The following is a 288,358-nucleotide window of genomic DNA, read 5'->3' as shown; positions in this document are numbered from 1 at the left end:
ACTTTAGACGTGCTAAGTAGGTTAGCACCTCTTAGTAAATCAAGCCCCTGGTAGCATTCTATTATATGGGGGCCACTGCAATGGCACCTGAGAGCATTCTGTTGGCTAAGGGGACTCTGTAATGCAACTTGGGACCAGGAAGTGTAAGGTAATTAGGTCGGCACGTTTTACTGGCAGAATACCATATTAGAGGATTTTTAAAAGGGTTTTCTACATAAATGCTGCTGAGAGGTATATGGAACTGTTCAGTCACATGCTTGTCCTTTTATTAATCTATAGGTGATGGTCGGAAATGCTGAGTTTCGATTCCGCAAAAATTCTGTATTCCACCAATGCCTATTACCGATTGCAAAGATTCCTGTTTTCCAATTGCAATTTCTGAGCAGTATTTTTTGGGGTCTTTTTTGCATTTTCTGATTGGCCAAATACTTCCAAGATGACTCTTTATATTTTAATTGGTCCAATGCTTCCGCGTTCTGTGATTGGACTTCAAGTAGTAACACGGTATTTCTGCAGAAATCAGATTTCTGAGTTCCACGAAATCCGAATGAGCTTCCCTAAAACAAACTGATTCTGTCTTTTCAAGAACAATTTCTGTATAATACGTTACTAACCTCCTTAGTAGTAATGCTGATTTAGGCTCGGGCTGATAGTCCGCAGCTCAGAGCAGTACCTCGAGCTGGGTCCATGGAAGGTGTGTAATGTAAAGGGCTGTTGCAGATCTATCTAGCAATATGATTTTTAGGGTCTACAAGCTTGTGAAAAAATTGCACTGCTTTAAGACAATAAAATCTACAAGTAATCATACCACCAGGAAGGCTAATCTCTATTTAGAACTTGGGTCTTCAATAGCTATTTTCTTATGTAATTACTTGCCTACTGCAGTTAGGAGTGCAGCGACCCCCTGATCTTTTTAGCCAGTCAAGTGAGTTTATTTATGGGAAAAAGTTTAATGAGAGGATAAGATAGCTTTGGAGGAGTCAGTAGCCATGTGAACTTAAGTGCTTTTGTACAGTTACAGAAAACCATGTTCTTATTGTCCAGTCAGAAATTTTGTTTGCATAATAACTGAGAAATTAGAAGCTATCTTAGTGTTATGTAGTAGGTATGTCTTGTTGATGTTCCCACTGAGGGGGGGGCTTTCCAGAGTGCAGAGTCTAAGTGACCTCGGGTTTTCACCAGAGCACCCCGCAAGGGACAATGGACTTTGCTGCCTAGTGCCCACCAGAATGCACTCCACTTGAACACTAAAGGCCCATACACACGGGGCACAACTGTCGCCACAAAAACGTGGCACGCGCATGTCTGAGCGACAGTTGCCCTGTGTGTATGACGCGCGCGCCACGAACTGTCGCCGGATAGTGAAGTTGCTGTGCAATTGAAAAGTTCAATCGCCAGCAACTTCTGTCTCAACAACTGTCTCTAGTCCACCACGCGTACTGCATGTGTATGCGGACTAGCAACAGGAGACAAATGCAAGTGAATGGAGCATCCGGCCGGGGGATGCTCCCTTCACAGACAGCTTCCGCCACATCTCTGCCTTTCTGGCGAGACGTGTGGATGGCTGTCGCCGCCAGTGAGCTGTCGCTCCCTGGTCTCTTGGCTGCATGCAACAGTGGACAGTTGTGCCCCGTGTGTATGTAGAGTGGTTGGGAGAACAAGCAATACTGCAATGGGGAGCTTCTCCAAGTAATCAAACAGAGGTCAAGGGCAGGTGGCAATAAATTGGAGTTGGGGATCAGGTCAGAGATCAAGACAGGCAGATATCAATCGTATGCAGATAAACAAGCAAGGGTCAGTGCCAACAGAGATCAGACAAAGCCATAACAAGCTAAAGGTCAGGATAATAGAGGTCAATCGAGGTTAGTTAACAAGCCAGGAGTCAGAACACAGGAATGAAATGAGAGTTGGCAGCGATGGACAGAACTGTTCGCCGGGGTTCCCATCGATCATCAGCCAATCGCAGAGAACCCGGACTGTTGGAGAGGTGTTCTGCCACTAGCAGTTCACCAACTAGAGGACCCCATAGTCCTTTTTAGGACTGATCCTAATTTGTTTGTGCCTTTGTGCTGTGTGCTCTTGCTGACTGAGGTGTTCTACTTGAATTCATCAGCACAGTGCAGCACAGCAACTATATATTGTGATTTGTGGTCTTTGGAAAACATAATTTTCACCTGATTTCAGTGACATTCAGTTCACCAAAGCACCTGAATGTCCACTAGTGTTACCTTTGCAGTATTTTCCCATATAAAGACCTCACTAGCACTGCAGTTCACTGGCAGGGCCTTTTTTGGTTATTGTTGCACATTTCATGCTAATGCTCCCTATACCCTATTGTAACTCTCTTTCAACTGGCAGAGTTCCAATAGATTGGCGTACAGCCCACATTTTCACATTATTTAAGAAGGGAAGAAAATCAGATCCAGGAAATTATAGAACTGTAAGCTTAATGTCACTTGTGAGCAAACTATTTGAGGGGTTACTAAGAGATACTTTACAAGACCTCATAGCAGAGAATAATCTTATTTATAAGCATCAGCATGGGTTTACTAAGGACAAGTTCTGTTTGACTAACATGATCAGGTGTTATGAGGTGGTGAACACTAGTGTGGATATTGGGAAAGCTGTAGATGTGATATACTTGGACTTTGCAGTCTTCAATACTGTTCCCGAATCCCCACAATAATCTGTTGCAAACGTTTAGGATGCAAGGACTGGGGAAGAGTCTGTGCGCATGGATAGGGCACTGGCTAATGGACAGAAAAAAAAAAAGAGTTGTGGTCAGGCATCAGGTGGACCCTTGATCCAACGGTGTTTGCAAGAGATGACACCACTTGCCTCTCCACTTTACGGTACAGTTTGGGTATCGCCTTTTTAGAGAAATAATTGCGGACTGGCATCTTCCACTGCGGTGTCCCAATGGCCACACATTTACGGAAGGCCTCAGAGTCCACCAGCTGGTATGGTAACAGCTGGCGAGCTAACAGTTCCGCCACGCCAGCTGTCAGACCCCGGGCAAGGGAGTGACTGGCAGAAAGTGGCTTCTTCTGCTCAAAGATTTCCTTCACGGACACCTCGCTGCTGTGGGCAGAGGAGCAGGAACTGCTCAAGGGCAGAGGCGGAGTGGAGGAATGTGGCTGTGAAGGTGCAAGGGATAAAATGGCTGAAGATGCTGCACCTGAAGGAGGAAGAGGAGAAGGAGGGTGGCATTTCTTTTGTGTGCTGCTTTTGCTCAGGTGCTCTTCCCATTGCAGTTTGTGCCTTTTCTCCATGTGCCTTCATAAGACATTTGTCTCTACGTGAGTGTTGGCCTTTCAACGGCTCAATTTTTGGAGGCAGAGACAACAGATGGCATTGCTCCAATCTGAGGCAGGCTGTAACGATTGGTGTCAACACGCAGAGAGAATCTGATTATTGGTGATCTGCAGTATCACCGATAATCAGATATATTGCTAACCTCTGGACACCTATGGATAAGTGAGTGTTTGGTGTAACAGTAATACTTTGAGTAATATACTTGCTGAGCAGGTGGTATACAATATAGAGACACAGCTCTGGGAGAACAGGAACCTTCCAGCAGCCTGAGGCTCTCCGGGGGGAAGAGTCAGGCTGGAGACAGGAAGGACCTAGGAGTGAGTGACACCTAAGAAGGATGTCACTATCTGATTTGGAGACTATCTCTTTTAAGGGGAGAGATAGCGCTCGAGGTTGGGCAGGCCGGGTCGGCAACACACTGACAGATAAAGTACAAAGACAGAAGGCTGATTCAGTATCCAAGTCAAGCAGGGTCTGGCAACGGAACATCAGATATACGAGGTACCAAATCAGAAGACAGAGGAGTAGTCAGAAAAACTATAAGTCATAACATATATCAAACAATGCCTATTCTGGGTGCAAGGTCCTTGGTCTCAGCACCCCGGAACTAGTCTGAAGAACACACAGATGATAATACAGTACTTCCTAGACTGGGTGCTAAGTCCGTAGTCTCAGCACCCTGGAACTAGTCTGAAGTATAACACAGATGATAACACAGTTCCCTAAGCTGGTTGTGAGGTCCTTGGTCTCTACACCCTGGAACTAGCTTAAGCATAAACAGAATACAATTCAAATAATCTGGCTAAGTGTGTATTCCCAGGTCCACTTGGTTCAAACACACTGAGGATCTGACTAGGTCTGAGTGCTTCCACGTAGTGATCGCAACAACTTGCAAGTGACCAGCAGGAACTATATATGGAGTAGTGCTCTCCAGCACCACCTCGATTGCTCAACCAATAGTATCCTGCTCTGGAGTCAGCTGATCGGCGTGGTCAGCTTAGTATAAGGTCTTCCTGCTTAGTATAAGAATTCTGCCTCTCAGCGCACGCGCGTGTACTCCTAAGCCTATGTGCACTAACAGACTCAGCCACACCAGCAGGGTTGCCAACCCAATTTCTTATTTTTGCTGGACAAATTGGTCAAAAAATCTGGACACCCCAAGTTTTGGACGGACAGGGGCGGAGTCAGGGGGCGGAGTGAGTAGCAGGCTTTTTAGGGGACTTCTTGTTATTTCGGGGGGGGGGGGGGGGAGAGAAATATAGCTGAAGCAGGTGATTACTGCATAAGGCTCATGTGAAACAGCATTCCTGAACTGAGAAGACTTTATCACCCAAAGTAAGATTGCATATATAGATATAATCTTTCAAATGTCTTTTTGGCATTATCAAAGTTAAACCGAAAACTGAATAGAGAAACAAAAAACTGTTGTGAACAGATTTTATTCTTGTTAACAGCATTAACCACAGGCATTATTCCAAAAAACATTGTTCAATAAGAACAAAACCAAAACTGCACTGAAATGTTAACAGAATGCCAAAAAGTTTTTTTAAACAGCAATGATCTCATGCATCATTGCAGAAACCAGTGTACGAGCAACATTGTTCAATAAAAACAAAATTGCACTGAATTCCTAATGGACCAGTACAGCAAAACAAGCAAGCAGTTAAATATCTGACAGGTTTTGGACTAGTCCATCTAATGGCAGATTCCCAGGCTTTTCTTTGTTTCCAAAAGCATTCCCTAACTGTCACAATAGTAAGATACCAGTCACTAGCCAGACTCCATACTTGCTAACACACCATTTTAAGCATTTGGTTTGAGCAAATGCATTTTTGAAAGTGCTTTTAAAAAACAAACAAAACCATATGAATCCCCCAGGAGGAGATGTGCTAGTCCAAAATCCTGTCAGATTGTAACTGCTTACATGTTTCAAACTGTAATGAGGGATATGGAGGCTGCCATATTTCCTTTTAGTTGCCTGGCTGTCTTGCTGATCCTCTGCCTCATGCTTTTAGCTATAGACCAGACCCCAAACAAGTATGCAGCAGATCAGGTGTTTGACATTGTCAGATCTGACAAGATTAGCTGCATGCTTGTTTCTGGTGTGTGATTCAGACACTACTGCAGCAAGGAGATCAGCAGGACTGCCAGGCAACTGGTATTTAAAGGAAATATGGCAGCCTCCATTTTCTTCTCATTTTAGTTGTCCTTTAACAGAATGGCAAAATGTACAGTTTAGCAGCATTAACTTCAGGCATTGTTGCATTGTTCCATAATCTAGTTTAGCAACATTGTTCGGTAACAGAAACTAAAGTGCATTGAACTGTCTAACAGCATTCAAAAGGTATTTAATACCATTATTTCCTTTATATAAAAAGGCATTATATACAGGGTGGTCAAGGAGATGCCAGGAATTCCAAGATGATGCCAACTGTATAGAACACTATGTACACTGTACACTAACCAATCAAGCAAGCAGCATTTGCACAATCTTCATAAAAAAGTAGCATCAGATCAGCATTAGCATTCCATTGACCATTTCCTAGCATAACCGAAACGTTCAAAGAGAACAATATTTCCCATTGACAATGATCAAAATAAACTCAACCAAAAACAGTCAATTTTCAACAGCAAAATAACAGTTTTTCCCTTAGCCACCACCTGTTTAATCAGTGTGCAACAAATATGGAGAAACCAAAAATGTCACTGAAACTGAGGGCCTGTTTCCACTACACGCAAATCGGATGCAGAAAAACTGACTAGGATGAATGCCTATGGGCCTGTTTCCACTAAACGCAATTTTCTGATGAAGATTTTCCCATAGGCATTAATTGTCAGTTTTTCTGCATCCAATCTGTGTGTAGTGGAAACAGGCCCTAACCAAGAATTGACCTTCATTCCAATCGGTAGCTGATATGATATACCCTCTTTCCCATGAGAAATGTTTTCCCAAACGGATTATCAGGGGACACTGTATGGCTGATATTGTATTGCATCTCCTTCCACTGCACTAACATCACCTGCCATCATGTAAAAATGTCACCATGTGATAAATGTCAGAATGTAATTCAGGGAGAGGAAAGATTTTACAATGAGCCAACACTGACTAAATCATTTACACACAATTGTAAACTTGAAGCACTTTGTCATTAAGTTCCTCTTTAAGTGTAAACCATTGCTAAATAAACACATTTCCATGTCCTCCAAGAGGTTCTGCAGCGGTTATACAAGTATGCATGCGCACATGTAAAAAGAAATTAGACAAGACATACTTACCTTTTATACATACCTGGGGATTGCTCCAGCCCCATGGACACAGATCGCTCGCTCCCACTACCAGTACTGACTCCTGTAACTTCCTCCTGTCACGGCCAGTCTGCACAAGAGAAGTGCACCCTCTACATATCTCTCCAGCGGGAGCTGGAGAAATACGTAAATAGCCTCAGACTGGCCGCAACTGGAGGAAGTTATGGGACCCAGTATCAGTACTGCTGCGGGCAGTGGAGGACGGCGGCGTGGGAGCGATCCGTGCGCATGGGGCTGGAGCAAGCCCCAGGAGGTATGTATAAAGTAAGTATGTCTCAACTCTGGTACACTAAGTATGGTACCATTGGCAGCCTTTGAGACTCCTTGTGGCAGTGGGCCTGGCTGGCAGGCAGCGGCACTAGTAACACTCAGGGTACTAGGGAGGGGGGACCCAGCATCACCACCAGTGAAGTGACCAAACTGACTGACTCTCAGACTCACCGACACCCACTCGCTTGGTCATAGAATGCTGCTGTGTGGCCTCTCTCTCTCTGGCTGGCGGCAGGTGAAAGCAGAACGCTCTTGCTCTGACTGTCACTAGAAGATGATGTGAGGGTACAACAAGTCCCAGCATGCTTTGTCAGTAGCAGATGACAGGGGGGCACTGCAGTGCAGGTTCAGTACCCTCCTCTGTCTGAGGAGCACTAAAAGTCCCAGGCCAGCATGCATTGCAATCATGTCAGTAAAAGAAGAGGGGGCAGTGCACTACAAGTCCCAGGCAGCATGCTGTCAGATGATAGCTGTGCAGGACTACAATTGGCATGCCATGATGATGCTCACAGAACAACAAGTCCCCAACTACCATTCCTAACAGCCATAACTCACATAACCCATCCATACAGTCAGCATTATCTACTTACACTATCATTCCCTAACAGCCATAACCCCCTTACCATACAGTCAACATTGCCTACCTGTCCTGCACTATCATTCCTGACAACCATAACTCACATTACTTTACCCACCACCTATCATACACTCCCCACCACTCCAGGCCCAGTCCCCCTCCAGTGACAGGCAGCCAGCACAGCACCTCTCCTCCAACTAAGTCTCCCCCTGCCTGTCCCCCACTGACTGGACCCCCAGACCAGTCCCACAGACACCCAGCCCCCACTGCCTCTCTCACACACAGATACAGACTCACAGTGAGTGTGCTTGGGTGGCTGTTTGTCTCCCTCCCTGGCTCCAAGCCTCCAACTAAGTCTCCCCCTGTCCCCCAACCAGTCCCACAGACTCCCAGACCCCAGGGGTGCCCCTCTCTCCCTCACAGACTCACAGTTAGTGTGCTGGGTCGACTCGGCTGCTGGCTGGGCTGTGGCTGGCTCCAATCAGTCTGCTGTAGACTGCTTGTGCTTGGTCAGCTGTTTGTCTCCCTCCAAGTCCCTGCCCTGGCTCCAACTAAGTCACTCTCACTGTCCCCGCCCCAACCAGTCCCATAGACTCAAAGGCTCCCACTCCCAGGCCAGCCCCAGGGGTGCCTCTCTCCCTCACAGACACAGAGACTCACAGTTAGCCTGGGTCGACTCGGCTGTTAGTGTTTTTCTCCTTCCTTGGCCTGGTCTGGTCGCTCCTGAGTCCCTGGCTGGACTGGACCTGGCAGATGGCGGCTGCTGGGCTGTGGGGGTGGGGCGGGCTGGGCTCCAATCAGTCTGCTCTGCTCTCTGCTGTACTAGGAGACTCACTCTGCCAAGGCTCGCCTCTCAGACTCAAGTCAGGCTGCTGAGCTGATCTGCTTATCTGTGCTCGCACTGCTCGGTCGGTCCTGCTGCTGCTGATCTGCTCCTCCTGAGTCCTGCCCTGCTGCGTGGTGGCTCGGCGGCTGTGCTGTGTGTGTGCCCCTGAGTGAGTGCTGTGCTGTCTGTGGCTGTGCTGCGACCTCATCCGACCTGGCTGGCTGCCGCCCGTGTGACGCACTCCTCTCTTCTCCTCGTGACACTCGACTCTCGCTGCTGTGGGCTGGGCCGGCTCCCTCCCGGCTGCATCTCTTATTGGGCAGCGAGTGGCGCCGGCACCAAAAAGAGGTGAGCTGATTGGAGGGGACACCCGGGGAGGAGAGGGCGGCTGAGAGGAGACTGAGGGAGGGGGGGAAAAAGAGCGCGCGCATGCGCAGAACAGATTGGAGTAATTGATGCGGTTTTAGACGGACGACTGCCCAGGAAATACGGGCAGTACGGACAGCTCTATTTTGAGAGCTTTTGTACGGACAGTCCGTCTTTTGACGGACGCTTGGCAACCCTGCACACCAGAATTATGTAGAATCATCACCTCTCAGGAAGATATTGAAATATTGCAAAAGGATCTGATTAGAATGGCTATATGGACACATAAATGGCAGATGAAATCCAATGTTGACAAATGTAAAGTCATGCATTTTGGTTCCCCCGTTTAACTCTTTAGAGTTCTAATCTAGGCACCGCATAACAGGAAAGATATTGCAGTTTTAGAGAAAGTGCAGAGATGAGCAACAAAATGGATTAGAGGGGTGGAAGGTCTAATTTACAAAGAAAGGTTAGATTAACTGGGTTTATTTAGTCTAGAGAAAAGATGCCTCAAAGGAGATCTAATTATCATGTATAAATACATCAAAGGGCAATATAAAAGCTTGGTGGATTAGCTCTTTGTCCCAAGGCTTTTGCAAAGGACTAGGGGACATGACCAGCGCATGGAGGAAAAAAATGTAAGCCATTTTTTTAGAAAAGGGTTCTTTACAGTAAGAGTGATTAAAATGTGGAATGCATTGTTGCAGAAAGTAGTTATGGCATATTCTATATCTGTGTTTAAAAGGGGGCTTAGATGCTTTCCTTGAGTTGAAAGAAATACATGGCTATAATTACTGGGTAATTCCCTGTTGTATTGATCCAGGGATTTATCTGATTGCCATCTAGAGTCGGGAAGGATTTTTTATCCCTTTTGGGGCTAATTGGACCATGCCTTGTAAGGTTTTTTCGCCTTCCTCTCTGGGACATAGCTAGAATTCACGGGCCCCATAGCAACATTTTTATTGCCCCCCCTACTTATGTGTGATGTGAGCTCTCTCTTCTAACAGCAGATCAGTGTTGTCAACCTAATTTTAAATTTTTGATGGTCAAAAGACCCAACAAGTCTGAACACCCAAAACTTTGGAACGGACTGGGGGCGGATTCGTAAGCACACTTTTATGGGTATTGTGGGTGGAGTTAAATAGTGGGTGTGGTTTCACATTTTTAGTTTTTTTTAAAGTCACTTTAATGGCTGGAACAGGCTCCACACCCCTCTATTAGCAGGCACCTCAGAAGCCCTAATAGACAAATGCATGCCACCATGAGCCACCAATTAACAAATGCATGCCACTGTTAGCCTCAAATAGACAAAAACATACTACTGTTAGCCTCAAATAGACAAATGCAGCCACCGTGAGCCTCCAACCAACAAATGCAGCCACCGTGAGCCTCCAACCAACAAATGCAGCCACCGTGAGCCTCCAACCAACAAATGCAGCTACCGTGAGCCCCAATAAACAAATGCATGCAACTGTGAACCCCCAAATACACAAAAGCATGCCACAGTGAGCCCCCCAGCAGACACATGGAGCCACTGTGAGTCACCAATAGACAAATGCAGCCACCGTGTGCCCCCACACGGTAACACCACACTCAATCACCCGCATACCATTTCAACTTATAGGGATAAGCCTATGCCAATTGAATTGGTCCACCAATCGCAACCTGACATTAAAAAGCGGCGCCCGTGGAATACACTGGACAGGCATAGAGGCAGCCACAGTACGAGGTGACGCACAGGCGTCGGGCAAGGATGGAGATGTCATTCCCTGAGCGAAGCTCCCTCGGGAAATACGTACAAGAACCTGAGCACTGCCGGTGAGGGGAGGACATTCCTAACACACGGAGATTTGGTGAAGTATATCATAAAACCTGTGATGTAAGGAAGATATATCCTATGCGGTTATATTACATATTTCTGAAGCACATGCTGATAAGTAGTCTGATCAAACTGGACTTCCCTGATACAGCACTGGTACATCTTAGAGGAAAAGGACAGTTGTTGACACACACACTTAATTGTGCTACGGGAATTGTGCTGCAATTGCATGAAGTGATTGATGGGTACACCGATTCCTTATTATACATCCCAGGACACCATCATTAACATCATGATTTAGGATGGCCATAGATACTACTGTGTCAGAGTGGAGGCCTCGTGGTGTGTACCGGTGGTGGGCCCACTTTAATGTCATGTTGCGATTGGTGGACCAATTAGATTGGCATAGGCTTTGGCTGGATATCTGAGTGTGGTCATGACCATCGCAGTGACAGTGGGGTTAATATAAATGCGCTCTGTGTTTGTGATCAGTGTGTTTTTAAAGGTTTTAGAAGGGAGGGTTTTGTATTGCATTTGCTGTGAGAATTTTTGTATGCCATGAATAAAGTACAATTTTGAGAAGCACAAGTAGAGACAGAGGTTTTGTATTGGTTGCATAGTTGTCTAGAGTACCAAAGTCTCTCCTCTAATTGAGTGGTGCTTGAAATTACATGTTGTCCACCCGATATATTTAGAATAGTTTTATAGGGAGATTACCTGGTAAATTCATATAAACAAAGTATACAGGAAGTAAGAAGCCGGCACCATCTATTTCTTCTGCTCTTTTATTGCATTAAAGAATGAACATGTTCCAGCAAAAAATAGTGCAAGCTTAGCTGGGAATAACACTTGCATAACAAACATACCATGTATTTATACTGGTCATGGATGGCAGCAGCCAATAAGATTCAAATATACTCACACCAATCATGATAGTCCTAAAATCGCGGACCTGTTGGGGAACTTTAATGCTGCTAACCTGATAGGACGCAGAGTCCAGGAACCTCCCATCTAGTGTGCCCCTCCTGGCCACCGGCTCGAAACCTCCTTTGTCCGCCTCCCAATGCAAGAGCGCCACCTCCTCCGCATATAGCGGACCTGATGGAAGCCCTGCATGTCGTCACGCCATGGGCGTGTAGAGGCGGAAACAATGGGGACGCCATCAGCATAACGCCGCCTGACGTCACCTGATGGAAACTAGGAGGCCCGGACTGCCGACCAATCAGGGCACACCCCTACGTATGCGGCCTCAAAGTCGCATAAAATGTACGTGATTGCACTGTCTATCCAAACCATAGGAAGACGCATGGCTAATCTTCATATATAAACATTAGTGCTGCATTCCATTATAGCAATACGGCCATCTCAGTATCTGCAGAGGACACCAAATAAGGCAGGGGCAGAGAACAGAACAAGGAAAAAGTGGAAAAACAGAAACTAAAAACAAACAATAAACTAAAAATTGAAATTTTTTTTTTTAAAGAATAACACAAAAATGGAATAAAAACAAAAAAAACAAAAAAATAAAAATAGAATAAAAAATGAAAAATAAAAAGATACTGACAGGATATATAGACAAATGTTAGACACCCAGATGTCACAGTAGACACAATGATATGGATGTCATGCACCGTCCACATATTAAAGGTACTGACCCAAATGTGCATCTACATGTATTAATACATCAATGCACTATCGGAGCCGGTTAAAATACTAATATTGGACAGGCTGGGCACAATGGAGCAAACTATAAGAAGGGCAACAGATCAAGTTCTCTGTTGAGTCCCCTCGGCTTCATTGTATCCAGCCTTTTAATCCAATAGGCCTCCCTCCAGAGCAATTTTTTTAGACTGTCTCCACCTCTCCTCAATGGGGTCACATGCTCCAAAACCATAAATCTCAATTGGCTAACATGATGTCCTGTGTGTACAAAGTGATATGCCACTGCCTGATCTACTAATCGTTCTCTAATGGCATGCTTATGGGACAACAGTCACTTCTTTAGTTTCTGGGTGGTCTGTCCAATGTATAATAAGCCACAGGGGCATTTCAAAGCATAGACCACGTAATCTGAGTCACATGTGTGCCACCCCTTAATAGCGATTTTTGTACCCTAATGGGGATGTTATAAGAAGGGGCCCTTAATAACAGAACTACAGTGGACACAATTTAGGCAGGAAAATGTCCCCTTTTTATTGGTGCGCGCTGGTCCAACCTCCATATTGAGGTCAGCGTGCACCAAGCGATCTCTAAGAGTAGGTGGTCTTTTATATGATATAAGTGGGGGGTTCCTAAAATGCTCAATATCAGGGAAGCTATCCGTCAATAAATGCCAGTGTCGTTTTATAATCTTAGATATACCCTGACTATGTGTATTGTATTTAGTAACAAAGGGAATGCGGTTATGTGTCTGGTGTCTACTTCTCTGTCCCTCACGCAATCCTAAAGCTCTAGTACGTGCTTTACAAAGAACATCCGTCGGATATCCACGATTCTCAAATTTCTGTTGCATCTCGTCAAGTCTCCTCCCCCGCACTTCCTCATCCTCAACAATATGCTGTATCCTTTGAAATTGGCTGATCGGAACTGCACCCCTAGTAGCCCTCGGATAGAAACTCCCGTAATGGAGAAGGGAGTTGACATCCGTGGGCTTGACATAGAGGTCAGTGCATAGTCTATCTTTACATCGGAAAACCAATGTATCTAGAAAACTCACTTCCTTCTCAGAAGAATGAATAGTAAGTCGAATATGTGGGCACCTGCCCATCAACTCATCAATAAATTCCACAAGGGTCAAATGTGGCCCCGCCCACACGCAGAAAACATCATCTATATATCTATGCCATTGTTTGGCGTATTTCTTAAATAGTTCACTGGGGTACATGAACATTTCCTCGTACACCCACATGAAGATGTTTGCGTAGGACGGGGCCACATTCGACCCCATGGCTGTGCCCCTGACCTGTAAATAGAAAGTCTCATCAAAACGAAAATAATTGAACTTCAGAACGATTCTCAACAAATCACAAATAAACTTGATCTGTGGACCCGTGAAATCTGATGCTGTTTCAAGTATATAGTGTACAGCCTCCACACCCCCATCATGTGGGATGGAGGTGTAGAGGCTCTCCACATCCAGAGTGACCAAAAGACAGGCTCCCTGCAGGGGTTTCATATTACGAACAATATTTAGAAACATTTGGGTATCACGTAAATAGGACTTAAGTCCTGCCACATAAGGTCTCAAGACTTGATCCAAGTATTTTGCCACAGGAGAAAACACTGACTCTACCCCTGCCACTATTGGGCGCCCAGGGGGATTGTCCAGTCGTTTGTGAATTTTAGGGCAGACATATAATACTGGAGTAATGGGATGTCCCTAAATAAGGAAATTGGCCAGTTTTTCATCGATAACTTTAGTCTCCACTGCTCTAGAAATAATCTCAGCTATGTCTCTGGATCTCATTCAGCGGGTCACGCTCCAGTTTTTGATAGGTGGATGTGTCGGAGAGTTGTCTCATGACCTCCCCCCGATACATGGTGGTGTCCATCACAACCACTGCTCCGCCCTTATCCGCTGGCTTAATTGTGATATTCGGGTTTTGTGTAAGTTCCCTCAGGGCTTGTTGTTGTTCACTCGTGATGTTTTTACGAATGGTGAGGCTCAAAAATCTAGGATTCCTAAGAAGTGGGTCGACTTCATTTTGTACTTTTTTAATGAACAAATCGATTATCTGACATGATGGTGGTTGAAAACGACTCTTAAGTCTAAGATTGGTGTCTTGCAATTGTAGCATCTCAGGGTCCACATCTGCAACAGGAGCTAAATCAAAGGTCCTTGGTATGAAAAAAAAGTATTTCAGCTTCACAGAGCGAAAAAATCTCTGCAGTTGCAGATCTACCTCAAGTGGATCAGGGGTATTGGTTGGAGCAAATGACAAGCCAAGGTTGAGGGCAGAGATCTGTGCAGGAGTTAGAGAACAAGACGAGATATTCACCACTATCATGCCCTCCGATATGGTTGATTGCGTCGTGGTCGCAATCTGCCCCTTATTCCTTCGTCTCTTACATCCACCTCTACATTTCCTCCTTGATTTGAGGTTAAATCCGAGGATGACTCCGGTGACGAACTCGTTATGTTATCAGATGTATCTGGTTGGTTACCAGTTGGACGATCACCTGGTCTCCCCACTTGTCTGGGTCCACGGGGGGGACGTTGTCGTGGTACTGGTCTCTGCCAACATAATTGGTGCCACATTAGATCTAATGTGGCACCAATTATGTTCCCTACAGACAAGGACTTTTGCACCAAGTGGTCTCGTATATGGAACAAAGCCTCATTTGACCTTGAGAAGATCCAGGAGGAACTGCCGAAACTTGACATACAGCGCAGAGAACTTAAATCTAAACTTCGACAGTTGATTCCAGAGGGTGAATTTGAGGCCTTTCTGGTAGAACTAACGGATAGCCTGGAAAGATATAAGAAACAAATACAAATCATCAAACGTGATAAGTTCCAGAGAGATGAACTGGATTACAGTTCTGGCTATATATACAATTGGCAGAGACCAGTACCACGACAACGTCCCCCCCCCCCCCCCCCCCGTAGACCCAGACAAGGGGGGAGACCAGGTGATCGTCCAACTGGTAACCAACCAGATACATCTGATAACATAACGAGTTCGTCACAGGAGTCATCCTCGGATTTAACCTCAAATTAAGGAGGAAACGTAGGGGTGGATGTAGGAGACGAAGGAATAAGGGGCAGATTGCGACCACGACGCAATCAACCATATCGGAGGCTATGATAGTGGTGAATATCTCTTCTTGTTCTCTAACTCCTGCACAGATCTCTTCCCTCAACCTTGGTTTGTCATTTGCTCCAACCAATACCCCTGATCCACTTGAGGTAGATCTGGAACTGCAGAGATTTTTTTGCTCTGTGAAGCTGAAATACTTTTTTTTCCATACCAAGGACCTTTGATTTAGCTCCTGTTACAGATGTGGACCCTGAGATGCTACAATTGCAAGACACCAGTCTTAGACTTAAGAGTCGTTTTCAACCACCATCATGTCAGATAATCGATTTGTTCATTAAAAAAGTACAAAATGAAGTCGACACACTTCTTAGGAATCCTAGATTTTTGGGCCTCACCATTCGTAAAAACATCATGAGTGAACAACAACAAGCCCTGAGGGAACTTACACAAAACCCGCATATCACAATTAAGCCAGCGGATAAGGGCGGAGCAGTGGTGGTGATGGACACCACCATGTATCGGGGGGAGGTCATGAGACAACTCTCCGACACATCCACCTATCAAAAACTGGAGCGTGACCCGCTGAATGAGATCCAGAGACATATAGCTAAGATTATTTCTAGAGCAGTGGAAACTAAAGTTATCGATGAAAAACTGGCCAATTTCCTTATTCAGGGGCATCCCATTACTCCAGTATTATATGTTTGCCCTAAAATTCACAAACGACTGGACAATCCCCCTGGGTGCCCAATAGTGGCAGGGGTAGAATCAGTGTTTTCTCCTGTGGCAAAATACTTGGATCAAGTCTTGAGACCTTATGTGGCAGGACTTAAGTCCTATTTACGTGATACCCAAATGTTTCTAAATATTGTTCGTAATATGAAACCCCTGCAGGGAGCCTGTCTTTTGGTCACTCTGGATGTGGAGAGCCTCTACACCTCCATCCCACATGATGGGGGTGTGGAGGCTGTACACTATATACTTGAAACAGCATCAGATTTCACGGGTCCACAGATCAAGTTTATTTGTGATTTGTTGAGAATCGTTCTGAAGTTCAATTATTTTCGTTTTGATGAGACTTTCTATTTACAGGTCAGGGGCACAGCCATGGGGTCGAATGTGGCCCCGTCCTACGCAAACATCTTCATGGGGGTGTACGAGGAAATGTTCGTGTACCCCAGTGAACTATTTAAGAAATACGCCAAACAATGGCATAGATATATAGATGATGTTTTCTGCATGTGGGCGGGGCCACATTCGACCCTTGTGGAATTTATTGATGAGTTGATGGGCAGGTGCCCACATATTCGACTTACTATTCATTCTTCTGAGAAGGAAGTGAGTTTTCTAGATACATTGGTTTTCCGATGTGAAGATAGACTATGCACTGACCTCTATGTCAAGCCCACGGATGTCAACTCCCTTCTCCATTACAGGAGTTTCCATCCGAGGGCTACTAGGGGTGCAGTTCCGATCAGCCAATTTCAAAGGATACAGCATATTGTTGAGGATGAGGAAGTGCGGGGGAGGAGACTTGACGAGATGCAACAGAAATTTGAGAATCATGGATATCCGACGGATGTTCTTTGTAAAGCACGTACTAGAGCTTTAGGATTACGTGAGGGACAGAGAAGTAGACACCAGACACATAACCGCATTCACTTTGTTACTAAATACAATACACATAGTCAGGGTATATCTAAGATTATAAAACGACACTGGCATTTATTGACGGATAGCTTCCCTGATATTGAGCATTTTAGGAACCCCCCCACTTATATCATATAAAAGACCACCTACTCTTAGAGATCGCTTGGTGCACGCTGACCTCAATATAAAGGTTGGACCAGCGCACACCAATAGAAAGGGGACATTTCCCTGCCTAAATTGTGTCCACTGTAGTTCTGTTATTAAGGGCCCCTTCTTATTACATCCCCATTAGGGTACAAAAATCGCTATTAAGGGGTGGCACACATGTGACTCAGATTACGTGGTCTATGCTTTGAAATGCCCCTGTGCCTTATTATACATTGGACAGACCACCCAGAAACTAAAGAAGCGACTGTCGTCCCATAAGCACGCCATTAGAGAATGATTAGTAGATCAGGCAGTGGCATATCACTTTGTACACACAGGACATCATGTTGGCCAATTGAGATTTATGGTTTTGGAGCAGGTGACCCCATTGAGGAGAGGTGGAGACAGTCTAAAAAAATTGCTCTGAAGGGAGGCCTATTGGATTAAAAGGCTGGATACAATGAAGCCGAGGGGACTCAACAGAGAACTTGATCTGTTGCCCTTCTTATAGTTTGCTCCATTGTGCCCAGCCTGTCCAATATTAGTATTTTAACCGGCTCCGATAGTGCATTGATGTATTAATACATGTAGATGCACATTTGGGTCAGTACCTTTAATATGTGGACGGTGCATGACATCCATATCATTGTGTCTACTGTGACATCTGGGTGTCTACCCTTTGTCTATATATCCTGTCAGTATCTTTTTATTTTTTTTTATTTTTTATTCTATTTTTATTTTTTTGTTTTTTTGTTTTTATTCCATTTTTGTGTTATTCTTTTTAAAAAAATCAATTTTTAGTTTATTGTTTGTTTTTAGTTTCTGTTTTTCCACTTTTTCCTTGTTCTGTTCTCTGCCCCTGCCTTATTTGGTGTTTTCTGCAGATACTGAGATGGCCGTATTGCTATATGGGAATGCAGCACTAATGTTTATATATGAAGATTAGCCATGCGTCTTCCTATGTTTTGGACAGACAGTGCAATCACGTACATTTCATGCGACTTTGAGGTCGCATACGTAGGGGTGTGCCCTGATTGGTCGGCGGTCCGGGCCTCCTAGTTTCCATCAGGTGACGTCAGGCGGCGTTATGCTGATTGATGATTATGAGCTTATCCCCGCCGCGGAGAGCAGCGGTCCAGGAGGAAGCTACCAAGCGAAACAATTGTTGACCGGAGGGTCTCTGTGGGTGGTGACACCAGAGCGGTGATGTATATACGCACAATGTGAATGGAATTGCTGTCAATAATGTCATCTTGCCAAGCTATGCTATTAAACCGGACAGTTTAAACCTGTTGGTGCCCATGTGATATTGTGATATAGTGGTTGGCGTTATGCTGATGGCGTCCCCATTGTTTCCGCCTCTACACGCTGCGGCGGCGCCATACGGCGCCGCCCATGGCGTGAAGACATGCAGGGCTTCCATCAGGTCCGCTATATGCTGAGGAGGTGGCGCCCTTGCATTGGGAGGCGGACAAAGGAGGTTTTGAGCCGGTGGCCAGGAGGGGCACACTAGATGGGAGGTTCCTAGACTCTGCGTCCTAACAGGTTAGCAGCATTAAAGTTCCCCATCAGGTCCGCGATTTTAGGACTTTCATGATTGGTGTGAGTATATTTGAATCTTATTGGCTGCTGCCATCCATGACCAGTATAAATACATAGTATGTTTGTTATGCAAGTGTTATTCCCAGCTAAGCTTGCACTATTTTTTGCTAGAACATGTTCATGCTTTAATGCAATAAAAGAGCAGAAGAAATAGATGGTGCCGGCTTCTTACTTCCTGTGTTGCTGATTGATCCAGAGTGCTGTTGGATCGCTGGCCAGGCACGTCGATTTGAAGCTACTAATAGAGTGTGCAGTCACACAATTACCATATAAACAAAGTATATGCACCAGGTAATCTTTTTTGTAAATATTAATCTTCCTCTGGGGTTGGTACATTTTTTTAAATAATTTGTGATTATTTTACCCAAGAGGCATGTATACAGTCACTGATATAGTGCAGCTCTATCTGTGGATATATAGTCTGAGTTTATTACACTGTAACATCACTGTGCAGGAATTTTGTCCCACTCTTCTTCACAACATAGCTCCTCAGAGGCCAGTGCAATGCTAGTAGATCATTTAGGATTGTGACATGTCTCATACACACGTATGAGGCATGTCACCAGTCGGGGATCGGTACCTGATCAGATGACATGGCTGGGTCAAGGCTAACAGATGTGTTTTTAGCTTGCAGGCCTGCGACATGTTCTGTTCCTACGTGTGTGGGGGGGGGGGGGGGTGAAGTGGTGTGGGAGTGATGTCACACGGTAGTTGGGGTAAGCGGAGAGTAACAATAATCTCGGGCACCAGTTGGCTGAAGCAAGTGATCCATTCGACCCGGATTTTTCCCGTGAATGAGGCAATCATGGAAATTCATGGCCATGATCATTGAAATGATCACGGAAAAGCATTTTATCTTAGGCCCCCATACATGCTACAATCCCCCAAATTGCATGGATTATAAAGGTGATAAGGGGCTACAACTTAAACAAAAAAATCCAAAAAGAACTTTTAGTTAAATGGATTTTAAAGTTAAATCAGCACTTTAAATGTGGCTATTAATTGGTAAGAAGTGGTTATAAACAGGGAAATACACTTTAAGCAATCACAGAGGTGAAGGTGAGTTCCAATGGCACCTGGAGGTGAGGGTACCACTGGAGGAGGATAAATGGCCGATGCCACAAAAACACCCAGAAAGGTTTTTGTAAGTGTTTTTTTTTTCTTTTCCTTGCAGTGATAGCAATGACATGGCAGCAGAGTTGTCCGTGGCCGCTGGTGGCGGGAACACAGACTTTAGTAGTGAAAACGTCAGTGGCAGCAGGATGAGGAATAAAGTGGTCAGTGCGGTAGCACATAACAGCCATGGCACCTTACTGGTGGTACCACAGCATGATAATGCTGCCCAAAAAATTACATGCATCAGTGGCTCCTATCCATGGGTGAATGTCACAGCAAGCGTAAGGCTGCTGCTGCTGGGAGTGCTGCTCACAGCGGAGGTCTGGGATAAAGTAATGATGGGCTGCTCCTCCATCATTATGTCCATCAATGCCTGTGAGTCTATCTCCTGAATGACCACACAGTGACACAAGGTGCTGAAAATGGGCAACACCGGAGTCGTCTGACTCGGCACAGGCTGTGCTGCTGATGGATGCCTCTCTGCTGCACCCCTTACAGCTGAGCACCCTCTCCCTGGCCATGGACCAGTGGCAAAGGCAATGGAACTCCCTCTCCTGCCACACCCACGACTCCTGCCAGACATGTTGTATACTATGCACAAAATTTTGAGGTGGAGAAAGTGTGCTGCTTTTTACAGTCAATACGTGTGTGTGGGCCTGGGGACAGATAGAATATAACAGGGGGCTTTTATTGATTTTTCAGAAAACAAATACTGAATACAGTAAAATAGAACACGAAAATCAGTGGACAGCGCCATGGTCTGCCTGCACTATGCACACAGCAAACTCACACTTGCACAATAGTAGCAAAGTAGAAGGTCACTGACTAAACTTAGTGACTGAACAACTGTGGCAGTGACTGCAACTAACTGAAGTTGATCACTGGCTGGCTGGCTTAGCTAGCAAACAAGTATACAGTAATAGAGCAGTAGAATCAGTGTGAAGTTGAACCTGCCTGTCGGCACTAAGCACAGCAATCAGTACACTCTCTCACTGACAACTACACTGACTACAACTAACTTAAGTAATCACTTACTGGCTAGCTAGCTGAATACAAGTATCAGATACAGTATATGGGCAATGTAAGGACTGAAAATGCTCTTGCTGATGTACCATTTGGCCTGGAGATGATCCTCTCAGTGCCACAGAAACTAGCAAGGACAGAGCTCTGGAAATGGCCCCACTTTATATACAGGAGGGGAGGGCAGAGCCTCCCCTCCTATGATTGGTTGCTAGGGCCTGGCTGGGGGGCTCTGATTGGCCCAGGGACGTCAATTCTGCCCATTTCTGCCCAATCATGACCTAATCACGGATTTCCACTGCAGTAATAGTCATAACCACAGTCTGAATATTTGCAATCACGGAATTTCCGTGGCTAATTTCTGTGATCCAGAACCGATCTCGGATTCGGAAGTCAAATAGTGAAAAATTGCTCTTGAATCACGGCTATTCCGTGGTCACGGAAATTACCCGAGCTCCACTGCCGCCTCATGACAGTCCCCTCCCTGAGCGCCTCCCTCCTTCCCTATGCAGAGTCCTGATGAGAGTGTAAATGAGAGGTTACTCACACGCATTCCACCGATCAGATCTCCCTTCAGTCAGGAGCACCTTTACCGACTTAATACTGAGGTTCCTCTAGCTACCTAATACTTGGGGGAACCTCTACCTACTTAGTAAGGGGCACCTGTAGCTACCTATGATGGGCAGGGGAAGTAAGGGAGTAGTGACCGCTGGGACAGCCAGCACACTTGCGGTGCGGTTCGGCGGGTGTTTGTGGGTTCATAAGCAGCGAAGTCTAAGGTGCCAGGACATCTGTACTTATAGGCTCCTGTGAGGTAAATCATGGCCTGGAAAGAGGTCAGAGGCTGCTGCATCCTGGATTCTTACCCAAGTTTCATCTAGCATGTGTATGGGTCTTTAGTCCATGTTAACTATACAATAACACTGTATAGTACCTCTTGTGTTGTTGTTGTTTATTTGATGATGTATTTACCATATTTTAAGACCTGCTAAGTACCAGATTTTTTTTTACTGTCCCCTGATACACAAGGCTGAAGGATTGAAGGAGGGTGTACTTTATTTTTCTCTTGGCTTTATAGTTTCAGTCTTATGGGTGATAAAACATACACCTATTGATTTAAGGATTCCCATATTGGTTTTCTTTGCCCTACGTATGGTTCTTCTTTATCCCTTATTCTGTATAGCTAGCAAGGTTGGAATATATGTGTAAGAATCCATTATCAGCAACATGCTAATTCCTGAGCCCCGACAAATCTAGGGTATTTCAGGATGTCCCTGCAATCTGCTGTTCCGGCTAATTGTTTGCAGATTTTGTCAGCACATGTAGTTCATGGCAAACGCCGTCAATGTAACTGTACTCATTTGATGAATTACAAATGCATTATGGCCATTTAATGATAAAATCTCATGACAAATATGAATAGATAAAATATCACAACTCTTTGTATGTGAATTGAAAGCACTGCTAGGTATTTTTCTTGGCATTATGCATTTGAAGCACATTCATCTGTGTTTCTGCTTTTTTTTAAATCCCACACTGATTATCTGGCAAAAAATAAAACCCTAATCTCATTACGACAATACCATCAATCATTATGTTCTATGCTACATATTGCAGAAATCCTATAAGCTTTGCTTTGCATGACAGTCATGTGCTACATCTGTCACCGTGTAGTCATGTGCTGCATTGCCAAAAGGATATACATTATTTTTCCCTTACAATCTCAAGAATTAAAGTGATTCTGAGCACAGCAGGCTATGCATAGTAAGTTCCTGAGAACAGACAGCCTTCTGATCTTCCTCTACAAAAGTTGACATCTTTCTCCAGTTTGTTCATTTGAGTAGAGAGACCCCTTTCAATGATTATAGCAGAACTGAAATCAGAACTTCCTCTCTGCTCTAAAAGATACGCAACAGCATAATAACCTTTAAAACAAAACCTTTATTTGTTACAGCTGATACAAATAATACAATAATCCGCCAGTGTTTCTACTGCCTGCTTTCATGAGAGTAGACATAGTGTTAACATCCTTTCAAATGAGTTTATCTGCCATGGCAGTCAGCTGACATTGGGAGAGATAAAATTACAACTTGTGATTAGACACAGATGAGGTGGAATTAGACGGGCTAAACTCTCTAAATACATACAGGGTGTATTTCTTTATGTATTTCTTCTGTTCTGTGAAAGAGTTCAGGTCCACTTTAATATAATGCAATGGTTGTCCTCAGGGATGCACTCCCATTACATAGGGTTGGTCACTCTAAAGCCTTTCCCTATTCATTCCTGTGAGAACAGACACCCTTGTGAGATGTACTGTCTCCTTACTAGAGGCTTTTCGTCCATAGGAACTAACAGAATGAGGCATTCCAAGCGCTATTTGCATTAAATATGCATCCCAGAGACAACAAAAGATGACTGCAGCACTATTATAGCCACTGGAGGAGGTCTCTAAGCTCACATTACCAGACTGCTGAGAGATGTATGTTTTTAGCTTTGGAACATTAGCAGTCTTTCTATATTTGTCACATTTAGCCTGCTGTGTTCTGTATTACTCCTTAACACTAATTAATTGTATTATTGTTATTGTTGTTATTATTATTGTTGCCGTGGTTATTTATTTCAATATTTTTAACACATTAAGGATCTTCTCAGAAACTGTAACACAAAAAAGGCAACCCTTACTTATTATAAATTACATCCTGCATTTTTCATTCTGCTTGGGAAACAGGATCTTTTGTTAGCGAAGGCCATAAATCCACAGTCAATTTGTGCCTCTATCCAAGCAAAGAAAATTTTAGTTATTGCACTCTAGGCAATGATTACATTATGGCAGAAGATAGCATAATATTTTATTGTAGCCTGGGAAACTGAACATTTCTTCTAGATACTGTTTTCTAGCGAGTTCACTCTTTTTAACAAACCTAATGGGAGGAATGTATCAATTCTTCTGCCTGCTTTATGCTGACAGAGATACAGAAGGGGCTGAGGTTTGGTGCACTAGAATAGATAAGTGTTTTTTCTGCAGCTTAGAAATTGGAGAACCAATGTTGTTGGGCTTAAGGTCTCATAACATAATCTTTAACTTTTCAATAAATTAGTAATATGGAAAATTGTTTATTAGAGGTGTACATATTCATATCGTACGTGTAATTGTAAACTTTCAACATCATTCTGTATAAAGTTGGCCACACACTATGCAATCTGACTGCACAATTTTTATACAATCTTACCAACATCCATGTCGTATAACAACATGTATTTTTCAGTTAGCCTCTTATAATACATGAAAGTGGTAAACCTGGTGATTGATTGTACAGTCAGATTGCATGGTGTGTGGACAACAAATGTATGTTTTTATTGGACTAACATTTTTATTATAAATGTAAATATATAAAAGTGAATAATAGCAACCACCTTATTGTTTACCAAACACTCAAACTATTGTTCACTCAAACACCAAGCAACAGGCATAGTGCAAGACTCAGACAGACAGACACAGAAAATGTATATAGCACTTTTCTCCTGGCGGACTCAAAGCACCAGAGCTGCAGCCACTAGAACGCGCTCTATAGGCAGTAGAAGTGTTTAGGGAGACTTGCCCAAGGTCTCCTACTGAATAGGTGCTGGCTTACTGAACAGGCAGAACTGAGCATTGACAAAGCCCAGTGAACTCGGGCAAAACATGTGGTCGGAGACTACCAGCTGCCCATATGGTTTGGAAGAGGTGGAGATTTATGAGCACTCCAATGATCCTCCAAAGGGGGATTCTGTTTCACTAAGATGCCGGGACACCTGCATGTGCTGTGACTTTGTTCTTTGAACTGTTTATATTGGGTACCTGAAGATTACTAAGATGTCTGCAAGCTGATTGGTTGTGAGTGGTTCAAGGAGTGGTGAGAGTCTAAAACACACAATGCCGTTGCTAACATGACTGCTGTAAAATTTCGGCAAGCAAGAGTTGCAGGCAAGAAACTACTCCAACCCCCAAAAAATACTCTCTCTCTCTCTCTCTCTCTCTCTCTCTCTCTCTCTCTCTCTCTCTCTCTCTCTCTCTCTCTCTCTCTCTCTATATATATATATATATATATATATATATATATATATATATAAAACACTTATTAAAGTGAAGCTACACTATTTCTGAGAAAAAAATGGCATTCAGTTTGGTTAAGCTCTATACATGGTGGGGGATAGGTGTAAAAATCCCAATGCAGGCAGAGTTTCCCTTTAATAAAGTTCCATAAATTGCATAGAAGATACTGTACATTATTTATATTACAGCTGAGCTACAAAAACAGTCAGTAAACTGAAGCAATTCAAATAATAACGTATGCCTCTTGCTGGTATATGGCAGAAGCTAAAGGGACAGAGCCCTGTTCTTTGTATTCTGTTAAATGCTATTTATTCTAAATCTGCTAAATTATTCATTCTCCTCAAGCAATCAATATTAATAATCAGATTTGCTCTGTGCCATTTTTAGTCACACTTCTGTTAAGTGACTATAAATAAAGGTCACTGTGTTGCTCCCTGCTGCTGTTCTGAAGGTCCTTGCCTAATTAATTCCTAGCACTTTGCTTCTCAGTGCTTGTGATTAGCAATCGTAATCAAGTTCTGCAATTAACTGTCTGCTTATGCTGTGATTTGCTCAGCCTTAACTCTACAAAGCTGGCAAGATCTTTGTGTAATCCCTTAGCCTCCCTCCCCCTCTTTGTCTCAAGACATTAGGTAAACAGTTTTTGTTTTAATTTACTGTAAAAGACAATATGTATTTTTTTCCCAATCTTGCACCCTATCTAAAGAGACTCAAGCAAAAGATGTTTTTGCTATAAATATTCTTGAGTTTTGGTAACATGCTAAAGATGATGGCTGTGGCCAAAGTGGCTTAATAATAACAACAGATTTTAAATGTCAAATTAATAGTCAGCACAAAGGATTTTTTTTTTACTCTAAAATCCTCTTCACTTTACCATACATATTCACCAGGTGTCTGATGAAACTGTCTTAGCATGGAAAAAACATATGAGTAATGCTGGAAAACCTATATCTAAAGGATGTAAAAAAACTAATTATAACCCTTCAACAACCAGAGACCGCTGGTACCAGAAACCATCACATACAGTACCAACAATTTTCCGCACATACCCACTGCTAGCTCCATCCACACCACACACCCAGAGCCTCAGGCCACCCACTCTGCCGTATCTATGACGGCAAAGCTCTGTGAGCCAGTCAGGAGCAACTTTCATCGGCCCCTGACTCTGTCCATCAATGTAAACCAATGGGAGTTACTTACATTGATGACAGGGTCAGGAGCCAATGAAATCGGCTCCTGACAGGCTCACAGGCCTCTGGCATCATAGAGACGGCAGTGCAAGTGAGCTGCGGCAGGGAGACAGTGACGAGATTGGCAGGAGCAGCAATGAAAGCATCGAGAACGCGTGACAGTGGTGATGTGAAATCTAAACCATGACAGGTATGAGAGCATCAAAACAAGGCATAGATTTCAATCACCATCGTCCGGAAGTGATTAAAATAAATACTATCTCCCCTCCATGTCATAAACCCAATGTTTCTCCCATGCCCCAAAATTAAAGCTATAGCCTCTCTATAAAATAAAGAGAAAATATATCAGCACTAAAAGTATCAGTAAAATGACACAATGTCACAACAAAAGTCCAGTTTTCAACAAACTCTTCACAAATATCTATCCCTAACTTCAGCATAGGCTTAGTGTTCCACCAACACAACACCAAAAGCTATCAAAACGCTTACCAGATGTTGTTAGACCTGAATTACAACAGTTCAATCTCTCTCTGCCAGTCTCCCCTCTATTTCCCAGCAAGCACCTACGCAATGGAATGGTTCCAGACAGCCAGTCCATTGATGTCAAACAAGTGAAAATAAAAAAATTGCCTCTAAGTGTAATTTTTATCAACAATTTATTGATAAAAAAATATAAAATATGCATAAGATCACTTACCTATGGGACATTGTTACAAGGACCCAAAGATGTACATTGCTTTAAAAACAGTGCAGGATGCTGTCCAATCGTATGTCTGCCACACTCAGCCATGCAGATTTTTGTACAGATATTGTGCAGAGCCCCATAAAATCACAAATGTCATTGGTACTATATAAATATACATAAGTTGATCAGATGTGTCTAATAAGATGTCTGTTGCCACAAACATAGGGTTTTTTTTCTCACAGGGGATGCCTAGGGATATTACAAAATTATCTGTTGTATTGTTCCATGAATTTAGCTAATGTCAAGTTGTAGCATACCAGACATGGTCGTCTCACTGTTGCCCAGACAACACACTGACGCGTGTCTGTGTGCGTACTTGTGTGTGTGCGTATTTGTGCGTTTGTCTAGGTGCCACTGACTGTATTTGTACAAATTAATAGCATATTTACACAAAGTACTTTATTTTGCAGGAAGTTTTAAATCAGGATGATACCATTTATTGACTAACTAAAAATGAATAAGAATAAGCAAGCTTTCGGCCTTGCAGCCTTCGCCGGGCTTACATCCTGTTAACAACGCCGAAAGCTTGCTTATTCTAATTCATTTTTAGTTAGCCAATAAATGGTATCATCTTGATTTAAAACGTCTTGCTTTTACTGATGGCTAACACGGTACAATACCCTACTGCTAGTACTTTATTTTAACAGAGATCATTTTGAACAACCTTTCTGCTTGGGATTCACTGGTTCACTATAATAGACTTGCAACTGAAGTACGTTACAAGAAGTCATTAAAAACTAATGTTCCCAAATTCATCAGCACACCATTGCTGTAGCAGCAGTCCTATGCTCCACACGTTTCATAATTTATATTGTCTGAAAGGTTTAACTGCTTTAAATTAACTTAACAAACTGCACTCTAGAGAAGATGAAGGATATGTTTGTACCCAACTGAAAAAAATACAATGATAAATATTGCTAAATAATTCTTATTTTGAAAATCAATATATTATGGTGCAGTACTTGTATGTATTACATAGTTTTGACAGTAAGGTATGGCATGGTTTTCCATTGTATAACTGTGGATTTCAGCTAAAGCATTTGTGCCCCTGAACAAGTAAATCTCTTTCTACTTTCTGCTCTGGCAAGTATGTTCATTTAATCTCATTTGGGATCTGACAGCTTTCTACAGCTTCTGAAGCAATTCTTTTGCACTCATTTCAAAGAGCTGTGAGTATAAGAAAGAATTCTGACTGGTCTTTGCATCCACAAAACCGCTACAGGCAACTTAAGTCCTGAGCAAAGATATTATCGTCTGTAAGTGTCTAGGTTTAGATTTAGAATGGTATTCAGTAGCTTCAAACAGTACTTTGTAGTGATGGCATTTGGTTAAATACAGAACTAACCTGTTTAGTGAAAGAATATATTCCTAAAACCTGTGCTATCCAAAACAAATAAATACCTACAACGTGAGAAATGTATTGTACTAATGCAATAGCTGTGAACATTGCACTCTATACATAGCAAAAGTTTTACAGCATTTACCAAAATCGCAAGATATGAAGTCACACTGATTAAACCAATTTCAAAATATTAATTGAAATATTAGAGGACCATAAGCACTGTAACACATCTCTAATGAATAAGGTCATGCTCAGGGGGGCACTGTTGTAATTAACCACATGTGTCCATGCTACAACAATACATTCATGTCCTCTCTGCCACCAGTTGTAGCAAAAAGATATGAATTAGGATATGATTAGCACATCACTCGTGCTTGTTCACAGCTGCGTGTACCACTACACCACCAGGAAATCCTTATAGAGGAAGAATGGTACCACAAAATTACCAGGGAAAGGGGGAGGATCAGTAGACTACCAGGGAAAGCTATTGGGGTGGAGCGGGACTTCTAGACTATTAGACTACCAGGGAGAACAGTGGTAAGAAGAAGGCCCAAGAAATCCCTTAAAGGGGAAGGGAGACCATCAGACAACCAGGGGCTACCTCAAAGTGGAAGGAAGGACCAGTAGACTACACTGGAATATATGTGAAGGGGAGGGAGATCACTAGTCCTCAGGGTAAGTTCCACTAGAACCCAGGAAAGGATATAATATAAGAGGGGTAATCCCTAGGAGACACTATAACAGAAAGGGGGGTTTTAACATAAAAATACCATTTACCCATATCTTATAGCCCTGATCACTTTTTTTTAAAGCACACCCCTTGCATATAAAGCAACTAATTATGCTATCTATAAACCTTTTATTCCCCCTGTTTTTATTTTTTAGATATTTCAGACATTTTTTTTAAATATTATTGCAGTACTAGGAGAAAAAACAACAAAATGCAGAAAATATACCTCTATTACAAAACTGAGTATCATCAACATACATCTAAGTAGCAACAACATTTAAATTCTAAAATAAATGGGATAAATATCCAGATTTAGTAAGGGTTTATTATCTATAGTAGCATTTTTTCTCTAAAATTAATAATGGGTGAAAACTGAAAAAACTGTGTATGTTTTCATTTGTTTCTTGTTTTCTCTTTAACCCTTAGACTGCCACCATCATCTATAGGTGTTTTTTGTTTTTGCATTCATATGTCATGGACATCTAAAAGCTTTTACATAAAAAACTACTTTCCCTTGCAGCTGGTGTCTATAGGCATTTTGGGCCCAACTGCAAGCAGCATCTTCTTCCACTGGCATCACCTGCCAGCAGCAAAAATGTCACCACGTGATAAATGTCAGAATGTAAATCAGAGAGGGGAAAGATTTTACAATGGGAAAACACTGACTAAATCATTTATACATAATTATTGTAAAAATGAAGCACTTTTTATATTACATTATTTTCACTGGAGTTCCACTTTAAGAACTGCCTCTTTCTCCTGCTAGTTGCAAGAACTTTCTTGCTCCCAGGCCAAAGTATTTTGGACACACCTTTAAACCTGATTCTGATCTTGTACTTGTACCCACTGACTTGTTGCTGAACTTGTTAGCTTGTCATTGATTCTGCTACTGCATACTTTTTTGATGCAGTGTATGTTTGCATGTACTGTGTTTGTATGTTGTATATGTTTGTATGTATTGCCTGTATATTACCATGTAAATAGCTAGTTTAGTCAGGTTATTGGTGCACACTGCTTGTCCCGGTTTATTGGTGATTCTCTGTACAAAGTGTGCTGTGCATATGGTTGCATTTAATTTGCATTTGGTATTTTTTGTATGCACAATCTGGTTTTGCAATAAAACACTATTGCATCATATTCTGGTTTTAGTCTCAGTATTCCAATAATCCAATAATCATAACAGTGTTTAGTACTTTTTTTTACTTTTTACTTTACTTGAAATATGCAAACAATTGTAAGTTGATGCAGAAATATGCAAATGTTACTTAAATCTATGCAGCTTGAATATGGAATTGTGAAATGCTTCTACTGCAAGATTAGTCAATTTTACAATTGATTTTTGTATAATAATTAGCATAATTCTCAATTATCTCAAATGTATTTGCAACTTAATAACAATCCTACTGACTAATTTGGATTTTCGTAGATAAAGATTTTGGCAAGACATTTAATAAACACAATACAAACATAGCTGGCATTGGCGTGTAGCTGTGACGCCGTCGATATGACATATCGAATGCGTCATGGAGTTACCAACGCTAGTTCTGCGCAAACCACCCAAACTGACAGTTTTTTGGGTTTAAATACACTTTTTTTTTCCTTCACCAAAGGGCTGGAGAAATCTTTTCATGGCCAGTTAATTAGCCTGCTGTTGGAAAGATTCTCTGCCAGCACAGGGGACCCCCTGAGGTGTTTATGACCTCATCCATCAGGTGAAGGGTAGATATCAGTTGACAGAAGCTCATAAATGTTAGCTCCTCCAGACTGCTAGGAACCGATCACAGCAGGGGGTTCTCCCAGGATTACCTCAGCTGAAGGATCAAGGAGATTCCATCTCCCAGCTGACCTTTCTGTGATCTCACAAATATGAAATCCATCTTTTGCCATAAAGATGGCTTTCCAAATAGGCAACGGCCTTAAGAACCCGCTTATTCTGAAATTCGGAACCAACCACACGATTGGATGTTTCTGAATTCAAGGTAAGCCCTGCCAAAGCAGAGATATACATTTTGGGGTCACCGTTCACTCTAAACCCCCCAAGTTTGGTATCAACGTTCTTGATAAATTCTGACAAACCTAAAAATGTTATTAGATTTAACACAACTTGTACGGTTTGCAGATGAGCACACTTATCATGATTCAGGTAAAATTTTGTCTCTCTGAGAGGGGCAGAGATCTCCTATTCCAAAGAGGTGTGTGATCCACGCCCCCTAACCCCTCCTTGCTGGAGTGGGGGCTATAACCAGACAGAGCCCAGAAAGCTCTGTGTCCTTTACCTTCAATCTGATGCCTAGTAACATCCTGGCAGCCCGCAAGGACGCGGGCAAACCCTCCCTCTTGGAACTTACTAACAAAGGCCTGTTGGCCGCATGGCAACCGCCATTTTGGGACTTTCGCCAAAGACTTGCGATTGCCGCATGGACTACCAATAACGGTATTTGAACTGTATATAATCAGACATTCTGTTCATTTTCTTCCCTTCTCTCTGTCAATCAATCTATTCTAAAATAAGCTGTGTGTATGTAGTTTAGAAATAAACTAACGATTTTATCGTTCAGTCTTGTGCCTGTTCTGGTCATCTGATTGCTGCTATAACGAATCTGCCCTCTGAAGAGTCAGTCATACTACCGCATTGTTTTATGATTTGCTTATAAATTGTTGATTTGCTAGCTAGGTTGTAAATAACCGTTTCTTCCTTCTAGGATTAGCTAGTACCAGATTTCCTGTGCGAAATCGATAACTTTCGTTTCTCGATTGTCAATACAATTCGAGATTGCATCATATAGGGACCCAGTAACCTTTCTTTAATGTCACATTGCTCACAGTCTTTAAGCCGTCGGAAGTGACTATTCCCCGAACGGTGACTTGAGCGTGTTGAACGTGATTGGGCTGGCTACCGTATTATGATAGCGTTGGGGTCTCTTCGCCCTAGTTGGAGACTGTCTGCTCCATTCATCCAATCAGACAGTGGTGGCAGTTATTACCCGATTTCCAGCGCGAAATCGATATTTTTAGTGTACCGATTGTATATACAATCAAAATTGTACATGTATGGGCACCTCCAACCAATCTTAACCGTTTACTACGCACACAGTGAATTTGCCTCCAGCAGTCTCTAGTGCATGAGACCTGCATGGCAACAGTGGCCTAGTAATACGGGATTGGTGGATGTTTGTCCCATTACATATTGTCGGCAGCTGCGCGACCAATCTTTATTGTCAGTCTGTTCACCGTACTTCCTGCGTATGCTAACAGGAGCAGATTAGACGGGATTGGCACGCTCTGCCGCCCTTTTCTTTCTTCCCTCTGACGATCCAGCAACCGGTCTCGTTGTCCATCTGCGCCCGTACTTCCTGCGTACGCTAACGGGAGCAGATCTCGACGGGATCGCGGGGCTGGATTGTCACATTGGTGGGCAGTGGTGGTGATAGCACACCCCAAAACCAGGCATAGCCAGCTTTTGGGAAATCAGAGCGCAAAGATCTGACAAACTCAGTCTTTGCAACCAGAACAATAAGACAGTGGTCATTAAGTATCCTGTCTTGCAGAACCGAAGTTCTGGGCACAAAACGGTACACATTGATAGCAATAGATTGTTCTACATTTCCTAACTTTTTCTTTGCTATATCCTACTCTTTCTTGTACTCTTCTCTTCTGAATGTCTGATTCAGTTCAGTTTCACCAGAATTGGTCAGTTCCTAGCTTGCATGCCCTTTGCGAATCGCACGGCATTGCTGCTTGCAGCACAAGCAAGGCTGAGCTGGTGGCATAACCCCAGAGATGGAATCCTTGTCGCCACCTTGCTTAATGCCTCTATTCCCTGCAATCCTGATACCCCCGGAGTGGTTGGCAAACCTGACCGGCGAGGATCTGCGCTTGTACCAGGAGTTCCGAGAATGTCAGCGCCAGCATGAGGCAGAGATGCTCCAGCAGGAGGCAGAGGAGCTCCAGCGTGAAGCAGAGCACCAAGAGTGGCTGCGCCAGTTTGAACTCCAGGCCAAGGAGCGATGACTCCAGCGGGAATTGGAGTTGGCAAGCCTGACCGGCGAGGAATTGTGCAGATACCAGGAGCACCGAGAGTGTCTGCGCCAGCGGGATCTCCAGATCGAAGAGCTACGGCTCCAGCGTGAATTGGAGTTGGCCCAGCTAACCCAATCAAATCAGCACTCTTCACTATGTGTTTCGGTGGAGAGATGCGAACCTCTACCCGTGACCCCCACAGCAAAACTTCCTGCCATGGAAGAGGGCACGGAACGAGACTTTCCTGTGCGCACCTCTGAGAGGGCGTACCATCAGGTTCCTGTACCTGACAGCCAGAGAACCCTGGTGCTGGACAGTCACAGAACACTGTCCCAAGACTTGGAAGGAGGTAAGCCTACTGCATTTGCTCCTCCTGGTCCAGTGAGCTTTGTGCCACTGAGACCTGCAGCTGCTGCTATTGCTGCACCCCAGTCTGACACACCTGCCATTCGCATGTGTAATCTTTGTGGCTCGACCGGCCACATAAAGTTCTTCTGTCCCAAGAGGAAGAGAACGACCGTCCCTAGCCCGAAGATGGCTAGCAACCCTGATCCGTCACCTGCATCACCCTCTGCACAGCCTGTCAGCGTGTCAGAGATGCTCTACGGTTCCGGAAATCTTCACAGTGCTCCAGTGGACGACCAGATCATCTTTTGCTCCAGTGCTCCAGTAGCAGATGTTTCCTTGGTCTGTTCCGACCTTGCCACAGAGGAAGATATTCTCCCACAAAAGCGCCTCACCCTGACTGAAGTCAGGCCCAACCACCACAACCCTGTTATCCCAGGTCCCGAGAAGGCCGGATGGGGGGTGGGTTTTCCAGAGCGGGCTGTTGCTGAGTTTCCCTCTCCTCCTGTGCTTGGCACTGATCTAGGCACGCTTGTGTGCCCTTCGGAATTTTCTGCTGATATGCAGGAGTTCCCAACAGGACTCCCTGACCACCAGGTACTGTACAAGCCTATGGGAAAACAGGGAGATGTCAACCCCTTACCTGCTATTGCTACTGTACCTAACGCCACTGGGCGGGAGGTACCCTCAGATTTATATGTACAAGCAACTGACTGTGTTTTATCTCTTTCTGCACCTGTTATTACTAATGAAATTGCATGTGTCAGTGATAATTGTGATAGAAACGCTGTACATTCTTTGGCCATTACATGCTCTATGGCCAGCCACATGAACTCAGAGCTGACAGCAGGGATTCCCTCTGACAATTCTGACTTTCAGGCGGGTGACACTCATGCTAAAAATGACATATCATGTTATGCAAATGCTTTTGATAATGTTGTGCATGTTTGAGAGAGTACGCTGGGTGACGCCTTCAGTGTCACAGGTAGTCCGGACTCAGGACTATCTGGAGGAGTCTTGACTTCCCCTGATATCTCTGACCCCCAGACCAATGTCAATATTGACGTGATTTTGATTTACCCAAAAGGTGATGTTTATTGTGGTATACCTGTGCAGACAGACACACACAGTACTGTTGGTAACCTGAGCTCAGAGCCTGCAGGCATTCCTGTCAGCTCTGACCCCAGAGAGTTTGATTTTCAGCAGATGACCTCAGATCACACTAGGCAGCTGGCTGAGACTTGTAGTCCCACATCCGTGAGGATACTACAGAGCAACTCCAACCTGCGTGCGCTTAGTGGCCAGACCGCTAAGCCGCCAGCAGTGAAAGCTCCACTACAGGTGTACAGGGAGAATGGTAACTACTCCAGTGAACCCATTCCCCATGTAACTGACACCCCAGGTGAAAGCACGGTCCATGTGGATCTGTTAGAAGCCCAGTCAGATAGAACGCAGTTAGTTCTAGGAGAGTACGGCCACTTAGAACAGGAAGACACAGGTCCCCTGTCAGGCTTGATAGCTCCCACACGAGAATTGGCGGATGATGTGAAAGTCACCCCCCACCTCTCGTACTCCAAGAAGGCCTCGCTGAAGCGCACTGCACCCCCACAGCGAAATCTTCGCAAAAACCCTGGGCAGGATACAACAGCTCACAGAAGGGACCCGGGGACTCCCAAGCCCTTACGGCAGATCCCCTTCCGCGCCTCTCCGGAGGTGCAAGCAAAAGTAAAGATGAAGTATGAGGAGATGTTACAGATGGCTGTCCTCCGCAAATCCTCTAGCTCACAGACCACCAGGTTCTGTGAGGCCTATAGGATGCCGGACGACATCCCAATAACCGTTGCGTATCCCATGACTCCCCTCGGTGATCTGTTGGATTGGCTGGCATCCGCCAATTACCTAACGATCATCGATCGGAGCTACGGATACTGGCAGATTCCAACCGTGCCCGAGGCAGGCCTGGAATCCACATTCGCCCTGCCCTTGGACTTAAACGCCTTGATGCGGATGTCTTTTGGTAGGAGGAATGCCCCAGCCACCTTTCAACAGGCCTGGAACGACCTGTTGAAGGGCAAGCCCGGTTTTACAGTCACGTACCCGGGTGACATCCCTGTGTTCCCCCGACTCGGGAGCAACACTGCGATCACTCGTCCCTGGTACTAGGACAGCTTTCAGCTGACAATCTGACCGTTGAACCAGACGCAGATCAGATTGTCATGACAGAGGTACAGACCTCTCTGGGAACAGCGGGATACTACAGGACGTTTGCGAAGCCCTGTAGCCTCCTGGCTAAACCACTGACCAACACAAAAAAAGGGCAACCCCAAGGTCATGTGAAACCCAGGCTGCCCCGCGGTACTGAGCCCAAGTAGCAAGTTGGTATTGCTTCAGTCAAGGTCCTGCTAACCTATCCTTCCCCAATCTTGGAAGGGGAGGAGATGTGACGCCGTCGATATGACATATCGAATGCGTCATGGAGTTACCAACGCTAGTTCTGCGCAAACCACCCAAACTGACAGTTTTTTGGGTTTAAATACACTTTTTTTTTTCCTTCACCAAAGGGCTGGAGAAATCTTTTCATGGCCAGTTAATTAGCCTGCTGTTGGAAAGATTCTCTGCCAGCACAGGGGACCCCCTGAGGTGTTTATGACCTCATCCATCAGGTGAAGGGTAGATATCAGTTGACAGAAGCTCATAAATGTTAGCTCCTCCAGACTGCTAGGAACCGATCACAGCAGGGGGTTCTCCCAGGATTACCTCAGCTGAAGGATCAAGGAGATTCCATCTCCCAGCTGACCTTTCTGTGATCTCACAAATATGAAATCCATCTTTTGCCATAAAGATGGCTTTCCAAATAGGCAACGGCCTTAAGAACCCGCTTATTCTGAAATTCGGAACCAACCACACGATTGGATGTTTCTGAATTCAAGGTAAGCCCTGCCAAAGCAGAGATATACATTTTGGGGTCACCGTTCACTCTAAACCCCCCAAGTTTGGTATCAACGTTCTTGATAAATTCTGACAAACCTAAAAATGTTATTAGATTTAACACAACTTGTACGGTTTGCAGATGAGCACACTTATCATGATTCAGGTAAAATTTTGTCTCTCTGAGAGGGGCAGAGATCTCCTATTCCAAAGAGGTGTGTGATCCACGCCCCCTAACCCCTCCTTGCTGGAGTGGGGGCTATAACCAGACAGAGCCCAGAAAGCTCTGTGTCCTTTACCTTCAATCTGATGCCTAGTAACATCCTGGCAGCCCGCAAGGATGCGGGCAAACCCTCCCTCTTGGAACTTCCTAACAAAGGCCTGTTGGCCGCATGGCAAGCGCCATTTTGGGACTTTCGCCAAAGACTTGCGATTGCCGCATGGACTACCAATAACGGTATTTGAACTGTATATAATCAGACATTCTGTTCATTTTCTTCCCTTCTCTCTGTCAATCAATCTATTCTAAAATAAGCTGTGTGTATGTAGTTTAGAAATAAACTAACGATTTTATCGTTCAGTCTTGTGCCTGTTCTGGTCATCTGATTGCTGCTATAACGAATCTGCCCTCTGAAGAGTCAGTCATACTACCGCATTGTTTTATGATTTGCTTATAAATTGTTGATTTGCTAGCTAGGCTGCTAACGGGAGCAGATTAGACGGGATTGGCATGCTCTGCCGCCCTTTTCTTTCTTCCCTCTGACGATCCAGCAACCGGTCTCGTTGTCCGTCTGCGCCCGTACTTCCTGCGTACGCTAACGGGAGCAGATCTCGACGGGATCGCGGGGCTGGATTGTCACAGTAGCTTTTATACAAAAACAAAAATAGCTGTCAGTCTAAGGGTTAAAATGCATAGGAAATGTGTCATTTACTAAAGGTATTTCTGTTCAAATTTCAACAACATAACTTTTGTATAGGTTATTTTATAATATTTGTTTAAACAAAGAATGTTATTATGTATAAAGTGTATCTCTGTTTTTTTATACATGATACTGTATGTCAATGGCATATTTGTTAAAAATTTGAAATTCCAATAAAAAATATCGAAAACCAAAAAAAAAAATGCATAGGAAATAAAATAATTCCTGAGGAAAAAAGGCACCTACGTAAAGTCTAGTTTCTCCCCCAAAAAACATTTTTTATAGATCATTAAAGTAACTCAGAGATGAAGTAACAGAATAGATTTATACATACCTGGGGCTTCCTCCAGACCCATCCGCATGGATCACTGCCACGCCACTGTCCTCAGCCTTCTCTATTGCCAGTACCGGGTGCCCTTAAAGGGACCCTGAGCATTAACTAAAATCAAAACTTTCACTTACCTGGGGATTCCTCCAGCCCACCGTAGGCTGTGAGGTCCCCCACCATTCTCCTGACTCTTCTGCGGGTCCCACTGGCACGATGCCGGTGACACCCGTACTTTCAGTACTGTCACGCCAACCGCCGTGATGACGCTGAGCGACCGGCGCGATGACGTGAAGTGGCGCAAAGGATTAAAAACTAGGAAGTGCGGCCCGGGTGTCGCCGGCAACGGAGCCACCAGCGGGACCTGCAGAAGAGTCAGGAGGATGGCAGGGGACGTCACAGCCTACGGTGGGCTGGAGAAAGCCCTAGGTAAGTGAAAGTTGATTTTAGTTACTGCTCGGGGTCCTTGTAACTTCGAGCAGTCGCAGCAAGTTTTACGCATGATCAGTGACTCTCTCCGTCCCCCTGGCACCTGGCTTACGCATGCGCCTATGCAGTACGGAGGGAGCGCACTGCGCTTGCGTCGACTGGCCCTGACTGGCCGAAGTTACGGGACCTGGTACCGGCAATAGAGAAGGCTGAGGATGGCAGTGTGGGAGGGATCCATGCGGATGGGACTGGAGGAAGCCCCAAATATGTATAAATCTATTCTGTTACATCATCTCTGGGTCTCTTTAAGGTTTCATAAGTAGTGATAAAGCTACTGCTCTAGTCCATAATGTGCTAAGTGGTAAAAAGAAAGCATGTAAAATAGATCCTTTCACTAATTTTTTTTGTGTGAAAATTATTCATATTTCCCTAAAAAAGTGATCACTGTAGAGTAGTTGTTGTTGCTATCATCATCATCATCATCATCATCATCATCATCATATTGTACTGTACTGTATATTGTAACAATATTTTCCATGATGATGTAAAATACAGTACAAACACATGATACAGGGAAGAACAAAGATAACGTGTATACACAGCTAAAAGCCACTCTTTGTACGAAATTATATAGTTACATATAGTAACATAGTTAGGCTGAAAAGAGACATCCATCCATCAAGTTCAATAAGAAAAAAGAAAAAAGATCACCCACACATATCCCAGGTGATCCAGAGGAAATTGAAAAACCTCTACAAGGCTTAGACCAATTACCTTTAAAGGGGACAATATTCCTTCCAATCTCAATTCCAGGAACCAGTCAGATAAATCCCTAGATCAATGTAATAGAAGTAATTATCTGTGGATGTCCTTCAGTGCAAAGAAAGCACCCAAGCCTCATTAAATGCAGATAAAGTATTTGCCATAACTACTTCCTGTTGTAAAATACTCCAGATTTTAACCACTTTTACAGTAAATAACCCTTTTGTAAATAGATGGCAAAAAGATTTTTTCCTCTATAATTTTACAAGCCTAGTAATGAAAAGTTAATCTGGCAAGTTTTTGTATACGTTGGTCCTACTAATGAATTTTGTTGAGTGAGCAAGCAGACAGTGCAGAGGAAGAGTAGGGAGATGTCAGAGGGGTATAGTGAAATGGGGTAAACATCATGTGGTGCAGTTTGGTGAGCAAATGTGGTGAAGCTGTGATCAAGTGTTTGGAGACACATGGGTTCATGAACCTGCAAATCACGACATGAACTGGGGTTCACAAACAACCATCCCTACTTCTTTGTAAAAACTCTGAACTGAGATTTAAGAGCAGTCAAATAACTGCAAGAAGTGGAAGGAAGGGAAGCTAAATAGATAAACAACAAAGTAAGGAAACATTAAAGAAAACCTGAACTGAAAATTAAAAGTCAAAATAAACCTACACAAGTCATACTTACCTCCCGCATAGTCTAGTCATCAATCGCTTTCTCCTCTCCTGCATCCCATTTATCCACTGTGCTCAATGGAATTCTTCATCCTCCATTTTAAAAGATGGCCACTACCCCATAACAGCTTTCTGGTCAGCACACTGTTAAACTGTAACATCACCCACTTGAGCCATAGGGAAACATGGACATTACTGGCACATCAGTTGTCCTCTCAGCTATAACTGACAGCAACGGATATATAACTGACAGCAACTGATATATTTCAGTTCTGACAAAATGTTGTCATAATTGGAAGGGATTGTTGCCAGAAGAAAATGGTGAGCTTCTGAGAGGAACTAATGGCAAGGTAACTATGTAATGTTCATTTGAAGTTACCTCATGTGTTTATTTTAAATAATTTTAATCAGTACAGGTTCCCTTTAAGGAACATATAATAATGATTTTTCTTTTAGAGTAGTCCAGCTTAGCAAAAAATGTGAAAGGTAGACAATGTAACAACTTATTTTAACAGCCATCCATTCAATCGGTTGTAATAGTTTTGACTAAACATAGCTGGAATAAAAAGAAATATTGGCCAAGAAGCACTAAGTAAGCCTATAGCTACATAAAATGAGAACTCTTAAAAGCAATATTGAAAGACATTTTTAGAGCACAGCTGATCCCACTTAAATATAAATGTGGCAATGTTCTGAAAATATTACTGTGATAGAAAAATGAAATGCTTACACAAGCTTTAATCTAGCTTTGGGCATTTGCCAAAACATACATTCTAAGTAGGATTTAGAAAGAATTGCTTTTTTGGAGCTTTGTGTTATTTTCCGTGATAAAGATAAGGTGGTTATTTTTCCAAGACTGTGACATGATTTTAAAACAATTTATTGCACATGGAAAACTACAAAACATATCAAGTCAAATTTTGAATAAAGATGGCATTTCCTTTTTTTTATCTTATCTCCATGCATTGTGATTATTTTTTCTTTTGCGTATTTCCAGAAGCTAGAATTTAGAGAAAATTCCACTCTATCAAACACCATTCAATGTGCCTAGCTGCTCTTTATTTCAGGCACAATATTGCCTTATTACTGGTGCTGTGTAAACTCTGCAAAGGTGAAAAGGCAATTGTCACACAATATATAGACTTGGTTTCACAATAAAAAGACAAGATGTTCTGCAATTACCTTTGTGTTTAACAAATTAATAAAAACGCCAGAAGATCAGTGTTTAATAACTGCAAATAAATTTCTTTGTACTAAGGTTTTCATAAATTATAAAATCCGGGTATCTATTCAGGAAATTATGAACAATACAAATTGCAAATAGAGATGGACCGAACAGTTCACTGGTGGACAGTTCCCGGCAAACTTGGGCTGTTCGCTGTTTGCATTTAACGCAATAAAAAAAAATGCGTTTGCATTTTACATTAAAGTCAATGGCCACTGACTTTAGCTGCTAATAGCAAAGCCCCCTTACATTCTAGAAACACCAAATTTGCAGGGTATGTTAAGGAAGAGAGTGGAAACAAGAGGAAAACAACATTTTTCAAAAAGTGTATAGTCTTTGAGAAAATTGATTTAAAAGTTTTTGTTCTGAATGCATGAAATGTTTTAACGGTCGTCGAATTCAGGGGCAAAGCCCCTGAATGTGCCAGAGACACCAAATTTGCAGGGTATGTTAAGTAGGACAGTAGGAATAAGAGGAAACATTTTTCAAATAGACCTTATAGTTTTTGTAGTTTTTGAGAAAATCGATGTTAAAGGTCCTCCTGATCCCCATTGTCTTGTAAAGGAACCAATGGGGAGCCCTGGAGGGAAATTTAAAGATGTTTTACTCTCAGCTATACTTATTAGATCAAGGCATTGATGCTATGACTTGAATCCAATTGAGCATATATGGGACATCATGTCTCTCTCCATCCACCAATGCCACATTGCACCACAGACTGTCCAGGAGTTGGTAGATGCTTTAGTACTGGTTTGGAAGGAGATCCGTCAGATGACCACCTCATTAGGAGCATGCCCAGGCATTGTAGGAGGCCATACAGGCACATGGAGGCCAAACATACTACTGAGCCTCATTTTGTCTTGTTTTAAGGACATTATATCAAAGTTGGATCTGCTTGTAGTGTTTTTTTCAGCTTTAATTTTGAGTGTGACTTCAAATTCAGACCTCCATCGGTTGATAAAATTGATCTCCATTGATAATTTTTTTTTTTTGTGATTTTGTTGTCCACACCTTCAACTATGCCAAGAACAACGTATAAGCCTTTCAACCTGAAAGTGAAATCACAGTTACCATATAAAAAAACAGGACATAAACATGCATGCACTTAGCTTCAGGTAATGTGTAAATGAAAGTCCCACCTGAAAATTTTCCACATGAGATGTTTCCATGCCTTATCAATAAAATACCTTTTTAGCACCCAGCAGAAAAAAGATCCTAATGTAAGTTTATCTTAATTAATCAAATTAAGTTTTATATTTCTTAAAGGGAACCCAAGATGAGAGGGATATGGAGGCTGACATGTTCATTTCCTTTTAAATAATTTACATTGCCTGGCTGTTCTGCTGATCCTCTGCCTCTAATACTTTAAGCCATAGACCCTAAACAAGAATGCAGATCAAATATCTATGACAAATCTGAAAAGATTAGCTGTATGCTTGCTTCAGGTGTGTGTTTTAGACCCTACTCACCAGAAAGATCAGCAGGACTGCCAGACAACTGGTACTGGTTAATCACCACATGCCCGCCCGTTTTTTTCAAATGTCAATATAAATTGTACTAGGGACATAATTTAAATGTTGTACTTACTGGGACAAATTGGTAAATAAAATATGTGGGTTTTATTCACAGTAGCATGTTTTATTTCAATAGTATGATGTCCGAAAACTGAGAAATAATAATTTTTTCCATTTTATTTCTTATTATTCCTGTTCAAATGCATTTAGAATAAAATAATTTTTAGTATAATGTACCACCCAGTGAAAGTCTAATTGGTGGTTGAAAAAACAAGATATAGATAATTTCGTTCTGACAAGTAGTGTTAAAGTTATTGGCGAATAAAAGGTAGGAGCACTGACAGGTAAAAAATTGCTCTGGTCCATTAAAACAGTAAAAAACCCTTGGGGGTGAAGTGGTTAAACAGAAATACATATGGCATTTTCCATAGGTATCACATCTCGGTTTCCTTTTAACCCATCTATTTTTTTAGTACTTTTACACTTGTCACTGAAATTTATTTTTTGTAGATAAGATGAAAAAACATCAGCTGGGGGAAAGCTCAAGAGAAAAGTCAATTGAATCAGTGCCTATGTGCATACACCTGAAAATATAAATGTATGAAATGCTAATAGTTGCATAGTTGTTGTTTAAACCAAAAGGGGAACCTATCACTGAAGTGGAGGAAGACAGTACTGGGAAATAGTTAACTCCACCTGCTTTGGCCTTTAACCAAATTAATGCTAATTTTTCTTATTACAAACCTTTTAAGTTGCAACTATAATTATCACAAAAAAGTCTTTAGTATACAAAATAGAATCATAATATAAAGTTCATATCTTGATTATATAGAGAATTTCCCCTGATACACTTATACCAACACAAAAATAAAAACAATTAAACACACAATATTGCACAGCCTTGCCATCTGGTCATGAATGCACATCCAATCAGAATTAACACAATCAATAATACCTATCTCCACTCAGGGTTTTATACAAAGCCCATGCAGTGGAGGAACCCGGGTTCAGTATAAAGTGCAGTGTTAAAAAAAATACATACATAATCACCATAATATATATTACAAATTCAAATAATAAGTCAATAAATAAGTGATCTCATACTGGTAGGAGCAGCCCATAAATAAAGTGCACAGAAAATAGAAGAAAGTGAAAAAGAATACTTAGACCAGGTGGGAATAATCAGGAGCACAGGATGGCAAATGAGCCAGAGATTCCCCTCAAGGAAGGTCCCACTAGTTCCGCGGAACTGAATCTGCTTTCTCAAGGAGAAGAGAGCAGGAGAGGAGAGAGGAGAGAGGAGAGCAGGGCTGCTCCTACCAGTATGAGATCACTTCTTTATTGACTTATTATATGAATTTGTAATATATATTATGGTGATTATGTATGTATTTTTTTAGCACTGCACTTTATACTGAACCCGGGTTCCTCCACTGCATGGGCTTTGTATAAAACCCTGAGTGGAGATAGGTATTATTGATTGTGTTAATTCTGATTGGATGTGCATTCATGACCAGATGGCAAGGCTGTGCAATATTGTGTTTTTAATTGTTTTTATTTTTGTGTTGGTATAAGTGTATATGGGGAAAATCTCTATATAATCAAGACATGAACTTTATATTATGATTCTATTTTGTATTAAAATACTTTTTTGTGATAATTATAGTCGCACCTGATTGGTGCTTTCTTAAAGGGCCTCTTTTTTCTATGTGCAAAATATATCTTTTTTGACCCTAGCACACTCAGCGTTTATATATAGGAGTGCAAATACCCTCTTTTTTTCTATCACAAACCTTTTAAGTGTTATTATAAGCATATAATAAGCCACTAGGGAGCATAGCGAGTAGAAGAGAAGAAGAACTCTTATAGGCAAGGTAATGCTTTCTTTGATACCTAGTCCTTCCCTTTCTGCCAAAGAAAGAAAATACTTTTAGCAAACCACAAGCGTTTGGGCCCACTAAAAGCACTGTTTCAGCAATTGCTGATGCTTGGCAATTGGCAAAGAGCTGCAACAGTGGAGCCCTATGAGGGTGCTTCCATTGCAGTGTTGGAAATGCGGAGTGATTGCAAAAGCACTGCATTCAGAATTTTTGGAGCAATCCTGGAGCAATTGTGCTAAAGGATTAAAGGTTCAAATGGCATTGCTTTGAGATAGCTCTGGGAATCTCACTGAAAAACATAGGTTGTAGACTGTGCTGCAGATGGTCAAAGTCCATCCGTAACCACTTAACGACCGCCCAACGCCGATAGGCGTCGGCAGGTCAAAGTGGTGTTACCATGGAAACGGCCGCTCGTTCGAACGACCGTTCCATGTCAGTTCACGGAGGGTGCCGCAGGATAAATGTAAGCACGCGAGGAAGAAATCCCCAGTCTTTACCTCATACGGCGCTGCTGCGCAGCAGTGCCGTAAAGGAGATCGGCGATCCCCGGCCTCTTATTGGCCAGGGATCACTGGCATCTGATAGGCTGAAGCCTATCAGAGGCGGTGCAGGACGGATCGCCGTCCTGTGCCACCCACAGTGAGGAGGGGAGGGAGGGAGAGGGAGGGCAAATATCGCTGCGGAGGGGTCTTTGAGGAGCCCCCCCGCTAAACACAGATAGCCGGCGGCGATCAAACCTGCAGCAGGACATCCCCCTAGTGGAGAAAAAAGGGGGGAAGTCTGGTCACCCTGGCTGCAAAGTGATCTGTGCTGTGGGCTGAAGAGCCCACACAGCACAGATCACAGAAAAATCCCCTGGTCCTTAATTTACTACTTCCAATAGTAGTGTTCTTAAGGAATGCAGGTGTAGGAACATACTCCAATTATTCAACCAGGGTATAGGCATGCTGTGGACTATACCAGTCATTCCTGATACAAATGACAGGCTTGCCACTATATGGATGTAACTGTCAGACCAAATAAATCATTCACCAAATTATTCTCTTCCAGTTGCAGTAATTCACAATGACAAGCTTGTTCCTAACAGCTTCTGTAGCATCTTTGCTTTTCCTTTGATTGCATACTATAGAGAAGAAAACATCACACGAATGAAAACTATTGTACCTTAAAATGTATTCCAATATTTGAGTTTCCTATACAGATCTGAAACAAGACAGTCACCCTTACATGAAATCACATATCTATAAAAGAAAAGCTCATCTTTTAATATTTATATGCTGTATAGAATTTAATGGATACATTTCATTAAAGGGGCATCATGGCGAAAAATTGTAAAATTTAAAATATGTGCAAACATAGACAAATAAGAAGAACATTTTTTTCCAGAGTAAAATGAGCCATAAATTACTTTTCTCCTGTGTTGCTGTCACTTACAGTAGGTAGTAGAAATCTGACATAAGTTACAGGGTTTGGACTAGTCCATCTCTTCATAGGGGATTCTCAGCAAAAACAATAAAATCAGTACTTGCAGTACTCAAGGAAAATATAAATAACAAACTATAATGAAAAAATGAGGACTGATGTGTCCACAGCACAAGGAACGGGGAGGGAGGAAGTACATATAGGAAAAGAAGGGGGGATATATATAAAGGTGCACAAGATCGCACTAGGGAAGATAACTACCTGAATTAAAGGGGAAGAACACTAAATGGGGTAAAATAACTCCTTCAGCACATAGACACAGCTCAAAGACCAAATACAATGTATGGAAAGCAGATGCATTAAAAAGAAGGGTAAATACTCACAGTATAAAAGGCTGGATGGAGGACATGTTTTTTGGCTGCTACTATATAGCCATTACGCTATACCATGAACTGATTTGATTGTTTTTGTATATATGCACCTTAGCACTATGTTTAGTACTCTCGCACTTAGCACTTTATCCCTTGATAAAGCTTCCCTTATGGAAGTGAAACATGTTGGGTTGTAGGTGAGCGTAGTGTATATGTATGTAATTGTTGCAATGTTAGTGGTGTTAGAGGTCTAATCCTCTTTATTCCTTCTACTTACCAGAGTACCACTTACATTGTCACTTCAGTCCTCGGTTGTCTACACAGCAGCCAATTATTGCTTTTTAATTTTTCGAATAAAAGTTAAATTCTACTCCTTTTTTGTAGTGTTGTTTATATGTAGTGTTGTATATATTTTCAGTGTTGTTTATATTCTGAATCAGGCTCTGTTGATTGTTTAAACACAATGTCTGGTTGATTTGCCAGTATCTTTCTGTCCATCTGGATATGAGTGTTTTCATATATGTATGTATTTATTTTAAACCTCTTTCTAGTTTTTTTTTTTTTTTGCTTTATCAGAAGGAGGTGAAGAGGCACCCAGTGGGTGTATAAAACACTTTAAAAACAATAAAATTTAGAAGGATGCGGTGGCTTACCTCACAGATGCCAAATCACTTTAGATAAAGCAGTTTAATAGTAATAAGCACAGGCAGCGGGTTTCGTGGGATCTAGCCCACTTCCTCAGGCCAAGTAAATTGCAGCTCTATATGCAAAGCCGCGTTTGGGGTGCCTCAGAAGATGGACTTTTTGGGCTTAACTAACAAAGTCCTCGTCCCCTTCAAACATACTTGTAAACTTTTCACCTGCTCTAAACAGGAGAAAAGTCTTATCGCCTATGTCCCATGGGCTGTTTTTGGCATCTAGGAGCCTTCTTTACTAAGGAAACCCCATATGCCCAGGATTTAAATAGGTAAAGGGAGTCCGTTCTGACTCCTTACCTATTTCATAGTAAAAGAAAAAAATACCACCATTGGTTCTCACTGAACATCCCATGCGATTCCTCCTTCTTCTGACGGCTCTCTAACTATAATGTTTAGCGAGCCCCAGCAAAGATGGGTAGCTGGCAGAAGAAAGAGCAGAGGAGTGGTGGGGGACGTTCAGCAAGACGGGACCCTTCAATCAAGATTTAAATGAGAAGAAAGATGGTACAAATGAATCAAAGGGGAAGACGGAAGAAAGAAGAATGAAGTAAATGAAGATGAAAAACTGAGGAATAAAGAATGTTTTTTTTTTCTTTCTAATAAAGCTTTAGTTGTCTTTTTTTTACTTTAATTCATTAACGGTATAGGGACAAGGACTCTGTAGGAGAGGGGAAGGCTTTGCCGCCAGATTCCCCTATATCATGGACCATGTGGGCTGGTATGGTTAGTATGGCGGAGTCCCATGCAGGTTAACTCAGCCATCCTGACCACCATGACACCCAGCTATATTTCTCATTCAAACACATGCTTAGCTAAGCTTCAGGCGGTGATAAGGGGAGCGGGGCAAAATGCATAGACATCACGCTACGCAACCCATGCAATTGTCTATTGTTTGATGCCGCCATGCTGTGTTTCATGGCTTCACCATATGTTGCATACTAGCAGCTAACACCACAACAGATAAAGAGCTGGAGGACTAAACCTTCACAGACTGTTCGGATTCTTAAGGACAGATAAGCAAATCGGTCATAGCAACTGTTATATGTACTGTTGATCAACAATCGTCTACTAGCACTTTAGATTCATAGCGTTGGGACTGTATATGGTTTAGGATATTCGCTGAGATTTTCCTTACTTATTTTGGGCAATAACACGGACTGTATAATCATTGTCTTACACTGCCATGCCTCCTAGCAAGGCAACATTTATACAATACGTTGTGGCAGCGTTATTATCAAGTACCTCTGCCTTATCCTACCACGCCTATACTGTTTACCATAGCAAGGCAATGTGGGGATCCGGATTGTAGTAGTGCGACCCACTGTACAGAGGATAATGCAAATTCACGGTTGATTCTGCCCTATGGATATTGTATCTGTGCACTAAGTACATTAACTTACTATGCTAATGGATACAAATACCAGCAATGTGAAACCACAACTGACTGTATCTAATATGTGGAACTGTATACAGCTTATATCCATATACCACGCTTATTGACCAAACTATTGAGAATCCTGTACTCTGGAGCAACTATATACTATGAGAATCCTTCTAACAAACATGTTTTCTCTGTATAGAACTGTTTACAATACACAGAGTTGTATTTTCTTAGAGATATACACTGAAAAATGTATCTTTTGTTATTGGCATCTATTTAATTGTTTTGCGTCATGGTGCATTCTTAGATGGTGTTTTACTATGTATCATATTGGTCAGTGTCCTGTTTCCCTCTGTGAGTGGTTATAATCTGTATGCCTACCATTATTTAATGTTTACAGATTACCACCCAGGGTGGCTACAGAAGACGCCTATTATATTTACTGGTTGCATTATATTCTATATTGGCATATATTGTCTTTTCTGACCTATTTAATGTATCTATAGATGAGTCTTGAGCTCACTTATGCAGCGATTTAGCAGTTCATTGTGAACTTTTTTGACTAATGTTTTTTACTATTCATAACTAATTAAAACGTTATGGCTTTATGATATTACATGAATACATTTGCAGTTGACCAGCATATATTAGTTATTCCTTGTTCTTTATATTTTTGAGGATAATTGACAATTGTCTTAAACTAAATGCTGACAAAACTGAGGTTCTTTTCATCGGAGGTCAGCGCTTAGCAGTAAAGCAGCTCCAGACACAGTCAATGCCAATAAGGGTAGGACACTCATACCTTACTAGCTACAATATGGGTTTACTGATTGATGGAAAATTACACTTCATGAATCAAATTTCAGCTGTTTTGAAACATTCCTTCTTTCACCTAAGGAATATTGCAAACATTAAGCACTTCATTCCTTCAGAGAATATTCCAATACTAGTTCATGCCTTTATCACATCATATCTGGACTATTGTAATGCCCTTTATGTAGGCCTTCAAAATAAAGACCTACATTGCCTGCAGCTAGTACAGAATGCTACAGCAAGACTATTAACAAACCAACTTGGCCATTGCAACATGACACCAACCCTTTGCTCACTACACTGGCTACCCATAAAATAGAGAGTCCTTTTCAAAATTCAAATCCCTACATAACCTAGTATAACCTGAATACCAGAAGGATTTGTTGCAGCTGCGTCACACCTCCCACAGCCTCAGATCAAAGCGATCCAATAACTTGACCACCTCCAGAGTCCAATTAAAAACCTTTGAAGCCAGAGCTTTGTCATGCTGTCCCTACCCTTTGGAATGTCTTGCCAAACTTAACAGCTCAAACCCTGGACACTTTTAAATCAAAACTGAAAAGCCACCTATTTAGTCTGGCATTATAGGATCACATAACTTTTTCCCCTGTACACATCACTATGTACTGATCTGAGACAAGCTTATGTGCTTTAGGTCATTAGGGAGAAAATGGCTTTACAAATGTTCTGTTGTTGTTGTTTCATTGTTGTTGGAGACCAGTTTATGAAATCCATGTACAAAGGAGCTAGAATAAGGGACGGTCAATGAGATGCTGCACGGTTGTGCAAATGTGCAGCTTGAAAATGCCCACCTCACCTTCATTTAATTGGTCAATGTCCAGTCTGCATAAATTTGCATAAAAATTGCATAATTCTGCATCGGTTCAAAATTGACCATTCCAAGTTAGAATTAGTGTGAGGTCTAGGATTTTTATAAAGATATACTACACTAATCATTCAACACTGTCTCAAAAAGGAAACAAATCCCTTTTCAGTGATATAGGGCAAGGTGTACAGTAGGATAAAACGCCATATTAACTGAAAAAAAATAACAAAAAAAATATTCCAATAAGACATTATTTATTTAGCTTTCCTATCCTGTTGTTTTTTGTGCTGACTGTCAGATTTAGGAGAAATGTAATATGAAAAAAGGACAAGAATATTTCTGCTGATTTCCATCCTTACTGTTTCTCTGTGATACCAAAAGTGACATCCCTTATGCCCTTTCCTTTTTTTTCAACCCAGTTCAGTCTTAATTTCCCCTACCTACTGCCACAGCTTACTGTCCCTCCCACATCAAACATCACTTAGATGACAGACTTATATCACTGTGCAAACTGTTCAAAGCGAGGGTTGTTTCAATTACCTTCTGGCCATAATGTCCTTATTTTATCTAAATCAGGAAGCATTCTGTTATTTGTATGTTGAGATAAGCTTATAACTGAAGCTAAAATATAAAAACTCCCCACAGTCCCGATGGCACTACAAGGTTTCTGCAATTAGGCAAAGGCAACAAAACCAGGTGAAAAGTAAAAAAAATGAGGGAAATGTAGGGATCTATTTTAGAAAAAAAAGTATCGTTATATATTTATAGATTTTTGGGCCATTTTAGTGATGTGCTCTATTGCAAACAGGTATGAGCAAAGGCGGGAAGCTATGAAAATTTAAACAAGGCTTTTGAACACTGTGAAATTTAGTAAACCAAATCTGATGTGTTTCCCACACCAGTCCATACAACATTTAGACTTGACCCATTTCTAGACATCTGTTCATGCATGTTAAAATCAAGTGATTAGTAGTTCTGTGTATTGCAGTTAAATATGGATTTCAATAAAACACATACTGCAGTTAAAATGGCCATCTATATGAAACTTTATATAACTAAGACTTTTTTGGTTTTCATGTGGTTTTGCACTGAGAATACTCCAGCGAGTTACATTTTTCTTGGCACTGAGACTTTGCAGCACATAAAATACTCTAACACCATCAATTATGTATATTGCTTTCTTGGCTTTTTCTTCTCTGTTTCCAAAGCTTTCAGCCAGGGAACACTTATATTTCCATTTTCTGGCTTCAGTAGATCTAATTTCTACTGAGAAAGAGAAACATCCTCATCAAGGTTTGGTTTTGTGTGTAGTCTTAAAACATGAAAGTTTACACTGACTGCACAGCTGTGTTAGCTGCACAGAACTGGGAAAGGGCCAGAATTCTGTTCACAGAGAAATGCCTGGAATGTCAAACAAACAGCTGGCTCGTGTATGGCCACTGACATAATAAATGACAGGGCTTGAACTATATAAATGGCTTGTCTTCACAACATATTAAGCATATTAAGCTAATATTTACTCAGAAAATATTTAGTTCAAAAAGTTGCTTAAGGGAGATGCCTACTGAGAAAATTGGGTTTTCAAATAAAATATTATAATGTAATGAGTTTTCCCAGTGTGGCTTGGTGTGAAAAGAAAAAAAGTTTCACGAGGACATTACTTTTATGGAAAATCCTGACAGTAATATCTAGTCTGTTTGCTTTTAAGGAAGCAGGTCTTGGATTGTCATTATGATAATGTTTTGCCAACCAGGGAGTAACTAGAGGGGAGCTACTGCGACTGCAGGGGGTCCAGCTCTACAAGGAGGACCCAACTACTTCTTCACTCCCTCCAATAATAATAAAATGTTGCTACACTTGTTATGGGCAGTGATGAGCGAAAATGCTGGTATTCTTTTTGCATTAATTTTTGTGAAAATAGTGTTAAATTTGACTTTTGAGCAGGGATGCTCAAATAACGACTTCGGGTGAAATCCGAATAGGTTTTATTTGGATTTCATCCAGTGAATTAAAACACCAGTGCAGGTGGGCGAGGGGGGGGGGTGTTAATCTTACCCATCGGTGTCTTCTTAGATCCGTCTCTCGGTACCTCCCACGATGCTTTCCAAGCGGTGGTCACATGATTACAAACACTTCCTCCTTCCGGGTTGAAGGAGGAAGTGTATAGTCATTTGACAGCCGCTTGGAGTGCATCGTGGGAGGCGCCGAGGGACAGATCTAAGAAAACGCCGATGGGTAAGATTAACCCCCCCTCGCCCACCTGCACAGATGTTTTAATTAACTGGATAAAAAACCTATTCAGATTCCATCCGAAGTCATTATTTGAGCATCCCTACTTTTGAGCGACAATGCCATCAAAAATTATTTTTAAAAGTTTGTGGGTTTTTTTTGCATTTTTCACAAATTTTCACATTAAAAATAAATATTTTTTCACAATTTCATGGTAACATTGATGATTATATGCATTTTTGCAAAAAAAAATGAAGTTTTGGCATTTTTGCAAATTTTTACCGTATTTCAAAAATACTATGTATTTTCTTGAAAATTTTCTCAAAATCGAAAGTAGCATTTGATGAAAATTTATAAGCAACACTGGTTAAGGGTATGAACATTATAGTATGAAGATTATGATGTCCTCACTTGATTTTGAATCTTGGAAGATGAGCCCCCAGGCTGTCAGGGTCACATGGGGTAGGCAAGGGAAAGGGTGTGAACATTATTTTGCTGGGAAGGCTCATGAGTTGTTACATCCCTGTTGCCAACTTAAGCATTCAATGACCTAAAACCAGCATGCATTATCATTATTTTGTATTTATATTGTGATGACATTTGCTGCAGTGCTTTGCTGAGTGCATCAAGCAATTTGTGTAATTTACTGTCCCTCGCAGTTACACAATACACTGTTTAATCTGTACTAAAGTCTAAAGCCATTGTTCTTGCGGGTTAGCCTATCAACTTATCCATATGTTTGGGTTTTTTTATGTTGAAGGAAATGGGAGTGTCTAAAGGAAACCCACACAAGCATGGGGATAATATGTAAACTGCATTCAGATAGTACTCTGGCCAATATGCAGACTCTAACACTGCAAGGCAGAGTGATAACCATTTAGCATCTACTGTTATGCCTTTCTAAGCCAGTGAATTCTGAAAATAATTCAGTCAGTTACTCATTTATAGTGACAGCAGGATACTGGTGAAATTTTGGATAAAGAGGGGACATTTTCCACTGTGGCTTAGTGCAAATAAACATTCCCCTTTTCATCCAATACTTGTAATCCATTGAGGTAAGCCACCTCTTTATTCTCTTTCCACCTTTTTTGATCTTGTCCATTTGATCTCCTCCCTTATACTGACTACCATTGGAGGTTGGCGACCAGCACCCTGCTGGTGATCTTTTTTCTGATCCCAGAGAAAGACCACACCCATAGCTGCACCATGATACCTTAGTGAATACAAGTTTTCTCCACATGACATACTGGTTGTTGCTTGTATAGCAACCCATCTTTGTGAGTACATAGCAAAACAGGAAGTGGTGAAAGACCTACAGTTTCAGCAGTCATGGTCAAAACCGGGCCTGTGCTCTCAAGTAGCCCATGCATGCCCAATACCCTGCAATTACTGTGCATCCTCCCCTTAATGTGTCTTAAATCATTGAAAATGTATGTGAAACAATACTTTGTCTTAGTCTGTACTGTGATTTATGATTTCAGGACTTTGCTTTTCATTATGTTCCTTAGTCTTTAATAAGCATCTAGGTATCACAAAGAATAAGACATTGATTGAATGTATATGTATATATATATATATATATATATATATATATATATATATATATATATATATATATATATATATATATATATATATATAGTTTAATCTCTTATTTTATTTGTTTGAACCATTGTATTTAATTACTACTATATCAGCTTTATGATCCATTACTTATTACAGGTAAAAATGAATACCCTATGATAACCTTGGCACTGGAAAAATTGGAAAATATTTGTTACCCTACCTATTAAAAGCCAAGGATTCTGCATCCATGGACTGTGTCTGTGTCAGGGGCCAAGTGCTCAGGTGCAGCTGTTGCCGGGCAAAAGTGGGCACCCCGCTGTTTGTCAATGTTGTGCCCTTTTTTAAACGGGCCTAATTGACCAGCATATTAATATATTAATAAGTAGTTTAAAGGATTTGGTGTTTCCTTAATAACAAAGTTAAAGAGTCCTTAAATCTATTTTATTACTTAATACAAACCATTAAATCAATATGCATCTATATACAGTGTATATACAATATAAATAAATATATATATATATTATAATGAAATACAAAACCTTCACATAAATCACCAATTACTTTAAACTTTTAGTAGGCAATGCATGAGCTTCTTTTGTTTTTGTATCGAACTGGCAAAAAGAATCCTATTCTAGTTTCTAATTAGTATGGTGATACTAGGAAACTGTCATAATAGTGCATTATCCAGGGTGATGAAGCAGAACATAACACAATAATAATAAATTTACTTTCAGAAATCTTCTGTACAACTGATTTTATCATCCTGTATAAGACAACATCAAACTAGCATTCTAGTCAAATTCCTATCTCTATCTTATATGCTACAAAACACAAGAAAAGTCAGTGATCAGTATAATATAGAGCTCAGTTGTGGATATCCTTGCAAGGCAGGGTCTTCAGATCAAATATGGGCCAGGACATTATCTGCCTGGAGTCGGTATGGTCTCCCTTTCTTTGTGTGGATTTCCTTCAGGCACTCTATATTGCATCCACATCCCAAAAACATAAAGATAAGTTAGTTGGCTTTTCCCCAAAAGTAAAGCAAGATTGTAAGCCTCTAGCAGAGCCCTCCTCCCAAGTGTTTCCAGCTTCATTATGCAATATTAATGTCAGTCACCCCTCTTGTGGACTAGAACAGCCTCTATTTTGACCAAAAACACTGAACTACTGTTATCAAATCATTTGCATGATCTTGTTTTGTTGTGAGCTCCTTGTATGTCCCACCTTGTATGTAAACCTATTTATCTGTTGTGCAGCCCTGTGTAATGTGTAGGCGCTTTTTTTAAATTCAATAAATAATAATAATACCTAAAAAAATTAGATAAACAATTCTATATATCCTCCTTCTCCTTAAACGTGGCCTTTTTAGAATCCCTCAGATTATTTTTTGTTTTAAAGCTAAAAAGGTAGATTTAATGTTTTATTCTCTTAGCTGAATGGCACAGTCTTTTAATATTTGAGAGCTACAATCTATAAACTATTGACCTTTGTATCTATTCCCTGCATTCACAAGCTGTTTTCTGTAAATAATATATGTTATGGCTGTCATTAGTTACATTTATATAGCCTAGTTATACATGGGAATGACAAAACAGAAAAACAGTCTAGTTCTATGGAGGCTTGGATCTGCACTTTTACATGTGTATTTCCTCATGTCCCATGTCACATCAGGTACCTTTTAAAGAATATCACTTTCCTAATTTACTTTTAGTGCTGGGGAAATGGATGGCTATCATATCGCCCTCATTAAAAAAGGATTGTAAGACATTCAATAAATCCCACAATATAAAGCCTATATTCACTAAAAGAAACGTAAGTGGGAAAGATTATTTGTCCCTTGATAATGAGACAAGTGTACTTTGGAGAGAAAGGTTGATGTGGTGTTTCCCCTTTTCAGGAGTGCCTCTAGCAAATTTTGTCACTCCAAGCGAGAAAACCTGCGGCGCCCCCCCCCCCCACCTGTATGGCACCCCCCCCCCCCCCCATACAAATAATCGTAATGCGGCAGCGTTTCACCAGGAAATAACCGTAATGTGGCAATGTTTCACCAGAAAATAATTGTAATGCAACAGCGTTCCACCAGAAATTACACTTATTGCGGCAGCATTTCACCAGAAAATACAAGAAAGAAAATGCATGTAAGGAAGAAGGCACAAAGGGGGACATAGGGAGGCACAGGGGGACAAAAGGAGACACGAGGGTCAGAAGAAGTAACAAAGGTGGACAGAAGGAGGCACAAGGGGATAGAAGGAAGCACACAGGGGGACAGAATGAGGCACAATGGGGGACAAAAGGAGGCACAATGGAGGGCAGAATGAGACACAAAGGGGGACAGAAGGGGGCACAGGAGGACAGAAGGAGGTACACAGAGGGGCAGCGGGAGGTACAGGGGGACAGAACAAGGCACAAAAGAGTACAGAAGGAGGCACAGGGGAACTAAAGGAGGCACTTAGGGGACAGATGGAGGCACAAAGTGGGTCAGGAGGCGGCACAATGGGACAGATTGAGGTACAGGAGTAAAGAAGGAGGCACAGGGGGACTGAAGGAGAAGAGAGAGCTGCTGTGCAGAGACCTATCGGGAAAACTTAGTTAGGCTCTTGTAGGCTTCTTAGCTTGCTCTTTGCTGATTCTTATTGTTAAAAATGCACCCCTCAACAGCTCTTTTGAGAGCTAATCTTGTTCTTGTGATCTTTTTGTGTGTGTGTGTGTGTGTCCCACAGACACTTGTGTTGCATAGAAAGCCTTGGTAATTCCTACTGTGTGTGCCACTGCCAGGCCCAGCACATTCAGTGAATACCTGTGTGTGTGGCAGGTGCCATTGTAATACCCATCACCTCATACACCTACCTGTTGTTCACAGTGCACCCACCTTCCTATGTGAGCGCACGCTGTGTCATTGTGCCTGTCCGGTACCTGTCTGTGTGTGACAGGTGCACATTGTAATACCCATCTGCAATGATCCGCTCAGCTGCCTGCACAGGCAGGCAGCTTTTTGACCGCTGTTCAGGTCTGCATTCTGCAGGTCTCTGGAAGAGAGACCTTTTGTCAGTTTTGCAGCTTGCTGCTGCTGGGGAATTTGCATGCGTTGGGTCAAGGGTCCATCTGACCACGGATGCCTGGTCTGCAAAGCACCCTCAGGCCTGCCCAAAGACTAAGTCAGACCCCACACCCAGCATCTCTGCCTGCACGCCGTGTGACTGCCTGCCCCAAGACTAAGTCGCTCCCACACTGCATCTCTGCCCGCAGGCCGGTTGACTGCCTTCTCCGCCACCACCTACAGGGTCCAGGACTCCAGGTGGATTCCTGCGTACCAGTCCAGCACGACCGTCACAACACAAACAGCTGTTTGCAGTGTGTTACACAGTGAGTTTGGTGTGTCAGTGTGAAGCAGTACTCTAGCAGTAGGGGGCCAAGGAGTACTCTCCTTGGCCCCCTACTGTTCACCCTATACGCATCCTCCATTGGCAAGGTTATCTCCTCCATGGGTTTTAACTATCATCTGTATGCAGATGACACCCAGATCTACCTCCACACCCCTGACATATCCACCACTACCATGGACAAGGTCTCCTCCTGTCTATCAGCCATCTCCTCCTGGATGTCCGCTATGTTCCTGAAACTAAACCTAGACAAAACGGAATTTATGATCTTTCCACCCTGGACATCCATAAACCTCCCAGATGTGCATGTCACTGTTAACCACACTACCATTCACCCTACCTCTCAAGCCCGCTGTCTGGGTGTCACCCTGGACTCCGCACTCTCCTTCACTCCCCACATCCAAAACCTCACAAAGTCCTGCAACTTCCACCTTCGTAACATCTGTAAGATTCGCCCTTTCCTGACCTCTGCCACCACCAAACTCCTCATCCATGCCCTCATAATTTCCCGCCTTGACTACTGCAATGCCCTGCTGTCTGGTCTCCCTATGACCCGAACAGCCCCACTGCAGTCCATCATGAATGTAGCAGCCAGAATTATCCACTGCTCCAATCGCTCCACCATGGCGGATCCCCTCCTTGAATCCCTCCACTGGCTTCCTATCCAGTCCAGAATCAGATTCAAGATACTGTGTCTGACCTACAAATCTGTCCACAAAACCTGTCCAACCTACAATTCTAATCTTACTCATAAGGTACACACCTAGCCGCTCACTCCGCTCTTCCAATGAACTTCGCCTAACCGCCCCCCGCATCACCCAGTCCCATGCACGCCTCCAGGACTTCTCAAGAGCTGCTCCAACACTATGGAACTCCCTACCTCCACCCATTAGGGCAGCCCCCTCCTTCAACATCTTCAAGAAAGCCCTCAAAACTCACCTTTTCACTCTGGCCTACTACCCCTCACAAGTGCTCTAAACCCACAGCTGAACTCTGGTCTCCTACCTCTCGTGTCCCTACCTCCCCCTTTAGATTGTAAGCCTTGGGCAGGGTCCTCCTCCTTTTGTGTCCAACCTGATCATGCACCTCCGTTACTATGAACCCATGTTAGGCCTCTTGAGTGAACCTAACTTGCTTAATCTCCATGCTCCCCTCCACTGACTGACTAAGCATTACCTTGCACTCATACTGTGCTGCATGATCTGATCTTTCTTGTATTCAGGTATTGTCGTTTTGCTGTATGTCACCCCTAAATATTGTATGTATCCCTATTTATTGTCCAGCGCTGCGTAATATGTTGGCGCTTTATAAATACAATAAATAAATAAATAATAAATAAATAATTACACTCCCTGATCGATGTATACACATGCAAGATGTTTTAAAGCACTTTAGGCCTGCAATTTAGCATTCAATGTGATTTCAGCCCTTAAAACGCTGCTTTGCATCAAATCCAGATTTTTCCCCGGGACTTTTGGCATCTATCCCACTTATCCATGCAAAAACTCAGATGTTAGACCCCTTGAAACATCTTTTCCATCACTTTTGTGGCCAGCAACCCAGCATAAGTGTTTCTAGTTTTCAAAGTTCGCCTCCCCATTGAAGTCTATTGCAGTTCGCGAAAGTTCGCACGAACCAAACTTTTGCGGAAGTTCGCGGTACGCGAACCGAAAATCGGAGGTTTGGGCCATCTCTAATTGCAAGCCTAAACCACGGAACATGAAGGATTTATTGAAAAAAGTCCTTAAAGTTCTTTAAAAAAAAATCAACTTTAGACTTTAGAGGGTAAAAACGCATTTTTAAACCAGTGCAGTATAATATAAGTGGATTTGGGCTTGTTGTAAAGCCCCCATACATGCCATTGTTACCAATTGTAGACACTTGTGTGGCTCAGAGAAATGCAGTATAACTGGAAAGTATTTGCAGGAAGTGCATCCCTTTTTCAACATTTTGTTATGTTACAGCCTTATTCCAAAATGAATTTAATTCATTTTTTACTCAAAATTCTACACACAACACTGCATAATGACAACATGAAAAAATATTACTTGATTATAATTATGGTAAATCTGGCCACGATACAACAGGATAGAGATGTCCCTTTACCAACAAAGATCAGAAAAGTAAAAGCAGTGGTCTTCCCAGTAGTAACATATGGCTGTAAAAGAGTAGAAAAATGTATGCTTTTCAATTGTGGGTATGGAGAAAACTACTGAGAGTTCCCTGGACTGTCAGAAGATCTAACCAGTCAATACTTAAAGAAACAAGGCCCGAGTGTTCACTAGAAGCTAGGGGTAGTTAGGGAGGTGGGAGGCGCCCAAGGATAGTAGGGGGTGTGTGGGGTCTGACAGGCATCAGGTGGACATCTGGATTGGAAAGAGGATTGGAAAGAGCTGTAAACAGCAATTTCCCACAATGCAACAAGGTTCACAGACAGAAAACTGCCAGGAGTACCACGATCCTCAGAGTTTCTTGTGGGAGGGGTTTCACCACAATATCAGTCATACAGCGCCCACTGATGGTCTGTTTGTGGTGAAAAGGAATAGATTTCTCATGTAAAAGGTGGTATCAGCTGCTGATTGGGATAAAGTTAAATTCTTGGTCGGAGTTTCTCTTTAACACTACAATGCTTGGCAGAAATTAAAATGCTGGTATTGAAAAAAATACCTGTTTAGTTTAATAATTGTAAAAAATTTACGGACAGCGAGAAACTTTTACATTGAAACATCAGCAGTTTTTTTTATTACAGAAAATAGAATGTGTGTGTGTGTGTGTGTGTGTGTGTGTGTGTGTGTGTGTGTGTGTGTGTGTGTGTGTGTGCCTGCCCATGTGTGTGTGTGTGTGCCTGCCCATGTGTGTGTATGCCCGTGTATGTGTGTGCCCATGTGTGTGTGTGCCCGTGTGTGTGTGTGTGCCCGTGTGTGTTTTTTTTTTTTTACTTTCCACCTTTAAGATGAAGCCTTATAACTGCCATGCTGGGCTGAAATGAAAATGCTGGTATTGAAGAAAATACCTGTTTAGCTGTACTAATTCACAGAATATATTTATTCATTGCATACAGCTGGGATGTGGTAAACACCAGGTCCATGGAGCTTCACAGAAACAGTGGGGCATTAATCGCATAGAGTTACAAATAGGAAATCTGAGCCAGAGTCATTGTTTATTTATTACTTTCAATGCATGAGCAGATGATAACAGTCCAGATCTTCAATGTAAACATTTAATTTTTTTCTTCTGCTTTTGGCTCTACTTCAGTAAATGTAATGCATCAGTTATATTATCTGTAGTATCTCTAATTATAGAGCCCTTTTTAGAGCTTTTTGTGGAAATTGACACCGCAGTGTTTGTAATCATAATTGCATTCAGGGAAAATAAGTAAGGATGAAACATATCATGTCAGGGCGGAAGAATTAAGGATGACAGCCAATATATAATTTAAAAAAAATGTACTATTAGAGCTGGAACATTTCACAGTCAGCTTTCAAATGGAGATGAAGCTTCAAATACAACATCATACGGCTGGAATGTCTGGCTGCTCTTTGTTCAGCTTTGTGTATGCATTGTTAAATTATAGATCATCTTTCACCCTTGCCTCCTTGAACAGGTTGATTATCCTTGCAATTTCTTTCTTTACCTTCACATTGACTCCGGCAATATATAAGGTATGGATTTTTTGCCCTGTTAAATACTTTTCAGAACATGAAAAGGCTATAAAACCTTATAGAATCTTTTTGAATGTGATTTAAAAAGGGAGAAATCTAGTCATTACTGGTCTGAAACAATAAAGTGAAATTCCCACAGAGAGAAGATCTGAGAAATTGAGAGGTTGCTCCTCTTTCATAGCTGCCTGAATAAAGAAAAAAAGGAGAAGCAAAGCCTGAAAACCGCAAAAAAAAAAAAAAAATGGCGACGCAGTCAACATTTTAACTTCAAACAGTCATTTTCAAGGGCAATGGAAACTTTGAAAATGACTTGAAGATTTTTAGATTTTCCCTTCTGTGATATTCAAACTGATCATCATGAAACATTAAAGGTTTTATTTGATAAAAGTGACTGCCATTCACTAACCTTAGTAACCAGTCATAATAAAGACAGCCAGTTGGGTATGAAATGTCAGCTATGTATTGAAGACAGGCTAATTGTTCATGTTTTCTGATTGGCTTGTTTCAGATATTTACCGCATAACCCAGGGTTGTTCCACTCCAGTCCTCGAGGCTTAAAGGGACACTGTAGGGGGTTCGGGGGAAAATGAGTTGAACTTACCCGAGGCTTCTTATGGTCCCCCGCAGACATCCTGTGCCCGCGCAGCCACTCACCGATGCTCCGGCCCCGACGCCAGTTCACTTCTGGAATTTCAGACTTTAAAGTCTGAAAACCACTGCACCTGCATTGCCGTGTCCTCAATCCCACTGATGTCACCAGGAGCATACTGCTCAGGCCCAGTATAGTCTGTGTCTGCACAGTACGCTCCTGGTGACATCAGCGGGATTGAGGACATGGCAACGCAGGTGCAGTGGTTTTCAGACTTTAAAGTCTGAAATTCCAGAAGTGAACTGGAGGCGGGGCCGGAGCATCGGTGAGTGGCTGTGCGGGCACAGGATGTCTGCGGGGGACCGTTAGAAGCCCCGGGTAAGTTCAACTCATTTTCCCCCGACCCCCCTACAGTATCCCTTTAAGGACCTCACACATTTTTGGCACAGCTCAAATTAGTTGATTAGGATGCTCATTCGGATTTGTGGAATTGAAATTTCCGCATTTCAGATAGGGAAATCAGCATTTCTGATTGGAACTTGGAAATCGGATTACCGTGGAAAAAACGCATTACCACGACTCTGTAGTTTTAACCCCATGACAGAACTCGGAAGCATTGGACCAATCAAAGAAAGCAGCGTCAACTCAAAAGTATTTGGCCAATCAAACAAAGCAAAAAAATTACCAAAAATGGACTCCTCGGAAATCGAAACTCAGAAATTGGAAAACAAAAATCGTAAATTGGATTTCTGCAGAAATACGAAATTGGATTTCTGCAGAAATACCGTATTGCCGCTACTTGGTAATTTTAGCCCCATCACAGAACTCTGAAGCATTCGACCAATCTGAGAATGCAAAGTCAAATCAGAGGTATTTGGCCAATCAGAGAATGTGAAAAATGACCCCCCAAAAAAAACTGAAATTGGAAATCTGTGAAAATTGTAATCGGCCTTGGCAGAAATTGGAATTACCACCGTACCGGAAATGGTCATTTCCGACCATCCCTATTAGTTTATGGGACTGAATCAGGAAAAGCATGGTTCTTTGAGTAGAACAAATTGTAAGACACATGTCAACCTTTTTTTTGTATATTAGAAGATTTTTAAAAGCAAAGAGCCAGCAGTACCATCTAGCAAGTACCATTTACTGAGGACATTAGTTACAAAACTCTCCATTCCTCTTGATTATTTTTTAAGATGTATTTTTTTCATGGTAGATTTTAAAAGAAAGGGTGTAAAGTAAACACTGTTAGTATATGGTTGAAGGCAGGGGATATAAGGAAAGAAAAATAGAAATACAAAATTATTGGTCTTAAATAAAATAAAATAAAAATCCCTGTTTAGTAATATGATGATCAGTGCATTGTTTGTTGACAGCAGAACATGAAGAAAAGTGAAACTGACATTGAGTAGCATGTGGGTGTTTTACTGAATTTATTTGGTGATATTTTGAAAGGTCTTACTTCTCAGGATGACTGATGCAACCTTAGCTGGTGACCTAGAGCAGTTAAAGGGCTAGCTCTTAATGTTGCTTTATTAACGTGACAGGTGCAGTTGTAAGTTTGTTGTATGGTATAAGCCCCATGAGGTTTTTGAAGAAACTGGTATGATTTTTCCCTTAATAGACAATAAAGACGGCTGTTTTTAATATACATTGTGTTCTGAAATGTACTTTAAAATGTAACGAGCAATCCAAAACGTACAAATGTCACTTTTTATTTTAGAATTTCAAGTGGTACATTGTATGGTTGGTAGCAGACATTTCCTGTTAAGTAAATAGTTGAAAATAATAATCAAGCTCATCCAATCATGAGGGGGAGGTCTTTCAGAAGGGTAGTGGGGTGGAGGCATGGGGGGGCACAAATGGGTGAGCTGATGAAACACATATTGATTTAAATTCTTTGATCAAATGCAGGGGTGCAGAAGAAAGGAAGGTATGGGGAAAAAAATCACTATTTGGAATTGGTGCTAGATTACTGATCTATAAAAGGCAATACTGTAAATCTCTGCTAAATGCCTTTTACACTGAAAGTAGGTTCTACGGCTAACAGTTAAACTGTGTTTAAGAAGATTAAGCATATAATAGTTATGTTACATTATGTTATGATATGATAGGACTTATATTTTATTTCTTTCAAACTGCTTAAAATTTTTAAAGCCATGTTTAATGATAATGATGGTGGCTACTGCTTCTACATTGATGATGATGATGTTAATAATGATGATGATGAATTATCTTTATTTAACCATGTCAGCCCGCTGGGATTTTTTACCTTATGCATCAGAGCAATTTTCACCTCCCATTCATTCGCTAATAACTTTATCACTACTTATCACAATTTATTGATCTATATCTTGTTTTTTCACCACTAATTAGGCTTTCTTTGGGTGGTACATTTTACTAAGATTTATATTTTTATAAATGCTTTTTAACAGGATTAATAAGAAAAAAATGGAAAAAAATCATTATTTCTCAGTTTTTGGCCATTATAGCTTTAAAATAATCCACGCTACTATAATTAAAACCTATGTATTTTATTTGCCCGTTTGTCTCGGTTATGACACCATTTAAATTTTGTCCCTATCACAATGTATGGCGGCCATATTTTATTTGGAAATAAAGGTGCATTTTTTTCCGTCTTGCATCCATCACTATTTACAAGCTTATAATTTAAAACATGTTTGTAGTATACCCCCTTCAAATGCATATTTAAAAAGTTCAGACCCCTAGGTAACTATTTATGTCTTTTTTTTTTGTAATTTTTTTTTTCATTAAAAATTTAATTTGGGTAATATTTTGGTGTCGGAAAAAACAGTTAATTTTTAATGTTATTATATGTGTAAATTGTAATGTAAAAAATATGTAGATGTAGTTTTAGTATTTGGCCACAAGATGGCCACCTTCAGTTTTTTTTTCTCCTTGTGCTTCTCACTAACCGGAAGCACAAGGATGAAGCGGAAATGTTTACATGCAGAAAGACTGAAGCCTCTTGTAAGAGCCCTTCGGTTTTTCTGCTGGGGACATGGATCGGTAATCAGGAACCATGTTCCCATTCACTGCTCCCAGGGCTACCGGGGGACAGCATGGGGGCGCGAGCGTGAATGCACGCGGAAGCGCGCTGAAGCACGGCACCACAGCAGAGCAGCTGCCCGGACGTGAGCTTCACATCCGGGTGGCAGAAATTGTTAAATAAAGCAAACATGTTATGCAACCTGAACATTATATAAGCAGTTCAGATTGCAAGTCTCAAACAATAAAATAAATTCAATTAAAACAAGGAAAGCTTCTGACTAGTGTTGGTGTTTGAATTCGGGATCACGTGGTTTGGAACCCGAACAGCCGCATTCAGCCCCATTCAGGTCCGGACAGCAGTAATAGGTGCATTCCATTTAGCTGTGATACTTTTTCCTTGCAGCTTGGCACCAAGAAGTATCAGAGCTAAATAAAGTAGACTCCATTCTGCTGTCCGATGCCGAATGCAGATGTTTGGGTTCTGAACTACATGGCCCTGAAATCAAACACCAACACTACTTCTGGCAACAGTGGGGCAAAAAATGGGAGACTGTATATGCAGTAAGGGCCCATTCACACTTGAGCGTTTTGCCAGCGATTTCGGCAAAATGCTCAAACGCTAGCGCTTTTGAAATCGCTAGTGTAATGAAACCCTATGGGCCTGTTCTTACTTGGGCGATTTGCACTAATCGCCGCAAATCGCCCAAAATCGTGAAACGCAAAGTGTAGCCTGCACCATTTTCAGGCGATTACCCGGCGATCGCGTTTAAGTGCTATAGAAGCACAAAACGCGATTGCGGACAAATGGCTGCACTGTCCAGTGATTTTTCCATGTGAAATCATGGAAAAATCATTCTTGCAAAACGGCTGCAAAAATCGCAGGCGTTTTGTGCTTTTAAGTGAATGGGGCCTAATATAATAGAGCAAACATGATTTGCCATTAATTTTGTGACAATATATTTCAAAAAAGTAATTAGAAAAAAAAAGAACAACTTCCAAAATCAATACAGATAAATTCCACTGGATATAGCACAGGAGCATCTGAAGGTCTCTGTGTACTGTAATATAATAGAATAAATGTAATTTGGTTTGAAATTTGTGATTGTACATAAAACACATTTAGAAAAAGAGCAGCTTCTGCAAACAGAGATACCACCTTCTTCCTACCAGAGATACCACCAAATACATGGGAACCTGTATACATATTAATACAGTATAACAGAGGAAAAGTAATTTAATTTTAACTCTTTGGCCATAAATTTCAAATAGTGTGAAAAAACAAGAACAGCTTTTGAAAACAGTGGAGATAAAATGATACAAAATGAGAAAAGGTGCCTGGCTACCATAATCAACCATAAAAACAACAGCATCTGAAAACAGATGAAAACAAATGTAATTTCACTGTAGATACAACACTGATATCTGGGAGTATGTTTTTAGTAACAAGTAACACGCTGTGAAAAAGTGTGTCAAAAATCACAGTGAAAAAAATCACAGTGACGATTATCAGTAATGCTACACAAAGTAATTGCTAGTTAACCAACTCCAGTCTTCTCCAACATTGCTGTTTTCCATGAAAGTGATCTGCTAGGATTGATCACAATTATCATTCCATGCCATGGACTGATGAGGACTATAAAGTATGAAACAGGTGTATGCATGTTGGATTGGTGTATCTCTGTAAAGCTATACGCTCACTATTCACCTACGGTTCTGGATGTGTGCTTGACTTCCAGGGACATAAAAAATGTAAATTTTATTAAAAATATAATCAATAAATTAATAAAAATAACATAAGCCTACAGCAGCGATCAGAGCCCACCAACTGCAGAGCGCTAAATTGTAAAAAAAATAGCCTAGTTACTAGGGGAGTTTAAACCTATGGTCCTGAAGTAGTAAAATCGAAAACTATAAGGTATTTTTGATTTTATTTTCCTTTTGTACCCACCCTTCTTCTTTCCATACCCTGCTATTTTGGTGATTCTAGCTTGTATATGGGCTTTGACTTTAATGTTAAATGTGAATGCAAACTTTTGACAGGAAAGGAAAGGACAGGAAATTTTGCATTAAATGCAAACAGGCAAATGGCAGAAGTTAGCCAGGAACTGTTCTTCCAGCTAACTGTTCTGCCATAACTATTTATATATTACTAACTACAGCATTAACTTCCCCTTTTCGACCCACCTTAACCCTTCTGGCATTTTTAAGTCAATGAGTTTATATTTGTATTACATTCTGCTGCTTGGAGTTCATTTTTAATACAGTATATGATTGTTACATCAGTCTCTTGAATTGGTTTAATTTTGAATTTTAAGAAAATATATTAAAATATGCAGTTTACGTCTAGTATGGCATTTCCTAAGTGCTTCCACAGTAAATCAGTTCATAGGTTTCATAAATATGCCATCAAGCAAATTGGATTGATTAGCTTTTAGTGAATGTTTCTTGAATCCTTATGGCAAAGGAATGTTTAATATAAAATTAGTAAATGTACTAAGTTATATATGGATTCATTTTCTGGTTCCATACATAACTCAAAACTGATACTGCATATTTCAAATATTAAGCTAAAGTGTAATGATTCATAGGCCCATATGCAATTCACTTCACTGCAATTCACTGCAATTCACTTTTTCTCCATAGTTTTCTCCCAGGTGATATTTTTAGACTTGTCAATAAAATGCCTTTTAAGCCACCAGAAAGCAAGAAAAGGCTCAGAATAATTTTGATAGTACTTATTTACCTACTTTTTGGTACTTTCTTTGTTGAAATATGCTGAAAAGTTATTTAAAATTAAAGATTAAAAATTATCTCCTAGGAGAAAACTCAGGTGAAAAAGAGAATTGCATATGGCCCATAATGTCTGTAGTCATGGCCAATAACAGTGAAAAATGCTAGCTAAAAGAAAATGTGCAATTCTTTGCATTTTAATCATGTGGTTAAAATGTATAATTGGGAATGTAGAGGATCTATTTTTATTATTTTCATCAATATAATCTATTATTCCTATCACAATTAGAGCCAGTTTGGAGTGTGAACCATTTAATGTATGTTTGAGTTACAGTTTTTTTGATTTACTGTTAGGAAGATGGTGCCTAAGGGCCTGTTTCCACTACACGCAGATTGGATGCAGAATGGATGCAGAAAAACTGATTCTAATGAATGCCGGCACCATTTTAGAACAAGTAATTTAAATATTAAGTGGGAACATTTAGTCTAATCACTAGGGGTCCCACTACCAGATCTAGTCCAGCCTGGCATTATCCTACGTGGAGCAAAGTGTTGGATAAAGTCTGACTGTTTAATCCCCTGCAGCACCATGTAGCCACATAATTGTGAAATTATGTTGGCACACATGCAAGGAGGGAGGAGCTGCAGCATATGAACTGCAGACAGCCCTTTCCATCCGACCCCCTGCACACTGAAAATCTGATTTGCGATTGCAATTTGCGATTTGTGATTCTGATTTTCCCTGAATGCTATCAAAATAAGAAGAAAAACGCAGAAAAAAAGCAGCATGCAGTACCGATTAAACATTTTGGAAACTGTTTTATCTTAGGTAATAAATTAAATAGCCAATAGACGGTGTTTATGTAATTATATATGCCGATCAATTTTTTTACACATATATTACAGTTTATGTATATGTTTTCTTACTCTAATTAGCCTGATCTCTTTAGGTTGACTAAATTTTCTATATCTATTCCTACAGATTGGCCTTTCAGCGGGCACTTAATTATATATTTCCAGCCTTATGCGCCCTTTTGGTTGCATTAAGGTTTACTTCCGCACCAAAGGGCGCATGGAAGTTAAGGTATGGTATGGATAACGTGCACCAATGGAGCACACGCTGGTTCCGTGCCGGGTGCTTGGCCACACACCATCACATGACCCCGCCGGACCAATCAAAAGCGTTTTCTATCCCCTCATCGCTAGCCTCCTCAGAAGCAGCCAGTCAGCTGCAAGGGCGTTAGGCTGAATCTCCGTCTCCCCCTTCGGTGCTGACCCTCTTCATCCGGTAAGCGGTCTTCCTTCACACTCTATTACACAGCATTTGCACTTTATTAGCTAACGCAACGGGCATTAACACAAAGGTTGTCCAGGTCACAGTTTCTCGATTGGAGTCCATTGTTTACTCATATACAGTGATTGGTTGCATCCAGCACTTTAAAATGTTTGTGTATTGTTTTCAAAATGATATTTTGCACATATTTTTCTCTGCTATTTTTGCACAGTTTGTACTTGTTAGGATTATTGCATTTTCACATATTCTAGTATCACATTGAGCATTTATACCCATCACCACTGTGGGAGCTCTGATTACATCCTGGTCCAGGAGAATGTTTAATTGTTTTAATTGTTTTAATTGCTTGGAGAATGTTTAAATAAAAGTTTACATTATATTTTCCAACCCTATAGTTATTGTGTGCTTACTTTATACCCTTTAAGTCCCTAATTTAGGCAATACTTTCTTCATATGCGTATCACTCAGGATCGTCTCATACTTTTTTGGTTTATTTGTATGCAAGATCAACCAGCACAACTAGTTCATGAGCAACACTGAGTCAATTTAAGTGTATTCACTTATGAGTTCCCTACAGAGGAAGTGGTTTGTAGTATTATGCTTTCTTGTGTTCAACTGTACAATGAAACATCAGTGTGAAAGGTCACTTAACCTCTGTAAAAGATCATGTGTATCATTTTCATTTCTTGGAAAACATAAGGAAGGAAAGGATAAAAGAAATACACAGTCTATCTTTCTATCTATCTACAGATATATGTGCCCCGTTGTTCTGGAAACCAAAGAAAATGTCTTAATTTAGCTCATCTCTGTTAAGTACATGCAGTTTCAGTAGTATGAAACAAGCAGGACTTTGGGCTCCAGTTCCCAACATGTACCCACGCGTAAAACATTAGCATTTGAGTATGAAGTGAAAGACGGATATTTTAATACTGAGATCATTTCCCAGTGACCTTCTGTGGTTAGTTTTTTTATATACAAGCAGCTGCAGCTGTTCCTCATTTTGAAAGACCATGCTAAAAAATCGCATTTTAAGTCTGCATAGAAAAGTTGATTTTATACATATTTTGATACTATGTGGGGAAAAAAATCTGTTCTATAAAGACACACAATTTATTTTCAAAATGTAAATATCATTCAAATGCAAATTGCAACAGTAGAAGCAGCAGCAGCAGTTTTTCAAATCAACAGTATCAGCAGTGGGGATACTGTGTTTCTTAGCAACCACATTTCAATTTCCTTTTGTTTGCTAACAAAGTACATGATATTTTTTTTTAACTAGGGATGAATCATTTAAGATTATAATGCTGCCAAAGCTTTAGCAGCCACTGGTGGTAAATCACACAACATGCAATTAATTTCACTAGTGTTTTGGAGTAATTTACTTTAAACAAGCCATAACTGTGATGTGTTGCTAATTGCATTTTAGAAAGGAACAAGCACAAGTTTATTTGTCTGAATAACGGAACATGTACAGCCATAAAAATAACATCATCAGTGAAATGGCTATGTAGATTTGCCTTGGACCCAAGAGAGCTTTAAGGCTATTGTATAAAATGTTGTAGAAAGATTTTAGACAATAGTCAATGTGTTTATACATATTTTGACTATTACAAGTAGCTAATACTTGTTGGCAGGGACATAACTACAGGGGAGCTGGTCCTGCCACCGCAGATGGGCCCAGAGCTGTGAGGGGGCCTTGACTTCTAACCTCCCCTTCCTCTAATAAAGGGGTCTATCATTTAGATCAGGTGATTTTGTGGCGATTCTTGCTATGGGTGTGAAGATTATGATGGTCACACTTGTTTTATGACTCTTGCAAGATGGGCACCAGGGGTAGGCAAGGGAAGGATGTAAACATTGGGAGCCCCCAACAAAGTTTTGCTGGGAGCCCCATGATTTGTAGTTATGCCCCTGCTTGTTAGTTTGAGAAAATAGGGATTTTAGCAGGCTAGAGTGTGCTATTAGATTTTTAATTTCTTTTTCATCTTAGTGGCTGACGTATAGGAATTGGAACAAGTCCCTTGAAATTGTTTGGTCTGTTTGGAACTCAACTCACCTGTCATAACTTACCCTAATTATAAATAGACTTGAAGTACGCTAGGTGATTTGAAATCAATGTGCACTAAGGAGCACGTTGACCACTTCAGCTGGCTGTTTTCACTTTATGGATGAGAGCGATTTTTCGCATTTCAGCACTTCTCCCTTTAATTCGCCAATAATCTTATCACTTCTTATCACAACTTTATTTTTTCCGCCACCAATTAGGGTTTCTTTGGGTGGCACTTTTTGCTAATATTCATTGTATTCTCAATGCATTCTATTAGGAAAAAGAAAGACAAAATTGAAAAAAATGCATTATTTCCAAATAAAACACTCTACTGTGGCTAAAAGCCACACATTTTATTTGCTCATTTGTCCCAGTTATTGCAATGTATAAACTATATCCCTAGCACAATTTATGGTGACAATATTTTATATGGAAATAAAGGTGTTTTTTTTCAGTTTTACATCTATCACTAATTGTAAGCACATAATTTAACAGTATTATACAATCTTGACATACATGTTAAAAAAAATGAGTCCCTAATGTATGTAGGTGTAATTTTACTATTTGCCCACAAGATGTCCTTGCGCTATAAGTGCGCAAATAGGAAGTAATGCAAGGCTTTGTTACTTTGGAAGTGATGCAGGCATCTCATTGATGCCGACGATTACGGGGACCTAGAGGGGAGATGAATGAATAGGAATGAAGTACCCATTCATTAATCTAACGATCAGCAGCATGAGCGAGCGAGCAGATGGGCGCACCATGGCATGATCACTCCTACATCTGAGAATGATCATTGCTTTTGAACAAAAACAGTGATCATTCTCGCTGCACAAGCACGGATTGGCTTAGGGGACTTTTATCCCCTACCACCAATCCTCCCTGTCTCCGGGACCATCAAACATTTGTGGAAGTTTGCATTTGCTATTCGCAAATCCAAAATTTAAGGTTTGTGACATCTCTATTGGCATCATTCAGTGGCCAAATTAACATGAGGCACTTTTGGAAACTCTTTCAGTTTGTATGGAGAGGGAAAAGACCACAGATCTCACACCAAATTATGACCTTACCTAAATCACAGGGGGTATGGGAATGCCATGCATTCCGACATATTTTTATGCATCCAACCTAGAGTTTGTGAATGCTTAGTGGAACTACACCTCCCGTAAAAAATGGGTGGAACTAGAAAAAAACTCTTCTGAGGTACTCCCTAGAAATCTCCTTCTAGCCCTGTCACTAGTGCTTAAACCCACTGTCTCTCCTTACCCCTTTATATAGTCAACACTGCGATCTTGTAAGTATTTCCTAAACATCCACCTAACTGTGTAGACAAGTTGAAAATAAGAATACCTATAGAAACATTGAACATTGTACTGCCATTGCTAGAGTGTACAACCTTAAAACATATCAATGTTAACTTCCTATAGGAGCTATTAGAGTAAGAGCAATTGCCTTCCTTCCATAACTTACAACATAAACATGATTTACCTGATTCCTTCCTCCTATCATACCTTAGCATCCGCATTTGGTAATATCTAAACGCTTCAGAATCACAGAGGTCCCAACACAGATCCTAACAATGCTAAATAGTAAAATCCCGCTACCTAAGGTGATTTCTACTTTGTATAAAACCCTACTCCCCAATACGATATTAAAAAAAAATGCTCAAAATGATCATTGGAGTTAAACCACTATATTTCCACCCATACAATCACTAAAGTGGTACAATCAGTGACAAAGTTATCTAAATGCAACTCTCATTGGGATCAGCACCAAAAAACATTTCTCCTTACTCTCACAGAGAATCCTCCTCTGCTGATATCTAACCTCAAACCCTCCTGGTGGTGCCTAAACGTAACCCCCAAGGGATACCTAACCTTAATCCCCTGTTGGTGCCAAACCATAACCCTTCCCCCTGGTGGTGCCTAACCTTACCCCCTGGTGGTGCCTAACTGAAGAGTCAAAAATAAATATATATATTTTTAAGTAAGTTTGTTGAAAAACGATAATTTGTAACATAGGTGAGCAACACGGAAGCTGCTTGTTGTGGTACAAAAAGTTTAAATGCAAACAACTTTTTTTCAGAGAAAACACGGAACAGTTTTAGAAACAATTGCACAGTTCTAGAACAGATTATTCGTTAAATTATGATATGGAAATAAAAGTTAAAGATAACAAACAATATAGTTGTTTTATATTTATGCGGATCCCTTTTACAAATTAAGGTGTTTTATATCTATGCTGTACACTCTTTGTTCACTTGGTGCCAATAAGTTTGCATTGATGTGAATGGGGTGCCCTTTATTACATTCTACCATTTATAAGATCTTGTAATATAACATAATTATCTACTGCAAATTTCAAAATTCTCAGTTTACTTATATCAGAATATGAATGTAGAGTGCTAGGATTGTCATACCCATACCATAGAATAATACATTTACTTTTACACTCACTGATTTTGTATGTATTTTTTCCTGTAACCATATTACTATTAACCAGTTGTTTCCATAGTTTTAAACTATTAGGAAGATAAATTTTCCTTTTTGTTACAAACACTTGACAGATAAAGAAAACTTTTTAAGGGATTGACCATTGTTCTTCATCCATAATTTCTAATAAGAATAATTCAGAATTGGGAAACTAAACAGAGTGTGGTGTGCAAAGTTTTAGGGAAAAGGTCAGTGACTCTTGTCCAGAAGTTGGAAGTAATAGGACATCCACATCATGCTTTGGAGATTTGAGCGTGCTTAGGCAATCTTCTTGAGGGCCCTTTTCCACTACACAGCTGAATCGCAAAATCGCAAATAGCTAGTGATTTTTAAATCGCTAGGGTTGTTACTTTATCATAGAAATCATGAGAATTATTTTCCACTATAGTGATTTGATTTTGAAATCGCAAATCGCAATCGCTTTCTGGAGCGATTTTCAGAGGTATAATGCAATGCAAGTGAAAATCGCAAATAGCAATCGCATAACAAAATTAATAAAAAAGCACAATCGCTGGTGTTTGTGATTTGTGATTGTTAGTGGAAAAGGGCCCTTAAGTGCCCTTTCCACTAGCGCGATTGCGTTTGCTGAATCGCAAAAGCGCAAATCACTAGCGATTTTAAAATTGCTAGGGTTTGCTAAATAACATAGGAATCGCGGTACTACCACGATTCGATTTTTACATAAACGTGATCGTGCGGCGGAGTGATTATTGCCACGATTTTGCTATGCCCTGCAGTGCATAGCAAAATTCGCAAACGCTATCGCCGGGAAAAAAAAGGATTTTGCTGAATCGCAATCACTAGCATTTAGCGCTAATGCTAGTGATTGCAAGTGGAAAAGGACCCTAAGAGAAGGAAAGTGATTTTGTCACTTATCTGGAGAGGTACACTGCAGAAACTCTAATAATGACTACTCACTTACATCCACATAAGATGTTTTTTAAAGTACGCATTTCTGAGTCATCAACTCATTCTTTAATATACTTGATATATTTAGGTTGTCCTATGATCCAAGATATCAAAGGAGTAGGTGGAGATTTGTAGCCACTCCTCTAAAGCAGAATGGATCCTATTAATGCAAAGGATGTGTCGTTTGCTTGACCACATAGACTATGGGCAGGAATTCTGCTGGCCATATAAAGCTGACCACTGAGCTGGCTGCTGTGGGATTGGCCATTTGTAATGTCAAATTTGTAATGTCTGCATTCAGGAACATAAACAAAGCATACTGGGCTTTTATAAGTATCCTGAAAAGCAGAATGTACCTGTAGCAAGGCATTTCTTTGAGGCAGGTCATTCTGTTAAGGTTCATGGTTTTGAATTTGAATACTGTCTTTCCTCTGAGACATGGAGTTATAAGGGAAAAGCTATTGCTGCGCAAAGAAGTGCAGTGGATCATAAAATTTGATTGTGTTAGCCCAAGGGGCATGAATGAAAATGTGAGTTATAAATGTTTTCTTTGATCTATTAGAATAACATATGAATCTAGAATACAAAGGTAGGATGACCTTTCCACTGTTTATTGCACGGTAGACTGATTAGTACTTCCCTGTATAGGATTCAAGATTGTGTGTCTATGGACTAATTGAATTAATGGTATTCAAATTGTACATTGGTTGGGACTTCCTATATGGGTAGCCCTATATAAGCGATGGTATCACTGGTGGGTAGTACACCTGAGGAAGGGTCTGTACACCCGTAACATGTAGTGTGTCTGGTTGCTCAATAAAGCATTAATGCAAGTTTAAAACCTGTGGAATGCCTTCTTCTATGCTATAGTGTGGATTATTGTTGGTGCAGGAGTGGTGTACCTGCAGGAGAAGTGCACCAGCCTATTCTACCCATTCCAGGGTTCAGCATTGCTGAGGAGCAAGGCGATTATTGTTGGATTGTTGGAGAAATGCTGATAAGCAGAAGCCTCATTTTTGACAGGGCAAATTCCCACAAACACTCCCCTACATACACACACACACACACACATTCTATACATTTTATTAAAAATACTAAGTGTAACGAGTGCAGCCGCGGCGGACTGCATCGCCACCGCGGCTGCCTCTGGGCCCCTGTTTATCTCTCCAGTATCTAGGACACCGGGGACGGAACTATCTTTGCCCTGCAAGGTCACTGTCTCGAGCGGGCGCGCGCATAGACAGGACCTTTATTCGAGGAGAGGGCTCGTCAGCTGACCTGCTGGTCAGCTGACATCAAAGGAGACTTATGGCGTTCCGGATTGACTGCTGCAGGGGGTGTGCCAGCGAGGTATCCTCTGCTTCTTAAGCCTTCGGGCTTCAGTCTAGCGCTGTCTGCTGTCATGTATACTTGTGTGTCAGCGCTCAGACCTTAGACTAGTTCCGGTGTGTTTTGATCTGGGAGGAAACCAGGGATTTCACACAAGTCTAGGAACTCTGTTTATTGTAGTGAGGTTTCAGTTGATGATAGATGTATATGCAGTGTTTGCAATATACATGTATCTATAGTTAGTTCATCATTTGCATTATTTCTGTATTGATTTCCTGTATATGACTCTGGCTAGACTCTGACTCTGATCTTGTTCTCTGACCCTGTACTTCTGCCTATCTGCCTTACTAGTTGCTGAACCTCTGCCTGATTTCCGATTACTCTCTTGTCTCACGATTCTATACCGTTACTTACCTCTCTGTTGCCGAAACTTGCCTGTCAGACCACTCTACTCACCAATGGGCCCTCGCCACTGGTGAGGTGCTAGCTTCACCAGCGTCTCTGGTGAAGTTATTCTTAGTGCAGCCTTGGTTGTGTTTTCTAGGCTGCAGTGCAGTCTGACTCACCCACTCCTAGGGTGATCACTCGGCTGCAGTACAGTCTGACTCACCTGCCCCTAGGCTGCAGTACAGTCTGACTCACCTGCCCCTAGGCTGCAGTACGATCTGAACCGCCTACTCCTTAGGCGACCATTAGTTACAGTATTGTCTGTGTCTCCTGCTTCAAGGCTGCAGTACAGTCTGACTCACCCACTCCTAGGGTGATCACTCGGCTGCAGTACAGTCTGAATCACCTGCCCCTAGGCTGCAGTACGGTCTGAACCGCCTACTCCTTGGGCGACCATTAGTTACAGTATTGTCTGTGCCTCCTGCTCCTGGGCTGCAGTACAGTCTGAATCACCCGCTCCTCGGGAGATTCTATCTCAGTTTCAGTTTCCCCAGTTTGCTGGGGTTTGTACTTTTTATACGGACGGCCTATGTATTTTTAGTACCTCACCAGCACCTCTGGCGAGGTCTTGCCACACTATACTGTTACCATATCTGTTAGTATGTTCTTGGAGCCTCCCGGAGGTCTGGCCATATTTAGCAGTGCTGTGTAGCTAGTGCCAGCCAGCACCCCTGTAGAGGTCTAGCCTTTATTGGTTTCATCTAGTGCCAGCCTGCATCTCTGTAGGGGCCTAGTCTGTGTGGTTTCTGAAGCTCATCAGCTCCACTGATGAGCACTGGTTATTTATTTATTATCCTCACCTGCTCCACTGGTGAGGTATAAGCTTAGTGATTCATAGTACCTTCTCAGCTCCTCTGGAAGGTTTAGTTAAAAGTTGTCTCAGTCACTTGTGTCATCTTTCCAGCTCCATTGGAAAGGTCTGGGGTAGCTTCTTGCTGCCAGTTAAGCTAGTTCCTTGCCGGCTCCTCTGATAGGACTAGCCGGTCTATTTCTGTAGGCTACCTAGTAGACCTTCCAGGCTATCTGGTAAACGTCATTTTTTATCTGTCTGATTGGTTCTTGTCTCTCGCCGGCACCCCTGGCAGAGACCAGCCAAACTATCTCTGTATTCTCTGTCTGTATCATTCCCAGCCCCACTAGGGAGCCTTTTGTCTAATCTGTCTTGTTTGTGTCCAGATTGTACCTTACCCATTCCTCTGGTAAGGTCTTCTAATACCATTAAAGTTACGGTTGCACCAAACACTACACACTCTACTCTTGGTCTTGCTATACTGGTATGATTGGTGATTCTGCGGATCACACATAATCAGGTATAGCGTCTGCATTATTGGTGATTCCGCAGATTACAAAAATAATCAGACATCTGAGTTGTGGCACAAAACCGTCACACTAAGAAGACAATATAGCAAATATAATAAATTAGAACTTGTATGATTTTATCTGATGAGCACTTACATCTGTAAGTACCATAAAGTGCACAAGTCATTAATGTGGGTCACTATCACTTTAGGGTATGCAGTTATTTTATGGTGGACCACCAGGATTTGGTTTAGTAGGCCAAAAAACACCTAAAACATCTTTACTAGAAGCACTGCAAAGTACAATACTGTATTCTTCAAAATAACTACAGGTCATAACTTCAAGCACAAAAAGCAACCCACAATGTATCTCTTGATGATAGATGCCTAAGCACCCTTTGCTGTATGCAGGAAGCCTTAGCTAGATCATTGTCTCTGTTGCCTTTAACACTTCTGTGTGTTTGTCCTATGACTGGTAGTACGTTTGTGTTTGGCACAAAAGTCAACAATAAAGTGTGATTATTCTCCTTTAAGTAACAATTATGCAAATTGTGTAATGTGAAAGAGAGTCTCAAAGCTGAAAAAAATACAAAGCCAATAAGGATTCACAAGCACAAAATAATTATTTTGAACAGATGGGAAGGAGTAGGATGAAGATTGAAAACAATCTTTTGACATGAGAAATGAATTCTCATTATCATTTCGTTAAAATTAATGACCAATCAACACAAGTTATCTTTGAACACAGCTGATCCATTCCAGGTAAACCAAATCTCTTATATTTACACTATAACACAATATATTCACACAGCCTTAGGCCCTGGCTGCTTTCCCAACCTAGCAGAATGTTGATAAAATTATTAAAATGTATGAGACAATAGCATTCTTTGTCAATTTAATTCAGCTTGGAAGCGTTTCTAAGTTTTCAAAGCACAATGGATTTGATTGAATAGTTCAGTAAACAGTACAGAACTTCTTTCAGCATTCTCTTCAATCACGCTTCATAAAATTCCATGTTTCCCACATCAGAACGGGAACGAAATAATTACATCATATGAATTGCATATCATCATTTTTATTTCTCCAAAATAACTAACAGGAGTAACAAATTGCCACTGTAACCTCGTATAATTATAGTTAAAGAGTTTGATACAATAAAAGATCAAGCTAATCACAGGTGTAATAAGATTATAAATGAAACATTAACCTATTAAGAAGTTACTATAAAGCTGAATATTGTGATTTGTAGAACACAATGGGCATGTGTCAGTCTAGATAACTATGTAACTATATATTGTCGCTTTTGTTATTGCCCTGTATGAAAGAAAGTATCGCACTTCCCCATTATATGACAATCTTTGGAAATGTTCTATTTTCCTTTTAATGTAGAAATGCTTACATACGAAATAAAAGAAGTACAATTTGGTTCTGAATAAAACTAGAATTACATAGTTAATACAATACATCACTATTGTCATTGCATCACACTGGATCTCTGAAAAAACAGCATTATTTTTTACAGTATTACATACTGTACCTCTTAAAGTGAACTTCAGCCCAGCCCCAGTCCATTGATTTTTTAAAAAACTTACGGTGCCCATACAATAATGACAGTTTTTCAACAGATTAGATAACGGTGATCAATGCTGCTCGATCATAATTTAAATGGATTTCTAGCAGAAATCGTGCAAATTATTGATCGGATACAATTTTTTTTTCCTGGTCGATAAGGGGTGAGGAAAAGTGAAGTGTCCTTCTTGCTAATGCTGCTCTTCATGAGGCCCTATGTAGAATATTGGCACAACGAAGCACTCTGACACTCACTTCTCCAGCTGGCGTTTCTCCTCCTCTGGACTGCTGTCATCTCCTGGTGCCCATAGTGAACCGGTGAACTAGCTGTGTACGTGAATACATACATGCTGCCAGGTCATGAGGTTTGGGGCCCCAGGAGATGACGGCAGTAAAGAGGATGGAGTGTGCCAGCAGGAAAGGTGAGTGTCAGAGTGCTTTGCTGTGCTAATGCTCTACACAAGGCCCCAGGGAGAGCAGCATTGTAAGGATGGGGCATTTGGGGAGCAGCAGTAACTGATATGATTTTTTTATAGAGTAAATGCTGAAATCTATTCAAGGTTCATGGGCAGTGTGTGGCAATATTAGGTCCTTCTCTGATCAGTTGTCGATCAGAGAAGGATATTTCTTTTGGGCAGTGGGCACATCAAGAGAAAGTATGATGTTAGTGGTTTTTCCATAATAGTATGGTAAGCCACTCCCCTTTGTATGCTGCAGTATGACTAACTCCCTTTTCTGCTCCCTATGTCCTTAACAGCTGTATTACTGTTGAGCATACAGAGGAGCTTTGGGAGGAGGATGGTTCTGGCATGGGAGTAATGGAGAATTTGGAGGAGTAACCCTCTTTGAGACTGAAGGACCTGGGGACATTCAGAGCTTGGAGGTCTACAAGACCAATACCTGTTACCCCCAGGTCACCTGCAGATTTGGTTCTCCATCAGGTTGCGGCAGAAATAAAGGCAATCCTGTACAAGTCAACACCAGTGGATTTAACTGGTGATGAAATGGCAGCACTTATGTGGTTTAGGAAAAGCGTCAACCTGGTGGTTAAGCAGACAGACAAGGGAGGGGAGGATGAAGTGATCACGTTGAGCGATTATTATGTTGCTGAAGCCCTCAGGCAGTTGAGCAACCCTGATACTTATGATCACCTGGGTTTCAATTCTACTCCCAGGTACCAGTCAACCCTCTGTTCTTTGCTAGGATAGGGGGTTGAGCAGGGGCTCATGCCACACTGGTTGGCCCTTGAGTTGCTACTCATGGCTCCCCGGAACCCATCTTCCTAAGCTGCATAAACCTATGAAAAGCTCTCTGGGAAGGCCCATTGTCTCCGGATGTGGGTCCCTCATGGAGCAGCTGTTACACTTGCCGGTAAACATGTTACTCTCTAAACTTATAGGTTTGCAATCCTATTTGGTAGACACTTTGGACACTCTAAATGTTGAGGATTTTTTTACAGGGTGGGAGCTGAGCAGTGGGAGGCCAAAGCATTCATTACCTACCTAAATTTGTGGATTATGTAATGTTTAGGCAATGTTAGTGAGTTAAACTAAGAGGCCTTTGAGAGAGAGGGTGCAGGAGCACATTAAGTCAATATAGTCTGGGAGGGGGTGCAACCTCCTAAAAAAACATGTCAGAGAGGAGCATGGAGGAAGAGCAGCGTGCTTGCATTTTGCGAGATTTGGTGCATTTTGATGCATGTGTCTCCCAGGACGAGGAGGTAACAGATATATGGAGTTTTTGCAACATGAATCATGATTCTCAGGACAAAAGCAATGGGACCTTTGGATCTCAATGACTATTTTGATTTGCCATGCTTCTTGGAGCCTTAAGTCTGGCATATTTTGGGAGGGGTATACCCCTTACTTTCCTTTCCCCATCCTTTGCTTAGAATAGAGTATTCTGCTGTCTGCCCTTTTCCTTCTCTTCCCTTGTTTCTTCAGTCTTCTGAAGTCCACAGAGTAAAAAAATGTTTTACATTGCCCTAAATTTACTTATGCAAAAGCATAATAACTATTCTATTGCCCGGTTTTGGGGGTTTGCATTTGTCCCCTCTCTCTCTCTCTCCCTCCACCTCTTTCTCTCACCTATTCCTGCCCTTGTGTGCAGGAGATTAGGATCAGCCGGATTGGTTGGGGACATTGGGAAGGGGACGCACCTGCTGATTCCTCTGGTTTGGTCCCTCAGCTATTCCATTCCCAGTGAGAAATATTCCCACCTTATTCAAAATGCAATAAATATCCACCCCAGTGTATAACATCATACAATAATTATATTCCATTTCCAAAATATAAACCATACAAATATAGGGAGATACAAAATGGCCTCAATTCTGGTAGGCTTAGTATCCATTTTACCAAATACACGGTATTTTACTGCATGCAGTAAAAGTAATTTGGTATTCTGGTAGATTTCAGTCATAATTTACCGCATGCAGTATTTTGGGATATTTTACCAAAAATCAGAATTGTTATGAAAAATAGGGGGCATGTTAGCACATAATTTACCAATTGGTTTAAGACCTGTTTGTACCTGGCAGTAAAGTCAATTTGTGTGCATGTTGCAGTTTCTACTAGTGGAGTTCCTATTTTTATTTTAGTGGAGTTTTTATAGGGGATCCCAATAAATATACCTTCCACAGGTTTCTGCATGATCAAATACCCCCCCCCCCCCAAAAAAAAAACATCTTCCAAAGACGTTCCCAACGTATGGAAAACTATTAAAGACAAAAAAATTATCGGCACTTGTTGCTGCACGCTTTACTGCATTTTTGGAAATGCAGAAAAAACTTTTAGAATTACCCAAAAAAAGAAAATACAGATTGCGGTATTTTACTGACAGAAAATAATTACTGCACATAGCTACCAGAATTGAGGCCAATTTGTCTACACCATGCACAAGATCCTTGGACGATATCCTATACTATACTAATCACTCTGTGTTTTTTAACATGCAAAGTATACAATACTACAGGGAGTACAGAATTATTAGGCAAATGAGTATTTTGACCACATCATCCTCATTATGCATGTTGTCTTACTCCAAGCAGTATAGGCTCGAAAGCCTACTACCAGTTAAGCATATTAGGTGATGTGCATCTCTGTAATGAGAAGGGGTGTGGTCTAATGACATCAACACCCTATATCAGGTGTGCATAATTATTAGGCAACTTCCTTTCCTTTGGCAAAATGGGTCAAAAGAAGGACTTGACAGGCTCAGAAAAGTCAAAAATAGTGAGATATCTTGCAGAGGGATGCAGCACTCTTAAATTTGCAAAGCTTCTGAAGCGTGATCATCGAACAATCAAGCGTTTCATTCAAAATAGTCAACAGGGTCGCAAGAAGCGTGTGGAAAAACCAAGGCGCAAAATAACTACCCATGAACTGAGAAAAGTCAAGCGTGCAGCTGCCAAGATGTCACTTGCCACCAGTTTGGCCATATTTCAGAGTTGCAACATTACTGGAGTGCCCAAAAGTACAAGGTGTGCAATACTCAGAGACATGGCCAAGGTTGGAAAGACTGAATGACGACCACCACTGAACAAGACACACAAGCTGAAACGTCAAGACTGGGCCAAGAAATATCTCAAGACTGATTTTTCTAAGGTTTTATGGACTGATGAAATGAGAGTGAGTCTTGATGGGCCAGATGGATGGGCCCGTGGCTGGATTGGTAAAGGGCAGAGAGCTCAAGTCCGACTCAGACACCAGCAAGGTGGAGGTGGAGTACTGGTTTGGGCTAGTATCATCAAAGATGAGGTTGTGGGGCCTTTTCGGGTTGAGGATGGAGTCAAGCTCAACTCCCAGTCCTACTGCCAGTTTCTGGAAGACACCTTCTTCAAGCAGTGATACAGGAAGAAGTCTGCATCCTTCAAGAAAAACATGATTTTCATGCAGGACAATGCTCCATCACACGCGTCCAAGTACTTCACAGCGTGGCTGGCAAGTAAGGGTATAAAAGAAGAAAAACTAATGACATGGCCTCCTTGTTCATCTGATCTCAACCCCATTGAGAACCTGTGGTCCATCATAAAATGTGAGATTTACAAGGAGGGAAAACAGTACACCTCTCTGAACAGTGTCTGGGAGGCTGTGGTTGCTGCTGCACGCAATGTTGATGGTGAACAGATCAAAACACTGACAGAATCCATGGATGGCAGCTTTTTGAGTGTCCTTGCAAAGAAAGGTGGCTATATTGGTCACTGATTTGTTTTTGTTTTGTTTTTGAATGTCAAAAATGTATATTTGTGAATGTTGAGATGTTATATTGGTTTCACTGGTAAAAATAAATAATTGAAATGGGTATATATTTGTTTTTTGTTAAGTTGCCTAATAATTATGCACAGTAATAGTCACCTGCACACACAGATTTCCCCCTAAAATAGCTAAAACTAAAAACAAACTAAAAACTACTTTCAAAAATATTCAGCTTTGATATTAATGAGTTTTTTGGGTTCATTTAGAACATGGTTGTTGTTCAATAATAAAATTATTCCTCAAAAATACAACTTGCCTAATAATTCTGCACTCCCTGTAATTGTCTAAAAACAAATAACTATTTTATATCAATTTTTCATTTCCTCAGTTTTTAAGGCTTTCATATTCTCGATTTTCAGCAAGTCTTCTGTTGTCCCTTGACATAAATGCATTAGGTTAGAGAAAACATTGCAAACTGATAGTACCATGCATTACTATGTTTAAAAATGTTTGGGCCTTGTTTTGATTCAATTTAACTCACTATATTGTTGCATCCTTTGAAAATATGATGACCATGTCTCTTGTGAATTGCTTTTCTATTCAGTTTAATACATCAATAATGGTGTTAGGCTTTTCTGCGTACCTGCCACACATTTTGTTTTTTCACAGTTGTCACATAACTAACCAGACCAATGCTTCTAGTGTTAGCAGACCAAAATGTATTAAATTATTTTGGTCTTTGCAGGACATTCATTACACCTGTAACATTTTCATTTTCATTTGCCCATTTCTCCTGAAGTGCGTATAGGTCAGAAAAAAGGTGTGATGTGTGCAGGAACTCAGTATGAAACATATACAGGATCTTCTCAAAAAATTAGCATATTGTGATAAAGTTCATTATTTTTTGTAATGTACTGATAAACATTAGACTTTCATATATTTTAGATTCAAATACACACAACTGAAGTAGTTCAAGCCATTTATTGTTTTAATATTGATGATTTTGGCATACAGCTCAAGAAAACCCCAAATTCCTATCTCAAAAAATTAGCATATTTCATCCGACCAATAAAAGAAAAGTGTTTTTAAAAGAAAAAAAGTCAACCTTCAAATAATTATGTTCAGTTATGCACTCAATACTTGGTCGGGAATCCTTTTGCAGAAATTACTGCTTCAATGCGGCGTGGCACGGAGGCAATCAGCCTGTGGCCCAGGATGCTTCGATAGCGGCCTTAAGCTCATTCAGAATGTTGGGTCTTGCGTCTCTTAACTTTCTCTTCACAATATCCCACAGATTCTCTATGGGGTTCAGGTCAGGAGAGTTGGCAGGCCAATTGAGCACAGTAATACTTTGGTCAGTAAACCATTTACCAGTGGTTTTGGCACTGTGAGCAGGTGCCAGGTCGTGCTGAAAAATGAAATCTTCATCTCCATAAAGCTTTTCAGCAGATGGAAGCATGAACCCACTTTTGAACCAGAAACAGCGGCAGAAGCGCCTGACCTAGGCTACAGAGAAGCAGCACTGGACTGTTGCTCAGTGGTCCAAAGTACTTTTTTCGGATGAAAGCAACTTTTACATGTCATTCAGAAATCAAGGTGCCAGAATCTGGAGGAAGACTGGGGAGAGGGAAATGCCAAAATGCCTGAAGTCCAGTGTCAAGTACCCACAGTCAGTGATGGTCTGGGGTGCCATGTCAGCTGCTGGTGTTGGTCCACTGTGTTTTAACAAGGGCAGGGTCAATGCAGCTAGCTATCAGATGATTTTGGAGCACTTCATGCTTCCATCTGCTGAAAAGCTTTATGGAGATGAAGATTTCCTTTTTCAGCACGACCTGGCACCTGCTCACAGTGCCAAAACCACTGGTAAATGGTTTACTGACCAAAGTATTACTGTGCTCAATTGGCCTGCCAACTCTCCTGACCTGAACCCCATAGATAATCTGTGGGATATTGTGAAGAGAAAGTTAAGAGACGCAAGACCCAACACTCTGGATGAGCTTAAGGCCGCTATCGAAGCATCCTGGGCCTCCATAACACCTGATCAGTGTCACAGGCTGATTGCCTCCATGCCACGCCGCATTGAAGCAGTCATTTCTGCAAAAGGATTCCCGACCAAGTATTAAGTGCATAACTGAACATAATTATTTGAAGGTTGACTTTTTTTCTTTTAAAAACACTTTTCTTTTATTGGTCGGATGAAATATGCTAATTTTTTGAGATAGGAATTTTGGGTTTTCATGAGCTGTATGCCAAAATCATCAATATTAAAACAATAAAAAGCTTGAACCACTTCAGTTGTGTGTATTTGAATCTAAAATATATGAAAGTCTAATGTTTATCAGTACATTACAAAAAATAATGAACTTTATCACAATATGCTAATTTTTTGAGAAGATCCTGCATATTTCTGATTTTCAATGAAAAGCTTATATTAACCATAGAGAAGCTTAACCACTTGAGGACCGCCCCCAGCCGATGGGCGGCGGCAAAGTCCGGGCCCAAACGACCGCAATACGCCCATCGGCGGGGGCGGCTGCGGGAGTGGCTATGCGGCGATCGCGTCATTCGTGACGCGATCAGCCGCCGGGGACTGGCTCCGCCCACCGCTCGTAGTAACCCGCCGGCCGTTCGGAAGCGCCGGCGGGTTACTAGCACCCGGATCGCCGCTGCACATATGTATAATAGGCTTTGTAATGTATACAAAGCCTATTATACTGGCTGCCTCCTGCCCTGGTGGTCCCAGTGTCCGAGGGACCACCAGGGCAGGCTGCAGCCACCCTAGTCTGCACCCAAGCACACTGATTTCCCCCCCCCTGCCCCCTGATCGCCCACAGCACCCCTCAGACCCCCCCCCTGCCCACCCCCCAGACCACTGTTTGCACCCAGTCACCCCCCTAATCACCCATCAATCACTCCCTGTCACTATCTGTCAATGCTATTTTTTTTTTATCCCCCCCCCTGCCCACTGCCCCCTCCTGATCACCCCCCACCCCTCAGATTCTCCCCAGACCCCCCCCCCCAGACCCCCCCCCCCGTGTACTATATGCATCTATCCCCCCTGATCACCTGTCAATCACCTGTCAATCACCTGTCAATCACCCGTCAATCACCCCCTGTCACTGCCACCCATCAATCAGCCCCTAACCTGCCCCTTGCGGGCAATCTGATCACCCCCCCACACCAATAGATCGCCCGCAGATCCGACATCAGATCACCTCCCAAATCCATTGTTTACATCTATTCTCTCCTCTAAACACCCACTAATTACCCATCAATCACCCATCAATCACCCCCTATCACCACCTGTCACTGTTACCCATCAGATTAGACCCTAATCTACCCCTTGCGGGCACCCAATCACCCGCCCACACGCTCAGATTGCCCTCAGACCCCCCCTTATCAATTCGCCAGTGCAATATTTACATCTGTTATTCCCTGTAATAACCCACTGATCACCTGTCAATCACCTATCAATCACCCCCTGTCACTGCCACCCATCAATCACCCCCTGTCACTGCCACCCATCAATCAGCCCCTAACCTGCCCCTTGCGGGCAATCTGATCACCCACCCACACCAATAGATCGCCCGCAGATCCGACATCAGATCACCTCCCAAGTGCAGTGTTTACCTCTCTTCTCTCCTCTAAACACCCACTAATTACCCATCAATCTCCCCCTATCACCACCTGTCACTGTTACCCATCAGATTAGACCCTAATCTGCCCCTTGCGGGCACCCAATCACCCGCCCACATGCTCAGATTGCCCTCAGACCCCCCCTTATCAATTCGCCAGTGCAATATTTACATCTGTTATTCCCTGTAATAACCCACTGATCACCTGTCAATCACCTATCAATCACCCCCTGTCACTGCCACCCATCAATCACCCCCTGTCACTGCCACCCATCAATCACCCCCTGTCACTGCCACCCATCAATCAGCCCCTAACCTGCCCCTTGCGGGCAATCTGATCACCCACCCACACCAATAGATCGCCCGCAGATCCGACATCAGATCACCTCCCAAGTGCAGTGTTTACATCTCTTCTCTCCTCTAAACACCCACTAATTACCCATCAATCACCCCCTATCACCACCTGTCACGGTTACCCATCAGATTAGACCCTAATCTGCCCCTTGCGGGCACCCAATCACCCGCCCACACCTCAGAACGTCCTCAGACCCCAGCCCTGATCACCTCGCTAGTGCATTGCTTGCATCTATTTCCCCCCTCTAATCACACCTTGAGACACCCATCAATCACCTCCTGTCACCCCCTAGCACACCTACCCATCAGATCAGGCCCTAATTTGCCCTGTGTGGGCTACTGATCACTCGGCCAAACCCTCAGATCCCCCTCAGACCCCCTTCCGATCACCTCCCCAGTGCATTGATTGCATCTATTTTCCCCTCTAACCGCCCCCTGAGACACCCATCAATCACCTCCTGTCACCCCCTAGCACTCCTATCCATCAGATCAGGCCCAAAACATCCTGTCATCTAAGAGGCCACCCTGCTTATGAAAGGTTCCACAAAATTTGCCCCCTCATAGACCACCTGTCATCAAAATTTGCAGATGCTTATACCCCTGAACAGTCATTTTGAGAAATTTGGTTTCCAGACTACTCACAGTTTTGGGCCCGTAAAATGCCAGGGCAGTATAGGAACCCCACAAGTGACCCCATTTTAGAAAGAAGACACCCCAAGGTATTCTGTTAGGTGTATGATGAGTTCATAGAAGATTTTATTTTTTGTCAAAAGTTAGCGGAAATTGGATTTTTATTGTTTTTTTCACAAAGTGTCGTTTTTCACTAACTTGTGACAAAAAATAAAATCTTCTATGAACTCACCATACCCCTAACGGAATACCTTGGGGTGTCTTCTTTCTAAAATGGGGTCACTTGTGGGGTTCCTATACTGCCCTGGCATTTTAGGGGCCCTAAACCGTGAGGAGTAGTCTAGAAAACAAATGCCTCAAAATGACCTGTGAATAGGACGTTGGGCCCCTTAGCGCACCTAGGCTGCAAAAAAGTGTCACACATGTGGTATCGCCATACTCAGGAGAAGTAGTATAATGTGTTTTGTGGTGTATTTTTACACATACCCATGCTGGGTGGGAGAAATCTCTCTGTAAATGGACAATTGTGTGTAAAAAAAAATCAAAAATGTGTCATTTACAGAGATATTTCTCCCACCCAGCATGGTTATATGTAAAAATACACCACAAAACACATTATACTACTTCTTCTGAGTACGGCGATACCACATGTGTGACACTTTTTTGCAGCCTAACTGTGCTAAGGGGCCCAAAGTCCAATGAGTACCTTTAGGATTTCACAGGTCATTTTGAGACATTTGGGTTCAAGACTACTCCTCACGGTTTAGGGCCCCTAAAATGCCAGGGCAGTATAGGAACCCCACAAGTGACCCCATTTTAGAAAGAAGACACCCAAGGTATTCTGTTAGGTGTATGATGAGTTCATAGAAGATTTTATTTTTTGTCACAAGTTAGCGGAAATTGATATGTATTGTTTTTTTTTTCACAAAGTGTCATTTTCCGCTAACTTGTGACAAAAAAAAAATCTTCTATGAACTCACCATACTCCTAACAGAATACCTTGGGGTGTCTTCTTTCTAAAATGGGGTCACTTGTGGGGTTCCTATACTGCCCTGGCATTTTAGGGGCCCTAAACCGTGAGGAGTAGTCTAGAAAACAAATGCCTCAAAATGACCTGTGAATAGGACGTTGGGCCCCTTAGCGCACCTAGGCTGCAAAAAAGTGTCACACATGTGGTATCGCCATACTCAGGAGAAGTAGTATAATGTGTTTTGTGGTGTATTTTTACACATACCCATGCTGGGTGGGAGAAATCTCTCTGTAAATGGACAATTGTGTGTAAAAAAAAATCAAAAATGTGTCATTTACAGAGATATTTCTCCCACCCAGCATGGTTATATGTAAAAATACACCACAAAACACATTATACTACTTCTTCTGAGTACGGCGATACCACATGTGTGACACTTTTTTGCAGCCTAACTGTGCTAAGGGGCCCAAAGTCCAATGAGTACCTTTAGGATTTCACAGGTCATTTTGAGACATTTGGGTTCAAGACTACTCCTCACGGTTTAGGGCCCCTAAAATGCCAGGGCAGTATAGGAACCCCACAAGTGACCCCATTTTAGAAAGAAGACACCCAAGGTATTCTGTTAGGTGTATGATGAGTTCATAGAAGATTTTATTTTTTGTCACAAGTTAGCGGAAATTGATATGTATTGTTTTTTTTTTTCACAAAGTGTCATTTTCCGCTAACTTGTGACAAAAAAAAAATCTTCTATGAACTCACCATACTCCTAACAGAATACCTTGGGGTGTCTTCTTTCTAAAATGGGGTCACTTGTGGGGTTCCTATACTGCCCTGGCATTTTAGGGGCCCTAAACCGTGAGCAGTAGTCTAGAATCCAAATGCCTCAAAATGACCTGTGAATAGGACGTTAGGCCCCTTAGCGCACCTAGGTTGCAAAAAAGTGTCACACATGTGGTATCGCCGTACTCAGAAGAAGTAGTATATTGTGTTTTGGGGTGTATTTTTACACATACCCATGCTGGGTGGGAGAAATCTCTCTGTAAATGGACAATTGTGTGTAAAAAAAATCAAACAATTGTCATTTACAGAGATATTTCTCCCATCCAGCATGGGTATGTGTAAAAATACACCCCAAAACACATTATACTACTTCTCCTGAGTACGGCGGTACCACATGTGTGGCACTTTTTTGCACCCTAAGTGCGCTAAGAGGCCCAAAGTCCAATGAGTACCTTTAGGATTTCACAGGTCATTTTGCGACATTTGGTTTCAAGACTACTCCTCACGGTTTAGGGCCCCTAAAATGCCAGGGCAGTATAGGAACCCCACAAATGACCCCATTTTAGAAAGAAGACACCCCAAGGTATTCCGTTAGGAGTATGGTGAGTTCATAGAAGATTTTATTTTTTGTCACAAGTTAGCGGAAAATGACACTTTGTGAAAAAAAACAATTAAAATCAATTTCCGCTAACTTGTGACAAAAAAAAAAAATCTTCTATGAACTCACCATCCTCCTAACGGAATACCTTGGGGTGTCTTCTTTCTAAAATGGGGTAATTTGTGGGGTTCCTATACTGTCCTGGCATTTTAGGGGCCCTAAACCGTGAGGAGTAGTCTTGAAACGAAATTTCTCAAAATGACCTGTGAAATCCTAAAGGTACTCATTGAACTTTGGGCCCCTTAGCGCAGTTAGGGTGCAAAAAAGTGCCACACATGTGGTATCGCCGTACTCAGGAGAAGTAGTATAATGTGTTTTGGGGTGTATTTTTACACATACCCATGCTGAGTGGGAGAAATATCTCTATAAATAGACAATTGTGTGTAAAAAAAATTAAACAATTGTCATTTACGGAGATATTTCTCCCACCCAGCATGGGTATGTGTAAAAATACACCCCAAAACACATTATACTACTTCTCCTGAGTACGGCAATACCACGTGTGGCACTTTTTTGCAGCCTAACTGCGCTAAGGGGCCAAAAGTCCAATGAGCATCTTTAGGCTTTACAGGGGTGCTTACAATTAGGCACCCCCCAAAATGCCAGGACAGTGAACACACCCCACAAATGACCCCATTTTGGAAAGTAGACACTTCAAGGTATTCAGAGAGGAGCATAGTGAGTCTGTGGCAGATTTTATTTTTTTTTTGTCGCAAGTTAGAAGAAATGGAAACTTTTTTTTCTTCTTTTTTTTGTCAGAAAGTGTCATTTTCCGCTAACTTGTGACAAAAAATAAAATCTTCTATGAACTCACCATGCCTCTCACTGAATACTTTGGGATGTCTTCTTTCCAAAATGGGGTCATTTGGGGGGTATTTGTACTATCCTGGAATTTTAGCCCCTCATGAAACCTGACAGGTGCGCAGAAAAGTCAGAGATGCTTGAAAATGGGAAAATTCACTTTTGGCACCATAGTTTGTAAACGCTATAACTTTTACCCAATCCAATAAATATACACTGAATGGTTTTTTTTTTATCAAAGACATGTAGCAGAATAACTTTCGCGCTCAAATGTATAGGAAATTTTACTTTATTTGGAAAATGTCAGCACAGCAAGTTAAAAAAGTCATTTTTTTGCCAAAATTCATGTCTTTTTTGATGAATATAATAAAAACTAAAACTCGCAGCAGCAATCAAATAGCAGCAAAAGAAAGCTGTATTAGTGACAAGAAAAGGAGGTAAAATTCATTTAGGTGGTAGGTTGTATGACCGAGCAATAAACCGTGAAAGCTGCAGTGGTCTGAATGGAGAAAAAGGCTCTGGTCCTTAAGGGGCGAAAAGACTGTGGTCCTGAAGTGGTTAAAGTGGAAACTGTAACAGTCTGGTGACAATTCTCTTCTTAGATCAAGGGAGGATGTATGTCACTGTTCTGTAGGTTAATTAAATCCTATAATTGTACTTTTGTAGGTGAGAATATCAGGCCCATGATTAGTGTAAATGTATTTTTGTTTTATTCAAATTTATCTTCTAGCACTTTATTCTCACTTGTTTAAGTTGTCAGAACTGCCAATATTTTTTATATCTTAAACCAAATACCGAGTAATAAAAAAATGTTCTCCCCTTTCATCAACATGACTAAGAGTAGGACCAGAAGAACAGGTCCTAATGTTTTACAGGACCTGAACATTTCTGAATGTCATATTTAGACCTTTCCAGTAATGCTGAACTGAAGAAAAGGAGCCACCACATACGTAAAGTCAAATGCCTCTAAAACTGTAAGCTATCACTATAGATCAACTGGGAAATGTTTAAGTGGTGCGGGTCATCAGCTGCGGACCGCGGACCACATTACTTTTTCTTTATTCTCCCTCTCTCCCCCCTCCTTGGCAACAGCAGTGCTACGTGACACACTGTCAAGGACATTGTCCTAACGATGTGCCACATGACACCTCTGTGGCCATGGAGAACTGTATCTGGAAGCGGCAATCAGGTGAATTAACCCTATTGTTATTGCCCGCTTGAAACTTTGCAGGGAGGGAGGGAGGAGAGGAATCCAACCACCCAGCCATGGGACGGATTCACAGCAGGCTGTAGTTTGCCCAGCGCTGCTGTAGGTCATAGTTTTAAAGCAAAGCAGGAAGGCAAAGCAACTAGACTGATCTCAGATCCTAATTTTAATATACCTTATTTTAAGGACAACTATCAATGAAAGCAACTTTTTTAAATTACTGTATATTAGGATACAAATTATTACTTGTACTAGGAGCAATTCCAGACCGAACCATTTCCTTCACAGGGTGTTGCTATCAGCTCTTCTGTGTGTACTGAAATTTCTACAGGTGGTGGGAAGGGGATTATGCTTCTAGCGATATGTTTCTGGCTTCACTTTTTAGACTCTCTCACAAAGGCATCCCACGTCATTAACAAGCACGAAGATATCCTGCGCTCCAAGTTAATGCTGCACACTCAAAGGATGGCTCTCCTTAGCACATTCAGCACTCCGCAGCGCTCCAACAGAGGATGATTGGCAGAAGTACTAAAAGAAGATGAAGCGCGCCATAGTGCATTAAATGTGGAGGAGATTTTATTAACAATTAAAAGTTATACTCACAAACATGAGTGATAAATCGCTTCTCAGCGGACTGCCAGCCGCTTGCCTCTGCAGTGGGGGATGACGCGCTGTGGCCAGCAGCGCGATTTCCGATGGCTTGGAATCCGTCTCACTGGGAGGTAGGCGTCGCTGGAGTGTCAATCGGAGTGTGACGTCATTACGCGTTTCGGCGCACAGCGCCTTCGTCAGATGACGTCTCACGCTTGCGGAGGGCAACATATAGTGTCGCTCCTGAGGTCGCTATGGCGACCAAAATGCTAAAATAAACTTTATTCTCCAGGGAACAACGGGGAAACATAAGGGCACGATAGCGCTGGAGGCTTATAGCAGCGCGTCATCCTCCCCGGTAGTACAAACATCATGTTGAAGGAACATGTGTTGCATTCAGATTGTCTAGTGAACATAATTACAGTTCGATACTTTACATGAAAACATCCGCATTCTACATCAGCATATTTAAGCCAAACCATTAATACAATATTACCAACTGGTACAACAGTACCTAAACATAAGACAATTTAAAGTAAAACGATTAACCCATTCGGAAGCTATAAGGAATAACATATTATAGGATTCCGAATTAGAAAGGGCACAACAATAAAAACTATTTACATGAACCCCAATATAACAGGATCCAGAAACCTTCCCTCTAAAAAACTTTATTTAGTGGACATCTAAAAACAACTTGAAGGAAGGTTCCTTAATGAACTCTTTTTAGGGGGACTTTTATAAGGACAGGGGAAATTCTTTACGTTGTATAACCTATCCCAGCTGGCTTGTGAGGCCAAGAGGATATAGGGGATGGGGGAAGGAAAGCCAATGGAAATTATGGATGGGATAACCCTGGGATGAAAGCAAGGGAAAACTGTCGAATGGGATGACCCTTGGGGGGGGGGGGGAGAGGAGGAATTGGGAGGGAGGGGGTGAGGGGGGGAAAAAAAACAACAACTCACTGAGGTCCTACCACTAGGACCATAGTGGGAGCAGGAAGGGGGGGGGGGACCAGGTCGTGGTAGCTGGTGGAATGGAAAAGTAATTCAAAAATATGAATACGATACAGGGGAGGCAACCTACTATGGACCATGCCTATTATACGGTATACTCACCACCCTCATCTAGTGTAAATTTCTGCTACTATTGGGTGTGCTGGAGGGAGAAAGGGGAGAAGGGAGAAACATTAGTGACCAGCAGTGCTATAGGATGTAAAACACACAGTAAAAAACACACAGTAAAAACACAGTAAAAAACTCAAACACTTTTTCTAGTGGTACATTTTTTAGTACATCACAAATATGTGGATATCTCTAGGCCTTCATTAAGGCCCTTTGGGCTGAGAGCATCCAGTTTAAAGATCCAAAATGTTTCTCGCTCACAGAGCCTCTTGTATCTTTGTCCTTGTAATAACCTTCTCGAAATTGTCTCTAGGCCTACTATCTTAAGAGTATCCACCAAGCTGTTATGGCACTCCTTGAAATGGCGTGGAACACTATGTTTCTCCACCCCATCAAGTATGTTCCTCTTGTGCTCCCCTAATCTTTGTCTGAGGGGTCTGGTGGTTCTGCCCACATAAAACTTGGGGCAACTACAGGTTAAAAGGTACACCACATGATCACTTCCACAGTTTATAAAATCTTTCAGTTTGTGTACATGGTTATTAGTATCTATTACTTCAGTAGCTCTGTGTCTAATAAATGGACAGCACCCACATCTCTTCACGTTACACTTATAAGTGCCTTTCAGAGAAGGAAACATACTGTCTGGTTTCTTAGTTTTCCTTTTGACATTACTTGGAGCTATGGTGTTCTTAATGGACTTCGCTCTTTTGAAAATTACTGCTGGATTTTCTGGAATAAGATCTCTCAGTATGGGGTCTTGTTTCAAAATGGGCCAATTTTGGATTACTATATTCTTAATCGTCCTGGAGGCTTCCGTGTAGGTTGTAATGAATGAAAGGTCAGAATGTGTGCTTGTATGAGTTTTGGCATCCTCTTTAGGTTTAGGTTTGGCTTTATATCCCTCAAACACCTGCTTTATATGCTCTGGCTTATATCCCTTCTCAATAAATTTATTAGAGAGTGTCTCACCTTGTTCTAAATAGTCCTTATCTGAAGTGCAATTGCGTCTAAGCCTACAAAACTGACTTTTAGGGATATTCTGTATCCACTTCGGGTTATGGCAGCTAGACGCATGCAAGTATGAATTGCCCGCCGTGGGCTTAAAGTGTGTTTTGGAACATATCTGGCCCTCATCGTTTGCAAATAACTCCAGGTCCAAAAATACTAAATTACTACTAGAAATAACATGTGTGAAAGTTAAACCAAAGGAATTGTTATTACAATGGGTCAAAAACTCATCAAATATTGTTTCTTCACCTTCCCAAATTAGCAGAATATCATCTATGTACCTGGTGTAAAACACCAGATTTTTGCTGAAAGGGTTGCCGGTCCAGATTTGTTGGCTTTCCCAATAAGCCATATACAAGTTGGCAAAGCTGGGGGCAAAGCCCGCCCCCATCGAAGTTCCGCAGGTCTGTAAATAAAGTTTGTCCATGAAACTAAAATAATTGTGTGAAAGGGCAAATTGAAGTAGATCTAGAATGAATTGGCCTTGTGACATGGGGAGCGTGCAATCTTGAGTGAAAAAGTATTGTATAGCTTCTAAACCCTTTTCGTGGGGAATGCTGGTATAAAGTGATGCCACATCTAGTGAGGCCCAGAGATAGCTTTTTTCCCACTTGTAGTTCTGTAGCATGTCCATCACGTGTAGAGAATCCCGTGTGTATGCTTGGGAATTCAAGACCAGAGGTTGCAGAAAATAGTCTACATAGGACGACACGTTTGACAACAATCCTTCCATCCCAGCTACAATGGGTCTTCCTGGAGGATGGGTCATACTCTTATGAATTTTAGGGATATGATAAAAATATGGAACTGAAGGGTGGGTCGGAACTAGAAACCTTTTTTCGTGTTCATTAACAATGTTATTCAGATGAGCCTTATTAACCAACTGTTGCAATTCGCTTTTGTATATGGTGGTGGGATCTATAGGGAGCTGTTGGTATGTTGATACATCTGTTAATATTCTCAGGCCTTCTCTCAAATAGTCTGCAGAATCTAACACAACAATCCCTCCCCCCTTATCCGCCTGTCTAATGACAATTTCCTCATTATCTGAAAGGTCTTTTAGGGCTTTCCTTTCAGCTCCATTCAGATTGTAATGTTTATTAGAGGGCCCTTTCTTACACACATTCTTAAATTGCTCTAACACTACTTGATAGTAGGTGTTAACGAATTGACCCTTGGAATGGGAGGGGTAGAACACTGATTTGGGCCTGAAATTCGTGTGCTTGGTATTGGTGTCCGGTACATATTGCAACCAGTCATCATCTATCCCATGTAAAGCATCATCATTCATCCTTTGTGTCAGTTGTTCATCATAAGTATCTATAGGTTCCACTATTAGTGTCTCCACTTGGTCGTCGGACAGTGTGGTAGTGGGATGTATTACTTCTTTTCTGGTGGCAAAAAACCTTTTAAGGGTTAGTGACCTGATGAATCTGTGCAAGTCCTTATAGAGTTGAAATTCGTCGGGCTTAGCTGAAGGAGCAAAGTTTAGCCCTTTCCTTAGCAATGTCTCTTCATCAGAAGTCAGGATATGAGACGATAAATTAAATATTTTTATAGTGGACTGTTTATTGTTGGAGATTTGACGTTTCTCCTTTCTTTTCTGGATGGCTCTTCCTCCTCTACTTCCCCTTCTACCTCTTCCAATCCTCTTTTTCTTATACTCCCTTGGGTTAGAGGGGGTCCTGACCCTAAAAAATGGTCCTGGCCTGGATCCCTGACTCCTCCTTCTGGGCTTAGGGCTCTCAAAGGGAGCCCCTTGGTGGTTAAGGACTGATCCCCCGTGTATGGGCTCCAGATACGCCATTTCCCATCGGAACAGTGTTGGTTCCTGATGTTATTGGTGGACCTGAGGTTCCTTTGGGGATAGCACCCTCCCTCTCTCCTCTCATTCTTTCCTTAAACCTCTCCAGATACCCTGATGAGGTGTAATCATTGCTCCCAGGGTACCTGTCTTTCTTGGGAATTTTATGGAGGGTACTCGGTCTGTCGGGGGCTCTCAAGGTTCTGTTTTCAGTTATAGGCTTGTTCAAGGTCCCCCTCTTTGTATGTTGATAACTCCCCCCTCTGCTATCATACTGACACTTTTTCCTGTAGGAGTCTGGGGGGTGGTCATATTTGTATGGTCGTTTCCGTGTTACACTTGGGACATACTGTAACCTCTTAGGTGGAGTGGGTTGGTAGGAAACATTTTTGTGGGGCACTTTTAATATATCCATTGGTGCTCGATTAGGTCTTTTGTCTATAGGTTCCTTATTTGAATTTCTCGAGTGATATTTACCCCTAGGTGATTGATGGGCGGGCATGGGTTGGCGGTTGGGTGGTGTTGGCACCTCAGGTTTTGGTGGTCTCTCACCCACCTGACCCCACTTGAATATATTACCCTTTGCATAGTCAGTTCTATCTCTCTCAAACTTCTTCAGTTTTTTGTTTATAAGTTCAGTTTCTAATGTGGTTGTGGCTATTTCTATTTTAGATTTCCATTCGTGGAATTCATTCATGGTATTATACCTATTGAGATCTACCTCTATATCTGGGATGACTTTACGGACTCTAGCAAGATTCCGTTCGCGTTGGACCACCACTATCTTCATCCATTTTTCGGTACATTCAATGGAAGCCTCTTTCCATATTGAATGCAAATCTGAATCCAAAAAATCACAATCCTTTTTGTTCCTCATTCCCCTGGGAGCAATTTGCTCCGTGATGTACTCTGAGAGAAAAGAGGAATCTATCCATTGTGTGCTCTCATATCTGCGAGCATTTTCTAATTCTCTAAATAATGAGACCATATGTGTTCTATTAGTGTGATAATCAAAGTTCTCTAGTGGAACAGGCATAGTTTTTCCTTTAGGATGTAAATCGGTGGTAATCCTGTTCACTATATGTTTCATATTATCATGTATGTCGGATCTTAGTTTATCCCACTTTGAAGAAGTCATATTACCCAAATGGGCGACATCCATCTTGATAGTAGTGCAACGAATATCCGGTGCTGCAGAATGCTGTTCCCAAGGTCAGCAGAAATGGATTTTCACAAACAAGCACGAAGATATCCTGCGCTCCAAGTTAATGCTGCACACTCAAAGGATGGCTCTCCTTAGCACATTCAGCACCTCAGGAGCGACACTATATGTTGCCCTCCGCAAGCGTGAGACGTCATCTGACGAAGGCGCTGTGCGCCGAAACGCGTAATGACGTCACACGCCGATTGACACTCCAGCGACGCCTACCTCCCAGTGAGACGGATTCCAAGCCATCGGAAATCGCGCTGCTGGCCACAGCGCGTCATCCCCCACTGCAGAGGCAAGCGGCTGGCAGTCCGCTGAGAAGCGATTTATCACTCATGTTTGTGAGTATAACTTTTAATTGTTAATAAAATCTCCTCCACATTTAATGCACTATGGCGCGCTTCATCTTCTTTTAGTACTTATCCCACGTCATTAGTGTGTCTCCCCCTCCACAGCATGGACAGCTCTGAACAGCCAGAGCCTAAAAAAGTTTACAGAAGATGGAGCAAATAGCTTGTGATAGTTCACTGCCTGCCCCCTAACCTGAGAAGAACAGCAGAATATGATACCCTATGGACTGTGTAAACTTTATACTTCCCTCTATACTCACCCAATGCCTATAATATCACAACAACCACCCCCTCCATGTATTCTACTGTTTTGCTTTGCTAAATGTATTTGGCCCCTCTAAATAGTTTTTTTAGTTAAATTAAGAAGGAGAAGTGTTATAATGTAACAAAGCAGCCAGTTAAAGAGACACTGAAGCGAAAAAAAATATGATATAATGAATTGGTTGTGTACTATGAATAATTTCTAGAAGATTAGCAGCAAAGAAAATATTCTCATACTTTTATTTTCAGGTATATAGTGTTTTTTCTAACATTGCATCATTCTATAATATGTGCAGATTACACAACCCTCAGCATTCAGAATGAGTCTTTCAGAGCAGTCTGTGAAGTAATGACCTCTCCTCTAGCAGAGGAAAAGTAAATAGTCCAGGAACAGTTGAGATAATAAAAGTCAGATAACAGCCCTCTCCATGACTAACTTAGTCAGAGAGCTTAGTGGCTTGTTTGCATAGAGATAACAACTGGAGTTTCTCAACTCTTCCTGTACTGGAAACAATTAGACTGATGTATCTGATCTTAATGTTTTATTTCTTAGCTGTACTACACATACAAATCATAATATCATAATTTTTTTTCGCTTCAGTGTCTCTTTAAGAGTGGTGTAAATATATCTCCCTGACACTGCTGAGTATACTTCAGCACATCTGGATACCTTTTACGTCTCCACTAATCTCCACTAATCAGCTTGTCTTCCTCCTCTTTGGACTCACCTGCATGCTTTGAATGGAAAAGATTTGTGAGCTTGTTGGCTAGTAGGAGTCAGGACTATGCATTTACCTTTGCCAAATCTTTATTCCTTTTCAACAACAGTAAAAATGTGTAAAACATTTTGAATAATAGGGCATAAAATGAGTAGCTGAAAGCAACTCTCCCCCCTCTGCAAAAAAAATGCCTTGGTGAGCTGTGTGGGGAGTGAAGGATGATTTTACAACAGAGAGAGTGAGCTGTGTGAATAAATAAGTCCTCCTAACTCGTACTATTGGAAATGGGTGCCGTAATATACAGTATTTAAAAAAAAAATGTTATCGACAGTTGACCTTTTAATTAAAATTTCCTTGGAAACAAATGTTTTTTATTATTATTATTATTATTATAATAATCATTATTATTATTTATTTATTTATATAGTGCCAACATCTTCTGTAGCACTGTACATAGTACAAAACAAATATTGGGGGACATATATACATGAGAAGTTCAAGACACTGTTCAGTCATGAGATCCAGTAATACAAGCAAAAATACAGTACATATATAGTTAATGTGTGGGTTGAGACAATAAAATTGGTACACGTTCATTGGTTAAATTATAGCAAAATAAGAAACAAGAGGAGGAGGTCCCTGTCCCTGCCACTAAAAGCTTGTACACCTCCTAAGATCCACTCCTTCCAAACGTTAACGTGTTTAATAGCATGAATTGTTATGTGTTGTGCAGAGCAGCATGCATCACCGACCAGAAGATAATTTCTGAAAATTTCACCAAAACTGGTACACTCAACACTGATACATATTTGCCTATGTGAACTTAACTTTATCTCCTGAGTTTTCTCCTAGGTGATATTTTCTCAACTTGTTAATACTACTCCCTCCTTTTGTGTCACCCCCCTCCTTCTAGATTGTGAGCTTTTAGCATGGCCCTCTCTCCTTGTGTATCATACTTGATTGTGCACTCTACCCACAGAATAACGTGAACTTGTATTATTGAGGCTAATACTCCAGTGTCTGATCATTGTGTACCTTATTGATTATTACCTGTATTGTGCTGTGGTCACCCCTGTTATTTATTATTTATTTATTTATTTATTTATTTATTGTATTTATAAAGCGCCAACATATTACGCAGCGCTGTTATCATCATCTGTAATCTTATTTATAGTATTTATGGCATTATATAAATCCAAATAATAATAATTAATTAAAATGTCTTTTAAACCACCAACAAGCAAAAAAAAAGAATACTCAAAATAATTTTGCTAGTACTTTTTCATTTACTTTTTGGTACGTTTTGAATTGCAAAATGCTGAAAAGTTATTTTAAAGAAAACAGGAAAAATTATCTCCTATCTTCACCTCAGTAAAAAGTCAATTACATATGGGCCATTTAGAGTTAGGTGGAAACTAAAATGGAAATATTACTTTTAACACCACTACATTAGAAAATGGCCTGAGTAGTAACAATATACATTCTATATTTATATATTTTTTAATTAAAATTGGATATAGCTGCTAGTGCCTGAAATAAATACGAATGGGTAGAATCAAAATTCAGTTTCACCTGAGGCAAATCTGAAACCAGCAGTTGGGATTAAATCACCATGGTAGCCACCTCTGGCACCAGAGCTGCACGTCTCTCTACACCCTCTCTATACTTCCTCTTTCCACTTCCAATACTTCCTCTTTCTGGCTGTAAAAGAGGAAGTGATAAGAGGCTGTAGAGGAGTATGGAGTGCTGGCACTAGAGGCAGTGACCAAGGTTAGTTAACCCTTTCTCTCCTGGCCTGCATCAACTAACACTCAGTTTCGTTTTGGCTTAGGTGAAACAGAATTTTGTTTACGCCGGTTTATCCTTAGCCTAAAATGCTAAAATCAAGCTCAAGCTAACTGCCATAAAATCCCTTCTATTACTATGAAAATTAAGCTTGCTTACTCACATGCTCAAAAATAGCAACATCCATTGAAAAATCACTGATATGTAGCTTGCTGCAGAAGATTAATTAACACATTTTATATAGCTGCATATAATAGTGACATGGTAACCATATAAAATACTGTTAATTTATTTTTTTATAATTGGTAATTTATTTAATTAGTCTTATGTATGTCTGAGGTCACTCTACTTATTAATGAATAGTTAATGAAGCAAGGCATTTGCTTTTGAACTCACATAGGCAAACTTGGGAAGCAAGAAATGTGCAGTTGAACAATACAGTATAGGATTGGACTTATGTTTTTCTATGTTGTGCAAAAACGTAAAAAAAAGGTTTTCACTATCCTCATCTATAAGTATATTTTATATTTTTGTAAATGCATACACAATGACTTCATGAATATTAACCCTTTAACAGCCAATTTATTTAGAGGCTTGCAAGTGCTCTAGGCCAATTTATTTTAGCACATTTTTTATTTCTTATTTGTTACATTTCCTTGCTTCTAATTAATACAGTTGTAATGTGTATTTATGACCAATTGTCACTAGGGGCAGTGTAAGACAATAACACAGGACTTCTGCTTTCAGTTTCTGTATTTTCTGCTAGCAGAGAGACATCAACGCATTCCAAGAATTTACGGCACAACGAGTTCTGCCAGACTGAGGTCAAAAGCAGTGCGCTTATCTCAAACGAGATAACTCTGAGCTCTCATTTACACTACATATTAACACATGAACTTCCTCCTGTTACTTTTATCTCAAAAACATTTCCAGAATTCGTCCCTTCTTTTCACAGGAGGCAACCAAAATGTTTGTACATGCTGTAAACATATCCCGTCTTGACTACTGTAACACTCTACTCTGTGGTTTACCAAAAAGCAGATCGGCACCTCTCCAGTCCCTACTAAACTGCCCTTCTCATTCAACTCTCCTCCCGCTTCTCTGAGGCAGCCCATCTCTGCCAATCTTTCCATTGGTTTCCAATTACAAAAAGGATCCAGTTTAAACTTCTCACACCATCATAAAAAGCTCTAAACAAGCTGTTGCCTCCATACATTTCCTCATTCATTTCCAGATACCTCCCCACCGGGAACCTCCACTCCACACAGAAGACCCTTTAGTGCTCTTGCTATATTCTGGCCAAACAAATTCTTTGTCAGCGTGGAGGTGAGCAATCAGAAACCAGTTTATTGATTGATTGCATAACATTTTGAAATGAAAAGATGCTGCATAAATAATGTAACTTAACTCGAAGGCTTTGGCACAACACATACTTGCAATATATTTTTTATTTTAGTCATTTAGAACTGCTTACTAGTTTATAAGAGCACCACTCTCTCACTCAGTGGTGATTAACCAGCAAGCTCATGGTGAACCAGAACTCATTGGAGTGTGTAAGGGGTTATAATGGTCCTAAAAGCCCCCTTACTAAAATGTTATGGAAAACAAACATTTGCTTTCTTAAAACAGAAAGAATTTGCGATAATGAAGGTTGGAGTGAGCTCCGAGATGTCTCCCAGTGCATCACTGCTGAATGTATGCAAATTAACCATTGTTGCCCTTAGAAGCTAAACACATCTCCAGTTTTTTGAGTGATGATTGAAAACCAATTGAGAGCTCTGTTATTATAAGATGTTAAAGAGCAATGGTAGGATCAAACAAGATTGCCCTATGCCACTTTCCTAGACACAAATAAGGCAAAATCCAGTGAATGAGGAATGTGGAAAAATTGGTTTGAGATTTTGGGATTTACTTGGAGATTACTTAGCTATTCAAATTACTTAGCTATGGAAGCTCTATGCAACTATATTGGAACCAACTATTTTTGAGCCAAAAAGGTGCTCAGTACAAGGCAAGGATGTGGTGATTGAGAAGAGATTATTATTAATATTATTATTATTGATTTATTAAGTGCCAACATATTCCGTGGCACTGTAAAAAATGACAAAAAAAGTAACAAAAAAAGTAACAAATCCAAGACACAAAAGGGTGAGAAAGCCCTGCCCTTGCAAGCTTACAATCTAAAGATCAATCTTGTTAGCTTCATTTCAGCTAAATGCAATTTGAGACATAAGTATGTAATGTAAACTTAGTTTTATAAATCTGATCTGAAAATCCTTTTCTCCTGAATTTTCCATCATCTTACCTACAGAATAGCATTTCAGCATCTACTAAAAGTAGGAAAGAAGAGTAATGTTGAGCTTCATGAAACAATTTATCTTGAGTACCTTTTTGTGCTCAGGGATAAAAATATATTTCAACAATCAATATCACGGGGTCTTTTACAGACCTGCTTTGTTAATGTAAACTCTCATACATGTAAGTAGCAAGAGTGGACAGGATTGTACAGAAAGATTTTATTGGGTATGGCCAATAGTACAGCTCTGCTGATCTGTAATCTGGTAGACATGCATCTTTACTCTGGAGATAAGCAAAGGAACAGAGATTTATGCTTTTACACAACGATGTCATTTGTCAAAAGGACAGGACAAGGCATAGCAAAATGTTTATTTTTCTATGTGAATATTTTGTTTGAAGGTTGTTTTTTTCTTTGCAAAGACCATGCCTGTAGAGAGAATATAGCAGCTTGCTGAGTATATACGTTTCTTAGATACTATAAAAAAATCTGTATTTGAGCATCTCTTGTTTCCCATGATGCATCACTCCTGTATGTGCATATGATCTTTTTCTGCCTCTAAAGGCAAATTATACTCAGCATTGATTTTTTTTTTTGTAGGAGGGCTTTTTGGTCTCTTATTCTTTCCTAGTGGTTTTGGGTCACCCTGAGCTATCTGGGTATTCTGTAAACAAAATGGCCCATATGCAATTACATTTTTAGCCTAGGAGAAGAGCATTCAGCATTTTCCAATTAAAAAGTACCCAAAAGTTGGGGGAAAAGTACTATCAAATTTATTTTGAGTGTTTTCTTACTTGCTGGTGGTTTAAAGAGCATTTTATGGCAAGGTGCAAAAATATAACCTAGGAGAAAACTTAGGTGAAAAAGTTAATTGCATATGGACCAATATCTAAAGTAGAAGTGAATGCACTTTAATCAAGGAATCTTTATCAGAAAAGAAAATATTTTCAGAGTTTATTGAAGATAAAATTGCAGGCTCATATGATTTCATGAAAAATTCAGTAAATTCAATAAAATGCGGTCACTTTCAAAAACATCCGTTCCAATACTAAAATAATTTCACAAATTCTTCTAGCTCATTCGAAGCTATGGAGATTTTTTATTTGAAATTATACACTCCATGGGGTGTTACTTTCCTAGAAAGGAAGTTTTAAACTATTTTAAATCATCACTCAATAAAAATGAATATTAAATTCCTATATGTGCAATGATATACACAGGGGCACAGAATCCCACCCTATAATCCCTGTGTCATCTGACATCCAGTAAAAGTAATAAAAGTGGATACCCGCTGATTCCTGCTCACATATTGTTTGAAGGAAAGAAGCTGGAATGCTGGCTTTCTGTAAATTATGATAATAATAATGACAGTTACAATCACTGTAGTAAACTGGTAAAGAGTCAAACACCTTTTTAATAGCTAACTTTAAAAGGATCAAATTCCAAGCAGATTCATAATTCCTAATAATCTCTCACTGCAAGCCAGCCTGATCCTTGCAGAATCTGTATACACTGATCCTTTTAACACTACGTCAGTTCATATTACACTGACAGTGGATTGTGTTGTTAATTATTATCCAACCATCTTCATTTCTGCTACTACCTAAATGTGGACAAAAGTGAATAAATAAGGTTGAAAAGCAGAAAAACTAAGTCAAGTTAGAAAACTAGCTTCAGATATACTTAATGGAAAACTCCTTATTACCTGAGTTTTAAAGTAAAGAAGAAATGTATACATACCTGGGGCTTCCTCCAGGCCCCTTCACATTGATCAGTTCCTTGCCGTCCTCTTCCATCTCCGGATCCTCTGCTACGGCTCCTGATAATTCGCCAGTCAGCACAAGTGCTTCCGTTGCCAGGAGTGCGACGGGTGAGCACACTCATGGCCGGCCCATGCATGCGCTCTAAGCTCCACTGGCCGGTTTAACAGAAGCTGTAGTGAAGGATCCAGGAGGCGGATGAGGATAGCGAGGAACGGGTTAGCCTGAAGGGGGCTGGGGGAAGTCCCAGGTATGTATACATTTCTTCTATACTTAAATCTCAGGTTTACTTTAAATGTAGATGCTCAAACGTTGTAAATAGACATTCTTATGTTCATGAAACAAGACACATTTTAGCTTCCATAGTCCCTTAAATGATGTATATGCTAATGTGATGTATAGTTTAATCATTCAGCATTTCAAGACTCAGCACAGGCAATGCTTCCAGTCTGTCACTCTTTAATGGTAAGGACAAGATACAATTTAATTTATGTCATCATTTTAATCCAGTAATGTATTTAGCATCTAAAAAGGTGTTAAATTAAGTGCATCCACTGTTTTGCGAGTAAACATATTAGATTCACTGTTATTTTTTAATACAAGTAGGGTATCTTATGCCAAAAAGAATCTCATTCAAATGCGACGGCGTTAGTGGAAAATGGAACCGCAAGCAAATCTGTCTATTTTTTTTTTTTTTTTTTTACAAGAACTGCATCTTCTTTGTTTAATTCCCATTTGCTTCTTTGCAGCTAAACACCTTGAAATTACCATCCAAAGCATGAAAAAATGAGGCTTTCTTCCACTGGCTGTCATAGTGATTAGAATTATAATTAGCAAGCAAATAAATCAGAGAGAAACACAAAGAGGATTCATAAATGCAAAAACTGTGAAAGATTTAGAGCAAGAATAAGCAGCCAAACCCAATTGCAAGAGCATTGATTTTAGGTCAATAACGCGTTTTATAGAACAGTGACATAGAGGCTCTATATCTTTGATCTTTATGAGAGCTGGATGCAATTAGCTGAGAAGGAATAAACAGATTTATTTTCTTACTTACCAAAATGATTTTGTTTCAAAGCAAGTAGAGTAATTAGATGAACTTCAGATAACAATGATACTGTGCCTTTCAGGAAATAATAAAGAAGTAAACATTTGAAGTGTCACCTCTTAGTGGTAGAAGTGTTCACAGGGAGACTAATTGGTCTTTTCATTCTAGTATCACGCTGAGGGCAAAGGCAATTGCACCACATATTACAAACACAGTATGCTAAATATATATTTGTTTTAGCAAACTTACTGTAGAGATGATTAATTGTTGCTAGTAGTTCATCAACAATTCAGTGAACCATTTATGATTTTTATTTTGCTAAAAGAAAATAGCAGCTATGCAGAGGTAAGCACCAATTATAAGTACTAGGCAGAGTAAAATACAAAAGTAGCATGGCCAACTGTTTTGTACAGCTTTCTGTCCCACAGACCATGTTGTGGTCAGGGCAGAGGTACAGTAATTATCAGTGGAAATATCCAATTCGGTTTCACCTGTATTTTTATACAAGCAATAGTTTTAGAAAAAAAAATGGAATATGTTGCAAATCAACAGGGAATGTAAAAATAGAGTGATTTTAGGTGGTTTGTAGAGATCAAAAAGTTAAGCGCACCCAATGGGATATAAAACACGCTTACCTCTAAGACGATACAAGGAAATTGCAAAGGGAATTTTGTTTTATGCACTGGCAATGGGTTGCTCTGAGTTTGGCTAGCTCCAGTATATCGGCACTATGATTTGCCTGAGGAAGTGGGTATAGACCCCCGAAATGCGTTGCTAGTGCAAGGTTCCCTTTGCAATATCCTTGTATTGTCTACAGGTAAGCCACCTCTTTTATCTTCATTTTAATTGCTTTTCACCTAGATTTATATCCTTGTTGACGCTTTGTGCTTTTCACCCTTCCTGTGGAGAGTTGTGGGTCTCATGTGGCTCAGCCACAGTAAGCGTCACATCCTTTTTGGTAGAGAGTGACCATATCCATGATTGGAAACACCCGAATGGAGACAGGTTTGTAAATATCCACCTGTGTTTAATTGCCCCTTCTTGCAGCCTATCCTTATGAATACCTTTTAACTTCTTCATCCACACACACCATAGACATATTGCGCGATTTGAGCTCCTGTTGTCTCTGTGTTTTCTTTTCAAAGTGTTGTGCCCCCATCTCTGTTCTGGTTTGTAGAGATGCATTGGTCTTAATATATCATCAGTTAGAAAAGCTGATTACATTTATAATGGACTGATTCTAAAGCCAAAAAAGAACACCAGCATAAAGCAAGGGGTTTGTGGTGGGGGAAGACCTTATTAACACCATTTAAGCCAACTGCTAGCCCAGACATCAGTGAATGGTGCAAATGTTTTACATTTTAAAACATATGGGCCTTTATTCAATAAATTATTGATTATTATTAATTATTATTATTGATAATTTATTCACTTTTTCTAATCACTAAACTATTTTCCAGACTATTCTCTCAGGAGATTTTTTTTTAAATTTGTCTACAAAATACTTTTTCAGCATCTATCAAGTTAAAAATGCTAAAACTACGTCAGAAGTAATATCAAACCTTAGGTAGCTTCAAACAACTTTTCAAAGTTTACGTTTTGTTAACTGGGGAGTTGGGGGGGGAGGGGTCTCATCAAAGACTATATGGAAGAATCTATTGCACTTTGGAATTTTTTATACAAAAATGTTTTCAGAGTTGTCTGAAGATAATATAGCTGGCACATACGTGTTTTTGTGAAAACAGGCCATGTGGCAAAGTAGTTATGACAGCAGTTTTGATGAGCTGGTCCTTAAAGACTTCTGAAGCCTCCTGCTGTAGCAGAGAGCAGTATTGGACTGGCTACCGGGGATAGCAGCACTGGAACGGTGGGACCATGAGAGTAACGGGAAGGTTATATAGGACCCAGAGCCTTCCCTCTCCTTAGGTAAGTATCTGTTTGTTTGATTGATTGTTTTCACTTCCCATTAGCTTTAAATTTTGCAAAGAAGAATAGATTACTGGCCACTGAAAAGCTGTGCTGCAACATTCTGTAATATAATTAATACATTTTTAGATCCCTTTTGTGCATGCAATATATTACAAGCAAAAACATGCACTTAAAGGAATACTATCGATTAAAACAACTTTTTTTAATACTCTATATTAGGGTACACATTAACACTAGTGCTAGGGGAACTTTATTTGTGCACCCAGTTCTCTCTCCCTCTCTCCCTGCTTAAAAATCCTCCTGCATTCCTCACACAGCTCACAAATATGCTTCACTGTGTCACAGCATGCAGGAGAGTCTGAGGTAGAGGCTGATATGAGGAGGTAACATGTAACGAGATGTGCTGTAATATTGCTGAATGAGGGAGATGTGTTTACACTTCCTGACTGACTGACTGACCAGCTTGTGATGATGATACATTCCAGGCTGCATCTACTTCCTAGGCTGCTGAGAGGGAGAGACACTGATTACAAAGGCATTATCAGGATCTTTATCAGTCAGAGAGAACAGCAAACAAGGAAAACACATTGCTGGAATCTTTAACCCATTGCCACCATTTGAATAAGATTTTTTCAGCAAAGGGATAATTAAACTATACACGGAGGAGTTGATAGCAACCCCCTTTCATTAGTTTCATGAAGGATATGTTTTTGGAATGTGTCCCTCATAAAATAGTAAACAGATTCAACTTTGAAACTTTTTACAAATTGTACAAATTTTACACAATTTGCAAAATATTATTTTACATATTTTACATGATCCGTTAAGAAAATACTGTTCGTTCAGAAAACTTTTTTTTATGTTTCACGTGCGCTAACACAACTATAATCATCTAACTCAGATCGTCAACAGATGTGTCTATTTAATATAGGAACATACCAATATCTGAGAACAATTGGCTGGGTTCACAGTAGTCCGTTGCATAATGTCCATTGCATAATGCATGTGTTATAATGAGTGTGAGCTGTAATCGAGACTGGACAAAGACTTAAATACAAAGCCTGCATGCAGCGAGAAGAATAACATGATCCATTATAATGCAGTACTGTGAACAGGCCCATAGAATTTTATCGGTAGTGAGTTGACATGCAGAATTATTCTGTAACACAACTGAGCACTGTGAACTAGCCCTATGGTGTCAAACACATTAGCCATATTTTCCACCTCTCTTCTAATTTCTGTCACTGTACAGGATGGAGATATGGGCAAGGTGTAGCAGCTATACTTACAGGACCACTATCGGGAAAATCATAAAATTTAAAATGTGTGTTAAAACATACAAATAAGAAGTACATTTCTCCCAGATTAAAATGAGCCATAAATTAATTTTCTCCCATGTTGCTGTCACTTACAGTAGGTAGTAGAAATCTGACAGAACTGACAGAATTTGAACTAGCCCATCTCCTCATGGGGATTCTTATGGTTTTGTTTAGTTTCAAAAGCACTTAGTGAATGGCAGTTGCTCTGTCCAACTGCCAAAATTAGGTGTGCAGCGAGTATGGAGGCTGGGCAGCATAAATGTATAAATCCTTTTCAGGGACTGTCTTTATAAAGAATAAAAGCTTTGCTGAGAATCCTCCATGAAGAGATGGACTAGTTCAAAACCTGTCAGTTCTGTCAGATTTCTACTACCTACTGTAAGTGACAGCAACATAGGAGAAAAGTAATTTATGGCTCATTTTACTCTGGAAGAAATGTACTTCTTACTTGTATATGTTTACATGTATTTTAAATGTAATTAGGTTTTACATTTTAAATTTACTGAAAAGCACATTACTGCCACTATGAAATATTTTGTTTAGAATGAGATCTCTCTCACTGCTTAACATTGTTATAACTAATGAAAGAATTTCATCTAACATATATATATATATATATATATATATAGATAGATAGATAGATAGATAGATAGATATAGATATATAGATATATATTCAGTTATTGATTCATATTTCATTTTTTTCATGCTTAGATCTGTTTTGCTATTATTAAATACTGTCTGTTTATTACGTCATTGAATATGAAAACAAAGTAGTGTTCAGTTAACCTGCACTATTTATCATTTAAAAAAAAATCTCTATACATAAAAAAAACCTAAAATATGCATGACCACATACTGTATAGCCAGTAAAGCACAGTAAGTTCATGAGTGCTTGAGTTAGAGATTAGGTCAAAATTTACCCAAATAAGATTTGGATCTAATTTTGCCAATATTTGGGCTATTGAGTTCTGGAGGCACGTGTACATTCCTTACATTCTATGATAAAGAACTGGATAAGAACCCTTCAAACTGAATGTTTCATGCACAACAAATTATTTTATGCGTCATAAATAAGCATGTACATGTAACATTCAGTTCAGTTGTACATGATATGATTTTATGCGTCCTATAAGGCCCGGTTCATACTGGCAATTAGTGGCAAACGGATTTGTGAAAAACGGATCTGATTACCGGCCGATCGGATCCATTTTTACTCCATTTGCCTTTAGCTGTTTCCATTCCATTTCCCAATATGGGTAATTGTTAAATGTATGCACAGAACATTCAGTTTGCTATAATCCTGATCCAGTATCATGTCTGCAAAGAAACGTAAAGGTATCACCTAAATTATCTTCTGTTGTTTTGACAAATAGCACGTCTTTGGATCTTGACTGTACTGTATTTCTTATTCTTCCTTACTGCCTCTGAAACTAAAAATTAACATTGTTTTTCCTCATAAATGATATATCAGTCATTTTAGGCAAATTGTCTGTACAAATATATATTAATGCATTCTATATATTAATGTGCACAGGGCATGTAAATAACTTGAAAAAAGAACTAAACTGAGAGATAAAATCAGTTGTTGGAAATACTCTATATTCACTGATTAAACTGCAACTTCTCCAATGAGCCATTCCTGATGCAAGAAGCCACATAATAAATTATTCAAGTACTTCTATCTTCTCATGAAATTATTTTCAGTGAGAATGGTTTAAATTATGTTTGTTATACCTGATTTAAAGTATTTTGTATGTGACTCACATTTTTATATTCTTACTGTTCCATATTTATGTTACTGTCTGCCTGAATTATTGCGCTTTTCTACAAGTCATAGTTACAGTGGGGTTGATTTACTTGAACAAATTCGAAGAACTGGAGTGATTCAGCGAAATCTGGACTGGATTTTTAAATAATGTTTGCCATTAGTTGCAAACTGCAAACCTAGCATGGCCCATAGAAAACCATAGTGAGGACTGATAAAAGGTTAACGAATTAAGCCTGAAGTCAGAGGAATATGGAGGCTGGCATATTTATTTTCTGTCAAACAATGCAAACTGCCTTTCAGTCCTGCTCATCATCTCCCTCTAATACGTTTAGCCATGGACCCTGAATAAGCTTGCATAATAGGTGCTCTGACTGAAGTCTGACTAAATTAGCTGCATGCTTGTTTCTGGTGTGTAATGCAGACATGGCTGCAGGCAAACGGATGTGCAGGACAGCAAAGCAACGGATATAGTTTAAAATGAAATAAAATGGCAGCCACCATAAACCTTTAACTTCAGGTTCACTTTAAACTTCATGCTATTTCAATAACATGTACACCTAAACAGAAAGTGCGCCCAGCTCACGGGTGGCATACTAATATGTACGCAGGAGGCACCCCAAAAGTTTCATATAATTAAAAACAATGTAAAATGAACTTACCTCAAGAAGTAAATCACAGTTTGGAGTAAGGAATTAAGGGGTTGATTCACTATAACAAATAGCATGCCTTATCAGAGTTAACGTGCCTTATCAGAGTTAATGTGCCTTATCAGCGTTAATGTGCCTTATCAGAGTTAACGTGCCTTATAGGCTGCCTGTCTCTTGACAGGAAACTTGACATGCAGCCTATTGGGCCAATAAAAGTTCATGGATAATGTCCTTTAAAGTGATTGAACCCGCAGGGGCTCAGGACAGGACAAGTAGAGCTCTCGTCATTACCAGTTAGCAGGCATAAGTTTGTAGCGCTCGCTATGCTACTCTGATAAGGCACGCTAACTCTGATAAAGGCACATTAACGCTGATAAGGCACGCTAAGCGTGCAGTAAGGGAAGCTATAGTGATATTGAATCAACCCCTAAGGCCCCGTTTACACCAAGGTGCGTTGGTATCCATTTGAGAGGAACGCATAGGGACAACAGAAACAGATACCAATGCTATTTAACCACTTGAGGACCGTGGGCTTTACCCCCCTTAAGGACCGGCCACTTTTTTTCCATTCAGACCACTGCAGCTTTCACGGTTTATTGCTCGCTCATACAACCTACCACCTAAATGAATTTTACCTCCTTTTCTTGTCACTAATAAAGCTTTCTTTTGGTGCTATTTAATTGCTGATGCGATTTTTACTTTTTATTATATTCATCAAAAATGACATGAATTTTGGCAAAAAAATGATTTTTTTAACTTTCTGTGCTGACATTTTTCAAATAAAGTAAAATTTCTGTATACATGCAGCGCGAAAAATGTGGACAAACATGTTTTTGATTAAAAAAACACATTCAGCCTATATTTATTGGTTTGGGTAAAAGTTATAGCGTTTACAAACTATGGTGCAAAAAGTGAATTTTCCCATTTTCCAGCATCTCTGCCTTTTCTGACCACCTGTCATGTTTCATGAGGGGCTAGAATTCCAGGATAGTATAAATACCCCCCAAATGACCCCATTTTGGAAAGAAGACATCCCAAAGTATTCACTGAGAGGCATAGTGAGTTCATAGAAGATATTATTTTTTGTCACAAGTAAGCGGAAAATGACACTTTGTGACAAAAAAAAAAAAGTTTCCATTTCTTCTAACTTGCGACAAAAAAAAATTAAACCTGCCACGGACTCACTATGCTCCTCTCTGAATACCTTGAAGTGTCTACTTTCCAAAATGGGGTCATTTGTGGGGTGTGTTTACTGTCCTGACATGTTGGGGGGTGCTAAATTGTAAGCACCCCTGTAAAGCCTAAAGGTGCTCATTGGACTTTGGGCCCCTTAGTGCAGTTAGGCTGCAAAAAAGTGCCACACATGTGGTATTGCCGTACTCAGGAGAAGTAGTATAATGTGTTTTGGGGTGTATTTTTACACATACCCATGCTGGGTGGGAGAAATATCTCTGTAAATGACAATTGTTTGATTTTTTTTTACACACAATTGTCCATTTACAGAGAGATTTCTCCCACCCAGCATGGGTATGTGTAAAAATACATCCCAAAACACATTATACTACTTCTCCTGAGTACGGCGATACCACATGTGTGGCACTTTTTTGCACCCTAACTGCGCTAAGGGGCCCAAAGTCCAATGAGTACCTTTAGGATTTCACAGGTCATTTTGAGAAATTTCGTTTCAAGACTACTCCTCACGGTTTAGGGCCCCTAAAATGCCAGGACACTATAGGAACCCCACAAATGACCCCATTTTAGAAGGAAGACACCCCAAGGTATTCCGTTAGGAGTATGGTGAGTTCATAGAAGATTTTATTTTTTGTCACAAGTTAGCGGAAAATTACACTTTGTGAAAAAAAACCAATAAAAATCAATTTCCGCTAACTTGTGACAAAAAAATAAAATCTTCTATGAACTCACCGTACTACTAACAGAATACCTTGGGGTGTCTTCTTTCTAAAATGGAGTCATTTGTGGGGTTCCTATACTGTCCTGGCATTTTAGGGGCCCTAAACCGTGAGGAGTAGTCTTGAAACGAAATTTCTCAAAATGACCTGTGAAATCCTAAAGATACTCATTGGACTTTGGGCCCCTTAGCGCAGTTAGGGTGCAAAAAAGTGCCACACATATGGTATCAACGTACTCGGGAGAAGTAGTACAATGTGTTTTGGGGTGTATTTTTACACATACCCATGCTGGGTGGGAGAAATAACTCTGTAAATGGACAATTGTGTGTAAAAAAAATCAAAAGATTGTCATTTACAGAGGTATTTCTCCCACCCAGCATGGGTATGTGTAAAAATACACCCCAAAACACATTATACTACTTCTCCCGAGTACGGCGATACCACATGTGTGGCACTTTTTTGCACCCTAACTGCGCTAAGGGGCCCAAAGTCCAATGAGTACCTTTAGGATTTCACAGGTCATTTTTGTTTCAAGACTACTCCTCACGGTTTAGGGCCCCTAAAATGCCAGGGCAGTATAGGAACCCCACTAATGACCTCATTTTAGAAAGAAGACACCCCAAGGTATTCCGTTAGGAGTATGGTGAGTTCATAGAAGTTGTTTTTATTTTTTTGTCACAAGTTAGCGGAAATTGATTTTAATTGTTTTTTTTTCACAAAGTGTCATTTTCCGCTAACTTGTGACAAAAAATAAAATCTTCTATGAACTCACCATACTCCTAACGGAATACCTTTGGGTGTCTTCTTTCTAGAATGGGGTCATTTGTGGGGTTCCTATACTGCCCTGGCATTTTAGGGGCCCTAAACCGTGAGGAGTAGTCTTGAAACCAAATGTCGCAAAATGACCTGAGAAATACTAAAGGTACTCATTGGACTTTGGGCCCCTTAGCGTACTTAGGGTGTAAAAAAGTGCCACACAAGTGGTACCGCCGTACTCAGGAGAAGTAGTATAATGTGTTTTGGGGTGTATTTTTACACATACCCATGCTGGGTGGGAGAAATATCTCTGTAAATGACAACTGTTTGATTTTTTTTTACACACAATTGTCCATTTACAGAGAGATTTCTCCCACCCAGCATGGGTATGTGTAAAAATACACCCCAAAACACATTATACTACTTCTCCCGAGTACGGCGATACCACATGTGTGGCACTTTTTTGCACCCTAACTGCGCTAAGGGGCCCAAAGTCCAATGAGTACCTTTAGGATTTCACAGGTCATTTTTGTTTCAAGACTACTCCTCACGGTTTAGGGCCCCTAAAATGCCAGGGCAGTATAGGAACCCCACTAATGACCTCATTTTAGAAAGAAGACACCCCAAGGTATTCCGTTAGGAGTATGGTGAGTTCATAGAAGTTGTTTTTATTTTTTTGTCACAAGTTAGCGGAAATTGATTTTAATTGTTTTTTTTTCACAAAGTGTCATTTTCCGCTAACTTGTGACAAAAAATAAAATCTTCTATGAACTCACCATACTCCTAACGGAATACCTTTGGGTGTCTTCTTTCTAGAATGGGGTCATTTGTGGGGTTCCTATACTGCCCTGGCATTTTAGGGGCCCTAAACCGTGAGGAGTAGTCTTGAAACCAAATGTCGCAAAATGACCTGAGAAATACTAAAGGTACTCATTGGACTTTGGGCCCCTTAGCGTACTTAGGGTGTAAAAAAGTGCCACACAAGTGGTACCGCCGTACTCAGGAGAAGTAGTATAATGTGTTTTGGGGTGTATTTTTACACATACCCATGCTGGGTGGGAGAAATATCTCTGTAAATGACAACTGTTTGATTTTTTTTTACACACAATTGTCCATTTACAGAGAGATTTCTCCCACCCAGCATGGGTATGTGTAAAAATACACCCCAAAACACATTATACTACTTTTCCTGAGTACGGCGGTACCACATGTGTGACACTTTTTTGCAGCCTAGGTGCGCTAAGGGGCCCAACGTCCTATTCACAGGTCATTTTGAGGCATTTGATTTCTAGACTACTCCTCACGGTTTAGGGCCCCTAAAATGCCAGGGCAGTATAGGAACCACACAAGTGACCCCATTTTAGAAAGAAGACACCCCAAGGTATTCCGTTAGGTGTATGGCGAGTTCATAGAAGATTTTATTTTTTGTCACAAGTTAGTGAAAAATGACACTTTGTGAAAAAAAAAACAATAAAAATCAATTTCCGCTAACTTTTGACAAAAAATAAATTCTATGAACTCGTCATACACCTAACAGAATACCTTGGGGTGTCTTTTTTCTAAAATGGTGTCACTTGTGGGGTTCCTATACCGCCCTGGCATTTTACGGGCCTAAAACCGTGAGTAGTCTGGAAACCAAATGTCTCAAAATGACTGTTCAGGGGTATAAGCATCTGCAAATTTTAATGACAGGTGGTCTATGAGGGGGCGAATTTTGTGGAACCGGTCATAAGCAGAGTGGCCTTTTAGATGACAGGTTGTATTGGGCCTGATCTGATGGATAGGAGTGCTAGGGGGGTGACAGGAGGTGATTGAGGGTGTCTCAGGGGGTGGTTAGAGGGGAAAATAGATGCAATCAATGCACTGGGGAGGTGATCAGAAGGGGGTCTGAGGGGGATCTGAGGGTTTGGCCGAGTGATCAGGAGCCCACACGGGGCAAATTAGGGCCTGATCTGATGGGTAGGTGTGCTAGGGGGTGACAGGAGGTGATTGATGGGTGTCTCAAGGTGTGATTAGAGGGGGGAATAGATGCAAGCAATGCACTGGCGAGGTGATCAGGGCTGGGGTCTGAGGGCGTTCTAAGGGTGTGGGCGGGTGATTGAGTGCCCTAGGGGCAGATAGGGGTCTAATCTGATAGGTAGCAGTGACAGGGGGTGATTGATGGGTAATTAGGGTAGAGAACAGATGTAAACACTGCACTTGGGAGGTGATCGGACGTCGGATCTGCGGGCGATCTATTGGTGTGGGTGGGTGATCAGATTGCCGCTAGGAGCAGTTTAGGGGCTGATTGATGGGTGGCAGTGACAGGGGGTGATTTATGGGTGGCAGTGACAGGGGGTGATTGATGGGTGATTGATAGGTGATTGACAGGTGATTGACAGGTGATCAGTGGGTTATTACAGGGAAGGACAGATGTAAATAATGCCCTGGCGAATTGATAAGGGGGGTCTGAGGGCAATCTGAGCGTGTAGGCGGGTGATTGGGTGCCCGCAAGGGGCAGATTAGGGTCTGATCTGATGGGTAACAGTGACAGGTGGTGATAGGGGGTGATTGATGGGTAATTAGTGGGTGTTTAGAGGAGAGAATAGATGTAAATACTGCGCTTGGGTGGTGATCTGATGTCGGATCTGCGGGCGATCTATTGGTGTGGGTGGGTGATCAGATTGCCCGCAAGGGGCAGGTTAGGGGCTGATTGATGGGTGGCAGTGACAGGGGGTGATTGATGGGTGGCAGTGACAGGGGGTGATTGATGGGTGATTGACAGGTGATTGACAGGTAATCAGTGGGTTATTACAGGGAAGGACAGATGTAAATAATGCCCTGGCGAATTGATAAGGGGGGGTCTGAGGGCAATCTGAGCGTGTAGGCGGGTGATTGGGTGCCCGCAAGTGGCAGATTAGGGTCTGATCTGATGGGTAACAGTGACAGGTGGTGATAGGGGGTGATTGATGGGTGATTAGTGGGTGTTTAGAGGAGAGAATAGATGTAAACACTGCGCTTGGGTGGTGATCTGATGTCGGATCTGCGGGTGATCTATTGGTGTGGGTGGGTGATCAGATTGCCCGCTAGGGGCAGGTTAGGGGCTGATTGATGGGTGGCAGTGACAGGGGGTGATTGATGGGTGGCAGTGACAGGGGGTGATTGATGGGTGATTGACAGGTGATTGACAGGTGATCAGTGGGTTATTACAGGGAAGGACAGATGTAAATAATGCCCTGGCGAATTGATAAGGGGGGGGGGCTGAGGGCAATCTGAGCGTGTAGGCGGGTGATTGGGTGCCCGCAAGGAGCAGATTAGGGTCTGATCTGATGGGTAACAGTGACAGGTGGTGATAGGGGGTGATTGATGAGTGATTGATGGGTAATTAGTGGGTGTTTAGAGGAGAGAATAGATGTAAACACTGCGCTTGGGTGGTAATCTGATATCGGATCTGCGGGCGATCTATTGGTGTGGGTGGGTGATCAGATGGCCCGCAAGGGGCAGGTTAGGGGCTGATTGATGGGTGGCAGTGACAGGGGGTGATTGATGGGTGATTGATGGGTGATTGACATGTGATTGACAGGTGATTGACTGGTGATCAGGGGGATAGATGCATTCAGTACACAGGGGGGGCCTAGGGAGAATCTGAGGGGTGGGGGGGTGATCAGGAGGGGGCAGGGGGGGATAAAAAAAATAGCATTGACAGATAGTGACAGGGAGTGATTGATGGGTGATAAGGGGGGGTGATTGGGTGCAAACAGGGGTCTGGGGGGTGGGCAGGGGGGGTCCTGAGGGGTGCTGTGGGCGATCTGGGGCAGGGGGGGGAAATCAGTGTGCTTGGGTGCTACATAGGGTGGCTGCAGCCTGCCCTGGTGGTCTCTCGGACACTGGGACCACCAGGGCAGGAGGCAGCCTGTATAATACACTTTGTAAACATTACAAAGTGTATTATACACTTTGTATGCGGCGATCGCGGGGTTAACATCCCGCCGGCGCTTCCGTATGGCCGGCGGGATGTTGCGGCAGGTGAACGGCGGCAGGCGCCGGTGGAGGATCGCGTCACGGATGATGCGATCGCTCCGCCCATGCCCTTACAAGGACCGCCGCCTCTATGGGTGAGCTGGTCCTTGCAGGGTACACTTCCCGGCCGCCGCTGTGCGTTAGGCGGTCGGGAAGTGGTTAATGGCCACGTTCACATCAGTGCATTTGAGACGCATGTGTTTACAATCCGCATACTTGCATGCAGATCTGTGCGTTGCGCACAGAAACGGACGGCAATGAAAGTCAATGTAAACATGTGGTATTGCGCTTTGTGGTACGCGTATCGAGCTACGGCATTTTACTCTCTGAGCACACACAAACAAACTCCTTTCTCCTTCAAATCTCCTTCACAACCCACACCCAGGATATGACATCACCTGCTAAGAAAAAAAAACAACTTTATAAACCACTTCCCCTTTAAGCAAAAACGCTTGCCTGTCTCTGGAAAAAAAAACGCATACAAAAAATGCATAAAAACGCGTCATAACCGCATACAAATGCATGCGTTTTTTACATGCGTTTCTGCGCTCTTTTTATGCGTTCCCGAAACGCAGACAATGACAGTGTTTTATTTGCAAAACCGACAGGTAATGAATTTCACGGGTAACAACTCACTGCTTCAGGTGAATGAACAGTGTCTTAAGATAGGGGCAGCATTACTCAGAGTGCCATTATAAGTCCATTCAAAGATACATTTATATCTGTATCAAACTGCTTCAAATCTGAAAAGGTTTGAATAATTTGAATATTTTTTTTATGCACTTCTATCGTAACTTTGGTTTATCACCCATCAGAATTGCTTTAATGTAGTTCCATAATTGTGATGAAGTGTTCTGCCAGCGTACTGAAATCTTCCTGTGAATGTGCTGCTTGAGCAGTTATCTGGATTATCTTGAAAAATATTCCTTTTCACAAAAACACTTCTGATTAACCTCAAGATAAGATCAATACCTTTTATCATTTAAATAACACATAGAAGACTTTAAAGTGGACCTGACCTTCCTCTCTGCTCTAAAAACAAACAAACAACAGCATAATAACCTTTAACCACTTCGGTACCAGCAGCCCCCCTTAAAGAGACTCTGTAACAAAAATGTCATCCTTTTTTCTACCATCCTACAAGTTCCTAAACCTATTCTAATGTGCTCTGGCTTACTGCAGCACTTTCTACTATCACCGTCTCTGTAATAAATCAATGTATCTTTCCCCTGTCGGACTTGTCGCCCTGTGTCTGAAAGGCTGCCAACTCTTTCGTGCTGATCTGTTATGCACACCCCTCTCCAGGCCCCTCTATGCACACTCCAGTGTTTGTGTTATTTACATAAGCCAAGCTTATCAGTGAAAGAGAGCTGGATAAAAATCCTCCTCTGTTAGGCTGTGAAAGGAGCTGGCTGACACATACTGAGGAATTACAGACAGGGCAGAGCTGTCTGCAGGAAGAAACGATCAGCCTCACAGCCTGTCACTAGTATTCAGTGGATGAGAGCTGCAGGGGGACAGAAGGTAAACACACAAGTGATCTCTTGAGATTCAAAAGGAAGGCTGTACCTGCTTGTGTATGGATGTATTTTCTATGTGTGGACATACTGTACATCAACCTACTTCCTGTTTTGGTGGCCATTTTGTTTGTTTATAAACAAACTGTTTTTGACTACTTTTAATGCGGCGGGGAGCAGCAAAATTGTGACAGAGGATAATAGGAGATGTCCCCTAACGCAGTATATTTACTTTTGAGCGATTTTAACAATAAGGACCAGAGGCTGCTGGTACACTAAAACGCTGCATACTGAAGAATCACCGCAAAAATCCGCCACTCTCGCCGGTCACCCTGCTCTGTCCCTGCTGCAGGCAGAGCGCTGTGCACCGGTCAGGAGCCGCTTTCATTGGCTCCTGACCCTGTCACTCAATGTAAGCCAATGGGAACGGCTTACAGTAATGACAGGGCCAGGAGCCAATGAAAACGGCTCCTGCCCGGCTCACAATGCTCTGCCATCATAGAGATGGCAGGGCGAGCAAATTGCGGCGGGGAGAAAGCGGTGAGAGCGGCGGGAATGGCAGAGACGCGCGGTGAATGGGACGTAGAGGCTACGTCCAGTCAGAACCGCAGCGCCCCCTGCCCGATGTAGATTTGTACTGCGTCGGTCCGGAAGAAGTTAAAAAAACATTTGTTACAACTGATACAAATCAGGAAATAAATCTGCCCTGTGTTTACTTCCAGCTTTCATGGAAGCAGATAAAGGGTTGACATCCTGTGTTTACAAATTAGCTGTGCTGCCAAGGCAGCCAGCTGACATAGCTGAGAGATCAAATTACAGTTGAGATTAGTCAAAGATGAGAGGGAATTAGACAGGATAAACTCTCGAATTATACAGGGGGCACTTCTCTCTGTTTTTCCTTCTGTCCTGTGCAAGAGTTTAGGTCCACTTTAACGTCTACTAATTTGTGACCAGAAATGTTATTTTTACATTTGTTAATCTATGATAAATTCTTAATGTTTATCCATCAATTGCAAATGACTTTAGTATTAAATCCATCAGCTAATAGCTATTGTAAATCATTACCTTTAATTGGTGGCATACAGTAGTTCTTCAGAACATAGTAACTCGCAGATTCCAGAACATCAGCAAATGACACATACATTTGTACACTATATAATTTCCATGTACAGTACAGCCATCCCAGTGTTAAATATCTACCTTTGCTAATGAACAGCTTCCCTGAATTAGCCCTTTTACTAACACTTGAGGTTGATTTCTGAAGGAGAGACAGCACTCCATTAATGACTGTGACCACTTTACAACCTGAACCCATTTCACTTGATAATACACATGCTGATGACTTGAACTTGACACTGTCAATCATAGCTGCCACTTGCCACTATAATACTTGACACTGATACTTGAGCGTCAGCTAACTTCTCGACATCTATCCACTATTACATTGGGATTGACATATGATCCTGAAACATGACCTGCTCAATCATTGTTATGACATCTTTATGCAGTTTGGAAATTAATTCAACTAATGAAAAAAATGAATCCAACTAGTCAAAAATCTGTGCCCATAATCCATAATATTTTATATTTAGGGCCATAATAGTATATAATGTTATAATATATATTACCTACCATAATCATTCATTTAATATACAACAGAAAAAAATATGCATTTCCCACAGTATAAATCTTTTAGTCTGTATAAACTCAGTAATCCCAGTTTTTTTCAGGTAGAGTATTTTCCTCAAGCAGTACTTTTATAAAGTGAGAAGGTGAAAACATTTATTAAGTATATGAGTAAAGATTAGAAGACAGACTGACTCACTTTTCATATAAGAAGATGGCTCTAAATTAGTAAAGTAAGTAATACACATATTTACCCTAAATAAATCTAAACACATATTGCTTACAATATACAAATTGAACCCTGAAGGGAGGTTCGTAAATGGTATATTGGGATGGGGATGGGGGGAGTGGTAGGTATTTCATTATGTATATGCTGTCCTCCATGCTGCAGAGTGATGTGCTACATCTCCCAACATGCACTCCGGCAGCCAGGGTCGTGTACTCCTGCAGCCGCTGGCACCTCAGACAGAAGCAGCTGCAGCAGAGATGCTGAAGATGGAAGACCGCATACACACGGCAGGCTAGGAAGCAGCCTTCTGAAGGTAATTAATGCCTGCTACCGCCTCCAAATGCCCACACCATTTACAAGTCTCCTTTAGGACAGGTTTGTTTTGTATATTAAGCCATATGTGTTCATATTCCCTTTGATACCCCTATCATTGCTATATCAATTAGGATAGCAGCCAAGGATAACCTTGGGTCTCATGTTGCCCCCCCCCCCCCCAAAAAAAAAAAAATTGTAACCAGGTGCTGCAGGTCCAATAACCATAATTACACAAACAAAATTACACTCCTTATATACTATGAAAGTCTAAAACACATCCTATGCGCTTTTCAACTCTATCATCCCTGTGGTCTGCTCAAGGGATGCTCATTCGGATTTAGCAGATTTTAAATTTCTGCATTTCTGATCAGATTTGTGCTGAAATACTGCGACTTGGTAATTTAAGCCCGATCACAGAACTTGGAAGCATTGGACCAATCAGAGAATGCAAAGTCAACTCGGAAGTATTTAGCAAATCAGAGAATGCAAAAAAATGACAAAAAAACACTACTCAGAAATCGGAAAACGGAAAATGGAAATCCGCGGATTGGAATTTTCATGGTATTGGAAATCGGCATTTCTGATCTTTTCTCCCTCTTTCATTGTCACTGTTAATATCTACTCAGGGCTCTGCTTGCCTTTTCTCCTTCCCATATTTTGTGCGTCAGCATCAGTTCCTGCTTTGTGCTCTGCTACACCCCACTCTCTCCTCTCTCCTTAAGTTGCTAGTCCCATTTTCTGAGCTCTGTGCTGCCATTCATACACTTTGTTGTAAATTTAGAGGTCAGTGTTATTTTTCAGTTAAACAGGACCTGGTGCGCTCATATCAAATTGACTGTGTTGTTGCCTTCAGCCATGGCTGCATTTTTTTTAGAATGAGTTGTATTGTTGCAATACTCTAAGGAAGAACACATTGTAGACAAGACTTGTAATATAGAATGTCCCTTTAATTTTAACTATGGTATAAAACACTTCTTGCTCGCATCAGCAAATATTGGATGTCCCACGTGGAATTTGTCCCTCCATGCAAACAGCTGAAACTCAGGTGATCTCACAGTTTCAAGGTGACTTGTCAAAACATTGCCATATATGGTGGTGTTAATTTCCAATGGGTTGAACCAATGTGCCAAATGAGTCAAACCAATTAGGGTTGGTAAATGTAATGTTTTTATCTATGTTTCATTTAAGTGGTATGTTTTATGTATGTATTCTGTAAATAAATGATGGATGGATTGATTGATTGATTGATTGATTGATTGATTGATGCTATATAAGTGTGTGCACAAAAATGAATGGTTGTCAGACCATTCCATCAGAACCATCCATGTCTGTTCATTGTGCTGCTGAAAATAAAAAGAAAAGAAAATTTGAAAAGACGTCATGTTTCCTGGCTACCTTCAACCAAAGTCTGAATCCAATACAGTTTTCTTTCACATAACACATTTAACTATTATATTAAGTGGAAAACTCTATATAAATCAAGATTCCTTCAAATTTGTTTGCTCTACTTCTCAATGCAATTTATTTCACTGTCAGCAAATCTTTCATGGTGGAAGCTGACAACTAGTGGTGGCAATCAAATCCAGGTCCCCTAAAGTTTGATCCAAACATCCATCATGAACCGAAGAAAATCAGATATTGCTAGTATTTGAATTTCTGCATTCAGATGGATATTTAACGCTCCATTGTCATCCATTTTCATCTTTTGAATTTTGTGATTTATGCTTTTTGTTCATTTTTCATGGAAGCATAGAAAACTGATAGAAGCAATAGGAAAGCTGATGAAAATGGATGGAAAACTGATCGAAACAGACTTTAATTGATACAAATATACACAAATGCACATCATCAGAAATGTAGCTATCTGAGCTTAATTTTTAAAAACTTTGAAGAAGAACCAGCTGCTGTATTGTAATTAATGTGCATAGGATTCAGTAGGATGGTTTGTCTCATATGAGAAACGTCTGTATTGTATATTGAACTTATCAAAGATATGGGCAGATCAACTAACCCTTTAAGCATCACACACCCATATAAGGACCGTTGCCCAGGAGGTACCAGGATTCAATCCCTCAGGTGACAGTTTTAGTCAAAGCTGTAAAGAAATGTTGCTAGCCTTCAGGTTAGTGAGGCATTCTGTGGGCAGGTGGGGTGAGTGGGTAGACCGATGCCCTTGACAAAGGTCATGTAGCATAAAATGTTGTGCTTTCCTGTTTTGCGGTATCACCGCTTAAACATGGAAATAAATTGCTGAAAATTCCTTCCAGTAAGGGTCGAGTACAGATTGGATTGTATGTGTATGGGTAGACCAATGCCCTTAGCCAGCAATCGGGTAAGTCGATCCACCAAGCAGATGGCTTACTAATGTGCTGAAGGGGATCAAGAGCCACTGTACACAGGCTACATTCACGGCAGAGGCAGTCATTATTGGCCACCTCAGCTGACTATGTGTGTATGTTTTTTAGAAGAGTGTCTGCTCCCACTCTAAAGTCAGTGCAAATGTAGTTGACAAACATCACCATTTCGGTGCGCTCTCTTCACGATGCTGCACCTGACCTGAGTCCCTCCATAGACATTATGTTATTATGTCTATGACCATGCAGCAGTGTAATTAGTGTGTAATTTGTGTGCCAGCAATAGCCAGACCCCAAATTACTTCTCGCTCCATGCTGCTACGAGGGGTAATAGTAATTAAAATACATGTATGCAAATGATTGAACCACCTCATGAATGGGGGGGGGATAAACTGACTCAAGGCTACCTTCATTTTCCTTTAAAAGAACTAAATCTGGTGAATGTTCTGTAAGGGAAGTTGCATTTTCTCAATAGATGTTCTGACAGGCAAATTTGTATGAAAAGTTTGTGAATCCGTAGAAATGTTTTCTATTCCTGTATAAAGATCTGTATAAAGATCATCATTGTTCAGCATGCTCCTAATAATTGATACATCTTTGCAGAAAATTAGAAGTGAAAGTGAAGAGTGAAAGGGGAGCTGAAGGGCATGGGATGGGAAAGGTATGGAAATGGGGATGAAAGAACTAGGTGACAGAGAGGTAAGGAAGTAGATGTATGAAGGAAAAGGAGTGATGGGCGGGGAGAAAAAGGTGAGAAATGGCAAACAGGAGAGGGTGGTCAACATGGAGAAAACATAAATAGGCAGATGCGGGTGCAAAGTAGGGTGGGAAGAAAAGAGGTGAAGTGATGAGAAAAGGAAGAAGAAAGGCAGTATAAAGTAAACCAGTGCAAGCTCTCACACCATGGACAAAAACTGCAACTGTATGAGCAAGTGAAATGTTCTTGCTTATGTTTTTAAGGGTAAGGTTCAAGCAAAATACAAAAATGAGTTTCACTTACCTGGGGCTTCTACCAGCCCCATGCAGCCATCCTGTGCCCTCATAGTCACTCACTGCTGCTCCAGTCCCCCGCTGGCAGCTTGTCGACCTCGGAGGTCGGCGGGCCGCATTGCGTACATTTTTATGCATTCCCACTAGTGCAGGAACATTAACACATACATTTTTACGCATTACTGGTTCAATGCGTAAAAATTTACGCATAGAACCAGTAATGCGTAAAAATGTATGTGTTAATGTTCCTGCACTAGCGGGAATGCGTAAAAATGTACGCAATGCGGCCCGCCGACCTCCGAGGTCGGCAACCTGACAGCGGGGGACTGGAGCAGCAGTGAGTGACTACGAGGGCACAGGATGGCTGCATGGGGATGGTAGAAGCCCCAGGTAAGTGAAACTAATTTTTTTATTTTGCTTGAACCTTCCCTTTAAGGGAAACATGATATTAACTAAAAAAGGCGATATTAACAGTTTCATAGGGGGAAGAGAACTTGCTGGGTGATTATATCGCACAAGTTATTTCTTGCCTGGGGGGTTGCTAAATGGAATTAAATTAGGTTACCATCCTATAGCCTAATCTTAGAACTCACCAGGGCTTATCACTGGAAAGTTTTTGAATTGCATAGGCCCCCTAAATAGATCCTACTATCAATGAATATAATGGTGGCCATACATGGTACATTTTTTCATCCAATCTTACCATTTCTATATAATATAAGGGAACTGCCTAAATTATCCTTTCAGTATATTCACTTAATTTACCCTTATACTACATAGAAATGGTAAGATTGGATGAAAAAATTGTGCCATGTATGGCCACCATTAGTAGAGGAAAATATACTGTGTTTTTTGGACTATAAAACTCACTTTTTCTCCCCCAAAAGTGGGAGAAAAAAGTCACTGCATCTTATAGTCCAAATGTAGGGAGTTCCTGACTTGTGAACGCCTGCCAATACAAACCTCCAACCTGCCGCAATGTCAGGGACTCCCTGTACTGTGCCCATACAGAGGACACGGGGACACAAAGGGGCATAGAGGAGAACACAAGGGGACACAAAGGGGCATAGAGGAAGACACAAGGAGGACAGAGGCAGACACATGGTGGACACAGGAGGACACAAGTGTGACAGATTATGATTATTATTGTTATGGATGTTATGTTTGTGCAAGTACAACTCTATGATATATGACTGTGGGGTTTACTTCCTGTTTCCTGTTTCCAGTAATTACTGTTATTTATGTTACTGGTTATTCTTCTAATAACATGGCTCCTGCACTGTAGTCATTTGTGCTGTCTTTATTTACACCACATGAAACATGGTGTCAGAAGTATCAAGCGGACTATCTTAATGTCACCGCTCAGCGCCTACAGCAACTCATGCAGCACACTGATGGTGACACAACGTTATAAGTTCTAAAGTCTGTTGTCTTGAGTGGGTGGCCAGATGATAAGGAGGCAGTTCCTGCAACTGTATGGGAATATTGGTTCTTCAGAGATGAGATCAGTGTACAAAATGGTATCTTGTACAAGGGTTCAAGGGTCATAGTGCCGAAGTCACTGAGAGCAGCGATGTTATTATGCATACACTCCAGCCACATTGGAGGTGAAGCATGCTACAGACAAGCTTGTGATATGCTTTACTGGCCTAACATGCAAGGTGAAATCAAAGATTTTGTCAGTAATTGTCCTACCTGCAATGATTATGCCCACTTACAATAGAAGGAAACTGTGATGTCTCATGAGATTCCGACACGTCCATGGCAAATCATCAGTATGGACTTGTTCAACTACGCTGGCAAAGAATACCTGTTATTAGTTGACCATTATTCAGACTTCTGGGAAATAGATCTTCTTCCTGATTTGTCCACTGAAACCACAATTAAGCGATGCAAGTCTCAGTTTGCCCGTTATGGCCAATCAGATAAAGTGATCTCTGATAATGGCCCTCAGTATTCAAGCCTGCAATTTAGAAGATTTGCCAATGAATGGGAGTTCGAGCATATTACTTCATCGCCACATCATCCACAGGCGAATGGGAAAGCTGAAGTAGCTATAAAGATTGTTAAGAACTTATGCAAGAAAGCATACAGTGATGGTAAAGACTCGTGGAAGGCCCTTCTGCATTGGACAAACACTCCTACCGAAGGCATGGATAGTAGTCCAGCACAAAGACTGATGTCAAGGAGGTTAAAGACCTCCTTACCGGCAGCAAATAAGCTTTTGGAACCTTGTGTCGTACAAGGTGTTGCAGAAAAGTTACGATTTAAGAGACAAATGTCAAAGGGTCGTTATGATACATTGGCCAGGAATTTGCCGGAGTTGAATATTGGAGAACAAATCCGTATGAAACCTTTACCTGGGGATCGAACGGGCCGTTGGAGAATGGGTACTTGTTTGCAAAAAGTTGCACTACGCTAATATCTTGTGGACATTGACGGAACTCTTTATCGTCGCAATCGTATGGATTTACGAGTGGCAGAGAAACCTACATCACAATACCCTACTGATAAGCCAGACTCTGTTAGTACAACAGGGACAAACGTGCCCCTTGACTGTGAGGAATGTATAGAAGGGGTGCCTCAGACCAATGGTACTGACAGTCCTGAGCAAGCTAGTACACCTACCAGCAGTCAAACGTGGAGTATGTCAGCAGGAGATGAGAAGAGCCCAGAAACTTCCAAGAGGACTAAAGGACTTTGTGTACCAGGGACAATTGTCACCCGTAGTTGCAGATGCTCAAAACCACCTATTAGACTTAGGCTGGTTTCACAGTGGGGCGTTAAAGTCCCACGTTACAGCAGCCAGTAACGCAGCCTAACTCGCAGCACTGTAAAATCAATGTGCTGTTCACAGTGCACACGTTGCGTTACATAGTAACGCAGCACGTTTAAACAAAGTGCTGCATGCTGTACGATATACTCGGCTAAGCCACGTTAGACTGTTTGCACATGCTCAGTAATGTTGGAGGAGGAGGTCTCCCCTCCTCCTCTGCGGCCAGCCACATGGCTATGTAATATTCACTGCACTGTGGTGACTCGTGGTAGGACTGTAGTGTTGTCCGGATCATGAAGAATCGTTCATTTGATCCGGATCTTTTTTGTGAGTCGAATCATCCAGATCATCACAATGAAAGATTCGGTTCACAGTGGATGTCTGTCTGGAAGAAACAGGAACATACAGAATGTACAGTACAGGGAAAGTCCTGTCCTGCTAGTCATTTCACCCAGTCTGCTTCCCTAGTAAAATGAATCAAATGATTCGGTTCAAAGATCCGGATCTTTTTAATGATCCGGTTCAAATGATCCGAGTCCTTAAAAAGATCCGGACTTCCTATCACTAACCTGGAGCGGCTGCTTTGAGAGCTGCATAACGCAGCTCAATCTGACGTCCAACTTCAACACCACCATGCGTTGCGTTAGGGGCACGTTATGCGACCATAACGTCTCCTAAAACGCAACGTCTTGGTGGGAAAGTAGCCTTAATCTATAGAATATAGAATGCATTATTGTTATGTCTCTTCAAATTTAGAATGTTCATTTATAAACACTAAAAAGGGGAAGATGTTATGGATGTTATGTTTGTGTAAGTACAAGTCTATGATATATGACTGTGGGGTTTACTTCCTGTTTCCTGTAATTACTGTTATTTATGTTACTGGTCATTCTGTTAATAACATGGCTCCTGCACAGTAGTCATTTGTGCTATCTTTATTTGCACCACATGAAACAGAGGACAAGGGGAGACACAAGAGGTACAAGGGGGCATGATGTACAAAGGGGGCATATAATCCACAAGATGCCCTTCACCATGGATGCGCCAGGTATAGTATATATGTTTCTCCCCTGGTTTTTGCCCTCTAAAACGTCGGTGCAGACTCCAGGGTTTCCTTACATTACCAGTCATTTAACGACATTCAAAAACTACAAAGTCCTTGAAAAAAAAATCCCTTGTTCCCACTGTTCACCTTAACATATGTAGCAATTGTGATTATCGCATATATGGGAGATATGGACTTTGCTATTAATTGTTACATTTGGTGCCATTGAGTTCATTGCAAATCACAAAACTGAAAAACAAAAAAAAAATGTGGAACCTGAAATGCAAGGAAATTCTCACGAGACTGCCGGAGGCGTTCTCACTCATCCTTACTTATGATGGCTAAATTGTGGCTTATTTATGCACCATCTCATTGACCAATCTATATATTATGTAATGCAATATTCATTTTAGCTAATATTGTCAAGAGTTAATTATATTTTTCAAGCTGACATGTTGTGACTGGTCTCTCTAAGGTGTGCAGCTGCAGTGAGGAAAATGACAAAGAATTATATTTTTTAACATGTTTACAAATTACTGTCACATCACCTTTGACACAAATGGAGAAGCATATGGTACACAATTCCTGCTTGTGAAACTGTCTATCTGATTATTAGTGTGTTTTTTTCTCCTTTCTGTAATAACCCTTATTTCTGAGAACATATGCTGTGGGAAAATGCTGTCATGCAAGAAACGTACCCTTATCTAATTTGTCATTGTCACCTCTATTAAAACATATTTTCTTATTCAGCAAGTGTAAATTGTTGAGATAGAGCTAATGCATTTTAATATGCAGTATACAATTACAGAGCATTCTGCTTGCGCAGGTTATCTTATCTTCTTGGCATAAATAGGGCTTTCAGCACAGGATCAGAGGCTATTTTGCAATTCAATGCTGCTCCAAATATAAAAGACAATTTTCCTAAGACAGGCATATAACGTGTAATTTCAGGAAGAAAGTAAACAATTTGCAATTTCACATTTGAATAAACAAATACATCATTTGCGTCATCCTGTTTAATAATACGCTTTTGGCTAAGCCTGTTTCAGAACCTTTACTAATTAGAAATGAAATATCGTATTTATCATTAATCAGCATCTTGCTTTGGATTACCTATGTCAGTTAGTACTGATTAAAAAACACTGTCTTATACATTGAAGGGCAAACTTTATTGAGCGTTCCCACACTCTTAATGAGCATCTTGCTTGCTAATTGAGTCCAAGCTGTGGTTTAAAGAACACCCGAGACCACATAAAAAAGCAGCCCAGCATACAGCAAGGTTGTAACAGTATCACTGTGTAAAATGGCATTACACTTCAGCTAAACAAATATAAGATAAACCTGTCAGTGCTACATGAATCATTTTGTGATTTAAAAATGTATTCAAAATCATCTTTCAATTTCATTTTATAGCCGGCTATGAACATTTCTAGAAGTTCAAATTTTACTTATTCACTGCCATTGCAATGGCACTCTGTTTGATGTACTTTTTTGTTTACAGTCTAGCCTCAAACTCCTATTCTTCTAAATAGCATAGCATATTTCTTAATTAACATTGTGCTTAGATTTTTCTTTTTGTAGTTGACAAAAGGGTCTTATCCCCAGCCTGAAGGACAGTTAACTATTGACTGCAACATCTTTAGATACTCATGATAGCTTAGAGCAGTGATAGCTAACCTTTCAGAGGCTGAGTGCCCAAACTGCGACCTAACATCGACTTATTTGTCACTAAGTGCCAATGGGGGAGCTGCGGCGCGCGCAGCGTGCCACTTTGAAAAATGGGCATGGCCATGACATTGTGTGGGCGGAGCTAACGTAATGATGTAACAGCGAGGCATAAGAAAGCAGTGTTTCCACCATGATGTGGTGAAACAAGGATTCGCATCATGGGTGTGCAGAAACTGTGTGATGCTATTTATTAGTATACCCGCCGTAACCCCAAAGCAGCAAATATAGCCAACTATGACCATTAAATAATAAATGCAACAACAGTTACCCCAGACACCAGAAAATAAACGCAATGTGAGCAACATTTCAGCAGAAAATAATGCAATGTTGGTAACATTTCAGCAGAAAATCACGCAATGTGAGCAACATTTCAGCAGAAAATATTGCAGTGGGCAACATTTCAGCAGAAAATAAATGCAGTGGGCAACATTTCAGCAGAAAATAAATGCAGTGGGCAGCATTTCAGCAGAAAATAACACAATGTGGGCAACATTTCACCAGAAAATAAGCACAGTGGGCCACATTTCACCAGAAAATAAATGCAGTGGGCCACATTTCAGCAGAAAATAAAGCAATGTGGGCAGCATTTCAGCAGAAAATAATGCAATGTTGGTAACATTTCAGCAGAAAATAAATGCAGTGGGCAGCATTTCAGCAGAAAATAACACAATGTGGGCAACATTTCACCAGAAAAAAAACGCAGTGGGCCACATTTCACCAGAAAATAAAGCAATGTGGGCAACATTTCAGGAGAAAATAAACGCAGTGGGCCACATTTCAACAGAAAATAAATGCAGTGGGACACATCTCAGCAGAAAATAACACAATGTGGGCAACATTTCACCAGAAAATAAATGCAGTGGGCCACATTTCAGCAGAAAATAAAGCAATGTGGGCAATATTTCAGCAGAAAATAATGCAATGTTGGTAACATTTCAGCAGAAAATAAATGCAGTGGGCAGCATTTCAGCAGAAAATAACACAATGTGGGCCACATTTCACCAGAAAAAAAACGCAGTGGGCCACATTTCACCAGAAAATAAAGCAATGTGGGCAACATTTCAGGAGAAAATAAACGCAGTGGGCCACATTTCAACAGAAAATAAATGCAGTGGGACACATCTCAGCAGAAAATAACACAATGTGGGCAACATTTCACCAGAAAATAAATGCAGTGGGTCACATTTCAGCAGAAAATAAAGCAATGTGGGCAATATTTCAGCAGAAAATAATGCAATGTTGGTAACATTTCAGCAGAAAATAAATGCAGTGGGCAGCATTTCAGCAGAAAATAACACAATGTGGGCCACATTTCACCAGAAAAAAAACGCAGTGGGCCACATTTCACCAGAAAATAAAGCAATGTGGGCAACATTTCAGGAGAAAATAAACGCAGTGGGCCACATTTCAACAGAAAATAAATGCAGTGGGACACATCTCAGCAGAAAATAACACAATGTGGGCAACATTTCACCAGAAAATAAATGCAGTGGGCCACATTTCAGCAGAAAATAACGCAATGTGGGCAATATTTCACCAGAAAATAAACTCAATGGGCCACATTTCAGCAGAAAATAAACGCAGTGGGCCACATTTCACCTGAAAATAAACACAGTGGGCAACATTTCACCAGAAAATAAACACAGTGGGCAACATTTCAGCAAAAAATTAACGCAATGTGGGCTGCATTTCATCAGAAAATAAACACAGTGAGCCACATTTTGCCAGAAAATAAACACAGTGGGCCACATTTCACCAGAAAATAACGCAATGTGGCCCACATTTCACCAGAAAATAATCACAGTGGGTCACATTTCACCAGAAAATAAACACAGTGGGCCACATTTCACCAGAAAATAAACACAGTGGGCCACATTTCACCAAAAAATAACGCAATGTGGGCAACATTTCACCTGAAAATAAACACAGTGGGCCACATTTCAGCAGAAAATAAACGTAGTGGGCTACATTTCACCAGGAAATAAATGCAGTGGGCCACATTTCACCTGAAAATAAATGCAGTGGGCCACATTTCACCAGAAAACAAAACAAAGTGGGCCACATTTCACCAGAAAATAAACGCAGTGGGCAGCATTTCACCAGAAAATAAATGTAGTGGGCAGCATTTCACCAGAAAATAATAGCAGTGGGCAACATTTCACCAGAAAATAAATGCAGTGGGCCACATTTCAGCAGAAAATAACACAATGTGGGCAACATTTCACCAGAAAAAAAACGCAGTGGGCCACATTTCACCAGAAAATAAAGCAATGTGGGCAACATTTCAGGAGAAAATAAACGCAGTGGGCCACATTTCAACAGAAAATAAATGCAGTGGGACACATCTCAGCAGAAAATAACACAATGTGGGCAACATTTCACCAGAAAATAAATGCAGTGGGCCACATTTCAGCAGAAAATAAAGCAATGTGGGCAATATTTCAGCAGAAAATAATGCAATGTTGGTAACATTTCAGCAGAAAATAAATGCAGTGGGCAGCATTTCAGCAGAAAATAACACAATGTGGGCCACATTTCACCAGAAAAAAAACGCAGTGGGCCACATTTCACCAGAAAATAAAGCAATGTGGGCAACATTTCAGGAGAAAATAAACGCAGTGGGCCACATTTCAACAGAAAATAAATGCAGTGGGACACATCTCAGCAGAAAATAACACAATGTGGGCAACATTTCACCAGAAAATAAATGCAGTGGGTCACATTTCAGCAGAAAATAAAGCAATGTGGGCAACATTTCAGCAGAAAATAATGCAATGTTGGTAACATTTCAGCAGAAAATAAATGCAGTGGGCAGCATTTCAGCAGAAAATAACACAATGTGGGCCACATTTCACCAGAAAAAAAACGCAGTGGGCCACATTTCACCAGAAAATAAAGCAATGTGGGCAACATTTCAGGAGAAAATAAACGCAGTGGGCCACATTTCAACAGAAAATAAATGCAGTGGGACACATCTCAGCAGAAAATAACACAATGTGGGCAACATTTCACCAGAAAATAAATGCAGTGGGCCACATTTCAGCAGAAAATAACGCAATGTGGGCAATATTTCACCAGAAAATAAACTCAATGGGCCACATTTCAGCAGAAAATAAACGCAGTGGGCCACATTTCACCTGAAAATAAACACAGTGGGCAACATTTCACCAGAAAATAAACACAGTGGGCAACATTTCACCAGAAAATAAACACAGTGGGCAACATTTCAGCAAAAAATTAACGCAATGTGGGCTGCATTTCATCAGAAAATAAACACAGTGAGCCACATTTTGCCAGAAAATAAACACAGTGGGCCACATTTCACCAGAAAATAACGCAATGTGGCCCACATTTCACCAGAAAATAATCACAGTGGGTCACATTTCACCAGAAAATAAACACAGTGGGCCACATTTCACCAGAAAATAAACACAGTGGGCCACATTTCACCAAAAAATAACGCAATGTGGGCAACATTTCACCTGAAAATAAACACAGTGGGCCACATTTCAGCAGAAAATAAACGTAGTGGGCTACATTTCACCAGGAAATAAATGCAGTGGGCCACATTTCACCTGAAAATAAATGCAGTGGGCCACATTTCACCAGAAAATAAACAAAGTGGGCCACATTTCACCAGAAAATAAACGCAGTGGGCAGCATTTCACCAGAAAATAAATGTAGTGGGCAGCATTTCACCAGAAAATAATAGCAGTGGGCAACATTTCACCAGAAAATAAATGCAGTGGGCCACATTTCAGCAGAAAATAACGCAATGTAGGCCACATTTCACCAGAAAATAAACACAGTGGGCCACATTTCACCAGAATATAAATGCAGTGGGCAACATTTCACCTGCAAAAAAAGGTATGTACTCACCTAACAGAAGTCTCCTCTGCCGGTCGGCCTCTGGCGCGCAGCTCCCCAGACGATCTTCCTGCATATCTCCTGCGCTGACAGACAGAGAGCAGGGCTACGGGAAGATGGCGCCTGAAGCCCTGTACTGGAGACACAAATAGTCTCCAGTACAGGGCTTCGGACGTCATCTTTCCATAGCCCTGCTCTGCCTCCCGGGAGACTGCAGGCTGGAGCGGGGCTGCGAGCTATGAACTGGCGCGGCGTCTAGTAGACGCTGCAGCCAGTTCATGCAGTGTTGGCGTGCCAGCAGATTCCGCTACGCGTGCCGGTTCTGGCACGCATGCCAAGGGTTCGCCAATGCTGGTGTATACCATTGCACCTGACTGGCTGACAGGCTGCCTGCTAATCAGATAAAGGTAGGAATGTGCTAACTGGGAGTGTGCATTTGTTTTTCATGTTTTGCAGTCAGCATTCAGTTTAGAGGCAGTGTGGATGATTCCCCTGGTGGTGAGGGTTCCAGGGCTTACCTGTATCTCCCTCTAGGTATCTTATGGTGGTTTAAGGGTCCAGGTCTGTGGCATATTCTGGGACCCTTGAATGTCATGTGAACTAGTGTTTGTGGTCTCATGAAACTGTGCTTGCTCAACCCTAATGTATAAGTCATGCATTTTGGTCGTACCAATGGTCTAGCACCATACAAAATAAATAGGATACAGTTGGAGACATCAAACTTGGAGAAGGACTTAGGAGTACTCATCGACAACAAGTTAAATAATCGTACTCAATGCCAAGCCGCTGCAGCTAAAGCTAACAAAATTTTGGGATGCATTAAAAGGGAAATAAAAACTCGAGATGCTAGCATAATATTGCCCCTGTTAACCTCTTTAGTAAGGCCACATTCGGAATATGGGATTCAGTTCTGGACACCACATTACAAAAAAGATATTGCAGTTTTAGAGCAGGTGCAGAGACGAGCAACAAAATCGATACGTGGGATGGAAGGTCTCGCTTACCAAGAAAGGTTAGATAAACTGGGTTTAATTAGTCTAGAGAAAAGACGCCATAGAGGAGATCTAATTAACATGTATAAATACATCAGAGGTCAATATAATAGCTTGGCGGATAAGCTTTTTGTCCCTAGGCCTTCTCAAAGGTCTAGAGGACATGATCTGTGCATGTAGGAAAAACGTTTTAGCCATTTATTTAGGAAAGGGTTCTTTACAGTAAGAGTGATTAAGATGTGGAATGCATTTCCAAGGGAAGTTGTTATGGCAAACTCTATACCTGCATTTAAAGAGGGCTTAGATGCTTTCCTTGCGTTGAAAGACATCCATGGCTACAATTACTAGGTAATGCCTAATGATGTTGATCCAGGGATTTTATCTGATTGCCATGTGGAGTCGGGAAGGAATTTTTCCATTTTTCGGGCTAATTGGACCATGCCTTGTAAGGGTTTTTTCGCCTTCCTCTGGATCAACAGGGATATGTGAGGGAGCAGGCTGGTGTTGTACTTTGTACTGGTTGAACTCGGTGGACTTAGGTCTTTTTTCAACCAAAATAACTATGTAACTATGTGTAAACACCACTTAAGTGGGAGAACTTTCTACTGTCTTTTTTTGGTCCTTGAAGAGCAAGTACAGAATACAAATACTAAAAAATATAAAATTGCATGGAAACACCACCAAAATCCTGAGCAACTTTGCGCTATTAAAAATAATGGTGAGTAAGATACACTTTATGTGGCTTTAGGTGAAACAAAGAAAAGATGCAAATCCTTTAATTTAGAGCTTTATGACAAAACTTTGCTTGTACTGAGATTTAATAAGCTGCAAGTACAGTAAAAAAAAAAGGCCCACAACAGCACAAATCCGTTATTCTAACACTCCCAAATTTCCGTAGCATCACTGAAAAACAGATTCAAAACTAGAAAATAGGTGCTATATTTACACCCCTGGGTGGGACAAGAAAACAGGCATTCAATAGAATGCCTGCAACCACAAGCATAGTTTCCAGAATTCCCTACTCATCCCAGTTACGGATTGGCTCTTACTATGGTCTAGGGCATAGTGGGATGGCCTACTTAATTTTTATGGAAACATTGCTGTTCTTAAATTTGAGGTTTTCAGAACTAATAACAAGTAATATTCAAGCACAATTTTTTGCACTCCTTAGAACATCAAATCCTTTATTGGGTATTGATAAAATTACAGCAATGTTACGTGACATTGAGAAGAGCTGATGCGTTTCTGACCCTCCTGGGTCCTTAGTCATAGCTTAATTGGCATCTGAGTACAAACTGTGATGATTTGCTCAGCTGCCTGTGCAGGCAGCCAGCCTGTTGACCATTGTGTAGGTTTGCATGCTGCAGGACTCTGGAAAGAAGAGCTTCTGTCAGTTTTGCAGCTTGTGCTTGCAGAGGAATTTGCATATGTTGTCATGCAAATTGCCTGGCCACATTCATTGGAGGCGTGTACTATAAGTACTATGTCTTTCCCACAATGCTTCGCTGTTCATAAGGATTTCGTCCTATGTAACACTCCTGGTGGGGTGTCAGCCTTGCTCTCTGTTTGAACATCAGCTTAGAGTAATTCCTAAATCTGCGCTAGGCAGATTTCCCTAGTGCTGTTAGGATTGTATTATCTGTATTGCCTGTTCTGTCTTGTCTTGCATGTTTGCCATTGTCCTGTCCCTATGGTGGTTGACAGGAAATGGTTCTGATCTCTGTTCTTGGAGTATAGCTGGTGCAGCGGTTGCTACCAGCTATCTCTTCTGTTCTGTCTCCTGGGATCGCACTAGCTACTTTTTGCTAGCGCCGGGGATCCTTCTGTTCTGTCTCCTGGGATCGCGCTAGCTACTTTTCGCTAGCGCTGGGGATCCTTCTGTTCTGTATTCTGGGATCGCGCTGGCCACTTTTCGCTGGCGCTGGGGATCCTTCTGTTCTGCTACTCTGTACTTGGATCGCACTTGCCACTTTTTGCTAGTGCTGTGGATCCTATCTCTCGCTTGTCCCTGTTTTCGTGTGTCTGTCTGCTACGCTTGCTGGAGGCTCGGTGAGGTAACCGTTAAGCAAGCGCTCGCGTCCTCTGTTTCATGTTTGTCTGTTAATGGTTAGTTAGGCGTGCTTGTCTCTATTGTGCTTATCACGTGGAGACCGCGCATAACCGCGTGCACTGTTGCGAATGAGTGCGGTGTTCGCGGTTAGCTAGCATTTGTTATTTTCCGTATCTCCTCATTGTATTATTTGCTGTGCCTTTGCTAACCTCGTATTCTGTTCTGATCTGCCTTGTGTCTTGTCTGGCGATTGCACCTCTCGCGATCGCGTTACTATTTCATATCTGCTGTTGTGTGTGTGCGGTTGCGGGGTGGCGACTGGATTGGCACACACACATACAACCTGTCCCTTTGCTCATTCTCATTCACAATCGCCTCTCTTGCGATTGCGTTCTGCGTTTTGTACAATTCCTGTCTGGCATTTGTGGAGGTACAGAGGATTGGTTCCTCTGCACTCCCCAGCGCCATCTGACGACAGGAATTTTCCCTCTACGGGTGCGTAGCACCTTTTGCTGGGTTCCTGCAAATTATACGCTTGTGGAGGATTTCCGCTGTGTCAGCGCACGCGTTGTGCGCTGATCACGGGGAAAGTTCCACAATCGTTACACAAACACTCAGATACCTGAGACCCCTCCCTTCTGAGTTACACCTGCAGTGGGTGTAGTACTGTCTTGGTATGTCTCTTAAAGACATACCTTACCTACATACCTTACCTCCATACGATGCAATAAAATATAATATGACAATGCATAAAATCATACGTATGAAAAAAAAAAGTACATAAATCCTGTTAATTCATATGATAATCAAGGTGACTGATGTGCAGCCTGGTAACATGTAAAGAGGCTTACAGAGCATGAAAATTATGCTATAAAAGGAATCTAACTAAATATTTAGAAAGGAAGAAAAGAAATGTGTGAACAATGTTGTCACGTAATTTAATCTACTGCAGTTCTAATTTTTTTTCTCATATGAAAGTGTGAAAGTGCAAAGTTTACTGAATGCATAAAGATTCTAGAGCAGAGAGACGTAGAGATCAAAAGAAAAAGTTAACATTCTGTCTATAATAAAGGCTCAAGGGTTCCCAGGTGCCCAAAATGGAATATCCACTGTACATCCACTGCACATCCACACACTCCAGAAACCTCCTTTGGCAGTCACTGCCTCTATAATTGAGGTGAATGCTCTACAGAGCATGGAATGAGAAGTGGGTCATAACAAGTGATATTTATCATGCATTTGACTTGTAAATCCAAACAACAACACTATTCAAGACCCTGGAGCTTAAAGGCGAGAGTAATGAATTGCTTCAGGACCACGTGTAGTTAAAACTATACTGCACTTGAGGCTGATTAACCACTTGCCGACCGCGCACTCATAACGCGCTTCGGCAAAGTGGTAGCTGCAGGACCAGCGACGCAGATCTGCGTCGCCGTCTGCAGGCTACATAATCAGGAAACAGCTGCTCGCGCGAGCGGCTGCTTCCTGTCAATTCATGGCGGGGGGCTCCGTGAATTGCCTGCGGGCCGCCGATCACGGCTCGCAGGCTAAATGTAAACACAAGCGGAAATAATCCGCTTTGTTTACATTTGTACAACGCTGCTAACAGTAGCAGCGTTGTACCAGATCAGCGATCCCCGGCAAATCAGCGGCCGGGGATCGCTGTCATATGACAGGCAGGAGCCTGTTAGAGGCTGCACAGGACAGATCCGTTCCTGTGCAGCCTCCGATCTCCAGGGAAGGGAGGGAGGAGAGGGAGAGGGGGAATCCTGCGGTGGAGGGGTTTTTGAGGTGCCCCCCCACCAGCCACACGCAGGCAGGAGCGATCAGACCCCCCCAGCACATCATCCCCCTAGTGGGGAAAAAAGGGGGTGATCTGGTTCCTCTGCCTAATATTAGATCTGTGCTGGGGGCTGTAGAGCCCACCCAGCACAGATCTCTGTAATAAGCGCTGGTCCTTAAGGGGGGGTAAAGGCTGGGTCCTCAAGTGGTTAAGCCTGATGCACATAGTTTCAATGTCACCCAATCTGGAGCACGGGACCCAATAGTGCATCCTTGCCAGCTTGAAACTCAGCTGTCTAATGACAGCTGAACTCCATAACTCAGTCAGGAGCTGTTTTTATTGGCTCCTGGCCCCCTGATCACTGTAAGCCAATCACAGCGATCGGGAAATGTAAAAATAAAAAATGGTACTAAATAGGTTAACTAGCACACAAAACATACTTCAAATACAAATTGTGGTTATTATATGTTTTTTTATACTTTTCATGTAAAATGAATCTTAAAGTATTCTATATTTTATTCTTTCTGTATTTATTGCAGAAAATGCAATAATAAATGATTTTAAAAAAATTACTGAGTGTTTATAAGCTTTATAAGCCTTGAAAATAAATGTCTTCTTTGCAGCAGTACATCTAAGCTGGAATTCTCGTTGTGTCACATTTAGAAAGTGTTGTCTGTGAGTTTCATATAGCTGATTGCTTAAAAACGACTTCCAGCTGTGCACTTCTGTTCTTTTGTTTGCTTCACTACTGCACTGCCTTTAACAGGCCAAAAAAATATTGCCTTTTAAGATGGTGAAAAAATTAAAGTCTTGCTGATAACTTAATCAAGTTCCGAAGGATTGGTTGGCCACCAGCCAACCAATCAGTTATCCTAGCTAAGATATAAAGCCAGACGCTCAGCTGGAAACACATTATAAATGCTTTTTCGTTTACTGGATTTGATTCATGCTACAGCTTTATTTTTCCTCTACTCTGTAGCCAGGAACACAAGGTACAGACACTTCTTACACTATAATGTCGGTGTCAAATCACTGTATGTTCAAAAATAAAATTCCTATAAATAGTCTAAGGCAAAATAAACATTTTAAATATTAGAAAAAGACAAGTATTAACATTGCAAATATTTTAGTTTTTTGCTGATTTTTAAATAACTGGTACTGTTTAATGCCTGCTTAAGACACAAGCAGCATAGCTAATTTTAGCTATGCTTTAATGCTCATTCAGAATGGATGTTGAACTGTGAATTTCCCTTGTAGTTCAGGCATCCAGCAATTGTCGATTTACTCTACATTCTGATGCTAAGCTTGGCACCTAGGGCCATATGTGGTTCAAGGTGATAAGAAGCTTCTTATCACCTGACATCGCTCAGAATTAAGCACAACATTCTATTGCCAGCTTCATCCTTTCTCTTTGCGGCTGTTTGCGGCGGTGCGTTAAACAGTGAGTTTGGTCTGTCAGTGTGAAGCAGTACACTACTTACATTACCTGATCAGATATACACATGCAAGATGTTTTCAAGCACTTTATGACTCCAATTAAGGAATGCAATGTGATTTCTGCCTTTTAGGGATTATAACTCCTGGGCACTAACCTGATGTTCACTGCTGCATGCCAGGATTTACTGGCACCATCGCCCATCCTGATTGATTCTTTTTTTAACCCTAACTAGGTATAGTGTCATAAGTGACCCTCTATACCTATTTACCTGGAAGGGGCTGGACATCCAGGGGGTTCCCATTTTAAAGGGAACCCCCCAGATTCCAACATAGGTCCCCTGGAACTTGTACCCCCACCCCCTCCCTTGTCAATGATATGGACAAAGACTCTGTAGGAGAGGGAAAGCTCTGTTTCCCCTCTCTTACAGAGCCCTCCATGTACCTTGCGGATGGGTGAGAAAAAAGTAGCCCCACCAGCATCATCCAAAGCTTTAATTAACCCCTCTTCATCCTTCCACTCCATTACAAAAGTTTCACCTTTTTTGACAAAAAAATGTGTGTGAGTACATATTTACATTACATTTCCTTTTATCCTACATCACTAAGGGTAAACAGAAGGACACCACCACCACCACCACCACCATTTAAAACTGATTAAGTGTGGGAGTCTTAAGTGTTTATGGAAAATCACTGCATTACGATTATTTACAGCAGAGAAGACAATCTTTAGCCCTTTAATGGGCTTTAAAATGCACTTGTTGTGTAAGGTAAATTAAATGTAAATTTGTACTCACACAGACTTACCATCACGTGAATCATGAATCTGGTACACATTCTACCCCCCTCATCCACGCATCCCCAAATCCCCGTTTTCATTCGACCGGTGGCACTTGCCACCCTTCCCTATGACATCATAAGTAGGTGAGGTGTTGATATATGCCTCTTATTGAGGCATGCTATGATAAAACCCCATCACTGGCGAGAGATCACCTTGGCCAGTTAGAGGGAAGCTTTGGTATGTGACCAATCAGGGAAGGGGGGTGGCACCTTATTTTCAGTCTTTATATCCATATTTGTGAATCTCTTATCAAGCACATCCAGTTTCAATTTACTGTTTGTGAAACTGTACTAACAAGAACAGTTTCATAACTGTTTTTATAGTAAAAATAGGCTTGTATCTCTGTGTCTTCATTAGCAATTCTAACACTAAAATAGTTTGTGTATTCCGGAATGCTCAAGAACCAGGAATAATTGATTCATTTTATATCTTTGCTTTGCTTAGGAAGATGGCTTAATGAAATGTGCAAGGAATTGAATTTTGCATGAAAGCACTTTATTAATGTCCGCATAAAGAGCAAAATGCAATAGTTTAATAACTATTTAGATTGATGTACACTGTTAGTAGCCACAACTGAATTCATTTCTTCATAAATAATATTGTAGCCACATAATTGCTATTCGTATACCAGGTCTTGTTGCATATAGATTGATAACACAACATAATTAATTTGAGCACTCATTGCTTTCACACAGCAATCATTCTTTCCCTTTGTGCTAAATAATACTGCATTGCTGCTTACGGTTTGACACATGGTTGTATAATTAGTCTGTTTGTTAGTATTTACCTATGCATTTCACATATCAAAAATAATGTGTTTTGATTGCTGTAACAGAAATGTTGCCTTCTGTCCCTCTGTATGACTTTAACCACCAATCAGACATTCAAGTGTGTTAGAGATGGCCCGAACGATTCGCCGGCGCACTTGCTCATGCAAATTTCCGCTGTTTGTGTTTGCAGCGAACTGCGAACACATAGCGAGTTTTGACCCGCCTCCTATACCTCATCATTGGGCTAAACTTTGACCCTCTACATCACAGTCAGCAGACACATGGCAGCCAATAAGGCTGCACTCCCTCCTGGACCCCCGCCCATCTGCTGCCTGCTACTAGTGAGAGAAGGGAGAGACATTGGAGAGATAAGGAAAGCATTAGTTAGGCTCTTGTTAGCTTGCTACTTTCTGATATTTGTTGCTGAAAGCACCCCAAAACAGTTTTTTTGAGAGCTAATGTTCTTCTGATGTGTTTTTTGTGTGTGTGTGTGTGTGTGTGTGTGTGTGTGTGTGTGTGTGTGTGTGTGTGTGTGTGTGTGTGCCACAGTGACTGACACTTCATAAGTGCAGCCCTGTCTGTCACAGCTGGCTCATGCTGTACAATGTCAGGCCCAGCCCACTGTATTATACCAGTCACTGCATACCTTTCACTGCATTTGTGTGACTGCACACTGTAATATACCAGTCACTGCAAACCTTTCACTGCATCTGTGTGACTGTGCACTGTATGATCAGGGATGGTCGTAGTCAGCCAACTTCGCTACGCTGGACATACGCGTAGTTTTACGCAATTACGCTTCGCCAAACTACGGCTTCGAGAACAAATATTCGCTTCGTATGCATTTCGTAGAATACGCGTGCGAAGCGTAGTGTATGCAGAAACTTATGCCTGTATGCAGAAAATTGTACGCATTATTTTCTTTTGAAATGCATGTACTAGGAACCCTTCTATGCGTACATTCCCCTTTCCAATGCGTAAATTTGTATGCATACAGTCGCATGTGGAAAATTAGACGCGAGCAATGCATTCGTAGTTCACTACGCAATACACATGTTAACTACGTATAGTGGGCGTAAGCTACGCGTAGCGGTACTTCGCTACGCGTAAATTCGTAAGCGTAGGTTTGAAACTTCGCCTATGAACTACGATGCGTAGATGTGAACTACGATGCGTAAATTCGCACTGGCGTAGTTTCTGCTCATCCCTGTGTATGATACCAGTCACTGCATACCTTTCACTGCATCTGTGTGACTGCACACTGTAATATACCAGTCACTGCATATCTTTCACTGTATCTGTGTGACTGCACACTGTTTTATACCAGTCACTGCATACCTTTCATTGCATCTGTGTGACTGCACACAGTATTTTTTTTAACACCCACAATGTTATTTTTTTACAGAATGGATTTGAAAATTATCTTGGATAAAGTGTGAAAAGATTTGTTATAATTTACTCATCTCTGACCAGTCATCTTCAATATAAATCATCAGCTTCTACACTGAAAGAAAACACTACAAGTCATCTTGTAAGCCAGTGAACCTGAACATTGATTTCCAGCCCTAATTAATGGTCAGTTATCAAGTTAATGCATTATTTATTGCTACTATTCATGTTTTGTGTTGCTGCTTAATTGTAGCAGTCTGCAGTCATCCATTTCATGTTGGATGGACAATAAACATTTCTTTTGCAGCTTTTGGTAACACAAGATCACACTGTTGTCCCATCAATACACTTTTCTCAGATTTTTAGAGGCTGATAGTGCAGTCACTTGGTGTGAATATTTACATGCAGCACATAAACTGTTGTTTTAATTGGTATGGTATTGGCTGACCCTATCTGTCATAAGGGCAAGTCACTTATTTACACCATTTTATCACTTTTGGATTACTAAGCCCCAAAAAGGCCAAGTGGGAATTACTAGTAATACAGCCATGGATATCTTTCAATGCAAGGGAATCATCTAAGCCCTCCTTAAATGCAGATATAGAATTTTCCATAGCTACTTCCTGTGGTAATTCATTCCACATTTTAATCACTCTTACTATAAAGAACCCGTTCCTAAATAAATGGGTAAAACTTCCTCCATTCGCAGATTATGTCCCCCAGTCCTTTGCACAAGCCTAGGAGCAAAAAGCTTCTCTGCCAAGCTTTTATATTGCCCTTTGATGTATTTGTATATGTTAATTAGATCTCCTCCAAGGCATCTTTTCTCCAGACCAAATAAGCCCAGTTTCTCGAACCTTTCCTCTAATCAATTTTGTTGGTTGACTCTGCACCTACTATAAAACTGCAATATCCTTCCTGTAATACAGGAACTAACTGAATTCCATTCCAAGTTTTCACTTCCCTTTTAATGCATCCCAGTTTTGTTTTTATGTTTTTTGCTTTAGCTGCAGCGGCTTGGCATTGAATACGATTATTTAACTTGTTGTTGATGAGTACTCCTTGTGAGAAAACTCTGAAAAGCCGCCGCATATGCCAAGAGCAAGGCGGCTGACTCCGCGCCCAACGCAGCGGTTTGCACGCATAGACACGCGTCTGGTAGTATGGTGGAATGCGGAAAAGCCGCCGCATGTCCTGACAGCAAAGCGGTTGTTTCCACGTCCAACGCGGCGGTTTGTATGCAGCAGCGTGCGCATGGTTTGGTTGGGTCTGTTAGTGCACATAGGCAGATGGAGAGCCACGCGCGCGCGGGCCTGAACTCAGGACCTTTATACCAGCAGGGGAAGTGTCAGCTGATCAGGAAGATCAGCTGATTCCTGCAGGACTCATGATTGGCTGAATGGCTCGGGCGGGGCGGCAGAGTCCAGCAACTACATATTCTGCTGCTTGTCAGTTGCTGGTTGCCTGCCATTGCTAACACTTGCGTGAAGGCACTCAGACCATAGTCAGATCCTATCAGTGTGTTTGAACTAGGTGGACCTAGGAATTCACACTTAGCCAGATTCTGTTGATAGCTTAAAGTACTAATTGAATTGTATTATTTGTTATGCTCCAGACTAGTTCCAGGGTGTTGTGAATACGGACCTCACACCCAAGACTAGGGAACTGTATTATCATTTATGTTATACTCCAGACTAGTTCCAGGGTGTTGTGAATACGGACCTCACACCCAAAACTAGGGAACTGTATTATCATTTATGTTATACTCCAGACTAGTTCCAGGGTGTGGATGATCACGGAACTCACACCCAAGACTAGGGAATTGTATTATCATTTATGTTATGCTCTAGACTAGTTCCAGGGTGTTGTGAATACGGACCTCACACCCAAGACTAGGATTGTGCTACTACTGTATTACGTTAGCCCAGTTCAGGGCAAGACCTTATATTAGCAGCAGGGCTTCCTGCAACCCCAGCCTCGGTCCCTCGCTCAGGGGTCCACAGGCTACAGAAAAATCACCCACAGTCAGGGGTGAATTCCTCAGGAGTCTCAGGCCACCAGCTCCTCTGGTGGTCTTCATTCAGAGTTGTTACTGTTGCACCAAACACTTACACTCTCTCAGGTGTCTAGAGGTTAGACATATCTGATTATTGACGATTCCGCAGATCCTCAATAATCGGGTATATCTGTATTCTTGGGGATACTGCGGATCGCCAAGGATCAGATTCTCTCTCTGGTTGCTGACACCGATCGTTACACTCCTAAGTCCTTCTTCAAGTTTGATGTCCCTATCTGTATCCCCATGTTCATCACCATCAATAACACTGCTTCAACCTTCCTGACAAATTTGACCACAGAAGATGTGCATGCTCATACATTTGCAATAGTCTGAAATTGTTTTACATTGCAGTGCTTTACAGTAATGTATGCCATACTGTTAAGAATTTTTTTTTGTTAATGCTTGATTTGCCATTAAAAATAGTGCATATACAGAAAATGATAGAAGCCAGTTTAAACACTTTATGACACCATCATTCCTATTTAAGTATCTTGAAATTTCAAAGATTTGCCATATAAAATACATGATAACAACTTACAAACCAGCTTTTCATTCTCTTTGCTGAAATCATTGCAACCATTGCCTGGAACATATCATGTTTACATTAGTGATATGTGATCATCACATGCCTGCACGCTCAGTTTTTAAAATGTACAAATCGCCAAAAAAATTCGAATCTATGCAAAATGATGGTTGGATGTAAGAAATTGGTCTTATAAGATTTATATTTAGGGCCTAGAAAAGTCATGTGTATATTTGATGTCATCAGAAAAAAGTGAGTACTGACTAGTTGACTATTGAGTTGTGGAAATAATTGACAAAAGAGGACTTGCACACGTGTAGGAAACAACTTAGCGGAAATAATAATGTACAATATCTACGATAAGTCAAACAAAAATTTGCTTTCCTAAAACAGAAAGAATTTGCGATAATTCAGGTTGGAGTGAGCTCGAGATGTCTCCCAGGCACCACTGCTGAATATATGCAAATTAACCATTGTACCCTTAGAAGCTAAACACACCTCCAGAACCGCTGGAATGCAATGATGTGTCAGCTTGTTAAATTGTACAGAGCCATAATAATCCAACATGCATACAGACTGTTTCGGATTGTTTGATCCTCATCAGTGCATGGCATGGATTAATTTGGCTCTATGGAGTAGGGCTTGTAAACCGAGAGGTACAGACTAACCAGCAAGCTCATGGTGACCCAGAACTCATTGGAGTGTGTAAGGGACTACAATGGTCCTCAAAAGCCCCCTTACTAAGATGTTAAGAAAAACAAAAATTTGCTTTCCTAAAACAGAAAGAATTTGTGATAATTCAGGTTGGAGTGAGCTCGAGATGTCTCCCAGGCACCACTGCTCTCGGTTTACAAGCCCTACTCCGTAGAGTGTTTAGCTTCTAAGGGTACAATGGTTAATTTGCATATATTCAGCAGTGGTGCCTGGGAGACATCTCGAGCTCACTCCAACCTGAATTATCGCAAATTCTTTCTGTTTTAGGAAAGCAAATTTTTGTTTTTCTTAACATCTTAGTAAGGGGGCTTTCAGGACCATTGTAGTCCCTTACACACTCCAATGAGTTCTGGGTCACCATGAGCTTGCTGGTTAGTCTGTACGATAAGTCAGTTGAAGAATTCTTCAGTTATAAAATTAAATGCAGAGCAAGAATCCAAATTTCATATAAATGCATTAAAGGTCTGAGATACATGTGACATGCTGTCTGTTTCAGCTTTAGACCCACACATGAAGGAACTGCTATAATGTGTAAAGGACTGTGCAGTCTCATGAGTTCCTGCTATTTTTGTGTACTGGTGCCTATAAATATCATAAACTTAAATTGCAGAATGTCAAAGCCTTCATATGAACCTTAAACTAAGAGTGAAAATGACCACATATACAGTAATGTGCATTCCCTGTTCTGTACACGATGAAAACAAATTATGAATTAAAAGACAACTGGGGCAGCTTAACTTTTACATATGGACATTAATTACTGCATTACTGTAGTCTTTTTACATTCAAAAGCTTTTTTTTTTCCTCTTCAAACACTTTTTATAAGCAAATTTCTGATGTACTGAAATTCACAGATAAAGCATTTTAGAAGCCTACTCTAGCTTTGGAACATGAATATGCAAAAGCACATTGTATGGCTATGTGCCAGAATTAGTTTGGCCAAGAGCCTTGATAAACTGAATCATCCCTTTGAAGAAGCACAGAAAAAGCAGCGGGACATCTTTATAAATGCCAAGTTGTGATCAACTACTCCAAATAACGTTCTCTTTTAGAATAATTAGTTTAGACATGAATAATGGGTGAGAGGGGAAGAGAGAGAAATAAGGTTTGCATGCATGAGGGCCTGCTCTTTGATTCAAGATGCTTTTCAAAAAAAAGAGAAGAATTCTGCAGGATTTCATTTGATGGCTCTGTTTTCCCCAGTTAAAAAACATCTTGTGTTTAAGATGACATCTGGTCTCCTTGAAGAGATTTTAGGCTTGGATGAAGACAGCCCACCCTCACATTTATAGTCACATGTACAGACATTTAAGTGTTCTTAACAGTGAAGAACTGAACTGGGGGGCTCACATGGATATTTATAGTCTGCTTTGTGCTACATGAATCATTGCTCTTTTAAAAAAGTTTCCTGTTCGCTTGTGCAGAGACTTTCTCTATATGCTCCAAGAATGACTCATTTCTGACTTATGAGATATATCAGTAAAACAACATTCTGTTTTACACCTAACTAAAAACGTAATACATAATCAGTTCATATCCTATGAATGCTTCTCCTGAGTTTTCTCCAAGGAGATATTTTGAAATCTTACCAATAAAATACCTTTACAGCTGCCAGCATGGAAGAAAATACGCAAAATAAGTTTGTTATTACTTTTTTACTTACGGTTTAGTCTTTTTCAATTGTCAAGTACTGAAAAGTTATTTTTACAGTAAATAAAATGAAAAATGATCTCCTGGGAGAAAACTTATGATAAAAAAGTGAATTGCATATGTCTTTTAAGCTATAAAAACAAAGCAGGGATAATGATCCTTTGAATGTTTCTGCAGTAAAACCGTATCTCAAGCTGTCTGTCACTGTTTCTTGGCTGTTTAAGTGCTTCAGAAAACAGGATTGTATTCAACCCCAAGTTGGTCAAGTAGCTCAGAGAAGCTTTTTGCATCGATATCAACTGAAGTTTTTTAACACTTCCTGCACTGGAAAATAAAATGTGATTCTTTTCTTTGCTACTAAAGTTCTATTTCTAAGCTGTACTACACATACAATTCGTTAGGTTGAAATCTGAGAAAGGTAATCATTACTTTACACAAAAAAGGTGAGGGCTATGAGAAGATCAGCAAAGCTTTACAAATCAGTCAAAATACTTTAACAAAAATGATCCAAAAATGTAAGAAAGATGGAAGTGCAACTATCTTATAGAGACGTCCAGGCCGTCCACGGAAGTTAACATCTCGACAGGAGCATCTTCTGATGAGAAGGATGAAGAAAATCGCCATGCAAGTTCACTGCAGTTAGCTAAAGCAGTAGAAAGCCACACTGGAGGGACCATTCCTGTGACACAGCGCACACTGCAGAGGATTGGCGTGCATGGGTATCGTCCACAAAGGAAGCCTCTCCTAAAGGCCAGGCACAAAAATGCATGCCTAGAATTTTCTAGGGCCCATCCTGAAAAAGATCAAGACTTCTGGGACTTTATATCCTGGAGTGATGAGACAAAGATCACTGTTTTTGGAACTAATGGTATCAAACCTGTATGGCGTTGTAAAGGTGAGGATATCAAAGAAAAATGCATGGTGCCTACAGTGAAACATGATAGTGGCAGTGTCCTTATGTTGGGCTGCATGAATGCTGCTGGTGTTGGGGAGCTGCATTTCATTGATGGTATCATGAACTCAACAATGTACTGCTCTATACTGAAGGAGAAGATGCTGCCATCACTTCGTGCACTTGGTCGTCGTGCACTTTTCCAACATGACAATGATCCAAAACACACATCTAAAGCTACTGTTGCATTTCTGAAGAAGAACAGGGTGAAGGTGATTGAATGGCCAAGTATGTCTCCTGATCTGAACCCAATCGAACACCTGTGAGGAATTCTGAAGGGACAAGTTGAGCATCACTCTCCATCCAGCATCCAGGCTCTAAAAGAGGTTATTCTTGAAGAATGGAAAAAGTTAGATGTTGCAGTAAGTCACCAACTTGTTCATAGCATGCTAGAAGACTTAGTGCTGTCCTTAAAATCATCATGGTGGTCATACAAAATACTAGATGTAGTAGTTTTTGTTGTGGGGTGTATTTTTTGTGCTTCAACCAATTTGAGTAAAACTGAGTTATATTATTAACCTTAATTCCATGTTATGGAGTTAAACAACTATTCAATAAAACTCAGTCGAGTGAAAATTTTGGAAATAGTTCTTTTGTTCATTGAGCTACTGATTAAATGTGTACTTTGCAAAGGGGGTGTACTCATTTATACTGAGCACTGTAAGTGCATTTACCCTTATATAAATGTATTGGAACACTTTTAAAACAGATTGTCATGCTCTGGCAAATAAACAGTAAATAAGTTGTCAGTATAAATTATCAAGTACACTGAGTTGAGGTTAATGTATTCTGAATATGCATACACTCCAGCAAATAAGGCAAAATATCTGAGATCTGAGAGAAACATCCGAGGGTTTGCTGTCTACAAAACCACTGCTCCCAGTAGACTGTAAAGCTTTCGAATGGGATGATTGGGATCTTGGCAAAAAACACTGCCTGCCAGTCACACAGTGACAAAGGTCACATACTGGATATTCCCACAAGCAAGAGATACAGTACAATAAGCAAGGTATAGTGACTTTATTATTTATGTTTGAAATATAACGGCGCGGGGCTCCGTGAACAGCCTGCGAGCCTCTGATCGCGGCTCGCAGGCTAAATGTAAACATCCGGGGAAGAAATCCCTGGTGTTTACATAGTACGGTGCTGCTGTCACAGCAGCGCCGTAAAGGAGATCAGCGATCTCCGGCCTCTGATTGGCCAGGGATCGCCGGCATCTGATAGGCTGAAGCCTATCTGAGGCGGTACAGGACGGATCGCTGTCCTGTACTGCCTATGATGAGTAGGGGAGGGAGGGAAGGAGAGGGAGGGGGGAATAGCGCTGCGGAGGGGGGCTTTGAGGCCCCCCCCCCCCCGCTAGGGAAATATAGCCGGTGGCGATCAGACCCCCCCCAACAGTACATCCCCCTAGTGGGAAAAAAAGGGGGGGGGAGTCTGATCGCCCTGCCTGCCAGCTGATCTGTGCTGGGGGCTGGAGAGCCCACGCAGCACAGAAATTCATAAAATGCTGCGGTCCTTAAGTGATTAAAGGAGAACTGTAGTGAGAGGAATATGGAGGCTGCCATATTTATTTCCTTTTAAGCAATACCAGTTGCCTGGCTATTCAGCTAATCCTCTGCCTCTAATACTTTCAGCCATAGGCCCTGAACAAGCATGCAGCAGATCAGGTGTTTCTGACAAATTAGACAGATATGACAAGATTAGCTGCATGCTGGTTTCTGGTGTGATTCAAACACTTCTTCAGCCAAATACACCAGCAGGGCTGCCAGGTAACTGGTATTGCTTAAAAGAAAATAAACATGGCAGCCTCCATATCCCTTTCACTACAGTTCTCCTTTAAAGTAGCAAACACATAATTTTTTTTCCACCTGCTAATTGAACTAGAAAGTTTTGTACTTACAAGGGTTTGTTTTGCTGCAGCAGGGCAAAAATAAGCGGCATAGAGAACAATAGGGCCTAATAATCCGTCACCAAGACTGGTGCTCTCCATACATAAGCTATTAGGAACATCTTCCATAAATGTCAAAGTCAAAATATAGTTCATTCTCCAATACTGTTAAAATAAAACACTACTTGCCATTTATCTCTATCTGGATATACAGAATATATATATATATATGTATATATATATATATATATATATATATATATATATATATATATATATATCCTTTTTTATTACACTTACTAAATGTCAACTTATACGTTGAATTGTTAAATTGCAGCTATGGCAGGCACCAAAACAGTGATGAGCAAAAATGCTGATATTCTTTTTGCATTCATTTTCATGAAAATAATGTAAAATGTGACTTTTGAGCGAAAATGCCTTTGAACATTTTTTAATAAGTTTGTGATTATTTGCATCAATGATTTCATGCTTTTCACTATAAAAACAACATTTCTTCGTGTTTTTTTTTTTTTGTTTTTTTTTTGCAAATGTTCATATCAGAAAGAAACATTTGTTTTCTTTGACCATCTTGCAAAAATTCTATGTCCTAACTGAACAGTTTTAAAGCTGCTCAAAACCACTTCCCTCACAAGCTAAAAATGTAGTCCCTCTCCCCGAAGACCAGGCTCGTGGAAGCAGATTTCTGCTACAACTACACTGCCACTATTTTGTTCCTTGTAGTGGAAGCAGAGCAGGGGCGGCTCTAGACTCGTGGTGGCCTTGGGCAGAGAAACGTATTCACCCGCAAATGTCAATATGGTATATTATGCACAGTAAATGGCCATGTCCGCTGCGGACACTGCATAGCCACCTTGTGCTCATGACACAATTGTTTAACCTTTGCTGAAATGTACCTCTGCATTTTGTCTCTGTCCCCACTGTCTCAGCATGTGGCGTCCTATCTCCGGGGGATCAGGAGAACTTCCCAGCGACTAGGCTGCAGACAGTGCCTTTACTAATGACACATACAGGTGCTGGCACAGCACACAGACACGGTGTCACTATGACCTGCTGCAGTTATGTGAGGCACTGGCAGTGACATTGCAGCCATAGTGACTAGGTTGTCCCTTAATGAGCACATGTGGTGGCCCACAGGAATGGTGGCCCTGTGCATGTGGGCAGATGGCACATGCCTATGGCCAGACCTGAGCACAGTTCCTCAACAACTCCACAGCTGCTATTTTGCTACAATTCCACCATTGCTATTTTGCTGTAGCCAGTAATTCACTAGTTTAACACATGTGCCTATGGCAACGCCCAAATTCTCTGCTCCGCAAATTACATACTGCCTCCCAGTGGCAAACACCAATCTTACTTAGCTTATCAATCATGGGATAAAAATCGATAAAAGAATATCCTTTGTGAGAAAATGACTGACAAAGATAAGGTTCCAAATGGACAATTTGCAGAAGGTCTGGCAAACTATATATCTTCTATAGAGGAGGCTCGAGCATTTATACTATTCAAAACTACTGGCAGCCAGGAACAACCCGAATTCCAACTGTCAGCAGCATTCATATCAAACCACTGTGCATAAACGTGTATATTTAAAGTTTGTTGTTGTTCTGGTTGGATATGTTCATATGCTTCATATAGTACTGAAATAAAAGTTGATCAAAACTAAAATGCATTTCTATATCTGTGGCATTTCCTTTTAATTCTCAGCATGCATACTGTAACATAGATATGCAAGTTTGCAAACAAAAAAAGCCTGCGTCAGCAGCAACAGTTCACTAAGAATAAACCTGTCACAATAAGGCATTTGTAAACTCACTCTACAGTGTAAGTGCCAACTTTTGTTTCTGAAAACGGCTAATTAGTCTATCTAAAGTGATTCCTTAATTTAGAGCTCATACCAATATGCTTTCTTCCTTCTTCTGAAATTTCTCCTTTTGTTTATGCCGTGTTTTTAAACTGGCTTGAGCTTTCACTCAAATTTTAAATTGGACATCTTTTTGATGTTGCCTTATCCTTGAAAGGAAGCTAAACTTTGGCTAAAAAAAATAAATGTAACATATCCGTTTTAAAACAAGCTATTTAATTTCTAAAGCAAATGTTTAATCAGAAGCATTGCAGGTAATGTCATGCCATGTCATGGGTACAGAAAAGTAAGATGAAAGTGTCAACATATGTAGCAGAGTTGGCGCATTTGTGAGCTCTGACCAGGATGGTGAGATGACATTGTTCATTATAAGACAATATTATTTAGGTATGCAAAATGGCAGAAATGAGATTAAGGGAAGGCAGGTTTCATGCAGGTGTGCTTTCACTAGTATAGGTAGGAAATAAGACCTGTTTTGGTGTTTTCACCAACACTTTAAACTGAACAAATAAAATAAAATGATCAACCCTGCTGGATAGAACTAGGCTGACCTTTAAGTGTGCAGATTTCTAAAATCTCATTGCAATAAACTAACAAGGATGGTTGCTAAGGACAACCAAAGGTTTAATAACTAGATCAAGTCTAGCCAAGATACACTCAAGGATTAAGGACAAATTTAAAAAACAATCGAAGTCAGCACAGGCTACAGTCGCAAACTGGCAAGGAGTCTGCTAGAGGCAGCAGCAGTTTCACTATTAGATATAGTCTAGGCACAGGGCATTTAAAGTAACCCAAAGCTGAAGAAAGAAGAAAAATCGATACTTACCCGATGCTTTCTCCAGCAGCATAAACATGTGTGAGTCCTTCGCCGTGCAGAGGTCCACACATGCGGAGAAGACCCAGACTGGACACGACTGAGACAGTTACCAGGACTGATCGCGGAAGAACAACAGACCATGGGAGGATGGCAAAGGGACTCAGACGTATTTATGCTGCTGGAGGAAGCAGTGCGTAAGTATCAATTTTTCTTCTTTCTTCAGCTCTGGTACACTTTAAAGATTAAAGACAATTATGTGACCCAGTGCAGTTTCTAGGCTAAAATGCACCCAGGGCGAGTGTGTAAAAATTGCGCCCCCCCCCCCCCCCAAGCAAGGTATGGGTGCCCGCAGTATGGGTTAGCCAGGTCTAGTTGCACTTAGTATAGGTCCCCCCAGTATAGGTAGCCAAGAATAGGTATCCCAGTATAGGTAGCCAGGCATAGGTGAGCCAGTATAGTTGCCCCCGCTATAGGTTAGCCAGGTAGGTGCCTCCAGTATAGGTAGCCAGTATAGTTGCCCCCAGTATAGGTTAGATAGGCAGGCGCCCCCGGTATAAGTTAGTTAGGTAGGTGCCCCAGTACAGGTTAGCTAGGTGGGTGCCTCTAATATAGGTAGCCAGAATAGTTGCCCCCAGCATAGGTTAGATAGGTAGGTTCCCCCCAGTATAGGTTAGATGGGTAGCTGCCCCCCAGTATAGGTTAGATTAGGTAGGTGCCCCCCAGTATAGGTTAGATTAGGTAGCTGCTCCCCAGTATAGGTTAGATTAGGTAGCTGCCCCCCAGCGTAGGTTAGATTAAGTAGGTGCCCCCCAGTGTAGGTTAGATTAAGTAGGTGCCCCCCAGTGTAGGTTAGATTAGGTAGGTGCCCCCCAGTGTAGGTTAGATTAGGTAGGTTCCCCCCAGTATAGGTGAGATTAGGTAGCTGCCCCCCAGTATAGGTGAGATTAGGTAGCTGTCCCCCAGTATAGGTTAGATTAGGTAGCTGCCCCCCAGCATACGTTAGATTAGGTAGCTGCCCCCCAGTATAGGTTAGATTAGGTAGCTGCCCCCCAGCGTAGGTTAGATTAAGTAGGTGCCCCCCAGTGTAGGTTAGATTAGGTAGGTGCCCCCCAGTGTAGGTTAGATTAGGTAGCTGCCCCCAGTATAGGTTAGATTAGGTAGCTGCCCCCCAGGGTAGGTTAGATTAAGTAGGTGCCCCCCAGTGTAGGTTAGATTAGGTAGGTGCCCCCCAGTGTAGGTTAGATTAGGTAGGTGCCCCCCAGTGTAGGTTAGATAGGTAGGTGCCCCCCAGCGTAGGTTAGATTAGGTAGCTGCCCCCCAGTATAGGTTAGATTAGGTTGGTGCCCCCCAGGGTAGGTTACATTAGGTAGGTGCCCCCCAGTGTAGGTTAGATTAGGTAGGTGCCCCCCAGTGTAGGTTAGATTAGGTAGGTGCCCCCCAGTGTAGGTTAGATAGGTAGGTGCCCCCCAGCGTAGGTTAGATTAGGTAGCTGCCCCCCAGTATAGGTTAGATTAGGTAGGTGCCCCCCAGGGTAGGTTACATTAGGTAGGTGCCCCCCAGTATAGGATAGATAGGTAGGTGCCCCCCAGCGTAGGTTAGATTAGGTAGGTGCCCCCCAGGGTAGGTTAGATAGGTAGCTGTCCCCCATAATGGAGGGGGGAGCCAGAGCCGCGGGGAGGGCAACCCGACCTCTCCCTCCCTCTCCCCGGGCCGCCCTCCGTGCTCCCTCCTCAGATGCAGAGCGCAGCAGCAGCAGCAGCCAGGGAGGAAGCGCTGTAACAACATACCTCCCTGCGTTCCAAGCGCTGCTCTCTCGCCGCCGGTCTCTTCCTCTCTGCCGCCTATACGATGATGCACACACTAGTTCCGGCTAACAGGAACCAGCGTGTGCATCATCGTATAGGCGGCAGAGAGGAAGAGACCGGCGGCGAGAGAGCAGCGCTTGGAACGTAGGGAGGTATGTTGTTTACAGCGCTTCCTCCCTGGCTGCTGCTGCGCTCTGCATCTGAGGAGGGAGCACGGAGGGCGGCCCGGGGAGAGGGAGGGAGAGGTCTGGTTGCCCTCCCCGCGGCTCCGGCTCCCCCCTCCATTTCAGCGCCCACCTCCCAACAGCGCCCCGGGCGGCGGCACGGGCCGCACGGCGCTAAAAACTGGCCTGATGTGACCAATCCTGGAGTCAGGTCAGGCTGCAGCAGTAAACAGAGAAGACAAAGTGGTCTCTAGGAGCAATTGCAAGTACAAGAACTAGATAGATCAAGGTGAGGTACCAGGTCAAAGTTCAATGGAAAATCTATTGAACAATTGAAAACCTAGGGCAGGCTACAAGCAATCAGTGTCCAAGAACATGTCTTGGTTAATTACGGGATAGACAGTCAGTTCAAACAAGTTGCAAACTCCAAAGAAAGGTCAAAGCAGGATCAGGTTTTTGAGTTCAACAGAAGGTTAGCAATAGTGCAAAGAGCTTGTAGGTTGGATATTCAGTTAAAGCAGTGGTCCTCAAACTAAGGTCCGTGGGCCAAATGCGGCCCCCTAAGGCCTTTTTACTGCCCCCCCAAAACCAAAATGTATAACTTATGTATGTGGCCCACTGCACCTTTAAATATCAGTGACCCATATATAGAATAGCAGTGCTGGCACCACCCATGCACATACTGTAGAAGACAGCGAGCAGTCATTCCCTGGCTTCCAATCCAATTCTGCATTAGGTAGCACTGCTGTCCAACTGGACGGCATGTTGTCACCTGGGTATGGTTCACTGGTACACAAAGCCTTTCTTCGGGGCACTGCATGACTGAATGGCTGCTGGTGGGAGGTCTCCTCCGGGCATGACTGGGGGGAATCATTACCTAGATTCAATGTTATGTTTTTCAACATCATTTTATGTATGTTCCGGCCACCCAGCAGTCTGAAGTATGTTGACCCGGCCCTTAACCGAAAATGTTTGGGGACCTCTAAGTTAAAGGAATAACACTGCGACAGTGTTATGCTGCCCATACACGTCTAGATATATTTTTTTACCTATTCTACCAATCTTCACCACTCAGAAATATTTCAGCAGACATTTTATCAAATATTAGTCTTGCCCCTACAGTTTTGCACTTCTCAATCTAGTACAAAGCTATGCAGAGCTCTATAGTCTGCTGCTGCTGACCAAAGATAGCACCATCCCACTGCATTTCTTTAGAGCCATGGCAAGAACACTCTGTATGGAATACAAACTGTCCAGACACTCCCAACTTACTGCATTAATAATTAGATGAACAGAGCAGGAACTATTCATACTCATTTTCAACATTGGCTCTAATCCATTGACCATCCACAAACGTTGACAGTGCTTTTTTACTAGGGATGGTCAATGAGATGCAAATAATTGCAGTTGATGCAGGAATATGCAACTTGTGCATGCAAATGTATGCAGCTTAAATATGGACCAATATAATCTCACCAAGGTGGAATTTGATTGGTCCATTTTCAATGCATAATTTCATAAAGTAAGTGTGTGTGTGTGTGTGTGTGTGTGTGTGTGTGTGTGTGTGTGTGTGTGTGTGTGTGTGTGTGTGTGTGTGTGTGTGTGTATTTTGCCTGTGAATAAAACCAGCTAGTAAAAGGAGCATACACTAATCGGGTTTCAGCAGAGAGATAAAACACTGCAAAGCGAATGGAACATTGTTTTACTATCATAAAGATCGACCTTTGTAAATGCAGATCTTTTTGGCCTACTGGGAGCTATATAGATTTGTATTCTTTCTATTTCCACTTTTAATTGCTGTAAGGTTTCATTTTTACCAGCAGTCTAATGTGCACTCTATCAAGCTAACAAAGCTAAGGTACAGAAGTCTTTCACACATTTCAAGTGCTGTAGTGCTAAATACATCTTAATTTGTGCCACATCTGCTGTTTTCTAATTTGTTTGTCATGCTGTGGCCACTGCTGACTTATTACATCGGTGCCCTGATTTTATTTAAGATAATATAAACGCTCTAGAACGTTGGCTGCATGCCAGCATTGTTTCCCTGATCTCTGAATAGTGTTTAATATCTATGCCAACAACAATACCCTTGTGTTTTCATGTTAAAACTGAGGTTTTCGAAAATAAGGATCTTCATCTATAAAGTCAGTTAAAGCCCCTTTTTTGTTAACATAACTATACTTACAGTTACAATAAAATATGATCTTAACTACAATGTAAATATGAAATTGACCACAATAAAAATGTAAGCAAATTAGCTCTCCATGCATTGGGGGAAAAAAATCACCTTTTAAAGAGATTTGGCTTATTTGTTAAAACAATTATCTTTCTAAAGGCATCTCAGGGGTATAGTCATAGTTTAGACACAGACAAACAAGGCAGACATGTAGGGCACCACCTGCTGGATGATCACAGTACTATGTCAAGCTGAAACAAAAAAAAAAGAGCGCAGGAGCCCTTATGGAAAAAAAACTGCACTGCCATGGGCACTTATAAGATAAGCCACATTTTGCTTCATGACAAGGAAATTTGGGCGCATGGTGGCAGCCGTTGCGGGCACCTCAGGGTGCAGAATTTTACTGTCTTGACTGCAAATTTCGGATATTATGATAGCCACAATGCCTCAATTTTGTTATCTGCCAGCCAATTCTTTTTTACTCAAGCCTGTCTGCTGAAATTGTCCCCTCTTACTATTAATTGGGAATGTCTGGGTGCCTAAATTTACCTTTATAACCATAGATCACGGCTTTGTGGAAAAGTGAGGGTTAACTTTAGGAGGGGTTTAGGTTTAGGCACCACTGGGGGAGTCTTAGGGTTAGGTGCCACCAGGGGGGTCTTAGGGTTAGGCACCACCAAGAGAGTCTTAGGGCGATGCACCACTAGGGGGTTCTTAGGGTTAGGCACCACCAGGGAAGGGTTCTGTGTGAGTGTAGGGATATGTTTATTTGTTACTTTAGAAAAGGACTATTGAAGCTAATGCAATCTCAAAAATACAAAAAAACTTTATGAAAAAGCTTTATTGACACATGTAGAAAAGTATAAAAACACACGGTTCTTTAATTTCAAATGGTAGATCTTCAGAAACACATAAACATAGTTTGGTTTGGCTCAATAAGCGGTTGTAGCTTTACGGGTATTTAATTTCAAGGCAACGACACATGTTCGTTTCGGGCTTTTATATAGATTTGTATGTGCCCTTCATCAGGCCGTGATACCCAACTCTGTGTGGCTCAACCAAAGGAAAAAGGACCAAACAGGCATCAAGAACCATATACTGGGGGGCGTCTGAGCTCATCAGACGCACAAAATAACCTTCCCAACGGTGATAAACAGGTGCTGCTAGGTGGGTTCCCACCCAGGATCCTTCACGATATAAAGGATTACACCCAAAGATATTCTCTATATAGGGATATGTTTAGCCATTGTAAAATATCAGTAAGTTTTACTGATATTTTACTATCAAACTCCAGTGGCACAATATTGCTAACTTAAGCAAAATTTAACTAGCGGCAAACCCCTGCACCCTTTTTTCCAGGTGCCTTCATTTCATGTATGCTTCTCAAGCACCCTGCATTTTACTGAACACATCTAAATGAAAATTTGCTGATCAATTTAACATACCAATAGCCTTTCAGTTGCTCTTGATATGCTAATTATACTCATATTTATTTTTTTTGTTTGTTCCTCCTTTGTTATAACCAAATTTCTGGATCACTAAAGCAAAATTTAACAAAATAAAGAACTAAGCTATATATGAATATTTGAATACTTTCCCAAAGGAGCAGCATACCCCTGTAAAACTACAAGCCCTTATCTAATTAACTTTTCTCCCCCCCCCCCCCCCCCCAACCCCACTGGTTCCTGAGATAGGGTATATCATAGCTACCTTGTGAAACAGTGGGGCTGAGGAGCTACAATTTGGCACAGAGGTAGTTCAGGAGGAGGGGGCTCCTCCCTACCCTCAAAATTTAGAGTGTGTAGGATGAGTGCTGAGGTATCGAAGCCTTTAATATCTGAATATGCAAATCAGAAATTAGCTACTTGTGATGTCACTGCCCACAAGGTTGTGGGTAAGCCTAATTTTAATTAGGCCTACAGAGTGGGAGGGGAGTCACTTTTTAAGCTGGATTTCCATTGGCTGCAGTACTTTTTCCCCTCTAAGAACTGGATTTTCCCCGACAAACCTGCCATCAGCTTCACACTGGTGGTAAGTTTTCAAATTACAGTTACTCTCTTAAGGTTTTTTATTGGTAAAGTTTTAAAATAACTCCTTGGAGAAATCTCATGAAAAATGTTAATAGGATATGGGCCATAGTGTCTTGTTCTTCAGTTTGCTTGGGTCTGTACTATTAAGGCTTTACAATAGGGGAGCTGTGCCCAGAGCTGGAAGAGGGGGTCCAACTTCTTACTCTCCACTCTCACCATTAAAAGTTTTGTGGAGGGGAAGGTGCATTTGACCAGACAGTAATTGTCCTCTATTTTGCCAGAAATAGAACTGGAGTTTTGAAAAAAGGGTCTAGCAATGGGTTTTTTGTACCTGCTCAACTAATTACCATAGTCTAATCTACAGATATTTCTCCTGAAATATGGTTATATTACAGGAGCCAGAATTGTTGTAAACCCCATTTGAGAATCTTTATTAATCATAGCTTAAACTTATGACAGATAACTGGGTTTTCCATGTGGTATGACCACCTAAGGCACTGAAGTTACAAGAAATCCCTCTGTTTATAAATCCTGTTCCTATGCATATGTCTGTCTGTCCCCAATGTGGCTTAAAGATCTGGCATCCTTTAATGACAGCAACAAACCAGTGCAGTTTCCCCTTTTAACCAATCTGCCATTGTGCACCTGCTATTGTTTTTCCACCCCTCTCCATAACAACAGTACACATCTCTAAGCTACAGTATGTGTTCCTGTCTAAAACTGTCACCTAGGGAGCAGTCTTGATGTGTACAAATGACAGATGTAGTGCTTGTGTATGCCCCTTTACTTCACTTTTACAAAGAATAAAATTCCCTGAAAATAGCTATAGGTTTGGTTCTGTTTTTCTTCAATTTGCAACACATGTGAAAGCACTCGGGTATTGTGAGGAGCATGGTTTTTGAGTGTGTTGGCATGTGGTTGCAAGCAGAAATGTGGGATTCTGATATCCCACTAGAAGTGAGTATTCTCCACCTATACAAATGAAACATTTACTGTAGAAATTTTAATGCAAAAAAAAAAGAGAGAACACCAAACAGACCTTCATTTCCATGGTTGTAAAAGTGCACAATTTGTATTTCTGGCATATCTAGAAACAGTTGGCTATAGGTTGAGTTTTAATTTTCTGAAACATTAATTTATAAAATGGCTTGAGCATCAGTGACATAGGTCATACATTTTTTATGGAGATGGCAATCCACTTTAAATTTGTCATTAAATAACTCCACAAAGTGTTATTTTAGATATATACAGTAATAAAAAGCTGATTAATGCTGCAATGTACATAAACTAATCAAATTGAATCTTTAAAAGACAGTGGCAGGTCATGATGCTGGTATCTTTCTGTAGAATCCACTGTGTTTCCAGGTAATTGACTGGAGTCCATATTACTAATATTACTAATATTACGTAAGAGGTCCTTGTAGTGCTTACAGGGAGGTTGGAATGGAATCATTACCAAATCAGTCACAATGTAACCCGAGGAGTTGATAGAAGGTGTAACAGAAAGGTATCCTCAACCAAGGCTCATCCTAGTTTAAAAGATCCATTTCAGCTAAAGTCTACACTACAAAATGATATTTTATTACATGTATGTAGACTCCAACTGAAGTTCTTCTTTAATTTTTTTTTGTTTTGTTTTTGTAAGTATGAAGAGTGCACAAACACAGTGCCAAGCATAAGCCATGGAGAAGGATGGTGATATCATTTAAAGACCGTAGGGGAAAAAAACATCTGTGGGAAAACCTAATAAATCTGAAGTTAATTAAAAAGTTAAAGACAGACTGCCATGTAACCATGACAGTTTTTTTACATAGTAGACATACGTCTCAGCAACAGAAGGACAAAACAAAAGCAAAACAAATTGATGAAAACTATGGTTAGATTCACCGCTGAAAGCTTACAAGGATGTACAATTAGTGCGTATACAGCATTATTGATATCTTCTCAATTGCTTTTATGGATCAAACCAAAAATGTAATAAAGACATGGGAACTGTAAACCAGCTAAGTGCATAGACATTGGGATCTTTTTGGTTCCCCCTGAAAGAATGAATGATGTACAGTGAGCCTGTTAGCTGCACTGTATGTCAGAATCAGAATCAGAATCTTTATTTCGCCAAGCACGACTGGGCCGTGCCCGGAATTGGGTTTGGCAAGTACAGGGCAAGTGTGAAAAAAAGCAGGACATACAATACAACTACATGCACACATCAACAATATAAAGGTACAGTTAAGCAATTGGTCACATATGAACATATTTACATAGCAATATGCTTCCGTGCGGTCAGGTTTAGAGTTCTAAAAGTTCAGGTAGTTTACGGCTGAGGGGAAGAAACTGTTCCTGTGCCTTGTGGTCCTGGTGTAGATGGTCCGGAATCTCCGGCCTAAAGGGAGTCTACTGAAGAAGCGAAAGCCTGGGTGGGACGGATCATAAGCTATTTTTTTAGCTCTGGAGCGCAGTCTTGAGTTGAAGATTTAATCAAGAGAGGGGAGTGGTTTCCCGATGATTCTTTCCGCTGATCTGATGACTCTCTGCAGTTTGTGCCTGTCGCTGGCGGAGGAGCCAGCATACCAGACCAGGATGGAGGAGCAGAGGACAGATTCAATTGTGGCTGTGTAGAAGCTCGTCATTGTCAAGTCATTGTTGCTTCATGCAGGGATTACACTTTAAAGAGGAACTTAACCTCTTGAGGAGCACTTAACGCCATATTGCGGTGGCAGAGTGGCTCTGTTGTTCCTCTGTGCCTCTATATGGTGTCATCTCACTAGAGGCAAGATTTGACGGGAGCTCACGCTCAGTAAACACTGCAGGGCCCAGCGATCAGCCTGGCAGCAGCTGATCTGCGCTGACAGGCTGTTCTCTTTTGTAATTACATTTTAAATGTAAACATAGCACTGACATCTTAGGAAGCACTGCACAGAGAATTGTCTTGTCACTTAACTGTCCCTCTGATGGGCTCACAAACTAATCCTTACCATAGGCTGATGTCTATGTATGTATAGTGTAGTGTATGTATCATAGTGTAGGGCCAATTTGGAGGGGGGGAGGGAGGATTAAAAAATTTTAACATTTTGGTGTTTTTTTATCAATGCAAAAAAAAATAATTAAAAAGTGCAGCAGCAATCAGATACCACCAAAAAAAGCTGTATTTGTGAGAAGAAAAGGAGATAAAATGCCTTTGGGTGCTAAGTTGTGTGACCGAGCAATAAACCCTTAAACTTGTGAAGTGCGAGTAAAAAAATGGCCTGGTCACTAGAAGGGTATAAATCTCTGGTCCTCAAGTGGTTAACTAAATATAACAATTGCTTATTTTTACAATATTACTTTAGAAATTATTATTTGCTTTCTTGCAGTAAAAGATTGCGACAAGGTTGCATTTTGTCTCATTTATTTACCCTTTATACCGAATATGAAATGCCGAAAGCTGGTTTGGATGAGTCACATGCTGGAATTAAAATAGCTGGAAGGAATATTAACAATCTGAGATATGCTGATGATACCACTCTGATTGCTGAAACTGAGGAAGAATTAAAGAGCCTAATAATTAATGTCAAACAAGAAAGTGCTAAAGCTGGTCCACTGCGTAACATCTAGAAAACTAAAGTCATGTCATCTGCTCCAATTAACCATCTGCAAATAGATTAGGAAAAAGTAGAAGTTGTAACAGATTTCATCTTCCTGGGATCTAATTTCTCCAAGTCATAAGATTAAAGCCCCATACACACACACTCAACAGCAGTCTTTTATGCTTTCACAACTTTTGTTGTGAAACAAGTGGAGACACCTAAACAAAGTATTTTGCTATTGTTCAAAGAGCTGATACCACTGATAAGAAATCAATCCAACTGTTGGATTGACTTCTTATCAGTCTTATCAACTCTTTGAACAATAGCAAAAGATTTTTTTAGGTGTTTCAACTTGTTTCACAACAAACGTTGTGAAAGCATGAAAGACCGCTGTTGAGCTTGTGTATGGGGCTTAATAGATCCTTGTTGCTTGGATGGAAAGCGAGGAATGGCGAGTTTGAAAAAGATACTAAAGGCTAAAGATCTCACTCTACCAACAAAAATCAGGCTAGTTAAAGCTATGGTCTTCACAGCAGTAACATATGGCTGTGAAAGTTGGACTATAAATAAGGCCATGCGTAGAAAGATTGATGCTTTTGAACTGCGGGTGTGGAGAAAGCTAAGAGTTCCCTGGACAGACAGAAAATCTAACTAGTCAATACTTGAAGAAAGTGTTCAATTGAAGGGCTGATACTACCATTAAAATTTAAATACTTTAGCCTCATATTGAGAAGACCGGATTCTTTGGAGAAATACTGATGCTCAGAAAAATAGAGGGTAAAAGAAGAAGAGGACAACAGAGGCTAAAATGGAAAGACAGCATATGTAAAATTATAAACATGTCTATGCAACAGCTGAACAAATCAGTGATTGAAAGTGACATCTGGCATGCAGATAAACATGTGGTCATGAAGAGTCAAAGTAGATTAAATGAATGAGGAGGAGATGTTACCTTTTGTGAATGATAACTAAAAGGGCATCAAAATTGGTTACTTTTCTAAGATTTCCATAGTTGTTTGCATCATTTTCACTTTTTCCATTTTGTGGCCCCACTAAGGCTCTATAGCACAGTCTCAACAGAATTTTGAATTTGTGTTTATATTTAGCCATGTTTATAGTGTGTGTGAATGTGTGCGTATGTGTGGGTGTCTGTGTGTACACTTAGGTGTCTCTTGAATCCAAAACAATTTGTTTAAAATAACCATATAAATTATTTGAGTATAAATCAATGAAGTAAAAAAAAGTGTATCGTAAAATGGGCATGAGGTAATACTGATAATAGAATAGCAGTAATTTTACCAGCAATCTACTATCCCCAATTCCCAATAGTCTACTATGCTCCACTATAATCCCTTTCCCACACTAACCCTCCCCTATACATGCCTAACACTACCCTTATTTCCCTACTCCTAACACTCAACCTAGCCCCCCTATTCCTAACACCAACCTAACTTACCCTCAAAGTGGCGCCCAGTAACCAAGCATCCACCTGTACTTCCGTTACCAAAGTTAACCTCTTGGTGCTAATCTATGGTGTAGCCAAGGGCCTATTTATGATACACCTGTGCCCATTTCACCACAACTGATTGTTTGCCGCCACAGCCAATTACTATAAATCAAACTCCAGCACGATCAATCACTCGCAGTGACAGCCGATCACTAATAACCTGACTCCAGTGCTGTTGCCCAAATTATACACTGTGGTATAGCCAAGCAGCTATTTCTGATACACCTGCACCCCTTTTGTCACATCTGTTCACTCACCGCCTCAACTGATTGCTAAAAAAATGAACTTCAGTTCCCAAATTACACATTGGGCAATACTATGGTCGCAATTTACATTGCGGTCTATGCAGCACCACCAGCCAGTCACTGGTACCCAAATCACCTGCTTCTAAAAACAGTATCACTGACAACTCATTGCAGTAGTAGAGTTCACATAATGCTCTGATCACTTCACAAGAAGAGAGCTTGTCAAGTACTGTAATAATTTTAAATTATTCTTTTCTCCACAGTTCTTTGATGAACATCTTCCTATGCAAGTGCTTACAAAACTGGTTCAGTAATTTTGAATTGCTATCCAAGGAATGGTTTAAAATTATTAGCATTCTACAACATTTTTTTGGCTTTTTTAATAGGTGTTTCAATTCAGAGATATTGAGAGGACTGTATTATATCTCCTAATGGGAAGATTGAAAAAGTGTAAACTGTGCCTAGAAATGATCCTTCAGTTTGCAAAAAAAGAAATAATAATAATCATAAGCACACTGAAAACATTCACAGTTGAACTAAAAGCTGAATATTTAAAATGTTTAAACTGCTCAAATATTTAACAAACCCCTGCACGACCTAAGAAAAGTCACCAGGTTTTAAAGTGTAAGAGTAATTGCACTTATGTGTGACTAAAAGAACTTAGTAGTAGCAGTAGGGTATTGTACCGTAAATGGTATCATCCTGATTTAAAACTTCTTGCTAAAAGAACTTAAAAAGAGATCTAATAAATGCAATTAAATACAATGTATGAACATCATTTATTTTGAAATATTTATAAGTTTAAGGCAACTAGGACATGCATACATCAAAAAAGGCTACTCTCACACAGAAGCCTCCCCCCTTACTCTAACCCTAACCGCCCCCCTTCCCTGCACAAACACTCTTCATGACAGCTAACCCTAACCTCCCCTCTACGCACAAACTCCCTTCCTGACACCTAACCATAACAGTCCGCTCCCCTAAACCACACACACAAACTGATATTTATAGATATAACCATTTTTCATGATAATAGTCTATATATACAATATTTTACAATATGAACAACAGTGGAACACTGGTAAATTTAGTTATATACAGTAATTAAAATATTTTTGGAAAGAGGACGCCAAAGTTTCTGCTTTGATCAGAATCAGAATGTAACGGTTGGGCGTAGCAACTCAGATGTCTGATCAGATGGTGATCTACAGAACCACCAACAATGCAGACGCTATACCTGATTACTGTATGTGGTGATCTGCAGAATCACCAATAATACTAGTATAGCTTCAAGGATGATATGTGTGTAGTGCTTGGTGCAATCGTAACTTTAATAGTTTGCAAGGCCTTACCAGAGGGGCTGGTAAGGTACTATCAGTACACTGACTGTACAGCTTTGAACAGACCTTCCCAGAGGACTGGAGAAGGTACTAACAGAGAGAATACAGAAAATAGGCTAACTAGTCCTTACCAGAGGAGCTGGCTAAGGACTACTGACGAATAAATAACGAGTGCTCATCAGTGGAGGGCACTAGCTGCGAGAGCACTTATAAGTACGGCCAGACCTTCCAGAGGGGATGGCTACGTACTATCAGATACAGTAACTGTATAACTTGGCTACAAAAAGAAAGATGAAGATCGGCACCATCCAGTAATTAAAGCTCAGTATTTAATTCAAAAGACATCATGACATACAAAAATGACGTTTCGGAGGATAGACCTCCTTTCTCAAGTTTCTGTCAGTGTCTAAAATACATCATATCATATCCTCTTTATATACCTAACATCATGGAAAATTAACCAATCACATCCTTGGTGTCGCATATGGTGACCAATCCCCTCTCATCTCGCTCACGCGGACCTGATGGGGAACTATCATATGCGTACAAGGTGTGCGCACAAACTGAAGAACCTACCAGACGGCAGGGCGGAAGGACGCAACAAACGTCAAGTCAGCGTACTGCCGACCTATAGGAAGAACCTCCCGTGATGACAAAACATCAGGACCCGCCCCTTGTAGAGACGGACCTGATGGGAGACAGGATGCTCCCTCGGTGGCCACAAGAACCGCCCATAGGTCGTGCATGACGTCCGCATATGGGAAGATGTTAACCCATTGCGTGTCATAGTACGCCTTCCGCCCCACCGTCTGGAAAAGAACTCAATGTCGTAGCCAAGGCTACCAAATAGGGGCGGAAGAACAGAAGTGGGATATCTAGTATCAAAAACAATTACTACAAGTGTGTAAAAACATCAAGCTAAGCTATCATATATCACACAGGTAATAATTACTGAACCTTGAGCAGTATGAAGAACGGAGTATACATTTCTCCTCCAACTAAAAAAGCAAACATTGCAATAGAGAAAAGTTTTTTCTATATGAATAAACAACATAGATGTAAATATGACAATTTTCAAAGGAAAGGAGTCATATCATACTCCCTGTTCATACCTCTAGGTTCTAACGCAGTGGTGCCCAATAGGTCGATCGCGATCTACCTGTAGATCGCGACCGCCTGATGAGTAGATCGCGGCCTCTTGCCGCGGCCTCTTGGCCGCATCCTGTCAAAATCTGCAGCCGCGGCTGTCAGATTTTGCTGCCACTCGCATCAGGGAGAAGAGGGGAGAGGCGCGGCTAAAGGGGAGGCGCGGCTAGAGGGTAGAGGAGCCAATGACGAGCCAGGTCTCCTCCCCTCCAGGCTGCTTGTGAGCCATGCGTCTCTTCCCCTCCAGGCTGCCTGCATGCACAGCGTCTTCTCCCCCCTGGCTGCATGACGTGAGGTAGTGTAACATAGTCCACTGCAGGCAGAATCCCTGAATTTGGCTGGCACCCCATCAGGAGGAAACTGCATAGCCCCCCGAACTGCATTATTCTGCTCACTCTGTGCACATGTGTACTATTTCTGCAGACCAGGCTGTGCTGCTGACATGTGCGTCCCCTTTACCCTGCAGTGATCGGTGGCTCCTCTTCTTTCGGTAACTTCCCTGCTCAGTCAGCTGCTGTCTCTGCTGTCACTCTCCAGCCTGCGTCTGTCTCTTCTCATATGACGCTGGCCGGGAGTTCTATGCAGCTCGCTCGCTCGCTGTCCCCGCTGATCCTTCCTCTCACTGGGTACTTTATGGCTCATTACTCTTATCAGTACTTAACTTCTTTCTTTTGTGTTGTCCTGAACTCCTGGGGGGGTCTTATCCTGCTCCTCTCTCTCTCTCTGTGTTTTTTTTTTTTTTTTTAAACATAGACCCTTTGTTTTCCCTTCCCTGGGACAATCCTTCCCTCCTTTCTCTCATTTATCTTTGATTCCCCTTACATTCATTGATACACTTTTTTGCTGAGCCTTCTGACCAATCCTTGTTCATTACCATAGTTCCCCTCTGTTTTAGAGGGGCAGTCCCTCTTTGGGAGCCCTGACCCTCTTTCCTCCTCATTTGTCCCACTTTCAGGACTTTGTCCCTCTTTCTATGTAAATATATACATTTCTCCACTACTGTGAAGAGGAGAAGGCTTTTGTAATGTATTCACCAGGCTTGATATGGGGGGTGGAGGGGGGGGTCTAGAATACTGTGACGGTCTATGCATGCTGGGGGGGTGGTAGATCTCGTGGCCGCGGCGGTTTTAAAAGTAGCTCATGAGCCAAAAAAGTGTGGGCACCCCTGTTCTAACGTGTCTAATCTGCGTATACAATATGCTTCACGATATATCAATTTCCGTAACCTATCACCTCCTCTCCTCCCTGGTTGAATCTGTTCTATTATCTGGAACCTCAACTGGCTTGTGGTGTGTCCTGCTGCAATAAAATGAGATGGTACCGGTAATTCTACCTTTTTAGTTCTAATAGTACTTTTATGTGCTGTCAATCTATCTTTTGCTCTCTGTGTAGTCTGCCCTATATATAATAATCCACAGGGACATTTAAGAGAATATATCACATATCTAGAATTACAATCATATTGACCATTGATCTTAAACCTTGTGCCATTATGTGGATGAACACAAAATGTACCCTTAATCACACTATTACAGTGTACACAGCCCAAACATGGATAAGTTCCATTGGGTCTCCTAGACTTAGCTGTACTGGATCTCCCAGACTTAGCTGTACTATTCTGGGTCCCCAAATCAGCATGCACAAGTTTATCACGTAATGTAGGTGCTCGTTTATATGACATCAAGGGAGGGGCCTGAAATTCTGGTATATCAGGAAAATTATCCTTCAATAGGTGCCAATTTGCACGTATTATTTTGGCCACATTATCACTATATACATTATATTGGCTGACAAATGGAATTCTTTTATTGTGTCCTCATCTCCTGTTCATCCTATCAGATCTGTCTATACTCAAGTCACCTCTAGCTCGCTCCAATATTGGTCCAGGGTAATGTCTATGTTTGAATCTGTCAGTCATCTCGTTAAGCCTAATGTCTCTAAGCTGGTCATTGTCGACTATACGTCGAACCCTCTCAAATTGGCTACCAGGGATTGATAGAATGGTATTGGGAGGATGGAAACTGTCATATAGGAGAGTCGAGTTCGTATCTGTTGGCTTAATATATAAATCCGTGGTTAACCTCCCCCCAGACAGCTTCACTAACGTATCTAAGAAACTCACTTCCCGTTGATCACAATTAATGGAAAGTCTAATTGTTGGACATTGGAGATGTAACTGGCAGATAAATTCCTCCAGGCTCGAATGTGACCCCGCCCACACGCAAAAAACATCAATATAATGCATCCAACAAAATGCAAATTTTGTAAAAATATGGTTAGCATACACAAACGTTTCTTCATATGCATTCATAAAGATATTAGCGTAGGACGGGGCCACATTCGAGCCCATCGCTGTACCCCTAAGTTGTACATAGTACTGGTCCTCCACAAGAAAATAATTTTTAGACAAAAGTATTCGTAGTAATGTACATAGGAACCTAACCTGTACATTTGAAAAATCTGATGCACAGGATAATATATGTTCAACAGCCTCCACACCTCCATCATGAGGGATGGAGGTGTAGAGGCTTTCCACATCTAGAGTCACTAATAAAGCCCCCTCAGGTATGTCAGGTAGTCTCCTGAGCTCTTCAAGAAACATAGAAGTATCTCTCAGGTAGGATTTACCCGCCATCACATACAGTCTCAACACAAAATCGAGATATTTAGCCAAGGGAGAAAAGATAGAATCGATGCCGGCCACTATAGGTCTCCCTGGTGGCCGGGATCGATTTTTGTGAATTTTAGGACAGATATAGAAAACAGGGATGGCCGGGTTCTTCTGTAGTAGAAACTCATATAATTTCTCATCAATGATCTTATTGATCAATGCTTCATGAACCACTTCCTGAATCTGTCTCATAAATTCTCTCGTGGGGTCACTTGACAGTTTACAATATGTGGTATCATCTGCTAGTAAACCATAAACTTCTTCCTTGTAATACATCGTATCCATGATCACCACTGCACCTCCCTTATCAGCTTGTTTTATCGTGATCATATTGTTGTTACATAGTTCACGTAAAGCTGTCCGTTCTTCCACTTTCAAATTATGTCGTAGAATGAGATTACTGTCCAATCTAGAGTTCCTAAATATATTATCTATCTCCTGTTGTACTTTCTGACTGAACCTATCAATAACCTGACAAGAAGGGGGATTGAAACGACTCTTGAGTCTTAAGTTAGTATCCTGTAATCTAAGTGCATCTTCATCAACTTCCGGTCTATGGAAACTTGGTCTCTCCCAAGATGTAGCAAAAAAGTATTTCAACCTGATCTGTCTAAAAAACCGATGTAGATCAATATCAAAATCAACTAGGTTAGGCCAGTTAGTAGGGGCAAAGGAAAGTCCCTTCTCTAGAAGTGACTGTTGTGCCGGAGTTAAGACAACTGATGAGATGTTAACCACTATTGTCTCCGTTGGCGCCCGCTCGGGTTCTTGGACTGATTCGGACGCTGTCTCAAGTGCTCTTTTATATTTCCTCCTCCTGCCTCCACGGCGACGGCCTCTATACTGGACATGTTGTCCGATGATGTCTGTGAAGTTGTTGGCAAAAAATCAGAAGATTCACCCTGATTCCGTGGCTCATTTGGTCCCTTAGGTTTAGGTTTCCCAGGGCGTCTCCTCCTTGATACTGGATTTTGCCATGTATATATATAGCCAGAGATGTAATCTAATGCGTCTCTTTGAAACTTGTCCCGTTTAACGCATTCAACTTGTTTCTTATGTGTCTCAATTTTAGCTGCCAAATCCACAACATATCTGGTGTATTCATCAGTGGGGGTGTTATCAAAGAGTTTTTGCTTGAAATTTGCAATCTGTGTATGAAGTTTAGGAAGTTCCGCCATAATCCGGTCAATTGTTAGAGCCATTGAATCAAAGGATGCTTTGTTCCAAATGTGCATCCAGGTGTTACAGAAGTTGGTATCTGTGGGAAACATCAGTGGACTGACATGTGATCTGAGACCTCGTGGTATGCGTCCCGTTTTCAAATATTCCGCCAATGTGGAAGCGTGTAGTTCCAATGATATTTTTAACTTGGAGATCTTCTCAAGTTGTCTTTTGATCGATTTGTCATCCACCGTATTGAGAAAGCTAGTTTCCATTTTCACTTGAGCAACAATCCGTGCAGTATCCTCAGGTGTATATGAGAACACAAGTTCATCAATCCGTGCAGGATCCATGGTGAAAGGGGGTGCAAAGTCCTATGCTGTTGCACTGTAGAAACCTTGTAGTGGACAGCACTCCCCAAAATGCAAAAAATGATGTGCCAGGTCTTTAGGTCCTGCAGCACTCAGGACCCAATGCCACAAAAAGAAAGATGAAGACCGGCACCATCCAGTGATTAAAGCTCAGCATTTAATTCAAAAAGACATCATGACATACAAAAACGACGTTTCGGAGGATAGACCTCCTTTCTCAAGTTCCTGTCAGTGTCTAAAATACATCATATCATATCCTCTTTATATACCTAACACCATGGAAAATTAACCAATCACATCCTTGGTGTCGCCTATGGTGACCAATCCCCTCTCATCTCGCTCACGCGGACCTGATGGGACAAGTTTCAAAGAGACGCATTAGATTACACCTCTGGCTATATATATACATGGCAAAAACCAGTATCAAGGAGGAGACACCTGGGAAACCTAAACCTAAGGGACCAAATGAGCCACGGAATCAGGGTGAATCTTCTGATTTTTTGCCAACAACTTCATAGACATCATCGGACAACATATCCAGTATAGAGGACCTCGCCGTGGAGGCAGGAGGAGGAAATATAAAAGAGCGCTTGAGACAGCGTCCGAATCAGTCCAAGAACCCGAGCGGGCGCCAACGGAGACAATAGTGGTTAACATCTCATCAGTTGTCTTAACTCTGGCACAACAGTCACTTCTAGAGAAGGGACTTTCCTTTGCCCCTACTAACTGGCCTAATCTAGTTGATTTTGATATTGATCTACATCGGTTTTTTAGACAGATCAGGTTGAAATATTTTTTTGCTACATCTTGGGAGAGACCAAGTTTCCATAGACCGGAAGTTGATGAAGATGCACTTAGATTACAGGATACTAACTTAAGACTCAAGAGTCGTTTCAATCCCCCTTCTTGTCAGGTTATTGATAGGTTCAGTCAGAAAGTACAACAGGAGATAGATAATATATTTAGGAACTCTAGATTGGACAGTAATCTCATTCTACGACATAATTTGAAAGTGGAAGAACGGACGGCTTTACGTGAACTATGTAACAACAATATGATCACGATAAAACAAGCTGATAAGGGAGGTGCAGAGGTGCAGTGGTGATCATGGATACGATGTATTACAAGGAAGAATTTTATCGTTTACTAGCAGATGATACCACATATTGTAAACTGTCAAGTGACCCCACGAGAGAATTTATGAGACAGATTCAGGAAGTGGTTCATGAAGCATTGATCAATAAGATCATTGATGAGAAATTATATGAGTTTCTACTACAGAAGACCCCTGCCAACCCTGTTTTCTATATCTGTCCTAAAATTCACAAAAATCGATCCCGGCCACCAGGGAGACCTATAGTGGCCGGCATCGATTCTATCTTTTCTCCCTTGGCTAAATATCTCGATTTTGTGTTGAGACCGTATGTGATGGCGGGTAAATCCTACCTGAGAGATAGTTCTATGTTTCTTGAAGAGCTAAGGAGACTACCTGACATACCTGAGGGGGCTTTATTAGTGACTCTAGATGTGGAAAGCCTCTACACCTCCATCCCTCATGATGGAGGTGTGGAGGCTGTTGAACATATATTATCCTGTGCATCAGATTTTTCAAATGTACAGGTTAGGTTCCTATGTACATTACTACGAATACTTTTGTCTAAAAATTATTTTCTTGTGGAGGACCAATACTATGTACAACTTAGGGGTACAGCGATGGGCTCGAATGTGGCCCCGTCCTACACTAATATCTTTATGAATGCATATGAAGAAACGTTTGTGTATACTAACCATATTTTTACAAAATTTGCATTCTGTTGGATGCGTTATATTGATGATGTTTTTTGCGTGTGGGCGGGGTCACATTCGAACCTGGAGGAATTTATCTGCCAGTTACATCTCCAATGTCCAACAATTAGACTTACCATTAATTGTGATCAACGGGAAGTGAGTTTCTTAGATACGTTAGTGAAGCTGTCTGGGGGGAGGTTAACCACGGATTTATATATTAAGCCAACAGATACGAACTCGACTCTCCTATATGACAGTTTCCATCCTCCCAATACCATTCTATCAATCCCTGGTAGCCAATTTGAGAGGGTTCGACGTATAGTCCACAATGACCAGCTTAGAGACATTAGGCTTAACGAGAAGACTGACAGATTCAAACGTAGACATTACCCTGGACCAATATTGGAGCGAGCTAGAGGTGACTTGAGTATAGACAGATCTGATAGGATGAACAGGAGACGAGGACACAATAAAAGAATTCCATTTGTCAGCCAATATAATGTATATAGTGATAATGTGGTGTTATCGTGATATCATATAAACGAGCACCTACATTACGTGATACACTTGTGCATGCTGATTTGGGGACCCAGAATAGTACAGCTAAGTCTGGGAGATCCTGTACAGCTAAGTCTAGGAGACCCAATGGAACTTATCCATGTTTGGGCTGTGTACACTGTAATAGTGTGATTAAGGGTACATTTTGTGTTCATCCACATAATGGCACAAGGTTTAAGATCAATGGTCAATATGATTGTAATTCTAGATATGTGATATATTCTCTTAAATGTCCCTGTGGATTATTATATATAGGGCAGACTACACAGAGAGCAAAAGATAGATTGACAGCACATAAAAGTACTATTAGAACTAAAAAGGTAGAATTACCGGTACCATCTCATTTTTTGCAGCAGGACACACCACAAGCCAGTTGAGGTTCCAGATAATAGAACAGATTCAACCAGGGAGGAAAGGAGGTGATAGGTTACGGAAATTGCTATATAGTGAAGCATATTGGATACGCAGATTAGACACGTTAGAACCTAGAGGTACGAACAGGGAGTATGATATGACTCCTTTCCTTTGAAAATTGTCATATTTATATCTATGTTGTTTATTCATATAGAAAAAAACTTTTCTCTATTGCAATGTTTGCTTTTTCAGTTGGAGGAGAAATGTATACTCCGTTCTTCATACTGCTCAAGGTTCAGTACTTATTACCTGTGTGATATATGATAGCTTAGCTTGATGTTTTTACACACTTGTAGTAATTGTTTTTGACACTAGATGTCCCACTTCTGTTCTTCCGCCCCTATTTGGTAGCCTTGGCTACGACATTGAGTTCTTTTCCAGACGGTGGGGCGGAAGGCGTACTTACGTCACTGACTCGTACTATGACACGCAATGGGTTAACATCTTCCCATATGCGGACGTCATGCACGACCTATGGGCGGTTCTTGTGGCCGCCGAGGGAGCATCCTGTCTCCCATCAGGTCCGTCTCTACAAGGGGCGGGTCCTGATGTTTTGTCATCACGGGAGGTTCTTCCTATAGGTCCGCAGTACGCTGACTTGACGTTTGTTGTGTCCTTCCGCCCTGCCGTCTGGTAGGTTCTTCAGTTTGTGCACACACCTTGTACGCATATGATAGTTCCCCATCAGGTCCGCGTGAGCGAGATGAGAGGGGATTGGTCGCCATAGGCGACACCAAGGATGTGATTGGTTAATTTTCCATGGTGTTAGGTATATAAAGAGGATATGATATGATGTATTTTAGACACTGACAGGAACTTGAGAAAGGAGGTCTATCCTCCGAAACGTCGTTTTTGTATGTCATGATGTCTTTTTGAATTAAATACTGAGCTTTAATTGGCTGGATAGTGTACTGGTTAAGGGCTCTGCCTTTGACATGGGAGACCAGGGTTCGAATCCTGGCTAGGTCAAGTACCTATTCAGTAAGGAGTTCAAGGCAAGACTCCCTAATACTGCAGGGTGGCCTCTTGAGCGCGTCCCAGTGGCTGCAGCTCTTGAGCGCTTTGAGTCCGACAGGAGAAAAGCGCTATACAAATGTTCGGATTATTATTATTATTATTATTATTAATTACTGGATGGTGCCGGTCTTCATCTTTCTTTTTGTGGCATTGGGTCCTGAGTGCTGCAGGACCTAAAGACCTGGCACATCATTTTTTGCATTTTGGGGAGTGCTGTCCACTACAAGGTTTCTACTGTATAACTTGGCTAGACCTTCCCAGAGGAGCTGGCAAGGTACTATCAGCTACAGAAACTGTATAATTTGGTCAGACCTTACCAGAGAGGCTGGTAAGGTACCATCAGTCATTGCAACTGTATAGTTTGGCAAAACCTTACCAGAGGAGCTGGTAAGGTACTATCAGTTTAAGTGACAATCTACTTGGAGCAGAGCTCGTGACCAAATAGTTTAGCTAGACCTTACCAGTGGAGCTGGTAAGGTACTATTAGTCACTTTAAGGAAGAGATAGAATCTCCCGAGGAGTGGGTGATTCAGACTGTACTGCAGCCTAGTGATCACCTGAGGAGCAGGTGATTAAGACGGTACTGCAGTCTAGAGGACACCTGAGGAGCAGGTGTTACAAACAATGCTGCAACTAATGATCACTTGAGGAGCAGATGATTAAGACTGCACTGCAGGCTAGTGAACACCTTAGGAGCAGGAGTACAACCAGTACTGCGACTAGTGATCACCTGAGGAGCAGGTGACAAAGACTGTACCGCAGGCTAGTGAACACCTGAGGAGCAGGAGTTACAAACAGTACTACAACTAATGATCACCTGAGGAGCAGGTGATTCTATACTATAAATCCCTCACCAGAGGCTAGGCCCACTGGTGAGGACAGAGTGGTCAGACAGGCAAAGTTTGGCAACAGAGAGGATAGTATCGGAACAGAATCGTGAGGCAAAGGATAATGGGTAAACAGGCAGAGGTTCAGCAACAAGTCAGATAGGCAGAAGTACAGAATCAATGAGCAGATGCAAGGTCAGAGTATAGCCAGAATCATACACAGATAATCAATAACATTATAGCAATATCCTAGACTAGTTGTGAAGTCCTTGGTTTCAACACCTGGGATCTAGTCTAAGGTCTGAGTGCTAACACTGAAGTATTCACGACAGTAGACAGTTTCCGAATGAAGCCCGGAGGCTTAAGAAGCAGAGAAGACCCCACTGGCATGCCCCCTGCTCACAGCCAATCCGGGGCGCCGTGAGTCTCCTCTGAGGTCAGCTGGCCAGCCAGTCAGCTGACGAGCCTCCTCCTAGCATAAAGGTCCTGTCTGTGCGCGTGCCTGCGCGAGACAGCGACCCTATGGGTAAATAACAGCCCCTTCCTCGGTGTCCTAGATGCCAGCGGGATGGGCAGGGGAACAGAGGCAGCTGCGGCGACGATGCCGTTCGCCGCAGCTGCACTCGTTACACAGAATCGTTTATTTCGCCAAGTACAACGGAGGTTGTACCCGGAATTGTTTTTGGCTCATACAGGGTCGGTGATGGTACAAACACATACATGCGATCCTACGACACATACAATCAGGTACAGTAAGTACAAAGTAAGCATTACCTATATATACATACAGCACATAACTATAGTGAAGGATGCGTGGGGAACTCTGGAGTGCTATGTGAGGTAAGCAGCCACATCTACCGGCGGCGCTCGCTCAGCTCCGTAGCAGTTCCAGATGCCCCGCAGTGTGTCCTGGAAAAGAGTGGATAGAGAAAGAGAGAGAGAGAGAAAGGATAGCTAAGAAAGTAAGAGGAAGAAAGAGAGAGAGAGAGAGAGAGAGATAAAATAATGCAAGAGGAGACAGACAGAGGCAGAGAGTCCCTTTAGGGCTGCAGGTTGAAGCACCCATGCGTACAGTCCGATAACCAGTCCGAGACCATGTGCTCCCAGACGAACTGAGGGGATCACTGAGGGGGGGACCGCGCTTAAGCAAAAGCCCTGGCTTGCTGTCCAGTCTAAATCGGCAGGACCAGAGGGGGCCCGGTGCTCCTGGGAGCAGAAAGTACACAGTATGGGGATCCAGGCCTGCTGTGTAGGCTGGTCTGAGTGGCCTGGTTGATGAGAGCACAGGGGACCCTAGAGCTGTACTGTGCTGCTGGTGACTGCAGGGCTCAGTGGTGGGGAGTAGGGCCTGGCTTGTATGGAGCAGGAGGGTGATCGGGGTGGGCGGAGGTGCACATACCCCAAAGTGGTGGAGCGGCCGCGGCCCTGATTTTCAGTGGTCATGAGGGAGCAGGGAGAGCGGTGGTACACATACCCCTCCGGGCCGCGGCGGTGGAGCTGCCTGTTTTTGTCTGTGATTGCATCTCTGGGCAGCGGCGGTGTAGTGGCTCCGAGCAGTGGCGGTGTGGATCAGGCAGCTTCCGGGTCTCAGATCGTGGCAGGGGAACCGCATGTCCCATGCGGTGTCTTTTTACCCTGACAGCGGAGTTGTCGGAGCGGCGGCATTTCCTGGACGGCGTCTGGTTGCCCCGGCAGCAGAGCTGTGACTCACGTGGGATCCACCGCGGGTCTCTGTCCCTCCCATCGTGGCCGTCTGGAGGCGATGTGGCAGCCAGCAGCAATAGAGATGGCTCCCCTTGTACGGTGAGAGGGGCTGGTTTGCGGCAAAGAGTCGGGCAGTGATGGAGGTGCAGTGAGCACAAGGGTCTGAACAACTGATCAGCTGTCGGCCCACAGCCCGCATCTGAACCGGGCGTCCTGGGATGGCACAGGTCTCCGTGTGTCTCCACATGCCTTCTCCTGTGCCCCCGCATCCTCCCCTGCAGATTAGGGGGGACTAGGGAGAGAAGGGAGATAGAAAAGAGAAGAAAAGGCCGGAGCCCTGTGGCCGTGGCTATCGGTGCGGCGCCATCTTGCTTGTGTTTGATGCATGGTTGACAATATTTAACATTGCAGTAAATAGCGATACCTAAATTGAAAATATAGGTATATGTGAAAAAAATATTCTTTATCGGGCAGGCAACCAAATTTCTTCTTTGGCACCCGTTAGCTAATATTTAACATTCGAATTAATAGCGGCGCCTAACTAGTCCATTTGCCACAGGCGCTTACATTTCTGGCTTCCCCAGCACATATATGCTGTTACACAGTGATCATAATGATGGTAAATAGTGTTGATGTATGAATTCAGCATATCAAATTCAGAACCACACAAATACAGCAGCATCATTTCATTAACGAACAAGAAGACAGGGTTGGGGCAGTGCACTTACTTGCATTTCACAGTGCATTTCACTTAACTCTGATGCTTACTCCTTTCAGCTTTGGAAGGTGAAAGCATTGGAATCAGGTAAAATGTGCTGTAAATAAGCTGTACTATGTAAGGAAAGTGGCAAACACACTATCGTACACCTGACCAAGTGAATCCTTTTGCGGCCACAAAGAATTGCTCACCTGCGAATGATCATTTGCACCCAAACCTTCAACGTGAGTGCAAGTGCGTATGTGCACTTGATTTGATTAGCCCTCTCACCCCATCTGACTTACTTTAAACGTCATTCTGAGCATCAGTAATAGATTCACTGCCAAAAGTTTTTGGATGTGAGCACATTATTCACAATGCAAAAGTAAGTTCCCAAACAAATGTTTGCGTGCAAACCACCAACACTACTGATTAATCCTAATTGTACCTTGTTTTAGTGCAATGTAGGTCAGATACATCTATAGAGGAAAACAAGGCCTAATTATCTGTCCCCAATGGTGAAGACATTTGTAATACTATGGACGTCTTTACTGCAATAGTAAGCCAAGAGTTTTCTACTCATAAAGCCTTTGTATTCAAACCAGAATATGTAACTTGAAATTACAAAACTTTTATTGGTAATCTTTCATTTGTCCTTAAAAGTACACATTTCATTAAGAAAACAAATATGCTAAAAGAGAAAGCTACATGCTACCATTAAGAAAATATGTAGTTACTTTGCTTAGCATGTAAATCAACTAGCAATTTTTTACTTTTACAGACAATGGAACAGATTTCACTATATATAATGAAAAATAAAGAAAAATATTCCAAACCAAAACCAAGACAAGCAAACAATTAAAACCACTGGTGGATCAAACATTTTCTGACACTCATATGCAGAGGAGCATGACACATGCTCATCTAATACAAGTACACACATCCAAATCATGTGATGCATTATATACATTATATTCATTTCTGTATTAATGTCCAAGTTAAACAGGTAATTTGAACTTAGCTTAAACATTACACATGAATTGTATTCCTTCTCCAAAACCAGAAGGATAATCTCATATGTGGTACTGCTTTGTACAGCTGCTGTTTAATCCTCCGTCATGTGTGTGTCTATAAATCTGGTATCACATGTTTTCATGGGAGAATACTATAATTGTCAGGAGATCATGTGACTGCTATAGGACATAGTACTTTACTGTAGTTAGTCTAGTACTGCATGCCCTCTCATGTAGTAATAGAAAATGGCCAAAACAATTTGATAAAATTAATTTAATGAATACTGAGATTCAGAACCTCTAAATAGTTTCTGCGTAAGACATTAGTATTCTGCACAAATGCAGTTGCTGATATCTCAATGTAAATTAGAAGTTAAATTGTTTTGATTAATGATTTATTCGTTTGACAATTACTAACCATAACCAGATGTTTTTGGGGGTGAAAAGCAAAGACAATTGTGAAAGCCGCAGATGGTTGTGTTCTTCAGTACAGCAGAGCCGCAGATCATGATAGGGGTCTGAAATGAGCTGCCAGAGTTAATATTTAGCTTGACCATATTAGTCAATGTGACATCCCTTCTATTAGCTTGTACTAGAAGGCACTTTCCTTTTCTTCCACATCCTGGAACAGACAACTGACAGCCGAGAAAGCATAAAACGGCACACTAACCTCTGCAATCTTTTTTACCTTGTTAATACAATATTTAATGCCAGTATATGTAGTGCCAAATCTGTAAACTAAGGGGTGCATTCATTTTGCATTCAGCTCTGTAGCCATTGAAGCCACAACTATTTCAGTTAAAAAAAGCCATAATCTAAATGGTAACATACAAGTAAATGTAAGTAGTTCCCTATATATTTTTATTTCTTCAGCTTTCTTACATTTTCTACTTACCTAAAATGTACATAAAGAGCTTAGTTAGCTAAAGCTTATGTTGATAAACACACACACACACACACACACACACACACACACACACACAGGCACACACACACACACACACACACACACACACACACACACAAACTTGTTTTCACTAAAGCAAAGGTTCTACAAAACTTAAATATAGTATTATTGATTTGGTACGTGCCAAAATATTGGCACTAATAGTTATAGAATTAATAACACCCTTAATAATTTACATGATAATTATGTTCAGTTAAACATTAAAGAAATGTTCAAGGTGTCAAAGCGAACTTCAAGTAAAAGGAATACAGAGCATACCATCTTCTATGGTTGCCTGACTTCTGAGCTGATGTTCTGCTTCTGAAGGTACTTTTACACTGCACACATTGCGTTGCAGTATAGTGCACAGTACCACAATGCGATTGATGATCATTCACAAACTCTGATTCCAATGCAATGCAATTGATTTCATCAGCATAACACACGGCAAACAGTGCATTCTTGCACGATGCAAACATCGATGGTCTCCATAGAACTCAGCGGCAACAGATGTATTTTCAAAAGATATGTATGTTAACTGCTCTATGAAATGTGGATAACTGCTCTACACTGTTCTATCAGCAAAACTGTTAATACAAGAGAAGTGCGGGGACCCATAACAAGACACTGCATATAGATAATTGTGTCTTGGGACAATGGCCTCAATTCTCTAAGATCATGCTGGAGATAATAAGGCAAGAGAAAACGTGTCTTATCTCTTCATTCCTTAAGTTACCTCCTCTGTAGTTAAGTTACCTCCTCTGTAGTTAAGTTACCTCCTCTGTAGTTATTTTCACATGCAGTTAATTAACAGCCTGGGCCATATGCAATTCACTTTTTCTCCAGAGTTTTCTCCTAAGAGATAATTTTTCATCTTCGATTTAAAAAAACTTTTTAGCACTTTACAATGGAAAAAGTACCAAAAAGTAGGTGAAAAAGTACTGTCAAAATTATTTTGAGTATTTGTTTGCTTGGTGGTGGTTTAAAAGGTATTTTATTTACAAGTTGTGAAAATATCACCTATGAGAAAACTCAGGTGAAAAAGTGAATTGCATATGGCCCCGGGGGCCATATGCAATTCACTTTTTCACCTGAGTTTTCTCCTAGGTGATATTTTAAAACTTGTCAATAAAACCCCAGCAAGCAAAAAAATACTCAAAATAATTTTGATAGTACCTTTTCTCCTACTTTGTGGTACTTTTTCCTTTGCAAATTGCTGAAAAAAATTCTAAATTGAAGATGAAAAATTATCTCCTAGGAGAAAAGTCAGGTGAAAAAGTGAATTGCATATGGCCTCCTGTCTTTAACTTTAGAATTCTGGAGTTATTTTAAGGATTAAAGAGTTAACTTTAGGTTTGCCTGAGGTAAAATGTTTCCTGATTACTACATGCCTTATCACCATGGGGATGTCTCTAGAAACGTTATTAAAGACAGGAGATAAGCTTAGTGAATTGAGGCCATTGTGTTGCTATAGAGTTGTGAAGCGCCACCATCTAGTATGTAACAAATTAGCTATATATACTCTTAGGCTGGGCATCCACTTCCTGTCCCGACCCGTAAATTCGGATGGAATTTTTCAGCCTATTGAACTCAATAGGCTGCATCTGAATTTGCATGCGGAAAAAATGTATGGTCAGTAGCATAATATTGCATCATGCATCTGAATCCCATAGCTATACTCGGCATGGCTAGAGGGATTTGGATGTATTCTCGCATTGCACAAGTGTTGGCAAGACACATGCAGATACAGTGGAAACATAGCTTAGGGCTTTTTACCCAAACATATAGTTGGTGAGTACTACTCACCTTCTTAATTATGGATAAAATTATATAACCCATGTATCTCTGGGGTCGACCGCCTTAAAGCGATCTCATATTTTAACAAATCTTAACTGTATCTATTGTGTTTTGAGGATTACATTAGAATGTGCATTTTGTCTGGAACTACAGTAACACTGTCCAAGTTGGCCCTCAACTGGCTTAATTGTGGTTGGGGAGTGCAGTAGTGTGCAGGTTTATATGCAAGCACATTAGATGCAGCCGAGTGAGTGACTAGCATGAGGTTGACCTGCTGTCCCAGTAGATTCTGCAATTTTGTGGATACCTAGATACATAACCTGCTAAGACTATGTGATGATATTTGAGCTGTCATTTGTTACCAATTTATATTGGGATATATCTCATATTTTAATTTGTATTTAAGCTTTATAATAAAAAAAAAAACTAACTCTTAACTACTCTCTATCAGGGTATGAGAAATTAATCCTAGACAAAAGATTGGGACTATGGACCAAGACTTAAAACAAAATCCAGGTTTTAACTATATTTTGTGGGACAAAATTGTAGGAAGCCATTTTTTTTTGGGGGGGGGGGGGGGGAATAATCAACCAATACGAATATTTGTTTTAACCGACCATTTTTCAGGGCTAAGGCCGTTAATTTTAAAACCTTTTTTGTTTAACACAATCATTAAAAAATGTCAGCGATATTTTAAAAAATAGTCCAGCTGGGACTCATATTGGTATGTGCACCATGTTCTGAAGGATGCTGACAATGAGGTGCAGCATACATATGTACTGCAACTCAGATTTAATTTGGTATTTCCCATCTATGACAATTCAAGCAAGAAGATTTAAAAGTTAGAATCATCAAATGCTATGTTTTACACAATGTGTGATTCATTATTCATTAAAAATAAAATCAAAATAAGCTACAATGGTAGCATATAGGTAATTTTTACTACTGGCCTTTCCTAACTCCACAACATGTAGCTTGTCTATTGATACAGCAACATTGTCATCTTCCTCCTCTTTCCCTAAGGACTGAAATACTGGACACAGATGGAAAAACTGTGGGGAAGTGGAAGCATGATGTTAATAAGAAGATGGTGCTTGGGGACTAGAAGGAAAAGGGGTGGACATAGTAGATGAAGCAGAAGGGGCAGAATGAGCAAACAGTGAAGATGATGAGCATGATGAGGATGAGATGGGGAAAGAGGAGGAGCTTTCATTATGTGGATTTTTTTTGTGGTGGCTGTGCTGGTGGTGGCAGTGCTACAGCTACTTCCTGCTACACTTCCAGGCATTACCATCTTTGCCATTTTTCTATTAATTTAAAATGTTTTAATCTCGTTAAAAAACAGTAAAATTATTTATGACAAGCCCTTATAGTGATACACTAGCAGTTTACTTGCCTCTCCTGGTGATTGCATGAATTTCACCCACCCAATCGCACCTCCTCTTCTTAAAGTCTGAGCATTCAAGCCTCTTATTGTATCTCCATAAAACATACACCTGAAGTCCTAGCAGGATCCTGTTGTTAAGGTATTGAGACTGCAGCATCTCTTATCTGGTATGGATCAGCATCTGAAAAACAGTCACAGAACATAAGCATCTGTGGGGCATCCTCAAATGGAAGGTGGAGAAGTGCAAGGTTTCTAACATCCACCAGCTTTGTGATGTTGTCATGGATTAGTGGAAGAGGATTCCAGTGGCAATCTGTGAAGCTCTAGTGAACTCTTGTCCAAGAGAGTTAAGGCTGTGCTGGAAAATAATGATGAGCACTTAAAACAATGACACTTTGGGCAGAATTTTGACATTCTTTGCTTAGGGGGTGTACCAAATTTTCTTACCAGTGGTTAAGACATTAATGCCTGTGTGTTAAATTATTTTGATGGGACAGCAAAGTTACACTGTTATACAAACTGTACACTGACTGGTTAACATTGCATCAAAGTGTCTTGTGAAAAGAATAAAAATATTTACAAAAATGTTACAGATTACGCAGCAAGCTAATGGTGAACCAGTACTCTTAGCAATGATGCACTGTGGGGCACCTCAGATACTCACTTCAACCTGAATAATCACAAATAACGTCTGTTTTAGAAAGGCAAAATGCCCACTTCTGGCATCCCCATTGATACACCACTTTTTATTATTTAGTCTTTAAGTTGTAGAAATAATAGCATCCCAAGCATTCACTATCACACGTCACACATGTGCCCATGTTACTAGGCAACCATGTGGGGTGCGTGTATGGATGGCGGAGGGAGCCCAGAGCAAGTGGAGGCCACAGGCAGCTAATGTATAGAGTTCACTGGGCACCAGGAGGGGGCACATTAAAAATTAAAGGGGGACAGTGTTGGGTTGACGAGGCCGTGGATGCAGTGTCACAAGGCCGATTTGTGATCAATTTCAGCACGAAATTAATCGGAAATCGATATGCGGTGTATGGGTAGCCAACAGTGCTCTCTCTAATCAGATTTTATCAGAGAGAAATTGATCTCTTGGTCGAATCTGCCCATCATCGATAGATATAAGGGTACCTTTACTTAAAGTGCACATCCATTTAAGGCATCTACCAACTTAACAGGGCAGAAACAAACTAACACTCACATCATTGATTGCAAATGGGCTGTAGTGGAATAGGCGCAGGAACGCTACACCTTGCAGCCAGGCCATGGTGGCTAACATTCAGATCCTCACAAACAAACAGAGGTGTGCTGATCCCTGTAGAGACCTTAGATAGGTAGAGGAATTAATATTGATATTTAGTATCAAACAATACATTAGAAACATTATTTTAATATGTTCTCTAAAAGTATTTTAGTACTTGACATTTTAAAGGCAAATATTAACATCACAGTGCATTTATATTAGCACCCACCATTGGTACTGTTGGATTTTCTTTTCCTTGAACTGCAGAATAAGACAGAATTTGATATTGAAAACTAATCTGGTCTTCCTCTTGAGATATCCATTACAAGAGCTTCTAACAATAATTGTATGACAGCTCTTACATCTTGTGTATACATGGATTTAAACTGTGTAATCCAAATGGATGTATGGTACAAATGAACCCAAAGAAATTGCTAATAATAATTACCATGCTTTTTTATAACACCACAGGGACAAATCTAAGCACGTTCACTTGAGTCCTAGTCTAGAATTAAAATCACTCAGATTCCACAACAGTTCCTAAGTTCATAAAAGAAAACCACTATGTTCTGTGATATAAGGATTAAAAGGGTGTTTATGTAATAAAAGAAAAGATTGAGATTTGGAAAGGCTGACTCACTTTAATAAAGAATATTTAGCTTCGCTTTAATAAGCTAAGAACACAATTCCATTTATTTTATTTTCCAATAATATTCAATTTTTACACTCAGCACAAACATTAGATAGTTAAAGCATTTCAGATGGTACAATGTATAGAATTATAAGCCTGTTTGCCTTTTTTTAAAGGACACATAGACATGGCCTAAAATCCAAGCGGGTGAACTAGGGTTCTAATAGTCATATTTTTCTTCTAGCTGGTTTGTAGCTTGAGCTTCTTTTTATGTCAAATCCATTTAATATGTTAAATCCATTTAATTCTACAATTCTTCTGCAGCTACTGAACTAGCTTAAAAGGGCACAGATTCAAGATGACCATTACTTGAGTGCTGCTCATGTAATCATCTTGTATTTTATGGGCAACATGCTTTTTGTTTAGTCATTCCTTTGAAGATATCTTAAGCCTTGTAGTTGTACACAATTATCCTTATTGCTTGATGGGAGGGTTATACGTTGGTAATCCATATAACTAAGAATATTAGAGGAGTAATGCCTAATGCAAGCTGTATATAAAAAAAAAATCTATAAGATCAAGCATAAAACCTTCTATCTAAATTTAACTGGTTACATGTATAAGATTGTGGGTTTAAGTTCATCCACTGGGATAACAGTGAGTATGCCTGAGTATGTGTCAGGGTAACCATCAATATATGTATATTATTGGTGGTGTGCGGTTAGTTAATAAGGCAGTTTATATATTTTCTATGTTTTAATTAAGATATAGTGTTCTTAATTAAAAAATTCAGTAGTTCTATTATTTTTTCAGTCTGCCTTCTATGTACAATTCTGGAATGTGGGGCAGAATTGCATCAAATTAGCATTGCATTGATTTTTAATGTTTTTTAAACACTGTGTAGTATGTAGCATTTAGAAATATGTCATCTATGCTGTCCTAGGTGACTTCCTAGGTGTTAAGTTGAGGTGTGTTAAGTTGAGGTAAATGACAAAGCATTTAAGCACACCTAAGTGTGCAGGTAGGTTTAGCATCTAGAATTTTGCCATTTAGTAGCAAATCTGATTGATTGTTAAGAACCTTTGTTAATGTCTCCATGATGATGAGGTTGTACATGCAAATTTGGCAGTGGAGATATCTGGATGCCAGAGATAGCCGCTAGTAGAATATCCATCAACTCACACCAATACTCTACTTTTGTGCAGTGCTAATTCCAATAGGAAAATATCAGTACATTTTTCTTATATTTTACTATTGCCAAACCTAGCCCTATTGCCACACAGAGCCCTATCACTAACCCTCACTGACCCTCACACCAATGCCTAACCCTAACTAACCCCCTACCTATACTTAAAGAGACTCTGTAACAAAAATGTCAGCCTTATTTCTTCTATCCTATAAGTTCCTATACCTGTTCTAATGTGGTCTGTCTTACTGCAGCCTTTCCTAGTTGCACAGTGGCTGTATTATCTCTGTTATATGATCTAATCTTCTTTCCTTTGACGCCTTTGTCAGGCTCAGGCACTCAGGCTGGAATGTGCTGCTCTGCTTGTGATAGGATAGAAGTTATACACACCCTCTCCAGGCCCCCTGCAGGCTCTGTGTGAGTCACAGACTGAGCTTCTCTCAGCCTATCACACTCTGGTTAGCAGCCATGTCTTTTGTTTGTAAACACTGCCTAAAACTGGCAATTACAAGCCAGGATTGCATCAGGGAGTGGCAGAAACAGCACAGAGGGTCCCAGGAGAACATAATGAAAATAGAATGGTATGCTTTTTATTGTAAGAATTTTAGAGTACAGATTCTCTTTAACCACGGCTGACCCCATCTAGCAATGCCTAACCTTAAAAGACCCTCCATCGATGCCTAACCTTCACCACCTACCCCCCCCCACACACACACACACACACACCACCACCACCACCGCCACAAACCTGCCAATATAAGTGCAATAACCCTGTTGATATATCTGCATGTCAAAGATGTTTGTGCACTGCCGTAGGTGCCCATAAAAGTTATAAGGGGGCAGGGGCCATCCTATGCAAATTGCAACTGCAAATAGTTGGCAGAAACTTCCCCATTACCTCCGGAACCCAAATTTCCCAGCTCTGGATGGTGGGATGATGGGTACTACTAGTAAATCTGGTGATTAAACTGATACATGTCTCACTGGCTTAATTTAGACAGAGGCCCAGGTGGCCCTGCTTTTTCTCCTCAGTTTTCTCCTAGGTGATATTTTCTCAACTAGGTGTGTGTGTGTGTGTGTGTGTGTGTGTGTGTGTGTGTGTGTGTGCGTGCGTGCGTGCGTGCGTGCGTGCGTGCGTGTGCGTGTGTGTGTACCTTTTCTTTATTTTTTTAACCATCAGGATTAAAGCTCAGCTGATCAGAGCATTCATGTTTATGAAAAGACTTTTAGCAGAAAGTTGTTTTTGCAATCTGTGATAGAACATTAACCACTATACGGGTCTGTAGGTAGATTACCAGTTTTACATAAAACAAATATCCACGCTGTCATTTTCAGAGCTGCACCACTTTACAACCTTGTTGATTCCAAAGCATGCTTTTATATGTGCCATTTATTAGACTCTCAACTACTTTGTCATTATTCATTACCTTTTATTTCCATTGTCTCCAAAAATGTGCTCCACACTAAAAGAAAACAATTCAATTTATTTTACCAAATCATTTTATTACCCTCAAACCTTTGAAGAATCAAGGTTCTTTTTTTAAATTTGATTTTAACAATTTCTAAAAACCTTCTTTAATGCTCCAAGTGCTTGCTGCAACATAAGCTTTCCCAGGAAAAAAAAAAGTATATTAGCTGCTCATTGATTACCACCAATTCTTTGTGTTAGATAATCTCCAGGAAATTGTGTCCTATGCTGTGTATATTATTATTATTATTTATTGTATTTATAAAGCGCTAATATATTACGCAGCGCTGGACAATACTTTAGGTTACAGACAATATTTAGGGGTCACATACAGCAATATGACAATACAGGAATACAAGAAAACCAGATCACACAGCACAGTAATGAGTACAAGATAATGCTTAGTCAGTCACTGGATGGGAGCATGGAGATTAGGCAAGTTAGGTTCACTCAAATGCATAGCATGGGTGCACAGTAATAGAGGTGCATGATCAGGTAGGACACAAAAGGAGGAGGACCCTGCCCAAAGGCTCACAATCTAGAGGGAGAGGTAGGGACATGAGAGGTAGGGGACCAGAGTTCAGCTGTGGGTTTAGAGCACTTGTGAGGGGTAGTAGGCCAGAGTGAAAAGGTGAGTTTTGAGGACCTTCTTGAAGGTGTTGAAGGAGGGGGCTGCCCTAATGGGTGGAGGGTAGGGTGTTCCATAGTGTTGGAGCGGCTCTTGAGAAGTCTTGGAGGCGTGCATGGGACTGGGTGATGCGGGGGTCGGTCAGGCGAAGTTCATTGGAGGAGCGGAGTGAGCGGCTTGGTGTGTATCTCTGAGTAAGATCAGAAATGTAGGTTGGACAGGTTTTGTGGACAGATTTGTAGGTCAGACACAATATCTTGAATCTGTTAAGTCAAGAATACATACTGCATTTACTGTATTTGTTTAACAAGTTTTATCCTGTGGTCAATTACTAATTATGTTACGTGTGCTACCCCCTTGGCGTATCTGCCCACAGTGTATTCATAGTCAGTGCAATAGGCTGATTGTTTATTCAACATTCATAAAGTCTAGAAGTAGTAGTAGTAGTAGTAGTAGTTCCATAGTGCTTTACAGAGTATATAGTCTTGTCCCTAACTGTCCCTTAAGGTGCGTACACACGCACTACTGTAACGAACGACAGGTCCGTCAGACCCTCCCACTGGGCGGGCATTCTGCCGACAGTAGAGCGTGTATAAAGTGTGTCAGGCAGACTGATAAGGCTGTTTCTGAACGATCCTCTCAGTCTGCCGACAGACTATACACATGCTCTATCGTCGGCAGTCGCAAAACGCCTGCCCAGCGGGAGGGTCTGACGGACCCACCATTCGCTACAGTAGTGCGTGTGTACGCACCTTTAGAGGAGCTCGCAATCTAATCCCTACTATAGTCATATGCAGGGGCATAACTACAAGGGAGCAGGACCAGAGCTGTAAGGGGGTGCCAAGTACTACTGTACTCTCTCTCCAATAATGGGGTTCAGCCTTTAGATCAGGTGTTTTGTGGCTACACTTGTTATGGATGTGAAGATTACAATGTCCACACTTGTTTTATGACCTTTGCAAAATAAGACCCTAGGCTGTGAGGTTCACAAGAGGTAGGCAAGGGAAACGGTGTGAATTTTGGGGGACCCTTTATTTGTAGTTACATCCCTGGTCATATGTGTTTTGTAATCTTTAGGGGGAAGCCAATTATCTTATTTGTATGTTTTGGGATGTGGGAGGAAACCAGGGTGCTCAGAGGAAACTCACGCAGTCATGGGGAGAACATACAAACTCTGTGCAGTTAGTGTCCCCACCCAGGATTCTACCTGGCTGGGAGGGAACCCAGCACTGCAAGGCAAGAGTGCTATCCACTATGCCACTGTGCCACCCAGTCCACCAATACAATTATTTTCATACGCCTTGTACACATCTAAAATTACATTTATGTTATATAGTTCTGCTGTTGAACATTGGCTGTAAAGTAAAGCCCACACTGTGATATTATTTCTCTGCCAAAGGTGTTTTAAAGCAAAACAAAAGCAAGTGAATCCTATTCTACATGCATCATGCATCTGTCATTCATTGAATAATACCCAGCAGGTTTATCCTCATAGAACAAGCATTCTCCCAATGTATCTCAGGCAATCACTATTCTGTTTTCAAGTGCAGCGGTTTTGATTCTTGGTATAATCTGGAACAAAAGATAATGCTTTACTATTCTGCTTCTCTTGTCTTTCACCAAAGTAATACCCATTTTACCATGTTATTTTCCATGCACTGCACTGGCGCACAGGAAAATGTTTGTCAGTTGAATAATAGTTTATCTATAACTTTCTGACAAATAACTGGGATAAAAACAAGAAAGATATAGTCTGGTACAATTCCAGTACACTTACAGTATTATTTTATCTGATCCCAATAGATCAAGTTCAGTCAACAAAATACAGTCAAAATAATCAGTGATCAACGAAAAATGCCAATATTCTTTTTGCATTAATTTACGCAAAAATAATGTTAAATTGGGTTTTTGAGCGAAAATGCCTTTGAAAAAGTTTTTATTATTTTTCGAGTTTTTTGTGCTTTTCGCAAATTTTCTTGGTAAAATAGTGGTTTTTTTATATTTTTGTAGTAACAATATAGTTTTTCTGTAATGCTGGGGGGGGGGGCATACTTTGACCATCCAGCGCAACAAGGCTAAGTAGCTGGATAATAGAAGAGGCTCCACAAATGGACACAGGAGTAATGAACAAGGGAGCAAGATTGCCCAGAGCAACTGCAGCTCTGGGCTGCCTATCAGGCTAGATGCTAAGTGATACAATAAACAACAGATGTAGTTGGTAACAGGCTTGGGTCATACACGTTAATTCAGATGTCAGTCGTATTGGAAGGATTAGGCAGATTCGTAGTCGAGAGGCAGGCAAAGGTCGGTACACAATACAATATACAATATTACAAATCATACAATACTGACTGACTAGAGTACATATATATCATGCTGATGCACAATATATGAAATATATATGTAGCTCTCAAATAACTCACAAGCTAAAGCACATGTAATGACAATTAACAAAACAGACAACAGACAGACAGACGGAATGCTCAGCCAATCTAGTCGCTGTTTCAGCGACGGCAACATTCACACTGAGATAGACAAGACTAACAGGTAGAAGCAAAACTAATGGCAACCGCTGCTATAGTTCGTCCTCAAGAACAAGGCAAGAACAAGGCTAGAAGGAACACTACCAGTCACCAACGTGGTGCTGGCATAATCCAAACTATCAGGATCAGAAGGACTTCACTGACCCCCGCAGGTCAGCAGACTTCCAGCAGACATGGAAATACAGAGCAAGGTATTATACATTTTTACAATAACAAGTTTCACAGCATAGACCCAATGGCAACTCAGAGAGCTGAACGTTATGTCTAGCGGGGTCTGAAATGGGAGGCAGACTTTTATGCTGGCATCAGCCAATGTATGCAGGTATGCAAATTCCCACACAGCTGAATGGTAATCATTCAATTCTGAGCTGGCTTGATTACTATTTGCTAGCTGAAAAACTACCATAACAAATGCATGCAATACTATGCAAAAACATGCATGCAGGAAATCCAGGGCTATCTAGCTGTAATTCAACTGCAGCAAATCATAGGAGGAATCCTGACAGCATCCTGAACTGCTCTGAACGGCAGAGTGATTGCAAATGACAATAAGACTCACTGCGAATGCGCAACCAAATGCAAGCAGACAAGTCAGAACTGCCCAGTTGCAGCTCCACTGCAAGCAACAGAACATGCTACAGGAGAGATCCTGACTTTTTACACCTTTTTACAGTAAAATAACTTTTTTTGTGTTTCCGTGAAAAACACAAAAATGCAAAAATACAAGCTATTTTTGTGAACATTTTCTGGAAATGGAAAATAGCATTTTTTAATGCAAAAATGAGTTTGGAAAAAATTTGCAAGCAACACTAAAAATAATAATAATAACAATAATAAATAGCCAGCCAGTTCAGGGATATTCTATGAATCGTATCATTTATGATTCTATTAATGCTAAACTACAGATATTAATATGCCGAACAATACAGCAAAGAACATTTGCACAAATGATAATTTTTTTCTCATTAATAACTTACAAAACAGGATATTTCCCTAGGAACTGCACTGTTACGCAAAGGTGAATGCACGGGGAAGGTGCTGGAGGGTGGAAAGACAAAGGTGAAATAATTAATGCACTGAGAATAAGACGTTCATTGCATTCTCTAGTGGCCCTACAGAGGGAAAACTTGTCCCACTGCACTGTATAACAACATCTGGTTCAAAACAAATCTTAGAGAATGAGCCAGAGCTAACAAGATGTATAAGTGCTTGATTTTCCCCAAGGATCCCTTAGAAATAATAATAGGAAAATACCCGATTCGGATGGTGGACAAAAAAGCTGTCTGGATTTAACTTAAGCTAAGCTCTCATTTCATAGAACAAGCAGCTGTGCAGGCATGCTGACAGACACAACTGGAAGATATAGCCTATGAATAAGAATTTATTGAAACAAGCATGCTCACCTCAGCCAAGTGTGCATGTTTATTCCTGATGAGCAGTCAGGGACAGGGACACTGCTTCGTCACAAGGTAAAGCAGTGTTCATCCACCGAGAAATTCAAGTACAGTCAATTCTTATTTACTCTGTATAAAAAAGGGAGACATTGAGGTTTTTGTTCTAGTCTCTGGAGAGGGTGTACAGCAGCCAAATGCAGCAAAAATACATGGGAAGACAACCACATGAGTTAATAATGCTATGCTGTTTAAAAAAAAATGGGAAATGTTTATTGAGGCCAACATCATTGAGTCATTGAGGCCAACATGGAAAAGACATAAATCATTCAGTTCACAGCTTTGTGGGGTTCCTTTCTTAATCCTGCTCCAAACCAATTTCAACAAGAAATCAATGTGGCGTATTTTTGGATTCCAAACAGTGACAAAATATTTTATCAGTGTACTCTTTGCTCTATATTGTCATTGTTTCTTCCCCTTGTTTATTAAAACCAGTTCTTAACTGCTGCAATGTGTATCTACACTCCTGTGGACTTCACTTCAGCACCAGGGGCATAGATACACGTATCACACTTTTTACAACTATGCACTCCCCTTCCCCCCCCCCCCCAATTCCCCAACTACTGCGGACCTTCCGCAATCCCCTCACTGCTCCGTCAGCACCTGATCAATACTCACAGATCACAGTGCCAGTAGTAAATTATGATCTGATATCAATGAAATGACGATCATCATTCACAACTCTTCACTACTTCCTGTGTGCTGTTTAATGTGGGAACATCTAGTGGCCAAAAAGAATAATACACCTAAAAATGTTAATAAATAAAAGACTGCCCAATTTTAACTCCATATTTCCCCCACCTGTCTATATATCTATGGGTATTGTTAAAAAAAAAGTGACAGCATAAAAAAAATCATTAATAGTTACTTTAGGGACTAAGGGGCTTTTTTAATATGCATGTCATTAGGGTATATCATTGCTACTTTTGCAAATAGGGCTTGTAATTATTGATCTCGTATAACAAAATGCAAATAGAAAAAATGCTCCTTTATATCTATTGTTGCAGTACATTGTACCAGGGACACAATATAAACACTGTAATAACTGGGAAAAATGGGCAAATAAAACATGTTGGTTTTATCTATCGCAGCACATTTTAATTTAAAACTACAATGGCTGAAAATTAAAGAAATAATGATTTTTTTTTTTATTTTGTTTTCTTACTCCTGTTAAAATGCTGCTAAAATAAAATAATTCTTAGCAAAAAGTATCACCCAAAGAAAGCCTAATTTGTAGCAAAAAAAATCCAAAGTATAGATTAGTTTGGTGTCATAACCTAACAAGAACAAGGTTCCCCCCCACGAATGCCTAACATGAACCACCTATATTTATCTTAACCCCTTATGTACTGATGCCTAACAGGAACCTCCTCCCCATCTGTGCTTAACGCTACAGATTTGCTAGCAGAACTCTGCTGCCACCATTTTTCATGGGAGCCTCTGAGCATCACATCCCGAAAAAGAAACCTATTCAGATTTCTTAAAATGCCAGATTAGCTGTATACTTTGTTTGCTAATGGCAATAATATGATCACAATAAAACTATGTACCAGGCAGCACGGTGGCATAGTGGATAACACTCTCACCTTGCAATGCTGGGTCCCTGGTTTGTATGTTCTCCCAGTGTCTGCGTGAGTTTTCTCTGGGCACTCCAGTTTCCTCCCACATCTGAAAAACATACAAATAAGTTAATTGGCTTCCCTTAAAATTGGCCCTGGACACATGACTATATTAGGGATTAGATTGTGAGCCCCTCTGTGTGACAGTTAGGTTACAAGATGATATTCTATGTACAGGGCTGCAGAAGATGTCAGCACTATATAAATAATAATATGTAATGTTTCTAGCTTCCTTTTTTACTATATGGTTGCTGCCTAAAGCCATTACTGATGTGCAGGATACCTTTATGGCATGTGCTGGTTGAACTGAGCTTTTGCTTTGTTTGTTTCAGTGAAACTAGAGCAAAAGTAAGCAGCATTTCCCCAGAGAAGTCAATCCGAATCCTTGTTTGTCTGTGAAATGTAATTGGTTGTTGTGGGCAGCTGTTCTACTTTTGCTCTAGTTGTCTTTGCACTTGTCTTAACAAATCAGTCCCAATAGGTAGTGGGATGGGCTAGCCTAGGACCAAATGCTAATCAAATGAAAATCAAATGATAATTAAGTGCCTGTTCAAACTTTACTAACTCAAAGAAAATGCAAATCACAGTGTACAGGAACCCAAATATACTAGCCATAGCTCTGATTATTTTGTATATAAAAAACACTCAGAACCCTAGAATAAGTCCCAGTAGCTATGAATTAATAAATCAGCTTTATTGTCTCTGTGCCCAAAAAAATTATCTCTGTTTAAAAATTATCATATATGCCTAAATAAAATTCTATGTTTCTCATGGTTTCTATACCATTCAGTGCCGGCATCGTATTGCCTTTCACATATACAAGATTCTTCTGTTCATATATAAACCACAGTGGTGCAGATTTTTCATCTTTTATTGGTTATTAAATCTAAATGATGTATCTAAAGTCAGCAGTGCTGAATGGATGTTTTCTTTTTATGATAGCTATAAAATCTCAAGGAAGGCATCTAAGAGCTAGTGCCACTGAATGAATTCTCAGTCACTAGGAATCAATATGAAGAACCTTAGCCTTTGATCTGCAGGGCTTTTTTTCCTCTCTCTCTCTAGGATGTATCTGACTTGAATTTGTATCCTCGCTCAGGAAACATGTGAAGGAGCAGAGGATGAAAAAATCTCAGATTAATTAGAAGCATTTATTTCGCTTGCATGGACTATTCATGTCAGTGAGCGCCCATCGCTGGGGCTGTCATTATTTTTAAAAAGACTAGACATTAGTACAGAAAGCATTCTCCTTGTCATATCGGCAAGTACAAGCCGAATGTCTCGAAACTAAAGAGGACTGGTGCCACCATGCATTCAGCTCAATAAGTGAATAATAGATTTACCCAATCTAGTACATTACAGTGCCAAAGATAAAAGCGGCCTGTGTTCAGCTACAAATCATCATTAGAACAATGGCGTACAATGCTGTCTCCAGCAGAAGTAGCAGCAGCAGTTCCCTAATAAAGCAAGCAGAAATCTCGCACTACCTGTTTCGCCCGGTAATTTGATGCAGAAAATATGTAACTGATTAGATGACAATTACAAAAGCTATTCAAAATGTGGGGAATATGTAATTGGCAGCTTTCCAGCTAACTAGAAGTGCTAATGTCAAATGCAGCTGTAACTCTCGTTAGGTAAATAAAATGTGTCTTGACTGTCATTGCCATAAAATATTAATGCAGTAGAAGTCTCTAAACCTTACTAAGCATAAGGCCTATTATCACACTTAAGAGCAACACAATCTAATAAATCGCTAGCGGTATAAAAACTAAGTCAGCTGGCACAGACAGTAATCTCCCTGAGGGATAGTAAGTGCCTAATCTTCAGTTACAGCAGCTGCAGCACAGGCAGGAGTAATGCTTCTGCTGTGCAGAGGAAATACATTTTTACTCAATTCTCTTATTTAACCACTAATGGCATGATTAAGAGAATCCATATTATGTCAGATATTTCAAGCCAGGCCCAAAATTACCGTAAACATAAGCTATGTTTTAGGTGAGATATCTCCACAATCTGGCACGGAAATGTAATGTGAACTATATTTTCTGTTTAGTAAACATTAAACTCACAATGTAACAGCTTTCAGTTCAATAAAAGAGCCTGCATGCTTTACAATACTTCCTGGTCAATGAGCAAAAAAAGAAAAAAATAGTCTGATCAATACTCTTGGCTTTAAATAGATGTAATTACCGCATTACTGTAGTTCTATAAACATCCAGCTCAAAGTGCACTAGCAGATGGGGCAACAAACAGACATCAGAGAATGCTAGGATGCTATAAACACTTTAGCTGGCATGATGAATCTGAAAGCTAGGCTGCCAGTTTAAAGGAGCATGCATACATCAGCTTTCTTGAGTGTGTATTTCAGTGTTGACAAAACGAATGATAGACTGCTTGCATCATATTAACACTTTTAAAGGTAAAGTATAATGGATAGGGCAACTAATTTATTAAATAACAAACAAATCAGCTAAAGCACCTGTCTTCAAATTTAAAGGATAAATGTACTTCTATTGATCCTATGCTAAAGCAACTCAAAATTGCCTTTGACCTTTACTGCAATTATATTCCATCACTCATTTTGGTCCTTTGCGGAGACCTTATGATGTCATGACTGTCTATTGATTACAAACACTTGGATCTTACTCTATTCACGGTTTCTCCTAAATTTTCTCCTAGGAGATCATTTTTCATTGTTACGCCTGATATTTTTAGCTGCAATCTGCCTAGCAGGCAGCCCTGTCACCCACTACTTTAGCAGGCACCCTTATTTAATAGCAGACTTATCTTGCATCCTTTTGAATTTCTCCCAGGGGGACACCTGTACTCAAGCAAGATTTTCATTTGAAAGGATTATTAATAATTATTTCGCGTAATTAACATCCAATGTGGACACATGCTTTAGACCTATCTCTGTCTTCAATTATGTTTAGAGATTAGAGCTTTTGTGGGCTTGATACAATTCTGTCAGATAAAGTCACACAGTGTACTAGCTGATTCAATTGCTAATTTAACATTTGCTATGCCAATGTGAAAATTAATTTGGCTCAATTGTTAGTATAATAGGCTGCTTTTAGGTATATCGGTGCAAGACTTCTATTCTCTTTGGCAAGCTGTGTGCAGCAACACAAAGCACCTACTATTTGATGAAAGTTAACCTTATTGCAGCAATAAGATAAGTGATAGATCAGGTACACAATCAATCCCTACCCACTACTGATTGTTTATCTTGTCTACCACTTTGTGCCATTAGATTTTAGACATGGTCAAAGCAGAAATCTTGTCTATGTGTGATTGCAAAGCTGCCAGCCTTGTACTGCTTGCCCATTTTCTATTTGCCTCATTCATCTAAATGAGTCCAGTAAATTATCAAATATCAAAGTTCTGATTGGTTAAATAAATTACCAGTGTTTGCCCCCAATATAGTTATTTTATTATATTTACTGTTTTTATTCAAGCATGCCTAACAACTAGAGGCGTATCTAGAGGGGTGCAGGCATGGCTTGTGCCATGGGCGCCACAGCACCATAGGCGCCATAGCTGCCTCATCCTCCCTCATGCTTCCCCACCATACTGAAGGATGCCTCTCAGGCATTTGTACCTGCTCTTATACTGGAGGACATCTGTCACTACCTATACTGAGGGGGGGGGTGTCTACTTATACTGGGGGACACATGCCAAATCTATACTGGGGGGTTACTTATACTGAGGGGAACCTCTCATTACCTATACTGAGGGACTACTTATACTGGGGGGATACCTCTTACCACTTATGCTAAAGAAGGCTACTTATACTGGGGAGACATCTCTAACTACATATATTGGGAGGGCAACGTAAACATGGGTCTACTTATACTGGGTGAACTATTCTTATGGGACAAGGTGGTCTGATAGGGGGGGCGCAATTTCAGTGTTTGCCATAGGCGCTATGTCACCCAGATACGCCCCTGTTAACACCCCCCCCCCCCCATCCCCATATAGTCTGATCATCCAGAAAGTCTAACGTCTGCAAGTCTGTTGTTTTGCAGCTTCAACAATATCAGCCCACATGAAAAGGATACAATGTTCACTCTGTCCTTCAGTGTACTTGAGGATATGGAGGAAAAAGTACAGGGTCACACCCTGGTTGCACTGCTACATGAAGAAGCAGTTGAGAAACATTTTCTCTGTTTACAAAGCACATGCTTTGTGATACAATTAGCGTGTGTTTGGGTGGGTTGCATGGCGGAATTGTAAACGGTTGAGAGAAGCAAAGACAACGAAACTACCAGCTCCATTGATGGCTCTCAAACATGTGGCATAAGACATATAGCATGCCCAGGACAAGTAGGCAGCGGTCAATACATCAAAAAAAGAAAAATACCCGAGCACTGCTATGACTGTTTTTTTTTTAAATGTAAGACACACAGTTTGTGCGCATACATAGTACCTGCTGAATGAGCGGGTGATGGACGCAGGGCACTGGCTTTGCCTGATGGCCATTTTGCTCGCTGGGAGCCTTTTCGCTCACCTGGAGCTTTGCGAAGAAGCTCTGAATGAGTGAAACGGCCGCCAGGCAGAACCAGTGTCCTGCACCCAGCGCTCGCTCATCCAGCAGGTACTTTCTCTCATATCATAAACATCTGGGGTTAGAAAGAAAAAGACCAAACCTGACACAATTCAATTAATGTGAGGAACATTGTAAAGAAAAAATGGTCAATGTTTTTTGAGGGCCTTAATGTTTCTAAATTTAATTACCTGAACTGTCTAGTAGTCGTTGCCCACATTCAGTACTCTTTTTAAGTCCTCTGAAGTACAGTACTTCACATAGTTATTTTAAGTCATTTTTTCCAATTAAAATTCAGTTTTTTTCCTTAATAGCTATACTTTTTAAATAAAAATTAAAAGTAATATAAATGTTATATGCTTTTACAGCTATCTTGGTAATACATAATTATTGTCCATATCCTTGGCTTCATCTAATGCTTCTGCAAGTTCAACATGTAAGTTTTCCTCTACTTCTTTTGGCTTGCTTTTGAGAAACATTTCACCATTAATATTCCTAACAGAGGTAAAACTACCTGTGAGAATATTGGCTTTCATTGTTTCATTTAATACTTAGTTTTGTTACCTACAGTACTATAAAATATCAGGCTGGCATCATATATTGGTCATCTGTTGACATCTCAGTCTGACTTGTTGGGATAATTTAAAGAGAAGTGTTATTCTAAAAGAAATCTGACAGAAGCAGAAGATGTCGAGAAGCAAGGCAAGTGTATACAGATCAGGTATACAAGAAGGACATAGACAGTACTTATAGTTTGAAAACACACGCTAAACAAGAACCAAGCATCTTGATGAGTGAAGTCAAATGGGCATTAGAAGGTCTTGCTAATAACAAGACTCCAGGAAGTGATGGAATTCCTCCAGTGAAACTTCTGAAAAGCTTGCATGAGGATGCTGTTCGAGTGCTGTTGGCAATTTGCACAAGATGCACAAGGGACCATATTGCCAACATTTGATGGAGAACAGAGAAAGAAAGGGAATTCCAGAACAATGGCTACTTTTGCTTTATTGACTATTCAAATGCTTTTGACTACGTAGATCATGATAGACTGTTGCAGATTCTCATGGAAATGGGGATACCCTGCAATCTCATATGCCTTTTGAGGAATCTATAGGCAAACTAAGAAGCAACAGTTAGGGCCCATTCACACCTGAGCGGGAACCGCGCGATTCCCGCTCCTGGCAAACCGCTAGCGGTTTTGTAAAAACCGCTACACATTGTAGCAAATGGCAGTGTTCTCACTGCCGAGTTTGCGGTTAGCGATAACCGCAAACGCGTTGCATGCAGTGGTTTGCTGGCGATTTGCGTTTTGTGATTAGCGATTGTGATTAGCGTGCAAAGCACGCTTATTTGTGATTGCTCCAAAACCGACACAGTGTACAGTGATTTTTCCGCGATAATCGCGGGAAAATCACTCCCGCAAAATGCCGTTTTGCGATTATAGGTGTGAACGAGCCCTTAGAAGTTAGAGTATGGAATAACTGACTGATTCAGAAAAGGAGTGGGACAAGGCTGCATATTGTCTACTGTGATGATTTGCTCAGCTGCCTGTGCAGGCAGGCAGCTTTTTGACCATTGTGTAGGTGTGCATGCTGCAGGACTCTGGAAAGAAGAGCTTCTGTCAGTTTTGCAGCTTGTGCTTGCTGAGGAATTTGCATACGTTGTCATGCAAATTGCCTGGCCACATTCATTGGAGGCGTGTACTATAAGTACTATGTGTTTCCCACAATGCTTCGCTGTTCATATGGATTCCTTCCTGTGAAACACTCTGGAGAGTGTCAGCCATGTTCTTTGTTTGAAGTTCAGCTTAGAGTAATTCTTGGAAAACTGCACTAGGCAGGTTTCCTTAGTGCAGTTAGGATTGCTTATCTGTTTGTTGGTTCTGTTGCCATTGTCCTGTCCCAACGGTGGTCGACAGGAAATGGTTCTGATCTCTGTTCTTGGAGTATAGCTGGTGCAGCGGTTGCTACCAGCTATCTCTTCTGATCTGTCTCATTGGATCGCGCTAGCCACTTTTCGCTAGCGCTGTGGATCCTTCTGTTCTGTCTCATTGGATCGCGCTAGCCACTTTTCGCTAGCGCTGTGGATCCTTCTGTTCTGTCTCCTTGGATCGCGCTACCCACTTTTCGCTAGCGCTGTGGATCCTTCTGTTCTGTCTACTGGGATCGCGCTAGCCACTTTCCGCTAGTGCTGTGGATCCTTCTGTTCTGCTACTCTGTACCTGGATCGCGCTAGTCACTTTCGCTAGTGCTGTGGATCCTATCTCCCGCCTGTTCCTGTTTTCGTGTGTTTGTCTTGTCTGCTACGAGCGCTGGAGGCTCGGTGAGGTAACCGTTGAGCAACCGCTCGCGTCCTCTGTTTCATGTTTGTCTGTCAATGGTTAGTTAGGCGTGCTTGTCTCTATTGTGCTTATCACGTGGAGACCGCGCATAACCGCGCGCACTGTTGCGAATGAGTGCGGTGTCCGCGGTTAGCTAGCGTTTGTTATTTTCCGTATCTCCTCATTGTATTATTTGCTGTGCCTTTGCTAACCTTGTATTCTGTTCTGATCTGCCTTGTGTCACGTCTGGCAATCGCACCTCTCGCGATCGCATTCCTGTTTCATATCTGCTGTGGTGTGTGCACTGTCGCAGGGTGGCGACTAGGTTGGCGCACACACATACAACCTGTCCCTTTGCTCGTCTCATTCGCAATCGCCTCTCTTGCGATTGCGTTCTGCGCTTCGTACAATTCCTGTCTGGCATTTGTGGAGGTACAGAGGATTGGTTCCTCTGCACTCCCCAGCGCCATCTGCCGACAGGAATTTTCCCTCTACGGGTGCGTAGCACCTTTTGCTGGGTGCCTGCAAATATACGCTTGTGGAGAATTTCCGCCGTGTCAGCGCACGCGTTGTGCGCTGATCACGGAGAAAGTTCCACAATCATTACATCTACTCTATGTATTTAACTTATACGCCGATTATGTAATGTGGAAAGTTGTTTTGGATGAGTCACATGCTGGAATTAAAATAACTGGAAGGAATATTAACAATCTGAGATATGCCAGTGATACCAGTCTGATTGCAGAAACTGAAGAAGAACTGAAGAGCCTAATCATGAATGTCAAACAAGAAAGTGCCAAACCTGGTCTACTGCTTAACATCAAGAAAACTAAAGTCATGTGAACTGCTCCAATGAAAAATCTACAAATAGATGGAGAAAAGGTATACGTTGTTGCATATTTCATCTTCCTGGAATTGAATATTTCTGGACTGGAGATGGTCACTACAACCATGAGATTAAGAGACGTCTGTTACTTGGGAGGAAAGCTATGGCAAATTTGGACAAGATACTAAAGGATAGAGATGTCACCTTACCAACAAAGATCATAATAGTTAAAACTATGGTCTTCCCAGAAGTAAAATGACTGTGATATTTGAACTATAAATAAGGTCATGAGTAAAAAAAAATGAATTGTGGGTTTGGAGAAAGCTACTTAGAGTTCCCTGGACTGCCAGAAAACACTTTGTACACATGTGCCCATATGCAATTCACCTTTTCACCTGAGATATCTCCAAGTTAACATTTTCACACCTTGTCATAAAATCCCTTTTACGCCACCAGCAAACAAGAAAATACTCAAAATAATTGTGATAATACTTTTTCTTTACTTTTGGTACTTTTTAAATTACAAAATGCTGAAAAGTTATTTTAAAAAGAAGTTGAAAAATTATCTCCTAGGAGAAAACTCAGGTGAAAAAGTGAATTGCATATGGGCCATAGAGCCATATGCAATTAACTTTTTCTCCTGAGTTTTCTCTTGGGTAATAATTGTTTACTTTCTCTTTAAAATAACTTTTCAGCACTTTGCAATTAAAAAGGACCAAAACGTAGGTAAAAGGGTACTATCAAATGTATTTTGAGTATTTTATTGTTTGTAGTGGTTTTAAAAACTATTGTATTGACAAGGTTTAAAAATATCACCTAGGAGAAAACTGAGGAGAAAAAGTTAATTTCGTATGGGCACTGCATATGGGCTATAATGAGAAGGCCAGATTCTTTGGAGAAATCCTTGATGCTTGGAAAAATTGAGGGCAAAAGAACAAGAGGACAACAAAGGCTAAGTATCTGTGAAGCTATGAACATGCCTATGCAACAGATGAAAGAAGCTGTGAGTGACAGACACATTTGGCATGAAGAAGTACATGTGGTCAAGAAGAGTAAATAAAGTAAGCAAACGAGGAGGAGGGGTTATTCTAACTGGTATATTTTCACCAGATACTAACAATTTCTTAGCATAAAAACTGCTATTATAATGCATTATAATGCATCTGAAAAGCAAATACCCATTTTTCCCGTTACCACAGTATTAGTTACCCCCTAACTAATACTGTGGTAACTGTGTAACATCCAAATAAATTCTAAAAAATAATTATACTAATATAAAAAAAATAATTACAATATATAATATATATGATATTTCCCTATTATACAGGTGAAGCTCGAAAAATTAGAACATCATGCAAACGTTCTTTTACTGAAGTAATTCCACTTAAAATGATGTTCTAATTTTCTGAGTATCTCCTGTACGTAGTTTAAGGTTAGTGGCACACAAGTCAAAATCTCTAGCATTGTGGGAAACGCTAGCATTTTTCCAATAATGAAAGTCTATGGGCTGTATGTAAAAAAAAGTATACATATGTGCACTTTACAATGTGTGTTTTTCTGAAAGCAGAATTCTCAAAAATGCATGTAAAATGCACATAGTCTAGCTCAATGGAGATGCAGAGGATTGCATTTTTTACAGGCATTTTTATGTTTTATGTGTGTGTGTGTGTGTGTGTGTGTGTGTGTGTGTGTGTGTGTGTGTGTGTGTGTGTGTGTGTGTGTGTGTGTGTGTGTGTGTGTGTGTGTGTGTGTCAGCCAGAACCCGAAGTCTGGCCACTTCTGGTTCCGGACGGTCAAAACTAGAAGTGGCCATGCCACTGAATTAATCAATTCCTGGCAGCTCTAGAGTCCGTTCTTCTGTTACGGCTCTGGCTGTCCCCCTGCCCACCTCATATTGACTTCTATCATCCAGGGGGAACACGCTATGCAGCCAGAGATGTTCGTCGCAGGGAAGCAGGGATTTGTGACGTTCGTTCCTGCAGAGAGGGTGCTGGTAGAAGCAATGTCTGCAGCGTTCCCACTCTGCTTCCGTGCTGCGATGAACGATTCACACTGCATAGCGTGTCCCCCCCGGCTGACAGAAGTCAATAGGAGGTGGGTAGGGGTAGGAGCGAGATCCTTAACAGAAGTACGGTCTTTAGAGCTGCCAGGAATTGATTAATTCCAGGCATTACCCGCAATGGCACGCAATTCTGACTGACCAGAACCCGAAGTGGCCAGACTTCGGGTTCTGGCCATAACGTATATATATCTACAAAATGCAGATGCACCAAAATGCATGAAAAATACACCCAAAAAATTACAAAATACCCAATGCAGAAAATGCATGGTTTTCCTGCTTGCCTAGTGTGCTCCTAGCCTTATAGAGACAGGATTAATTTCTCCATAGATCTTGTGGTCAAAAAGTAAAAAATACACCTAATTATGCCACTATACTGTTTTACATAGAACATTTATTATTAGTTTTTATTTTATTATTTTAAACCCCTTCAGACCAATTCTGCTTAAGGTTCACTTGTCCATAGTGGATCATTTGCAAAGACTGCAGCTTGTTGCTTTACCCTTTGTGTATTTTTTCTGCTCTATCATTTTGCTGATGGCAGTCTATGTTTGTTGCCATCTTGTGTGTGTGAACCTGCTTATGCTCTAGACACATTGTATGTTCTTCACAATGTTATTTAGTGTATATTGCATATTGGCTGTATTTCCTGTGAATTCATCAGATGTGATGTAAGCTCTCCTTGTACATTTTTTGCTAAATACAATTTGAAACTTTTTTGCATCTGTGCCTGGTGTGCGGGTTCCTTATTTAATTATTTATTTCCCCCTAATTTGAGCCTAGACTAAGATACATATACTACACGATTCATACATAGACATACAACTACGGTAGGTATTAGATTGTGAGCTCCTCAGAGGGACAGTTAGTGACAAAGACAATATACACTGTACAGCACTGCGTACGATGTCGGCGCTATATGAATACTAAAACAAATAAATAAATATGTTATAGATAAAAAGAGCATGCAACTGCTTTGCCAGCTGATGGCAATGGCAATGAAAGGGCCAGTGCTCCTAAGGTATGTGATAACTCCAAACCATAATAGCAGAAAAAGTTTAGTAAGTTTTGAATGCAGGGATTAGCATCTTTATCACTTAATACACTCAAACCAGCTGCTGTTGAATTTTTATTTTTATGGTGACAGTCCAGCTTTCAAACACTGCCTTATAAGCGAAAGTCCAAGAATATGCAGGGGGAAGTACAAGTAGTAATGGACATGCTACCAAAGAACAACACACTAAGATGACAGCTATCCTATTGGGCTACTACAATACTCAGATGCAGCTTACAATCTGGAAGACACTATACCAATGTTTAACTAGAGTGATCCAACTGACTAGAAATTACAGAACAATAATTTTGGTTACTCATGCTAGATAGGTTCTGTTAAATATCTTGCAGTAGAGTTAATAGAATAATAGGTGCCAAAACAATGTTTACATCTGCTTAACATACTGTAGTCAAGCAGTGTGATTCTTGAAACACAGTCAAATGAACTTTGATTTTGAAATCAGATCCACTTTTGAGGTATATCAGGTGTACCAGGACAAGTTGACCTGATAATACTGATTCAAACAGTTTTTCCTAATCAAGAAGAACATTTATAAATAGAGCATACTCTCACTGGTACAGAATCAGAAAGGATGAGGAGAAGTAGAGAGAGAAATGTCAGTAGTCGGATGGAGCAGTATCATCTGGTAGGGTTGAAATAATATGTATTAGTAAAGATATACTCACAAGGGTGGATTTCAAGACTTAAAACCACCATATAAAGCCTACAAGAAATTGACCACCCCCACTCAGTTTTCCAGATCACCATACAGGAGCAGGATCTGGTTGGTCATTCTCCTAGAGATCTTGAAATTTATGGATACTATAAACTCAAAATTGTATACCTCCTGTGGAGGATTTGCAAGTATCAAAAACTGGGGTGGAGGCACCCAATGTATTAAATGAGCTAACAGTATTCTACTTATTAAAAGGTGAGGCAAAATTTTAACTCTCCCGAAAAAAACAGTCCAGACCAGACCAGTGTGAGTGGAAACAGCAAATTCATATGAACTTTATTTTCTCCACTAAGAGGCCCCACAGCACCTCTAGTGAATGAGGTTACAGGCTGTGAGAAAGAGAACAAAATGGAGACACTGAAGGGGATGAAGCAGCTAATTTGTGATGAAACACATTATACACTTTTCCAGCATGTCTACCTGCCTAGCCATTCTGCTGAATGGCTTAATACATAAATATCGAATGTTTTAATAGTGCAACTGTCCCACTTTGGCCACATCATGAGAGGAGAGAACTACCTGCACAACTGAGATACAGTGGGATGCGAAAGTTTGGGCAACCTTGTTAATCGTCATGATTTTCCTGTATAAATCGTTGATTGTTACGATAAAACATGTCAGTTAATTTTATCATATAGGAGACACACACAGTGATATTTGAGAAGCGAAATGAAATTTATTGCAATTTCAGAAAGTGTGCAATAATTGTCTAAACAAAATTAGGCAGGTGCATAAATGTGGGCACTGTTGTCATTTTATTGATTCCAAAACCTTTAGAACTAATTATTGGAACTCAAATTGGCTTGGTAAGCTCAGTGACCCCTGACCTACATACACAGGTGAATCCATTTATGAGAAAGAGTATTTAAGGGGGTTAATTGTAAGTTTCCCTCCTCTTTTAATTCTCTCTGAAGAGAAGCAACATGGGGGTCTCAAAACAACTCTCAAATGACCTGAAGACAAAGATTGTTCACCATCATGATTTAGGGGAAGGAAACAGAAAGCTGTCTCAGAGATTTCAGCTGTCTGTCTCCACAGTTAGGAACATATTGAGGAAATGGAAGACCACAGGCTCAGTTCAAGTTATGGCTCGAAGTGGCAGACCAAGAAAAATCTCAGATAGACAGAAGCAACAAATGGTTAGAACAGTCAGAGTCAACCCACAGACCAGCACCAAAGACCTACAACATCATCTTCCTGCAGATGAAGTTACTGTGCATCGTTCAACCATTTGGCGCACTTTACACAAGGAGATGCTGTATGCGAGAGTGATGCAGATGAAGCCTTTTCTCCACCCAAATTTGGACAAGACAGCTTCATTTTGGAATAAAGTGCTGTGAACTGATGAAACTAAAATTTAGTTATTTGGGCATAACAAGGGAAGTTATGCATGGAGGAAAAAGAACAAAGCATTCTAAGAAAAACACCTGCTACCTACAGTAAAATATGGTGGTGGTTCCATCATGCTGTGGGGCTGTGGGGCCAGTGCAGGGACTAAGAATCTTGTCAAAGCTGAGGGAGGCATGGATTCCACTCAGTATCAGCAGATTCTGGAGACCAATGTCCAAGAATCAGTGACATAGCTAAAGCTGCGCCAGGGCTGTATCTTTCAACAAGACAGCGACCCTAAACATTACTCAAAATCCACTAAGGTATTCATGCAGAGGAACAAGTACAACATTCTGGAATGGCCATCTCAGTCCCCAGACCTGAATATAATTGAAAATCTGAGGTGTGAGTTAAAGAGAGCTGTTCATGCTCGGAAGCCATCAAACCTGAATGAACTAGAGATGTTTTGTAAAGATGAATGGTCCAAATTACCTTCAACTAGAATCCAGACTCTCTTTGGAACCTACAGGAAGCATTTAGAGGCTGTAATATCTGCAAAAAGAGGATCTACTAAATATTGATTTCATTTCTTTTTTGTGGTTCCCAAATTTATGCAGCTGCCTAGTTTTGTTTAAACAATTATTGCAGACTTTCTGTAAATACAATAAACTTCATTTCACTTCTCAAATATCACTTTGTGTGTCTATCAACTAAAATAGTTACTGTCCCAACAGCCATACTGGGAGGTTACATTTACATGCCTATGGAGGTAGTGTATAGTGTAGGTCTTTAAGATGTTAGCTCAATTCAGTATTATAAATGCAGCAGCTGAGTACCAAGAACTGACAAGAAATAACATCCATTAGTTGTCTACTTGTGATGCAAAATGCAGTTTAACAATCCTACCTAATAATCCTGAAGTGTCCCTGTGTCCTGTCCGTGTTTCAGTGCTTTTGCGCTACTGCGCATGTCAAGCACCGACAGCCGTTAGGACAGGACGCAGGGTGAGAGAGCGAGCATGCGCCAAGGAGGTGTGCGCACGTGGGGGGCGCGCGACCGGCAGGTGCATGCGCATGCAGCATTTACATACCTAGAGCCCGTTTTCAAACGGGCTTAGGTCACTAGTGAATAAATATAACTGTATTTTTCTTAGCGCTATACCAGCTTATAGATATTAAAATGACCAGCATCCAGTGATTTTCTGCTTGGGAAATTGCACACATGACTAACAGCCTGCCAGAGACAATGTTAAAGTCAAGGACCCATGCTGTCCTGATGGAACAGGCTACTTAATATTCACATTCCTGGACTTCTCCTGTTCACTGAAGCCAGCCAGAAAGTCTCTGGCTGCTGCAAAATGCTTTCTAAATATCTCTCTCTCTCTCTCTCTCTCTCCCCTGAGGTGTGGTAAATGGATAGAGGGTATACTGGGTATACAGAATGTGGACATTAACATATTTTGCAGCGATAGTCACTTAGGGTTAGGGTTTCACCTTTCTCTCTCTTTCTGTGACATGTCTTACAGATTACCCAGCAATCTTATGGTATGAGTGTGGAAGGGGCTACAAAGGACCAAAAAGCCCTCTTACTAAATTGTTATGCAAAACAAAAGTTTGCCTTCTTAAAACAGAAGGTATTTGCAATTATTCAGGTTGTAGTGAGCATATGATATCTCCCACGATGCATCACTGCTGGATATGCAAATCATCCTTTGTTGTCCCTGTAAGCTAACCACACCTCCAGAACCGCTGGAATGCAATGTGTCAGCTTGTTAATTAATCTATACAATTAACAATCTGACACATCATTGCATTCAAGTGGTTATAGAGGTGTGGGAGAACAAAGAATGATTTGCATATTCAGTAGTCATGCATCATAGGAGACATTATATGCTTACTCCAAACTGAATAATTGCAAATACCTTCTATTTAAAGAAGGCAAACTTTTAATTTTCTGTGATTCTGTAAAACAGCCTGTATGGGGTTAATGAGAGAATCACGTTGGTGGAGGCGCCAAAATTTATGTAGTGATGACAGTAAGATATGGATAGATAAAATAATAAAATATTGGTAATAATAACAATGGAGGTTTCTTACCTCCAAAGAAGACTTACTGGAAGGAAAAAAGGAGTTTTTATTAAAACAAAAATGGTTATACTGTAGACAACGCGTTTCACGGGACCTAACCCGCTTCCTCAGGTCAATACAACAGATAACCTTACTCTCAGCCATGCTGAGTGGGGTTAAAGCTTCATCTCACAGTCGAGCTGCCAGGATGGGGGTAGTCTAGAGCCTACATAGGGGCTGAGCAAAAGAGACAAAAGTATAGTGCATCCACATCATCAGTTCAGGCTGCTTTCCTTACTTCTATTAAAATTGTAGCTTTATTAACAAATATAACAAATTATCAAAAAACATCACACATGACAAAGACATTTTTAAAAGTACAAAAATAGTACACTATAAAGGAGATGTACGTTGTAAAGTTTTTTTGCTTTGTTTTCTAAATCAGATAAGTAAAGTACACATATAACTGATTTGTCCCTCTGATATTGCAGAATAGGATCAGATAAAGTATAATTCTCCCTTTTTAGGGAATAGTTCTCCACGCCCAGAGATGCCTGTAGAGAAAAGGTGCCTGTTTCAACCCGTTTCGTGAAACATCTATACAGTTGTGTTCACTTCTTCAGGAGAGAATCCTGGCATCATATAATTAAAGCAGGTTTCAGAATAGGTCTGGGCTCCCATGTGGTTCAATTTATGACTGACATATCAAAAATAGATTGGATCACAATCTGATGGAGTCAAAGCAATTAGGTACCATTGCTGCCATGTCCACAGGTTTGGCAGAGTAGTTTAGTTAGATCTGTGAGCGTGCGCATCAAAAGGACCTCAATATACTTATGTACTTTTGGATAGGTTCAATACTGAACCCCTTAAGGCAGCCATACACCGGTTGATTGCCACCAGATCGACCAGCAGATAGATCCCTCTGTGATCTAATCTGATCATAGAGGGATCTTTTGGCTGCCTACACTGCAAATAGATTTTGAATCGATTTCACTATGAAATCGATTCACAATCTGTGGAGCTGCAACTGCTGCTGCCCCAGCATACATTACCTGATCCAGTAAGCGCGAGTCCTCTGGTCTCCGATGTCTATTCTCTGCTCTGGGCTTCAGCTTCACTTTACTTCCTGTCGGGGGAAGTTTAAACAGTAGAGGGCACTCTACTGTTTAAACTTCCCCTGACAGGAAGTAAGTGAAGCCAGCCGGAGCCCAGCACGGAGAAGGGACCACAGGGACACGCGCCGGTGGAAGAGGTAATGTATTGCCGCTAGCGTCAGTCTTCGGACATTCGAACGCCGCTATCGACGCACTCCTGACCCGCCCGCGATTGAGCGAAATATTCCATGGGGACAGATCGACGGGATCAATCGATTTCGGGCGGAAATCGGTCGAACAGTCAGAGTTTGCACATCGATTTTACAGCAGGTTCAATCACAGTGATCGAATCTGCTGTCTGTTGGCGGGTAGTCGAGTAAGTGTATGGGCACCTTTAGTACTAAACCGAGATTTAAGAAAGTTTATATTCTAGTGCCATAGAACATAAAACCATATTATTATCCATTGAATGCAAAAAAAAAGTGCATATGGTGCATATGAAACATTTAAAGGGGCACTATGGCAAAAATTATGCTGTTCCATTATCCCCACATCATTTAGTTATTATGGAGAGCATAACTGTTTAAAAGAAAAAAAGCTTTAAACACATTTCTACCTCCCTACACATCTGAACTGCGTCAGCAGCAGTTAAGCAGAGAGCCAATCCATTGGATTCTTATCACTAATGATGCAGCTCAGATGTGTAGGGAGGAAGAGATGTGTTTAAAGCTTTTTTTAACACAAACTTCATGTAGAAAGTTATGCAGTCAATAGTAAATAAATAATGTGGGGATAATGAAACAGCTTAATTTTTGCCATTATGCCCCTTTAAATTAATTCAAAAAATCTACAATCTCAAAAAAACATAAAGTGCAATAACTAGTGCTGAATACAATGGAATGTCATAGAGGTGCATAAGGTGCAGGGAGATACTACATTGGGCACAGGATACTGAGTTCCGAGGACCCACAGAGCAGGGGAGAAATGGGGGGGGGGAGGGTAAGCAGGGTTGCTCTCCAAATTAGCGCATTTGAATTCTACCCGTGATTACGGGTAGATTTTCATACTTATATTGATGAATGTTGTGGTGCTTGTGTATTACATCAAAATTGGCTGCATAGAGTAAGTAAAGTATCCGCTACTATACACATATATATACAAAACAATTATTACTCTTGCGCCAGTGCATAAAATAAATGTCACCTTTAATAAAATATACAGATATTAAACAAAGTACAACCCCATCCACACCTGAAAAACCTGCAGTTAGCATAATTAATCCAGCAGCAATCTCAGATCTCATAGGTATGTGAGATCTGAGATTGCTGCTGGATTAATTACGCTGACTGCAGGTTTTTCAGGTGTGGATGGGGTTGTACTTTGTTTAATATCTGTATATTTTATTAAAGGTGACATTTATTTTATGCACAGGCGCAAGATTTTCATACTTGCTGAATTCGAATTCGAATAGCGATCCTGCTCCCAAACTCGAAGTCAAATTTTCCCGAATAGTGCCTCTCAAATTCGGCCGTGATCATGGGTTTTAACGCGTGATCACGAATTCGGATTCAGCTACAGTCGCCCAAAACCCGCCGACTTTAAAGGTTAATAACAAAGCCCCCTTAAATGCCAGAATCACCAAATTTGCAGGTTATGTTAAGAAGAAAAGTGGGAGCAAGGGGAAATTTTTTTTTCAAAAAGACCTTATACTTTTTGAGAAAATCGATTTTATAAGTTCAAAGAAAAAAACGATATGTTTAAATGCCGGTCAATGACAGATCGTGGGAAATATTTCCAAGCAGTTAATAGCAAAGGCTCCTTATATCCTAGCAACACCAAATTTTCAGGTTATGTTAAAAAGATAGTGGGAAACAATATTTAAAAAAAAATTAAACATTTTTATTTTTGGGGAATGTTCTGAGTGTGGGAAATCCGAAAAAAAATGACGTGGGGTCCCCCCTCCTGAGCCTCTGTAACCCCTTGTCGCCCATGCAGGTTGGGATAGCCAGAATGTGGAGCCCTGCCATTGTCCCCTCGCGGGGAGCGAGCAGGGAATCGGCGGTGGGGAGATCCATCCTGTCGGATCTTATCAATCGAGCCGCTGATAAGGAACATCGCTGCCGCATCTACGCGTGTAGATGTGGCTTTAGGTATAGTATAGCTAATTGCCGTGGGAGATCTTCAATCAACTTAATTAAAGATCGCAAGATGGAGGATACTGTATACGTTCAGAAAACGTCCTTTCCGACTCAACCCAATCCTATATTTCAAAAGTCCATACACAGTTCATCAACTCAGTGTCTTCATAAATAGCCTGCTTCAACATGGAATCTCCAAACCTTTGCACAGCAGTAACACTATACGCTCACCAGATCAGTGGGCTAATCCTTTCAGATCAGCAGTCAGCGTTTTTGGCCTTGCCAGCAGGGTTCCTATGATCACTCCACCAGGCTCCTCCAGAATCCGACCATATACATGTGTAGATAATATACAGAGAAAACAACAATAGTGTGATACTGTTTCGGCAGTGAACTTTACATTGCCACCAGTGCACCCCTTCTCCAGCAGTGTCACCCTACGTGCTTCCACCAACACAGATACATAGGGCGCTCACCAGATGCACAGGCCAACCTGTCACAGACCAGCAATTCAGCATTTTTGTCACCTTTACTTCAATGTTTTAGTTGAAACATCTCCTAGGGCTCAAAGAGAGTCGACCATAGCGTAATTCCATTGACTTTAATACTTCATAAAATAGTAGTGCACTTACAATTTTGCAGTTTAAAATGCGCATATTAAATCAAAATCCGGATCCTCCAGCGTCTCCTCAGCTCATCAGGCTCCGTCCTACTAGACCCTATTAGCCACCCAGGAGAGGGGTGGGTTTCCCATTTACCCAGTATAGGGTGAGGCACTTAAATTCTATATATACATATATATATTTTTTATATTTTATATGTAGTATGGGTTAACTAAAGGACGTTTTTTGATCACAGGCGTTCATGTTTGTTTTCATTTTGTTTTAGTATTAATTTTATCTGTTGAGCGCTCTGCTGTTCGTACTATTTTAATGATTTGAGTGACACATACACTTTTATGCAGTAAGCGACCCAGAGACATACGAGGTAAAAGTGGTGAGGAATTTTTGGTGAGGAGCGCTGGGTCATTACTATTATTTCCTGAGTTTGTTTCATCAAAAACCACATATTCGAATCATTATATAGAACACATCATAATAACTTCTGTATTTTGCATCTTTATGCTCTGTACATTTGACACAGTGCAAATAACACATAGATGCACGTTTGTGTTTGGTATTCATTTTTTTTAATGTTTGCATATATCTGGCAAATGTTTAAATTACATATTTCGTAAATGAATTACAGAGAGCTGTCCATGTGTCCGTGCTTACTAGATACTGCACAGTTACATGGGAAAAAAATTCAGATGATTATAGTAATTAAACTGAAAGCTGTTCATATAATTATTCACTAGTCTACTTTTGTAACAAACATATTGTTCAAACTATGCAAAGCACAACAAGGGAGCGCTGTGATTCATATGTGAACACAATGGAAACTGCAGAGATATTTAATCTTACAACACCACCGGTAAGGAAACATATTGAAAAATGTGTAGGCATACATATTGTTAGTCTGTTCACGGAAACATAAATCTTACAAGTAAAAAAGCCAGTTTAAAGTTGTGGATTATACATGCAGAAATATAATAATACAGCTCAGTTATTAAAGTGACCCTGAGATGAAACAAAAAAAAAATCATACATACCTGGGGCTTCCGTTAGCCTCCTTCGATCTGATCGCTCCCTTGGCGCCATCCTCAGCCCTCCGCGTTCTGCACCTACGCAGGCGCAGAACTCTTCTCCCCCTACGCAGGTGCAGAACTCTTCTGCCCTCAATGGGAGCATGCACCGACTGGCCCCCACCGGCTAAAGTTAACAGATGCCCTTACCTAGGATCCAGGAGGTGGAGGATGGCGCAGAGGGAGCGATCAGGACGAAGGGGACTGGAGGAAGCCCCATATACTGTACGTATGATTTTTTTTTCCTCTCAGGTACACTTTAAGGTCTTATCTTGCAGTGAAAGAAATGTGTAAGTAAACAGTTGCTCATATGTACAGGCTTCATGGAAATGTACGTTTTCAGTTTGACCAGCTGATTTGTAAAGTTCTGATTTGCTTTCATCGCTTCTTGCGCAAGTACATGATCATGACCAACAAATCATGCATTACAAATCAGCCACCTGATTAATTTCTTCTGGAGTACTTTTATTTATTTGTGTTTGTATGTCTATAATGCTGACATCTTCTGCAACACTTTACAGAGTATAAGTAGTCTTGTTACTAACTGTCCTTAGTGGGATTTACAATCTAATTCTTACCATAGTCATATGTCCATTTAAGTCGAGGGCAAATTTGGGGGAAAACCAATTAACTTATCTGTATGTTTTAAGAATGTGGGAGAAACCCACAATGCCCGGAAACCTATGCAAACATATAACATAAACATACAGACTTCAATCACATAGTTTTCTTTCCCAAGTTTGCACCGCTCAGGTCAGAGTTCAATCCACTGTGCCAACATGCCACCCAGTCTGGCATTCACAAACTACTCTGAAAGGGGAACTTCACCCTAAACAAACATACTGTCATTAAGTTACATTAATTATATTAATTAGAATAGATAGGTAATATAATCTCTTACCCACCCCATTTTAAAAGAACAGGCAAATGTTTGTGATTCATGGGGGCTGCCATCTTTGTCATGGGGGCAGCCATCTTTTTGTTTGAAAGGAGGTGACAGGGAGCAGGAGACACAGTTCCAACTGTCCTGTGTCCTGATTACCCCTCCCAGCTGCGCACCATAGGCTTCAAATGTCAAATTCAAAATGTAAAAAAAAAAAAAATGCACCAAAACAGCAGAACGAGAACAACAAAATCAGAAATCCCACCATGCTTTGCACAGCATTAGGGGAAAAATGCCCGGGCAGTTTTTTTCTGTGCAGCTAAAAATGAGGCTTGTATAAGAAAAAAAAAGTTCTGATGCTGTGAAACAGTTAAAGAAACACCAGGCCTTTCCAGTGCTGCTGAGTCAATTTTTAGTCTGGAGGTTCACTTGAAAGTCATTTTTAGAGGTAGGAGGATATTGTTATTCTCATCAGTATAATTTCACCTCAGTTTCACTTTGAGTAGTCTGCACAATAGTCTGCACTGCTTATCATCTCAGTCCAGCTCTTTTCTGAAAACAAAAAGAAAGTAGGACTAGTAAGGATGAACCAAGTTTCCCTGCAAGAATCAAGGCTATAGATAGCCCATCAATAGCCAGAAAATAATTTAAATCCCCACAGCCCTATTAATTAACTTAATTTTACAAGAAGAATGTCTTGGGACTTTAAAGGAGGTGCACTGTATTAAGAGGTAATTATAGTAGAAATGGATAACAAAGATCATTCACATCTTAAAAACAAATTAATCTGCTAAAAAACATGTTGACCCTTTCACATCTCTATTTTTAAGTGACTATAGGCATGTTCTATTTCACTTTTTCTCCTAAGATTCCTCATGGGAGATAATTTTCATCTTCTGTTCAAAATATCTTTTCAGCACTCTGCAATTAAAAAAAAGTACCAAACAGTATGTGAAAAGTACTGCCAAAACTATTCTGAGTATTTTCTTTCTTGCCATTGGCTTAAAATACATGTTATTGATGAGTTGTGAAATATGAATGACCTATGTTATCCATGACTACTATTAGTACCTATTAATATATAGGTCCCCTTTAAAATCATAAGATCTACTGCTTGTAAAATTTAGGACTACTAAGCAGACATTTCTCACCGTAAACCTCCTGCCATTATTTTGAACAAAGGAAAATTTGTAATGTAAGTCCATTGCATTTAACCACACTCATGTATAAGTACAGCTTAAGCATTGATGCGTACATCCACGTAAGTGAAGATTGGTTGATTAAATTAAAGCCCTGCATGGTCAACCCACTTCATGAGGAGATTAGGTACCCACCATCAGATGATATTTCAAGTGATGGTAAAGGTGTGCCTTCAAAGCCATTTACAAGAAATCTAGAGCTAAGTACACACAAAAAAATGTGATTGGGGAACTTCGCCAATAGATCTATCTATCTATCTATCTATCTATCTATCTATCTATCAAAACTGTAACAGGCATGGAATGAATTATGAGACTTGAACTATCATTTAAACGATCATTCAATGGACTTCAGCACATGTGATGTGATCCATCGGGATTGCCTTTCAAAATGGACAAGCGTCGTGGTTCATCAACCATCTTTAACCATAATTTAAAGGGACCCTGAGCTCAGGCTTAAACCGCAATTTGGACATTCCTGGGGCTTCCCCCAGCCCCCAGTAGCCCATGAGGTCCCCTGGTGTCCTCCTGGCTCCTCTCCCGGTTCCGTTGGTGGCTCCGTTTATGGGCGACTTTGGCCTGAAGGCTATATGTCATCACTCCGGCCGGCGTGATAGTCCTGCGCATGCGCAAGTCACTCTTGGAGAACCGTGCTTGAGCAGGACTCTCACGCTGGCCAGCGTAATGGGTCCTTTTAATGAACATCAAAATGACAGATATCTTTCAGTAGGTATGGACCTTAGGAGAGATGCCACAACACGGGTTTATACATACATATAGATGTTTTGTAACAACCACATAATCTAATGAGTAGTACCCGTCATCAATGTTAAATAGTTCAGTTTCTGACATCTCCTACCACAGGTTAAGGCAGAATGAAAATAGTAGACATAAAGAAAGAGAAAAAAGTTTCTGGTTGCCGTATTGTCAAATGGCATTTGAAGCAAAGTGCATACCTATGCCATTTTTTAATTAACATGTATTATGCAGTACATCCCATGCTGGCCAGCAGCAATCAATCACTGTGCTGAATAAAGGTAGATTGAGGGTCACATTGAACCAAGGCATGCACTTACTGTACATACACCACCAACAGTATTTGTTAGATTATCTATAATTTTCCCTATGCCAAACTGCAGGGACTGCTGCTGTTACCCAACCTTCAGTGTACAATGAATGTATGCAATTTAAAATGATTGATATTTGTTGGTCTTTTGCCGATTCTAAAAAGATAACTATTATTTTTACATTAAAATGTTCAGAAATCCGCAAATTACTATGTAGTGTAAGCTAGTTATATGTAATTGCAGAAATTGAAAAACATGACAGCCTGAGCACAGGTTAGAATTCTGTTCCCGATTATTTCTTTCAGCAAATACTGCTGTGATTTTCTCTGGATTTATGAATTATTCATCTATGCTAATGGAATGAGCTTTGCAAAGCTGAATATGTTCAATGGCTTATGCTATAAAAACATTAATTAGTTCAATTTTCATTTTGTCTCCTTTATGTATAGTGAGTGTTGCCATCTCATCTGTATCAGCTTGGAATTTTAATGCATTAATTCACAAAGACCACGTGAATAGTGTATTATATATTATAATCTCCAGGCAATCCCATTTCTTATGTAAAGTATAACAATTATTTATCTTGTTTAACTGGTTTGTGAATATATTCTTTTGTTGACAATTTACCTTACCAGTTAGCATATAGTTAAATGGAACAAGCCAGCATATTTAAATGAATAGAGTTAAAATAACTTAAAGATTGTAAGACTTGGCATATTAGTATCTACAAGTTTCCTTCATCTTTTTAAAACGAGCCTTCTGGCTTTATTCAGTTATTCTTTTGGGCTTCTTCCCTTTGGCATCTGAAAGGGGAATTCAGTGAATATTTAACATTGCATCAAATCTTTTTTAATGAGAAAATAGATTAAGAAGCAACTGTAGAGAGGTCTGCAGCTGAACATGTGACATTGGCTAACAATGTAAGAAAAATGAAATATCAAAGCAAAGGAAACAAAAGTGCATTATATCATCAGGGCTTTGCTTTTAAAATAAAGGGAACCTGAAAGGCGCGGAATATGGAGGATGACATCTTTATTCCCTTATAAACAATGCTAGTTACCTGGAGGTCATGCTGAACTTTCAACTTTAGTTATTTTTTAATCACACACCTTCAGCAAGCATGCAGCTAGTTAAGTCAAACCAGAATAAAAGCATCTGGTCTACATGCCCGCTGCAGGCTGTTATGCTGGGAATACACAGATCGATTCTGAGCCATTAAGATGACTCGTGTCAGTAATCCTGCGCTTACCAGCTCAGTTGCTGTTTTCCCCGCTGGCAGCGCATCTGAGGCTTCTGGTGCGGCCGGCCGCAGTGGCAGGGATGATGTCAGCAGCGTGTCTGAGGGGATCCGGCCGCATGATACTCTGACTGAAAATGAGGGCAGACGCATGCGCTGGCAGCGTCGCTCCTTTTATGCTCTTCGGAAGCGTGTCAGCTGACCAGCTGTCAGCTGACACGCAGGACTCCATCTCCGGTTTCAGGATTGGCCAGGCGGCGTGGTGGCGTGTTCTCCTGCTTACCCGGGCTATTTAAGTTTTGTTCTGACACTTGCTCACTGTCTGCTCTAGCTAACACTTCGCAGTGAAGGCTTCAGACCTTAGTCAGTTCCGTGTGTGGCTTGAACTGGCAGGACCCCGGGGATTCCATGCCAGCTAGCCTATTATTATTATTATTACTGATTAATATACTGTGTTTGACTTATACTTGATCCTCTGACTACTCCTTGCCTATCGATTCTGTACCTTTGCCAATCTGATCTGTTGCCGACCTCTGCCTGAACACTCACTTAGCTTTTGCCTGCCGATTCTGTACCTTTGCATATCTGATTGTTGCCGACCTCTGCCTGTTTACTAACGTCGTATTTGCCTGCCGATTTTGTACCGTGTCTGTCAGATCTGTTACCGACCCTGTTTTGCCTGACCATTCTCATTATCTGTACTCAGTGTTAGTGCTGTCTTCTACTGACACTGTTTGTGGACATTTCCCGTTCAGGGAACGTCTGATATTTGTCTGTCTGCTAGTGCTCACACACTAGCAAATCGTTACAACTCGATAGATCATTTCTGAATGTCCGATCTTCCGTCAGATCGTTTCACTGCTCGATTCCGGTTTGAAGTGAATGGAAAAAGGATAAGAAAAACGAGCGCAAGATAAGAGAATTGACTGCGGAATCAAGCAGCGAAATGATCGAGTGGGAGAATCAACACAGAGACACAGAGCAGTGATTTTGTATAAGATATCAATGAAAGGATACCTTAAAAGTTCTGATCTAATCAGCAGGGTTCTGTACTAAAATACAAATAAACAAGCATAACAGTCTCCCATTTTTCTTCAATAATGGTTTGATAGATACAAGTCCTTGATACTCAGGATGGTTGTATCTCTCTTTTAATGCATATCTCGGTCAGTATTCCCATTTTTCAGTAACTTTATTTGAAATGCTGTCAATGATGTCCCCAGTATCATTAACTGTAAATGTATTACATATAATGCAGAAACTACAATACAGTATATTTATGTTTTAAAACGTTTCAAGCATGTCTTGTTAGTTAACATAAGCTGGTGAAGTATTGTTGCTTTTTTCATGATAAAATTCTTCAATAAAAAAGAAGACACATAATGCTGTCGAAGACCTTCTTTGGATCCAAGTTTGAGCTGCTGAACAGAAAGAACAGCCCCACCCATAAGCCAAAGTAAAAATCATTAGGAGATCTCTTGTGTTGAAAATAGTAGACTTCCCCTTCACAACTACCTTTTGATTTGAAGTTATTAATCTAAGCAGGATTAATAATACATTATTTGATACAATTGCCGACAGGATAAAACAACAGCAAAAAACATAATGGCACCAATACATAGTAGCCAACATATTTTAAACTAGGTACAAACCAATCTCCTTATGATTGGATAATAGTTAGAGGGAAAGGGGTACACTACTTTGGCCCAAACTTACTACAAAAAGAAACTAGCAAGATAGTGCTAGGTGTCAAAGCTAGTATCATCAACAAATCATAAAATTCTGACTGATCAATAGATACACAGGAATTTCCCAGAGAGGGACTGAATATTAACCTTTAATAGTAAGTTTAAAATCAAATGAAAATGCTGTCATATATGAGATGGACAAATACCATTAGACTGCGTTGGGAACCAGTATAAGGTAAGTATTGTATTAGGGAAAACCCATTCCAATCGCAGTGTTTGTATATTAAAATTAAACACCCTCCACCATAAAACCCAACATGTTTCAATTCAAAAATAAGCTTTTTCAAGGAAGTGCAGACATTAAAGTGCCAACGTGCCAAGGTGCAAAAAATATACATTATATACAATTATAGCATAGCGTATAGACCGTATGACAGCAGCCCAAATGAACATGCTGCAGACCTAGTGCTTTTATACCTGAGATGAAGGGAGTGGTTAGAGGTCCACCCATCATGGGCGACACCTTCATTAACCTCCCTGGCGGTAAGCCCGAACTGAGTTCGGGCTATGCCGCCGGGGGGCACCGCTCAGGCCCCGCTGGGCCGATTTGCATATTTTTTTTTTGTTACACGCAGCTAGCACTTTGCTAGCTGCGTGTAACCTCCGATCGCCGCCGCTACCCGCCGATCCGCCGCTATACGCGTCGCCGCAGCCGCCCCCCCCCCCCGATCCCGTGCGCTGCCTGGCCAATCAGTGCCAGGCAGCGCCGTGGGGTGGATCTGATTCCCCTTTGACGTCACAACGACGGGGGAAGCCCTCCAAGAGATCCCGTTCTTTGAACGGGATCTCTTGATCTCCGATCGCTACATGAAAAAGAAAAATTTTTTTTTTTAAAAACGTATTTGCTGCCCCCTGGCGGATTTTAATAAACCGCCAGGGAGGTTAAGGTCTGCCGATTGGTCATCCATGCTGTATATCACATATTAGCCAATCATAGTGTAGTTCTATTATCCTCAACTGCAGATGTTAAGTTAAGAGAGATGGAAAATCCTACCAGAAAATCCTACCAGAGAGAATGGTTGCATGAACCTCTAGGAAATCTGTGTCATCCATTTGGAGCTGTGAAATATCAGTGTTGAACAATCCCTGTAAGTCAAAGCCTTTCTTGACTTCAGAAAAGGAAAAGTAGAGATAGCTTTAAAAGGAAGAAGAGAAGGATTGCACTCAACCATCTGGGAATAATTTTTTTAGTTTGGCTGAATAGATTAATAACCAGTACGAGTTTCCAGGCTGGGGTAAAAAGTTTCCTAATTTTGTGGATTTCTGGAGAGGACTTCACAAAGATTAGGATTTTGTGGTTCTGGAAAACCAAGTGGCCTGTTGTCTGCTTAAAGAGACACTGAATCGAAAAAAAAAATATGATATAGTGAATTGGTTGTATACTATGAATAATTACTAGAAGATTAGCAGCAAAGAAAATATTCTCATACTTTTATTTTCAGGTATATAGTGTTTTTTCTAACATTGCATCATTCTATAATATGTGCAGATTACACAACACTCAGCATTCAAAATGAGTCTTTCAGAGCAGTCTGTGAAGTAATGACCTCTCCTCTAGCAGAGGAAAAGTAAATAGTCCAGGAACAGTTGAGATAATAAAAGTCAGATAACAGCCTTCTCCACGACTAACTTAGTCGGAGAGCTTAATGGCTTGTTTGCATAGAGATAACAACTGGAGTTTCTCAACTCTTCCTGTACTGGAAACAATTACACTGATGTATCTGATCTTAATGTTTTATTTCTTAGCTGTGCTACACATACAAATCATAATATCATCATTTTTTTTTCGCTTCAGTGTCTCTTTAAATAGTACCAGTCCTACAATATTTAAGTACTCAGATGCCAATAAATAAAAGAGATACAAAATGGGCAGAATGAAAAAAAAAAGGCTGGAAAAAGATGACAGTGAACACATACTGTAGATGAAAGGAGAGCATCTGAATGAAATCTTACTGTTATTTAAATATAGCTGGGGCATACACAGATTAGAAAGCAGCATTAATATTTTAGAAAATATTGTAGAAAAAAAGCTTTCAACTTTAAAGCAAATAACTTTTCAGCACATTTCAAGCAAAACAAGCACTCAGAATATGTTGTGTGTGATTTAATTAATTTTGATATCACTTTTCTCATGTTATTTTCAGCACTTTTTTGCTTGCTGAGCGCTGAACAGATGTTACACGGATAATGCAAGAAAAGCTAAGAACATCAAGGACCTAGAGATGGTAACAACTATAACGCGTCTCTGAGAAAACTTCTGGGCTTTTATCCAGATAAGGGATTGTGAGGGTTTATGCTGAACGCAAGCTTAATACTCAGTTTTACTGATACCTGAGAGACCTGTACTTTGGTGTGATTCACCTCTGTGCTCAGCTAGATAGATGTTTCTGCTGGTAAAGAGATAGTTAGCTAGGTCATCTTGGGAAAGTGAAGTTATTTCTGATGTGGGAGCTTAATATATAGTACAGCAAAGTGTTGGTGTTGATCTGTGCTGTAAAGCAGTTATTATCTCTGATTTTGCTGGGGCTTGTAAACTTTATAAGCAACAAGTGCAACGTACATATTACAAAGTAGATAGTCCTAATTAATACTTTTCTTCAACTGTACTATTTTCTGCTATCATTGTCAGAGGTTGTAATAGATTATTAGCAACAGGTACAGCATTATAACATGCATCCATTCTACAGTGCGGCTGGTGGACTCTGAACATTACAAGTGCATCTCAATACACTAGAATATCATAAAAACATTAATTTATTTCAGTAATTATATTTACAAAGTGAAACTCATACAGTACACACAGAGTGTTATATTTTATGTTGTTCATTTTGCTTATTATGGCACATAGGTAATGAGAACTAAAATGTAGTATCTCATGAAATTAGAATACAGCATAGATCTTCCCCTCCAAATACTTATCCAGCCTCCAGCGATGTCTGCCAGCCTCCCTGTACCTCATAATGGCTTTCCGATGTCCTCCGTGCATGCAAGTTGGCGTGTCACATGAACCACATCAGGTCAGGTGACACGCCAGTTTCCGTGCACCGCACTGGAAAGCTGCTAGGAGCCCACAAGGAGGTACAGAGAGGGTGGCAGACATAGCTGGAGGCTCAGTAAGTATGCATAAAAATGCCTCCAACCCCCCAATCCACCCAAATCCTAGTCCCCATTATCCAACAGGGGCATATGACCCCTGCTGTCCAAAATGCAGCCCCAAGTGTTTGTGTTTGTTAAGCACTCCTTTGGTGGTCTGGGTACATGGCTAGAAAATGCTCGGCACATGGCTAGAGAATGCTACACAATAAGATTTATGACATGGGCTAGGCAAGATATATGTACAGTATATATGCAAGATTTCTAAGATGCAGAGCTGTCTGCGCATAAACAGCATTGTCACACACATTCTTGCTTCATATTATTGTTAATATTATTTTTTATTGTATTATTATTTAGTATTTATATAGCGCCGACATCTTCCACATTGCTGTATTGTCATGTCACTAACTGTCCCTCAGAGGAGCTCACAATCAAATCCCTACCATAGTCATATGTCCATGCATGTATCATGCAGTGTACTGTATGTATCGTAGTCTAGGGCCAATTTAGGGGGAAGCCAATTAACTTATCTGTTTATTTTGGGGATGTGGGAGGAAACCAAAGTGCTCAGAGGAAACCCACGCAGACATGGGGAGAACATACAAACTCCTTGCTGATGTTGACCTGGCTGGGATTCAAAGGCTGTGAAGGCAAGAGTGCTAATCACTAGGCCACTGTGCTTTTGGTGAGGGTTGTGTGGTGTCAGACATGGGTCTGTATGGACCTGCAGAACCTTTAAAATTTTCTGGGTTGAAAATTGGAGGATTTGTATCTTTTTTATGTCGCTTTCCAAACTGCACAGAAACAGACATATTTTGCCTGTTTTTAGATAATATCGTATATACTTGTGTATAAGCCAACCCATGATTAAGCCAAGGTACCCACTTTTCACTCAAAAACCAGAAAAAAAGTAAATAACTCATGTATAAGACCTCTCCCCAGCATAGCTTCTTACCTAATATAAATAGTCAGATGTGCCCCCAGTATGAGGCATCCTCCTATCCAGTATAAATATCCAGATTTGTCCCAGTACTAGGCAGCCCCCCTACCCTTAGCCAGATGTGCTCCTATTAGGTGGCCCCATCTCCCTATAGCCAGATGTGCCCTCAGTTCTAAGCAGCCTCTCCCCATAGCCACATGTGCTTCCATTAGGCAGCCTCTTTCCCCATAGCCAGATGTGCCCCCAGTTCTAGGCAGCTCCCTCCCCATCGCCAAATGTGATCCCATTAGGAAGCCACACCCTCATGGTGATACAATTATGGAGGGTATGGACAGTGGAGTGTATGGATCATGCAGCAGTGATCCTACACTTGCCAGCTGATGGATGGGACATCAAACTTGGAGGAGGATCAGGTTGACAATAAGTTAGAGAGGAAACTGTAGTAAAAATAACATATTTCATAAAATTGCTTATTGTTTTACAATATTTATTTATAAATTATTTAGTCAATTAGGCAATAAGTAGGAATAGGTACAGTGCAGGTTTGTAGCTGAGCCAAGTGCCTTCACAGAGACGCTTGGCTCAGCTACAGACCTGCACTGTACCTACTCCTACCTATTGTCTGATGAAGCAGGGTCATACCTGCGAAAGCGTTGCATTTCCCCTGGGGTATGTATATAAATTTGTTTTGCTAAACTTTGTTGGTATATCTTGTGTCTGTTTGGAGGAGGTAAGTCCACCACTGCCTCCACAAATTTTAAACTTTTTAGACATTTTTATTCTTCTGGCGTCTCTGTATCCCTGTTACGTTGTTCTAAATCCCCCCTTGGTAGAGGGTTGTCATCCCCTTTTTTCCTGATCTACGGAGAGTGACTTCTTAAACCACAGTGGAGTCTGGTCTAATCTCCTCACCTGCTATTACAGTGGTTGCCTTTGAGGTAACCCTGCTTTATGAGTATATTTGGATTTACTCTACCAATTTCACCCCATATTACAAGTACATACTGCACTATATTTGGCTCTTGGTGTCACTATCTTTGTTGCCTTTGATAGTACTTGTTCACCTACTATTTGGTACTTTTTCCACTGCAAAGTGCTGAAAAGTTATTCTAAATTGAAGATGAAAAATTATTTCCTAGGAGAAACCGTTGGAGAAAAAGTAAATTGCATATGGCCCCTGGTATGCAAACTGCACCCACAAGTTTTGCTAAGCACTACTTTGGTGGTCAAAATTAGTAATGTAACATACACAAACTTTTCTAAAGTTTAGACCCCCCCCCCCCCCCCCCCCAGTGTATCTGAACTGCTATTTTGGCCAGGAACTCACAGCTTGGCAGAGCATTACTATTACCACAAGGGAAGCATAATTTTATTAGTAAGGAAAAGCATAATATGATAAGGACTTCTTAGTTGCATTCAGACAGAAGTTTCTGCACAGTATCTAAAACTTTTGTCTAATTTAGTAACAAAAAAAGGACTATATTTGCCTATTTGGTAACTGTGTCATCTTATGTACATAGTTATCTTAGTTTTCAATCAATAATGCTCTATTGCAGATCCATAACACTCTGCTTTACTGTGAAAACTTGGCATGGTAGTCATAAAGCCAGTAATAACTCAAAGTTCTACTTATAATAGAGGGGTCATGGTCTTGTGTATAAATGAAGGACAAGTGGTAACCAAATCACAATACCATTTGTGTCCCTTTGTTGATGTCAGGGACTGAGACTCTCTGTATATTGCAATTTGACTATCACTGGTCAAGTAAAAGGGGGCACTCCATGTTTCTGCATTAACCACTTCAGCCCACAGTGTTTTTCACTTTATGCATCTGAGCAACTTTCACCTCCCATTCATTCACCAATAACTTTAGCACTACTTATCACACTGAAATGATCTATATCTTGTTTTTTCCACCACCATTTAGGCTTTCTTTGGTGGTACACTTTGCTAAGAATTATTTTATTCTAAATCCATTTTAACAGGAAAATTAAGAAAGAAATGGAAAAAAATCATTATTTTTCAGTTTTTGGCCATCATAGTTTGAAATGAATACATGCTACCGTAATTAAAACCTATGTATTTTATTTGCCCATTTGTCCCGGTTATTACACCATTTAAGTAATATACCTATCACAATTTATGGCACCGATATTTTTTGGGGAAATAAAGGTGCATTTTTTTCAATTTGCGTGCATCACTAATTACAAGCCTATAATTAAAAAAATTATATTAACATACTCTCTTGACATGCATATTTAAAAAGTTCAGACCCTTAGGTAACTATTTATGTTGTTTTTTTTTATTGTAATTTTTTCTATTAAAAATTTTATTTGGGTAATTTTTGGTGTGGGAGGTAAACAGCTAATTTTAAATGTAAAATAATGTATTTATTTATTTAAAAACGTATGTGGGCATAGTTTTACTATTTGGCCACAAGATGGCCACAGTCAAAAAGTCCTGAAAGTGAACGATCACGCTTCCAGGAACTAGATTGAGGACGGGGAACTTATTTTTAAGCAGAAAGACATTTTTTCTCGGGGGGACTTAGATGGATGAACGGGAAGTATATTCCCATTTATTGATCGGATTGGGAGGGGCTAACGGCAGGCGGTGAGAGTAAGCCTAATTCAGCTGCAGCAGCATAGTCTATCTGGATGAACATATTCATCCAGATAGGCTTAAGTGGTTAATGAACTTAAAAATATTGGGGGGGGGGGCATAATAGGCGCTAACTATATGTGGCAAGATGGTAACCACTGGGTTAGATAGATAACACTACTCTAGTAATAGTAGTCTAGTGCTGAGACTAGAGACTTCTATCAGGATCAGCATATAAAAGCTCTGTTTACAAAATGTGAAATATAAAATACACTAGACATTTTTTTCATCACTGTGTTACTCAAAGCCATTTCATGTTCAAGAAAATATGAATCTAGACTGAAAACATTTAACAAAAGGTAAATAAGCTATCACCGCTGTTACAACCAATTCTCTTCTGCTGGCTTGAGGTGTTGTTTTTCCCATAAACCTATAGTATTATGATGTTCTGCTTGATAGCTTCCTTGTCAAGGTAAAGTATATCATATTACAAAGCAGCACAGTGTAAGTGTGACATTCATAGAAGATAAATAATTCCACTATGATCTGACCAGCTGCTTTCTTATTAAAGTTGACAGAGAAGCAACGTTTGCCCACACTAGAGAAATCACAATTATACAACATCTGTCACTTCATAATATTTCATGATCAGAGATCATCCAGATGCAGTATAATTGTAATTTGAAAAGCATAAATGCCATTTATATGATATGATTCCCTAGTAACTATTGCTGATGTATTCGCAACCTACACCTCAGTGCAGATAGTCAGAATGAAGCATTGCTTGTCATTAAATACAAAGTAAATATGTTTATCCTGACTGTGAATGATCAGCATGAAATGAAACACTACAAGGTACAGGGAAGAGAAGGAGAAAGAAGGTATCCCATGTACTCATCCATTACTGAAGATGAACACAACATGAACTATGAATATCGCCTTTGTTCAGGTGGATTATAGAACACATCCCAGGGGAAAAAAGCCATGAACTCCCTACAGAATGCTTACACATGGGAAATACAATAAAGAGGTAGCCTCCTTTTCCATTGCAAATCTGATTGACAGTACACAAAACCTCACTGGGGTGCTTCAAAGCTCCTATAGTAAATGAGTATAGACTGAAATATTAATTTTATATTGCATACACATAATATATACACATATTAATAAACATAGGCCCTTATCCAATTAACTTTTTCTCACAAGAGAACATTTTCAATCTCAAAATAACTAATAATTAGGTGTAAAAAAAGTAATATTAAACTTACTTTAAGTAATTTCTTGCATGATTGAAGCTTTAAAGGTATTTTATTGGTAAGATTTGAAAAGTAAGACCACTGAGAGTACATAAGATAATATTAAGAATAGCAACTGTGACAATAGCAACTTGCTAAAAGGATTATTGCTGACATCAAATTACAATTTTTCCTAAAATATATTTAGTTCCTAAAGCCTAATGAAATATTTACAGATGGGACATATTTCATATATCAATATTTTACATAATTCAGGTTGTAAGTTTACAAAAGACAGATATGATGATCACAGTATTTTTTTTTCTATTATTAATTCCTTTCTATAGAAAACGAAAGTTTGCTTTCTTAAAACAGAAAGAATTTGTGATAATTCAGGCTGGAGTGAGCTCCGAGATGTCTCCCAGTGCATCACTGCTGAAATATGCAAATTATCCATTGTTGTGGCTCTGTAATATTAACAAGCTGATACATCATTGCATTCCAGCAGATCTGGAGGTGTGGCTAGCTTGCAGGGACAACAATGGATAATTTGCATATTTCAGCACTGAGGCACTGTGAGACATCACAGAGCTCATTTCAACCTGAATTATCGCAAATACTTTCCGTTTTAAGAAAGCAAACTTTTGTTTTCCATAGCATTTTAGTAAGGGGGCTTTTTGGTGGTTCTTTGTAGCCCCTCACACACTTCCAGGAGTTCTGGTTCACCATGAGCTCGCTGGGTACTCTGCTTCTCTCCATAATTGATTTCTGCTGAGTTTTTTTTTTTTTACCTTTTTTCCTGATTTCCTCTTTTTTTACAGCAGCCATCATGATTAGTCAGCACTACTCACTGCTTGAACTCTGTTAGCTAATGCATTTTGATTCCAGATTACAGGCTATGTCCATCTTTGCATAGTCATCTCATGGCGTTATTTTAACCATCTGTAAAATGCATTTTTCTGTTTACTATGTAAAGCACTGTATAATATTTTAGTACTATAAAAATTTACTAAGAGCATTTATTTGATGGCATAGTAAAGTATCATTGTCATTAATTCAATGAAAAGAGCTGCTATACCACCTTACTATCCTAAACAACATGATTACTGTTGCATACAGGATTCAAGTTGATGCAGAATTATGAAAATTGTGCATACAAATATATTCAGGTTGAAAACTGACCACTTGATTCCCACCCCAGCTTCCTTGCTTGATTCATTTTTAGGCTGCATAAAAATGTTTATATTTTGCATCAACTTGGAATTATTTCCATTTAAGTGAACATGCCTACTTATTATTGTTAGTACAACAGTAAATGTGGAAAAAGCTTAAACTCACTCCAAGACACAGAGCTGCCTACTGTAGAAAACAAATGATTTTTTAGCATTGGTAATTACTATAATTTACTGATTTATAGAGTGTAGAACATCTTCCATGACACTGTACAAATGAATATTACAAAGAAAAGTCAAAAGCATTTGACTTATTTTTTTTCAGTTTTTTCTTTATTTCAAATTTAGCCTCTTGATATGATCACCAGCAACACCTAAAGGTTGATTCACTCACTACAGCGCAGCAGCACAGCTTAATGACAACAGCGCTTGATAATAATTCTCAGCGCACGCTATGCAATCATAGCGTGCGCTGCTAAATTACGCTCTCCTCTGAAAGTTTAACAAGCTCTTCCTTAAACTTAAAGAGACTCTGAAGCCAGTATAAAATCTTCTTTTTAACTTGTATTGCTGTTAAGGACCATCAGCCCTGCTAAACCGCCGCTATCCCACGGCAGAACGAGGGGTTTATACCCCCCAAATCCCCCTGCAAAATCCACAACTGCAGCTGCAGCTCTGCCTCCATGCGAATCAATCTGCCGGCGGATCTCCGCCTCTCCCCCGCCCCTCTCTGTGAAGGCAGATTGAGAGGGGCGGGGAGAGGTGGCGATCAGCTGGGATTGACGCGCTGAGAGGCAGAGCTACAGCCATTGCTCTGCCTCATTCAGGAAGCGCTCCCTGGACAAAGGAGAGGGGATTTGGGGTGTATAGACCCCTTGTTTTGACGTGGGATAATGGCGGTTTAGCAGGGCTTGACAGCAATACAAGTTAAAAAGAAGAATTTATACTGGCTTCAGGGTATCTTTAACAAGTGCTCCACTAAACCTGCCCGGAGCCCAGCCGGTCCAGTAGCTTCAAAGAACAAGATTCCTGCACTTTGATTGGCAAAGTAGGCTGACTGTCAAGTGACAGGCAGCATACTGTGCAGGAATCTCGCTCTTTGAAACTACTGGACCCACCGGGCTCCAGGCAGGTTCGATGGAGCACTCGTTAAGTTTAACGAAGTGCTCATTGAACTTTCAGAGGAGAGTGTAATTTAGCAGCACACGCTATGACTGCATAGCGTGCACTGAGAATTATTATCAAACGCTGTTGTCATTAAACTGCCCTGTTTAGTGAATCAACCTCCATGTGCTTCATTGACATCCTCTTATGCTGGGTCTCAGCATCATAGTTTAAAAAAAAATCAATTATGCAAACGGTACAATAAAGAGTATCAAAAATAATTTTCATTTGTTATTTATTGGTGTAACACTTACAGTACCTTATGCCGGGATACTCACAATAAACAAACATTCTCCCTCTCTCTCCATTAGCACTACAGCCCAATTTGCTCTTTCAGTTTCCTGCCCCATCCATCTCTGTCTATCCCTGCCTGTTTCCAGATGAGGATCTTTAGCACTTTGGCATCTTTGTCAACTTCATCTGCCCATCTCTTTCTAGATCTTCCAATCAGTCTTCGCCCATCCCTGCTCCTTGTAAAAATACTTTTTGGGTTCCGATGTTCATCCATTCTAACCACATGTCCTGCCCATTGCAGTCGTTGAATCCTAATATAACCTGATAGTGGGAGATATTTATGTAGTGTATATAGCTCATGGGTATATTTGATTCTCCACACACCATTCTCATAGGTCGGTCCATAGACTTGTGTAACATCTTCCTTTCAAAAGCATCAATTTTACATTCTAAATTTTGGGTGAGGAATCATGTTTCACTCCCGTAGGATGAGAGGTGCTCGGGGGCCCTTTAACTATTAGCTCCAAGAGATATGATTTCATTCCAGTGCCTCCTAGTTAATAAAGCTCAGATAGAATTGCATGAAAACCAGGTACTTTGTTGTTTTTAGGGCCTTAATAGCTTTGTCGAATTTTGCTTACTATGGTGGTTCTATTACTGAATTATCATATAGTTCATCTTGGTTCCCTCTCCTGTTGTATTTGTTTCTTTCAGGGATGAAAATCAGTCATTTCTGATGTACCTAGAAGATCTTGTGAATAAGCCTTCCATATCTACACTTGCTACTTCACTGACGATTTGGCCATCCATTCCTCTGCATAGGTTTGTGTGTGGTTTATATCCCATCCTTAATCCATTCAGAAATACAGTGGGTTGCAAAAGTATTCGGCCCCTTTGAAGTTTTCCACATTTTGTCACATTACTGCCATAAACATGCATCAATTTTATTGGAATTCCACGTGAAAGACCAACACAAAGTGGTGTACATGTGAGAAGTGGATCGAAAATCATACATCATTCCAAACATTTTTTTAAAATAAATAACTGCAAAGTGGGGTGTGCGTAATTATTCGGTCCCCTGAGTCAATACTTTGTAGAACCACCTTTTGCTGTAATTACAGCTGCCAGTCTTTTAGGGTATGTCTCTACCAGCTTTGCACATCTAGAGACTGAAATCATTGCTCATTCTTCTTTGCAAAACAGCTCCAGCTCAGATCAGATGGACAGCGTTTGTGAACAGCAGTTTTCAGATCTTGCCACAGATTCTCGATTGGATTTAGATCTGGACTTTGAATGGGCCATTCTAACACATAGATATGTTTTGTTTTAAACCATTCCATTGTTGCCAAAAGTCTTTTGCAGTCTCCAAGAGGTTTTCTTCCAAGTTTGCCCTGTATTTGGCTCCATCCATCTTCCCATCAACTCTGACCAGCTTCCCTGTCCCTGCTGAAGAGATGCACCCCCCGAGCATGATGCTGCCACCACCATATTTGACAGTGGGGATGGTGTGTTCAGAGTGATGTGCAGTGTTAGTTTTCTGCCACACATAGCGTTTTGCATTTTGGCCAAAAAGTTCCATTTTGGTCTCTTCTGACCAGAGCACTTTCTTCCACATGGTTGCTGTGTTCCCCACATGGCTTGTGGCAAACTGCAAATGGGACTTCTTATGCTTTCTGTTAACAATGCCTTTCTTCTTGCCACTCTTCCATAAAGGCCAACTTTGTACAGTGCATGACTAATAGTTGTCTTATGGACAGAGTCTCCCACCTGAGCTGTAGATCTCTGCAGGTCGTCCAGAGTCACCATGGGTCTCTTGACTGCATTTCTGATCAGTGCCCTCCTTGTTCAGCCTTTGAGTTTAGGTGGATGGCCTTGTCTTGGTTGGTGTACAGTTGTGCCATACTACTTCCATTTCTGATGTTCGCTTGAACAGTGCTGCGTGGGATGTTCAAGGCTTTGGAAATCTTTTTGTAGCCTAAGCCTGCTTTAAATTTCTCAATAACTTTATCCCTGAACTGTCTTGTGTGTTCTTTGGACTTCACGGTGTTGTTGCTCCCAATATTCTCTCAGACAACCTCTGAGGCCGTCACAGAGCAGCTGTATTTGTACTGACATTAGATTACACACAGGTTCACTCTATTTAGTCATTAGCACTCATCAGGCAATGTCTATAGGCAACTGACTGCAATCAGATCAAAGGGGGCTGAATAATTATGCACACACCACTTTGCAGTTATTTATTTGTAAAAAAAAAGTTTGGAATAATGTATGATTGCTGGTACAGCAATAAAAGACGGCGGTTTTGCCATCTAACAGTCTCCCAGTGGTGATTGCTGAAGGTGGTGCGGAGCTCCGCCATCAGAGCGGGGATGCACACGCATCGGCGCGATCGCATGCAAACCATGCCCCAAGGACCTTACGCCGATCGGCGTTAGGCGGTCCTGGGGCTGCCGCCTTGTCCAAAATTTCCAGGCCACTAAGTTAAATTGATTTGTGTGTTCATGCAAATGTGCTCTGTACAGGTGAAACTCGAAAAATTTAAATATTGTACAAAAGTCAATTTATTTCCGTAATTGAACTTAAAAGTTGCAGGTGTTTTGCATTAACTACTTCAAGACCGCCTCACGCCAATGGGCGTGACTGCGGCGGCAGCCCCAGGACCGCCTAACGCCAACTGGCGTCAAGTCCTGGAGCTGCAGTTTGGCAGGGAATGGCCATGCGCATGTACGATTGTTCCCTGCCAGTTCACGGAGCGTATCTCCGTGATTTGCCTGCTAGCCGCCGATCGCGGCTAGCAGGCTGTTTGTAAACGGGGAAAGAAATCTCCATTGTTTACAACTGTACAGCGCTGTGGTCTCCGGCAGCGCTGTACAAGATCGGTGAACCCCGGCCTCTGATTGGCCGGGTATCGCCGTCCTCTCATAGGCTAACGCCTATGAGAGGCGGAACAGGACGGGTCGCCGTCCTGTTCCAATTCTAATGACAGAGGGCAGGAGGGAAGGGGAGGGAGGAGGGAGGGAGGGAGAGAGAGCCTCATAGAGGCTTGGGAAGGAAAAAAAGAATGGCCGCAGCGATCGGACCCCTCCGGCGGCATGTCCCCTTAGGGACAAAAAAAAAAGAGGTGAGTCCAATTGCTGGGCTCCGAGCTGGGCTGTGCAGGAGGCTGAAGAAACGGCACAGCCCAGCTGAGCTAAAAACAGGCTGGTCCTTAGTGGGGGTTAACACTGTGGTCGTCAAGTGGTTAATTAGCTGATTATAGCCTCAAACTTTGAGCATAAAATATCGAACATTTTCACAATATTTGAATGGTCTGAGATTCTGAATTTGGGGTTTTCATAAGCTGTAAGCCATAATAAACAAAATTATAGCAAATAAAGGCTTAAAATATATCTTGTAATATTATACATTATGTAATACAGTATATGCATGTAATGACTATATTTCATATATAAGTTTCACTGTTTAAGTTGAATTACTGAAATAAATACACTTTCTTGCATCATATTCTAATTTTTTGAGTTTCACTTGTATGTCCAAGTATAGTTGAATGTTGTTGTTGTTGTTTAGGTTTCACTTTATGATAACAATATAAAATGATGTTGACAAAGAGTTAGCATCTATATGAATCATTAACAAAAGTGCCAAAATAAAACAGCAAGCTTCAGAGTATCATATTCTACAGTACAATCCAGAAATAAAGGAGGGTACCAAGATTTTCATCAGAAATGGAGTGCTTTTAAAATGTTACAAAATCCCTGGCAAATATCCTAATCTAAAAATAATGTATTCCCCTTTTTTCCATTACACACTGTACAGTAAGGAATAATCAGATATTCAATTAAAAGACAGCATGGTGACTTCTAGTTTTACAGCTGTGCAGCTGCCATAGTAAGTAAATAGACCATCTAAAAAGAAATGCAGAAATAAGCAATCACAAGTAAATTCTGCCTTTCCTTGGCAGTTATAGCTTTGTGGACCACTGCCAAGTTTCAGATTGTTCCGCCAGCACAAACAGGCAAGTATTAAAAAGGAATACTAATTAGGAAAATTGACTGGCTCATGCTGACATTGTTCTTGTACCAATGCTTTTGGGGTTGAATGGAATTATCACATAGAACAAAAGGCAATCTTATTTGGAGGAACACAATACTGTTAGGTAAAATTGAACAGAGCTAGAAAGAAAAAAAGTGCACAGAAAAAAAATACACTATAACGTAACGGGGGAGATATTGAATAAATAGAATCACATGCTGACAAGAAGAGTAGGTACTAGTAAATATGACAGTTCAGACTTTTTTTTTTCCTTAATGGCAATTCAACTTTCCTTACAACCTTGTTGTAAACATAGATGGATTCTGATTTTTATTATTATTATTATTATTATTATTATTACTGATTTATAAAGTGCCAACATATTCCATAGTTAGGTAGAGAATAAGAAAAAAAACACGGGGTAAATAATAATACAGATAATAGTGTACTCCAAATATTGACACGGATGCAATATACAGAATTGGCAGGTATAGTGATTCCAGTGAAAAATGTATGTAAAGTATGTAAAAAAGCAAGGCCCCCCTCTTTCTCCTGGTTGCCTGTGGAGTGCACCCTAAGTGGCTGAAATGCTGAAGTGCTTTGAGTCTGCCAGGAGAAAAGTGTGATATAGATATTATATGTCTTGTCCATACAGTATATAAATAACAGCTGCATTGGCTACATACAGCGCATGAATGCATAACGTTTTTAAGTTGAGGTTAACTTTAACCTTTTTTTTATTAGGAGCATAAGAAATATAACACATAAATATAATGAGGGGTGCCACTGGTACAGGTTCTTGAACAGAAAAACATATTAATTGCCTGTCTCTAACATTACAGAAAAAGGTCAGTTTTATTTTCACAAAATGTGTAAAAGTGTCAATAAAGACACGACTTCTGGTGGTATTTTATTATCTGTAACTCGTTAGAAGACTTCAGGGTTTTTCTCTGCGCACCCCCCCCTCTCTTGATTGCAGTTTGGCTACTGTCCTGTTACCTGCAGGATTCTGTCTTGTTGATATTCAGTTTATTTGAAGAAGGAGCTATGTCCTCCCTTAGCTCCTCTGATCAGCTGACTTCCTGTACCTGGTCCCACCTATATTTATAGATACAGCTGGAGTTTATTGTAGGGAGATAGTTATGTTAACTGTGATGGAAAATTCATCTAAGCCCAAAGGGAAGAGAGAAGTGGTTATCACTCTTGCCTTGCAACTGTACATAGACAGGTTTGAATCTCATCCAGGTAAGAAGTATTTTCCCCTCTTGTCTCCATTGACATCTTCCAGGAGCTTCAGAACTTGCTGCAATCCAAGAACAGCCAACTTTTTATTAAATAATAGCTATAAAATAAATAATAGCTCTGACTGTAAACCTCTTTAAAAGACAGAAAGTAATGTGAATTATTCAAAACTTTGTCTGAAGTGTTGCAGGCAAGTATTATTGTAGTATAAATTAATAATTCAAAGGCATGATGATCATTATATAGTATGCCATGGACAACAGACTTCTGATCACTGAAGTGCATACATCTATCTGTATCTATGGATTGTAGAACATTGCATTCAGTGGTTCCGTGCCTCAGGTGGAGAACTGTATAATGTTTCATTAGTTCCTTACCCAACTCCCACCTGACGGTTGCTTGGTTTCTGCATTGATGAAGATACCAGGCTATGATGTAATCAGGTGAATGGGAGATATGAGTGGGGGTGGTGAGAGGGATGGACAGAGGAATGACTAAGGTGAGAAACATGTTGGAAAAGCGTGCTTGACCTTCCCAACCAGCAAGTCCTGTGACTCACCAGAGTCAGAGCTGATGTTGTGCCTATATATAAGAAAAGAAAAAAGGTTGATCCAGGAAACTATAGACCAGTAAGCTTGACATTATACTTGCTTTTACATTATAATAAAGCATCAGTATGGCTTCATTAAAGGACCACTTTTACAAAAAAAAGTTGACATTATAAATGCATGTGTGTATATACATATGAGATGATAATTTGCCCAAAAGTAAAATACATTACAAATGACTTTGTTCCTATGCAAGTGTCAATAAAAAGGAACCAGAGATGGGGCCACAACAAAAAAATATAAATACCTGGGGCTTCCTCCAGCCCCCCTCCATCCTGATCATCCCATACTGACCTCTCCTGACTCCCCGTTCACCCGCAATTTGCTCTGGAAAGTCCTCCAATCCTGTGCCAACTTCGCATGTGCTGCCTGGCTGAGCGCACGCTACCGCTGTGTTCAGGTCGCCAGGAGCATTCTGCACTGAAAGCGAGAGATGGGGAGCACACCCGGCTGGACTGTGCCTGCACCAACTGGCCCCAAATGGAGGATTTTCTGGGGCTAGCTGCGGGCAAACGGTGAGTCAGAAAAGGGCGGCCGTGGGAGCGATCAGGGCAGAGGGGGCTGGAGGAAGTCCAAGGTATGTATATTTTGTAGTGGCCCCATCTCAGGTACACTTTAAAATAGTATTAATCTTACAGCTATCACTTCACTGGATTTGGACTAATTTAACACCTCAAGTGGAATTACCAAAAATTCCTTCATTTTCCCTGGATGACAATGGCAGAAAGAATTACAATGGGGAGCGCACAACCCTTAATGCATGTGAGTACTCCACCACAGTGGGGGAGCCACCTCGTGACAATAAGGAACCACTTGCTAGACAAAAAAATAACTGGGTGTCTACAGTCTCACATATACGTTTATTAAGTAATCCGATAAATACAGCCATGAAAAAAACCCTCCTATCCCCCCTTAAAGAGACACTGAAGCGAAAAAAAATATATGATATAATGAATTGGTTGTGTACTATGAATAATTACTAAAAGATTAGCAGCAAAGAAAATATTCTCATATTTTTATTTTCAGGTATATAGTGTTTTTTCTAACCTTGCATTATTCTATAATATGTGCAGATTACACAACACTCAGCATTCAAAATGAGTCTTTCAGAGCAGTCTGTGAAGTAATGAACTCTCCTTTAGCAGAGGAAAAGTAAACAGTTCAATTACAGTTGAGATAATAAAAGTCAGATAACAGCCCTCTCCACGACTAAGTTAGTCGGAGAGCTTAATAGCTTTTTTGCATAGAGATAACAACTGGAGTTTCTCAACTCTTCCTGTACAGGAAACAATTAGACTGATGTATCTGATCTTAATGTTTTTTTTCTTAGCTGTACTACACATACAAATCATAATATCATCATTTTTTTTTCGCTTCAGTGTCTCTTTAAAGAAGTGACAATTGCCGGTCATGTAAATACATCAGCTGATGTTGCACTCACACATACATGGATGGCAATGGCACAATTTAACTTCCAGAATAGTATGCTTCAAGTAGGCAGACTGCTAGCATCTTTATATGGATCATTTACTTTGCAGAGATTAAAGGAGACTTTGAAAATTCCCCAATAAAAGATGGACTAGTGTAAAACCTGTCAGAACTGTCAAAATAGCAATAATACCTACTGTGACAGCGAAACAGGACAAAAGAAAAAGAAGATTTTACAGATAGGATTGTACTGTAATGTCCTGGTGGAAATGACAACATGTAAAGAAAAATTGTATGAGTTCCTTGCAGGGGCAACATGCTAATATACAGCATTTCTGATGCTGAAAAGAGGAAAATTAAGGTAAAAATAGGTATGCTGAATAACTACCAATAACATTCTACTGTGTGCCATTACAGTTCCTCTTTAAGTCATAGCAGAAACATATCAGCACTTTTTGGCCACTTACTGGAATATGGATTTTTTCCCCTTACATTTGTTACAATTTTCCTTATGCAGAGAAGAGCCGGATCATCCACAAGGCAAACCTAGGCAGTTGCCTGGGGCCTGGAGAGAGTCTAGTGGCCTGGTGGATGCTAGCCACAAAAAATGTTACTAAAAAAGCCAAGTGATCATCAGCAGTGGGTAAAAACCCTATCTAGCCTTTGGCCCCATTTCATCTTAATCCATTTCTGATGCAGGAAAAGAGGATTACAGGTGGAAAAACATACAGAAACTAACCAAAGAAAAACAGAGGGCTTTTATGCTGTGTGCCATGTATGGGACATGTATGTTTTTAACAAAAAGAGTGTTTTTGTTATTTTTCAAAGGGTACTAGTTGCACAAGCGTTAGTCACGTTACCACAGAGGAAGCAAGCTGCAGTTCAATGTCTGTGCTTCCTTTCTGACCTTATGGGTATAACAGTAATTGTTAATTTTGTAGTAGAGTTGTATAGCTTGAACCCTGGTGGAACAATTTCATGAAGCCACCGTGGACCATTTGCTGCCAACTTTGTCTAATTAATAAGTGCAAAGCAGGCATCTGGACGCTGATCTTTAACTCACTATGGCGGCCAGTTATCAGAACCTGCTGTGGGCAGTCAACATTCATCAACCAACCATATAGACACAGTCAAGGTTAGAGACTTTATTTTGGAATGTTTACAATAGATAGATAGATAGATAGATAGATAGATAGATAGATAGATAGATAGATAGATAGATAGATGCACAGTATATTATCCCTGCCATTTATTTTCTTTCTAGGAAATCAAGTACAAAGCAGTTTGAAGGCAGCTCCGTGACTGTCACACATGCTGTTGCCAGGTTGTGTTTTGTTTGATTTAAATCTCTGAAATAAGTGTGACTTGAAAAAAAAAAGAGTGATAGTTATTTTGAGTTGTCATTAAAATGCTACACCAGGGGGTTGATTTGCATGTCGACTGATTACATTTAGTATCTCCTCATGTATCTCTGCTGAATCAATGTCACTTCATCAACACTTTGAGATTGCCTCTCCTGTTTCTATTAGAATCACCTCTTCTTTTGCATAGAGATGTCTAGGCAATCAAATACCCATGAAATAGGACGAACAACATATCCTCTATCGCCAGCTTTCATTTGCATGCAGGAAATTTGCATTTCTGGCAGGGAAATGTCACTTCAGAATTAAAAAATAATTTTAATGCACGATTTGACCTTCATGTTCGTAAAAGGAGAAAGCTACTTAACTGCTATATTCCCTTTAGTTGTAAGCAAATCGTCTCACACAAAGTTATATTACCATGATCATAAAACGGATAAAGGCATTTTTCCTGGAATATCCAATTACTGTATATTGTCACGTATGTAATTTTCTGAGACTTCAAAGGAAATGCCAGCTGGCAAAATGATGCATCTGGAAAGAAAAATAACTGAACAATAATGTGTGGCTTTACAGAGATTTACATACTGGTATACTCTATCCATGCCAAGGATGAATCTGAGCTGTGTACGGCATTTAATACACAAATTATAAAAAATTATAATTACAGAAATCATTTCATAGGGAGATAAAGATATATTGCTTGTGCTTAGATGAGATATACCAACTGGTTTAGCGGCAGGATTTGCAGGGGTTTTTTGCTTGTACGGGTTTTTTTTTTGTTCATGTGAGTTTTTGTATTTTTGTAAACCTCGGGAAAAAAAAGAATAACTGCAATGGCAGGAAAATGCAAGAGATCACTAAACCTATAATTCTAAGCAGAAAAAAAAACCACCCAACAGTTTCATTTGAGGTTTGAACACAGCAAGTAACATTAACATTCTCTGCTGGGTTTTTCCTTTCTTTATTGTATGTGTTTTTCCTGTATGGATAAATATTAATCATTTCCTGTCCCTCTAATTGGTGTCAGGAAACAGAAGGCGAGAGAAGACTTCCGAATGGGGACATAGAAAAGCATAAGAAAACCTCACAGTGGCTCTAACCCATTCTGGCCATCCAGGAGTTGGGCTATAACTTTTAAAAATCATTTTTTTCAAAAATACACTTCCTTTGTCTAGCACAAATACCTTGCCCTGAAAAAGTTGTTTAACTTTGAGCTTGCCCAAAAATTGGCCCATTTCTGTTCATAGGAGCTATATAAAGACTCAGGAGCCCTGTTCACTACCTTGGACTTTTATTTACCCTTTCTCCTATCTGCTGGACTAATTCGCCCCCTCTCCTAAGGCGTGTACAATACCTTTGACTTATGTCGCCTGTCGTGAATCAGGACCCGATCCCCTTTGGCGACATTGGTGGGCCGGCCTGTACTCTGTACACACGTCAGCTGTGTAGCTGACAACACCTTCTGTTGCTATGTGGGGGAGGCAGATGGACGACAGAGGGATGACGGAGGTCAATGGAATGGCAGGTGCGTGATGTCAAGTGGCAGGTGGGGGAGCGGCATGCACAAAGAAGTTGGCCATAGCTTTGTCAATTTCAAGTTGATTTGCCAGGCAAATCGCTTGAGGAGTGGCAGTCGGGAGCCTCTGTACATGTGCCTGACTACCGGCTGAGGAGGTCATTATCGGCTTACTCACCTGACCTTAGTCATGCATGTGTACGAGGCTCTAGTCCCATTATCAAATATACAACCTTTATCTGTAGTCATGTCTGAAGCTCGCAAGAAATTCCACCTGGATTTTGTTAGTGTCTAATTAAATTATTCCTTAGAGAGACCAGAAGAGCTGATTAGCTGCCCCCAGTAGATACTGCTAAAAATAGTGTCATCACTTGTTAAATTAAAGAGGTAAGAAAAAAGGTCAAGAATACAGGTTGTTTTAGAAAGATAAGAAAAATCTGGCTTCCAGCCTAGAATATAAACATCAGGCACCATAAGCTTGGCATTATGACAGGAAATTAAGCATCCAGGGCAAAGTACTTACAAGGAAAGGGGGAGGAAGTAGAGTGGCTAACACTTATGATAAATGATAATAATAGCATGGCAAATAGAATGAATGTAGGTGTTAATGGTAGTATGGGAAATAGAATAGATGTATGTTTTTAATAAGATGCCCTAAATTAGCAAACACATTTGAAAAAAAAAAAGTCTGACCATAAGTAAAGATATTTTATGAAATATTTCACCAAGCGGGGTGCCTATTTTTGTTTCTAGTTTTTTTGTTTTTTTTGTTTTTTTAAATGAACACTTTGGGCCATATGCAATTAACTTTTCCTCCTGAGTTTTCTCCTGGGTGATAGTTTTAAATGTGCCTTTTAAACAACCAGCAAGCACAAAAATACTCAACATCATTTTGATAATACTTTTTCACCAACTATAAAGGGGTTCTCTGGGGGGGTTTGAGAATAAAATCTGACACTTACCTGGGGTTTCTATCAGCCCCCTGTAGCTGTCATTTCCTGCGCCATCCTCCTCCGATCACTTATAACGAATAATGTGCGCTCCCGTTCGCATCATTGGGAGCTTACTGTGGAGGTGCAGTATGACGTTTTCTTGTACTGTGCCTGCGCAGTAAGCTTGCAACGACACGCAGGAGCAAGCACGGCCGCGCAGCCGCAGTTGGATGAGATGCCGCGTTACGCAGGGAATGTCGGATCGGTGGAGGACAGCGTGGGACAATACAGCTTCAGGGGGCGGTAGAAGCCCCAGGCAAGTGGGGCTTTTTTTCACTTGTAAAGTGCTTGAAAAGCAGAGTTAGTACCTGCTAACGATGTTTTCAACAATCCTTCAGGGCAAGGTGAGACGTCACCCCTCCCAGACGCAGGAACAGACAGCACTTCCCCTATAAAAGAATCAAATGGTTAGTCCACCCTCAGTGCGTTTAGACAAGTACCCAACAGGTGAACAATCCACTAACCCACAATCAGTGCCACTATCTGACAAGACAACAACATCAGGGTGGGACCGTTGCCCTGAAGGATTGTTGAAAACATCATTAGCAGGTACTAACTCTGCTTTTTCCCCACAATCCTTCAGGGCAAGGTGAGACGATAAACAAGTAATATAACCTTAGGGTGGGACCACCGCTTGAAGAATTTTCCTTCCAAACGCTTGGTCATGAGCAGACAATGCATCAATCCGGTAGTGACGAATGAACATAGAAAACGTTGACCAGGTTGCCGCCTTGCAAATTTGTTCAGGAGATGCACCTGCTCTATTTGCCCATGAAGCTGCCATGGCCCTAGTCAAATGTGCCTTAAAGGAAGCTGGCGGATCAACATTCATAACCTTATAAGCCTCAATTATCGCTAACTTAATCCAATTAGCTATAGTCGACTTAGAAGCTGCCTGGCATGAATTTTTACCTGAGTGTAAAATAAACAATGCATCTGACTTCCTAATATCAGCCGTTCTAGCCAGATATTCTAATACACATCTTCTAACATCTAAAGAATGGAAATTCTGTTCTTTTTCATTTTTTGGATTCACACAGAAGGTCGGTAAGACAATGTCCTGGGACCTGTGGAATTTTGACATCACTTTAGGACAAAATTTCGGATCTGTCTGAAGCACTAATCTGTCCTGAAAGTCTTGAAAGTAAGGGCTTTTAATCGATAATGACTGAATCTCACTGACTCTCCTAGCCGTTGTAATTGCAATAAGAAAAACTACCTTATATGTAAGCATTTTAAGAACACTATCCTTTAGTGGTTCAAACGAAGCCTTGACCAGGCCCTGCAGAACTATAGATAGATCCCAAGGAGATACGTATGGTCTGAAAATCGGAATCTTTCTTGAAACTGCTTTCATAAACCTTACAATTAAAGGAGAGGTAAAAATAGGCACACCAGAAAAAGCGGTAAGCGCTGCCATCTGTACTCTGAGAGTACTGACTGACACATCTTTCTCCCAACCTTCCTGGAGAAAATCCAGAATTGCTGGAATAGACATGCTATCAAACTTAGACTTCTTCAGCCAGACATGGAAAACTTTCCAGTACATTAAATACATTTTTCTTGTCACCTCTTTACGACTTCCAATTAACGTTGAGGCTGCTTTATCTGACACCCCCATGCTCCTCAACCAAGTTAATTCAGGATCCACGCAGCCAGATTCAGTCGATCCGGATGTGGATGCCAAAGATCCCCCTGAACCAACAAATCTGGTCTGAGGGGCAGTAACCATGGTTGTTTCACCGTGAATCTTTTCATCATCGCAAACCAAGATCTTCTTGGCCACATAGGCGCTATCAGAATCATTCGCCCTCGATTTTGTCTCCATTTTCCCAGAACTGCCGGAATCATGTTCAGAGGAGGAAAGACATAAATCAAAGGAAATTCCCACTGGTAATTGAATGCATTTATCCCTATCGCCCTGTCCATTGGATTCAATGAGTAAACATTTTTTGTCTGCGCATTCTCTTGAGATGCTAGAAGATCCACTGACGGAATACCCCATTTTTCCGTGATCAGCAGAAAAACTTGTTTGTTTAACGACCACTCTGAGGCTAGAATTTTGTTTCTGCTCAGCTTGTCCGCATCCATATTTAATGTGCCCCTAAGATGAACCGCTCTCAAGGACAACACATTCTCTTCTGCCCAGAATAAAATCTCTGCCGCAACTTCCTGCAATAACGGGGACCTCGTGCCGCCCTGCTTGTTTATCAATGCAACTGTCGTAATATTGTCTGACTGAACTAAGACATGTGTCTTGAATATTATTGTCTTTGCCTTAATGAGTGCTAAACTCACTGCTTTCAACTCCCTCCAATTCGAAGAGTTTTGAGACTCCTGCCTGGACCATTTGCCCTGGAACGCTGCATGGTCCACATGAGCCCCCCATCCCCACGAACTTGCGTCCGTGGTTAAGATTTTCCCTGTTGGATACTTCCATAGTTTGCCTTTTAGTAGATTGGAGTCCTCCAACCACCACTGAAGTGATGTTTTCACCAATATTGGAATGGACACCTTGAAGTCCAGGCTTCTCAGCTGCCCATCCCAATTTTCCAATAGAAAATTCTGAAGCGTTCTGAGGTGCGACAGTGCCCATGGCACCGCTACCATTGTAGATGACATTAATCCCAACACTTGCGATATCATTCTTAATGAAGGTTGCCACTCTTTTTGAAGTGTCAGAATCAAATTTTTTAATTGTTCCCCTTTTTCCACGGGAAGATAAAATTTTTGATCCAGAGAATCTATTGAAATGCCCAAAAACACCATTCTTTGCTTTGGTAATAGGCACGATTTTTCCTGGTTTATGATCCATCCTAATGACTGTAGATGATATGACACTACGTGCAGATGATCCTTAAATTCTGCCACTGAATTGCCCATAATTAAAAGGTCGTCCAGATATGGAATCACCATGACCGACCTTTCCCTTAAAGGAATCAAAGCTTCCCCCAGAATTTTTGTGAACATTCTTGGTGCGGAAGTGATCCCAAATGGGAGGCATAGGAATTGAAACTGCATTAGTATTCTGTTTACCTGAAGAGCAAACCTTAGAAATTTTTGGGATCGCTTGTGGATTGGCACATGCCAATAAGCATACCTGAGGTCTAACGAGACCATGAATGCCTCTGGAAATAAAAGTTCCTTTATGGTAAATATTGATTCCATTCGGAACTTCTTTTTCCTGATAAACGGGTTCAATTTTTTTAAGTTTAGGATCAGACGATATTTTCCTGATTGCTTTTTTACCAGAAATATCGTTGAATAAAACCCCTCTCTTTGTTCCTTCTTCGGAACCCTGCAGATTACATTCTGGCTTAACATGTTTTCTAAAATGTTCAGAATCTCCGGAACCAGACCGGGGTCTCTTGGTGGTCTTGAAATCACAAATCTTGACGGAGGGGGCAAGGCAAACTCGATTTGGTAACCGAATTTGATTGTCTGCCGAATAAACTGACTTTTTACCACCCTTGACCAAGTGTGGTAAAAATATTTTAGCCTTCCCCCGACCGCCTGACATAAGTCATTGGGCCTGATCCTATTCCAGGTGATAAGTAGCTTGCAGATGCGAGCTACTTATCACCTTGCCATCGCACGAGGATTACCGGCAAATCCTATTGCCAGTTTAACTCGTGCGATGGCCGATTGTTAGGGAGCATTACTCAGGCGAAAGCCTGAGCGATGCTCCCTATTCCCGGGCGATGGGGAGCGAGGTTTACCCTGTGGTGCTGTCCACGGCCTCGCTCCCCACACATGCGCACAACCCGCCGAACATCCACCGCCATCTTCCGCCGCTGCATCTGGGGGTCTCCTTTAATAAGGAGACCCCCAGAGCTCCCCGCCGGCCGCCGCTCGTCTTCATTGGTCCAGCCTGTGAACCAATGAGGAGCCCCGGCGGCTGAATCAAAGATGCTTTGCCGGGACTCTGTTATTAGTAAGTGTAATTACAGTAACTCGTACACTGTAATTACACAGCGGGGACTTGCGGCGAGATGCGGCGGCCGACGGGTGTAAAGCGGCGGTAATGAATTTAAGCATTTAGCTTTGTGGGGGGTTGCGGAGACGAGCGGCGGCCGGCGGGGAGCTCTGGGGGTCTCCTTATTAAAGGAGACCCCCAGATGCAGCGGCGATGTCGTGCGTTAGCATGTTTAGACCTGCTTTTTGCAGGTCTAAGCTAACGCTCATGTCTGCCGGGACGCATCGCTTCCTGGAGGCATGCAAAGTGTAATAGGATAGGGTGTAAGGAACTTGCTGGGCGATAATAATTTAGCACCCTGCCTAGGGCTAAATGCAATTGGATCAGGCGACTTTATAGTCGCCTGATTATCGGACTCACCAGCGTTTAACACTGGCGAGTCTGACAATTGCATCAGGCCCATTGTGTCTTTGACTGACCCTCCGATGGCTTAGATCTAAATCCTCCTCTTTTGGATTTTTCACTAAACCACCTTTTGTTTCCTTTTTGGTCTTTATATGAATCCTTCTGGTTTGCCACTGGCTTACGAAAATATTTTCTATTAGACAATTTCTGTTTCTTAGGAAATGTTTTCTTTTTATTAGAAGTTCTCTCCAACGCCAGATCTAAATCCAGACCAAACAAAAGATCGCCTGAGAAGGGCACTCCACATAATCTATTTTTGGATGCTAAATTACCATCCCATGTCTTAAGCCATAATGCCCTCCGGGAAACGTTTACCAGCGCAGTAGATCTGGCTGTAAACCTTATCGTCTCTACAGAAGCATCCGCCAAATAATTCGCTGCTTTATTCAAAATTGTAATTGACTCCATCAGTTGTTCCACTGATGCTCCTGCTAAAATATTTGCCTTGAGTTGGTTAATCCACAATTCTAATGTCCTGGCTACACAAGTTGAAGCTATTGCTGGTCTAAACATAGCCGCATTCGCTTCCCATGTCCTTTTAAGGTAACCGTCAATCTTTTTGTCTACGGGGTCTTTAAGATCCCCTAGATCCTCAAAAGCTAAATCACCCTTTTTAGACAGGGAGTATCCAGCTTCGGACACTTGTCCCATAAAGCCGAATCCTCACCCACAAAAGGAAATCTGCGTTTCAAAGCTTTAGAAATAAACAGCCTTTTTTCTGGATCCTTCCATTCCTTCAGAATTGTCTGCTTGATAGCATTATGCACCGGAAAAGTGAGACCTTTCTTTTCCTCCATCCCTTTATATAATTGGTCATGCAGGGATAAAGAAACAGCTGCCTCATTGTTTAATTCAAGTGTTTCATTAATCGCCGCAATCAGGGCCTCGGTATCTTCCACCCGAAACCTGAATCGGGAAGGAGTATCCATTTCTACCTCTTTAGAATCTGACTCAGCTGAACTCTCATTCACATCCAACTGCTCCTGACTCTCACCCTCAGTCACTGGATTCACTGATACAGTACTGAGATGTAGAAGCAGCAGCCACAGATAAAGAGGATTTAAAAGAAGCTAAAGAGGAGTTGATCTCTTCTCTAAAAGCTTGCAAAGTCTCTTGCACAGAAGGACCAGATTGTTCCCCCAAAACTTTTTCTGTACACTGTTGACAAAGTTTTGGCATAGGGCAATGGCAATTTCACATTGCATACAGGGCATCTCTTATAAGTAGGAGGAGGCCTCCCTGCTTCAGTTGTTTTTGCCTGCAACAACACACACAGCAGTATAAGATACAGATACCCCTACAATATGCACAAACAAAACCCCAGAAAGAGACTCTCTGCCTCACCTTCTGGGCGGCTGGATTACTCTCAGTCTTTTCTGAAGCAGACATCATAACCAACGATATCCTGCCCAAGGACTGCAGTCTACTGCAGAGCAACCAACAAACGCCACCATCAGCCTGCACATGCTCTTCCCTTAAACCCTCCGCCCGCGGACGTCACACAAGGCGGGACCGGAGCCGGAACTGGAAGTGACAGAAGGACCGGCCCCCATAGGCTTAAAATGCGGCCTCCGACATACCCGCCGGAACCTACGCATCAACCAGCCTCATGCGGATTTTCTTCCGCATTGCAAATCACGCGAGACTTACCAGCGTCCGGTCCTCTCCCGCTCCGACTTCTCCGCAAGCGGCAAGGAAAGCCGTGCCTTCCACACTTGCTCCACCACATTCGGCCGAGAAAGGTAGGCAACCTCACAGACACAGCCCAGTGTGAGGTAAAGGCTAGACGACCTCAGTACCGTCGTCTCAGCCACCCTAGGAACACACACCTGCAGCCCAGCACACAGGCTCAATCCCAAGGGGAGATGCCGACCTGCCTGGACGCAGGAACAAACAGCACTGAGGGTGGACTAACCATTTGATTCTTTTATAGGGGAAGTGCTGTCTGTTCCTACGTCTGGGAGGGGCGACGTCTCACCTTGCCCTGAAGGATTGTGGGGAAAAATATTTTAAAGAGAATATGAAAATGATCTCCTAGGTGATAACGCAGGAGAAAAAGTAAATTGCATGTGGGCCTTTATCTATACTTTAACCACTTTGTCCTCCTTGACATTTAAAAACGTCAAGGAGGACATGCGCGCTCCCGCAGCTGATCACGCACGTGCACGCGCACTCCCAGCCGCGGATTTGGTAGCCCAGGACTCAATGAATTGGGCTATGGTGCCCGATCACTGATTCCTCTCCCCCGCAGAAAAAGTGACAGCTTCTCTTGGAAGCTTCGCTTTTTCTGAGTCTATGTCCCTCTAAGCGTACATTGTACGCTTAGAGTGACGTCATGTAAACAAACTCAAGGTTGCCATCTTGTGGCCAAAGAGTAAAACTACACCTAAAAGTAAAAAAAAATTACACTACACAAATTTTTCCCTAAATAAAACACTATTTACTTCCCACCCTCCCAAAAATACCCACATAAAATGTTTAATAAAAAAAACAGAAACATTACAATTAAAAAAAAGCCACTTAAATATTTACCTAAGGGTCTAAACTATTTAAATATCTATGTAAAGATGAAATATTTCTCTATATTTTTTTTCTTATAAGCTTGTAAATAGTGATGGATGCAAAACGGGAAAAATGCTCTTTTATTTCCAAATAAAATATTGTCACCATACATTGTGATAGGGACATAATTTAAATGGTGAAATAACCGTGACAAATGGGCAATTACAATACGTGGGTTTTAATTATGGAGGCATGTATTATTTTAAGACTATAATGGCCGAAAACTGAGAAATAATGAATTTTTTCTGTTTTTTTCTTATTCTTACTGTCAAAATACATTTACAGTAAAGTGGCTCTTAGCAAAATGTACCCCCCAAAGACAGCCTAATTGGTGGCGGAAAAAACAAGATATAGATCAGTTCATTGTGATAAGTAGTGATAAAGTTATAGGCGAATGAATGGGAGGTGAACATTGCTCGGATGCATAAAGTGAAAACGACTGAAGGCTGAAGTGGTTAAAATATATCTTAAAGAGGAACTCCAGTGAAAATAATGTAGTAAAAAAAGTGCTTCATTTTTTACCATAATTATGTATAAATGATTTAGTCAGTGTTTGCTCATTGTAAAATCTTTCCTCTCCCAGATTAACATTCTGACATTTATTACATGGTGACATTGTTACTGTGGGCAGGTTATTTAGCTGTTTCTAGCTGCTCTGTCTGTTAGACAGCTAATAACAGCTATTTCCTGTCTCTGAACATTGTTACATTGTGGCTGTTTGCCAGCAGTACCGCGGTCTTCAGAGCCTCTTGTGGGAGGGGTTTCAGCACAAAATCAGTCACACAGCGCCCCCTGATGGTCTGTTTGTGAAAATCATTGTCTTTCTCATGTAAAATGGGGTATCAGCTACTGATTGGGAAAAAGTTCAATTCTTGGTTGGAGTTTCTCTTTAAATAATGTTAGATTTTGTCAGAACAACTGTATACATTTGTGAAGTGAAAACTTACTAAGTGCTAAGTCTGAACAGCTCAGTTTTACTAGCAAGCAGAATAATCCTCTATTCAAGTAAGTATAATCACATGAACCAGTGGTAGCACCACAGATCACAGGACATCTTTTTTCACATGTCATTAACTATTCCAGGACAGGAAAACTTCAATAATTTTAGCAGACTTGGGACTGATAAAGTGATTAGGGTAAGTTTACACTCTAATGTAGTATTTTATATTAGGCATATTTTGTAATGGCAGGTGTGTTAGTATAAAGCATAAGTTAAGAATCTGTTTATATGGCTGCCTTGATTGTACTTGAAAGCACAAAAAATGTAACCTTAGCTTAGTTAAAATGGGGAAGCTTAGCACCTCGGCCATTGTTTTATTGGTAATTGTTGGAAACATTTCCTGTTTTTTTTTCTGCTCCGGAATAGGCTCAAATGAAGAGGAAATTTGCCCAATCCGAACACAAACAGTAAAATCCTTAAATATGCTGCAAACTTTCTCTGTGCAATCCTATTTTCCAGTAATGAAAAAAGATGTAATAATAACATCTCTATAGCAATTTTTTCCCATAGGACTCAAAGCACATAGACGCTCTCAGATTCAGTAATTGGTAGTAGCATGAAGTATTAACACAACAAAAATTATATTTCTGCAAATGCCAAACTTAACAGGTGAGTTTTCAGTCTGGATTTAAACAGCTCCAGAGATGGAGCTGTCCTCATCTGCAGAAGTTAGGAGTTACATAATGTAGGAGCGGCATGACAGAAGGCTCTGTGACCAAAAGTTTTCAGTTGGACTCTAGATATGACTAGATTTATAGAACCTGTGGATCTGAGATTGCAGGGATTGCTAAGCAGCTGCAACATTTCTTTCATGTATCCAGGGCCTAGATTATGTAGTGATCACTGGCGTACCAATAGGGGATGCGACCCCTACCGTCGCGGGGGGCCCGGGGGCCCCCTAGGGCCCACTCAGGGACTTTTGGGGGCAGGAGGGGTCGCAGCATAAGAGGAGAGTGTGGCAGATCGGTGGGGAGGGGGGAAATCCCCCCCCCCTCACCTCGGGCTCTACTCTCAGCGCTCCCCCTCCTGAAATCATTGGTGGCAGCGGGCAGGCAGCAGCAGCAGCGGTGGCGGCAGGATGATACATTACCTCCTTCTCGCTGGAGGACTTCCGTTCTAAGAGCTTTCTGTGTAAACAGAAAGTTGCTCTTAGAGTAGAACGGAAGTCCTCCAGCGAGAAGGAGGTAATGTATCATCCTGTCGCCACCGCTGCTGCTGCTGCTGCCTGCCCGCTGCCACCAATGATTTCAGGAGGGGGAGCGCTGAGAGGAGAGCCCGAGGTGAGGGAGGGGGGGGAATTTCCCCCCTCCCCACCGATCTGCCACACTCTCCTCTTATGCTGCGACCTCTCCTGCCCTCAAAAGTCCCTGAGCGTGCCCTGGGGGGGGGGGAGGCGGATTTTTTTTTTTGCAGGGGTGCCCGGGGATTTCTAGGTACACCCCTAGTAGTTATTTAAATGTCAGTAGGCCAATCTTGAAAAGGTTCCTCCATTTTATAGGTAGCCAATGAAGGGAGTGCAGGACTGGTTTTATGTGGCAGTGATGAAGCTGGTTAGTAAACAGTCTGGCACTCAGCAGTATTCTGTACAAGCTGTAGGCAGTACAAGTCCTTGTTTGGAAGGCCGGTGTACAGAGCATCACAATAGTCTGCAGGAAATGAAGTCACAAGATGGACTCCATAGATGTAGAGGAAAGGGAAGCTGTGCAAGCTGGAATAGAGAATTGGAAAAAGTGAGAGAGATGTTTGTAAAAGATTATCTGAAAAGCAAATGATAATAAATATGTATTAAATGGACACTGTAGAGAGAGGGATATGACGGATATGGTGCCTGCCATATTTATTCACTTTTTAACAATACCAGCTGCCTGACAGTCCTGCTGATCTCTTTAGCTGCAGAGTAAAATGCTCTGTATGCTCTACGATACTGCAAAATACTGTATGTGAGTGTATATCATATCTAAATATAAGAAACACAACCAATGCAAATGACAATTTAAAAAAATCATAAAAAAGTTGAAGAGGTAATATGCCTGATCCAATCACTTTTTTCTCTTAGTTTATCCTAGGAGATAATTTTTAATTTTTCTGTAAAAAAAAAACACCTAGGTGAAAACTTAGAGAAAATGTGAATTGGATAGGACCCAGTAAGCCCTTATTTAATTTACTTCTCTCTTAAGTTTTCTCCCAGGAGATAACGTTTCATCTTAACTACAAAATAACTTTTCAGCACCTGAACATTGAAAATTTACTTAAATGTGGGCAAAAATGAAATGTCACACTTAACCACTTGAGGACTCAGCCTTTACCCCCCCCCCCCCTTAAGGACCAGCGCTGTTTTTTCCATTCAGACCACTGCAGCTTTAACGGTTTATTGCTCGGTCATACAACCTACCACCTAAATGAATTTTGGCTCCTTTTCTTCTCACTAATACAGCTTTCTTTTGATGCTATTTGATTGCTGCTGCGAGTTTTACTTTTTATTATATTCATCAAAAAAGACATGAATTTTGGCAAAAAAATGATTTTTTTAACTTTGTGCTGACATTTTTCAAATAAAGTAAAATTTCTGTATACATGCAGCGCGAAAAATGTGGACAAACATGTTTTTGATTAAAAAAACCCCATTCAGCCTATATTTATTGGTTTGGGTAAAAGTTATAGCGTTTACAAACTATGGTGCAAAAAGTGATTTTTCCCATTTTTAAGCATCTCTGACTTTCCTGACTACCTGTCATGTTTCATGAGGGGCTAAAATTCCAGAATAGTATAAATACCCCACAAATAACCCCATTTTGGAAAGAAGACATCCCAAAGTATTCACTGAGAGGCATAGTGAGTTCATAGAAGATTTTATTTTTTGTCACAAGTTAGCGGAAAATGACAGTTTGTCACAAAAAAAAAAAAAAAAAAGGTTTTCATTTCTGCTAACTTGTAACAAAAAAAATTGAAATCTGCCATGGACTCAACATGCCCCTCAATGAATACCTTGAAGTGTCTATTTTTCAAAATGGGGTCATTTATGGGGTGTGTTTACTGTCCTGGCATTTTGGGGGGTGCGGAATTGTAAGCACCCCTGTAAAGCCTAAAAGTAGTCATTGCACTGTGGGCCCCTTAGCGCAGTTTGGCTGCAAAAAAGTGTCACACATATGGTATCGCCATACTCGGGAGAAGTAGTACAATGTGTTTTGGGGTGTATTTTTACACATACCCATGCTGGGTGGGAGAAATATCTCTGTAAATGACAATTTTTTGATTTTTTTTACACACAATTGTCCATTTACAGAGTTATTTCTCCCACTCAGCATGGGTATGTATAAAAATACACCCCAAAACACATTGTACTACTTCTCCTGAGTACGGCGAAACCACATGTGTGGCACTTTTTTGCACCCTAACTGCGCTAAGGGGCCCAAAGTCCAATGAGTACCTTTAGGATTTCACAGGTCATTTTGAGAAATTTGGTTTCAAGACTACTCCTCACGGTTTAGGGCCCCTAAAATGCCAGGGCAGTATAGGAACCCCACAAATGACCCCATTTTACAAAGAAGACACCCCAAGGTACTCAAGTAGGAGTATGGTGAGTTCATAGAAGATTTTACTTTTTGTCACAAGTTAGCGGAAAATGATTTTTATTGTTTTTTTTTACCAAGTGTCATTTTCCGCTAACTTGTGACAAAAAATAAAATCTTCTATGAACTCACCATACTCCTAACGGAATACCTTGGGATGTCCTCTTTGTAAAATGGGGTCATTTGTGGGGTTCCTATACTGCTCTGGCATTTTAGGGGCCCTAAACCGTGAGGAGTAGTCTTGAAACCAAATGTTTCAAAATGACCTGTGAAATGCTAAAGGTACTCATTGGACTCTGGGCCCCTTAGCGCAGTTAGGGTGCAAAAAAGTGCCACACATGTGGTATCGCCGTACTCGGGAGAAGTAGTACAATGTGTTTTGGGGTGTATTTTTACACATACCCATATTGGGTGGGAGAAATATCTCTGTAAATGACAATTTTTTGATTTCTTTACACACAATTGTCAATTTACAGAGATATTTCTCCCACCCAATATGGGTATGTGTAAAAATACACCCCAAAACACATAATACTACTTCTCCTGAGTACGGCGGTACCACATGTGTGGCACTTTTTTTGCACCCTAACTGCGCTAAGGGGCCCAGAGTCCAATGAGTTCCGTTAGCATTTCACAGGTCATTTTGAGAAATTTGGTTTCAAGACTACTCCTCATGGTTTAGGGCCCCTAAAATGCCAGGACAGTATAGGAACCCCACAAATGACCCCATTTTACAAAGAGGACATCCGAAGGTATTCCGTTAGGAGTATGGTGAGTTCATAGAAGATTTTATTTTTTGTCACAAGTTAGTGGAAAATGACACTTGGTAAAAAGAACCAATAAAAATCATTTTCCGCTAACTTGTGACAAAAAGCAAAATCTTCTATGAACTCACCATACTCCTAATTGAGTACCTTGGGGTGTCTTCTTTCTAAAATGGGGTCATTTGTGGGGTTCCTATACTGCTCTGGCATTTTAGGGGCCCTAAACCGTGAGGAGTAGTCTTGAAACCAAATGTTTCAAAATGACCTGTGAAATGCTAAAGGTACTCATTGGACTCTGGGCCCCTTAGCGCAGTTACGGTGCAAAAAAGGGCCACACATGTGGTATCGCCGTACTCGGGAGAAGTAGTACAATGTGTTTTGGGGTGTATTTTTACACATACCCATATTGGGTGGGAGAAATATCTCTGTAAATGACAATTTTTTGATTTCTTTACACACAATTGTCCATTTACAGAGATATTTCTCCCACCCAATATGGGTATGTGTAAAAATACACCCCAAAACACATTGTACTACTTCTCCTGAGTACGGCGAAACCACATATGTGGCACTTTTTTGCACCCTAACTGCGCTAAGGGGCCCAGAGTCCAATGAGTACCGTTACCATTTCACAGGTCATTTTGAGAAATTTGGTTTCAAGACTACTCCTCACGGTTTAGGGCCCCTAAAATGCCAGAGCAGTATAGGAACCCCACAAATGACCCCATTTTACAAAGAGGACATCCCAAGGTATTCCGTTAGGAGTATGGTGAGTTCATAGAAGTTTTTTTTTTGTCACAAGTTAGCGGAAAATGACACTTGGTAAAAAAAAAACAATAAAAATCATTTTCCGCTAACTTGTGACAAAAAGTAAAATCTTCTATGAACTCACCATACTCCTAATTGAGTACCTTGGGGTGTCTTCTTTCTAAAATGGGGTCATTTGTGGGGTTCCTATACTGCTCTGGCATTTTAGGGGCCCTAAACCGTGAGGAGTAGTCTTGAAACCAAATTTCTCAAAATGACCTGTGAAATGCTAACGGTACTCATTGGACTCTGGGCCCCTTAGCGCAGTTAGGGTGCAAAAAAGTGCCACACATGTGGTATTGCCGTACTCGGGAGAAGTAGTACAATGTGTTTTGGGGTGTATTTTTACACATACCCATATTGGGTGGGAGAAATATCTCTGTAAATGGACAAATGTGTGTAAAAAAAATTAAAAAATTGTCATTTACAAAGTGATTTCTTCTACCCATCATGGGTATGTGTAAAAATACACCCTAAAACACATTGGTCTACTTCTCCCGGGTACGGCGATAGCACGTGTGGCACTTTTTTGCAGCCTAACTGCGCTAAGGGGCCCAACGTGCAATGACTACCTTTGGGCTTTACAGGGGTGCTCACAATTTAGCCCCCCCCCCACATGACAGGACAGTTAACAAACCCCACAAATGACCCCATTTTAAAAATAAGACACCACAAAGTATTCCATGAGGGGCATGGTGAGTTTATAAAAAAAATTATTTATTGCAACAAGTTAGCAGAAAAGGATACTTTGTGAAAAAAAACATAAAAAAAACAATTTATGCTAACTTGTGACAAAAAACAAAATCTTCTATGAACTCACCATGCACCTCACGGAATACTTTGGGGTGTCCTCTTTCCAAAATGGGGTCATTTGTGGGGTCTGTCCTGGCATTTTAGGGCCTCTGCAATCATTACATGTATGGCCAGTATTTCTGCTATACTCCTTATATTGGGCATACAGGTAGTGCATTCTGGGCTGAAAGGAAAAATGAACGGCAAACATCCCTTCATTCGCATCGATCAAAGTGGATGAACAAATATCTGCCAAAAAATGTGAAACAAAAAGAAAAGAAAGAGGGACATAGGAGCTGCCACCCCAAAAATCCAAACCCACCAGCTCGTATGCCCAGGCAAACCTGATTTATTCATCCACACCGATCGATGTGAATGGAGAAATCATTGCTTGAGTTCTTTTTTGATACAAAGTGCTTGCCAAAGCATATGAACCCCAACACCGCTCCTCGGCCCATATGCCTCGGCAAACTTATCTTTTTTACTGTGGAGGAGAAATCTCGTCCTACAGCGCTGCATGCACCGATTTTGTGTATCCTGACAGAAGCGCAATGCTTCTGTCAGGATGCACCATCAGTGCTGCAGCTGATTGGTCGGTCGGTCGGTCTGGATAGAAAAAAGAGAGAAGAAAAACGAAAAAAACAAAACAAAAAGGAGGGGAAGGCGTCCGCCTGGACATAGGAGCTGCCACCCCAAAAATCCAAACCCACCAGCTCGTATGCCCAGGCAATCCTGATTTATTCATCCACATTGATCGATGTGAATGGAGAAATCATTGCTTGAGTTCTTTTTTGATACAAAGTGCTTGCCAAAGCATATGAATCCCCAACACCACACCTTGGCCCATATGCCTCGGCAAACGTATCTTTTTTACTGTGGAGGAGAAATCTCGTCCTACAGCGCTGCATGCACCGATTTTGTGTAACCTGACAGAAGCGCAATGCTTCTGTCAGGATGCACCATCAGTGCTGCAGCTGATTGGTCGGTCGGTCGGTCTGGATAGAAAAAAGAGAGAAGAAAAACGAAAAAAACAAAACAAAAAGGAGGGGAAGGCGTCCGCCTGGACATAGGAGCTGCCACCCCAAAAATCCAAACCCACCAGCTCGTATGCCCAGGCAATCCTGATTTATTCATCCACATTGATCGATGTGAATGGAGAAATCATTGCTTGAGTTCTTTTTTGATACAAAGTGCTTGCCAAAGCATATGAATCCCCAACACCACACCTTGGCCCATATGCCTCGGCAAACGTATCTTTTTTACTGTGGAGGAGAAATCTCGTCCTACAGCGCTGCATGCACCGATTTTGTGTAACCTGACAGAAGCGCAATGCTTCTGTCAGGATGCATCATCAGTGCTGCAGCTGATTGGTCGGTTGGAAAAAAAGAGAGAAGAAAAAAAAAAAAAAAAAAAAAAAAAGCAAGCAAGCAGCAAAGCACTTCAATAACATTAACTTTTTAAACTTTATTAAATATGTTCAAACCAAACAATAACATTGGTAACCAAATATTAACTTTTTTGCTTACCTGTTTTTTTTTTGTTTTGTTTTTTTTTTACCTGCGAGCTGAGGATAAACTTCTCCTCCCCCATGGGTCAATGTGCAAAGTGCAAATCGCACAGATATGTGGCGAAGTACATTATGCATTCTGTCCCAAGTGAAAGGAGAGGTTTCTGGCAGGCCAGTGTATTTGGATCTCTCAAAACCTGATGTTTGGGTTCACACTGCATACTGGCCTATCCGGTCGGTTGAGCCCGCCGCACCGTCTCGCCCAAAATAGATCTTCAGGGAATACCACAAGAGTAGCATTCGGCCTAGTAATTAACTGCGTCGCCGTAGACTAACATGACTTCCGGGCCGACCCAAATTGCCGCAGAAGCCACGCAGTAACGTAGGCATGCACTAGCGTTAAGTCAAGCACTTCCGGCGTAGGGGGGGACCGCAAAGTGTGACTTTTGCTAGGCAATTTGCCCTAACGCATCGCGCCAGTGTGAAATAGCACTGAGAGACCCTTGTGTGCCTACTGCTGTGTCTGTAGTTCCCTAGGTTCTAAAAGTGTGTCTTCTCGTGGTACCTCTCATAACACTCCCCTAGGCATAGGCCAGGCTGGTCAGGACAGTGGGGACAGTAAACGGGGGTGTCACGCCTTATTCCAGCCTTGCTGCAGACACGACATCTTTTTCTGGGGTTGCGTTGAGTTTGGGTACTGGGAATCGGGTAGGCGTAATGCCTTCCATGCAGCCTGCTAGTTGCATTTGGGGGTTGGGCTCTGGCACCTTCTGGATAGAGGAGTGCCGAAACAATGTCTTCCTGGAATTGAAGGAAAGATCCAGTTCTCCCAGCCTTACTGTAGAGAACAAAGCTGTTGTACATCGCCAATTGAATTAAATACACAGACACTTTCTTATACCAGCGTCTGGTTTTCCGGGAAATTAAATAGGGCCCTAACATCTGGTCATTGAAGTCCACCCCTCCCATGTTGGCATTATAGCTGTGGACGGCGAGGGGCTTTTCAATGACCTCTGTTGCCCGTGTAATTTGTAATGTCGTGTCTGTGTGAATGGTAGACAGAAGGTAAACGTCCCTCTTGTCCTTCCATTTCACCGAGAGCAAGTCATCGGTACACAAGGCGGTCCTCTCCCCCCGTTGAAGTCTGGTGTTAACGAGCTGTTGGGGGAAGCCCCGGCGACTAGGCCGCATGGTGCCACAGCATCGGATTCCTTCTAACTTTAAGTGCTGAAAGAGGGCCACACTTGTGTAAAAGTTGTCCACATAAAGATGGTACCCCTTCTGGAACAAGGGTGACACCAAGTCCCACACAATCTTTCCACTGCTCCCCAGGTAGTCAGGACATCCGACCGGCTCCAATTTTGAGTCTTTTCCCTCATAGACCCTAAAACGAGATGTATAGCCTGTGGCTCTATTACAGAGCTTATACAGTTTCACCCCATACCAGGCGCGCTTGCTTGGGATGTACTGTTTGATGCCAAGGCGCCCGGTAAAATGTACGAGGGACTCATCTACACAGATGTTCTGTTCAGGGGTATAAGCATCTGCAAATGTGGATGACAGGTGGTCTATGAGGGGCCGAATTTTGTGGAGCCGGTCATAAGCTGGGTGGTCTCTTTCATGACAGGTGTCGTTGTCATTGAAATGCAGGAAGCGCAGGATGATCTCAAATCGCGCCCTGGACATGGCAGCAGAGAACACGGGCATGTTATGTATTTGGCGTGTAGACCAATAAGAGCGCAATACATTTTTTTTAGTAATACCCATGTTGAGGAGAAGGCCCAAAAAAATTTTAAGTTCGGAAACTTGGAGTGGTTTCCACCGAAAAGGCTGGGCGTGGCAGCTTTTCGGATGGGCGGTTATAAATTGTGTGGCATATAGGTTGGTCTCAGCCACAATTAAGTCAAGGAGATCCTGGGTGAGGAACAGTTCAAAAAAGTCTAGGGCCGATCCTAGTTCAACTGTCTCCACCTGGACTCCAGACTGGGTGGTGAAAGGGGGCAGTATGGGTGCGGCGGGATCAGGGGAATGCCAATCAGGGTTTGCCAGCACCTCTGGAAAACAAATGGGAGTACGGGCCCGTCTACTTGGTGGCTGCGGATCGGATCTTAATTCACGTACCACCGAACCAGTTTCTACTTCCAGGATGGTGTCCGCCACTTCATCAGGGTCTTCTGCGGAAGTACTGGTGTTGATAGGTCCAGGAGATGCTGCGCTGCTGGTGCATGCCTCACCAAGAAAAATCAGATCAGCGCCACTCTGCTGCCCTTGAGACTGATCTTCCGCCACCTGCAGTCCAGTGACATGGGGTGTGGTACGCCTGGCTCTAGCCGGGACCTCAACCTCGTCATCGGAACTATCGGTCAGAGAGCCACTGCTGTCTACAGGATCGTACTCTGAACCCGAAGATTCGTCGAATAAGTCGACCCAATCATCCTCATCCGACTGGTCCATGTACCTGTAGATGTCTTCATTGGAAAACCTCTTTTTTGCCATGGTGGCCTGCTAAATTTAGGAGGTATTCCTCTGAGAGCACCTACCTAGCGAAAGGGAGTACTTGAGAGGTAGAAAGCTGTGGTCACTGAGTTTAGATAAAAAAAATCAAAACTGATGTTTACAGTGCCACAGCTTGTGTACAGTGTTTTTTGCAGTGATCAGAAAAAAGAAATTTCTGTCACTGCGGTGGGGCGGGCTGAACGCAGTGCAGGCGAACGATCAGGTCTGATCGGGCAAACACTGCGTTTTTTTGTGGATCCTAGAGACCCTAATATAGATCTGACTGTGATCACTAATAATCACTTACAGATACTATATAGTACCAATGCTGATTAGCGACAGTGATGACGCTAATTAGTGACTGTGGTGCAGTGGGCTGAGCACTAACTGACACTAACAACCCTTTTGCTTAGCTAACTGGCCTAACTGTTTGTTACCACTAGTGATACTAAAAAAGTTTTTAGATCACTAGGATAGTGATGGTGAGGGGGGGGGGAGGGGGGGGGATCAGAGAGCAATCACAAATAATCAAAAACAATCACGAGACAATTACAACACAATTACAGAAATCAGCGCAATCAAAGCCAATCACGGACCAATTGAATCCAATAACGCGACAATCAAAAACCAATTACGTGACAATTGAAGCCAATCACACGACAATCGATGCTAATCACAGGGCAAAATAGCCAATCAGTGGGTAATTGGCAAAATCAAAACCAATTACGGGCAATTGAAGCCAATCACGCGACAATCGAAAACAAATTACATGACAATCGAAGCCAATCAAACGACAATCGATGCCAATCACAGTGCAATTGAGACAATTGTAGCCAAGCAAAGCACAATCAAGCCTTACAGACAGGAGATAAGATACACAGTGGCAGGGGGGAGAATATACGCAATCAATGAACTAGGACGGTGTGTGGAGGATCGGAAGGGGTGGGGGGTGATCAGATACCCGTAAGGGGTAGTTGGGGGTCTAATCTGATGGATAGGAGTGACAGGTGGTGACAGGGGGTGATAGATGGGTTATTGACGGGTGATAAGTGGGTGTTTACAGGGAAAAACAGATGTAAACAATGAACTGCTGATGTGATCAGGGGGGGTGTCTCGGTGGGATCTGAAAGGGTGGGTGGGTGATCAGAAGCCCCTAAGGGGCAGTTGGGGGTCTGATCTAATGGGGGGCAGTGACAGGTGGTGACAAGGGATGATTGACAGGTGACTGATAGGTGATTGGCAGCTGATCGCAGGGGAGATAGACAGATGCAGGGGAGATAGATAGGTTCAGTATACAGGGGGGGGGGGGTCGGGGGGAGATCTGGAGGTGTGGGGGGTGATCAGATACCCCTAAGGGGTAGTTGGGGGTCTGCTCTGATGGATAGAAGTGACAGGTGGTGACAGGGGATGATTGACAGGTGACTGATAGGTGATTGGCAGCTGATCGCTGGGGAGATAGACAGATGCAGGGGAGATAGATAGGTTCAGTATACAAGGGGGGGGGTCGGGGGGAGATCTGGAGGTGTGGGGGGTGATCAAATACCCCTAAGGGGTAGTTGGGGGTCTGCTCTTATGGATAGAAGTGACAGGTGGTGACAGGGATTTATTGATGGGTGATATGGGGGGTGGTTAGGTCTGATCTGCGGGCTGCAGGGGGGTACAGGGGGGTGTCTGATGGGTGCTGCGGGTGATCGGGGGGTCTGTGGGGCTCCTAAGGTGTGTGTGTGTGCACTCTTACTGTGCCTGCTCTCCTCGCTGGTGGTCGATCGCTAAGTGTGACCACCAGCGGGAGGCAGGCAGTATAATACAGTTTGTTACGTAAACAAACTGTATTATACTCATTGTATTGGCCGATTTGAAAAAGTACAGCCCGCCGGCGCTGCTGATTGGCCGGCGGGCTGAAGTCACAAGGGTGCCCAACAGTGTGACGTAGCGATCGCTCGTTAATTAGGCTGCAGCTGGCGACGCAGTACTGCGTCGCTGGTCCTGCAGCTGCCACTTTGCCGACGCGCGGTATGAGTGCGCGGTCGGCAAGTGGTTAATTTTGAATATTTTCTTTCTTGTTGGGAGCTGAAAATGTATTTTATTGATATGGTGTGAAAACATATCCTAGACCTTATTCAATTCACTTTTTCTCCTAAGTTTTCTCCTAGAAGATAATTTTTCATCTTCCCTTTATAATAACTTTTCAGTACTCTGCAAATGAAAAAGTAGTTGAAAACGTACTGTCAAAATGATTCTGAGTCTTTTCTTGCTTGATGTTGGCTTAAAAGGCATTTAATTGTTAGCGTGTGAAAAGATCACCTAGGAGAAAACTTAGGAGAAAAAGTACTTTATACTTTGTAACACCATACAGATACTATTTTTGAAAACTTCAAACCGGTAATATTCAGCTCAGAATTAAGCCTTACGTTTAATTATCTCCCCTGTGTTTCTCGATTCTAATTAGTTTTCTGTAAGCTTTTCTAAGAAATAAAAAAATGAATATACATTTTCCAAGAATGAGATTGATATTTTTTTCAACCTTACCACTGCAGAAAGATCTTCACACTTCTAATTGCACAGTTAAAGTGTTGAAATATGAAAATGTGAGGGGAAAGCCGTCAAAAATGATTAAACCTACTGTTAAGCATCCAAGAGGACAAACATCCTGTATGCAATTAATTCCAATTGTATTTTTATATTTAATTAAGATTAAAGAAGTCTGAATTTAGAAATAATAACCACATACCACTAACCCAAACAAGTAGAAAACAACATTTGGTTTTAAGAAAGGCTGAATAGTTTGAATGTGATAAGCTTATTGGTAGGTTCCCTTCAGTACAACATATCCTTTAACCTCCTTAGCGGTATGCCTGACACTGTGTCAGGCCCAGGAGTTCCCCATAAATAAATAAATGTGCAAAATGGCTGTAAATCCTCTAGCTAGCACTAGGCTAGCTAGTAAGAGTGTCCGGCACCCCTGGATCCCTGCCGATCCCCCGCAATCCCCCCGTTTATACATTACCCCCCCTGGATCCAGCGATATTGCAGCCTCCCGGCACAGCTCCGGTCTCTCTATGGGGAGGATCGGTTTTGAGCATGACGTCATGACGTCGGCGACATCATTACGTCATCTGCGATCCTCCCTATAGTGAAGACCGGAGCAGTCTGGGGAGGCTGTGCCGATCGTTGGATCCAGGCTGGGTAATGTATAAACGGGGGAGCGGAGGGGAGCAGAGGGTGCCGGAGACTTCTTCTAGCTAGCCTAGTGCTAGCTAGAGGGTTTATAGCCATTTAGCACATTTATTTAAAAATCGGCAGAAAGTAACAAAACCTCCTGAGCGGCGTAAAGCTCAGGAGGTTAAGGGCCTGAGCCCACTTACACAGTTGTGCACAGTTGTGTCTACTTTTCAGTTACACATCAATGTTACAGATGCTGAAAATTATTATTATTAATATTATTATTTATTTATAAAGCGCCAACGCATTCCGTGGCGCTGTACAATGTAAGAAAACAAACAAGGGATACATAATGATACAGACAATGATATACATCAAATATGAACACTGATACAAGATACAGCACTGCTGATTACAATTTGATTTAACATGATGACTAAAATGTATAAATGTCTAATAGTGTACAAGCAATTAAATTAATAACAGTCCATGACACAAAAGGGTGAGAGCCCTGCCCTTGCGAGCTTACAATCTAAAGGAATGGGGTGGAAACAAGAGGTGGGGATGTGTACAGGCAGTGCACGATTAGGTTATTTAGTGGGTGCATGGCCTAAGCTAGAGAATATGCTTGTCGGAAAAGGTGGGTTTTGAGGGAACGTTTAAAGATTTCAAAGGTGGGAGAGTGGCGGATGTGTTGTGGAAGGGCATTCCAGAGGAGGGGTGAGGCACGTGAGAAGTCTTGTACACATGAATGTGAGGAGGTAATTGTAAAAGAGGATAGAAGAAGCTCGTGTGCAGATCTGAGATTGCGGTTGGGTTGGTATCTGGAGACTAGTGAGGAGATGTACAGGGGAGAGAGATTGTGGAGAGCTTTGTAGGTTAGGGTTAAGAGTTTGAACTGAATCCTCTCATTAATTGGTAGCCAGTGAAGAGCTTGACACGGAGGGTCAGCAGAGGAAGAGCGAGAGGAGAGATGAATGAGTCGAGCAGCAGAGTTCAGCACAGAATTGAGCGGTGTTAGTCGGTTAGTTGGAAGTCCACCAAGCAATATATTGCAATAGTCCAATCGAGATATAATAAAAAGCATGTACTAACATTTTGGTTGTGAAAATGGACAGAAGCGGACACAACTGCGCACAACTGTGTTAGTGGGCTCAGACCCTAAGAAAAGACGGAAGCTATTTGAGCCTAACACACTGACACAGATCTTCTACTCGGTGGAACCAGTGTACTCTGCAGAATCAATGACTGACTTGCTTATGTAGCAATTATAACTTTACGACACAAGAGCAGGCCTGAGGGAAAAAACATAGAGACCATAAACATGCCATGAAGTCTGACAGACACATAAACTAATCAACATTTTTTTCCAATGGGCCGGTGCAAAAGCCAGGGTTATTTTAACCCTGGACTCAAAAGTGTTCCACGCTTTTTGCTTGAGACATCTGCAGAGAGTTGTCCCTCTGTCCTCCTGGCTAGTCTGCTAGGCAGTCAGTATTCTGCCAGTCCTGTCCACGGTTAGTTTAACCAGTCAGTCCATCCTGCCAGCCCTGTTGGCAATCTGTCCTGTCAGTGCATCCTGCTAGTCATGTCCACAGTCTGTTCTGTCTTTCTGCCCTGACAGTCCTGTCCACAGTCTATCCTATCTGTCTGCCCTGCCAGTTCTGTCCACAGTCTGTCCTGTCAGATCATCATGAAAGTCCTTAGTATGTCTGTAAGTCTGCTCTATCAGTCCTGCCTACAGTCTGTCCTGTCAGTCTGTTCTATCGGTCCAGTCCACAATCTGTTATTCTGGTCCCTGCCTGTTCAGTGGTCCCTGTCATTCTGTCCGCCGTCCATCATCTTGTCTCTTGTTGAACCAGTCAGTAGTCAGTCCTGCACATCTCCTCCTGCCCTCTCCACACTGCAGGGTTTACCCTCCTGTCTTTCTATCTCTGGTGGAGGCAACCTCAGAGGCCACAATCAGGTGGTCATTAACAGGGATTCCCTGGTGCAGACCAGTAGTCACTTAGACTCTGTACCCTTTAAAAGCTCTGCATATTTCACCAGTGTGGATATCAACAGGGCTCTGACACAACCAAAAAGCATAGTTAAGGTTTATTTATTGCATACACCATTCAAAGATTTATGTTGATCCGATACAAGGTTTGAATGGAAATCCAGACTTGAAAAGACAAAAATACAGGGAGATCGGGAGCCCAATCTGGTGTATTAACGTTGGACAACCGTCATACAAAGAATAGAGTAAGAATAATACTCACAAGTGTGGGTTGCTGAAGGCAACCACTCATCTAGGCATGTGAGGGAGTACCGCCCTCACTCGGCCTTTAACCGTCCGGTTCGGTCGTCACTCCAGAGAAAAATTCAGATACAACAGGGAGAACCTGGTATCTGTGAATCCTACGAGAGGATATGGCATAAGCTAAGTAGTAGTTGGAGGCGCCCGTGTCGGATCGGGAGGACTATAGGTAGGGTCCCCAGATTGTATGCGTGTATGTGGACAATATTATCAAGGCTCTATAATTCTAAAGGTAGCCTACCTTATTAGTAGTAATCAAACCGTATAAAAGGAGATCAGATTTATTTGTGCACATCGACAACGCGTTTCACGGTCGTAGCCGCTTCATCAGGTCTCATATATACGTGCTATAATATCCTGCTGTCGGCCTGGGCGCCCGTTGTCGATGTGCACAAATAAATCTGATCTCCTTTTATACGGTTTGATTACTACTAATAAGGTAGGCTACCTTTAGAATTATAGAGCCTTGATAATATTGTCCACATACACGCATACAATCTGGGGACCCTACCTATAGTCCTCCCGATCCGACACGGGCGCCTCCAACTACTACTAAGGTTTGAATGGAATCCCTTTGTGGTCTTCCCATCCACCAGCGCTGACACTATTTGGGTTAAAATCCATTTATACAATTTGTGGTTAAGGCTCTTTGGTTCTTGTTAAATGTTGTTCTGCTAATCTACAAGTGGTTAGCTAATTGCAAATATCAGAATCAGAATCAGAATCAGAATCAGAATCATTTATTTCGCCAAGTGCGACCGAGGTCGAACCCGGAATTGGTTGTGGTTCACATGGCAATGGCAACAGACAATAGACAGTGACATAAACATAATGAACATAACAAGCGGGACAGTCGTAAAAAATAGCAATAATACAGCAATACAACAATAATACAGACAAGACAGGCAATAGTACAACGAGACAGTCAGTGCCTACACATTTTTAACGGTCTATGCAGTGCAATATACGGTTTGCTTCGAGCAGAAATCTTCCGTGTTTGGATAATGTGCAGCTCATGGATAAGTTAGTTAATTTAAGAGTCCGCACCTTGAGTACAGCTCTGCCAAGAAGAGCACCAGGGTAGTAGTTAGGTTCTCTACAGGCCCGGGCTCCAGAGTGCCTTGACCAGGCGGATTTGTTAAGTTGGCCTGAGCGACTGGCGTGCTGACGGGAGGCAGGAGTTCAGCAGGAGGGCTGCTTGGGGAAAAAAGGTGTCCCTACGCCTGTTAGTCTTAGGGCGGGTGGTCCTGTAGCGTCGGCCCGATGGGAGGAGCTTAAAGAAGCCGCAACCTGGATGGGATGGATCCTGGGAGATCCTACTAGCTCTTGTTTTCATTCTGGTGGTGTAGAGGATGTCTAGCGGCGGCAGGGGAGAGCCGATGATCCTTTCTGCTGAGCTGATAACTCTTTGAAGCTTGTACTTGTCACTGGCGGTTGCTCTTGCATACCACACGATAATGGCAGAGCAAAGGGTAGCTTCAATAGTGGCAGTGTAGAAGCTGGTCAGCAGCTTCTGAGGCATACCAAATTTTTTCAATTGGCGCAAGAAGAATATTCTCTGCTGAGCCTTCTTCTGGATTTTGGTGGTGTTCTGCGCCCACCTTAGGTCGCTCGTTAAGGTTGTGCCCAGGAACCTAACGCTGGGGACCCTGGACACTTCAATCTCGTTGATGAAGATTGGTTGTTGTGTGGGGGGGTGTCTCCTAAAGTCCAAGATCAATTCCACTGTTTTGGCTGCATTCAGGACGAGCTTGTTGTCTTCGCACCATCTGCAGATTCTCTCAGTCTCGCTGCGATACTCGTGTTCCCCTGTCTCCCCTATGAGCCCAATGATAGTGGTATCGTCCGCAAATTTGATGACCTTTACGGAGTCCGCGGAGGAGGTACAGTTGTTGGTGTACAGCGAGAACAGGAGAGGTGACAAAACACACCCCTGCGGAGCCCCTGTGTTGGTCATACTCACACTGGAGAAGCAGTTGCCGAGCTTCACCTGTTGTGTCCTATTTGAGAGGAAGTCCTTTACCCACGCACAGAGTGTGGTGCCGGCTCCAAGATGTGCCAGGTTGTCGATCAGTATGTTTGGGCAGATTGTATTGAATGCCGAGCTGAAGTCCAAAAACAGGATTCTTACGTAGGAGTTTGGTCTTTCAAGGTGTTCCGTGATGTACGCCAGACTGATGTTGATGGCATCGTCCACGGATCTGTTGGCCCTGTATGCGAACTGATGTGGATCGAGGAGGGGGCTGGCAAGGCGCTTCAGGTGGGCAAGGACCAGACGTTCGAGGATCTTCATGACTATGGGGGTGAGGGCCACAGGTCTGAAGTTGTTGAGCTCTGTGTTGCCTGGCTTTTTTGGGACCGGTATGATTGTGGCCCTTTTGATGCATGAAATTTTCCATAATTTCTTTGTGAATGCTGAACAACAGTTTAACCATGACTACACTTAACATATTTGTCATTGAATGTTAGGAGATTTAAAAGGAGAAGAGCCTTTACTAAAATCAGAAAGCACATTCCAGACATAATTTGCCTATAGCAAACACATTTTGTACAGATTCCCCATCCTACGTATTTTGATAACAGCTATGGAAAATTTCATGCATCAAATGCCCAAAAGAAACACTGAGGAACTATGATGTTATTAGAAATACATTACCCTCTAGAGATCACGGATTCCTGCTCAGACCCACAAGGCAGATTTAATATTACACATGGAAATTTATATTCCAAATGAATATACATTATAAATGATTAAGCCCCTCCAGAATAGGCTGTCCAGACATTTAAACACATACATAAAAATGTATAAATTCAGTAAAATATGATTTTTATCAGGTGTGGGGACCTTAATGTCACTCTAAATTAAAAACTTGATAAAGCCTTCAATGACAAACATAACAGAAAATAAAATTTGCTCTTACAGATTGTTTCGAACAGTCACTTTTGGTAGATGTATCCAGAGAACTGCCTAATGATAAGAAAGGTTTTACTCGCTATTCAGAAATGCATAATACACAAAAACTGACCAATTACTACTTAAAAGTTCCACCACTCTAAAACTTCCCTTAAAGTGGTCTGAAACTAAAAGATTATTTACAGCCTTAAAGAGCCTCTGAAGGATCTTAAAATTCATCTTTTTATTTAACAATCTCCTTCTACACTATCACCCCATCTAAAATGTCACTATCCCACAGCAGAACGCTGTGTTTAACGCCCCCCCCCCCAAACACTAGGGCCTGGTCATGGATTTTGCTGCCCGGGGAGGCAGAGCTTTGAACTGTAGCTCTGCCTCCATTCACGTCAATCAGCGCTAATCGCCTCCTCTCCCCCGCCCCTCTCAGTGAAAAAAAGAAGACTGAGAGTGGCGAGGAGAGGCGGCAATAAGCACCGATTGACAGGAGTAGAGGCAGAGCTACAGCCCAAAGCTCTGCCTCTATTAGAAAGCGCTCCCCCAACATTGCCCCGGGGATTTTGTTGGCTTAACACAGCGTTCTGCCATGGGATAGCGGCGTTTTAGATAGGGTGATAGTGTAGAAGGGGATTGTTAAATATAAAGCGGAATTTTAAGAGGCTTCAGACTCTCTTTAAACCAACTACCAGCAAACAAATTTTAGCTGAACAGCATTCAGTTAACACAGAATTTCATTCTGCAGTGGAAGCTTGTGATCCGAACTTTTAGCCTTTGATCCGAGGTGATAACATTGTATCAACAGAGTAATGTAAACAACGGATAATTAGTTACAGCTAGCAATGGCTCAAACTGAACTACTTAGAGCTGACATCAGGCACAAATGAGAAATGTATGACTAAATAGCTGCTGTATTTTATTAAAATGCATTAATAAAATGCAATGGCAGCTTTCAGAGCAAATAAACTGAACTTTGGGAGCTTATAATTTGTAAACATGCAATATTACTTGTGCGCAAAAGCAAATATAGTAACTGAATGGTTAATAACAAATAGGAAAACACATTTTTACTGAATGTTATGTCAGAGGACTATTCCACTTTAACCTTCCTGGCGGTAAGCCCGAGCTGAGCTCGGGCTATGCCGCCGGAAGGCACCGCTCAGGCCCCGCTGGGCCGATTTGCATAATTTTTTTTTGCTGCACGCAGCTAGCACTTTGCTAGCTGCGTGCAGTGCCCGATCGCCGCTGCTACCCGCCGATCTGCCGCTATCCGTCGCGCTGCAGCCGCCCCCCCCCCAGACCCCGTGCGCTGCCTGGCCAATCAGTGCCAGGCAGCTCTATGGGGTGGATAGGAATCCCCTTTGATGTCACGACGTCGATGACGTCATCCCGCCCCGTCGCCATGGTGACGGGGGAAGCCCTCCAGGAGATCCCGTTCTTTGAACGGGATCTCCTGATCGCCGATCGCCGGAGGCGATCGGAGGGGCTGGGGGGATGCCGCTGAGCAGCGGCTATCATGTAGCGAGACTTTGTCTCGCTACATGAAAAAAAAAAAATAAAAAAAAAAGATTTGCTGCCCCCTGGCGATTTTTTAGCAAAGCGCCAGGAGGGTTAATAGTCTACATAATTTATACATATACCAGCTTCTTAGCCAAACCATGATATGATCTTAACCTGCTTTGATCTGATGACTAAATTACCAAAGATGGCAACACACGAAGAGTGAGGCTCTCCTGCCAAATAAACATATTATAGCTACAATAGCAGCACATCTCCAACAATATTTTGCCAATAATGCTATGCATGAAATATGTCTACTATAACATGGTTGGCTTATAAAGCATTTATCAGGGACAGTTCACCCAGCTCGCCTTTCAGGAAAAAACGTAAAATAACAGGAACCTAATAATATCTCCAATAAGTAATAACAAAGATTAAACTTTGCAAACAAACATGATAACACTAGATGATTGGCTAAGCTTATCCCAGACACCCAGATATAAGTATTCAAAAATAAAGCTGAGCAAATTCAACATACTTAGGCCAGAAACCCACTAGGAGCGATTTCTAATCGCTAGTGATTTGAAAAAGCTCTGGCTGATGCAATGCTATGGGGGATTATTATAAAATCACATCCTTCTAGTGGGATCCCACCCATAGCATTAAATTAGCAAGAGTTTTCAAATTACAAAGTGCTCAGAAAATCGCTCCTAGTGAGTTTCTGGCCTCAGTGATGGCCGGATTTACCTCACAGAAGCCTATAGGCACAGATGTCCTGGCACAAGGGGCTTAACAATAGACCCTGCAAGGGATGTCTCCGCAGGGAGGGCCCAGAAGCCACAGGGGGCCCCGTGGGGGGGAAAGTTTGAGACTGACAACTAAGGGCATGGAGAGAAAACGTATTCTACTCTCGTACCATTGTTATGTTGACTGCATGTGTCTACCACACAGATAATCATACACACTTTGGAATTTGTACACTGTCCCTGCTCCCCAGGGGTTCGTAAAAAACATATGTCTCACACTGCAGCAGTGTTCTGATGACTTCATGTACAATGTTACAAACAAAGCAGTCACACATTGAAAAAAAGTTGTAGACCTTCCCTCAGAAGAGATTCCTAGATTCTTATCACACACAGGCTAGTGACCTTATAGTGTCTGATTACTGGACAAAGTGGAATGGGTAAGATTGATATGTCTGACTGTCGCTGCCTCATTGAGAGCTTGTTGACTGAGTACAAGATCTTGTAATAACAGTATGAATCAGTGACATTCTGAATGTTTTGCCAAAGTTACAGTGAATATTATATCTTATGTTCAGCATGTCATTGTTGTTCCTCCATATAGCATGTGCTCTCATATAGTAAAATAATATGGCTGTGTGGGTAAGTATGTACTGGGAGCAGAGTTGCAACGAGGGACTTGTCAACTGCAAGGGACTGGAGGAAGCCCCGGGTAAGTAGATCTAGGGGGGGTAGCATAGATTGCCTGACATTTTCTTTAAGTCTAAGTGTTTTTATCTGCAAGGGAAAACACATTGGTCCTTAGTGTTCCTGTGCCGAAAGCGTGGGGGGGTGGGGGGCCCCTTCCTAAGTTTCGCAGGGGGCCCAGTGATGTCTAGTTACGCCCCTGCCTGGCACATTAGACTTCGCCCTCCATAACCCTACAAACCCCCACCAACCTTCACCGCAAGTGTGCTGGCTATCCCAGCAGTAAATACTACTTTAGTTCCTTTGTCCATCATAGGTAGTATGATGGACAAAGTATTGGGTAGTATTGGGTAGCCAGAAGTAATTTTAATTTCAAGTAGCTAGAGGTGCCCCTGACTCAAGGGAGATCTTGTCAGTGGAATTCCGAGAGTAGGGTGAATAACCTCTCAATTACACTCTCATCAGGGCACTGCATGAGGAAGGAGGGAGAGAGGCAACTGGGGAGGAGAGTTCGCCGCATTTCCATTATCAGGCACCTGTAGGCACATGCCTAAAGTTTCTTATGGTAAATCTGGCCCTGTATTCATTTATTTCCGAATAGTATCGGGCAGCCCGGTGGCGTAATGGTCAGCGCTCTTGCCTTGCAAAGCTTGGTTCCCAGTTTGAATCCCAGCCAGGTCAACATCTGCAAGGAGTTTGTATGTTCTCCCTGTGTCTGCGTGGGTTTCCTCCGGGCACTCCGGTTTCCTCCCACACCCCAAAAACATACAGATAAGTTGATTGGCTTCCCCTTAAAAATTGGCCTTAGACTACGATACATACACTACACAATACACATAGACATAGGACTATGGTAGGGATTAGATTGTGAGCCCCTCAGAGGGACAGTTAAGTGACAAGATAATACACTCTGTACAGTGCTGGGGAAGATGTTGGTGCTATATAAATACAAAATAATAATAACAGTATTCGGTAAAATCTATAAATGGGGAAAATTTGTGTCCTCAACCAAATCAAATGGCTATTACCTACAAAGAAGAGCAAGAATTTCCCCTTTCCCAATATTTAGTAAATTATACTCCAGGACTACAGCATAATCAATCAATGTATTTTATTGAACCATACTGACAACTGAATGTAAATATTAAAACTAGGTATGGCCGACTGGCCTCGGAATCCGTATATTATGAAGTGTTACAATCTCTTGCAATTTGTATTCTGTGTCTACACTGGTCCATGAATTGCATCACCAAACAGTAATTAAATAATGTGGATATGGTGTGGTGCTGAATCTGCGCAGGACGCAAAGGAGAAATAGGAACCATTTTTCAGGTACAACTCTACATAATCATCTCATAGCATGTGGAGGCAGAGTCAGGTGACAGAGGAGCAGTACAATCAAGTGGAGCTACAATAATAACTATATCATGATATTCAAAACTCAGAAACGGTTCAGTTGAAAATCTATGCTGGTTGCACTGTCTGATATAGAAGTAGATTTACAAAAGAGTTTATTGAATAAAAACATTCAGTCGAAATACATACAGTATGTATACTTATAAGACTAGGAAAAAACGTGATACAAAGTGGAGGAAAAGTATGGTAACTGTTAGGGCTGAACGCTAGCGATTGCTGAATCGCAAAAGGTAAAAAAATTCCCGGCGATTTCCCGACATTTGCGATCGCGATTTTGCTATGCTATGCACTGCATAGCAAAATCGCGGCAATAATTGCTCCGCCGTGCGATCGCGATCAGGTAAAAAACGAATCGCGGTAGTGGAAATGACCTACCGCGATTCCTATGTTAAAAGCAAACTGTAGCGATTTGAAAAATCACTAGCGGTTTGCTGTTTTGCGATTCAGCCATCGCAAACTCCGTAGTGGAAAAGGGCCCTTAGGTATTCTTCAAGACTTGACTTAAGACAAGTAAAGAAAATACAGTAATTCAACTAGTTAAACCATAAAACACAAGAAAAGAACAATCTAATCCAGGAAACATAGCTTCATGGCAAGCAGAACAAATAGCCAGTAGCAGGAGACACTATTTATTGATTAGAGGTCATAAGCAAATATGGCCCACCTAGCAGGAGATCTGACAACAGAAAATGAATGCTAAAGGAAAATGTTCAAATTACAATAAAAATTATTTGGAACTAACGGGGATTGGTTGATGAGTGTAGTTTCTGGTTGCGTGAGAGCCAATGTTAAAAATAGACCACTACACAAAGAATTGAATGTGTGCATTAAACACCAAGCGAACACCTGACATAGCTGGCTAAGCAAATTTGGCCTAATTGGCTATTCATGAGGCAATGCTCATGCAAATATGCATTCGCTTTCGCATGCCAACTTATGCAGGGTCCAAAACCGATGCCGCAAAGCGGTCGCCCTGCGAGAATTAGTTCATGCTGCAATAGCACTATCCAGGAGCACCACGGGGAGGCTTCCCAATGCCCCCATACAACCGGGGGGACCGCGGGTTCCCAGGTGCTCTCACTGCCTGGGAACCACAGCGGCACCCCGGAGGGGGAGGCTGAGTGGTGCAGGCGACCCCCCCAAGCGTGGCCAGCGCCGGGGAGAGCCGTCCGCACCCACCTCCCAATATTTAAAAACAGGCACTTACCTTAACGTCCATTGCGTTCTGCTACTGAGCATAGCTTGGGTGCAAAAAAGAAAAAATGTTAAAAATAGGAAACACTATAAACTTACCATAAACTAATTAATGTTAAAATACAGTAATTAAAAACAAAGACAAAGGACAAACTTAACTTAATTTAACTTAATACAGGTCTCTTACTGTATAAAGAAGTGTAAATGTAGATTTATGCATCCTGCAAGGCCAGATTTTTTTTTTCTACTTGCTTGAGACTTCTGGTTAACTGAGTACTGGATAATGGGGGTTTTACTGTAAGTTGAAATAAAACCAAAAAGAAATAAAGCATTTAGGAGGCGCTGATGACATGAGCACTTAAAGGGAAGGTTCAAGCAAAATTAAAAAATGAGTTTCACTTACCTGGGGCTTCTACCACCCCCATGCAGCCATCCTGTGCCCTCGTAGTCACTCACTGCTGCTCCAGTCCCCCGCTGACAGCTTCCTGACCTCGGAGGTCGGCGGGACGCATTGCGTACATTTTTACGCATTCCCGCTAGTGCAGGAACATTAACACATACATTTTTACGCGTTACTGGTTCAATGCGTACATTTTTACGCATTGAACCAGTAATGCGTAAAATGTATGAGTTAATGTTCCTGCACTAGCGGGAATGCGTAAAAATGTACGCAATGCATCCCGCCGACCTCCACGGTCGGCAAGCTGCCGGGGGGGGGGGGGGGGGACTGGAGCAGCAGTAAGTGACTACGAGGGCACAGGATGGCTGCATGCGGCTGGTAGAAGCCCCAGGTAAGTGAAACTCATTTTTTTTTATTTTGCTTGGACATTCCCTTTAACCACTTGAGGTAGAGACTGGAACCCAGTAAGCGGCTAAGCTGACAGAGGAGTCTGAGAATGCATGCATGTTTAAACACCCACAAACGAGTTTGGCAGTACATGTTGGCAGTGTGCTGGAGGTGCAAGCAATAAGCTTGCCATACAGTGTTACGCTATGTGGAGTTTGGGTTTTAAGGATCTGCTGAGTGGAAGAGAAAGCACGAAAAGTGCTGCAAGCAAGAAAGAATTTGTGTATTTTCTATCTAATAATAACATTATTGCAGTGATCCCAAACTGTGGCTGGAATGGGCCAGGTGGTGATTGATATTGTGAGACTAAACGACTGTTGAGCATGTTTATTTTACACAGAATTATAATGTTGTTCTGAAGCATAATGATATAACTATAATATGAAATTACTAAATACATGGTTTTTGAAACTAAAGTACAGGACAGATTGCACACATTTCTGTACCTAAAATTACATCTATAATGCTAAACAGTTTCCCTGAAGCACTGAAACAGCATGAGTATGTAAATCATTCTAGTATTAAGATAAAACACAGCAACTTCTACAAAAGATTAATATTAAAATATTATACATGCTTCCTGCGGTAAGCAATGGAAATTTGTTCCTAATGTTGACCTAGGAGGATCCCCAAAAAACTGAAACAACAAATACTTTATCACTTCTGCCAAATGGGCGTAGCTCATATGTCCAGAAAAGCAGCCACTCATGTTGCTTGGATGTAGGAGGTACGTCCCACCTTTAAATGGCTTCCAGGGACGATTGTGTGTGCTCCATGTGATCCCTGAGCCTGATTGGCTTTCCTTTAACCCTTGATGATCACTGCTTCAACTGGTAACAGAGATCATCAGTAAAGAAGTAAACATACAGTATACTTACATTCATTTCCAGTTGGCGGAAGTTATTGGGCAGGGGTATCATGTGATCTCTTGATCCCCATGGCTGCAGCAATTGGGCTAAGGGATTATGTGATCCCTTGACCAATCAGTACAATCCCAGCCTGCCAATGATTGTTGTTACAGTTTTAACAGTGATCATTGATAAACAAAAATAGTTAAAACAAATTTTCACTGTAGGCACAACAGCACTCCCCATCCCCTCAAAGCAGAAATGATTAATGGAAAGGATCATGTGGTCCCTGAACAAAATCAGTGTGTCTAAAGCTACATACCCTCTGGAAGATGGACAAGGGGATCTGCAGCGATTGGGGGATCTGCAACGAAACAATCCTGTTATTGCAAAAGCTTACCCATAGTTGTGAAATGGTGAAAACAATCAAAAAGTCACCAGTTGTGAAAAAGTTTCCACAAAAAAATGCATCATGGGTATGGATCTTAATACTTGAATGATGACTGTTACAGCTAGTAACAGTGATTATTTATAGAAGCAAGTAGCAATGTTAGGAAAGTAGTGTGGCTTTGTTGAAATTGCATGTAATTCAATGGTGACATGCACGTTCATTCTTTGGCCCAATTCGCACACATAAAGAAAAATTGATTCCCCATCGCACAGAATTGCAAAGGGTGTACAATTACAATTGTCACCATTTCATTCCATTTTGACGTTTTCACTTAGGATGACTGTCCATCACACAAAATTCAAATGTGCTTGCTGTCACTTAAACTGCGATTTTCTACAAAAACAAACAAACCACAAGGTCTTTTGTAACTTGTTTCCCCTTGTTGCCACTGTTTTTCTACACATACATAACACACTTGGTGGTTCAAACATGTATAGAGACTTTGCTATTAACCTTTAACCTCCCTGGTGGTAACCCCGAGTTACACTTGGGATAGCCGCCGGGAGCTCTATGCAGAGCAATGGTGTGCAGCAGGCGTTTTTACTCACCTCTCGGGGGATCCACACGCAGGCAGCCATTCTACTTTATTTCCACGGAGGCTCTGAATCACTCTGGTGAGATCACTGTCAGTGATCTCACTACAGAGTTACAGCACCCGGAGGACAGAGGGAAAACTGCAGGGGGTGAGCATCTGAGGACCCCCTTGTTAAAGGGGACCTCTAGATGGCACCATGAATCCCCACCAGGGCCTACACCCACAGATGTCGCACCGGAGGGGGGAATGAGCCCCATGGATTGTACAAGAGTTCTGGGGGAGAGGGGGAACCTTTGCTGCCCCTCTCTTCTGAAGCCCCATTATACTATGGATGATGTGTGCTGGTATAGCTCAGGCTGCATAGGCCCATGTGGTAATCTGGCTATACATATCAAATGTGTATGCAGAGTTCTAAAAAAGTATACATTAAAGTGTACATAATTTTCCTGTTTCGAAACTACTAAAAAAGCTTCTGAGTAAAATAGTATTTTTTTTTGAGGGGGAGGGGGGATTTTGCCATTGATCCCCATCTGCCATGCCACTGCACAGAGTTATGAACAGTTTTAACACCTTAAAAAAAACTGTGCCTTCAAATAAGCCCTGAAGTTTTAGACATTCACCAGCCATTAAAGTCAATGGGCTTTACCACAAACTTTCACTCCACAAATGTTCATTCCTTATGTTCATCCATCACTATTCAGGTGTGCTTGCATAAAGCTTGGGCAATAGACAGAGACTGAACAGAAATCTCTTCCACAGTATTAGTCTCGGTCTCTATTTATTAGGACCATGCATGTCTTTATTTAAAGTGACACTTAAGGCAGAAAAAAATGAGTTGTACTCACCTGGGGCTCCTACCAGCCCCTGCAGCCATCCTGTGCCCTAACAGTCTCAATTGGATCCTCCTGTCCCCCACCGGCAACTAATTTCATTGTCGGCGACAGGCCTGGCCACGTGTCTGCTTCTATGCCATTCCTGTCCGCAAAAGTGCCCTCTATCCTGCTATTTCGGATAGGAACACGAAGAAGCAGACGCGTGGCAAGGCCTGTCACCAAAAATTAAAGTAGCTGCCAGCGGGGGACATGAGGATCCGATCGAGACTGCGAGGGCACAGGATGGCTGGTAGAAGCCCCAGGTGAGTAAATCTCATTTTTTTCTGCCTTAAAGTGAACCTCCAGGCTAAAAATCTACTCAGCAGAACTGAAAAGGCTTGGTGTTTTTTTAACAGTTTCACAGCATCAGAACTTTGTTTTTCTTACCAAAGCATCATTTTTAGCTGCATTTTTAGCTAAGCTCCACCCATCAAAGAAAACTGCCCGGGCTTTTTTTCCCTGATGCTGTGCAAAGCACGATGGGATTTCCTATGTTGTTATTCACATTGCCTAGCAACTGAGAGGGGTGATCAGCACACAGGACAGTTGGAACTGTGTCTCATGCTCCCTGTCACCTCCTTTCAACCAAAAAGATGGCTGCCCTCATGAAATCAAACATTTGCCTGTTCTTTTAAAACAGGGTGGGTAAGAGATTATATTACCTATCTATTTTAATTAACATAACTAATGTAACTTAATGACAGTATGTTTGTTTAGGCTGAAGTTCCTCTTTAAGTATCTCTTTAAAGTGGGATAAAACTCTCTGACATAGCATTCAATAAAATATGTTTTCCTACCTTTTATTACCCATTCAGTTACTATATTCGCTATTGTGCACAAGAAATATTATCTGCTTACAAATTACAAGTTTCCAAAGTACAGTTTATTTACTCTGAAAGCTGCCATTGCATTGTATTCATAGCTGCTGTATTTATATATAAATATCTATGTAGTGATCATTTTTCACCTCTCTCTGCTTCTCAGCTCAGTGCAGTTCAGTTTCATCACACTGCTGGCTGTATACTAAACAAATCTGACAAAGGAATGTAAACAAAAGATGATGTTATCACCTCTTCAGATGTTGCCAGAAAGCAAGGAGCCTTCAACTGAAGAACAAAAGTGCTGTGTTTAACTGTTCTGCTACAATTTTATTTTTTATGATAGTGAATATTATGATACTAATAATATTTTAGAGCAAATAAGAAATACTATTTTAAACACAATTTCTGCATATATTCTCAGTCTCTGTATCACACAGGTAACACTTATGCATAAACCAGGCACAGAAAAGAAAAAAAAGAAAACATCTGGATAATGATACAGATTATTTATCCAAGCCTGCAAAAATAAGTAAATAAGTAAAAGGAAAGAAAACACATCTGCGCATTTCCTGACCAGTAAGAGCAGCCATTTAACTGGTAATAAGTATCAAGCAAATCATTTCACAGCACTAAACAGCTGAGGGTATGGAAAATGTTGCATAAATATGTAATAATTCCAACAAGTTGGTCAGCACCTCCAAAAAAATAGCTCTTTTAGATTAAAACATAGCTCTTTATTCAAAAAAGCCATAAAAATAGATGGACATCATATGATGTCCATCTATTTTTATGTATTTTAGACTTTTTTGAATAAAGAGCTATGTTTTAATCTAAAAGAGCTATTCTTTTGGAGGTGCTGACCAACTTTTTGGAATTCTTGCTGCCGTCCAAGAGGTACTCAAGGGCGGATGGTCTTAGCACTCCAGTTTGTTTTCATCTTGAAACCAATTAATAAGCTTTAATTTGCCATTGTGTCTGCAAAGTGTATAGACTCATCTATTTCATCAAGAAATAGCTGTTACATTTATTCAGAACTTTTTTATGTACAAGGGACAATGTATTATTATTATTATTGTTAATTTATAAAGCACCAACATATTCCGTGGCACTGTACAAAGTAAGAAAAACAAACATCAGATATGTAATAATACAGACAATGGTATTCAATAAATATTGACTCTGGTACACTCATGTATTGCTCTAACTTATGTGGTTACTGTTGTAACACGGGACTTGGAAAGCCATGCTGAAATTAATCTTGAAGTCTGTATAAGTTTCAATAACTAGAATATACCAAGACTGCGACAGCCGAATATACCAGTTGTCTTCATAGGTTTACATAGCCTAGCACAATTTATGATTTCTTAACCATTTTTTCATAGAATAAGAATGTTAACACAAAAACTTTTCTTTTATTCATGGTTAGTTAGATGGTTACCTTTAAAGCTATCAAAACCGGTTTGCGTCAAGTTGTGCACATGTTATCAGGACAAATTGCCAGGGTATGTAAGGGTCACTTGAAAAGTTGATAGTTGTAGTGATGAGGATTTAAAAAGAGTAAACACACTTGTTTAACCACTTGTTTAACAATAAATGTCTTCAGCCAACCACTAACCATAAGTGAAAGAAAAGTTTTGTGTTTTATATTATGTGAAAAATGGTTAAGAAATTATAAATGTTGCCAGGGTATGTAAACTTATGAGCACAACTGTAATAAAAAAAATATCCTACTTATTTCAAGAACGTACCAGAGGAATACTTTTGTTCATCATGGTTGTAGGCAGAAAAAAAGACAGGTTAGAATTCCACTGCAATAAAATCTCTAATATAATTAAATACATACATTATTATTATTATTATTATTATTTATTGTATTTATGAAGCACCAACATATTAAATATGTGTATGTGTATATGGTTTTGAATAACTAATTTACAATATGTAGACTGGTGAGGAAACCTCAAAGATAAAAGGACAGAACTGTGGATCAATTTACTGAAGTATGAGGAGGCACCAAGAAAGATGCATGAAAAGAAATTATACTCACAAAATCCTAAAAGCTGGTAGGGGAAATGGAGCCCATCCCAACTTGGGTCTAGAAAGACTTTAAAGGGATCCTGAGCTCAGGCTAAAAACGCAATTTGGACTTACCTGGAGCTTCCTCCAGCCCCCCGTAGCGCACAAGGTCCCCTGGCATCCTCCTGGCTCCTCTCCCGGTCCCATTGGCGGATCTGTTAATTTGCAACTTTGAACTGAAGCTGCCTGTTCGTGCACCCACCACACACGCTACACATCATGGTTCAGTCTTAGAGAACCGTGCATGCGCATGACTCTCACACCGGCCAGCGTGAAGATGCGTAGCGTGCAGGGTGACTTCAGGCCAAAGTTGCCAATTAACAGGAGGAGACAGGAGGATGACTGGAGAACTCGCAGGCTTTGGGGGGCTGGAGGAAGCCCAAGGTAAGTCCAAATTGCAGTTTTAGCCTGAGCTTAGGGTCCTTTTAAGTGTCCAGTCACACTCCAAACAAATAAACTAGTGGAGGAACACTACTAACCCTACTCCAAGGTGTGGTATCCATTTTTTTTCTTTTTTGTTCAAACTCTGCTCATTAAGTTTACCCAACACTATGCCAAGCTTCATTGTCACGGCCTTGATTGGGTCTTTGCTTGCATCATGGTTTGAAAAAAAAAAGGGAAAACATAGGCACATAATTACAACATAAATTACTAAAGCAAATATGAAAAAAATATCCATAATTTTCCTGCCTGTTGCTACTCCCAGCACAAGTAGCACCTAATCTTTTCCAAAGGAACATTTCTATGACATTATATAGTGAAAAGAAAAGGAATAGCCCAGTTGCATTTCATTTTGCTGAAAAATATGGCTCTTTGGTAAAGGGTCTTTGGAAAAGTGAGTATGTCCTGCAGTGTGTGGGAGGTGAGAGTGAGATCTACAGGGGTTAATTCACCTAGTCCTGCCTCCATTCTGATGCAGTCTTTTGTGCATTCTATCGGCTTAGGCCCCGTTTACACTTAATCAGTTGCTCTCAGTTATAACTGAAATGTGAACTGATTTTCAAAGTAAGTCCAATGTTTTCCTATGGCACCTTTCACACTTAAAGGATCACTCCCACGAATCAATAAATTTTTAACCATCTAACAGTAGATATATATATATATATTTTGTGATGTCCCTTTAATTTACTGTTTGTCACTGAAATCGGAGTCCGTCAGTCCATTGCATAACGTTGATGGACTTTTGTATCAAAATAAACATTGCAGGGGGAGCCTTTGCAGGGTTAGGTAAAAAAAAAAGACAGATGGTTTAGCCCTGAAATCCCAACGGTGAATATTATTGTGCTCGTGCTTACCCCCCAGTAGTAGCCGTTACTCTGAAGGACCCCCCACACTTTCTGTCATTGCAGCAGAGCGCGCTCTGCGCTCATTACGCCGCACGTCATAAGGACGTGAGCCGCGGCGATACACAGAGGGAAGCTCATACTGACTCCACCACCGCAGAGTCCCTCAGCTCCGGCTCCACGTCATGATTGGCAGACCCGCAGGCGAATCAAGGTAGAGGGAAAGCGGCTCATTGCGCAGCAAAGTCTGCGCTGACAGCTGCCTCCCTAAAAGCCTGCGGGATGCCTGAGTGCGGGGGGTCCTTCAGAGTAACGGCTACTACTGGGGGGTAAGCACGATCACAATAATATTCACCGTTGGGATTTCAGGGCTAAACCATCTGTCTTTTTTTTTTACCAAACCCTGCAAAGGCTGCCCCTGCAATGTTTTTTTTTTTTATACAAAAGTCCGTCAACGTTATGCAATGGACTGAGGGACTCCGATTTCAGTGACAAACAGTAAATTAAAGGGACATCACAAAAAAAAAAAATACACAGCAAGGCTCATATATACTATATATATATATATATCTACTGTTAGATGGTTAAAAATTTATTGATTCGCGGGAGTGGTCCTTTAACACGTTTTAACTGAAATATTTTTCACAATGCACTGCTTTGGAGAAGAAAAAAAAACGCGTACCAACTGATTACATGTAAACAGGGCCTTACACTTCTGCATTCAAAGCTGCTGAATGCTGAAGTGTAAGCCAGTGGAACGCACCATAGACAGGATCCGAATGAGGGTGAGGGCCAGTTAAGTTAACTCCTGCAGATTTCGCTCTTACCTTTGCACACTGCAGGATGTTCTCGCTATTTGCGAGAGCATTTTTACTCATCCCTAGTGTAGAGGTATTCAGTCTCTTAATCATAGTACTATAAAAGTAATACTCTTCAGCCATGGGTGCATTCCTTTATACGCGCTGTCCTTCCCCCATTTGGACTATTTTTGTTTTTAGACGGGGATTATTTGTAATTGCCTAAAATTAGCTATTTATATAGGTGAATGTGTTCTGTTACCCAGTTACCTTGGTGCTGGAATTGTTTTATACCAATGTGATGTGTCCATACCCAACTTACTCATTTTTGAATAATGTGGTTTTTGAGTGCCTTAATATGTCTGATGTATTACCAGGCTCTGATCTAAAACCTATTCTCTTTCCCATCTACACTTATGGTCCTGAAAAACATAACATGTTTCGTTGTTTCTTGATAACAAAAATAATCGAAATCGAGAACCTGGCTTCTCTATCTCGCTAATCTTCGATCCATGGTGCTTCTGGATCTGCCTGGGCACATCCCCTTTCTGGAAGCCCCAGAGAGTGCCACACAACTGCCTTCTATTGATAATAAAAAGGTTTCCATAATCAGTATACATTTCCTACAGGGGCATAACTACAAGTCATGGGGCCCACCAGCAAAACTCCAATGGGGCCCCCTTAATGTTCACAACCCTACCCTTGCCTCCCCATGGTGACCCTCACAGCCTGGGGGCCCATCGCACAAGGCTCATAAAACAAGTGTGGCCATCATGATCTTCTTCACACCCATAACATGTGTAGCTACAAAAACACCTGACCTGGATTATTGAAGTGAGGGAAGGTTAGTAGTTGTAGGCCCCTCACACCTCTGGAACCCCCTGCATTTGCAGGGAGTGGGACTGCTCCCCTATAATTACCACCCTGATTTCCTACAGCAGAGCATTCCATGCAGGGGCATAACTAGAAATCACTGGGCCCCCCTGCGAAACTTTGGGTGGGGCCCCCTCCTGCCAACCCTCCCCCCTACTTTCTGCACAGGTAAACTGAAAACTGATATTATTCAAATGGCTAGTGCACACTTGAATGTGTTTTCCCCATGCAGATAAAAACAGACAGCAGTGAACCACTGGGAACTTTTTCTCTATCCATTACATTAGCTTCTGTGATAAGACGTGCATGTTTTCACACATACAGACACACATGGTGAGCAGAAAACGCATACAGAAAACCAACAGACAAGTGTGCTCCCATCCTCAGCTTATCACACTCACTCTGTCCATCTCTGATGGAGCAGAACTGGCTCTACAGACTTCTCCAGCATCACTACAGTACAGGACACTTGGGGAGGGGTAGAGAGGTTGGGGGCTGTACACAAGAGCCTGCTGCATACTGAGTAGGGATTGTCTACAAATCTTTGCCTGCAAAACTTTGTATGATTCCTTATCAGTGCTGAGCAGATGCAGTAATTAGAACAATTGTGTAGAGAGCAGAACGTTTTTATACTGTGCCCTAAGTTGTCTGTCTCTCAGGATGGGGCCCCCTGTGGCTTCTGGGCCCCCATGCAGCTGCATCCCTTGCAAGGTCTATTGTTACGCCCCTGATTCCATGAAATAGCAGGTGTACTAACACCTACAGACATCAGATGCTGTCAGCTATCAGGGCACATTCCAGTTGGAAATGCACACTCATAAGTGTCTGCTGTTTTCTTATGAAAGAGGTAGCAAGGAGAAGACATAATGCATGCATACCAACTAAATACATTCAAGTGTAATTATTAAACAAACAAACAAACAAACACAGAACATTTATATCGCGCTTTTCTCCTGGCGGACTCAAAGCGCCAGAGCTGCAGCCACTAGGACGCGCTCTATAGGCAGTAGCAGTGTTAGGGAGTCTTGCCCAAGGTCTCCTACTGAATAGGTGCTGGCTTACTTAACAGGCAGAGCCGAGATTAAACATCTTTACTACTCTTCTGTCCGCAAATCAGCTTCTATCTTTCTTGTTGCACATTGAAACAAGTAAGATAAATAGGCAATGATGTATAGTGGAACTATTCATACATGCCCCAGAATAAATTCACCAAAAATAAGATTACAAGGCTGAATGTATCAACATTCTTTTCAGACTTTTCTCATCTTTCATGTAGGTGCTAAGTAGCAGAGCACACCACTGTGTGACATTCTCAAGATTGTCAAATTCTAAAAAGGTAGCAGAAACTCGTATACTGTATGTATTGAACACAACACACAAACCACAACTTGACAGTAAGGGATTTGCTGTTCAGGTCTAAATAATCATCTTTAAACTAACTGGTGTAGATTAAGATCTTAGGGATTTGCTAATTCATCACACATTTTATTCATCATGTTACTTTTGTCACTGTCATTACCAATTCTGTATTTTGTATCGATTGGTGTATTCCATTTGTCTGTATTACTATGTACCCTATGTTCCTTTCTTACTATATACAGCGCCACGGAATATGTTGGTGCTTTATAAATCATTAATAATAATTCTAGGCATCAAAAATAAGAGCGGTTTTATTTAAATCTAAGTTGCATAGCAGCTTGCCATTATCGCGTACGAGAGGTATTGGTGCTGGAGACTTGGGTGCAGGATACAGCCGGTATATGGCTGATCCTGCTGCCGCACAAGTCCCGGCCGTGTTAATTACTATTCCCCCTCCAGGCCGCCATGGATAGTGGGGAATGAAATAATTCGGAATTATTATGTTTTAAAAGTAACTTTAGCTCCGTCTTCTGACGGCGCTGAAGTTACTCCCTGTGCCTGCTATAGCCGTAATTCCCATTACGGCCTATGGTGGCGCCGGCTGCGCCCAAATCTCCTGCGCTGCACCCAAATCTCCTGCGCTGGTTTCAGCGTGTTCGGCCATTATCATGCTAATAAAAACATCCAGCAAATGTAACATTAATACAAAATGTATTTTATGTTATCTATTGATTGCAGTGTGTTGTATTACATCTCCTGATCTATATACAACATCACTACGGATGGTTAAATATACATTAAATGATAGCCTGAAAAAAATGATATGAATACTTGACTTGAAAATAAAGTATAGAAAATCGACTCTCTATTTAATACCTCTATCTGTTGTAAGGAGTACTTGGTAAATAATTTTATTTCTATTCCTCTTCCTTTCAGAAAGGTTAAATGATATATTATGGTTTTCACTATAATGACCCGTGTCATAAATGTGTCCTTACTACCAACTCCCAAGCAATATTTGCTTGTGAAATCATTCTAAAGCGTTGGATGACCCCACTTGTAAGCATTTCACTCTTTCATCCACCGTTCTGTTAGCAATATTCATTTGCTGACCCTCACCCTGCCTATTCAAAGAAATTACCAGCTATACGGTGAAATATTCAGGTTTCTACTGAAATCCCACATAATGAAATTCAGAAGATAATTATGAAACTGACTCATATTAAAAAAAAATACTGTAATGCGCTTGCCATGAAAGAAAACTGAATCTAAATGAAAATCAAGCAAGCTAGATTCTAGCTGCTTGGAAAAAAGAAGCATTTGGTAGCTTAACATCTCCACCTACTGTACATAAGGCTCAATTTCAACAGTTCAAAAATGCTGGGGATAAAAAGAAATCACACTTCATTCTACAAAATAAGAAGGTATCTGATTTTGTCATTGTCAGAAAGTTTAACATTTTCAAAACTGATATTTTACAGTGGCAACACAGATAAGAGCATTTCTGAAGCAACAGCTTTTACTAGTCCACTGAAGAAGATTACAATGCTTTCGAGAGCTGATCCTTTTGTAAGGCATTCAATGTTTTGTCAGCTCCATTCTATAGCTTGTTCTCAGGAAGAGGAAGATTCAATAGCTTGCATTATATGTTTTTCTTTTTTAGCCTTAAAATCCCATACATAAAATGTTTCCCTTAGATATTATTTTTGGTTAACCTGATGGCACTATCTATAAACTTAAATCTAAAAATGTAAAATCAAAGATGGTTTATATAATTAGTACCGTTTGTCAAAATGCAGCTTGTAGTTGTAAAGCTTACTTATGTTGAAGGGAAAAACAAAAACTTGTACTATGGTTTAGACCAGGGGTGCCCACACTTTTTCGGCTCGCGAGCTACTTTAAAATTTGCAGAGGCCAGGAGATCTACCAACGTCCCAAATGCTAAGCACGCGTCCCCCCCCCCCCCCGCGTTAGCCAGGTATATGTGCCTGCAGCATAGGTTACATGCCCTCAGTATAGGTTAGCCTGGTATTTGGGCCCTCAGTGTAGGTTAGCCAGGTATATGGGCCCTCAGTGTAGGTTAGCCAGGTATATGGGCCCTCAGTGTAGGTTAGCCAGGTATACGGGCCCTCAGTGTAGGTCAGCCAGGTATACAGGCCCTCAGTGTAGGTTAGCCAGGTAAACAGGCCCTCAGTGTAGGTTAGCCTGGTATACAGGCCCTCAGTGTAGGTTAGCCAGGTAAACAGGCCCTCAGTGTAGGTTAGCCTGGTATATGGGCCCTCAGTGTAGGTTAGCCAGGTATATGGGCCCTCAGTGTAGGTTAGCCAGGTATACGGGCCCTCAGTGTAGGTCAGCCAGGTATACAGGCCCTCAGTGTAGGTTAGCCAGGTAAACAGGCCCTCAGTGTAGGTGAGCCTGGTATATGGGCCCTCAGTGTAGGTTAGCCGGGTATATGGGCCCCCAGTGTAGGTTAGCCTGGTATATGGGCCCTCAGTGTAGATTAGCCAGGCATATGGGCCCCCAGTGTAGCTTAGCCAGGTATATGGGCCCCCAGTGTAGGTTAGCCAGGTATTGGTGCCCCCAGTGTAGCTTAGCCAGGTATTGGTGCCCCCAGTGTAGCTTAGCCAGGTATTGGTGCCCCCAGTGTAGCTTAGCCAGGTATTGGTGCCCCCAGTGTAGCTTAGCCAGGTATTGGTGCCCTCAGTGTAGCTTAGCCAGGCATATGGGCCCCCAGTGTAGCTTAGCCAGGTATATGGGCCCCCAGTGTAGGTTAGCCAGGTATTGGTGCCCCCAGTGTAGCTTAGCCAGGTATTGGTGCCCCCAGTGTAGCTTAGCCAGGTATTGGTGCCCCCAGTGTAGCTTAGCCAGGTATTGGTGCCCTCAGTGTAGCTTAGCCAGGCATATGGGCCCCCAGTGTAGCTTAGCCAGGTATATGGGCCCCCAGTGTAGGTTAGCCAGGTATTGGTGCCCCCAGTGTAGCTTAGCCAGGTATTGGTGCCCCCAGTGTAGCTTAGCCAGGTATTGGTGCCCTCAGTGTAGCTTAGCCAGGCATATGGGCCCCCAGTGTAGCTTAGCCAGGTATATGGGCCCCCAGTGTAGGTTAGCCAGGTATTGGTGCCCCCAGTGTAGCTTAGCCAGGTATTGGTGCCCCCAGTGTAGCTTAGCCAGGTATTGGTGCCCCCAGTGTAGCTTAGCCAGGTATTGGTGCCCTCAGTGTAGCTTAGCCAGGTATAGGTACCTGTAGCGTAGGTTAGCCAGGGTCCTCTGGACTCCTGGAACCTCCGGCAGGCAGGCCGCTGGCCAATATGAATGGCGGGGAGAAGACGCGGCGAGGAGAGAGGCGGCGCGGCCGCTACGTCATGGCTGGGGGCCGCCCCCAGCCATGACGTATCGGCCGCGCCGCCTCTCTCCTCCCTCTCTGC

General features: G+C 41.4%; 1 long non-coding RNA gene across 1 annotated transcript; it reads left to right on the top strand.

The window, feature by feature from the left end:
* Positions 1-128,154: 128,154 nt before the first annotated feature.
* LOC137525700 (uncharacterized) lies at positions 128,155-278,940 on the top strand. The gene is made up of 4 exons (XR_011022981.1): positions 128,155-128,330; positions 143,198-143,367; positions 222,908-222,988; positions 278,712-278,940. It is a non-coding gene; the product is annotated as an uncharacterized lncRNA (long non-coding RNA).
* The last annotated feature ends 9,418 nt before the right edge of the window (positions 278,941-288,358 follow it).

The sequence above is a fragment of the Hyperolius riggenbachi genome, chromosome 1 (assembly GCF_040937935.1).
Source record: "Hyperolius riggenbachi isolate aHypRig1 chromosome 1, aHypRig1.pri, whole genome shotgun sequence".
NCBI classification, from domain to species: domain Eukaryota; kingdom Metazoa; phylum Chordata; class Amphibia; order Anura; family Hyperoliidae; genus Hyperolius; species Hyperolius riggenbachi.
The sequence above is the reverse complement of the archived record's forward strand: the minus strand, read 5'-3'. Positions and strand labels throughout refer to the sequence as shown.